Source organism: Schistocerca americana, chromosome 1, assembly GCF_021461395.2.
Source record: "Schistocerca americana isolate TAMUIC-IGC-003095 chromosome 1, iqSchAmer2.1, whole genome shotgun sequence".
Lineage (NCBI taxonomy): Eukaryota > Metazoa > Arthropoda > Insecta > Orthoptera > Acrididae > Schistocerca > Schistocerca americana.
In genome coordinates, this window is record NC_060119.1 from 182,417,020 (window position 1) to 182,696,976 (window position 279,957).

Here is a 279,957-nt window from a genome sequence, read left to right on the forward strand (position 1 = left end):
GCTACGGTCGCAGGTTCGAATCCTGCCTCGGGCATGGATGTGTGTGATGTCCTTAGGTTAGTTAGGTTTAAGTAGTTCTAAGTTCTAGGGGACTGATGACCTCAGATGTTAAGTCCCATAGTGCTTGGAGCCATTGGAACCATTTGAACATCCCACATTGATTTCTGCGGATATTTCACGCCTTGTTCCATCATCTTTCGGGCGTGCACTCGGGACAGCGACAATTCTTCTTGCGATATTTCGGCTAGAAACCTCCCAGCCATCTTCAAGGCGAGTCGGAGACTGAGTTCATAGCGTTTGCGCGTGCCTATTTGTACGGAGAGTCACGTGATACAAAGCTGCTGAGGATTGAAAGCGCATGCGTCAAAGATATCAAAGTCGCCACTACTGCGCTAGTCATAGATACGATGTATATAGCAAAGATAGACATATAAGCGCAGATTGCAATCAAAATAGTGCTGCTGCGAATCCACCGTGCTTGTAAATAAATAATTAATCTTTAAAAGTGGTGGCATCTGCGCTTATATGTTTATCTTTGCTATATACATCTTATCTATGACTAGCGCAGTAGTGGCGACTTTGATATCTTTGACGCATGCGCTTTCAATCCTCAGCAGCTTTGTATCACGTGACTCTCCGTATAAATAGGCACGCGCAAACGCTATGAACTCACTCATCTGTCACCCTCTGACTTCTTTCTCTCCCCCCCCCCCCCCCCAACCACCCACTTCAAGTTTGTTTGCCACCACCATCATGACGCCGCTATGAAGCAGAAAAGGCCAGGATAATGGCCTTTCGCTTTCACTAACTCTTACTATTCCTCCTCCTCTCCTTTACTCTGTAATTTAACCGCAATTCCCGGCTAGTCAATGCCCTCCTACTGTCCTGTCCTCTTTCATTTAAAAAGTACGCTGGCCAGTCAATTGGGCCGTTCGTTTTCCCATTTCTTTCACTATCGCTCTGACTATCCTTTTTAACCTTTAAAAAAAAACAGCACAAAAGTCATGAAACGACCACAACCACCATGTTAACCCACATCTTCAACACACTACATAAGAAGGCGAAGCGCCCTAGTAGCGCTAGAACTTCGTCCCCAGCAGAGGGTACAGCCCTCAGTCACGTGCGTCTGCGTCTGCTATGAACTCAGTCTCCGACTCGCCTTGAAGATGACTGGGAGGTTTCTAGCCGAAATATCGCAAGAAGAATTGTCGCTGTCCCGAGTGCACGCCCGAAAGATGATGGAACATTATGTCTGCCGGGAAAACTTCAAGAATCACATTTCACGCCTTGTTTCTTGTCTCTTGACACTGATAACTCTACGCAAACGCCGCTGCTCTCGGTCGTTAAGTGGAGGCCGTCGACCATTGACTTGTCCGTGGTGAGAGGTAATGCCTATAATTTGGTATTCTAGGCACACTCTCGACGGTGTGGATCTCGGATATGGAATTCCCCAACGATTTCCATGTGGAATGTCCCATGTGTCCACCTTCAATCACTACTCCGATTTAAAGCATGTTCACTCCTGTCGTGCGGCCATAATCACTTCGGAAACCTTTCCACATGAATCACCTGAGTACAAATGACAGCTGCGCCAATGCACTGCCCTTTATATTTTGTGTACGCCATACTATCGCCACCTGTATGTGTACATATCGCTATCCCATTACTTACTTCATGCATCTCATTGTATTGACATCAGAGTTTTCCTGTTTTTTAGATTCTACATCTACATCTATCTACATCTACATCTTCGTGGTCACTCTGTTATTCACAATAAAGTGACTGGCACAGGGTTCAATGAACAACCTTCAAGCCGTCTCTCTACCGTTCCACTCTCGAACGGCACGCGGGAAAAACGAGCACTTAAATTTTTCTGTGCGAGCCCTGGTTTCTCTACCGTGATGATCATTTCTCCCTATGTGGGTGGGTGCCAACAGAATGTTTTTGCAATCGGAGGAGAAAACTGGTGATTGAAATTGCATGAGAAGATACCGTCGCAACGAAAAACGCCTTTGTTTTAATGATTGCCACTCCAATTCACGTATCATGTCTTTGGCACTATCTCCCCTATTTCGCGAGAATAGAAAACGAGCTGCCCTTCTTTGTACATTTTCGTTGTCATCCGTCAGTCCCACCTGATGCGGATCCCACACCGCACAGCAATACTCCAGAATTGGGCGGACAAGGGTTGTGTAAGCAGCCTCTTTAGCAGACCTGTTGCATCTTCTAAGTGTTCTGCCAATGAATCGCTGTCTTTGGCTTGCTGTACCCACAATATTATTATGTGATCGTTCCAATGTAGGTTATTTGTAATTGTAATCCCTAAGTATTTAGCTGAATTTACAACCTTCAGATTTGTGTGACTTATCGCGTAATCGAAATTTAGCTGATTTCTTTTAGTACTCATGTGAATAACTTCACACTTTTCCTTATTCAGTGTCAATTCCCACATTTCGCACCATACAGATATCTTATTTAAATCATTTTGCAAGTCGTTTTGATCATCTGATGACTTTACAAGACGGCAAATGACAGCATCATCTGCAAACAATCTAAGACGGCTATGTAGATTGTCTGTTATGTCGTTAACATAGATCAGGAACATTAGAGGGCCTATAACACTTACTTGTGGAACGCCGGATATTACTTCTGTTTTACTAGATGACTCTCCGTCTATTACTACGAACTGTGACCTTTCCGATAGGAAATCACGAATCCAGTCGCACAACTGAGGCGATACTCCGTAGGCACGCAGTTTGGTTAGTAGACGCTTGTGAGGATTACATAAATCAGTTAAAAATCATCCACAAGGCTACACAGTCCGCCCAAAAAGTTCCTCGTGGTAACCACTGCAGCAATTCGGACTAACAACTGTAAACAACAGATGTGCATTCGACCAGTCAGTTGTGAGCAGGCATTATTAAGAGAAGAACGTACGGCCGTAGTGTGTCAACGTCATTGCGTCACAAATCGCAATTTAACAGAGTCTCCAAATGAAGTGTTCAAAATATTCTTCAAAAAACTGTGTGCAAAGTATGTCCTGCACACCTCGATTCTTGAGCAGAAACGTGAATGGATGCCTGCTGCGAATTGACTGAAATGTAAAACATGGACAATTATTTTCTGGAAAATATCATTACCGGTGACCACAAAACAACAAGTTGGAGAACGTTTTAATGGCATAAACTGGCATTCAATCCAATATGACCAGCGAGTTGGGCAACATCCCAAGGAAGGATTTTTCTGACAGTTTCACATGGTTGTATGTACGTTACGTGCGTTGCACTCTAGTGATGGGTGACCGGTAGCATTAAAGCAATCATTTCAAAGTTTGTCTGTTTTTTATTAATCCAGTCTCGAAACTTTTCAAACTGATAGGACATATTAAAAAAACATTTCATCTGAAGTACAGGCATGTTAAGTCGATGTCTGATTTTTTATATACAATATAAGCTCAAAATTAAAACGTCACGTAAAATAGCTGGAATGTGCGTCATTTGACGATTACCATTGCTATAGTTGATGTGTTTTATGCTGTACTTGGTTAGTGTTTTAGTGGTAAATGAGTTGCCATTGTTGCTACCTTATATTTATTGAGAGTGATCTATGCACGTCTGTAAAATTCCGTTAGTTTCTGTTTTAGAAGACTTTCTGTTATTATATGTAAGAAAAAACTAGTGAAGTTTTACTGTCATCTACAGGCGCGTTCAGTCAACTCATTTTAAACGACCGCACACAGGACCTGCTAATGGCAGTGACTATAAACTTGAAGGCTGGTTGTGAAGATACAGTTTAGAAGACCCCAAGTTATTTATTAGCTGCCAGTATCTCATTTACAAATAGTTAAAATACAAAACACGTGAGTTTGTCAGGATTGCGTTGACATGAACCCAACAGTCAGAATACTACTGAAGACGTGCTATCCACGCCGTATCTCGTTTCATCCTAATTGCGTGACTTTCAGTGAAAACACGTGCGACAAGCAAGTTCACCGTCCTTGAAGCACAGGAAAGCTGTTGTCGGGACATGTGGCATAACAAAATGACTTCACCTTTTAGGAAACCACTATCGTTACATGCTTGACAGTCTTTTAAGAAGTATTTATGTTTTTCAGATTGCTAGTTGCACGTACTCTGTTGATTATTTTGGTCGTTTCTTGGATTTTCCCACAGGTTTAACGTGTGGGAACGCTTAAAGTGTAATGCAATGGGTCAATTGAACAACCGTTTTTTAAATTTTTTTCTATACTCGAGCATAGAACAGTTAAGCCAAATGTAGAAATGAATCGTGACGCAAAAGCGAACGAAATTGTAAATTGCATATTTTTCTTATTATTACTTTTTTACTTAATTTTGTCTCGTTTTATTCTTGTAAGGACTCGGAAATTCGTATTATTTATTCGTCTGTCCCAGTTATTCAAAAAAATGGCTCTGAGCACTATGGGACTTAACTTCTGAGGTCATCAGTCCCCTAGAACTTAGAACTGCTTAAACCTAACTAACCTAAGGACATCACACACATCCATGCCCGAGGCAGGATTCGAACCTGCGACCGTAGCAGTCGCGCGGCTCCGGACTGAGCGCCTAGAACCGCTAGACCACCGCTGCCGGCCAGTTATTCAAAATTTGACATACTCGAGATTATTACTGTACTTGTAAGTTATATTTGCACCGATTTCGCAACTATTCATGAATTAAAAGTTTGGTTATTCTGAAAGGCTGTACTTACGTGTAATGCTGCACTACCAATATAGAATTTCGCGTTTTTCAAAGTTGTTTTTATTATTTTAATCGAGTTCCTCAGCCGATTCAGTCCCATTACATTCTCAGCCCTCCGATTTTTCGAAATGAATTGTCTGAACCCCATCTGATCCACAATTTAATGTTGTAAAATCACAGATGGATAGTTTCCTATTTCTTTTGAGAAGAAAATAACATTATAACGCCATGAGCAGACGCTAAAAACTAAAAAAAGGTCACAGAAATAAGGAGTTCGAGAAGTTGTGTGGAGCAAAGAAACCTAATTATTCGACTCATAAAAACAAAAAATGCCGGTTTCCAGGATGAGTCTACCTATCAGATACATGTTCTTTGATTTACACAGTCAGTGTTTTGTTATTAAACGTACTTACATATGATTCACCAGTGAGTCCCACACCACTAAACGCCGTCTCGGTGGCAGACGGCTTCCAATGGAGGCCTAACCACCAAATGTGATAGCGTTTGCGGTTTCCAAGGGTGTTCCTTCAACAATAAAATTTCTGACTCTTTCGTTAAGAATTCACAGTCCGTCATCTTTTGGTTGGTGTAACTTCATAACTTCAGTGTTTTCTAAGAAAAATTGGACAGAAATTCCGCCTTATGCAAGACACCGTTTGATTAGTTCTCTTTTATCCAAACATACTGAAGCACTTTCCTGGCTATCTGCAATGACTTTTATTTGTGTTCTTCCCGAAAATTCTTGTCCCGTGTTAACATTTTCAGGAGTTATATGACTTCCCACTTAGCGCTGTTTACATGCATAAAGGAGCGAATGTGTTACTTCCAAAGTAGTATTCTAGGAATAATTTTCAGCCTAACATAAACGTACCACATTCGCTCCTTTATGAATGTAAACAGCGCTAAGTGGAAATTCATATAACTCCTGAAAATGTTAACACAGGACAAGAATTTTCAGGAAGAACACAAATAAAAGTCATTGCAGATAGCCAGGAAAGTGCTTCAGTGTGTTTGGATAAAAGAGAACTAATCAAACGGTGTCTTATATATACCTCACACGACGCTATGAGTTTTTTATGTGGTTGTTTTATATCTACCATACATTCTATGGCTTGTCATCCGCAAATAACAGTTTTTATTTTTTATATTTTTTGACCATTCCAGACAAAATCGCTGTGCTATATCGCTTCATTTAGCTGGTATTTACGGTTCCAGATTTTGCGTTACTTGTTTTTTTAAGTGTTAAAACATTTATTTTGCTGTTGTCGTTTTAATCTGTTGCAAAGGAAACTGTGTGTATTTCTTGTATTTTACCAGAAAAACACAATATCCCTGCCTCTGTTTCATGTGTTATTATGATTATATGATGTTCATTTGTATCATTGAGTGTTTTATTTGTGTGTGTCTGTTCTGCTAAGGTGTTGAAGAGCCACACAGCACTAAGTTATCTCAAGAAGTAGTCTGCATCTCTTTTCCTGCACTCTCTGTGCCGTCAAACAAGGGAATTTAAAATCAACTCACTTGTGACTGGGTGACGGAACACAAAACAAGAGAGAGAATCTGCCTCGCCAGATAATGCCACCAAGGGCGAACTGAAGTTGTGTTTCCAGAAGAGAGTTCAACCTGATGCAAGGATACAGAGCCTACGATAATACACGATGGGAGGTTCTGAGGAAAAGTAGATTTACGACTCAACAGGATAGAGCCGTTATAACATCATCAAACTAAGAACTATTTAGCCACGGTTGAAGAGCGAACAGATTTTGGATGGTGTGTTTTTCATTTACAGTAGGGCTATGAGAGTGATATACAACAAATAATTCGATTCTCAGGACAAAGAATCAGTGCTCGCTAGTCAAATTTAAGAAATGCATACGACTAATTTTGCAGAATGATGAGGAATAGAGGTGACAGAGCTATACCTTATGGTGGCACACACTACTACTTGAGCTAATGGAAGTCTGCAGTAGGGCTACTGAATACTTTGTTCTAGGTGTAAGATAAATTTTTGGGCCAGTCTGAACTGCCACTGCACGGCCCACAACAGCCACCACTCCTGTTTCCCTCTGGGATGCAGATTATAAACCATGAATTTGTTAACAGACCAATCATTACATGTTAATGACATCTAAGGGAACAAGGGACAGTACGGTAAAGCTAACATCAAAATGACAAAAGTTCAATTAATATGACAAATAAAAAGATCGTTCAATAAGTAATGCCCCACATTGTTTTGAAAAGCCGTTAATATACACAGACAAACATCCTCGTTGGTGCTTCACATCTGATGTTTGTTCTGCGCGCCGGTGAAGTTTCGAACTGTTCTAGCAGATGGCACAGCCGTAGTACAACGTCAAAATGGCGTCTACGTACGGCTCACGTTACAAGCAGCGCGCTGTTATTGAATTCTTGAGTGCAGAAAAAGAAACCGTGGAGAACATCGATAAACGTTTGTGTGCAGCTTATAATGACTCTGCAGTTGATAGGAGTACAGTTGGGCGATGGGTGAAGAAAGTTACCGCCTCGAAATGCAGAAACAGAGCTCCATGATCAGCCACGCTAGGGATATCCTGTCACAATCTCTGCTCCAGACATGCCGAATCGTGCGGATGCCATTATTCGTGCCTACCGGCGCATAACAACTCGACAATTGGGTCTACAGTTGTCGATCAGCATTGGCATATTCAAAGAGGTGCTCAGATGGGTTCCACGAACGCTCACAGCGGACCACAAGCTTCAAAGAAAGGCCATTTCATCTGAATTGTTGGAGCGTTTTGACTGACGGAGAGGCCTTTCTGTCACGGATCGTTACAGGGGACGAAAGCTAGGTGCACCACTTTGCGCCGTAAACAAGAAGTCAGTCCATGGAGTGACATCAACCTCATTTACAAAAAAGAAGAAATCCAAGACAACTCCCTCTGCCGGAAAAGTCACGGTGACAGTCTTCTGGGGTTGTGATGGCGTCATTTCGTGGATGTGATGCCAAGCGGGTCAACCATCAATTCAGAGGCATACGTGAAGACTCTGAATAAACTCAAGAACCGTTTCCGACGTGTTCAAGCGGACAAGATTCCAGCAGAATCTTGCTGCAACACGATATTGCACGCGCACGCACAAGTGTGAGGGCCCGGGAACACATCGCCAAATTGGGTTGGTCATCATTGCCTCATCCACATTACAGACCTGGCAGCCTCGGACTTCCACCTCTTTGGGCCGCTTAATGATTCTCTGCGGGAAACGCGCTTTGAAGATGGCGAGAGTGTCAATCGTGCAGTGATAACGTGACTACGCCTACAGGACAACAGCTTTTACCAGCAGGGAATACATGCTCTTCCACAATCTTAGCGTTGGCCATGGAACGTCATGGAGACTACGTAGAAAAATAGGACATGGACAAGACATGTTGATGTATATTGTCACCAAATTCTGACTCTTAACAATAAATATATTCTGAAAAAAAATGCGTGGCATTACTTAGTTAACGACCTTATATATTTTAAACAGTGAAAGAAAGAAATCAAACGTAAAGGCATACAGGCAAACACGATAAACAAAATTCAAAACGTCTGACAGCTGGCCAACTGCGCCCCAGAGCTGGGGCAGAATGGATCAGATCATAGATCTAATGAAGTGTAAGGGCTATATTACTAATTTATGTTTAGACGCGCGGGGTAACCGTGCGGTCAAAGGCGTCTTGCCACGGTTCCACGGTTCGCGCGGCTCCCCCCCCCCCCCCCCGCGTTAGAGGCTCGAGTTCTCCCTCGGGAATGGGTGTGTGTGTTAGCGTAAGTTAGTTTAAGATAGATTAAGTAGTGTGTAAGCCTAGGAACCACTGACCTCAGTAGTTTGGTTCCATAGGAACTTAACACATTTCCAAATATATATATATATATATATATATATGTAATTTATCTTTCCTTACAAGTTTACCTTTAAAATTTAATCATACTTCCTAAATTCTACAAAAACACAATAACACAATAAGCGTATCAGTTTATTAGTGGCAAAATGTTAGATGCCTCGAAAGACACTAAGTCACCCGCCAATTTCAGCTCTTTGTTAAATGGGTGCTTCAATTTATTTCTCTCTACCAACTGAAAAGCTAACGCTCTGAACCCATCCCCTGTCAATCCAAACAATGTGTCATCCACGTCTTTTAAATATCCGACAATCTCTACCTCTTGCTCGCTACAGTCTGGAACCGCGTGACCTCTACGTTCGCAAAATCAAATGGTTCAAATGGCTCTTAACACTATGGGACTCAACTGCTGAGGTCATTAGTCCCCTAGAACTGAGAACTAGTTAAACCTAACTAACCTAAGGACATCACAAACAACCATGCCCGAGGCAGGATTCGAACCTGCGGTCGTAGCGGTCTTGCGGTTCCAGACTGCAGCGCCTTTAACCGCACGGCCACTTCGGCCGGCTCTACGCTCGCAGGTTCGAATCCTGCGTCGGGCATGGATGTTTGTGATGCCCTTAGCTCAGTTAGGTTTAAGTAGTTCTAAGTTCTGGGGGACTGATGACTTCAGAAGTTAAGTCCCATAGTGCCCAGAGCCATTTGCACAATTTTTTTCTACCTCTTGCTTATTCCAGAGAGCAACGAATTGAATGGAGGGGGATATTACAACGGTACAAGTTCATCAAAGCAGCCTTCGAATTGAAGACCGCAACGACGACAACAGACGACAAAGAATTTACGAGAAAATGTGAGGACTGCGCTACATTTGTCATTGTCTGATGAGAGGTTGTATCTGTATCGCTGGAATGTGCAGTGCTCAGTCCTCGTGTGGCGCGTGTCGGTGAGAAGACGGCAAGAAGCTGCTGGACTGCTTGTCTGCCACGGCGCGTCGCGGCGCCTGTGAGCCGGCCTCATGAATAAGAACGAGCTGGAGGCTGGAGCCCCGAGGCTGGAATGGGCCGCGCGTAGCGTTCCGGCCCAGTTGAGCCGTCCTTGGCTCCCCGCCGTTACTGTACTGCACCGTGCTGACCGCCGGTCACCAGCGCGCACACACTGCGGCCAGGCCGGCCTCGGCCGTGTGCCGCGCGGGGGCGGACACTCGGATGCTGTCGCTGGAAGCTGTGTCCATCTGAAGGCACGCCGTGTGGTCACCACGGTCCGAACACCAGACGATGAACCTGAAGCAGATACAGTGCGGCCGCCTGCCGTCTCATATACACAGTCGTAAAGCCACTTGCTCTGCTCCTGGGTGTATACCATGTACACAGGTGAAGAAAAATTCGTGCCCTCTGACTTCAAAAATGGCTCTGAGCACTATGGGACTTAACATCTGAGGTCATCAGTTCCCTAGAAAAAACTACTAAAATCTAACTAACCCAAGGATATCACACACATACATACCCGAGGCAGGATTCGAACCTGCGACTGTAGCGGTAGAGCGGTTCCAGACTGAAGCGCCTAGAACCGCTCTGCCACTCCGGCCGGCCTTCGGACTTCGCAGCGCAATTCCTTACATTGTGTATGGTGTATTGAACTCGGGACCTAAACGACGGAGAGGCTTCGTCCAGCTGTAGTCCTTAGTGGTACTCAACCCCACAACAGGCCACAGCAGTCCACCCACCTCACTGCCGCCCCACACAGAACCCAGGGTTATTGTGCGGTTCGGCCCCCAGTGGGGGTGACAATGTGGCTTGTCACTGGGCCACAATTGACCACGACTTGTTTGACAAATGGTCAAATGGCTCCGAGCACTATGGGACTTAACCTCTGAGGTCATTAGTCCCCTAGAACTTAGAACTCCTGAAACCTAACTAAGGACATCACACACATCCATACCCGAGAGCCGGCCAGAGTGGCCGTGCGGTTCTAGGCGCTGGAACCGCGAGACCGCTACGGTCGCAGGTTCGAATCCTGCCTCGGGCATGGATGTGTGTGATGTCCTTAGGTTAGTTAGATTTAAGTAGTTCTAAGTTCTAGGCGACTGATGACCTCAGAAGTTAAGTCCCATAGTGCTCAGAGCCATTTGAACCATACCCGAGGCAGGATTCGAACCTGCGACCGTAGCAGTCGAGCGGTTCCAGACTGAAGCGCCTAGAACCGCTTGGCCACACCGGCCTCCGCGGCTGGTTTGTAGAACATTGTGGACAGCTTGAGGGAATGAAGTCATCCAAATCGCCCGACGTGAATTCTGTCGTACATTGGTGGCACATAACGGAGAAGTCAGCTCGTGCACAAAATCCACCACCGGCAACACGTTCACATTTATGGACGGCTCTAATGGCAGCGTAGCTCAGTATTTCTGTGAGGGACTTCCAACGACTTGTGGGTACGTGCACGTCAAGTTGTTGCACTACGCCGGGAGAAAAAGTCCGACACATATACTGGGTCGTGAAATGAACTTATTTAGAGAAAGGCAAGTAGCACACTGTTAGTACAGTGAGGCCTGAGTACACCATCACCATGATCGTTTCTGTGGGTGGAGGCTATTAGCAGAATTTCTTTCGCTATCTTTCGCTGACTGCATACTCCTGCATCGATCGCAGGGTCGGCGCGGTTAGAACGGATTTGGCAAGGAGAATTTTAGGAATGGCCGGGTGCCCTTTCTGCCGCCACCCCGTACACCCAGGGATGGAATCAGTGAACCCCAGCTCTCCGCATCTAGTGTAAATCGTGAGATAGTGCGAACGTGTTTCAAATGTCTGCGACGCGTGTAACTGAGGCGGAACGTGGGGACCAGCCCGGTATTCACCTAGCGGGATGTGGGAAACCGCCTAAAAACCACATCCAGGCTGGCCAGCACACCGGCCCTCGTCGTCAATCCGCCAGGCGGATTCGATCCGGGGCCGGCCCGCCTACCCGAGTCCAGGAAGCAGCGCGTTAGCGCTCTCGGCTACTCTGGCGGGTGGAGGCTATTAGCAGAATGTCAGTTGTCAAATTACATTCATCATTCTTGCATGGGCCTAGCGCCTGGCATGATAGCAGGGAACGAGTTTCGGTACATAACAGAAAATGGGCGATAATTTGGACATCCACCGTTACATTTATGACGTGTCGACGACGCTGGGTGTGCCGTGTATTTGAGATCTTCATGGCGCTATCTTTTAACATGTTTCCTGTGTTGATCTGGCTGACCTCATTGCAGTGGGTGTTCCACTACTACACTAGTCAGAACGCTCCCCAGAGACTGGGATTCGACCAACCGCCGCACCTTTCGAGCAGTGCTTGCACTGACTTACATTTATCTGTCAACCAAGCTCGGCTCGACTTGACGCCATCCCAGGTTTGAGCTACTGTTGTTGCGCGATGTGACAGCTCTGTGCAATAAACTTCGCAAACTTTAAACCTTCCAGTCACCTAAAAATTTAACCATGTACTCTTCACACTATACTGTATACGCCCAATACATAAAATTTCGTCATTTGCTATCCTTGCCGGAGTTTATTGGTCGGCACTGTAGTGTCTCCAGCCCTCGGCGAAGTTTTGTTACAAGTGAGCATCTGCCTGAAAACCTTCAGTCTGCACATTGATAATAAAGAACCAGATTTATTTTCCTACTGTCAGAGTGAGAGCAAGCTCAATCTTTGTGCATAGTCGCTATTGAGACAAATGCACTCCATCTTCAGGAAACAAGTGGCCCATCGGGACCATCCGACCGCCGTGTCATCCTCAGCTGAAAACGCGGGTAGGAGGGGCTTGTGGTCAGCACACCGCTCTCCCGGTTAAGATGGTTTTCTTTGACCGGAGCCGCTACTGTTCGGTCGAGTAGCACCTCAATTGGCATCACGAGGCTGAGTGCACCCGAAAAATGGCAACAGCGCATGGTGGTCCGGATGGTCACCCATCCAAGTGCCGGCCACGTCCGACAGCGCTTAACTTCGGTGATCTGACGGGAACTGGTGTATCCACTGCGGCAACGCCGTTGCCGTTTTTGAGACAAATGAAGCCACACATAAATTATACGACAGGCTGGGAGCTTCGAAAACTCTGGTTAGATGAACGCTAATGAAACAGATGTATCTGTATCTACATTTTGGATATATACACACAAGTCACCATATCGTGATTGGTGGAGAGTGCCAAGTACCACTTCTAATTTCCTTTTCTGTTCAACTCAAAAATAGAGCGGAAGTAGAACGTTTGGTGTTACACGAGTGACGGCATAGTTGATCTCGACCCTGTAGTTGTGCATGTACGCACGAGCGTTAAATTAGAGAAAACGCTCTCGCGACTCATGAGTAACAAAGAGATGCAAATGACGCCGTAGTAGTTGCTCTCCTTATTCTTCTGAGGGTTGCGCACTCAGTCAAAGCTGGTGCCTACACAGTGCCTACGTGTCCAGTCCATGTGGTTGGTATGCATGCTATGCCGACAGGGGAAACCCGTGTTGTCTCCTCACAGATCACCCAAAAAATGAGAGTGGCTGTTCTACGCTGAAAGACATCGGGTGAATGGCGTCACCGTAGAGCAACACCAGTGAGCACAGTAACTCCATACATGCTCGAAATAGAGCAGGATGGGCTTAATTATCGCTTGGATGTTTGTTGTGCATCCGGCAGAGGGCACGTTGAACATTTGTGAAAGGCTATTGAAAAATTCGGTCGTAAACATTATTATGAAAAATACCTCAATTCTGTGTGTGATTACGTGTAATAGATATATCATTGTAAACTCAGATGTTCGCTTTCTCTTCCTGTGAGTAATAATTCACACCATGTTTCTGTCTTCATTCATGAAGACGATATAGTCTTGTAAAACCAGATGAACCGTGTAATAGATATACCCTTGTAAACTCAGATGTTCACTTTTTCTTCCTGTGAGTAATAATTCACACCATGTTTCTGTCTTCATTCGCGAAGACGATATAGTCTTGTGAAACTGGATGAATCTTTTTGAAAACTGTCTACGAGGGACATTCAGTATTTAAAGAGAGAGATTTTAATGTAGAAATAAAACAGCTTGTAAGAGGAACTTTTTTACTTTCATGACTTTAGGTTGGCATCACTGGACTGAGCCGATAACAGCTGACAGGTAAAAATTATTTTGTTTATAAGCTCAATATTGTATTTAACTATGGCGTGTGCGCTTAAAGTTTCCACATCAGCTGTATGACGCTCCGCGTTCCGTTTTTTGCTGTCTGAAGGTGAAAAACCGGCTAAAATGTTTTCTCGAATGCTTTTAAGACATGGTGAAAATTATATGAACTGTGGAAATTTTCATAAATGGGTACAACAGTGTAAAAATTGTCGACTATCAGTGACTGTCATCCTTTGGGACGCCCGGGGTGTCGACTTTTGCGGTTACTTGGAAGATTAGCGTACAATAATGCCTAGTACTCAAACATGCTGATGAACAAGGTAAAGCCAGCAACGAGAGAAAAACGTCGCGGACCTCAATGAAAAGGCGTGGTATTGCCACTCGACACTGCTCGTCCTCACACCGCCCAGCTGACCCAGGAAATCATTGAAAAACTGGACTGGGAGAAACCACCTCACCCTCCCTCGGATTTTCATTTCTTTGGTCCACTCGTGGAGGCATTACTAGGAAAAATGTTCAGCAACTAACTGCAGGTCAATGAAATTTTTCGAATGTGGCCAAAACAAGCCATAGACTTCTCTGCCTCAGGTATAAAAAAAAACTGGTTTTATGGGGGGTAGAACGTCAAACGGGCCGATTTGGAGCAGGAGAGGCACCACAGGAAATTTTAATTTCTACTGTCTATATTTTTACAAATAAATTCATAAAACTTTTCAGTATGCCAGGAAGGATTGAGGACTCACGGTCATTGCAGTGGAAGTCCAAAAACGTGGCAAAACACCTTTTTTTTACATGTGAAATTTCATCATTTTTTCACTTACTACTGGCTGCATTTGTTTCTGAAGGTACACTTTTCTTCCTAAGTAAGAGAGATTCTTCGATGAATTTTGTACAGCATACAAGCAGTGCTTACTGGTGTATGAAACTCTAGAATTTTCCAAATCTATTAAAAACTGTGGTAAAAATTGAGATAATTAACTATAAAATTTGAGTTTTTTCTAAACAAGAAGTTTAAAATGTAACAGTTCATTCATTTTTTCATAAATTAAATAAACTCTAGAGTTTCATACACATGTAACTATAGTTTGTATGCTGTGCAAAATTCATCGAAGAATCTCTCTTACTTAGGAAGAAAAGTGTACCTATAGCAAGAAATGCAGCCAGTAGTATGTGCAAAAATGATGAAATTTCACATGTAAAAAAATGTATTTTGTTATGTTTTTGAGCTTCAACTACTATGAGTATGAATCCTGAATCCTTTCTGATCATGCTTTCAAAGTGTTATGAATTTATTTGTAAAAGTATAGACAGTGAAAATTAAAATGTCCTGTGGTGCCTCTCCTGCTCCAAGTCGCGCCCTTTGACGTCCTACCCCACTTAACTTTTGGTTCAAATGGCTCTGAGCACTATGGGTCTTAACTGCTGATGTCATCAGTCCCCTATAACTTGGAACTACTTTAACCTAACTAACCTAAGGACATCACACACATCCATGCCCGAGGCAGGATTCGAATCTGCGACCGTAGCGGTCGCGCGGCTCCAGACTGTAGCGCTTAGAACCTCTCGTAACTTTGGGATAAGTGTATGAATATTCGTGGATAATATGTTGAGAAGTAGTAAAAGTCTCACTCTGCAAAAATACTTTATTTTCTTTTTCAGTTTGCCTGTTTAAGTATTTAATGTCCCTCTTAGACCGACTGCTAGAAAATCGGCCTTCGATACACAAAAGGGGCGGAGAAATCAATATTATATTACAAGTTGTTGGATAGTGTTCCTAATATTGTGCACGAGGGTGTGTGATCTATACGTGACGATGCACCGTCCCACATTGATTACTTGAACAGTAAATACCATCGTTGTTGGAAGGAAGGGGATGCCCTGTCCTAAGGCCAGTATTAAGAAGCGCTTTCAGTATCGCCGTACGTCTGTAATGGAGCACTGGGATGGCTGTATGCTGCAATTCTTACGAGTCTGGTTTCCCAACACTGCATCCATACGTTTCACGCTACTTGTTCGGCGCTCCGTTTACGCGAGCGAGCGTTACAATTCTCTGAACACAATAGCTCCTGTTCTCTTAAATGATTTGTCTCTGTCCTCCAGCCTCAACTAGTTGCCTTGAGCTATTCAGCTCAAGACTGCGACGTTTTTGCTTATGCGCCCTATAAACATTGGTTGTAACGATCAGCTTCTGTGAGACACAGCAAAAATATAGATATCGATGAAAAATATGCTGCATAAATTACTTGTGTCAGCCTTCCATTTCGCTTTTCACTGTGAAATTACTAAAAATAACGTTTTCTCTACTTTCCGCTTAAATGTAGAGTCTTTTGATATGTATCTAGCTAAATGCTTCAGCTATTATTTTTCAAAATAAAGAAACCGCATTAGTTTCATTTCGACTGGTTGGCGCCACGCTGTATTATGCGTTATCGTTCGATCTCCATTTCGGGGAGTAAAATTTTTCATTGACAGCTGTAGAAGAAATTACGTCTCAGCATTTGAAAAGTAAACAACCTCCTCTTTCTCCATCCCCTAACCATTTCCCTACCGCTTCCCCGTACGCTCCCTTCCCATCACCATTGGTAAAGTTAGTTTTTAAAGACACTTATTGTTGTTGTTATCGTGTGATGCAGCTCTCCATATTCGACTGTCTTATATAAGTTTTTTCATATCAGCATAGCTAATGCACTCTACACCCACCAGAAGCGACCTACTGTAGATTAGACTTGGACTCGCTATACAATTTTTACCCCCTCCACGCTTCTTTCAGTTACCAAATTGAGTATTATTTCATGCCCCAGAATCTTACCAGCTGATACCTCCTTTCGGTCAAGTTAAGCCAAAAAGTTCTTTTCTCTCTTCCTCGATTCAGTAGCTCTTTATGAGATAATCGATCTGCCTTTTTAATCTTCAGCATTCTTCTGCTTCGCCGTTTAAAGTTCTTGTTTTTATTCTCTCATTTAATGAGCGTTTTATTAATGTGACTGCATATTATTATTAACTGATTTTTATTTATGAGGCGGTTTAGCAATTCTTTTTCATAGTTTGCTCCTTTTATTTCAGTTGAATCCTTTTAATTATGTTTGCGGTGGTTATGAAGTCCATATTGCTTACTGTTAAGTTAAAGAATACGGTGATACCACTTGCGTTTCGCAGCTGCACATCTCGTTGAGTCTCCTTGCTGGAACTTCTCCACCTGAAATCGCTAAAGATAATTTATCGTTCTACAGATATCGATCGGTACTGCCAAGTGTTATGCTGTGTCATGTGTAGGGAATGTGGCGTCCAACTTTAGTTCGTGAAATTATTTAGGTTTTCGGAGAAATATTCTCGACGAATCCCAAAACCGTGTAAAACTGCAGGTTCACATTATCAAACCACACAACACTTCCGAACGACTTGTGTCTTTATAATCACTGAATATTTCTTTTCGGTCTAAGGTGCTGCAGTCATGGACTGTGCGGCTGGTCTCGGCGGAGGTTCGAGTCCTCCCTCGGGCATGGGTGTGTGCGTTTGTCAAAAAAATGTTCAAATGTGTGTGAAATCTTATGTCATCAGTCCCTAAGCTTACACACTACTTAACCTAAATTATTCTAAGGACAAAAACACACACCCATGCCCGAGGGAGGACTCGAACCTCCGCCGGGACGAGCCGCACAGTCCATGACTGTAGCTCCTTAGACCGCTCGGTGTGTGTTTGTCCTCAGGATAATTTAGGTTAAGTAGTGTGTAAGCTTAGGGACTGATGACCTTAGCAGTTAAGTCCCATAAGATTTCACACACATTTGAACATTTGAACAATATTTCTTTTGAAATGATTAAGGGTTATGAACTCTTCACACCTGACACTCCTTTTGTGCATTTGTACGTATATATTTTCCTCAATACCATAAATCGTAGATTACTGCCTTAATGGCGGCTTCCAACAATCTCCTCTCAATCCGGCATCACCTCTCTTCCAATGTCCAACATGGAATAATTAACTCTTTGTCATAGCTTAAAACAGTCTGTATGTCTTTGTTATCGAGTTCGCACGGAGATGCTTAAATTCCACAGAGTATTTGTCTCTCGCGCAGGTACTTTACATTTGTCGTCTTATTAATAGTCCGCCGCACTGAAACTACGTGTATGTCACTGCAAAAGTATGCAACCAAAATCTTTAGATTCCTAGTAATTTCTTGTCTGTGCTTTTTATCATTTATGTTTCATTATCTTATTACTTGTGTTGATATCATTTCATCATCCAAATGTGATATTTGTTTGATAATTTTATGTTTCATATGGTGGCATAATAGATCGTGGAGCATAGGAGAATCAACCTATTGGAAATCATTTAAGATACGCAGGCTGTCCCACGCTGACTGCGAAAGGTCATCCAGCATGAGGTCATTGCCGATTTGACGACACTGCACTGTTTCATTACATTGTCAAATTCCATGCTCAATTGTATGTACTAAAAAAGAAATTGCGTTTGACATTTTGTACTGAAATATCACTTAATTTCCTGTTGCTAAAAATTAATCTACATATTGTAGCTGAAACTGTACAATGGAGAAATATTGCGCAGTTACGAAATATTGCACAATTATGAAATATTGTACAGTTAAGAGTAATACAGATGGCAACAGCCTCACTGCAGTAGTTCCCGTCGGATCACACAGAAGTTAAGCGCTGTCGGGCTTGGCTAGCACTTGGATGGATGACCGTCCGGGTCTCCCGAGCGCTGTTGGAAAGCAGAGTGCACTCAGCCGTTGTGTGGCGAATTGAGGAGCTACTTGACTGATGAGTACCGGCTCCGGTCACGAAAGCTGACAACGGCCGGGAGAGCGATGTGCCGACCATACCACTCCATATTCGCATCCAGTGGCGTCTATCAGCTGAGGGTGAAATGGTTGTCGGTTGGTAACGTTGGGCCTTCTGAGGCCAGTTCGGATGGAGAGAGAGAGAGTACACTAATACATTATGATTTAAAATTTTATCCGTACAAGGTGCAGATCGCGCAACAGATGAAGGAGAACAATTTCGAGTTGCGATTAGAATTCTGTTCGAAAATTATGACAAACATAAAGAGGACAACGGATTTCTGGACAAGCTGTGGACGTCAAATTAGACCTATTTTTATCTCACAGGTTGCGTGAATAAGCAGAACTACCGTTACTGGGCAGTCAACAACCCTAGTGATGTACATGAACGCCCTAGCCATGTCAGCAAGATGAGTACTGGGTGCAGTCACCGGATCTTGTTTTTTCGAAAATGAAGAGCGGACCATAGTTACTATCACTTCTGATTGGTAAAGACAACGCCTTCTACACGATGTAATTTTCCGGCATTGATAATTTGGCCGTTTGTATGGTTCAATTGCTGTCAATAAATTTTTTGATGGCTTTTTCTATTGTTTATTGGGTGTTTGAAAAGCTCCAATTTTTCTCTGTCACTCTGTATATTTGACTTCTTTCCCATATTACTTTCGAAATTATTCTGGATGTACACAGTTTTCGTGGTGTGCACTTTATTCCAAGGATGAAACATTTTATACCGCTGAATTTGTGATATGTCTGCAGTTTCACAGCCACGCGTGAGGGAATTCCCATTACAGAAATTGGCAGTGCCTTGTTTTCTCTTCTGAAGGTTCAGGCAGAAGAAATAAGAACGAATATATCGAGAATTCTGTAGAAAACAAAACCACGCAAAACCAACATATTGGCACACGAAAGAAAAGCTCTTAATGATCTCAAGAGAAACAAAAACATCATGGTGACCCAAGCGGGTAAGGGAAACGCTTTAGTTATTATGGACACTAAGGAGGACCACAAGAATGTTCAACAACTGTTAATTGATCTTATGTACCAGAAGCTATAAAACGACCCGACGAACAGAATGATTCGCAAAAGGAAAAATCTGTAATCAGACTCCAGAATGGATGGCTCTATTAACAAGAATCTAGTGGCTGAATAGCTATCTTACCCCGAATGTATATTCCCCAAAGATGTACAAACATGGGCGCCCACTGAGCCCTATAGAGAATAGAATTAACTTTCGAACTTATTTTACAGATAGTCAATTTGTCTGGGAAGCTGAGACATTGGAAAATCAAATACTCTGTGAAAGATACGAAGCATCTTTTTAGAAATTTTATGCCTAATTTAGAACCTTGAAAGCTTCGATGTGAAATCTTTATTTATTAATGTCCTAGTATTAGATACGACAGAGATCATTGGGGAGAAACGTATGTGACTTGCTCGAATTTGGTCTACAACAGAGCTATTTCAAATATAAAGAAGAATTTTATGAACAATCTCTTGTTTTGGGGATCTCCCTAGTTGTCAGTAGTAGCTGACATTTTCATAGAACATTTTCAACAACAGGCACTAATTAATGCGCCACGAAAACCTTCTTGTTGACTCTGCCATGAGGATTAAACGTTCGCCATATGCTCACAATAACAAAGAAGAAATTTACAGACTCTACAAATTCTTAAATGAGCTTCTCCTAGGGTATAGGGTAATGTCGATATCACTTTCCTTGATGTGTTGGTATTCGTATATGGAAGATCTGCCAACATTTAAGGCAGAGAGCGTACAAAAAGCTTACTGACACAAATAGATATGTAGATGCCACTTCCCATCACCATCCAACGAAGAAGCAAGCAGTGCTCAATACTCCGTTTTCACGTGCCTTCCGTACCAATGACAATAAAAGCTTGGAATCAGAATTCGATTTCTTAAAGAAGATTTTGAAGGCCAACGCATACAAAGGTCTATCGAACGCAGTATTAACTATACTAACAGAAAGGACGACGAACCGCCTTCTCACTCTGTTGGGTTACCATTCGTTTCTAGGGTTACTGCACGTATCAGGAGAATTCTACGGAAATATGGTATAAAGACTGTATTTTTCTGTCAGAACAAAATACCAGACTTTTCCGACGCAGAACGAACGAACCTAAATACGCCACAATGAGGGCATCCATCAAATTACCTGTGGCAGTGGTAGAGTGTATATAGGCGAAACGGAGAGGACTGTAGAAGAACATATTAAGGAACACGAATGCCACACGTGGTTAAAACACGGTATAAAATCTGCAGTAGGGAAATATCAGGAGAATTGCGGCCGTGCCATTGCTTTCAACAACGTACGTATGCTGGCCAAGGAAACAAACATTTATAGACGAAAAGACAGAGACGCGATTGAGATTTCCAAGAAGGAATGTAACTTAGAGAAGACTTCTAAAGTCTTCCGGCTTCGTGGCTTCCCTGCCATTAAGGAAGTGAATACACATTCGCGGTGAGCGAGGAATACAAAGTCTAGGAAGAAACCTCTGTGGACAATAGCACTGTATTTTTGAAAAACATTTCATCCTCTCTTTCTCTGGCAGTTTGGCTTCTATCCAATGAACGTGATCCACCAATAGTAGCCGGAAGAATTTTAACCAATATTCTTAAGCATAAGCGCAGAAAATCTTCCTTTATATCAAGTTACGATATTCGACCAATGATAGCCACAGGAATTTTGCCCAGTTACCCTATTTCTTCAGCATTATCACGGGAAACCCCCATTTATAAGATAACTAGACACTGGTCTTCGACAGTTTTCAGATATGAATACAACAAGACCCTGAAGAAGATCCCAACAAAGAGATCGAATCATCGATCGTGTGGAAGAAACATGACGCTGCCTAACATCCTAGAAGGTTTTACCTTCAGATAATTTATATTGATTTATTTAACTGTTCCGAAGTGACTGCAACACTTCATAAAGAATGGTTCAAATGGCTCTGAGCACTATGGGAATATCTGAGGTCATCAGTCCCGTAGAACTTAGAACTACTTAAACCTAACTAACCTAAGGACGTCACACACATCCATGCCCGAGGCAGCACTAGAGCCTGCGACCGTAGCACTCGCGCTGATCCGGACTGAAGCACCTAGAACCGCTCGGTCACAGCGGCCGGCACTTCATAAGGAGAAAAAGTAAATAAACTAAAAAAATACATACATGTGCACTTAATTTCGAAGTAGTGTGTAGAACATGAGTTTAATACCATTGGGCTCATAATCAAAGATTTCTTCGTGTACGAAAACCTCTTTGAAACACAGCTGTCCCAATTACGAGTATAACATAGATCAGATGTGACGAGTCGCCAAAGAAATTTTTTGTGAAATTGGTGTCCTTCTTAAATGAATCAATATCTCGTTTTATCTGCTTTTTGGGTTCACAAACCTGCAAGAAATTATACATTAAATCAGGGAAAGGAGACCTAAGGTTTAAACACAGAGATCACTGGAACATTACTACAGAATATAGGATCCATATTATGGTGTGTTTTGTCACAGTAACAGACTGGAATCTAGAGGACTGCACGATTAAGGTAAGCTATCTTCAAACCAGAGGGGAAGTTGTTGTGTACATACACTCCTGGAAATGGAAAAAAGAACACATTGACACCGGTGTGTCAGACCCACCATACTTGCTCCGGACACTGCGAGAGGGCTGTACAAGCAATGATCACACGCACGGCGTAGCGGACACACCAGGAACCGCGGTGTAGGCCGTCGAATGGCGCTAGCTGCGCAGCATTTGTGCACCGCCGCCGTCAGTGTCAGCCAGTTTGCCGTGGCATACGGAGCTCCATCGCAGTCTTTAACACTGGTAGCATGCCACGACAGCGTGGACGTGAACCGTATGTGCAGTTGACGGACTTTGAGCGAGGGCGTATAGTGGGCATGCGGGAGGCCGGGTGGACGTACCGCCGAATTGCTCAACACGTGGGGCGTGAGGTCTCCACAGTACATCGATGTTGTCGCCAGTGGTCGGCGGAAGGTGCACGTGCCCGTCGACCTGGGACCGGACCGCAGCGACGCACGGATGCACGCCAAGACCGTAGGATCCTACGCAATGCCGTAGGGGACCGCACCGCCACTTCCCAGCAAATTAGGGACACTGTTGCTCCTGGGGTATCGGCGAGGACCATTCGCAACCGTCTCCATGAAGCTGGGCTACGGTCCCGCACACCGTTAGCCCGTCTTCCGCTCACGCCCCAACATCGTGCAGCCCGCCTCCAGTGGTGTCGCGACAGGCGTGAATGGAGGGACGAATGGAGACGTGTCGTCTTCAGCGATGAGAGTCGCTTCTGCCTTGGTGCCAATGATGGTCGTATGCGTGTTTGGCGCCGTGCAGGTGAGTGCCACAATCAGGACTGCATACGACCGAGGCACACAGGGCCAACACCCGGCATCATGGTGTGGGGAGCGATCTCCTACACTGGCCGTACACCACTGGTGATCGTCGAGGGGACACTGAATAGTGCATGGTACATCCAAACCGTCATCGAACCCATCGTTCTACCATTCCTAGACCGGCAAGGGAACTTGCTGTTCCAACAGGACAATGCACGTCCGCATGTATCCCGTGCCACCCAACGTGCTCTAGAAGGTGTAAGTCAACTACCCTGGCCAGCAAGATCTCCGGATCTGTCCCCCATTGAGCATGTTTGGGACTGGATGAAGCGTCGTCTCACGCGGTCTGCACGTTCAGCACGAACGCTGGTCCAACTGAGGCGCCAGGTGGAAATGGCATGGCAAGCCGTTCCACAGGACTACATCCAGCATCTCTACGATCGTCTCCATGGGAGAACAGCAGCCTGCATTGCTGCGAAAGGTGGATATACACTGTACTAGTGCCGACATTGTGCATGCTCTGTTGCCTGTGTCTATGTGCTTGTGGTTCTGTCAGTGTGATCATGTGATGTATCTGATGGGACAATGAATTCACGGTATTCTTATTTCAATTTCCAGGAGTGCAGTTCCGCGTAGTCAGGACTGTAGAAGAACATATTAAGGAACACTAGAGCGCGCCCCGCTAAGCACAGCAGCGCAGGCGCAGCGCTAGTCCGTCTCCGCACTACGAGATGGCGCTGTCTTAGAGACGGTCCAAATTCTGCTTCCGCCGATCTGCGTATTAATATCTAACGCAGCCAATGAGATTGCTGCTAACGTAGAACCTTTCCTCCTCACGGATCACACTCGCGCAGTGATACCTGAACGCGCGAGTTATTATAACGAGTGTACAGTCTCCGATTAGTCAGTCCGCATCCGTCTGCATTAGTCTGTACCAGTCTGCATTAGTCTATAGTCAAGTTTCAGTCTGCGCCTAACAAGATTATCATATTCCTGTACATACCCATGAGGAGAAATGTATAGACACTTCGTCAAGTATTAGAGATACGTGAGAATAAGATTAACGTACCAAGACCAAAGGAACTTCAGATTGTCATATGTAAATAGCATCCAGAATACAATTAAGTAAGATTTATGATTATTATTATTTTAATAAATGTGTGTGCAAATTAATCAAGTTCTGTTTAAAGGTGGTCACCGTCAATCTGCTACTCTAAGCGTGCAAGTGGCATTTCTATCGTCTGACCTAACGGCAGAAGATAAACACGCACCATAAGACCACGAGACATATTGCTGACACTCGCCTACTTCGTTAGAGCGACAAGTCAAATAATCTGATGGTGTGTGTACCAAAGGTCTTACAGTACGCACACCACAGAAGTAAAATGTTTCTGTGGAACGGTGCCAATCGAAATTATAAAGTCATTGGCTCTAAGTCTCCAGCCAACCAAGAGTGTAAGCCAAAACCTCCCGAGTTCGATTCTTTCAACTTCCACAATACTGACATTGAGACTTGGGTGTGAAACTAAACCCCAGACCGACTGGTAGTCGTGTCGTCATACACGGTGTCCTCGGACTGCGACACTTACGGCAGACTGTGGAATTAGAGGCCTTCCGAGAACGGCACCACGCCCAGGCCGGCGCACACACAGCTCATCAGCCGTAGTAGGCAAGCGGGCAAGGTCGCGGTATCGACGCCGGCGGACGGTGAAGAGCTAACATACGATCGCAAATTTCAGCCATCACTGTCATCACGTTTACAATAACGATCTGTACTTTTCGACAATGGCCAAAGTAGGGGAAACAATTCTGTCGAATGATTGCAACATTGCTATAGTAATGTCCATTATGATTATCCGGGCTGTTATGTCGTGGTCGGTTGATGAATTTTGTCTCAGTTCCCAACGTTTCGTCCCTGTCTGCGGGAGACATCTTCAAGGGGGGTCTGTAGTTCGATGGAAGGTCCAACACACCCGCTGGCTCGCTACTGACTGCCACTAAATTCCGTGTCCGCGGGGCGTGACGTCACGTGTTTTGAAAACGTCAGTGCAATTGGCCCCTGTCCGCTGCCGTCGATCGCCATTGCCATCACCCAGTAGTGGACTGTTGGTACACATCTTCTTTAACCGAGCGAGGTGGCGCAGTGGTTAGCACACTGGACTCGCATTCGGGAGGACGACGGTTCAATCCCTTCTCCGGCCATCCTGATTTAGGTTTTCCGTGATTTCCCTAAATCGTTTCAGGCAAATTCCGGGATGGTTCCTTTGAAAGGGCACGGCCGATTTCCTTCCCAATCCTTCCCTAACCCGAGCTTGCGCTCCGTCTCTCATGACCTCGTTGTCGACGGGACGTTAAACACTAACCACCACCACCACATCTTCTTTAACACCGGCATCCATATACCGTTTAATTTCACGCCCTCCTCCTTTCGATTAAAATTATTAGGGCGTTTAGCGCTTTCGATAGCCTCCCTGTAGAGCCTTTCGTAATATCCGCTTGTGGCAGCTAGTACTTGCGTCTCCTCGAAATGAATATGGTGGTTCCCTGGCTGGAAAGCATGCTCCGCAACAGCTGATCGTTCCGTTTCTCCACTTCTACAACTGCCTTTGTGCTCTTCCAAACGTTTTGAAACAGTTCTTTTAGTGCTACCCACGTAACATGCTATAGTAAGTTGTCTGGAATCCATAGATGAAAACGATCTACACCAGCACAGCTTCAGAAAATGTTCTTGTGAAACACAAATAGCTTCTTATTTACACGAAGTAATGAGTACTATCGACAAGCGATCTCAAACTGCTTTCAGAATTCCAGTAGGCTTTTGACGCTGTTCGTCGCAAGCGGCTTCTAATCTGTGTGCCTACGAAGTAGCGTCTCAGTTAAGCGCCTGGATTCGTGATTCTTCTTTTCTTCAGAAAGGTCATTGTTCGTAATAGCCGGCTGGAGTGGCCGAGCAGTTCTAGGCGCTTCAGTCTGGAACCGCGCGACCGCTACGGTCGCAGTTTCGGAGCCTGCCTCGGGCATGGATGTGTGTGATGTCCTTAGGTTAGTTAGGTTTAAATATTTCTAAGTTCTAGGGGACTGATGACCTCAGCAGTTAAGTCCCATAGTGCTCAGAGCCATTTGAACCATTTTTTGTAGGCTTCAAATTGGCCGCGGTCCGTCAGTACACATCGGACCCGCGAGTCGCCACTGTCGACGCTAGCAGACCGAGCGCCGCCACTCGGCTGGTATTAAGGAGACAAGGTAGCGCACTGGCCAGTTCTACAGCCGACTTTAATAGGAGTGGTTCACTTGTTATACCTTCAGAGATCTCATTTGCGGAGACTCTAGTTAGCATAGCCTTCAGTTAAGTCAGTAGCTACGACCTACCCAGGCGCCACACACAGTTTATGCATTGACAATTGATCTATATGTGTGTGAAGCTATCAGAAATGTAAAGAAGTTTTCGCAGTTCAGTCTATAACTGCACTTGTAAATATTGTTGTACAAAGTCAAGATCGACGTTCGCCGCTGATGCTGAATTAAAGCTAAGTATTTAATTGTATTCCTGTCTACCACCTTCCTAGTCACCTAAAATGTTGCAGATACGTCCCGTCAAGTACAGTTCATTGATCCTCACGTCAGCCTACGTGATCAACGCGTGCGATTAATGGCCACCCCTCGTGATCAGACTAAGAGTCAAATTGCCTGACTCAGCCGGGTCACCCTTTTTCCATGAGGCCCATAGTTCCGCCTCATACACAACACCATGTTGAGAAATAAATATGTAGACATGAAGAATAAAGGTGTAGAATATGAATAACGTTTGTTTTATTTAAAAACCTTTAAATGTTTTCACAAAAAAAATCCTGAGGCATTACTTTTCAACACTCTCTCGCCCTTTAAATAACACAAATTAAACAGGTTGTCAACTGAATACGTAGGAATTACCATTATGAATAACTTAAATCGAAACCATCACAAACGCGAACAAGCGACTGGAAGAACACTTTCATGTACAACAACCTATGCATACACTGTGCTTTTCTGTCCTCTTCTGGTGTTTCGCTGCACCAGACATGACTGACGAACATCGTAAAAATTCACTGGAGGGCAGCTCGTCTTGTATTGGCGCAAAATATGGAGAGGGTGTGAGGTATATGATAAGCGAGTTTGGGTAGTAATGATTAAAACAAAGGCGTTTCTCATTGTGGCAGGATCTTTCCACGAAATTTCAATCATCAACTTTCTCCTCCGCATGCGAAAGTATTTTGCTTTTCTCCCCTACACCTAGATAGGGAGTATGACAATCGTATTAGAAATAAGGGAAATCGCGGCTGACAGGAAGATATTTTAGGTGTTCATTTTTCCCACGTACTATTCGAGAGGCCTAAAAACAGTCCGAAATAAGTTGTGTGAACCCTCTGCTAAACACTTAAATGTGACTTGTAGAGTAAATAGGTAGACCTTGCCGTTGGTGGGGAGGCTTGCGTGCCTCAGCGATACGGATAGCCGTACCGTAGGTGCAACCACAACGGAGGGGTATCTGTTAAGAGGCCAGACAAACTTGTGGTTCCTGAGGAGGGGCAGCAGCCTTTTCAGTAGTTGCAGGGGCACCAGTCTGGATGATTGACTGACCTGCCCTTGTAACACTAACCAAAACGGCCTTGCTGTGCTGGTACTGTGAACGGCTGAAAGCAAGGGGAAACTACAGCCGTAATTTTTCCCCGAGGGCATGCAGCTTTACTGTATGGTTAAATGATGTAGGGGTCCTCTTGGGTAAAATATTCCGGAGGTTTATAGTCCCCCATTCGTATCTCCGGGTGGGGAGTACTCAAGAGGATATTATCAGGAGAAAGAAAATTGGCGTTCTACGGATCGGAGCGTGGAATTTCAGATCCCTTAATCGGGCAGGTAGGTTAGAAAATTTAAAAAGGGAAATGGATAGGTTAAAGCTAGATATAGTGGGAATTAGTGAAGTTCGGTGGCAGGAGGAACAAGACTTTTGCTCAGGTGAATACAGGGTTATAAATACAAAATCAAATAGGGGTAATGCAGTAGTAGGTTTAATAATGAATAAAAAAATAGGAGTGCGGGTAAGCTACTACAAACAGCATAGTGAACGCATTATTGTGGCCAAGATAGACACGAAGCCCACACCTACTACAGTAGTACAAGTTTATATGCCAACTAGCTCTGCAGATGATGAAGAAGTTGATGAAATGTATGATGAGATAAAAGAAATTATTCAGGTAGTGAAGGGAGATGATAATTTAATAGTCATGGTTGACTGGAATTCGCCAGTAGGAAAAGGAAGAGAAGGAAGCGTAGTAGGTGAATATGGATTGGGGCTAAGAAATGAAAGAGCAAACCGCCTGGTAGAATTTTGCACAGAGCATAACTTAATCATAGCTAACACTAGGTTCAAAAATCATGAAAGAAGGTTGTATACGTGAAAGAACCCTGGAGATACTAAAGGGTTTCAGATAGATTATATAATGGTAAGACAGAGATTTAGGAACCAGATTTTAAATTGTAAGACATTTCCAGGGGCAGATGTGGACTCTGACCACAATCCATTGGTTATGAACTGTAGATTAAAACTGAAGAAACTGCAAAAAGGTGGGAATTTAAGGAGGGACCTGGATAAACTGACTAAACCTGAGGTTGTACAGAGTTTCACGGAGAGCATAAGGGAACAATTGACAGGACTAGGAGAAAGAAATACAGTAGAAGAAGAATGGGTTGCTTTGAGGAATGAAATAGTGAAGGCAGCAGAGGATCAGGTAGGTAAAAAAACGAGGGCTAGCAGAAATCCTTGGGTAACAGAAGAGATACTGAATTTAATTGATGAAAGAAAATACAAAAATGCAGCAAGTGAAGCAGGCAAAAAGGAATACAAACGTCTCAAAAATGAGATCGACAGGAAGTGCAAAATGGCTAACCAGAGATGGCTATAGGACAAATGTAAGGATGTAGAGGCTTATCTCATGAGGGGTAAGATAGATACTGCCTACAGGAAAATTAAAGAGACCATTGGAGAAAACAGAACCACTTGCATGAATATCAAGAGCTCAGATGGAAACCCAGTTCTAAGCAAAGAAGGGAAAGCAAAAAGGTGGAAGGAGTATATAGAGCGTCTATACAGAGGCGATGTTCTTGAGGACAATATTATGGAAATGGAAGAGGATGTAGCTGAAGATGAAATGGGAGATATGATACTGCGTGAAGAGTTTGACAGAGCACTAAAAGACCTAAGTCGAAACAAGGCCCCCGGAGTAGACAACATTCCATTAGCACTACTGACAGCCTTGTGAGAGCCAGCCCTGACAAGCAAGATGTATGAGACAGGCGAAATTCCCTCAGGCTTCAAGAAGAATATAATAATTCCAATCCCAAAGAAAGCAGTTGTTGACAGATGTGAAAATTACCGAACTATCAGTTTAATAAGTCACAGCTACAAAATACTAACGCGAATTCTTTTCAGAGGACTGGAAAAACTGGTAGAAGCCGACCTCGAGGAAGATCAGTTTGGATTCCGTAGAAATGCTGGAACACGTGAGGCTATACTGACCCTACGACTTATCTTAGAAGATAGATTAAGGAAGGGCAAACCTACCTTTCTAGCATTTGTAGACTTAGAGAAAGCTTTTGACAATGTTGACTGGAATACTCTCTTTCAAATTCTCAAGGTGGCGGGGGTAAAATACAGGGAGCGAAAGGCTATTTACAATTTGTACAGAAACCAAATGGCAGTTATAAGAATCGAGAGGCTTGAAAGGGAAGCAGTGGTTGGGAAGGGAGTGAGACAGGGCTGTAGCTATCCCCGATGTTATTCAATATGTATATTGAGTAAGCAGTGAAGGAAACAAAAGAAAAATTCATAGTAGGTATTAAAATTCAGGTTCGCCGATGACATTGTAATTCTGTCGGAGACGGCAAAGGACTTGGAAGAGCAGTTGAACAGAATGGATAGTGTCTTGAAAGGGGGATATAAGATGAACATCGACAAAAGCAAAACGAGTATAAAGGAATGTAGACGAATTAAGTCGGGTGATTCTCAGGGCATTAGATTAGGAAATGAGACACTTAAAGTAGAAAAGGAGTTTTGCTATTTGGGGAGCAAAATAACTGATGATGGTCGAAGTAGAGAAGATATAAAATGTAGACTGGCAATGGGAAGGAAAGCGTTTCTGAAGAAGAGAAATTTGTTAACATCGAGTATAGATTTAAGTGTCAGGAAGTCATTTCTGAATTATTTGTATGGAGTGTAGCCATGTATGGAAGTGAAACATGGACGATAAATAGTTTGGACAAGAAGAGAATAGAAGCTTTTGATATGTGGTGCTACAGAAGAATGCTGAAGATTAGATGGGTAAATCACATAACTTATGAGGAAGTATTGAATAGAATTTGGGAGAAGAGAAATTTGTGGCACAATTTTACTATAAGAGGGGATCGGTTGGTAGGACATGTTCTGAGGCATCAAGGGATCACCAATTTAGTATTGGAGGGCAGCGTGGAGGGTAAAAATCGTAGAGGGAGACCAAGAGATGAATACACTAAGCAGATTCAGAAGGATGTAGGTTGCAGTAGGTACTGGGAGATGAAGAAGCTTGCACAAGATAGAGTAGCATGGAGAGCTGCATCAAACCAGTCTCAGGACTGAAGACCACAACAACAACAACAGGTAGATCCAGACACACACAGTAGGCAAACCAGGTATTTTGGAAGTAAAAAAACCTTCCGCTCAAGTTCAAATTTAATCCATATATATATATATATATATATATATGGGTGGACCGATTTCAACTGAACTTCGTACACATATCACATACTATCTGAATAGCATCGATATGGGGTAACATCTACCTACCTGTCAAAAGGGGAGAGGGTAGTGATGAAACGGTAGTGCAGGTGACGATCCGTGAAATCGAATATTACTCATACAGCATTTGAGAATGAGAGCACTTTAATAACATTGTCGGACAGATTAATGTTCATATTTCTTTTGTCATAACTGCATCAGCCATATGTAGTTTATGACTTTTTACATGAGGAAATTGTGGGCAGAATATTCATATTACTGCATATGTAACCTGTAGAGAACTTGTTCCCGAGGGGTCATAATGAAGGCGGCGGTGAACAGGAAGCGAGATGAATGGAGAGCCATAAATCCTGAGTGCAGCGACCTGGCTGTGCGACTGACTCTAGGGAGTAGCGCTCTGTGAATTGTACCTGCAGAGGGACTTCTGGCCGATGCCCTCTCATCCTTCCGCTTACGGATAGAGAAAAGGGCGCCAGTTCGCAAAACATTTTACCTGGATCAGGCGGCCAGTTGGGGAAAATGGATTGAGGAAACTATGTAAGAGAGACTCCTGTAAACTGATCTTTAATGCAAACGGTGGGAAGGTCATAGAACTCTGTACATTGTCATCTTAGACGCTGGGACGATACAGAAAGAGCGGCTGGTGCGCGTGTATAGTGGAGGTAAGACTGTAGCCCTCATGACGCCAGAAGGTCAGGCTTTTTTAGCGAGTGGCATGGGCACGACTTTCTGGAAAGCCTAACAGCCTCCTTTCAGAAGCTGGAAATGGTCGGCCTGGAAAGATTATACCTCTCCATAAATGGGGAACTATGGTCACATGTAGGTAGATGTTTTTTGTACAAACATGGCCATGCTTACCGTGGGAACGACTTCTCCGTAGTCTAAAATCTTCTTTTTTCAGACAAGAGAGATTTGGAGTCGCTGATTGGCTCCTCTCAGGATTTTCAAAATCAAAAATATGTATGAAATCTTATGGGACTTAACTGCTAAGGTCATCAGTCCCTAAGCTTACACACTACTTAACCTAAATTATCCTAAGGACAAACACACACACCCCTGCCCGAGGGTGGAACCTCCGCCGGGACCAGCAGGATTTTCAAAGTGGAGGCTTGCTCCCCCATCGTGGGAGCCCCGATGCAGTGTCTGGGTTGGCTATCAGTTCAACATAACAGTCAAGAGTGGAGATGCAATGAGTAGAGGATAGTCCAATTGGTTTGTGCAATGTGGGAGGCAGTGTAGTTTTTGCTAATTTGGCTCCCGTACCGAGGCTTGGTAGAAAGTGGTTGTGATTCTTTGTTTTCTTCTTTTTTCTTCTTGTCCTCTCCTGGTGGAGAACTCAAGGTCTTTCCATAGTGCTCGAGATATGTGGTCTTTATCTTGTGGTGGACTAAGAGCCAGTGGCAGTTTCCAAGTGTACCGACAGGGGAGCTGCATATCATCTTGGACATATCCTGTGTCATAAGGATGAACTTATTCGTCCCCAATTGGCCATCTGACGTTTGACAATTCCAGCATGCACCATTGTGCCTGTGAGTGAAACTTGATTTGGCCAGCCCAGCGAATATGTGCACCTCACACTGAAGTCTTCCAAAATTTGAAGGCTCTGATTGGGACGTTCCCTGTGTTCTGATAATAGGTTCTGATAATAAGAAAGCCAGACCACATAGTTTGCAAATTATCGTGGACATGTCATAACACAGCTCCCTGTTCGCACGTGAACCATAGTCTGTGGTATAGTTGATCCACTTGAATAGAGTTGGGCCTCTCAGTAGATTCATGAAAACAAAGTCAGATTGCATTGTAAAAGGGATTAATTCAGGGGAGAATTTTGCATGGGTTCCACTCCGATGTATCAATAACCATTCCTTTTTCTGATTTGTGTTTATCATTTTTGTGTAAGATTTATCAGCTAGTTATAGTTACAAAAAGATTAATAAAACTTGTAATTATGTTGTAAACGTAAGTACACTATGTTTGTCATTCATACTCCCTCAACTATTCACTGTTTTATTTCATTATGATGGTACATGAGTACACCAGCAATTTAAGGTTCAATCTTTTAAAATTATTTAATTTGATTATTAATTTAAGTTCTGAAAATGACCAAAGGAATAGGCAACAAAAGTGCCATCAGTAAATACACTAACTTATATTCAAAAATTAAGGGTGTAGCTCACCATTTCAAGATTATTGAGATGATAATACTTTTCTTGATGTAAAATTGATAATATTTAGCATCACTCACACACATATTTATGATTAAAGCAAGTGGTAGCTTGCAACTTCCAGCTTATTTTACACATAATTCCAAACCTTTAAGAAACCTTTTCTCGCTAACAAACTCCACAAAATGCTGAAAGGAAAAAAAGTTGGCTACTTTTACACTGTTAATGCAGTAAAATTTCTGCATGAGACATGATGTTTTAATTTATTACTTCTCTACTAATAACTCGATTCGCAACGCATTTCACAGACAGTAAAATATATAACTGAATGTACCTGCACAATTATGTCATTTTATAGAAGATATGACGTCTTAGAGATTTAGCTACGTGAAAACGAAACTGCAGGACGAAATTCGCTAGAGATACGGGAGAAACATGTGTGACGTATGTTAAACATATGTGAAATATATGCGACATGTCTGTACTCCAGCACTGCCCACATAAAAAGCTGCTCCTAAAAACCTGGATCGCTTTTCAACCAAACTTCGTCTATATATGACTATCCATAATGAAATACTGTGAGGGTAAGAGCTAGATGGACAGAAAGAGGGGGTAAGGAGGACATGCATCCAGATATGAGGGAGGTGGAGCTGGACATACTGAGCGGAGGAGGAAATGGGTAAGAAAGGGAAGAGAAAGAGATGGGCAGATAAAAGAGGTGGAGGAGATGGACAGAGGGATGGGAAGGAAGAAGTAAAGGGAGTTGGCAGTTGATGGTTGGAGTGCTGACACATTCTCTGCGTATCCAGCCATGCTGGCAACTGATGTGATATATATAGGGATCACATCAACCCGTACCGCATCAACAACAGCCTGAAGACGGCACATTGAAGCGTTGAAACTGGTTGCAACAAAATAAGACAAAATGATAAGGACGGTTGTAGGTGAGTTATTTTGTCACAATTAAGGGAGTGAGGAAGGGATACATAGGCAGGAGGAAACCGATTCAGAGAAAGGAGGAGGATATGGACAGAGGGGAAAGAAGCAGATGGACAGAGGGGGCAGCAGCAGAGGGACAGAGAGAGTCGGGAGGAACAGGTGCACATGAGAGAGGGGAGAGTAGCAGACGGATAGCGAGAGATACAGGAGGAGATAAAGACTGAGTGTGGAGATGGACAGAAAGAAGAGCGGAAGAGATGGACAAGGAGAGGGAAGGAGGAGATGAGATAATGGAAGGAATACATACCCAGGCAAAGTTGGGTACTCAGTTAGTTATGTATGTAAATATTAATAATTTCGTGTGGCTCAATGCCTTGGTGCAAGTCTTCCTATCGGACGCACCTTGCGTATCCTTATTCCGCCCCAGTTATCCTACTGGGGAAGGAGACCTACAGTTTAACGTGCAGTCCGAATCACGTATTGTTTCTAGTGATTCCTCACGTTGTTGAGAGGAGAAGACTAGGCTAAAATGAAGCGTGCAAAATCTACGGTCCTACCTAAATTTGATACTGTGACCTCCCAATAACCAGGTACGCGCTTTACTGGCTTTTTTTAAAATTGTATTCGTCATTGTTCTCAGCATTTTGTCTGCCGGATATCACGTGAGACGCCTTCAAGTTCATCGTTGAATACTTCACTCGAACACTCTGAACTACCGTTCCAGCATCGCTAAACCACCAGGCCCGACATGTATGCATTTACTTCAGGTTTTGATGAGAGTTTGCGAGTATCAAAATATGTGACATAAATGGCTGTATCTTATGACTGCATTGACTTAGAAGCTTAATTTTTTTAAGCACCAAGGGATGGCAGACCTTGGAATGTGGTGTAAATTTCTTCTTAGCTCTGCCCGTTCCTGAGGGAAAGGTGTCTTAACAGTCGGACTGACAGACAAACAGAAACACAGACGCACAACAAAGTGGTCATATAATGTTTCCATTTTTACAGACTGAGCTGCGGAACCCTACGAACGTGTAATTGGAAAAATTTGGAAATTTGTGGTAAGTTCCTATGGGACCAAACTGCTAAGGTCATGGGTCCCTAGGCTTACGCACTACTTATTCTAACTTAAACTAACTTACGCTAGCGACAACACACACATCCATGCCCGAGGGAGGACTCGGGCCGCAGACGGGGCCAGCCGCGTGAGCCGTGGCAAGGCGCCCTCGACCGCACGGCTATCCCGCGCGGAGAACGTATAATTCATGATATTTCAAATGTGAACATTTTGATTAGATTTTACAGCGAATATTAGGGTATCGAATGAAGCAAGAAGTTTACTGTTACTAGTCACAATATTTATTTATTTCCATGACTCTCTGAGGTTCAAGTCTCCTTCATCAAGTGAATTTACGGAGATTAATACGATTTGCACGTGTTGTGTTACGATTTTTGGGTAACCTGTGGCACTATCTGACAGCAAAAGACAAAAACAAAACACTGTTTCTTTATGTTGCTCATAGCTATCTGGAGGTCTCTGACTGTACGACAAACAAAAACATAAATGTGAAATGAAAAATACCTCCAGTCGCGACAGAATCACTCTTTTCTCCTATTACATCACACACACCATTACGCTTCGTAAACAGTGACAGGAGCAAAGATCGCGTCTGCAATGTAGTCAGTGCAAAAAAATACAACAAAAAACTCTATTTTTCAACACGTTTCAAAGTATTATGAACAGATACACGTGTAAATATATTCAGCGGTCATACGTTCTTTTCCGTCATGTTTACATATCAAATAGAGCATGTTTGACAATGTTCATGAGTGCATTAGGTGCTCCCACTCTCGGCATACGAAGAGACGTCCAGCATTGTGGGGAAACATAATGTTGCATGGGTGTACTGACATCCATTTGGGCCAGCCGTTGTGGCCGAGCGGTTCTAGGCGCTTCAGTCTGGAACTGCGTGACCGCTACGGTCGCAGGTTCGAATCCTGCCTCGGGCATGGATGTGTGTGATGTCCTTAGGTTAGTTAGGTTTAAGTAGTTCTAGGTTCTAGGCGGCTGATGACATCAGATGTTAAGTCCAATAGTGCTCAGCGCCATTTGAACCATTTGAACCTCCATTTGGTCAACAGGACACTCACTTGTCAACGTTACTGTGACACTGTGCTTCTCCATTTACGCCTTTTCAAGGGTGCATTCGGTTCTACTTCACTTTTACGTATGAGAACGAGCGACCACATGGAGCAGCGCAGGTGGAGGGACTATAGGAACAAGAAGGTATTCAGCGAATGGACTGGGCTACCCGTTCCCTCGACTTAAATCCCATCGAGAACGTGTGGAATGCGTTGGGGAGACGCAGTGCAGCTCGTTCACATGCACCGACGACCATCCCCCATTTGTCAGCCATACTGCTGGAGGAATGGAACACCTTACCAAACTCGTGCCCTCCAAGGGAGCACGTTGCAGAGCAATGCAGTGGCGTCCATGTTGTTCACAGACCCTATAAGAACCATGTCCCACCATTTGTAATATCCAGGGGACTATCATGAAACTATCATGAATCACGGTGACTTCACTGTAATAATTACCTTTGAATAAAAATGTCATCTTCGTTCATCTCATTGCGAACTAATTTCAGTTAGCTTCTGCACTATACCGCCTAGGTGTGGTCCAGTTTCCATCGAGCTACGTTACAAGGCAGTGAAGCAACATCCGAAAGTTACTTTCGTCCTTAAGTCTTACACACCAGAGCACTTTGCGCTCATGTAAGTAATCACAGTGGCATATTGTTGTTGTTGTTGTTGTGGTCTTCAGTCCTGAGTCTGGTTAGATGCAGCTCTCCATGCTACTCTATCCTGTGCAAGCTTCTTCATCTCCCAGTACCTACTGCACCCTACATCCTTCTGAATCTGTTTAGTGTACTCATCTTTTGGTCTACCTCTACGATTTTTACATTTTTACATATTAGAAACGTTAAATGTGAAGAACGTGTGATACAATTACACTGCCAACAATAGCACGCACGTAAATAATGAATTGCGAGTGGCAACAGCGAATTTGCTGCTTCATTCGATAGTGCGTGGTACTTACAGTACGATGTTGTCACCTTATGACAAATCTGCTAGATTACAACAGAAACGACATTTAGCAGCTGCTAGTTTTGCGGAGAGTAACGCCATCTACAAGAATTAGTCTTAGGCCGCAGGTGATGACAGAAGTCTTGTTACAAAGCACTTAATTCAGTTTCCAAGGAATCTACTGGTTTGTCTCAAGAATCCGAAGCCATAACTGTAGCTTTACAGCACCTAAGGAATGATATGTCAAAATATATTTATATCACTTCGATTTGCAGAAGTTTGCACCTCAGCCTCCCGCCCTCATCAGGAAAAATAACTCACTTGCGATGTATTAAGAAAGCCACCAAAGAAAACATATCCCCCCCTTCCATCCTGTTTTATCCCCGCCTAACCTCTCTCTGCCTCCCTTCTCCCCTCCCCCCCCCCCCCCGAGTCCATTTGCATTCCCTTCATCTGCCTTTCCCGACTCCCTGTCGCGTCTGCTGCCCTGTTCCCCCCCCCCCCCCCCGCCCCTTATGGGTCCTTGTCCTCCATCGGCTCCTTTCCCCTCTTCCCCCCCCCCTCCGCCCCACTTCGTTTTTCCTCTCCTTCCTCCCTTTTCTTTCCCATCATCTGTCCAGGTTCCCCCCGTCTGCCCTCGGCTGTGGTATGTCATATTTCTGCCAACTTTTTAGTGCAGTGTTAAAGTGAGTGTTCAGTGTTGCGCGTCTTTCCAAAGTGTCGCGAACAGAAATCATGCTGTCACTGGGTGTGAATTTTAGATCTCTTGCGAACAGAAACCAGTCTGTCGCCGTGTTTTTTAATTGTCTATTATTTTACCTGTCTGCTTCCTGTGTATTTTATTTGCATCATCAAACCTTTGTTTTATGTTTTAAGTTCCACAATTTTCCGCCACTTTACCATTTAAGTCACCGATTTTATCGCCAGCTTTTCTTATTTATTACCTTCATCTTTTTAAAACAAATTCTGTATGCTGAAGAGCGGCGTAATAAGCTGCTGCCAGCCCGCCCCCTTCAGGGGGAATCTAAACTCAATAAAGAGAAGAAAAAAAAGTATCAGGAGGATGGTGTTAAGAAACACACTAAAATTAAACACAGTGAAATACTTGAGAAACTTACTGACCGATTATATACTTGAATATTTCTGGTCTCTCAACTGCAGATTTTTCAGCTCTCATTTAACTATAGGACTCTGTATCTCAGAATGAGCAAAAACGGACTTGTACCACTATTGAAATAAGCCCTTCAAATGAACCCATGCATGACTCAAACGATCCGCCTTCCACAACTTCAGTTCTGCAAGTACCTCTCTCTCCTACTTTCTGAACTTAAGTTCTCCTGCATACCTTGATAGATTAGCAGCTTTTAAGGAAAAATGTCACTGAGAAATAGTTTGGGGAAAGACCATGGCTTGTTTCCAGAATGAATATTTCCATATGCAATGGAATGTACGTCGTTGTATAACTTTCAGGCATAATAAATGAATAAAATTAGAGGTCTAGGTTCGATTTTCGGATAGGCTCAAAGAATGAATCTGACAAAACTTTCGCCATAGCGTACGCTCCGCTGCAGAGTGAATCAACGAACCTCCAATTTGTTGTTGTTGTGGTCTTCAGTCCTGAGACTGGTTTGATGCAGCTCTCCATGCTACCCTAACCTGTGCAAGCTTCTTCATCTCCCAGTACTTACTACAACCTACATCCTTCTGAATCTGCTTAGTGTATTCATCTCTTGGTCTCCCTCTACGATTTTTACCCTCCACGCTGCCCTCCAATGATAAATTTGTGATCCCTTGATGCCTCAGAACATGTCCTATTAACCGGTCCCTTCTTTTTGTCAAGTTGTGCCACAAACTTCTCTTTTCCCCAATTCTATTCAATACTTCATCATTAGTTATGTGATCCACCCATCTAATCTTCAGCATTCTTCTGTAGCACCACATTTCGAAAGCTTCTAGTCTCTTCGTGTCCAAACTATTTATCGTCCATGTTTCAGTTCCATTCTAGTAACACTCCATACAAATACTTTCAGAAATGACTTCCTGACACTTAAATCTATACTCGATGTTAACCTATGATTATTCGAAGACCAGCTCTCAACGGAGTATCGTAAAAATAGATACCTATGGCCGTCTGACTACGTGAAAGGCAAGACGAGAACGAAAAGACGAGTATGAGGAGTAAAAGGAAACATTCCGGACGAATACAAAAAAAAACCTCGAATGCAGAATGTTGAAGTGAATAAAAACGGGTGTAAGTCCCAAACACGCATGATGAGCAATCACAGATCATTCCTCGGTGGTTACTACCACGTATGAAATAATCCTTATTACGAATGTGACTGTGTTTCAATAGTGAATGACAAGTCTTCTTTTCTTGGCATGTAGTTTATAGTGGAACGTCAAAAAGGCTTTTTACAGAGGAAAATGTGACATAATCAGTCTGGTAGAACTCATTCATGGTTCAAAAATGGTTCAAATGGCTCTGAGCACTATGGGACTCAACTGCTGAGGTCATTAGTCCCCTAGAACTTAGAACTAGTTAAACCTAACTAACCTAAGGACATCACAAACATCCATGCCCGAGGCAGGATTCGAACCTGCGACCGTAGCGGTCTTGCGGTTCCAGACTGCAGCGCCTTTAACCGCACGGCCACTTCGACCGGCGAACTCATTCATCAAAATGACGAAAATTTGCAGTACGAGTAGAGTTTTTAAATAAATGTAATTCCGAAAATGTTGTTAGATGAACAGTATAGCCAAAGCGACTAATGGCAAAAAAAGCCGGAAATGCACGTGTCTTTGGCTCGGGGTTGTCTGAAGGTCGAAAGGAGACACTTGCGCCGTGCGACATTAATTCAAGAGCTGCACTTGTGTTCCCGAGGAAAACGTGACTCTTCATAGTTAATTACACAGGTAAGCTAACTTCCGTTTTCTTCCTCTCAATGCGGTTTTCCCCACTTGTGCGGAGAATCCACTTGCAAGATGATGCAGTATTTTCTTCATTCCTAATACAGAACATCTTTCTAGGCCAAAGCAGACACCAGTCCTTTTATGCTAATTTCGCAATAATCCATCAGCAATTCGCACAGAATATGAGCATAGCACGAGAACGTGCTGCAATGTAATGCCTCAAACTTTATTCACATTCTACCTATTTATTCGACATGTCTACATATATTGAAGTGAAGTCCTGAAGTTCTTTAAGCTTTGGAAACTGATGAAAATCAGATGGACCAAGTTCAGACTGTATAGAGAATGGTCGATGAGAGTGAACCCAAGGCGTCGGTTTGTTGCGGATATCGCAGCGCTCTTGTGTGGTCTGACACTATGATACCGAAGGTGAGGGTGCTCCGTCTGTGGACGAACTCCTCGAATTCGAAATTCCATAACAGCACTCTGTTTCTCACGCACTGACATGGATATGACACGCGCCTGCTGATTATCTACGAGAAGCGCTGTCTGACAGCGTTTTAAATCGAATGGCCACCGAATACAAATTGATATATTGCTATGTAATCTTGTTCAGCAAAGGTACCAAACCGACATCAACATAATCGTATAAGTTGTTAAAGCTTCATCGTTGGGCTCTCTCTGCAAGTGTGTTTCACTGAGCACGGTGCAAAAATTGAAACATGAATACAATGCTGGTACAGTGTGCGTCATAATAGCAAAAACAGACACGACAGTAGAAACAAAAACGTTCCAGAAAATGCGGGTCTGCAAACGATATCTGCGAATGCATGGCTTCGAGCTGCCTCTGGCTTCAGTGTGAAATGTTGTCTTCCTTCGTCTTTAACCTGGCCTTGTCCCTTATCGTCACGGATTTGGCACCCAAATCTGTATTTAGCAATGTTAGTGCTAAAGGGAGGGCGGACGCCCTTCCTGTTTGCACCTTCTCCAAAAATGTCTGCCATGTGCAAGTATGAGAATTATATTAGAACAAATAAGCCCTTGGCCACAAATATTAAGTCAAAATTGACCAGGTTTCGACGCTACTATGAGCGTCGTCTTCAGAATTAGACTAACTGTTCTAAAACATATTAGGTATATAATACATTAATAAAATTTGTACTGACTGGAAAAAGATGCAGTATTTACAAGTCACATATTAAAAAAGATCTAAGCCGGAATGGCGACGTCATGAATAGTTGTAAGTGAGATGGCGAGCCGCTAAGGGCTGCTCGTACTGTGAACAAGGGTTGCAACAAGGAGTCTTGTGTTCTAATATAATTCTGACACGGTCACTGAACCTTAGCAGCTATGTTCAAAGTTTCAAGTATGAGAATGATTCCGAAAGCTTTGCGAATCATGTAACTGAGACAGACCAGGAGTACCAGTCCTACGTTAAACATATATGTGAAATGTATTTGACATTTGCATATGCGCGCAAAGCCACGGGTAAAAAGTTCGTCCTAAACCTCTGCAGTGATTTCATGCAAAATTGGTCCACATATGAGTTACGGTCTGAAAGAAATACTATAAACGGTGGCAAGACCAATCTCCTCTTAGGCTAAGGTTGATGACGCGGAGAAAGAAGGGGGGAAGAGGAGGTGGACAGAGAGACAGAAGGAGTAGATGGACGTAGATAGGGGGAGGAGAAGATGGACGGGGGAGGGGTAATGAACAGAGAGAGGAGAGCACACGAGATTGACAGACGAAGGAGAGACAAGGAGATGTACAGACAAAAGAGAGAGGAGGTTTGGACAGATAAAGGAAAGGGAAAGAGATGGTCTAATAGAAGAGTGGAATAAATACATTCCCCGGCAATGCCGGGTGCTCAGCTACGAGGTTCGTTCAGTAAGTAATGTCTCACATTTTTTTCCTCAGAACATATTTATTGTTAAGAGTCAGAATTTGGTAACAATATGCATCAACATGTCTTGTCCACGTCCCATTTTTCTACGTAGTCTCCATCAAGTTCTATAGCCGTATTAGCATGTATTCCCTGCTGGTAAAAGCTCTTGTCCTGTAGGCGCAGCCATGTTTTCTCAGCATGACTGACACTCTCGTCATCTTCAAAGCGTGTTCCCCGTAGAGAATCTTTAAGCGGCCCAAAGAGATGGAAGTCCGATGGTGCCAGGTCTGGACTGTAGCGTGGATGGGGCAATGATGTCCAGCCCAGTTTGGCGATGTGTTCCCGGGCCCTCACACTTGCGTGTAGGGATGCATTATCGTGTTGGAGCAAGATTTCTGCTGGATTTGATCGAGCACGTCGGAAACGGTTCAGAGTCTTCACGTATGCCTCTTAATTGATGGTTGAGCCTCTTGGCATCACATCCACGAGAATGACGCCATCACAAACCCAGAATACTGTCACCATGATTTTTCCGACAGAAGGGTTTGTCTTGAATTTCTTCTTTTGTGGTAAATAAGGATAATGCCACTCCACGGACTGCCTTTTTGTTTACGGTGAAAAGTGGTGCACTCAGCTTTGGTCCCCCATAGCGATTCTTAACAGAAAGGCCTCTCCGTCGGTCTCAAAACGCTCCGACAATTCAGACGAAAAGGCCTTTCTTTGAATCTTGTGGTCCGCTGTGAGCATACGTGGAACCCATCGCGAGCACCTCTTTGAATATGCGAGAGTCTCGATCATTGCAGACGCACTTCCTATTCTGACCGACAACTGTAGAGCCAATTGTCGCGTTGTTATACGCCGGTCGGCACGAATAATGGCATCCGCACGATTCAGCATGTCTGAAGTGGAGACTGTGACTGGACGTCCCGAGCGTGGCTGGTCATGGAGCTCTGTTTCTCCATTTCCTGAGGCTGTACTTTCTTTACCCATCACCCAACTGTACTCCTTTCAACATCAGCAGCGTCATACACTGCACACAAACGTTTATGGAAGTTCATCACGATTACTTTTTCTGAACACAAGAATTCAATAACAGCACGCTGCTTTTAACGTGAGTCGTATGTAGCCGCCATTTTGACGTTGTATTAAGGCTCTGCCACCTGCCAGAACGGTTCGAAACTTCACAGGCGCACAGAACAAACATCATATGTGAACCAACAAGGGCGATTGTCTATGTACATTAATGGCTTTTTAAAAAAATATAGGGGAATTCCTTATTGACGACCCTCATAGTTTCATATAAAGGCAGCAGTCAGTGACATAAGTGCCAAATTAGATTAATCCGAGGTTTATATTTAAAATACGATTATACACTACGGACCATTAAAATTGCTACACCAAGAAGGAATGCAGATGATAAACGGGTATTCATTGGACAAATATATTATACTAGAACTGACATGTGATTACATTTTCACGCAATTTGGGTGCATAGATCCTGAGAAATCAGTACCCAGAACGACCACCTGTGGCCGTAATAAAGGCCTTGATACGTCTGCGCATTGAATCAAACTGAGCTTGGATGTCGTGTACAGGTACAGCTGCCCATGCAGCTCCTACACAATACCACAGTTCATCAAGAATAGTGACTGGCGTATTGTGACGAGCCAGTTGCTCGGCCACCATTGACCAGACTTTTTCAGTTGGTGAGAGATCTGGAAAATGTGCTGGGCATGGCAGTAGTCGAACATTTTCTGTATCCAGAAAGGCCCGTACAGAACCTGCAACATGCGGTCGTGCATTATCCTGCAGAAATGTAGGGTTTCGCAGGAATCGAATGAAGGGTAGAGCCACAGGTCGTAACACATCTGAAATGTAACGTCCAGTGTTCAAAGTGCCGTCAGTGTGAACAAGAGGTGACCGAGACGTGTAACCAATGGCACCCCATACCATCACGCCGGGTGATACGCCAGTATGACAATGACGAATACACGCTTCCAATGTACGTTCACCGCGATATCGCCAAACACGGATGCGACCATTATGATGCTGTAAACAGAACCTGTATTCATCTGAAAAAATGACGGTTTGCCATTCGTGCACCCAGGTTCGTCGTTGAGCACACAATCGCAGGCTAACCTGTCTATGATGCAGCGTCAAGGGTAACCGCAGCCATCGTCTCTGAGCTGATAGTCTATGCTGCTGTAAACGTCGTCCAACTGTTCGTGAAGATGGTTGTTGTCTTGCAAACGACCCCATCTGTTGACTCAGGGATCGAGACGTGGCTGCACGATCCGTTACGGCCATGCGGATAAGATGCCTGTCATCTCGACTGCTAGTGATACGAGGCCGTTGGGATCCAGCACGGCGTTCCGTATTACCCTCCTGAACCCATCGATTCCATATTCTGCTATCAGTCATTGGATCTCGACCAATGCGAGCAGCAATGTCGCGATACGATAAACCGCAATCGCGATAGGCTACAATCCGACCTTTATCAAAGTCGGAAACGTGATGGTGCGCATTTCTCCTCCTTACACGAGGCACCACAACGACGTTTCATCTGACAACGCCGGTCAACTGCTGTTTGTGTATGAGAAATCGGTTGGAAACTTTCCTCATGTTAGCACGTTGTAGGTGTCGCCACCGTCGCCAACCTTGCGTGAATGCTCTGAAAAACTACTCATTTGCATTTAACAGCATCTTCTTCCTGTCGATTAAATTACGCGTCTGTAGCACGTCATCTTCGTGGTGCAGCAATTTTAATGGCCAGTAGTGAATATCCTCCAGTGTTAATGCTGCCACGTGCCGTCTGTGAGTGGTTATTGCACGTTGACGTGGAACGTAGGCGGTGTCGCAATAATGTTACTGGACCGTGTACATATACGTCCCCATCCGGAAAGACAAATGGTTCATATGGCTCTAAGAACTATGGGACTTAACATCTGAGGTCATCAGTCCCCTAGACTTAGAACTACTTAAACCTAACTAACCTAAGGACACCACACACATCTATGCCCGAGGCAGGATTAGAACCTGCGACCGTAGCAGCAGCACGGTTCCCGACTGAAGCGCCTAGAACCACTCGGCCACAGCTACGGCCACAGCTACCGGCCCGGAAAGTCAATTTACAACCTGGGGATTCAATCACTATTAACAAATCATACTTTCTATCACCACAGGTTTTGCAGAACTCACGAAGCCGTTGTGACCGAGCGGTTCTAGGCGCTTCAGTGCAGAATCGCGCTGCTGCCACGGTCGCAGGTTCGAATTCTGCCTCGGGGATGGATGTGTGTGATGTCCTTAGGCTAGCTAGGTTTAATTAGTTCTAAGTCTAGGGGCTTAGAGCCATTTGAACCACGAAAATAAACTCTACGAGACGAAATAAATCACAGATTTTCGATGTGAATCTGTAGAAAAAGACAAGCACGATTCGTTACTGTTGATATCGGCGACTCGGTAAGTAAGTTTCAGCGTTAATTATTCTACTTATGTTCCAAGCCGGTCGTTGTGGCCGAGCGGTTCTAGGCGCTTCAGTCCGCAGTGCGGTGCTGCTACGGTCGCAGGTTCGAATCCTGCCTCGGGCATGGATGTGTGTGATGTCCTTCTCAGTTCTAGGGGACTGATGGCCTCAGATGTTAAGTCCCATAGTGCTCAGAGCCTTTCGAAGCCATATGTTCCAAGCACGAAGAGCATTTGAGCGGGTCTGGATTTGATTCTGTGTCTGGTTTTTCACGTTGTACGAGTTTAAGAAGACGGAATAATGTTGTACGAAATGCAGCAGTTTAGTTCGAGCTATAGGTAAGCAATTTCAGGAGCCTTTCCTCCGATTTGGAAATGTGCTTTTCTGTGTCAAATTTCTACCGCACAGAAATGAAAACTGTGGAAAAGAGGCCATGAGTGGGACAGAGCGCTGCAGGAAACTGCGATAGCAAGGATCGTATTTCCTTCAGAAGACAACCCATACAGAGACGAAGCGGGTTTGCGACATTCACTGCGCTTCTGCGCCGTGGTTGGAGGTTGTGACCTCATCGTCGCAGGCGAGCTCTGGAGTTCGCAAACAGAACGGCTGGCGCTAAGCGAAGATCGATCTAAGGCGGGACTAGCTCCGAGCTTCCTGACCTGTTTACGTAGACGACGCGGCGTGGTCGGTGCGCAAGGGATCGATATATTAAAACGGGACAGCACAAGGACATCCCTGCCCGTTTCTGACTACTCATTAAACATATACGGTATTCAAGAGCGTACTGTCCTTGAACTAATGCTGCACGCACAACTGAAATACCTATCAACCAACACACTTTTTAACCAATCTTTCGCAGAGCTTTAAGGTTCTTTCTGAAACTATCTCAGAATTCTAAGCAAATGAAATTAATTAACACAGAAAATAACCAAGTATCTTGTAATATTTCTGGCTTAAGTCAGCCGGCCGGAGTGGCCGTGCGGTTCTAGGCGCCACAGTCTGGAGCCGAGCTACCGCTACGGTCGCAGGTTCGAATCCTGCCTCGGGCATTGATGTGTGTGATGTCCTTAGGTTAGTTAGGTTTAATTAGTTCTAAGTTCTAGGCGACTAATGACCTCAGAAGTTAAGTCGCATAGTGCTCAGAGCCATTTGACCATTTTTTTTTTTTTTTTTTTTTTTTTTTTTGGCTTAGTCAGCCATCATATTAGGCTCGAAGAAGCTGTTCCCAGAGCAGTGGAGATGCGTGAAGTATATGGATGACCAAATGTGGTGTGAGAAAGACAGCCTGCATAATGCTACTGCTCTGTGATTGGCTGCTGTGTTCGGAGCAAGGGCGGCAAACGTTAAAGTATAGTTACTATTATTAGTTAAACCACTCATTGGAATGACTTCACTTTTTAATATAAATATCTCTCAACAGCTCACTATCAATCATCATTTTAGAATTATTAAAAACAATTTAAATAAAAAACAATAGACTGATGAAATTGTAGACGAAGCACTTCGGAAGCGTTCGGGTCACGCCTTTTCTGGTGTGGCGCGCGAAGTGTTTCGGTCTTTTCGTAACTCTGGTTGGTTGGTTTGTGGGATTAAAGGGACCAGACTGCTACTACGGTCATCGGTCCCTTCGTAACTCTGGATTAGGCAATCGAGAAGAATAGATATGTTGCCTGTCGTAGGATGTGTTTCCAATGTTTATTTAAGTTCCTGTTCGTCACTCTGGATTAGGCAATCGAGAAGAACAGACATGTTTTCTGTCGTAGGATGTGTTTGCCAGTATTCAGTATTAAAAGATTCACTCCGGTAGTCATTAGGCACAGACACGTGCCACAAATCGTGTAGAGATACATTTTCGTAAACATTGTGTTTGATCACGTACTTTGCTGTATCAGACGGTGTTGTATTAAGATCATGTAGTCTTCTCGTGTGGCTATTTTAAAATACGCGAGTGGCATCCCAAAGAAGTGATACATTATTTCAGAACAGAACCTCGCTAAAAGTCAGTTTCAGCCTCAAGATACAGAACCTACGATCTGCGTGCTGTTTTCTGCGCTGGGGACATCAACTTGAAGACAGCAGGTTAGTGAACTATAACAGAACCTTCGTATTCCACACAGTGCGGTGGAAACACCGGGCGCCTCACGTGTACTGCATGCACAGAACAAATGTGCTCAGTGACACGTCATCTGCAGTAATGCAGAGGAGGTAAAGGAGGATGATCGTTATTAACACCAACAATCAATTCATTCTTCCTTTCTTGCCGTAATGTACATTACACAAAAGTTAACAAAGTGCTCGAGCGTAATTACAAAACGTTTACAACCATAGTTTCAGTATTTTCCACCATTGTGATGTGTGTTAGATTTACAGACCAACTTTGATCATGGGGACGAGTTTCGCCCAGTGAGTAAGTTATTAATCAACGTCGAACCGTCAAATCTTAATTTATAACTCTACCCTCTTTATTTGTATATATTTCCACCATACAGATACGATCGATGCGTAGCTACAAACGGGAAGGGTATATGTTCTTTCCATTTATATGTTTTGTACGACACAACGACATTGCGTTTCAGAAAGTCAATTTTTTCCTTAATTCTTCTTTGGGGTGTCTACTTTACTGCAGTGTTCATCCTACGTTCACTAGAAATTCCATTATCGAGTTACAAGGCCACCTGTTTATGTTGTATATCTTCGAAAATCATTCACAGCGAGAAAAAATAGCGGACATCTCAGCCCGTGTGGCAGCATGTAATTTCAAATACAGCCTAACAGGCATTTTAGAAATCATGAACGTGCTGGAACTTGAGGTCATGCCATCCTGTAACAACGTCTGCACAAAAGCGCAGCGAGCGAGCAGAGCAGCGGATGACAGAAGCTGCCCAATAGGCCCGCAGGAGCACCATGACCACGAAGAACACGGAAAAGGACCTCTCTCTGGATCTGGAAGAATTAATGTACGTCCACGGATCGCTGACTAAAGGTATGTTTAACATATATTTAAAAAAATATCCAAAACTTTAAACGCGTCTTTTTCGTGTCTTTTTCAAGTTGGCGTGAAACATAACGTAAGAACGGTAAAACGATTTTGATCGGAATTTTATGCCGACATCCTAGTTTGAATTCTCCATCTTTTGCGATGTCTTCAAAAGTCGGTTTTCGGTTCGCGCTTTTGTCTCGATGTTGTGAGGGAAAAACATGACATTTGTTGAACACGTTACCATTCTGTTAAAATTTAATATTTTTCAGTTATCCTATATATATTCATAGAAAAGATATTTAAAATGTCTTCCACAAAATTATTTTCCAGTAGGAGAGCTTCTGGCATTCCCGCCGATGACCAGCGTTCCGGGTGCAATGGATCTTTCCACCTGCTGCAGTGGTTACAGGGGGCGTCCAAATTTAGACAAAAGTGTAAGCTTTAGTTTTTATTCTAGCAGAAAAAAATCACGAAAGACACGCGTTTTTTCATGCATACGAAGAGGGTCACCCTCGCTTCCAGGACACGGGGCCGGCCGTGGATCGGAACCGCCGGGCGGGTTAACGACTAGTGCTAGAGTACGGACTAGCCAGCATGTGGTTTGTAGGAGGTTTCCCACATCCGACTAGATGAATTCCGGGCTGGTACCCACGTCCCGCCTCAGTTACACAATTTGCAAACATTTAAAGAACGTTCTCACATTTATAAATGACGTAACACTAAACGCAGGCAGGTGGAATAGCCAAATTCCGTCCTCTTTTCCCTTTTTTTTTCCTCTCTTTTTTTCTGACGATGGCGCTTAGAGGAGCATTTAACTTGTAGCCTGTTGCCACTACGGCAGTGAATATATGTATATTTGAGAATGCTTGCGTGTTATGAGCGAAGCAAGTCAAATAATTCGTGACCTACAGCAGTACATACACAACTGAGCATTAAAATTGCTGCACCACGAAGATGACGTGCTACAGACGCGAAATTTAACCGACAGGAAGAAGATGCTGTAATATGCAAATGATTAGCTTTTCAGAGCATTCACACAAGGTTGGCGCCGGTAGCGACACCTACAACGTGCTGACATCACGAAAGTTTGCAACCGATTTCTCATACACAAACATCAGTTGACCGGCGTTGCCTGGTGAAACGTTGTTGTGATGCCTCGTGTAAGGAGGCACGTTTCCGACTTTGATAAAGGTCGGATTGTAGCCTATAGCGATTGCGGTTTATCGTATCGCGACATTGCTGCTCGCGTTGGTCGAGATACAATGAAATCGGTGGGTTCAGGAGGGTAATACGGAACGCCGTGCTGGATCCCAACGGCCTCGTATCACTAGCAGTCGAGATGACAAGCATCTTATCCGCATGGCTGTAACGGATCGTGCAGCCACGTCTCGATCCCTGAGTCAACAGATGGGGACGTTTGCAAGACAACAACCATCTGCACGAACAGTTCGACGACGTTCGCAGCAGCATGGACCATCAGCTCGAAGACCCTTGACGCTGCATCACAGACAGGAGCGCCTGCGATTGTGTACTCAACGACGAACCTGTGTGCACGAATGGCAAAACGTCATCTTTTCGGATGAATCCAGGTTCTGTTTACAGCATCATGATGGTGCATCCGTGTTTGGCGATATCGCGGTGAACGCACATTGGAAGCGCGTATTCGTCATCCCCATACTGGCGTATCACCCGGTGTGATGTATGGGGTGCCATTGGTTACACGTCTCGGTCATCTCTTGTTCGCATTCATGGCACTTTGAACAGTGAACGTTACATTTCAGATGAGTTACGACCCGTGGCTCTACCCTTCATTCGATCCCTGCGAAACCCTACATTTCAGCAGGATAATGCACGACCGCATGTTGCGGGTCCTGTACGGGCTTTTCTGGATACAGAAAATGTTCGACTGCTGCCCTGGCCAGCACATTCTCCAAATCTCTCACCAACTGAAAACGTCTAGTCAATGGTTGCCGAGCAACTGGCTCGTTACAATACCCCCGTCACTACTCTTGATGAACTGTGGTATCGTGTTGAAGCTGCATGGGCAGCTGTACCTGTACACGCCATCCAAGCTCTGTTTGACTCAATGCCCAGGCGTATCAAGGCCTTTATTACGATCAGAGGTGGTTGTTCTGGGTACTGATTTATCAGGATCTATGCACTCAAATTGCGTGAAAATGTAATGACATGTCAGTCCTAGTATAATATATTTGTCCAATGAATACCCATTTATCATCTGCATTTCGTCTTGGTGTAGCAATTTTAATGGCCAGTAGTGTATGTTCACTGATTACAATGGTCGCTCTGTATCATACCATCCTTTGCTAACTAATTTTAGTTTTAAGCGCACTGCAAATTGAGAATTGTTTTTAGCAGATGGGTTCCACTTTAATTCGCTCAGCACTGTCAGTGGTTGTAGTGTAAACATTATCAATACATAACGCGTTTAATAACTTTTAATTGCTACAGACGTTTCTAAAGAATAAGACATTTTAGAAAGCTTATTACATTCCTATTCCCTTCATAGCTATGCAAACTATTATTAATAAACACTGTAAACAGCTTATAAATAAATCTCATTCGCAAGGAAAACTTTCTTTAAGTCTATAAGAATAGAAAGAGCAAAATACGTATTTACAAAATGACCAGTGAGGAAGTTCTGGCCATAAACTCGAAATACATGTAGCAGAGAAAACAGAGCCGTGGCTGGCTCATGCTATGTGCCGGATTAAACCTTCGTTGCGATTCTGTGTTTATTTTGCCACGGTTATCGTGATTATGCTGTTATCCACTCCTTCCACGGGTGGCACCAGCGGTGTGTATCGATATTCGCACCTTGGACTATCTTTGACCTGGCGCTTATAGTTTCCGGCTGGGAGGTGTGCGCCGAGTCGGTCGGTTGTCATGGAGCAGCGAGGAATTCTCCGAGGGACGTAGTTTGGCCGGGCCTGCTGGTGGCTTATGCGGTGTCGGAGTGTGTGGCACTGTTCCCACTGCTACGAGGTCCGTGGCTCACCGACCCTGAACACGAAAGTTGAGTTTTGATTGAACCTACCAGCAAATCAGGGCTGCTCACACTGTGTCGTTTGCAGGTCGTTGTCGGCTGTTGGGATACTCCCGCGATAAACAACGTGGTTTTCTAGTTGGAGAATTCTAGCCATCCTCCGGTGGAGTTTCACTGTATTTGTTTATTTGGATTGAAGTGCACCAGCGTAATCTTCTGCCTCGTGGCCGTTAACGTTCCGGTTACCTGCCCTGGCCGTTGGCAGACAGTGTAGTTTCCTCATTGTGTTGTTGCTGTCCAGCATGGCGAGTAGTTTGACAGCTCCATGTATGATTGGTTGTGGGCGCCAATATCCTCTACGTTGTTCCGTTGTGCCCTGGTCAGGTGAAGTGGAAGTTATCTTTTCGGTGGGTCTGTTGACTGTCTGTCGGTTGGGTTGTCGTCAGATCGTGAATGGTTGGCCCAACTGCCTGTCTCACCTAAGCGAGGCTTAGGTGAGAATTCCAGGCCGACCCTCGAACATCTGAGCGCCCTTGGTTGTACTGCCCTTCTAGCCGATTTTTTTAAAAATTAGAGTTGTTTTGCTCTTAAGGCCTTCAGCCTAAATTAAAGAACTGTTTCACGTAAGGCCTTTGGTATTTTAAAAAAAATTAATGTTGTGGAGTTCTAAGTGTTAGGCCTTCAGCCGTTTTGAATTTAACTTGCTTATTTCAGCCTAACTAAAGAACCGTTTTAAGATAAGGCTTGCCTTTTGAATTTCTGATTATGCCTGCATTTTAAGTTATTGGCTTTCAGCCATTTTTAAATTAAAGTGGCTTTCAGCTGGTAATTAAGTCCCAAGGATTAAAGCTGTGTGTTAAAAAAAAAGAATTTATTTTGGACTCTTGTAATGTTTGATCAAATAATAAAGTTGTATGTTCGAGTGTAACTGACAGCCCCTTATTTTGGCCCCTTCTCACAATTTAAGTTATCTGTTGTGTCCTGCGGGATTAGCAGGGCGTTTCAAAAATGTTCTCAGTTTTCACTGTGTTTAAGAAAAAACATATTACTATTATTATTATTATAGGTTGTTGCCCCAGATGACCACCTGCACAAACACGTTATGGATATGTCATGCTTTCGATTTAACGTCTACTTCTGTAATAGCACATATTGCTCAAAATTTCCTCTATATTTGGTAACAGATAATACACTCTAAGACAAAAAAAGGCACCTTCAAGGAATTATCTTAGTGGACGGAAATCGGTAGATGTGCTGTAGATTTACAGACAAACAAATGATTAGAATTTCAGAAAAATTGGATGATTTATTCCAGAGAAAGAGCTTGATAGATTGAGCAAGTCAATAAGGCGCTGGTCCACTTCTTTATGCAAGAACGTATTCGGCTTGGCATTGATTGATAGAGTTGTTGGGTGGTCTGAGGGATATCGTGCACAGTTCTGCCCAAATGGCGCGTTAGATCGCCAAAATACCGAGCTGGTTGGTCGCTGCCCGTAATGCTCCAAACGTTCTCAGTTGAGGAGAGATCGGGTGATCTTGCTACCCAAGGTATGGTTTGGCAAGCTCGAAGACAAGCAGGTGAAACTCTCGCCGTTGTGCATTATCTTGCTGAAATGTTATCCCAGAACGGCTTGCCATGAAGAGCAACAAAACGTGGTGTTGAATATCGCCGACGTATTGTTATGCTGCAAGGGTGCCTTGGTCGACAACCCAGTCCACCGTTCCTAGATATTGATCCGTATGGCGAGCGACAGTCAGGTTGGTGTCCCAACTCCGTCCCTGACGTCTCCAGACACAGTTTTGTTGCTCATCCGGATTCGGTTCGAAGTGGGACTCATCACTGAAGACATTTCTACTCCAATCAATGAGACTTCAGACCGAAGACGTGTGTGGAGACGACTCTTGACGGCCCTCCAACAACTCTATAAATCAATGCCAAGAAGAATAACTGCTTGCATAAGTGCAAGAGGTGGACCAACGTGTTATTGATTTTTTCTCAATTTATGAAGCCCTTTCTCTTGAACAAATCATTCAATTTTTCCAAAATTGTGCACGTTTGTTTGCCTGTACATGTACATCACATATACCGACTTCTGTGCCATACGGATAGTTCCTTCCTGGTGCGTCCATTCTTTTCTTTTTGTGTGTATGTCTTACGATTGCAATACGTTAAAGTTCGCGAATATTACGATATCATTATCGAACCACTAACATTAGTGTAAACTTATTCACATATGCTAGTTAGTTATACATGTAGTCCTAAATCTTCAGAGTGAAAATTGTTCAAGCAGATGACGATCCGATACCGAGTATTTCGAAATATGCAATCGGTAGTCAGAAATGAATACAGTCTGATTTATCCTCATGTAGGGAAAATTAAACATCAGTACCAATCAGGACATACGAAAGTGACCCGTGGAATGTAACAAAAAGAAATGAGAAAAGAAACATTAGAGTAGCAATTCTTAGAAAAGTATCTGCGCACACACTTCCGACAGGACGAACAATGCTGACAACAGAGAAGAACTGGGAGGGATAAGATTAATTGAGGAGATTAGAGTATACGAAATAACTGAAAAGAGAATGGCAGATGAATGGAAGACGACAGATACTGAAATAACTGATGAATTATTGTCCAGTGGGCAAAAGATCGACAGGAATACCGAGAGAAAGGTGGGAAGATCAGCAATCTCAACTAAGAGGACGTAACAGGCAAGTTCCTAATACACTCGGAAAGAAAAAGAAGAAAGGCGACAACAAATAATACTGAAAGGAATCAAAAAATTCTGCATCATTTTTCACGCAAACGAATATTTATGTAGCCTTCGGCGTTCCCAATCCCGGGCGCGGCGTGAGTCGAGGTACTGTTGGCGATGTAAAGCGCGCGAGACAACGTGACTAACGCTGCGTGACGTGGCTGTACGTTCACGCACGGTCGAGCGAATTATGTTCTGTTCTCTCTGGTGCTAGTCGCGCCAGGATGCTATAGAACTGCCTCTTGTCGAGTGTAGCACACCTGCTCCTAACCTTCCTGTTATACGGTGCGTAACACGATCTTATAACAAGCAACAAATATTCATGTGCGATTTACGAATGAGAAACAAGCTGCGTAGTCTTTCGATACATGCAGAATGCCGATGTGTTGCTCCTATCTATTGCGTGCCGTTATGTTGAAATTTGACTATCAGAGCATGTAGTACACTTCCTCGTTTGTTTCATGCTATTTTCTCGGCGTTGTGATTTTAATGACTAGTTATTTTATGTCTTTATAACGGCTTATGGATATATTACTCTGAGTCGTTACTTCCGCACTTCCCGTTTGGGACGACACAAACATATAAATATTCTTTATTATTTTTGAATATGCTGCTCCAGTTGTTGGATACTATAATTCTTGGTCTCCATGAGAAGATGTGGTTTCAAAATGGCGGAGCTCCATCGCACTTCGGTATTGGCGTTCGTCCGTACTTAAACAATAGATATTCTCCTCGTTGGACTGGAAGAAGAACCCCCGTCTCCTGGCCAGAACAATCAGCGGTATTCACTCCTATGCACATTTTTTGGTATTGCGTGAAAAGTTGACATTTCAAAACTGAGTGGAAATAGGAGAGCAGTTGGTTTGCTGAAGGCTGTCTGCTAGTCCCAATGTACAATAAACAACATGGCTATTACACAGAGTGCAACTAAATGTTATTCGGAGTTGATTGTAATATTTATCGTGGACATCCCCACTTTGAACAGATACTTCGAGCGTTAATGTCACTGTGAGGCGTAAATTGCTTTTTTCAACAAAAAATTACATAGTCATTTCATCCCATTGGTTCGTTATCTCAATGTACTCAGTTTCCCACCTACTACCTTCTATGACTTTGACCGTAAAGGTTACTGACACTCTGCGAATTGAAACTCTTAACCGCACTGGACAACAAACGGTGATGCTTGCCCGCAATCAGTATCTGACATACTCGTAATACACTGGCATACTCCACACGTTGTTCTCTCGAAAACTAAGTATTCCCCAGAAATTGCGGCCTAGTTATCACCTTTTGAATTCAGATCATTTTGAAAAAAATCGCACATACAGCCCAGTACAAACTGTTTTTGTCCATTTTCAACTTTTCGCTTCGTAATGAATAGCCCATCAAATTTCGGGCACGCAGGCGCGCAAGTAAAATTTCTTCCACTGATATTCCGGCCGCGTATCGTCCGGCCATCCTCAGAGACGAAATATCAGTGGAAGAAGTTTTATTTGCGCGGTTGCATGCCTGGAATTTAATGGACCAAACTGTTTTGTTTGCCGATACCTAGTGTCCTTGAGAGAAAAGGTTCACACAGTAACAAGTGAACTCGACGTTTAATCCAGCACTGACTTCCCGTTATTTGACGCTCTAAAAAGGTCGTGACATAGATCTTCCACAAAATTTTCATCTCGGCCCCCTCAATGATTTTCCATTCATGCAAAAATTGGTGCATAGAAGTTTCTTATGAACGTCTACATCGATTGTACCTCGTTATTAGGGTATTTGCTGTTGCTTGAGAGTCTGACTAATCCTTGTACGTGCCAAAGTTAAATTCAATATGTGCCGTTATAATTATGCTGAGTTTTTGTGACTGCCTATAACGCACTGATGATAGCTGCGCTGTTAGCTGAAATCTAGATACAAAAAATGCAATAAAATATAGATCATATTTCGACTGATGCTGACCTTCGTTTTGTCTCTTTTTACTTTACATCGCCACAAATAGTTTCCGAGTTTCTTAAAACCGCAAATAATCGCCAGGGTTTCCTTTTCAGATATTCTATAATTTTTCTCACATTTGTCAAGGTCTGAATCACTAATACAGTGGTTTTATGAATTTTTCCTTCTGGGCCATCATTTCTTGGCCTTTTTTACATCTGCTGTCGGCGTTCATATGTAAAGTCTGAGATAAATTTGGGTGATGTAGCACATTATTCCCTATTAACTCCCCTTTTAAATCTTCAAAAGCAGACTGACTTTCTTCAGTCCAGATAAAAGACTATTTTTTTCTTAACTGTATGTTCAGATACTGATTATTGAAATTGTGTCCCGCCAAAAATTTGTGATAGAATCTGCAGAGATTTTTTAAAGTAGTTTCTTGTTTTCAGGGTGTCCATAGTTGTTAATTGTTATTAACTTTTCTGAACCCTTGCCAGTCCCAGACAAGGTAATTATTTGCCCATAACCTTTATTCCTTTCTTAGCACACTTACATTTGCTTAGTTTCAGAGCCATTCCCCCATTTCCTTTCAGCCACATCCCATTCTATCATTTTATCAGTTTCCTGTTGAACTACTTAGTTCTTTGACGTTGGAATTGGTCAAGCATGCACAAGATCCTCAATTTTCTCAGTACTGTTCAGGTTTTTCACTAGGCCACTGTCAAAGCTGCTACATAGATTAGCTTTTCCAGAACTGACTTCCGTTTGCAAGAATTAAACTGTTGTCTCTTTTTACATTCTAATTCTTCGAATTACACATCTAAATCTTTCAATACTTGTCTGTCCTGATAATTTGGCCTTAAGACTCAATAATTACATTTTGTCTCATGCACCAACCAATTCCTAAAATCACTTATTCACTAAGTTCAGGAACCAATAAGAAGTCATGCTCAAATTCACGTCCTTTTATTTTGAAATCAGTAAGAACTTCTGGATACGAAATTTTTCAAGACGGAGTCCTTGTGTAATAAGTTCATGGTTCACTCGCTGTGTCACATTCGGATAAAATTCCAAGCTTTCGATGATAGCCTTCATCATCATTATCATCCCTGATGATGATGGTGGAAGCTATCATGAAAAACTTGTAATTTTATTCGTATTTGACTTTGCAAATGAACTGAGAATTTTTTATGCAGTAAGAACTTCTGATTTTATAGGTTTACTAGCTTTCCCATTTGCACCCACAACTCTGGCAAGAATTACACACATAGTAACTAATCCTGGTTTAGTCTTCATGCATTCATGAAATGACTGACATAATCCATTAATCTATGATTCAGTATATAAGAATGCTTGTAGTTTTTCACTGAAGAGACCAAAAAACTGGTACACCTGCCTAATATCGTACAGGGCCCCCGAAAGCCTATATCAATGATGTTTCGTTGAATGGTTCACACGCTGATGCTTGTTGATGACCCAGCACTCAAGACTGCAGTAACTATCGCAAGGGTTGCGCTTCTGTCACGTTGGACGATTATTTTCAGTCGTCGTTGGTCCCGTTCTTGCAGGATCTTTCTCCGGGCGCAGTGATGTCGTATATCTGATGTTTTACCGGATTCCTAATATTCACTGTACACTCGCGAAATGGTCATATGCGAAATCCCCACTGCATCGCTACCTCGGAGATGCTGTGTCACATTGCTTCTGCGCCGATTACAACACCACGTTCACTCACCCACATCTTGATAACCTGCGACTGTAGCAGCAGTAACAGGCCTAACAACTGCGCCAGATGCTTGTTGTCTTATATAGGCGTTTCCGACCGCAGCGCCGTATTCTGCCAGTTTACAAAAAATGGTTCAAACTGCTTTGAGCACTATGGGAGTTAACTTCTGAGGTCATCAGTCCCCTAAAACGTAGAACTACTTAAACCTAACTAGCCTAAGGACATCACACACATCTATGCTCGAGGCAGGATTCGAACCTGCGACCGCAGTGGTCTCGCGGTTACAGACTGTAGCGCCTAGAACCGCTCGGCCACCCCGTCCGGCGCCCGTCTACATATCACTGTATTTGAATAAGCATGCCTATACCAGTTTCTTTGGCGCTTCAGTGTATATTCCATATTTATATAGGTACAAGAGTCTGTTTTCCTGTATTGTTCTGAGTATTTTACTGATCCTGCTACAACAAATCTTGGTCGACCTTAAACACATTTTAGGATATGTTGTTCGTTGACAGTATGTCTTTACCTGGAGGTCTGATTTGGTTTTCTGATCGCCACACCTTGTGCGATTGTCCAGCCTGTATAGTCATGTATGGGGGTTTCGTTTTTTCTGGTTCGGTTTTAATTTCAGATTTTTTGCATTGACATTAAATCAAGTGTGTTATCTTTATGATGGTCGAAGTAGAGAGGATATAAACTGTAGACTGGCAATGGGAAGGAAAGCGTTTCTGAAGAAGAGAAATTTGTTAACATTGAGTATAGATTTAAGTATCAGGAAGTCATTTCTGAAAGTATTTGTATGGAGTGTAGCCATGTATGGAAGTGAAACATGGACGATAAATAGTTTGGACAAGAAGAGAATAGAAGCTTTCGAAATGTGGTGCTACAGAAGAATGCTGAAGATTAGATGGGTAGGTGACATAATTAATGAGGAAGTATTGAATAGGATTGGGGAGAAGAGAAGTTTGTGGCACAACTTGACCAGAAGAAGGGATCGGTTGGTAGGACATGTTCTGAGGCATCAAGGGATCACCAATTTAGTGTTGGAGGGCAGCGTGGAGGGTAAAAATCGTAGAGGGAGACCAAGAGATGAGTACACTAAGCAGATTCAGAAGGATGTAGGTTGCAGTAGGTACTGGGAGATGAAGAAGCTTGCACAGGATAGAGTAGCATGGAGAGCTGCATCAAACCAGTCTCAGGACTGAAGAGCACAACAACAACAACAACATCTTTATCTTTTTCAACAGTATCAGTCATTACGATAGGGCTTTGATTGGCACTGGTTTTCAAGACAGCAGCTTTAGCTTAATTACCTTCATATATCAAATAATTATCATCATGTATTTCAGAGACACATATACAATCTCCCAGATTTACATAACATATTTCTACAACAGTTTCTTTCAAGCGCACGGTCTAAGACGTCCTGTCAGGGACTCCCCCCGTCGGAGGTTCGAGTCCTCCCTCGGGCATGGGTGTGTGTGTTGTCCTTAGCGTAAGTTAGTTTAAGTTAGATTAAGTAGTGTGTAAGCTTAAGGACAGATGACCTCAGCAGTTTGGTCCCATAAGATCTTACGGCAAATTTCCAAATTTTTCTTTCATGTCTGCTTCATTAGCTAGGAATACTTGGTTTGCGATGCTAATAATGTCATTTGCAACTTTTCTTGCTTCACTGCACTTGTGTTACTGCACACCTTGCCTCTTGCTTCTCGACTGACATGATACTTTGGATGCACTCCTCTGCTTCCCTTTTCATTTCTTACCATTCACATTGCTGCAGACCTTTGTACAGATCATCAGTCTGTTCTAACCATTTAAGTGTTCCTGATGACTTACTTTTGCAAAACTTCTCTGATATGACTTTAGATAAACTGTTGTTATCACGTCTTTCTTTATTCATTAATGTATTTCCATTTCCGACTGATATGTTATCAGTGTTCAGTAGACCAGGTTCCACGCTTGACACAGTGGTGTCAACCCCTGACCTTGCTGCTGTAGTTACGGTGTTCATCTTATCTCTCTGCTACACTCGCAGTCTGCAAGAGTTCAGCATCAGCGCTGTCGCTCTTTTTATTACGTGCCAGCAGCGACTCATCCTGTATATACCGAGCGAGGTGGCGCAGTGGTTAGACACTGGACTCGCATTCGGGAGGACGACGGTTCAATCCCGCGTCCGGCCATCCTGATTTAGGTTTTCCGTGGTTTCCCTAAATCGCTCCAGGCAAATGCCGGGATGGTTCCTTTGAAAGGGCACGGCCGACTTCCTTCCCCGTCCTTCCCTAATCCGATGTGACCGATGACCTTGCTGTCTGGTCTCCTTCCCCAAAACAACCCCCCCCCCCCCCCCTGTATACAAATATTGCAAAGACTGCACGGTCTCACAATGCGTCTCTGTCATTATTTCGGAGCCAGCCGCTGTGGCCGAGCGGTTCTAGGAGCTTCAGTCTGGGAACCGCGCGACCGCTACGGTCACAGGTTCGAATCCTGCCTCGGACATGGATGTGTGTGATGTCGTTAGGTTAGTTAGGTTTAAGTAGTTCTAAGTTCTAGGGGACTGATGACCTCAGATGTTAAGCCCCATAGTGCTCAGAGCCATTTGAACCATTATTTCGAGTGTGGTACTTTCTACTTCTGTTACATGTGTGTCTCTTTCTTTTGGGGCAAAAAATCTTTTCCGCGTGTGTTTGGTCACAACGTATGAAATCGCTAGTTTTCCTCATTCCCTCATTGATACTGCTTGGTTCGAATTCTCTGCTGCAGGGGTGGCCAAGTGGTCGATCGCGATTGACCGGTCGTTCGCGGCTAGTAGCCCAGGCGATCGTGGCAAGGAAAAAAACTTGTAATATACCTAATAATAACAGTTATATGTAAAAAAAAACGTGGAACACACTGAGCAAGAGTAACTACGAACTGCTGTGCGTATAATCTTGAATCATTTTTCAATCGTCGTTCCATCACGTTATTTATTCTGTCTTTCACACAGTACCTCTCTTTTGTTTTCGGCACGCGTTGTATTTAGACGGGAAGCAAGTGGGACGCGGGGATGGGGCTGGTGTCGGTCCGTCAGTTGACAACAGAGACTAGCGGAGATGCGACGCCAACAACTACCGGTGTGAATCAGGATTAGACTCTGCACCGCGCCTCGCACGTTACGGATAAGTGGTTGAAGAGAAACTGAACTAATTTCAAATAATGTAATATAATTTTTTCCAATATTATTTTACTCCGTGACTCAACCAAATTACCGACATACTAAGTCAAACGGCGTGATTTCGGGCGGTTTTGAGATTATTTTCACCATAACTTTCAGAGGTTTTGTTGGATTGCATTGTTGGTCACAGAAGAAGTGGGGTTTATGTATAAGGAAATCTTCCCATACAGTACACAATTTTGTAAAAACCACCGGTATTTTATAACTTTACTCGAAAAACCTGACAAACTTGTGCAGCAATTGTCAAAATTCAGTAGGCTACTGATCTAATTGACAACTGCAGCTACAATACTTTTCCACCCGCGCCAACAGTAGATAGTTTCCGGTTCGTAATACTGCGTGAACTTTCAACAGCCAGACTGTTCGTCAGATAATTACGTAACTAAGCAATCGAGCCAACGTACAAGTCGCGGAACGCGGCAAATATGATCTCGTGCTTAAAATGAGTAGCGCGTGGAGTTGACTTTTAGCGACAATTCGGTGCCGTGCAGCTGGAGAGAGAAGATAAACCGTACTACCCGAAATTCCCCCGGTAAATCATACCGCTTTACCAAATGTGTAAATAAATAAAAACTTAGAAATAATGTTCATTCGCTAACTTTTTGTCATCATTACTAAAATAAATTTAATGCACATTTAGTGGTAGGATCTCCACTTTTGTTATTATACGAACTATGTTACAGAATTTTAATTTTATTTTTTGTAGATCCTTGAAAAATGTGCTCCAAAGAAATCAAAAACATATCACTTTCACTACTTCTTTAGTATGGCGAAAGAAAACTATTGCTGCTTAATATGCAACACATTTGGGGCAAAGGAAATTTAGAGCGACATTTTAACACCAATAATAGTAAATATCAGACAGACTTTCCATCTAACAGCAAAATAAGAAAAAGTAATTTGCAAGCCTTGAAATCGGAATTAACAGTCCCAGAAAACACCTCTTCTAGACCAATTGAGCAAAGTACGGCTGCAACTGAAGCTTCTTTCCAAGTAACTCACAGTGCTGCACTAAAATGCAACCCTTTTCCCGATGGAGAATACACCAAAGAAATTTTCTAAGAAGTATCAGTTTCGCTGTTCGTGAATTTGAGAATTAAAAATGAAATTAAAAAGTTATTCATACTTTACAGCTGTCTAAAAATATTATGACTAGCCGTATCGAAATGATGAGTGAAAACATAGACGAACAACTACAAAGAGACATCGTCCGCTGCGTTGCTTTTACGCTACAATTTTACGAGTCAACGCATATCATTGATAGCACACAATTATTTACTTTTATTAGGATCGTCTTTGAAGATTTGTCGACGAAAGAAGAACTGCTAAGTATGACATCCTCAAAAGGAAAAACGCGCGGCCTTGATATATTCGTGGAATTAAAAGCATATATAAACAAGGTTAAGCTACTTTTGTACAAACTCGTGTCAGTGTCAATTGATGGGGCTTCTGCAATGACAGGTATTCACAGTGGTTTTGTTGCTCTCTTTCACACAGGCAAAGACTTTCGAGACTTCAGCAGCTACCATCGCGTAATTCATCAACAAGTACTGGCTAGTAAAAGACTAGTGACACAAAATGTGATGGATGTTTGTTTCGAGATTTTAAATTCCATAAAAGGAAAAAACTCTCCGAAAGTGGCTCTTTAAACAGCGATTAGATGAGAAGGAGCCAGATTTGGCATTGCATACTGACGCGAGATGGGTGAGTAGAAGCAAGTTTTTGCGAAGATTTGGATATCTATTGGACGAAATAATAAAATTTCTGGAAGACAGACACGATGATTATCAGCAATTGCGTGATTTAGACTAGCAATGTGATTTAGCATTTTTAGCAGATGATCGGAAAACCGAGCACATTAAATCTGGAAGTACCAAGCAAGAATAACACTTTAGCGGAAATGATGAGTTCTACTGCAGCGTTCCAAAGCCTTACAGCGCCTATGACAGTTAACATTGAGACGAAAAACTTTCAACAATTTGTAAACATGAAGCATCATACGGGAAAACATCATATCTACAATTTCATTCCTGACAAGCACACGGCAGAAATTAAAACAGTGGCATCAGACTTCGAAATTCGCTTTAATGATTTGAAAAAAATTGAGAAGTTGGTGGAATTCATCAGTTATCCGTTTAATAATTCCATTGATCATAGTGACATCTATTAAATGACAAAAAATTAGCAGATACATTTCAAGAGGATCACATGATACTGCAAAACGAAATTATTACTTTGCGTTGCGATATATTTCTAAAAGCAAGATCATCCGTTGATCTAGATTTCTGGGCTCTGATTTCCACGAGAAATAACCAGATTTGAAGAAATGTGTTGAACAACTACATTCGTGTTTTGATTCAAAAGATTCATGTGAATCAGCATTTTCATGCCTAAAACAAACAAAAAATAAACAGCGTTCTCGCTTGACAGACGCTAATACATTGGATTCTTTAAGGCTCGCAATTTCCGATTATAAACCTGACTTTGTTAATCTACCGGGAGATACTCAGACGTGCTCATACTAATATTAATAAGTAGTTAGTAATAACAATTTTCAATATTATGTTTTCTCTCTTAATAAAATAAAAAATTGTAACATCAAACAAAGTTTCGTCAGTAAACAGTAGATCTTGGCTATAAGCACGTTGGTCACCACTGCTCCACTGGGTCTTGTTGAGTTAAATCCTCCACGTCCTCTGCATATCATATTGACTCGTTATCCTTCATTATCATTTCTCTCACTTTTACTTTCATCATTACTGTTATTAAACTAGCAAAAATAACAATTTCCTCTCCAGTTGTTCTCGTCATCCACGTGTTCCAGAAATGTAGCAGTATTTTTTGTGATTGTTACCTACATAACGTTTAGAATCTTCTGGGAGTTTCTTTTAAAGTTCCCGGATTCTGAGCGCCTATTTCTAGGCGCGCCGTCCTCCTGAACTACGCATAAGTCTCAAAGAATTTTTTCATAGGGTTTATGTCCCTGTTGTCTTCATTATACGTTTCCGCTATAAACGATTCTGTTTTTGCTCAGACCAATATTCACTAAAAGAATTTGCGTTTTAATCCATTAAAAGTTATTTGGCCTGTATTTACGTTACGTGACCGTTTTTACAGAAACAATCCCATAACATTTGCAAAATCAAAAAGCAAAGGCCCAGTAGATTGGAATGGTTAATCGACAATGAGAAACGTGACACGCGAACAGTACTAGTGATTGACGGTAGACAACTAATGTAACTTACTCTTATTGCATCCTTTTATTCGAATTTCCATACCCTATAGACTGAAGCGCAAAAGAAACTTGTATGGGCATGCGTATTCAAATACAGAGATATGTAAACAGGCAGAATATGGCGCTGCGTTCGGCAGCATCAATATAAGACAACAACTGTCTGGCGCAGTTGTTAGATCACTTACTGCTGCTACAGTGGCTGGTTATCAAGATTTAAGTGAGTTTCAAAGTTGTGTCATAGTCGGCGGACGAGCGATAGGACACAGCATCTCCCAGGTAGCGACGTAGTGGGGATTTTCCCGTACGACCATTTCACGAGTGTACCGTGAGTATCAGGAATCCGGTAAAACATCGAATCTCCGACATCGCTGCGACCGGAAAAAGATCCTGCAAAAATGGGACCAACGACGACTGAAGAGAATCGTTCAACGTGACAGCAGTGCAATCCTTCAGCATATTGCTGCAGATTTCAATGCTGGGCCATCAACAAGCATCAGCGTGTGAACCATTCACCGAACATCATCGATACGGGGTTTCGGAGCCGAAGGCTCACTCCTGTGCCCTTGATGACTCCACGACACAAAGCTTTACGCCTCGCCTGGGCCGACATTGAACTGTTGATGACTGGAAACATGTTGCCTGGTCGGACGATTCTCGTTTCAAATTGTATCGAGAGGATGGGGGACTCCTGATACGTCTAGATACGACTACACAGGTGACAGGTACGAAAGCATCTTGTCTGATCACCTGCGTTCATTCATGTCCTTTGTGCATTCCGACCGGCTTGGGCAGTTCCAGTGGGACAATGCAACACGCCACAGGCCAAGAATTGCTACAGAGTGGCTCCAGGAACACTCTTCCGAGTTTAAGCACCCAACTCCCCACACATCAATATTAACTGAGCGCCTTCAATAAAATTCTTCAGGGTATCAGACCGCATCGTCATAATTTCAAATGCGCCAACGTTTCGGCCAGCGTTGCAGCTAGCCTTCATCACGGCCTTACGTTAACTGCTAAATGAACACACTTGGTTCCTTAAATAACTGCACGAGAAAACCGTGTCGTTACTTGATTGGCTGTAAAAGGAGGAGGAGGAGGGGTGAAAGGTATGCTTTATTGGTGTTTCCTTTGTTATCTGTCATTGGCTGAAATAGCTGTTTTCTATTGGTCTTTATATTAATCCACCCCATTGGAGGAGACGGACGAATAGCGAACAGGTGATGGCTGTGACGTCACACTGTGTGTTCATTTAGCAGTTAACGTAAGGCCCTGATGAAGGCTAGCTGCAACGCTGGCCGAAACGTTGGCGCATTTTAAATTATGACGATGCGGTCTGATACCCTGAAGAATTTTATTGAAGAAGACAACGGCCGCGGAAGCCTACGCTTACATTAACTGAGCGCATCTGGGAAGCCTTGCAATGTGCTGTTCAAAAGAGATCTTCACCACCTCATACTCTTACGGATTTATGGACAGCCCTGCAGGATTCATGGTGTCAGTTCCCCCCAACACTACTTCAGGCATTAGTTGAGTCCATGCCACGCCGTGTTGCGGCACTTCACCATGCACGCAGGGGACCTGCACAACATTAGGCAGGTGTACTTTTCTTTGGCTCCTTAGTGTAGAAGTAAGAGGTCGTTGAAAATAGGCTGGGATGAGGCAATAGAGCTTTGTAGTCACACAGACCGCTACCCTTCGAGTGGTTCTTCCATTCGAGCAGTGGGAGCCAGGCATGTCAGTGCCTCGTTGCCGTTGGGTGCCCAAAGCACGGCATGCAGAGACAGGATCATCTGTCACGACCGCTCTTACGGCCCAGAAGTAGAACAGAAGGAATGCTGTTTTTAGAGAAGTCCAAGGACGCAATATTGTGAGTAAAATATAGACAGCTGTGTTTTTTCCAGAAGTGGTCAGATGTTATAGAAGTTATATCGCCAATGGAATGGGAACCCGCAGTCTTGGGACACTATGATGACGCCAGATGCCACTGGACGTTGATTTCACAAAAAACAAACGTTTCTGCAACATAAGAACTGCTAGCTAATATGAAAAAACTACAAAGAAACCCGATTGTGCTGACGACGACACACCTCAATGACCACGGAGAGGGGCGGAAAGAGAGTGAGGTGCCTATTTTGATAGTAAAGTGTTAGGACGCGCTGTACTGGTAAGCTGTCTAAAGAATATCCCATGGGTGGGAAGCAGTGTTTTCTAAAACAACTTTGCTGATAGGTGCTCAGAAAATCCGTAACCTAAATAGAGCGAAAAGGCGGAAATGTGAGATTTCTTTCTAGCAAATACTCAGTGCAAAGTTACTCATACTTGTTCTTAGAGCCTTCAGGACTACTTCTTCATGGATAGCCATCATCGCTTCACCTCCTAGGGTCTCGACCGCCACAGGCCACCATCAGAGCAAATGTACCGAGAGACTTAGAGAGAGTTCGGTCTGATTCGCAGTTGGCCGTTGTCGAAGGTCATTGGTGTGCCTCCAATGACTGATTCTGCAGCCACTTCAGCCTCCGCCTACAGTTTGCTATGGTGAGGTCGAACTGCAACCGTGAGACGATACATAGGAACATTAAAATCATTTTATAGCATTTCATAACTTCCTGTTTCACTTCGAAGGCTTGTATTCAGATTCAATGACCAGCTTCCTTTTAACCCAACCGCAGGTTCAACACACTCCCTTCTTTGGTGTCATCTCTCTTTTCCACTAACACCACGACAATCATACTACCACTTCGAAACTGCAGTTTTATTATTTACACCAGGGCTTCCCATCCTTTTCAGCTGGCGGACCCCTTCTTCAGTCGAAAATTCATGGCGGACCCCTAGTCAGTCAAGAGCACAGCAACTTCAAATTTCAGAGCGAAACCCATGGGAACTGAAAGCTTCTTAATGCAGGTGCCATGTTCCCAATGACCCCCACCCCCCGAAGTATCAATAGTCTTTGGTTTAGAGATGAATGAAAACAACTTGAAAATAACGATGCAATTTGAATTCCCACTGTATCCAGACACTTACTAGTGGATTTACTCCCTTTGCTCAACACAATATAGCCTGATTAAAATTACTTGGTAATTGAAATTTCTCACGATGGAGCTTTCTTCCTCCAAGAGAAATCAACGTCACGTCCAAACTGTTCGCTGTTGACAAGCTGTCGCTTATGGTCTGTTCACTTCCACTAATTGGCTACTGTTGTGTAAGGAGCATGCATATTTCGTAACAGTCACGCGCGTGTGTGTGTGTGTGTGTGTGTGTGTGTGTGTGGTTTTACGTGAAATCGGAAGAAAAATGTTCAAATGTATGTAAAATCTTCCTTTGGTCGTCCACCCTCCTCATTCATCTCAACTGGAAACTTCCCTTGTTGTGAAGGCGATTGAGAAACTGCAGCCTTCTTCAATGATCCTGACTTCAGCCACCGATCCACGTTAGAAGTAATAAACTGGTCAAAAATCGACTTATGAAACAGGTAGTGCACTGACAAGGCAAGTTTAACATTTAATGATGCCTGGGGCCGCATACGCGCCAGCGAGCGCTGTGATTGGTCGACAATGCTCGCTCCGCGCATGCGTAAAAGGTTTCAGCGCATCTAGCGCCGTGAGCCGGCGCACAAACGACCCTCGTATTGTTGCTAAACAGTCGATCAGAGAAGCCGCATTCTGCGGCACTAAACTGTGTATACGTTCTCACTAAGGAACCGCAAAGGCTGCTTGGAGACACGACCTGAAGTAAGAGTACACATGTTTTTCACACGAAAAAAAAGTGATGAATTTGATTTTCACATTTTTATTCAATAATTTTACTCATTATTTTACACGATTTGGTGAAAGGGGGCCGCGGACCCCTAGAAAGAGCCGGCGGACCCCTAAGGGGTCCGCGGACAACCGGTTGGGAAGCCCTGATTTACACGATTATTAGAATCTTACCCCAGATCCTTTGCTCAGATGTTTTAGTAGAATAGTATTATCATTGCTTGTAAAATGTGTTCGTTAACGGAATAAACCGAACTAGTTATGATTCTTGTTTCATTTAGAAATCATTTAATTCATAATTCATTGTTATGTAGGATAATTAATTAACGTATGTCACATACACAGGCCCAATTTCCACACCTCCAACTTTGAATCACGCTATCGTAACATATCACTTTTGTTACGATTCCCATTGCTTCGATCTCCTGCTATCGTACTTATTACCACATTAATTTTTGCCAGATAACTTCCTGTTTCACTACGAAGGCTTGCATTCAGATTCAATGACCAGCTTGCTTTTAACCCAACCATAGGTTCAACACACTCCCTTCTTGGGTACTATCTCTCTTTTCCACTAACGCCACGACAATTTTAATTCTTCAGAAAATAAGTATTGTGTCATCCACTTTGCTTTTCATATGAATCAAACTTCTCTACACTGTCCAAAATCTTGCTTATGGCAGTTCTGTCAGATATTTGGGTTTATCTTTAATTTCTTTTCAAGATCACAAATTTTACGGTGAATGAAGGAAGTATTTTTGATACACTTCTGTTTGCAGACGCCATCCTGTTTGTTTCATTCTGTCTCAGATCAGAAATGGCTTTTCTCGAAGTTGAGATTTCGATCTATTTCCATTGACAGTATCAGCTTTGAAGAGGGACACTTTATCATTCAATTTTATTTCAGTCACACGTTCAGCAAATTCCTGAATTTTTTCTATTTCCGACGCAAGGCTTTCGTTGGTATTATTTATCTGACCCTTACTCATTTTGCTACTCTGTTCGATTTTACAATCAATTTAGTTCTCAGTGCCTTGATCGGACTCTCAGTCATGCTAATTTGTTCCTTGATTAGACTGTCAATTTTGTTACTCTGTTCCTCCATTTCCCTGTCATTCCTGCTGTTTTGTGCCTTAATTTGACTACTTATCAAGGAATATAAGTAATGGGTATAACTGCAGATATTACTACTGGCGACAGAACGGTGTGTTGAAGAATATTACATCAGTATTTACATCATTTGCAGACTAATAATTATGGCCGTTACAAGTCACACGTTTTTACGTTGGTTAGGATCTGCTAGTGGGTGTGGTAAGAACAAGCTATTAATGCTGATTTTCCCCTGGGCAGCAGGTCAGGTGCTGAGATTTTGATGTGTAGACACAAAATAGGTAGTGTATACTGACATGTGCAGTCCAGTTAGTCGTGCAGTATGAACTTGCAAGAAACAGCTAATAGTAAAGTTTGTGACGTGTCTGTGGGAAGAGAAAAAACAGCCGACACATTGCTGTGAGTAAATATTAAGTTACCACATATAAAAATACCTGCATTAATATCTGTTGCAATCTGCGTTAAACTATCTCTGAACAGACCCTGGAAGTTCCAATGGTACGGATTGGCCGCCATGTCATCCGCACCCGACAGACGTCTCTGGATGCAGATATGGAGAAGCATTTGGTCGGCTCGCTACTCTCCCAGCAGTTGTAAGTTTTCATGGCTATAGCCGCTGCTTCTTAGTCAAGTAACTCCTCAATTGGCCTCACAAGGGCAGAGTGCTCCCAGCTTACCAACGGCACTCGACAGACCACGATGATCACCCATCCAAGTGCTAGCCAAGCCCTACAGTACTTAACTTCAGCCGGCCGGTGTGGCCGAGCGGTTCTAGGAGCTTCAGTCTGGAACCGCGCGACCGCTACGGTCGCAGGTTCGAATCCTGCCTCGGGCATAGATGTGTGTGATGTCCTTAGGTTAGTTAGGTTTAAGTAGTTCTAAGTTCTAGGGGACTGATGACCTCAGATGTTAAGTCCCATTGTGCTCAGAGCCATTTGAACCATTTGAGCTTAACTTCAGTAACCTGACAGGAATCATTGTAACCACTGTGGCAAGACTGTTGGCACATCATATATATATATATATATATATATATATATATATATATATATATATATATATATGTGTGTGTGTGTGTGTGTGTGTGTGTGTGTGTGTGTGTGTGTGATAGAGAGAGAGAGAGAGAGAGACGCCCGCTAAACCCGCTGGTCAGAACAGGTAATTAGGATTGTGGAAAGGGCCAAATAATGTTGGGGTCAGTTTCACCTTCTAATTGTAATTTATTGTTATTGAATAACACATTTACAACGAAAGCGGCACATAGGCTGAAGACCTCCAAACAAGAAATCTTAAAAATGAACAAGATAAAAATGCAGTTAAAATAGCATATAAAATGACTTAAAGAAACATATATCAGAGCTATGTGGAAAGCCTCAAGGCAAAGTAGATAGAAAAAACATACGCAAGGAGCAGTGCGAACGGCCGAAGGCCACAATAGACTTTTCAAGATTTTAAAAATAAATTACCATAACCTTTCAAAGACAGAAGGCTGCAATGTTTAAGCTTGAAAGGTAATTTTAAGAATAAGGTTGCAAGGCTGAAGGCCCACAATTGATTTACATCATAATTAAAATTTATTTTCCTTTAAAGCATTTGCTATAATAGATTACCAACAGACAATTAAACACCGGTGAGAAAGACAGTAAAGACAACGGCACTCAGAAGCTTCCAGGGAGGTCGGTCTGCCCCCTTTCACTTGGGTGACACAAGTGGTGAGCCCAACTACACTCGATCCGTCGGAACCCAACCAGCGGACAGCCACGGACCGACCGACACAACGACTTGCTTGCCATCAATCAGTACATGAGAACTCAAACACAAAAGGTTACGAACGTGATAATCCACAATGATGTATGTATTAGCTGTCAAAGTTACACACCATGTTGGACAGCGACAACAGGTGAGGAAAGGACGCTGCCTGAAATTACGTTAGTGCCCAGGGCAGGTAACCGGAACACTAACGGCCACAAGGCAGAAAATTCCGCTGGTCCGCAGCAACCGACCGACTCCTCCCAGAATGCTGACAACATCTAAAATAGTCGTCAGTGGAAATAACGCCAACAACACACAACCTGACAAGCACTTGCACGAAGACCTGAGCGATACCCAACAGTAACTAAGCACGCGCGAAGACAAATCGGGAGTCGATGCAAGCACACACACCCAGCCGACTCATGAACGATCGGCGAGCCAAAACGCGTCGTCCTATAGGACGACCGACCGACGATCCACCAAGGCCGTGGCCCGGCTCAAGTGATGCGTGGCGGCAATGGTCGAGCGAGCCATGTCGACGCAGACCTCACTGCTGCTCCAACCCAACTGCACTTGCCGCATTGCAACTCCCCGAGTGGCAGGTCCGGACTGCGGTCCAGACGCGTTCCAGCTGACTGGCAGACCAGAACTCGCGACCCGAACTCTCTTACAACAGACAACTACCGGGAAGTAATAGCAATCGAGCAAAGATACTACGAGAGGGGATAATCGATACGCGCTGCTAACGCCGCTCACGGTCAGGCAAAGCAACAACTCAGTGACAGCAGTAATTTAAATTAACGTAGTGAGGTGGAAGTGCGTTAAAAACAGGGTGTAAAATACTTTATGGTGGGAACACGAGCCACGCACACACGCACAGCTCAATGATTAAAACTTTGCTTAAAAGACGCTGGGAAATATTGTACGATTGAAGGTCGAGGCGGACGGAAGAGGCTGCAGACTGTAAACTCGCCTCGCGCGACGCACAGACCGAGTTGCCGTGCTCTATGCAGCATGCACGGCCTACGCTACGTAGGTAAATCCTCATTTCCCAATGTCTTTTAAGCAAAGTTTGAATCACAAAAGCAACATGCGTTACATCACTATACGCGTCTTTTCAAGAGCGTACGAATGATGGTAAAAAAGTATAGCGTACCATTTAAAAAACATGAACTTGCCTCATTATCTCTGTCAACATAAACGCTATGATTATTGTGCATGTACCAAAGTCGGCTTTGATTCACCGAACACCGGTTGTCGATACGTGGAATCGCATCCGGAATAAAGGGGGTTTTACGTCTTACGCGACGTTACAAAATCATTATGAGTACTGAAAAGTCTCCATACAGTATTAATCTATGCCCGTAAACACAATGCCATTTCTTTCTCTTAAGTCCAGGAATGACACGTAGAATTGGTCACCTATCGTTGGATGCTCCGATAGGCAACAGACAATTTCCGAAAGTCAACTACTACTAATGCTTAGCTATATTGTCACCTAATCCCACAAGCCAGATCTCGACTTACATGAATAATTAAGTACAGTTATTTCGAACATGGATCAGCAGTATACTAAGACTGGCTGAAAGGATTGCTATTATATTGATGTACCATCCCTGAATTACTACATAAAGTTCAAAAGCACAACTGTACTATGTTCTTTGTCGAAAGAGCAGTGACGAAATTCCTGTTTGGCCATTCAATCACATGTACCCATCACCACCCAGCAGACATTCGATTAGTACCCGAGAGGACAGACAGAGCATACTAGCGCAGTGGTTAGAACACTGTACTCGCGTTCGGGAGGACGCCAGGCTCAAATCCGCGTGCAGCCATCCAGATTTAGGTTTTCCATAATTTCTCTAAAATCGCTTCGGGCAAATGCTGGGATGCTTCCTTCATTGTCCTTGAAACAGTCCGAGCTTGTGCTCCATCTCTAATGGCCACCATGTCAATGGGACGTCAAACCATAATCTTCCTTCCTCCCGAGAGGACAGACATGTTTACTCAGTCATGCAGGATTGTACATTCATATCAAGTAACTTGATTCAGGAAATGGGTTTGTCTGCACTGACAAAGGACGTATGGAGCACTGTGGACAGTTAGGTTGGCTACCATTATGTAACTTCTCCTGACGTTGCAATGGACAGAGGAGCAAACATGGCGACAGGTCCAACAACAACGCTGGACAGAGGAATGGAACCACATCGTCATCTCACACAAGTCCAAGTCACGATTCTGCGTACAGAATTACAAAGGCAACATACAGGGCGATTCGGCTTGCAGTACCTACAGGTTTTATGCAACATGCAACTCCTTCAAATACCACGTGCAAGATTTTCATATACTTTGGCTTATTAAAAAAACATGAATATGACTTTCCTGTAGAAAATTTAATGTAGTTCAATTTTACATTGGGGTACTATTTTTAAGAGAGGTCATAGTTTTCGAGTTATTCAAGAAAACTTACAAAACTGACCTTGAAAAGCGCTTTGCTCAGGTTGCCTAAAACCCATAGGTAGCGCAGCTTAATTACCCTGTACGTATGTGTAAACTGTTTGGAGAACGAACGTTGCCAGATTGTACTCATCATCATACAGGCTTAGCAACTGGCGTGACAGTCTGTGGCACCAGTAGATACACAGCACGAGCGCCTCTAATTGGCATAGTCGGTAATTTAGGTAGCAGGAGCTATGTTTCTGGCGTCTGAAGGTCAGTCGCTGTGCCCTATCTACGAGGTCTCCCTGACGTTATCTTTCAACAACACACCGGAGTATTGCATGTTGCCCCTGCTCTCCTGACCTAATCTTATACTGAGGGTGGTTGACTATTCTCCTGGTCAATACTTTCTGCAGATCTGTGAGCCAATGAAAACATCGTGGGTCGCCAAGAGGCTGTTATGCCATCACTCAGCAGTCACAGCGATTGATAAAGTCCTGTATCTGTCGTCCAAGCTCAGTTCTACTATGGCAGCCTAGAACCAGAGTTGTTGCCGAAAGTGGCAGTTCCATGTACTACATTTCGCACTCTTTGTACCCCCAAAATACCTAAAAATTTAACTATATGATACTCTGTGGGCAGAATAAGTAATATTTTGTTATTAGCTATCCGTCTTGGCGTTGCAGTTTTAGTAGCTATACTGGTCGGCATGGGAGAATGTCGTCGCCAGCTGATGACTCTGTACCATATTTCCAGAATGAGATTTTCACTCTGCAGCGGAGTGTGCGCTGATATGAAACTTCCTGGCAGATTAAAACTGTGTGCCGCACCGAGACTCGAACTCAGGACCTTTTCCTTTCGCGGGCAAGTCCTCTACCAACTGAGCTACCCAAGTACGACTCACGCCCCGTCCTCACAGCTTTACTCCTGCCAGTACCTAGTCTCCTACCTTCCAAACTTTACAGAAGCTCTCCTGCGGAACTTACAGAACTAGCACTCCTGAAAGAAAGGATATTGCGGAGACATGGCTTAGCCACAGCCTGGGGGATGTTTCCAGAACGAGATTTTCACTCTGCAGCGGAGTGTGCGCTGATATGAAACTTCCTGCAGATTAAAACTGTGTGCCGGACCGAGACTCGAACTCGGGACCTTTGCCTTTCGCGGGCAAGTGCTCCTCCAACTGAGCTACCTAAGTACGACTCACGCCCCTGAAAGAAGGAGTGCTACTTCTGCAAATTTCGCAGGAGAGCTTCTGTAAAGTTTGAAAGTTAGGAGACTAGGTACTGGCAGGAGTACAGCTGTGAGGACGGGGCGTGAGTCGTGCTTGGGTAGCTCAGTTGGAAGAGCACTTGCCCGCTAAAGGCAAAGGTCCCGAGTTCGAGTCTCGGTCCGTCACACAGTTTTAATCTGCCAGGAAGTTTCTGTACCATATGTTAGGGCCTCCAAAGGTTGTCTCTCAAGCAGTTGCTCTTAGCGAGTAAATAACTGCGTATAGACAGGGAACGCAAGCGTCGGCCCAGCCCACTTTCGCTGTCGCGCGACTGCAGCAGGCAGGGCACGGCAGCGCTTTTCGGAGTTGGCCCGGCGCGGCTAGGAGCAGCGCGGCCCGGCCGTAATGATCGCGGCAGCCCCGCAAGCCGCTCTGCCGGGCGCGCGCTCGCGTGGCTCGATACTAGGACGGCGGTTGACCGGCCTGCCGTCGCGGCGCCACCGTCGCGCCGCTAGTTGATAAAAGCGGGCGTCGCGCGCCGCGCCGCTACAGTCGCAGGTCGACCGCCGCCAACGCGTGGAAGCGCTTATCTTCCTTTTTTTATACTTTTCTACTTTTATACTTCACCGTCGTCGTCGGCTTGAGCAGTTCTCGAAGCGCTGCGAGCGGCGAAGAGGAAGGCTGTTCGAGACGAGGTGAGTACTCGAATCAGCTAGTCCAGCGTGCCTCGTGTGTGCCGAAGGAATATTTTTAGTGTGAAACTGATACCGTATTCAAATTACGTTCCGAGCGTACGCGGAGAGCTCTGTGCGTTATAGCAACATTTCTTCGTGAAAAACATGCTGCGTATAGCTTGGCGGAACTACCTAAGATACTTCGCTCTACAAGACTTAGAAATGAAATCTGTACTAGGTTGAGCTACGAGAAAATTGTGTGCTACAGTGTGTGCTGATGATAAGACCTCCGGAACTTTTTTCTGTAGGATTCGTGCACGTCTACACAACCGTACTTCTCTGATGCCCAAAATCTAGGCCTGAACGAATGAGGATTGTTGATTACACATACGAATCACTTGTCTAAGAAAAAGTTTCAGCTGCGTGCCATACAACTTTCGCATTCACGTGATATTTTCATTTGTAGAGACATGCTTAACAAACGGGCACCATCCATATGTGAACAAACAAGTGATGATGTCCATATTTTTAGGTCATTATCCCTGCAATAGTTTCTAATTTTAGCCCGTGCAGTTTCTGCAACAATACGAAACCTATACCCGTCAATCGATACTTCACATATGTCGGTACACACACATGAATGAATAAGTGCTGGTAATCAGACATTTGGGTGACTTCTCCATGAATTAGCGTCAGTTCTATGCCGTAGTGTTGTATACTTCAGTGGAAACAAACTTCACGTATTCGAACCATCAATATGCGCCAAACAGGCGCTGAAGACCATTAGGTCACTTCTTCCTAAATGCGTTTCAGTCCCATCCCGGAGTATTCCTGTAATGATACTATAACTACATGTGTATAGAGATACTTAAGATACAGTCTGTAGCAATAGACATATGGCAACAGTCTACAGTAATCGAATACCTAACCATGTTCCGACCATTCATGTCTCAATTCCATTCTATAGAATTACAGAATATGCATACCTGTTGAGCCGTACTTTAATTATAAAAACTAATAAATGTCAGTAGTTAGATATGTTCATCAGTTTCCTGCAACGACTTAAATAGTATCCTATTGAATAGCTGCAGTCACATATTATGTACATCTGTAGAAACATACTCCACATATGGAAATAATACAAATGTGAACGAAAATTTCCAATACGCTGCAGCCTGAGAAGCATACTTCACGTATGGCAGCAATCTACTGAGAAAACATAACTGCTGATGTTTCGTCCTTCAGATCACTTGTGCTGTAACATGTTTAAGTTCCGTCCCACAGAATTACATGAGATGTATACCTGTCGAGACGTGCTTCATTTATAGCAACTAATAAGTGCCGTTGGTTAGAACGTTTCATCACTTCCGCCGCAGTTGGTTATAACACCATTCGTTAGAGATCCTGCAGTCACATTTTACGAAAAATTTGAAGAAACGTAGTTGACATATGGTAATAGTGCTTACGTAGCAGTGCTTACGATGCAGGTGACAATACTACATCCCTCTAACGACATAGTTGCAGCGCTGTTCGGGAATAAACACCGTCTGCTGCTCTGTAGGTGCAGCTTCGATCAGAAATGTACTCGGAGCTTCCTGGCATTCTCAAGGTCAGCTGGCGGCAGAAGCACCGCAGTGCGACACGGCTGTTAACGAATCAGGAAGGTCACAGTCGAGGCTGGCTGCAAACTCGCTCTCACCTTCGACTTTTAAAACGCCACTGCAGTCCGTGAGCACGGTACAGCACAGCCACCTGGTCGCATTTCCTGCTTAGCAGAAGCAGACTGGGTAGTAGGCGCAACCTCTTTACCTTTGGCGAATGAAGTTACTGACCATTAACTACGGTAACATGTTGTTCTATAGCAACATCACGGTCTCTGTAAGTGCAAAATGCATTTGCGAAGAGATGCAAAGAATTAAAACGAACGGAGAATTGCGAAATAAAACACTTCGGTGTGGTTCATCGACATGCTGCAATGTGGGACAGCATAATTCGAAACAAATCAATACGCACTGCTAGTAAGCAGCAGGTTGGGAATATTTCTTTAATCCGTTCTTCAGCATATCCATTCAGGCTCTTAAGCCACGTCCCACAACGTAGAATTAGGCAAGATTATCACGGACTATAAGACATCATCGACTTGAAAATTATTGATGTAAAAATATCTCGAATCAGTAGACGCGTTACGCCCTTAAGTAAAAGTTGAGAAGCGATACGTCTTGCTGGTTACAATTTCTGAATTTCGGAATCGTATTGATGTATGTATAGCAACAGTTTTGTATTAATTTGGTGAAATGCCAATGTAGCGTCATGTCACAGTAACAATCCAGTTTTACAGTAAGTTGTGAGTAGAAGGAGACACACTTAAATGAATTCTGCTTCAGTGCGAAATAAAATGTAATAACTACGGCGTTTTCTTCCCCATTTTGTGATTCTGCACTAGGGACGTTAACGATAGATGACACGAGTGTATTTAAATTGGAAATTTAGTATTTTCCCCGATAGTTTTAATTTGTACAGCCTGTTGTTCGCATTTCGTGCTAGGACTAGCAGCCTGTATTAGGGACACCACCAATTCACTATTGACAAATTTACCAGTAATCGACCTCAGCAATGTGTTATTTTCGTGAAACCATCGAAGTCGTTATAACAGAAAGCAGTTTTTATGAGGAGACGCAAAACTCTAAAAATAACATTGAATTCCCAATGTGTGTCACAATTATGCGAGACAAAACGGAGAATGCTTTTAAAAAGCAACCGGTAGAAAATATTGCACTGCTGCGCTAAATTTCCTAAGCCACGTCCCTTGACTTCAAAATGACATTACGCATCTGAAAATTTTTTGTTGATCCAGTTAGTTAAAGTGTTTTCACATTTGTTGCTGGCTAGAAGAACAGCTTCATGTTCAGTTTACACATTTACGAAAGTACTACACGTCGATTCCCGTATTTTGTGTGTCAAGAGAGTGCTTTGTGGCTTGCAAATCGATTGCAATGAAGTTGGAATGCAATAAACAGAGCTGTTTGGAGATAGCCATCAATGTGGTATAAATAGTATTTATTTTGTGCCGTGAAAACATTTTTCAAGGATGTCTTGAATCATAAGATTTTTAAATCAACATTAACGAAGAATGTTTCTTACTGACTTCCGTTCCTTTATTTCGAAATCCTGTTAGTATTATTCTAACAAACTTTTAGCGTTATTCTGGAAAAATTTCAATCCAATGTGACGTGAAAGTAACATATGTAAATAAAAATTAGCATGCGAGCATAATGATACCTTTGAATTTAAGCTGGTTCAGTGCCAAATAATACGTGATAAACACGACGTTTCCAACGTTCTCTAATTCCGCGTTAGGTCGTTAATGACTAATGACGTGAGTGTAATTCAAATATTTCGAATTTTTCATGGTACATTTACTATACACTGATTCGTTCAAAGCTGATTTTTTCGCAGAACTGACTTAGATAATTTTATAGCATTTACGCAAGTATATCAAGTACTGTATGCGCACATGTTTACACCCTCGCCACCCAGTTAGTAGGAATAGTGACAGTAGCTCTATTCATCCGTGGATCACATTAACAAGGACGTTACTGGTTAATATCAAGAAGCATGATTTATATATGCGGAAATTTACATACTTATCGCTACACATTTAGTCGCCCGTGGTATTGTGAAAGGAACCATCACCGCATTTGCCTAAACTAATTTAGAGAAAGCACGGAACACCCAATCCCTAATTCATGAAAATCTGTTAACGACAGCGCAACTTCGTTCGATTTATCCCTAATGTGCAACATTGTTTTTTGTATACACTCCTGCAGAGAAATTTTCTCATTTCTTAACACAAATCGCCGCACAAGCTACGTACACACTATCAGCGGACACTTGGGCCGCAACGATTGCGTTTGCTATCCATTTTATGTATTGTAGCTTTCAATTTGCGTGCTTGAAAAACTGAGTCGGCATGCTCCATAATGAGTGAGATGTTGAACTCATAAATAGGGTCTTTGTATCACCCATTGCAGAGCTGTGATGCAAGGTTTGTTTTCGTTTCCGGTGTCAGCTTTTCTGCTCACAAATAAGATGAATGCGATGCAAGTGATGACTCGTCAGATACAAAAGAGGCGGACACGTCGCTCGCGCCAGCCCACTAATCTGTTGGGACGGCCACGTCGGCGCGCGGTGAGACGCGTATGTAAGAAGTGACGCAACCGGCCCCTGTCATCTAGGCTCGCCCGCGTTGCACTGATCCTCAGCAGCAGAGGTCACTCGTCGGATTCCCCCCCACCCCCCGATCACGATCACGATCGGCAAGTTCCTCTCTTTTGCCGCAGAGGCCGTGAGAAAGTGACGGATGCGCTAACCGCTTTCCGAGTTCCGCAATGGTGACCATCCCGAGCGGAACGTACCTCCATTTCCAACTTACGCAATAACAACAGCTGCCGTACAGCTTCGTAGCTGGCTGTATCTACCAACCTACGTGACTAGAATACATTCTTCTTTCAAAATTTCCAATCATATCCACCCAAAATTATTTACAGTGTACGCTTGTTACACATGTCGTGCCATACTCAATATATTGTAAGCATTTTGTCATAATCATAACGACCGGGAGAGCGGTGTGATGACCACACGCCCCTCCTATCCCGATGGGCCACTTGTGGTCTGAAGATGGAGTGCTTTTCTTTTATTTTGACATAAGGAACCCCTGGTCTCCGGTGTCTCATTAGGGAGTAATAATATAATTATAATTTCTAGAGTTTGTTGCCCAATGACCTAAGTTCTCTCACAAATACCTTCACAGTAGTGTAAAAGCCAATTATCAAACGTACAACACAAGAAACAGAGTAATGGAAAAGTACTGTGTGCTGTCGTTGAGGGAATAGTTCAGCAAGGCGACGTCGCACCACTGTTCCACTGCATTTAGTGAACCCGTATACGGAGTGTATATCGGCCACCTATTCATCAGTAAACATGTATACATTGCTGGGTATCACTGTTAACGTACAACTAATTCCGCCAGTAAAAACAAATCCCGTGTGGCATCGAATAGTATTATTCTGTTTGATAAGGCTCCAAGACTGACCAGCCTCTTCTTTCCTGGATGAGTTACATTTCCTCGCGGTTCTTCTATTGATTCTCAGCCTTCTTATAGCTACTTTGGTGTTGTCATTCCACTTTAAATCGTTCCAGGCAGTTATTCCTACGTATATTACGGTCGTTACCGTTTCCAATGATCTATAGGCAAAAGTGTAAACGAATAGTAACGAGTCTTTTCGTCAATTTATCCGCAATGTGTTACGTTTATTTACTGTCTGGACATGCCATCGATCCTCTACTGATCTTCCTATATTTCGTTACAGTCTTCTGTCTTTCAGTAGCTGTTTGACTCATTTTCATAAGATTGCTTTAGTTTCACCACACAATTCCATTAGCATTCACTCCTTCTTGGGTCTAAGCAAGTATAAACGGATTTCCAATTCTGACCTGCACAATATATAGATATCAAGTTGGTGGCAGAAACGGAATAAAGAGCTCCGAAACTATCAGACTGTAAATTGTGTATTTTCTTTTCATTTTTCAATAGTTGCACGGCTCCTAGCTGCATTCCTTCTCCTTTATTATACCAAAAGATTCTCTTTGTACCTTTTTCTTCTTGCTGTCACTAATTACAAGTGTAAACATGCATCACTAGTCTACATGTGCCGTACAGCATAGAAATATGGAGGTGAAAATGCATACCCCAAAAAATTTTGTTACTATATAATTTTCCAGTACTTTTTGCTTCGTTTCCCACATTCAAGGGATCCATTTAAACTTGTGAGTTGCCTGCTTTTACCATGTTTCCCCGTGAAAATATCTTTGTAAATTTATTCCACTTATTATATTTTGGGTTCTTCTGACATTCTCTTATTTTTACTTCTCCTGGAAATATTGCGATGACTCTATTGTTTGGAGAACAGTATTTTCGTTTTGAATTTCGACCAACATGATTACAGTTTCGATCGTATGGCCATTTTACATGGGAGTGAATCAAACTGGACGTACGTTTTAAAACTAGTTATCTAATATTTTTTTTATCAACTTTTCATAACTGGGATTCACAGTCATGTGAAATTTCTTGAAAGACATCATGTTTGAGCCAGTGACTGTTAAACTTTTTATTTCCACTATGCACTTTCGGCCTTAGGCCATTATCAAGTGCAGATGTTTTGGTTGTGAGCCATGTCAACTTCATACACGACATATAAATGTGTCAGCGTGTATAAAGTTGACATGGTTCAAAGCCAAAACATCTGCACTTGATAATGGCCTAAGGCCGAAAGTGCAATAGTGGAAATAAAAAGTTTAACAGTCACTGGCTCAAACATGATGTCTTTAAAAAAAAAAAATTATCAGCTTACGTGATATTTGAACCAAAGATACGTAAGTAACATAAAATTTCATTGTACTTTATTGTGATGTGGTTATAGCTATCCCCAAGGCATCCACTTGAAGCATGAGAAGTCACTTTTTTCCTTTATTTCAAAAACAGCTACATTCACGACGGTTTAGATCGTATGAAAGTTTTATTTCACTTTTGGAAAACATATTATTATTTTTTATATTATAATTTCCTGTCAGTCAGTTGCACACTAGTTATGGGCGCCAGTTCTGTGACTGCGAAAGCGAAGGAATAAACTACATCTACAGTGTGTTAACTGTAAGACGGCAGAGTTGTAAGGGGAGCGCGGGGAGAGGAGGAAGCAAGCATTGGCTGGCGAGGGGAGAGGAACCGCTGGGGGGAGGGGGGGAGACAGGGCACACCTACCAGTTGCAGTGCTGGCACTACGAATTGCGCGTCATGCTTACACGAAAGCAGACGAAAGGCTTGGAAGTAGAACTCGCTTTAAATGTTGTTCGTAAACGAAACTAAAATCGTCATGTACATTAATATATATATATATATATATATATATATATATATATATATATATATATATATATACTCCTGGAAATGGAAAAAAGAACACATTGACACCGGTGTGTCAGACCCACCATACTTGCTCCGGACACTGCGAGAGGGCTGTACAAGCAATGATCACACGCACGGCACAGCGGACACACCAGGAACCGCGGTGTTGGCCGTCGAATGGCGCTAGCTGCGCAGCATTTGTGCACCGCCGCCGTCAGTTTCAGCCAGTTTGCCGTGGCATACGGAGCTCCATCGCAGTCTTTAACACTGGTAGCATGCCGCGACAGCGTGGACGTGAACCGTATGTGCAGTTGACGGACTTTGAGCGAGGGCGTATAGTGGGCATGCGGGAGGCCGGGTGGACGTACCGCCGAATTGCTCAACACGTGGGGCGTGAGGTCTCCACAGTACATCGATGTTGTCGCCAGTGGTCGGCGGAAGGTGCACGTGCCCGTCGACCTGGGACCGGACCGCAGCGACGCACGGATGCACGCCAAGACCGTAGGATCCTACGCAGTGCCGTAGGGGACCGCACCGCCACTTCCCAGCAAATTAGGGACACTGTTGCTCCTGGGGTATCGGCGAGGACCATTCGCAACCGTCTCCATGAAGCTGGGCTACGGTCCCGCACACCGTTAGGCCGTCTTCCGCTCACGCCCCAACATCGTGCAGCCCGCCTCCAGTGGTGTCGCGACAGGCGTGAATGGAGGGACGAATGGAGACGTGTCGTCTTCAGCGATGAGAGTCGCTTCTGCCTTGGTGCCAATGATGGTCGTATGCGTGTTTGGTGCCGTGCAGGTGAGCGCCACAATCGGGACTGCATACGACCGAGGCACACAGGGCCAACACCCGGCATCATGGTGTGGGGAGCGATCTCCTACACTAGCCGTACACCACTGGTGATCGTCGAGGGGACACTGAATAGTGCACGGTACATCCAAACCGTCATCGAACCCATCGTTCTACCATTCCTAGACCGGCAAGGGAACTTGCTGTTCCAACAGGACAATGCACGTCCGCATGTATCCCGTGCCACCCAACGTGCTCTAGAAGGTGTAAGTCAACTACCCTGGCCAGCAAGATCTCCGGATCTGTCCCCCATTGAGCATGTTTGGGACTGGATGAAGCGTCGTCTCACGCGGTCTGCACGTCCAGCACGAACGCTGGTCCAACTGAGGCGCCAGGTGGAAATGGCATGGCAAGCCGTTCCACAGGACTACATCCAGCATCTTTACGATCGTCTCCATGGGAGAATAGCAGCCTGCATTGCTGCGAAAGGTGGATATACACTGTACTAGTGCCGACATTGTGCATGCTCTGTTGCCTGTGTCTATGTGCCTGTGGTTCTGACAGTGTGATCATGTGATGTATCTGACCCCAGGAATGTGTCAATAAAGTTTCCCCTTCCTGGGACAATGAATTCACGGTGTTCTTATTTCAATTTCCAGGAGTGTATATATAAATGAATGTATGTATGTTTGTCTACTATGCGCCCACAAACCATTCATCCGATTGCAATGAAACTTTGGTGGCCGGCCTCTGGTGGCCGAGCGGTTCTAGGCGCTTCAGTCCGGCACCGCGCGACTGCCACGGTCGCAGGTTCGAATCCTGCCTCGGGCATGGATGTGTGTGATGTCCTTAGGTTAGTTAGGTTTAAGCAGTTCTAAGTTCTAGGGGACTGATGACCTCAGATGTTAAGTCCCATAGTGCTCAGAGCCATTTTTGAAACTTTGGTGAGTTGTTCTACGAACGCGCAAAAAGAGTAATACACAATGTTTCAACAGTTAGGTCACTGTAGCATGCGTAGGGCAATTGGTTAGGTAGAAACTTGTAATGCAGCGGACCTGCGTTCGATTCCCACGGCTCGCAATTTTTTTTCATTTTATTTCATTTCCCGCAATGTTAAACTATTAATTATAAAATTTAAATATATTTAAACAGGTCATATAGTATAACGTAACTGTCAATCTCTATGTATAAAAATGAATGTATGTATGTCTGCCCTCTGTGCGTTCCCAAACCATTCATCCGATTGCGATGAAATTTTGGTGATTTGTTCTCCGTACGCCCACGAAGGTTCCTAGCCGAAAAAAAAGAAATAAGACACAGTCTTGGGGAGATATGACGTCATAAACAATGAGATGCCACCGCGGGAAAATACCCAGATTTATGCATCCACTATTTGAGAATGAGAGCACTTGGCGACTAGCAACAAACGTTACATACAATTTCAAATCTTTGCGAAAATTTTTCTCGCTCACACCCCCCACAAAATAATGAAAGGAAAAAGGGTTGTCACTTACTACATTTTCTCAGTACATACCGTAAATCTGCCGCAATAGGCATGACGTTTTAATGTATTATTTCGTTACTATTAACTCTAATCGCAACATATTTCGCATACAGTATCCACATATATCAGCATATATCATAAAAAAAAATGGCTCTGAGCACTATGGGACTCAACTGCTATGGTCATAAGTCCCCTAGAACTTAGAACTACTTAAACCTAACTAACCTAAGGACATCACACACATCCATGCCCGAGGCAGGATTCGAACCTGCGACCGTAGCGGTCGTGCGGTTCCAATGCGCCGGCAAATTTATGTCTCTTTACGACATATAACTCAGGAGATATGACGTGGTAAACAACCAGATGCGTGAAAAAGTGCCGCGTCAGGCATGACGTTTTGTTCTATTATTTCTTCACTACTGACACTATTCGCAACACGTTTCGCAAACAACACAGTCAGCTACGTAATGTTGGCAGCAGTCGAAACTGCGTGCCTACCGAAGCCTCCCGACGTTTACCGACTTCTACCGATTCAGGACTAGGGAGAGGTCTGCCATCTAAAAGTTTACACACTGTACGTACCCCATTCCTTACAGAGCACTTTTAAAACAGGAGTAATGCCATACAGACAGCCGGCAATTACGAGAGCTTCCATATCGACGCAGCTTACATGCCTGCAGTACCTAGCTGTACAATACTTCGAAAAGCAGACAGTGCAAGAAGATGTGATATCTTCTTGTTATTTATGGCTCATGCCCCTAACGTTCACTACCAGAGATGGCCAAGTGTCCGCCTCCATAAAAATGCGATTCAGATCGTTGCCTGTGCCATACTTTTAGAGTCTTCTATTGTTGAAAAACTTCCGATGCAAACACGAGTTTGTTTTATGGCACGCTATTATAGCCACGCTTCTTCCCGCCATAAAATGTGACTCGCTACGTGTGCACGCGGCACAAACATTTTATGTAACTCTGAAGTGAAGACATCTTGTGTAGATCGCTCTGTAAAATTTGGCGTGGATTTGATTTTCTGCTCTTGTAAAGTTCGTCGATCTCATTGCAGTTGTTAAGGCATACGGAAATGAGTGAAAGCAGTAGCCCAGATAGGCTTTTCCTGTGTCAAGAATACAATAGGTGCTCCTGACGCAGTTCCCAATCGGCAAGTTCTGAGATACTGCCGTAGGAAAAATTCTGTGTGTAACCAGACACGCTCTCAATGGACGGTGATCGATTATAGCTCTCAGTTCATGCGGCTGAATTGTGCTTCCCGAGTCGTCGCAGTTTCTGTGTTGCGCGCCTGCGCACTAGTGGGTTATGCATCACTCCTATCGAGGTCGTCGTGCTGGGAGCTCCTGCCATTCGCTGATTAACTAAGAAATTATTGCATTGCACTGAATCACTAACGTCAGAGACAGATACACTGAAGAGATTTTCCTGTTGTTGTGGGTTAGTGGTGCGTATTATCTCCATGCCTGCCTTGACCTCCATACGTGTTTATATATACCTACACGCGTAGCGTAGGACGGGCTAATGCCGTGTAGTCTCTTTGCTACACCAAAGAATTCTAAAAAAAGGATGAATACAGCAAAACATGCCGTTTATTTGCCCTTTCCATCTCACTGTTTGTACGTTAACTTCGGTCATTGAACAACACCTACTCCTTCAAAAAACTATGCTCCTTGACAACATTCGGGGATTACATGTAAAACAGAACAACCGCTGGAAACTTCAAATAAACTTAAATCTAAGGCATCACTTGTTCGTGAAAACTGTGCTCAAAGCGAAGATGTTTAGCTATTCCTGAAACTCAGTAGTGATTATCCTAAGCTTCGTAGAAATTATTACTTCGTTCTCATGTGCTTTCAGCGGATCTACGTTTCCATAGCGCAGCTGTAATAATAAATGTCCTACGGAGGACAATGCTATTGTTGTTGGAAGCTTCTGGGCTATTCTATCATTGTTACTCACTAAAAGATACTAAAAAATCATGCTCAATAATTCTGAAAATACTAGTGAAGTCTCTTACAGACGGTACCTTCTTTTAATTTTCGCTTAAACTTTCTTTTGGAAAAATTGTAGTTCACTAATTCACAAGAGGAAAAACTATTATTATTTCTAGTCTGGAACGAATATTCACAAAAACCTTATAAAATAAAAATGGGTTAACAATTTGTCCCCTCCTTAAACGTCACAAAAATCTTTTAAAACTCATAATAAAACTTGATGAGCTACTACAGACTGGTAGACAGCAACTTCCATATTTAAATATTTTGAATAAACATCAAATCAAAATTTATTTACAGAAATCGCAAACGTGAATGCTATCTGTGTACCCACATTTGGCACTAAACACATTTAACCGCATTTCTACGCGAGTATCTCCAGAGACATTTTCATCACGAAAGATGCAGGTTCTATCACTCAAGTCTGATGTAATCCCATCGTTGATATCCAGGTCATTATCGCTGTTCAGAATGGGAGTTCATAGGAGACAGGTGAGTCTGTTGACAAATCCGATCGTTCCGCGGACTGAATTTTCTTTTCCTGAAGGCCGTTAGTCTGGTCAACTCTGCCCCCTACCACATCTCCCACCCCGAAAAAATCCAGCGACTTCTTCCTGGTAGCACTTTTATCACGTGACTTGAACAGATACTTCTATGGCGTGGCAGTGATTAGGCCGGGAATTGCTCCTTTGCGTCCCTCAGTCGCGGTTCTCTTCTTAAAGTTGGTAACAGGAGGTGTGCCGAACGTAGAAACAGCATTTGAAGTTCAGAAGAAATATTACGGTGTTTAACTGGAGCCCATAGATGCATCGACCCCAGACAGTTTCTCCGTGGCTCCCCCAAGTTTTATTAGGGAAAATGCTCTGTTGATTTCTTTGCATTAACACGGTCGACTTTCTTCTCCATCCTTCTCCAGTCCGAGACTGTACTCCGTCTGTAACGACGCCGTCATTGAAATGACTTTAGACCCTAGTCTTCGTCTCCTCGTTTCATCAATAGTTGTCCTGTCTCCCAGCGCTTCCCATAACGTGTTGACAGACGCACTATCATAATGAAAAGTCGCTGTAGCCTGATGTATGCTTGCTCGCCCGATGCTTCCTCCCATCCGCGAAAGGCATCAGGCAAGCAGAAACTATTTTTGAAGGCTTCAATGAAGAATATCTTTCGAGTGGTCGCACCAAGTCGTCATCTTCTTTGAAACTAAGCTATTTTTGATTAGCCAACAACTTTGGAACGTCCCTGAACGATCTCTTGATTCCACGCCTACTGGTCATCTGATCATACGGAAAGCTTGCTCTGGATTATTCCATACACGGAAAGTATGCTTTCCCGACGTCATGAACGTAACAGGCGTTTTGGTGCACAGATACTGACAGTATTGGTGCAGCGAGCGAGGTGCTCACAGTTCGTACTGACGACGAGCGCAGTTAAAATTTACTTTCAGTCCCAGAGACATCCGTGTTTTATGACTTCCTCAAATCATTTCCGGAAAGTGTCCAGATGACTTATAAAATAGGCCACGTGCGTTCTTCTACAATCGATCTGGTGTTCCTTCTCCAGAGATGTAAGAGTGGCGTTAAATCTTCATCTTTCCTCTTTTTATAGCGCCGGCGACTATTGTCAGCTATCTTGGCAGAACATTTTGCAACGCTGGCAAGCGACGGGCCTAACCAGTACGAGTCAGAACGGCGGTCGATATCTGTGGCCAGGTTGGCGATAACCGATAACACGTCACGGCAATGCTTGCGTTAATCTTCCAAATGTCCATTATCGCACATCATCCAGACTGCGTGAGAAAATCGCACTTGCCTCATTGAAATTCCACGAGCCAGCTCCATAAACGTCTAGAATTCGCAAAGCGTTTGCGCTCTTGTCGAGTTCCATCCTCGTAGTGCAAACAGTTATCTGGCTAATTATACAGTACTACAAACATTATCTCTTCAAGGGCAAAAAAAACTGCGCATTTAAGAGGAAGATATCTCTCGACTACACTTATTCACTTCAAGGTGTACATTGACATTGAAAACAGCGAGATGGCGCCGTGGTTACACAATGGCTTCGCATTTGGGAGAGAGGGTGGAGCGGGTGGCGACACCAGTTCAAATTCCTGTCCCTCTGTCTTGATTTAGATTTTCCGTGGTTTCCTTAAGTTGTTTCGAAGATTCTTTTGAAAAGGACAAGGCAAATTTTATCGCCATACTTCCCCGATACGGGCTTGTGCTCAGTCCCTGATGACCTAAACGTCGACGGCACATTAATCTCCGTTTTCCTCGACTATAGAGACCTTAGAACCTGCCTCTAGTAACTATGTTGTCTGGCTTTTTCCTTCCATTACTTTTGCTGTTGTAGGTCTTTGTCCATTCGTGCTTTGCTCCTGGAGTCTGCGAAACAGATGTTTTTTTTTGTTTTTTTTTTTTTCTCTGGGCACCTCGGCGTCACAAATTTAACTCGTAGGTGCTCTGGCACACTAGACGCATTACAGCCTTTCCTGGAAAATTTTATGTTATTGCATTATTTCCAACAATTCCTGGTTCCTCCTTCTTCTTCATTCATCAGTATCTCACAATGTACCAAAAATATTTCGAAAATTTTTAGTGATATGCTTTTATGGCACTCAAGTAAATGAAAGAAGGTTGATGCCGGATGTACTCTCCGCCACACGCCGTTAAGTAGAACTGTGGACATACAGATGTAGTTGAACCTGGACAGAAGATTTCTCTACTGGGTACACTCCCTGGACTTCGCGCTGGTTGCGATCTACCTGCTTTTTCAGTCGTGTACTGCCCTGGAACTTTACCTCTAGGATTTCCCTGACACTCACGCCTCGCAGAGAGCTGCTTGGAAGCCGTAGTTACTCGTACCAACCCCTGAGCTGACGTCTGTCTGATCCTGGCGTCATACGTGCTATTTTGTTTGCTTCTCCTAGTCCCTTGCAGACGTAATGCTTATCGCTCCAGAACTTTACTTGCATGTCCCGGAAGATAAGTGGGTCATGGTTCAAGAGTCTTAAATAATAAAAGTGATGCAATGAATTGTTATTTAAGTAAGATAGACAAACGTAATGTCAGCTTGAAATGAACTACTCGTGCAAAATTCTCATCCCTCCAGCCACGCATAATGCACAAAAATCACTCATGGTGTGACATGAGTCCACTAGTGCCAGTAGTCTACTTCAGATAGAAATTGACTCAGTGGCGCACATAATCAAGTTTTAATAATTAATTTCGTCATGAGTCGCACATGTCTTCCATACCAATCCCAATCCTTAAAGTACTAAATGTCAGTATCAGAATATCAACAACCTCGTGCCATGGCTTATTATTGGATTCACACCACACTAGGAATTGTTTCATCAAATCTTCTCTTTTCAAATCATTTAAAACGTAATTACAGCAGGAAGTGTGTAAAGCGATTCATCCCGTTCCTTACTTGTCGCCTGTTTTGCTTAACATTAATATTTGTTGTCAAAGTGCTCTCTTCTGGGGAATGGATTCTGCCATTTCGTCAGCAACTGTAACTGATCTTTACACTTGGACCACCGTTCCCCATACCACTTTGCTCCACTTCGTTCTGCCATTTGTTCCAACACACGACGGCTGCACCCCATTGCCTGTGCGGACGACCACTTGCTGTTAGTCAAATACGAGTACAGCCTAGGTCGAAACCTTCACTCCTCAAATTTTATACTGTTTTAAAAACACGAAAAGTTCTAAGACATATCGCACATTATCACGACAACCGTCACACGCTGAGCAGCGAAATTGTAATCACTTATTTCAGGTACAGGGTGTTTCAAAAATGACCGGTATATTTGAAACGGCAATAAAAACTAAACGAGCAGCGATTGAAATACACCGTTTGTTGCAATATTCTTGGGACAACAGTACATTTTCAGGCGGACAAACTTTCGAAATTACAGTAGTTACAATTTTCAACAACAGATGGCGCTGCAAGTGATGTGAAAGATATAGAAGACAACGCAGTCTGTGGGTGCGCCATTCTGTACGTCGTCTTTCTGCTGTAAGCGTGTGCTGTTCACAACGTGCAAGTGTGCTGTGGACAACATGGTTTATTCCTTAGAACAGAGGATTTTTCTGGTGTTGGAATTCCACCGCCTAGAACACAGTGTTGTTGCAACAAGACGAAGTTTTCAACGGAGGTTTAATGTAACCAAAGGACCGAAAAGCGATACAATAAAGGATTTGTTTGAAAAATTTCAACGGACTGGGAACGTGACAGATGAACGTGCTGGAAAGGTAGGGCGACCGCGTACGGCAACCACAGAGGGCAACGTGCAGCTAGTGCAGCAGGTGATCCAACAGCGACCTCGGGTTTCCGTTCGCCGTGTTGCAGCTGCGGTCCAAATGACGCCAACGTCCACGTATCGTCTCATGCGCCAGAGTTTACACCTCTATCCATACAAAATTCAAACGCGGCAACCCCTCAGCGCCGCTACCATTGCTGCACGAGAGACATTCGCTAACGATATAGTGCACTGGATTGATGACGGCGATATGCATGTGGGCAGCATTTGGTTTACTGACGAAGCTTATTTTTACCTGGACGACTTCGTCAATAAACAGAACTGGCGCATATGGGGAACCGAAAAGCCCCATGTTGCAGTCCCATCGTCCCTGCATCCTCAAAAAGTACTGGTCTGGACCGCCATTTGTTCCAAAGGAATCATTGGCCCATTTTTCAGATCCGAAACGATTACTGCATCACGCTATCTGGACATTCTTCGTGAATTTGTGGCGGTACAAACTGCCTTAGACGACACTGCGAACACCTCGTGGTTTATGCAAGATGGTGCCCGGCCACATCACACGGCCGACGTCTTTAATTTCCTGAATGAATATTTCGATGATCGTGTGATTGCTTTGGGCTATACATACAGGAGGCGGCGTGGATTGGCCTCCCTATTCGCCAGACATGAACCCCTGTGACTTCTTTCTGTGGGGACACTTGAAAGACCAGGTGTACCGCCAGAATCCAGAAACAATTGAACAGCTGAAGCAGTACATCTCATCTGCATGTGAAGCCATTCCGCCAGACACGTTGTCAAAGGTTTCGGGCAATTTCATTCAGAGACTACGCCATATTATTGCTACGCATGGTGGATATGTGGAAAATATCGTACTATAGAGTTTCCCAGACCGCAGCGCCATCTGTTGTTGACAATTGTAACTACTGTAATTTCGAAAGTTTGTCTGCCTGAAAATGTACTGTTATCCCAAGCATATTGCAACAAACGGTGTATTTCTATCGCTGTTCGTTTAGTTTTTATTACCGTTTCAAATATACCGGTCATTTTTGAAACACCCTGTACAAGTCGATAAAATTTCTCCTGTATTGGATTCACTGTCATCTGCTTCACTACGTGTCACCAGGGTTCTAAATCCATGCAATATTCGCCTCCCACTCGTAACGGGCGGTGCTTTCCCCCGACGGTAATATAGTGAAAGGAAGTGCTTTTCCGGCAAACAAGCGCTCCACGACAAATGGCAGGTGTTGCGTAACGTGTCGAGGTGATATGCAGTGCCGGGGTGAACTGCAACCTGCTGTCGTTGTTCCAGATATGCCACAGCGGGGAAAAAATACAGCAAGGCGATAGCAAAACGGGGACGACGTCCGGCTGAAACAGCGCATGCGGTGGTCGCCTTGTGTACACGGTGGTATACCAGCCTTCAGTCAAGCGAGTTGAGAAATAAATAACAAATATCGGTACATCGATGAACTCATCCCATCGTCTTCTGCTCTGCTTAATTGGCGAGATACAAATAGAAAATAACATGCTCTAAACAGTATTTTTTTTCTCATTTGTCTTTGCAAAGATACTGAAACCAAACGTCGACAGTTGCCAGTTTACTATGTGAGCTTACTGTGTGAGAATGAACTGGATAAATACCTTACATCTAGATTTACACTATGCAAGCAACTTTACAGTGTGTGACAAAAGGAGCTCCTGGCGTCACTATAATTTCCCCGTTCGCCAATGGTGTGTGAGAGAAAGACTGTCGGTACACCGCCGTATCGCCTCTCATTTTTCGTATCGCCTCTCATTTTTCGTATCGCCTCTCATTTGTCTGACTCCGTCTTGGTCATTCGACTAGGTGTATGTGAGAGAGTAATATGCTGCCCGGTTCTTCTTAGAACGTGCGCTCTCGGAATTTCCATAGCAAACGTCGCCGTGATACACAATGCCTCTCTTGCAGCCTCTGCCGCTGTAGTTCGTAGGGCATCTCCGTAACGCGCTCTCGCCGATTAAACGATCCCGTGACGAAACGTGTCGCTCTTAGTTGAATCTGTTCCGCGAGTCAAGGAACACGTCATCAACCTTGGCATCGTTTTGTACCGAAGTTGGGATCTCATGGACGCTAAGAGCGAGCTAATTAGTGAGCCAGCAAAATATGTCAGGAAATTGAAGAATTCGAGTGCTAGCAACTCGTGAGGCGTAATTTTGAAGCAAACTGTTGAGAACAGAAGGACGACGGAAGGTCAGTGGGGATGTCTGCGTGTTGATTGCGCCAAAGCGTGATGTTAGCTCGTACGCTGAAAGTTGCCCCTGCGTGCGTGGCCACGCTTAATGGCGACATTTGTATCGGTTGTCTGGCGTGTCTTAATTTCATGGCGACTTTTATTGGTCATACGCGGCTTTATGGCAGCCGACGAGCATCGCCTGACGTCGCAGGTATGCAAGTGTATGGAGATGGCGTCTGCCTGCGTGCACTAACGTCTCACTAAGCAACAGCTGCGGCGCCCGACACATCGGCACGATCCTTACATTTACACATGGCGTATAGGCTTTAGTATTGCAGATTGTGGCGTGTATTCAGTGCTTTCGTTAGGCCAAGAACAATATTTGCGACTGTTCTCTATTGGCTGGACGATTCCAGCGAGATGACTCTTTAGTGTTCTGCGTGCAAGAGAGATGGACACAATTCTTTGAAAGCAAAACAAAGATCCAACGTCCAAGCTACTGTCGACAGAGTTCTAATTCATTGCTACAAGGATGAAAGAAGGAACATCTGTGTCCTGTATAAGGAATCTCCCCAGTTCTTCTGTGAAGTGTCCGCATCTCGTGGTCGTGCGGTAGCGTTCTCGCTTCCCACGCCCGGGTTCCCGGGTTCGATTCCCGGCGGGGTCAGGGATTTTCTCTGCCTCGTGATGACTGGGTGTTGTGTGCTGTCCTTAGGTTAGTTAGGTTTAAGTAGTTCTAAGTTCTAGGGGACTGATGACCATAGATGTTAAGTCCCATAGTGCTCAGAGCCATTTGAACCATTTCTTCTGTGAAGTGATCGCCTTAAGGAAGTGTACGCAACTTGTGCAGCAGCAACATTTGTGGGGAGCAATGTTGAGTATTTAGAGTCTTTTAAGTAAGATCGTGGTCGGGTAAATCAGTAGAAAAATGTATTGACAACAAACTAAAACATATACATACATCATATATGAACAAAAGAAAAATGCAGTTACAATTAATTTTACGTCCAGTCACCCGCAGCGTCGACAATTGCTTGGCATCTCCGAGGCATGCTTGAAACCAAGTTTTCCGCGTATTCACCTGGAAGATACCTCCAAATGCGTCGAATCTGCGTTGACAGCTGTTTCAGAGTGAAAATCTTTCTTCCTTGCAACTTCTTTTTGGTATAAGACATACATTTTCAATAGGATTAACGTCACACGACTGTGAGCGCCAATCCAGTACCTGCACACCTTTCTCCTTTTTCCAGTCGCCGCAAAACCCCTGCGGCATCCTGTCTTCATTTTTGTCGTTGAACCAGAATTTGGCAGTCGGTATCAAAATCTTTGATGAAGGCGTCCCCCGTAAGTTGCACTCATGTCTCTTCTTGTGTATCTTAGTCAAGAACTCAAAGTAAACTGATGTTCTATGGACATTCCATCAAGAGTAAAGGTTCACTCTGATGGATTGTGAAAGAACATAGTCAGTATCTTAACCATCTGTGTAATGCCGACCACTCGTTTACTTAACAGACTGTACAATAAATCTTGTGGTACTTGTTACGACTTCATACACTTCTTGTTGTTTTCGTTTGGAGCCGATGTTATTATGACCGTCGCCGGCCGGTGTGGCCGAACGGTTATAGGCGCTACAGTCTGGAACCGCGCTGCCGCTACGGTCGCAGGTTCGAATCCTGCCTCGGGCATGGATGTGTGTGATGTCCTTAAGTTAGTTAGGTTTAAGTAGTTCTAAGTTCTAGGGGACTGATGACCTCAGAAGTTAAGTTCCATAGTGCTCAGAGCCATTTGAACCATTTTTGAATCAATTTGAAACCGATAACCAACACCGACTTCAATACGAGGTATCTTCCCCACGAGGACTAATGCACTCTTGTATTTATTGTACGGTGGATGCTAATGTTTTGTAATGACTGAAACTACGTCAGCTCACGATGACCGACGACTTGAGGCTAGTATGAAAGTTACGTCTTCCATCACACCCCAGACACGCAACGTGAGTGACAAATCAGAGGACAGGCCAGGGCAGTCAATGATCCGTACATTCCTTAAGGCATTTGTAGTGTGAAGTGCAGTGTGCGGTCTTTCATTATCTTGTTGGATTTTGCCATTTGGTACCCCGGTCATGAAGGGTGTGCTAACAAGTTTTGACATTGCCGTTTATACCGACTGGCCCAAAACTCTGTATACGTATGTAACTGCATCCGCGAACACGTATGGCGACGTCGGCGAGCGCCGGCTGGCCCGTAGCGCTTGCCGACTGGTTTCGTGTGGTGTGCGGCGCTATCTCCCTTCCCTGCGCCCAACAGATAAGACCGCCGTTGGTGTAACTCGGCAAACACGACCACTATACGCCAGAGTTTAGCACTAAGCGCGGCGACTGTGGCAGCGCAACCCTATAACGCCAGTCACACGTACACGGCATCTTCGTGACAGACTCATCTTGAACGTGAACGCCGGGAAGATAATATCTGTAACAGCATCCCATTCGCTCATTCTGATCACATTCTGGAAGTTTCACTAAATAGCTTCGGTCAGATTCCAGAAGCGGTGGCTTCCTTCACCTTGGCCAATATTGGCTAGTGCTCCATCTAGAGACCTCATTGACAGTGGCACAATAATTAGTAAAATTCATTACATCGTACATATACGAGGGCTTGCTGAAAAGAAATGCCTCCGATTTTTTGTGTGAAAACTCTTACATTTTTTAAAGTAAAATATTCTACGTCTATAATCTTTACGTCAACATACTGATTTCTCGACGTAGTCACCCTGGCGACGAACACATTCCTCCTAACGAGAGACCAGTTTGTTGATACCGTCACTGTAGAATGTTTGGCTTTGTTGACAGAGCCATAACATCAACTCTGCTTGCACTACTTAATCACTACCAAAGTGAATTTCTCGGACGTGTTCTTTAGGCTTTGGAAACAGACACACTTCTCTGTTCCAGAAACCTTGCATTAATTCAAAGACTTCCATCTACCTTCCATAACATTGATTTTAGGGTTGGTTCCACTTCATACAGCTCCATAATACTATCCCTAAATATTTAAACGATGTGGATTGCTGCAGATGTTTGGCACTAATCACATAACTGGGTACTGTGGGGCTTCCTTATGAACCATTACAGAGAACTGCCATTCAGTCAGTGAAAATTATGTCCATGTCTTTCTGAATTTTCTATCGCCGAAAGACGATAATTTCCTGTAGACGACAGTATCACCAGCGATCAGTGAATAGGCCACCAAAAAGATTTCGTTTGTTTGTGTTATTGCAGCATATATGAAACTTAGTGCAACTCTGGTATATAAGCACCGAGATATACGTAACGGATTAGTGTGGCATTCCTGTCTTTTCATCGTGTGTGCGGCAAATGCGGCAACGTGAACTATGGCGACGTTGTTACCAAATGTGTCAAAACAGGACCAACGTGCTGTTATTCTCTTCTTATGTGTTGAAGCACAAACACAGGAAGACATCCATCGGAGAATAAATAATATGTATGGGACAGTATGTCTGTCGAAAACGACCGTTGTGAAACGATTCACTAAGTTCCGTGCTGGTCTCGATTCGACACGAGACGCCGGTCGACCTGAGAGGCCAGCCAGGCAGATTCCTCAGCACCCGCCAAATAGTTTTGATCTCTCTCCATTAGAATATCGCGCATTCTCTCTCTTTGAAAAGGACTCGCAGGGTTGACGGTTCCCGTTGGACGAGGGCGTGCAGTGCCGTGCGGTATTAGCCGAACGGTCTCGGGCGCTGCAGTCATGGACTGTGCGGCTGATCCCGGCGGAGGTTCGAGTCCTCCCTCGGGCATGGGTGTGTGTGTTTGTCCTTAGGATAATTTAGGTTACGTAATGTGTAAGCTTAGGGACTGATGACCTTTGCATGCTCACGGTGATTTTGCCTGACTGACATGCCGATTATGGACTATACAGCATGGATGATTGGAGTGCTGACACATTATTTGCGAATCCAGGAATGATGGCAACTGATGGGTTATGCGTGGGGATCGTATCATCCTGTACCGCATCAAAACAGCCTGAAGATGACGCAATTAAGCGCCGAAACTAGTAGCGACAAAATAAAATAAAATCATAAGGACGGCTGTAGGCGTTTTTATTTTTTGTCACGATAGTAAACGGCCGTCGTACCAGAGACGTCCTGCTAAAACGATGGACCTACAAAAGTCTTATTAAGATTCTTTCGGCAATGTTTGATGTTACTCTCATTTCTGTTAAATAGTCCCAGTACACCGTAACGGGTTCTAAGAGTCAAAAATACATCGCATGAATCGCATATCTGCGAATATACCCCTTACGGTGGTATCTTGTTTATTAGTTAACGATTTGGTATTTCTTCGAACACTTCCATTAGTTAATCGTCTGTATCTAGAGCAGTTGCAGATGGCAGTATAGAGTGATGACACCACGAGCATTGCGATATGCGGGAAGGCGGCTTTAGCCGGTGCTGCTAGACTGTGCCGCGTTCGGTTTCGCGCGTCCTGCGGGTGCATTATACACGCGTTCTATTTCCACGCGTCCGGTAAACGCAGCGTGCGTGAGGCGCAACCAGTAAACGTCAGACCGTCAGGGTCACCGCCGGACGCTAAAAATTATCCGACCAGCGGTGACTCATCCCCGATCTGCAAGTTTCCCAGAAAGTTCGCCCAAAGGGCCGCGAATATATTTTTGGCCCAAGCGTCGCCGTGCTAGAAGAATTACCTGGAACGCTCCAAATGCGGGAAAGCTGTATTTCGAAGCGCCCTTGAATCGGCGTACGTGTTCCCCCCTCCCTCCCCACATTCCACGCATTCTGCCCCACGCTCTTTATTAAATGCTTACACACAAATACTGACAAATAAAACTAAATTACTAAGAATGTATTTGTCGCTCTGTATTTGTTCGTCTCTGTGTTTGAACACCATGCCATGTCCTTGCGTTGTGACATCTGTCATCCAAATAGAACATTTCAGTTACTGAGGATGAGCGATTTACAGCAGACACGTCCTGGAAATGTCGGAAGTCGAAAACAGCAGGACTCCTGCGAAACGGCAAGCGAAACGACACACAGAAATGTTTTGAGCGGAGAACGGTGCGAACAGAGACTCAAGCTGTTCCTGCTAACAAAGCGATCTCTATTAACTGAAGCCAGCCGCTGTGGCCGAGCAGTTCTAGGCGCTTCATCCGGAACCGCGCTGCTGCTACGGTCGCAGGTTCGAATCCTGCCTCGGGCATGAATGTGTGTGCTGTCCTTAGGTTAGTTAGGTTTAAGTAGTTCTAAGTCTAGGGGACTGATGACCTCAGATGTCAACTCTCATAGTGCTTAGAGCCATTTGAACCATATTAACTGAATATATTTAGCGCATGTAGAGAAATCTGCACTATTAGTTTCAATTCTTTTGCGCCACTCCTCGCATAGGACGTTCCCTTTCGGAGTGCAACAACACCTTTGTGGTTGCATGTAGTACATTCACGGCAATTTGATGAATTTTTATGAAACATGTGTTAATATTCCGACACAGTCCAGTATCTGAAAAGAAGCAGGCGCTAATACGGTCACCAAATAGCCCCGTTGTCTACTAGTCAATTTAACCCTCACTACACTCTGAAGTCTGAATGTTTGCATCGTAAACTAGAAGTGTATGTTGCCCTGTCACATTCAAACGCATCATATCATAATCTTTTCGCGACACTAGGCAAATTCTACGGGTTGTATCAGTTGATGGCGCAGAATGAAACAATTTACAGCGGACAGAAATAAACATAGATTCTCAAATCAGTCGTTTAGGGATTCATTTGTGAAGGTATCATCAATTCACGATTATTATGAAACTGATAATTATTGTCATTTTTTGAGAGAATTAGGCCTAAATGCGCCGTATGTGTATCAGTCTCCACTTGAGCAAAGTTTTCCATGGAGTGTGTGATTAAGACTACTAGGCGATCGTCTTATTTCATTACACATTCTTCCACACAGCCCAAGGAATGCAACTACCCCCGGTTTCACCTTCGTCGTCTTCCATCGAGGATGCTTGATGATGTAGAGCTACGTCGAATTATGTGACGTATGAATGACGGGACACTGACATACTTCACTACGACTACCGAATGTAATGACAAACTGCGAAGATAGTGGATTCGCGTTCGGGAGGTCGACGGTGCGAATTCCCGTTCGGTCAGCTAGATATAGGTTTCCCGTGGGTTCCGTAATTCGCTTAAACGCGGTGATGGTTCACTTGAAAATGACTTGACCAATTGCCTTCTCCATTCTTCCCCAATCCGAGCACCTGCTCCGTCTGTAAGACACTAAATCCTATCTTCCTTTCTTCATTCCTTTTACTGATTCTCTGAAATGACGTCGAAGACAATGATGTGGTCAACAAGGAACCCGTCTAGGTAGATCAGGACGCTGGTTTGGTTCAAATGTCTCTAAGCACTATGGGACCTAACATCTGAGGTCATCAGTCCCCTAGACTTAGAACTAGTTAAACCTACCCAACCTAAGGACATCACACACATCCATGCCCGGGGCAGGATTCGAACCTGTCACCGTAGCAGCAGCGCGGTTCCGGACTGAAGCGCCTGGAACCGCTCGGTCATATCGGCCGGCTCTGGAAGCTGGCCTACATGATAAAGTGACCCGTCTCCAAGTTTATTCCTGCAGTTCAACTTGACTGTTTTATTATAGATGTACTACCAAAAGCGACACACAAAAATTTGTGTCGAACCAGGGACTCGAGCGCAGATTTCCTGCTTATCGCAAGCAGCCGCCTAAGTGACAACGATTGTCTGGGATTTCTCATTGTCTCGGTTCTAAAACGTGCACAGGAATCACGAGATGTGCGAATATGGCTTATAAATTAATAATCTGTCAGAAGAAAGAGATAAGTGCATGACATGAAAGTTTGAATCGGGTCAAGGAACGTGTCCGGATAGTCTGAATGATAAGGGGGGGGGGGGGGGGAGGTTCTATTTCCGGGCCGGCAAAATTTTCACACGTCGCTGTATGTAGTACATCTATCTATCATATAGTTAAGTTGAAATTCATGAACAGATTTCAATATTTTAAACTGTAGTTGGTCATCAAATGTCAGTATCATTTCTATCCTTAAGTGTTTTGTGTCCAGAATCACAATAAAAGCGTCGTGTACAGCACTCCCATTAACACGGTTGATGAACTAGAGTAGAGAATTGTAAATTCCCGTTAAAAATCTGGAAATTACCTGACGTTCGAAACTATTTTAAGTTCAGTGCATTGAACTCTACGGACTATTTGTTGGAATACCTCCTTCTACAGTTACAAGCGTACAGAAACTGTGGCTCTTACACAAAAGGATACGACTGTACTTCTTGTTCACTAAATGCATCTATACGCCTAAAACAGTGCCCAATAACTTTTCTTAATCATTACCATATTCCTTCCTAACTACGAGTAATATGGTGTTTACAAACCAATTCGAAATTATCTCAAGTTTGTGAACTCGTTTACTGAGGCGGTTTTGCTTCTAACGTCGCACACTTTCAATTGTGTCAGTTTGCGCTACTATTTATGATACCTCTGTATATTAACACATCGCAATGAGAATACATGGGCAGTTGCATCAAATCAGTCACTTACTTGGCGGGCAGTAGCGTACTCTCACCCTCGTGAATTTTCCCCTGCGGTGACTACCTCCCCCCTCCCGACCCCCCCACTCGTAATCCACCATCCACCCCCATAGACAATCTTTCCCGCTCGGTGTCAGGAGTTTTGAGGCTGGTAACTTGAGCGTGGCGCTTGCAGAACACAACGGGGTCGCGCGCCTATTTCTGCAGCGTCCGCTTTTAGAGGCGGAGTAATATCTGCCACACGGAGACCAGCTGCCGCAGAGTGCGGGTATTAGCACAGAGCTTAGCCGCCAAGACCGCACGCGTGCATTCTGCCCTGCAGATTATGATAGAACGTCACCCTGCCTTCTTAAGCGCCTCTTTGGTGTGGCTTTGTTCCTGTGGATATCGTCCTTTCTCCGCTGGTCTTTGCCTCGCCTGGTCCGTCGGAATTACAGCTGTAGCGTCACGAAGAGGATGAGGGCACATGGAGTAGATAGTAACCGATTTCGGATATTCCTCGCATTCGAATAAAACGGAAAAAGACATGCGAACCTTCATGAAGAAGAAAAAAAATGTGCACTTCTTCTTCTTCTTCCTGGTCTTTATGCCATATCTTCTGGGTTGGGGGGTTGGGTTGTTTGGGGGAAGAGACCAAACAGCGAGGTCATCCGTCTCATCGGATAAGGGAAGGATGGGGAAGGAAGTCGGCCGTGCCCTTTCAAAGGAACCATCCCAGCATTTGCCTGGACCGATTTAGGGAAATCACGGAAAACCTAAATCAGGATGGCCGGACGCGGGATTGAACCGTCGTCCTCCGGAATGCGAGTCCAGTGTGCTACCACTGCGCCACCTCGCTCGGTATCTTCTGGGGGTCGGCATGTTAATTACTAGATCTGGCAGTGTTAGCGATAGATGGTGGTCGGATGAAAGTTTTTTTCAGTGTTTTCGAATCGTGTAACTGAGAGTGCCAGCCCGCTATTCACCTAATCGGATGTGGAAAACCGCCTAAAAACCACATCCAGACTGGCCCACATACCTGCTCTCGTCGTTAATCTACCTGGCTGATTTGGTCCGGGTCCACCGCCCCTCCCCTACTCCCGGAAGTGGAGTGCTAACGTGTGCAGCTATCTGGGAAAGTTATTCGACCTTCATTTCTTTTCAGCGCTACTGATACTTCCGCTCTGAAGCCGTTTTGAAGTGATGCATTATTGTGGTAATTAGTCACACCTCAAGAACTTTATATTTAACGCTTGACCATCCAGAGATGATCATGTCAACTCTACTTACGTCCTATGTCAAACGCCAAAATCAATTCGACAGCAGCTCATCTTGGGAACGTGGCTCTCGATAATTTTCCTATTCTTGAGAGCCATAGTCACGTAGAAATATCTAAATTATATTCCTTTATCCCTTGACTGCTTCTTCATTTCCTTTAAGACACTACTGCAATTTCATCTGCGAGGCTGATTAGATCAACAAGCTACTGTGTTGGTTTGTAACTGCCAACGAAGTAATCATAACCGCTGCGATGAGAGTCAACAACACATTGAGTAAGAATAGTACTGCAGAGCACATTTTGAAGCAGTGAATTGCTGCTATAAACTATTCTCTAATGCTATGCTGTTTTGTCACGGCGAGTCATCCAGCCAAACCCACCTTATTGCTAATCCAGCATCGCGTCTTATCGCGAATGAGTGAACACAATTTTCCATTTCAAATCCTAGTCTTTCGCTATCTAATATTAGTTAAAGCCCCCCTTGCCATATAATAGCTTTAAATCCATCCCAAAAATCTTCATTCTGGATAGATCCTTGTATTCCACAGATGAATATCCACACGTATTAGAAGCTAATAACAGGTGTAGTAAAACAAAAATTTAAGTGTGTTAAATATAAAGGCTAGTTTATTGATTCTCATTACCCGTCCGAATAGCCCAGAGCTTTGTGGGTAAGAGGAGGCGAGACCGTCCCTCTCAGACTCCGCCTAACGTATTAACGAGTACACCAAGTCCTTTCATCCATACATGCATTTTTTCATCATTACTAAATTTACGACATGAGCGGGTATACAATGTAAAAGGCATATTACTATAAACATAACTAGGTCTAGATTGGGATTTAGCATCTATTCCACAATGCCAGGTCTTGTAGGCGATGACATCTCGGTCGGCGAAGGATTCCAATCCAGGTAGGGAGGCATTCTCACATCGAACAATAGCAAGGGTAAACCATCTACTTCCAGTATTCCCTGTGCCAACATCGAGGCTAAAATTAACTCAGCATCCACGGAAAAATATAGGTCCATTCAATATAACAGATTGGGCTGTTCCATTTGTGCCAAGTTTATTCTCGAGGCTTGCTGCGGCTAGCTGGAAGCGGTTTCTAAGCGGTTTCCCACTCCATCTAGGTGAATACCAGTCTGCTACCCACGGCCCCCGCTTCAGATGGCCGGCCGAAGTGGCCGAGCGGCTCTAGGCGCTACAGTCTGGAACCGCGTGACCGCTACGGTCGCAGGTTCGAATCCTGCCTCGGGCATGGATGTGTGTGATGTCCTTAGGTTAGTTAGGTTTAAGTAGTTCTAAGGTCTAGGGGACTGATGACCTCAGAAATTAAGTCCCATAGTGCTCAGAGCCATCCCCCCTTTCCGCTTCAGATACATGCCACACAAACATTTATCACATGTTCTTACTCGTAAACATACATTTACTCAGGACGCACGGATATTGGTCTCAGGAAGGGTATCAGCCTCCAGCTACCACTAATGTTTCCTTATCCCGTATAACAATGCCGGCCCCGTAGAAGAACAGGGAAGTATAAAAAATAAAGACCAAGTTCATTTTGATTAAATATGTGAGTGTCTCATTTAGTAACCTGAAAATGGCCAGCATGTACCCATACTCGCAGATGTACGGTAGCCGCGTGGTCTAGGGCGTCCTATCACCGATCGCGCGGCTCCCCCCGTCGCAGGTTCGAGTCCTCCCTCGGGCATGAGTGTGTGTGTTGTCCTTACCGTAAGTTAGATTAAGTAGTGTGTAAGCTTAGGGACCGATGACCTTAGCAGTTTGGTTCCATAAGATCTTACCACAAATTTCCAAAATTCGCAGACGAATTATGTATAGCAGACATAATCATATAGTTCGCATTACCACTTCTACAAAATAAAATGACGCAATTAAAATTTTATTTGTTGCCATCTACGTATGTACAGACCTGGTGGACATGAAGCCGCTGCGCCGTAATATCGTAGCACGCAACTTTGGGAGCCAACACAGGAACTCTCATCTCATAGATAAAGTGGAGACAAGTTGCAACTTCTCGTTGTGGCTCCCACAGCGACGTGTTACGACATTATGGTGTGTACGAGGCCTCTACACATGTAGCTGCAAACAAACAAACATTCAGTTATGTAATTTTACTTTTTTTCGAGGTAAAAGTTAAAACTTCATGACTATGCCACATACGTAGGCAGTAACCAAACTCGTCCCACACCTTATCGATAAAAATCGTACAAAGGATCTACGGAACGTGGAAGTAACTCAGAGCTCTTGACGTTTTACACGTGAGTGCTACAAGGACGCCGGCTGTTATGACCGAGCAGTTATAGGCGCTTCAGTCCGGAACCGCGAGACTGCTACGGTCGCAGGTTCGAATCCTGCCTCGGGCATGGATGTGTGTGATGTTCTTATGTTAGTTAGGTTTAAGTAGTTATGAGTTCTAGGGGACTGATGATCTCAGATGTTGAGTTCCGTAGTGCTCAGAGCCATTTGATTTTGCTACAAGAACGAAGCTAAAACAGTCCGGATACACGTAAAGAACAGAACGAGAAAGCCCTCCCGTTATATGAAGCATACCGTCCCTGCCCCTAGTGAAGGGATAAAATATTTTGTAAACACTGCCGTTCTAGGCTTGGCTGGAGCCATACTGTTAATCGAAAATTGGCTTACAGCGCTAAGGAAAAATGTAAAAGCAAAAAAGGTCTGAACAAATTAATGTGAGTAATTTTTCGATTCGTCGCAGGATTTTATCAAGATTTAAAAATCCACTCAGTGTCCTGAGAAAAAACTGCGCCCTAAGACTCCAAACAGCGCACAGAGTCGATTCGAAACGGTTTTCAGCTACAGTAGGTGCAGCCGACGGCTCGCTGGCCACCCTTTGTCCCGGGGCGTGTCGAAGCGCTGATAACTTTAGGAACCGGCGCGCGCTAATTGCTTAATTAGTTCGCTCCGCGCTGCAAGGGCGTGTCGGAAGTGGGTTGCTTTCGCTCGCTCTGGCGCCTGGACTTCCTGATGACGGAGTGCGCGGTCCGCACCAAAACGCCAGCTTCCGATTTCTAGACCGCGGGTTTCCGCGGTTTCACCGCGCCTATTACGCTGTTGATGAGGCGCCACTGAGTCGTAATGCAATTTCTTACGCCGCCGCCACTCCCGTCGGTGAACCCTAGTGCCTGGCTGTCACAGTATAGGTGGGCATCGATGACAACAGGATGTAATGCGGATAAGTGTAGATATTTTTATGTGTAGTACCTTAATATGTAGACACATAAGTGTGTTGGTGGTTTTTTCGCTGCGTCGAACAGTCTTCTCACGTACATATCAAAAACTTTACGACCTGATGTTTTCTGTACGCTCGCACTGCACCACTATTGTAAGTGGACTACGCCTGTCAATATAGACTAACCGTTCGGCATCCATGCGGCCACACTTCGACACATGACCTGCTGCCCAGGAGGAAATAAGCATTTGTGGTTTGCTCTTGCCACATGTACTTGGAAGCGCTAACAAAACCTAAAACCTTACGACTTGTAATTTCTATCATTATTAGTCTGAAAATGACATAAACAGTAACTAACGTTGTTCAGTATAACGTCCTCCCTGCCAAGGAAATATCTGCACTTGTCAGCCTACCTGTTACAACCGCTATAGAACATCTTACATAGCCCTTGTGCTCGTTGGGTACAAGTGTTAGGATGTTCCTTCTCACATACAAGATTATCAAATATACCGCTTCAACACATCGCTTGATTTGCAGCAGTCGTATTTGTGTCCAGCTAACTACAGAGCATGCTAACAGCTTCTCTCACAGTCTGTAATTTTTTGTTCAGCCTCTACCGCGTCTCGTCTTCGTTGACTGGTCTCAATAGATCTATTGACACAGTGCATATCGTAGATTCCAGTACTTTACTGAAACACCCTTTTCGTGGGCCTGTTGTTGCCTCTTGTCACTTTTCGCCCTACACATCGTCAAAAAAAACGCCGTCTTCTATTGACTTCTTGTGATTTACGTATGGCATCACATTGATTTAATCTGTACGGAAATTAAAACATGTCCTACAAAAATTAAAAATTTAGGAATTTAAAATAGCTGGAGTGCACATAACAGTAGACTAGTTACAATCAAAATTAGTGTTTCAGTGCTAAGTACATCACTACCATACAACATGCCATTATAGGAAATATCAACGAGAGGTATATGGCTATCTGATCAGTAGTTCTACTGATCAGTAGTTCTACGGCTATATCAGAGAACCTTATATTTGCTACCTCTGACTTCGTGTTGTCTAAAGTTTATTAGAAGTGTGATGCGGAAAAAAACAACAAACCACAAAAAAAATAGACTTCAAGGACCTACAATATTTTCTAAAGCTCTGCTCGGCTCTATTATTTTTCGCATTACAGTATTCAGATAGCCACGAACGGATACTGACTGGCTTTTTTAATTGACACCAATGGTCAATTGTTTTAAACGTGACTGTTGCACGTAGCTGGCTGTGACTAGTGTCATGTTTGTGTTGTTGTTGTTTGTGGTGGTGGCGGTGGTGATGATGACGACAAGAGAAAAGGAACACAGTGAAACCAAGCACCGGTAACAATGCTACTACTTTTAAATAGCACCCGGGGAAATCCTTTCGAACGATGGATGAACCGCTATGAACAATGACACATACTCTCCCTTCGTGTGACAAGACGAAGAGGTTTGAAATGTAACTGAGGACATGGATGCAGTGTCTGGTGATCAGAATGCCACCACCTCTTCTCCCCTCTCCCGTCAAATATTGGCAGTAATGAATGAATGATCTTATGGCATTGCAGAAGTAGTTTGACTGCCGTATGCAAGTCTTTCTACTTGATGCCTCTTCGGCGAATGGTGCGTCGTTGACAGTGATATAATGACGAGGACAACATGAACGTGCAGTGCCTGAGCGAACAAAACCTCCGACCAGACCGGGAATCGAACGTGGGAGCCCATGATATACAGGCAGAAAGGGCTGCGGACTAAACGCTTCTTATACCATCAGGAATCGAACCAGCTATATCCGAGCTGTGCGTCACAGCATTGGAATGACTTACAGACTGCGGCGGCAACAGGGGCGCGTATAGTGCAAGGTCATAGAAAAGATGTCGTCCTCACTGTCTTTGAAATTTGGTCCTCCTTGCATGAATGTATTGGATTAAACTTGTAAAAAATGGCTCTGAGCACTATGGGACTTAACATCTATGGTCATCAGTCCCATAGAACTTAGAACTACTTAAACCTAACTAACCTAAGGACATCACACACATCCATGCCCGAGGCAGCATTCGAACCTGCGACCGTAGCAGTCGCGCGGCTCCGGACTGAGCGTCTAGAACCGCTAGACCACCGCGGCCGGCGCTTAAACTTGTAACTTTTGCCTTAACCACTCGTAACTACAAGGCGTGGCGTCGAGTGAACAACCCGACAATAATAACTTATCATCAACTTTTACTCAGTGCATCATGATGGAAATATAAAAGGTAAAACAACTGTCTGGAGCACCAAGGTTGGTTTGTACACAGCGGTACTTTACTGGGTATGGCCCCTTTGGAAATGATAGGTCGTTGTCTTTCTCCGACCCTCGCACTGATTTACCAATCCAGCTATAGGCTACCTACATTTTAACGTGCCCTGCAACCTAAGGTGCTAATCAGTTTTTTTCGTTTACAGAAATGACTAAAAAAAGTTGAAAGATGCGATAAATGAGAGGAAAAGTTTTTGAACCGATTGGAGATTGACCTCTGCCTCTTTTGGAATTGTAGTGTGACACCCTCCTCCCGTTGTTTGAACAAAAAAGTCTTTTATTTGCTGAAGTACAATGATCTATATCGGTATACAAAGCTTTTCCTCCATTAACACAAATTCCAACTACGAGTGGGTTAAATAAGTAATGCAACACTTTTTTTTTCCTTGGCCCATTTCGGATGATAAAATGCAGAATTTGTAGAGGAATATCGTGGAATAATCTCGCTTCAGCCGCTATATTTTCACGAAGCTCTGGTAGGTGGCGGTGCTATACCTCGCCTTAAAAATGGAGTCTGTAATGGAGATGGGTTCCAAGCAGAGAGCTGTCTTCCAGCGTCTTTTTCCGGAAAACCAGAGCATCCCAGATGTTCGTAGACCCTTGCAGAATGTCTGCGGAGACCTGGCAGTGAACAAAAGCATGGTGAGTCGTTGGGCTAGGCACGCAATCCTGTCCTATCTCCTGCGTGGCAGCCGGTCACACACAGCTGTGACTCTTGCCAGAAAAATGCAAAGGAACTTCTCTTTTTGCATGACAACGCAAGGCCTCACATAAGACCGCTCACCAGAAATTTGGAAATTTGTGGTAAGTTCCTATGGGACCAAACTGCTGAGGTCATCGGTCCCGAGGGGTACACACTACTTAATCTGACTTACACTAACTTACGCTAAGGACAACACACACACCCATGCCCGAGGGAGGACTCGAACCCCCAACGGTGGCAGCCGTGCGAACAGTGACAAGGCGCCTCGGACCGCGCGGCTGCACACCCGAGAGGAGCTGACAAAACTTCACTACTGTTCTTCCTCATCCACCCTACTGCCCGAATCTCGCACCCTTCGACTTCCATCTGTTTGAGCCAATGGAAGGATGCAGTCTGCGGGAAGCAATACGTGGATGATGGAGAGGTTATTGATGGAGCAAGACTGCGACATCGAACAGTAGACTGGTACAATGGGGGCACCTCCCAGTAAGGTGGCCTAAGGCAATTGTATTGAACGGAGATCTTGGATCATTTTGAAAAATAGGGTTTTGTAGCAAAAAATGTGGAGATTAATGTGTTGTAGTGAAATCCTGTATAAAAAACAACCAACTTTCACAAAAAAAAGTGTTACGTTACTTACTGAATGCCCCTCGTAGTTCCATCAAACATAAGGCCGATATTACACTATCAAATTTCTTTGTCAAAGATTTGATCAAAGATATGATCAAATATTCCGTCAAATATATTTTACAAAGATCTTTGACGTAGCGCTAGAAGGGGTATTACACTGCCATCATATATTTCCGTCAAAGTTCAAGATGGCTGACAACAACAACTTGTTATTCACCGCAGCAGTTGCATGTACCACAATTGCACTGTGCATGCGGAAGAGAAGCGGGGGAAAAAAAAGTAAACATACCTGGGTGAAGCCGTGGGTTTTACGACGACACGATAAAAGCATTCAACAAAACTTGTCACGTGAGCCTATAGTGGAGGACGTCAAGTCGCACATCAATTACTTAAGAATGGATGAGCATAAATTTCTGTATGTGCTCAATGAAGTGTATCCTCATATCACAAAGCACAATATTCACTTAAGAACTGCTACATCTGCGGAAGGCAGGCTCACTGTAACACTCCAATTCCTTGCTACAGGAGAGGGTTAGGTTAGGTTAGGTCAGGTTAGGTTAGGTTAGGTTAGATCAGGTCAGGTCTCCAATCTTAATCTACTTTTGTATTCAGCGTTCCTCACATAGTAAAGCGCTTCATCGGCTTCATAAATCTCTATTAATTTTGTAGTTGTCGGCACACACCAATTGTATTTACCGGCAATGTTTATTAAAACACTACAGACGACAGAATGCTTGAGCGATGCTAGCGCTCCATGTTGAAATGGTACTTGAATTACGCAACCGTTACGGCACCTCACCTGAACCTCTCGATACCAGCTATGTTCTACTGTGTTTCTGCAAAGTAGTTGACATATTTCTGAGACTACATTCAGATTTGATTTCATTTGTGATACATCGATATGTTTATATTGCAATGATATTATTCTTATGTGTATTCTTTCTTTTGTCACTATGATCTTTGACGTACTTGTAACTCTGATTTTTGGGCGCGTAAGCGATAGTTACTTAGTTGTTAGAGAGTCGGACCTTGAGAAAGTCAAGTCGTGGATGTCATGTTGGAAACACGAATATTGTCGTCAGCTTATAAAATGTGAACTTTAACAGTGACTGTGAGGAAGATGTTTTCAAGTATGTTTTGTATCGTGAAGTGATGATTTGTGTTTACGTGATATTGCAATAAAAGCAATTAAAAGGAAGTGTAACTTAAATTCCGAGTGCTGATTATTATTTTATATCACCATTGTGCTAACTTTGAAAGGTTTAATCTCCAAGAATGGTTTGAGAAGCGCATCTACAAAACTTTTGAATATAGCAGAATAAAACCTAGGCCTCTTTGCATCCAAGCTTGGAATCATAATCACCTAGATTTTCAACGATTGAGCCATGATAATACGAGACCAGCGTGGGAAACACAAAAAGATGAGTGGCTAGTTTTTTCATTATTACATGAAATGACTATTAACTGTGCTCTAATGACACCTGCCACATAATATGACTGATGTTGCCCGAAAATGCAGTATTTAGCAGCGTGAGCAACACCACAATCGTTATTAAAATTTTGACCTTTGTTGTGGTAGGGTTGTTAGAATGTGGTAACATGTCACACTGCAGTGAACAGAAGACAAGCGACTTCTTTGATCAAATCTACAGCGAGGCCCTACATTTGATCAAATATTGGACATTTGACAAAGTTCTCTATTACACTATCAAATATCTTTGACAAAGATATTGGACAAACATATTTGACAAAGAAATTTGATAGTGTAATACCGGCCTAAGAAATATTAAGACATAAAAGGTAGGCAACGGTATCAGTATACATTCTTTACGCACAATAATATAACTTACTTAGAAAACTGAATTAATTATGCTACTGTAAAAATCGTGGAAAAGTCTGCCTCTTAAAAAACTACGTAGCAGCGTTCCTTGCGTGAAGCCCACCGCTTGATTGCGCCATTCGAGCTCTACCTGCGCGCAAGTAGCACAATTTGCGGCAGCTATCAGCCCTCCTTCCTGCATACAATATAGGGCGGTGTTGCCACAACGGCGCATTCCCGTCACGGCGAGTTGCTCCGTGCCGGCGTTGCCGCTGCAGTGCCGGCGATCGCGCTTCTATTTCCGGAGGCAGCGACCGCAGCGCGCCACACCTCTCCCCCTCGAGCAATCAATATCTGTGACGACCCGACGGGCGCACGGGCCGGCGTTTGGTGGAGCGCAGAGCGGCAGCCCTAGGCAGTGCAATGGTCACGCCGCCGGCCGTGGCCGCGGCCGCTTGCGCAAGTACTGGACGCGCACTTGCGTCACCGGTCGGCTGGTCACGTGACACTGCCGCCCCTCCAGCTCCGTGACTATCTTTGGTGGCCGCCACGCCGCACCCCAACCTTGCACAAGGCACGTTGGCCACCACGGGCCTTCCTGCGCACTGGCTGTCTGACTCGTGTTCCGGCTCATCTCCCTGTCCTCCCCTTCCCATCCCTTTAGAGCGGGAACCTTACAAGTGCCGCCTACCATTCTGGCAGGAACTGCTACTTGCTGCGGAACTGGTTAGTGGAAACCGAGGACGCCGAAATTCCTACCAGCGGAGCAGTGGAAGGCTAAGAAAAACCCCGAACTATTCAAGTCCGTAATCTACAAAATGCTGAAGTTGACAAAATGCACTACTGGCCGTTAAAATTGCTGCACTAAGAAGAAAAGCAGATGAAAAACGGGTATTCATTGGACAAATATATTATACTAGAACTGACATGTGGTTACATTTTCACGCAATTTGAATGCATAGATCCTGAGAAATCAGTGCCCAGAACAACCACCCCTGGCCGTAATAACGGCCTAGATACGCCTGGGCATTGAGTCAAACAGAGCTTGAATGGCGTGTACATGTACAGCTGCCCATGCAGCTTCAACACGATACCACAGTTCATCAAGAGTAGTGACTGGCGTATTGTGACGAGCCAGTTGCTCGGCCACCATTGACCAGACGTTTTCAGTTGGTGAGAGATCTGGAGAATGTGCTGGCCAGGGCAGCAGTTGAACATTTTCTGTATCAAGAAAGGCCCGTACAGGACCTGCAACATGCGGTCGTGCATTAACTTACTCAAATGTAGGGTTTCGCAGGGATCGAATGAAGGGTACAGCCACAGGTCGTAACACATATGAAGTGTAACGTCCACTGTTCAAAGTGCCGTCAATGCGAACAAGAGGAGACCGAGACGTGTAACCAATGGCACCCCATACCGTCACGCCGGTGATACGCCAGTATGGCGTTGACGAATACAAGCTTCCAACGTGCGTTCACCGCGATGTCGCCAAACACGGATGGGACCATCACGATGCTGTAAACAGAACCTGGATTTATCCGAAAAAATGACGTTTTGCCATTCGTGCACCCAGGTTCGTCGTTGAGTACACCATCGCAGGTGCTCCCTCCGAGCAGTACATGCTGCTACAAACGTCGTCGAACTGTTCGTGCAGATGGTTGTTGTCTTGGAAAAATCCTCATCTGTTGACTCAGGGATCGAGACGTGGCTGCACGATCCGTTACAGCCATGCGGATAAGATACCTGTCATCTGGATTGCTAGTGATACGAGGCCGTTGGGATCCAGCACGACGTTTCGTATTACCCTCCTGAACCCACCGATTCCATATTCTGCTAACAGTCATAGGATCTCGACCAACGCGAGCAGCAATGTCGCGATACGATAAACCGCAATCGCGGTAGGCTACAATCCGACCTTTATCAAAGTCGAAAACGTGATGGTACGCATTTCTCCTCCTTACACGTGGCATCATAACAACGTTTTACCCTGCAACGCCGGTCAACTGCTGTTTGTGTACGAGAAATCGGTTGGAAACTTTCCAAATGTCAGCATCTTGTAGGTGTCGCCACCGGCGCCGACCTTGTGTGAATGCTCCGAAAAGCTAATCATTTGCATATCACAGCATCTTCTTCCTGTCTGTTATATTTCGCGTCTGTAGCACGTCATCTTCGTAGTGTAGCAATTTTAATGGCCAGTAGTGTAGTAATAACAACAGAAATAACGACAATAGTAATGGATGCAGCTTGATAATTAATAATTAGGCAGCCAGTGCCATGTCGCATAATGTGCGAGATGCGAAGGATGTTTGGAAAGTAAGGTCTGATCGCGAAGTGAAAACCACAGTGAAAATCATAAATCTTTTATTCGCAATAGTTAGCCACACCTTCCAGCTACCTCTCTAAATAGTCGCCCGTGCTTTCCACCAATTCTCTACGCTGGTCTGCCTTTCGTTGTTTGTGCCAAAATGTTGTCATCGTAGTCAGTAATTCATGTGAGCAAAGATGAACAGCAGAGGGAGCCAATTAAGGGCTGTGTTGTGGGTGATCAAACACTTCCCATCGAAAACGCTACAGGAGCGTTTTCATTGCTCCTGCAGAATGCGGCTGGAAATTGTCTTGAAGAGATTAATGCATGACATTTATGTTATGTGGGCTGCATACCTTCAGGCGATGTCTCTCACCAGATACACATACTTGGCGGGAGACACTGTTGTTTTAGGCATTTCTATGTGATCACATTGCGCTTTGAACTCAAAATTGCGACGTGAAGCGATCAACAGACACACTAAAGACACTGCCCAACAAATCTGTGGAAAAGTTCCATGAGATTTTCACAGTGGTTTCCATTTTGCGCCTAATCAGACCTTACTTTCCGAATATGCCTCGTACATCTAAAAGTAAAAGCTTTGTTGTGTTCGCCACATTTATTCGGGCAAAATACAAAAAATAAGAAATGCTTTTGCTCGTAATAAAAACTGTCGTTAAAAAGTAGTGTTGAATGTTAGATGGTTCATAAAAACTACATTCGAAATTAATTAAAAACTTCTATTAATTTTCTTTGGTGACGCCGAAACTACAACTCTGTCGCTGTTTGCTGGCGTCCATCCTGTCATACAGGGCTCGCAGTTTTCGTGATTTACAAATTTATTTTATTATGTCTTTATGGCCAGATGCCTTTTCTGTTGCCACAGTCGTCAGGTACCCTACGATAGAGAAGTCGTATATGCCATCTCTATGTGAATTGTGTAACCGTTTTCCATGTTGTTGTATTTTGACTGTTTGTGTACCATATTTTCCGATATTGGGGAACAACCCAATATTTGCCGTAACTAGTGTGGAAAACAGCGTAAAACTGCAGTCGGCTTGACCTGTGTGCCACAGGAAACCTTAATCGTAAAGGTTGAATATGGAATTCAACCATACCCATTCTAAATACAGGTATAGTATTGAATACTAGCCAACGTTCTCTAACACTATCCCATATCGATTCTTACAACTCAAAAAAAAAATTATATGTTTTTTTATGGAATGTACAGAACTGCCAGAACTGCTATTATTCGTATACATTATGCTTTAAATACAGATTAATTCTGAAAACTTTCTGCTGCCTTCTCGTATATTTTGAGTAAAGACCTTACGAGTAAGAGATTGCAGGGTGAGCAGAAGAATATCTAGAGTCATTCTTCTCTCCCTCTGTCTGCAGATGCAATGAAAAACACCCTCCCCCATTAACTGTACAGTGGCTAATAATGTGATAAAAGTAGGCACAGAAATTAACTTAACTCTGTTTAAATCCGTAGGGAATTTCTTAGATTTTCGCGTTACACACACTACATAATTATCAAAACAGTATTCCACTTCCTTACATACTCTTACCAGTCAAATGATTCATCTTACCCCTAATGGGTGCTGCTGGATTCTATTACTTATCCGTTAAAGGATAATGTTCAAGAAAATCCGCTGCAAGGCGGTTTCTTTAAAGCACTACTGGAGGTGCTTATATTCAGTTTCGTTTTTACACATTCAAGATTGTTGTTCGCTGATAAACATGAAGGGCAAATTATCATTATATGAACTGACATTCGTGAGTGAATATACAAACAGGGTTCTTCAAACGAACGCTTTGGGCTGAAATATGCTATACCATTTGGAAATTAGACCTATATGTAAGTACTCGGCCATTTTCAATGGTTTCATTTACATCACATGATTTACCATTTATTTACGAACGGATATGCTATAACTTGCCCCATCCAGGATTTACCTCTCGCTACGTTACATTTCAGTCTGTTCCTTTTTGTCGAACTTGAGTCAGATATTTCTCTGTCATCTGTGGTTAGAGAAGTCGACGATGTCATGAAGCTTGCAAAATTCCAACACATTAGTTAGCGATATCAGCGGTATTACTATGCTCATTACCTGCCCTAGAGGCAATGTTTGTTAATTAGTCGGATTGACCGATACGTTGCGAGCCACGGAAAGGTCGGCATGCATTCGCTCTGGGGCCTGGCTGCCCTTTCCATTATGCGATTACATTTCCGCGAGCGGCTGCCTCGTTACTTCCGCAGCCTGTTTCCAAACCAAACAACGGCCTCCGCATTACGCTAATGCTGCGAGGCTCTGCTAATCGCGATCCTCGTTCCTAATCCTATTACGCGGCTCCAAGTGCCTCGTTGAGAGCACATCTCACACTGTACACAGACGCAGAGTGTCAAATATTTCTGAAAAATTACTTATTTCCATAAGTATTTCTGAAAATCGTACGTTACATTTCATCGAGGCTATTCAAGCGATGGAGGTGAGCAACGTGCTCAAAATTAACGCAAACTTACGAGAAAATAATTGGTGAAAGTTGCCTCTCTCTCGTAATTCACATAATTGAATCCGACGTTGCATGTTCTTAAACACATGTGTGTCAAAAGTTTTCGATCACACATCATAAAAACATTATACTTTATTTCAATGTACAAACACATAGTACAAACTAAATAGACCAACAGAATAAATATTTTCTCTCTCTTTTATTAAGTAAAGGACAATATGGTTTAAATTTTAGTCTATTCAAAGTTTTCACCCTTTGCCTTCGAACAGCTGCACATGCTCTTGGCATTCTGAAGAAAAGATTTTGTAGTGCTTTTGGAGATATAGCAGTCCAGCACCTCTGTAAATTATTCCATAGATCTTCAACATTAGATGAGATTCACCTCCCTGTGAAGTTCATCCTATATGAGTTCAATGGGACTCAAGTCAGGTGACCGACTTGGCCAAGACATATTCTTCAGTTCCCCACGCTTCTCTCTTATATTGATGTACCCTCTGCACAATTTAGAAGCATATTTGGGACCACTGACCTGCTGACCTGCTGCAGAACAAACTCGGGACCAGATGGAACTACACTGTTGATCAGTAACCTGTGATATCCTTCCTTCTTTAATGTTCCATTAGTTCTCACTATATCATCGACTATATCACTCGAAAAACATCCCCACACCATAACCGACCCTCTAGCATACTTCACCATTGGTGTCACATACTGGCCCGTCATACGTTCTCCACGAAGTCGACGAACAAACATTCGACAATGGCTTCCAAATAGTTCAGACTTAGAATACTCCGTAAATAACGCCTTGGGCTATAGCTGCATGCTCCATTTTTTATGCTGCTGTGCCCATTGCAATCTTTTCATCTTATTTCGTCTGGGTAATAAAGGTTTTTTGGCCTCTATGTTCTCCTTTAAACCTTCTTCACGAAGCTGGCGCTGCACTGTAGAGACAAAGTTTGGAGCCGCTCGCATACTGTTTACTTCGTCGTGAATTTCACGCGCAGTACGAGTACTGTGACGTTTCCTCTGTACACATATGAACTGATCTTCCCTGTATGATGTTACTCCAAATCGCGAAACATTTGCATTGGCTCCGGTTTGCTTGCACCGCTGTGTTGTATACACCACTGTAGATCGGCTAGGCCAACTTTTATTGTCCTGTGAGAACAGCCTTGCTGATGCAGAGCTACAATTACAGCACATTTTCCAATTGCAGTCTCCTGTTTATATCCTCTCAGGAAGTAATATGTTATGAACCTCCTCAGGTATACAAACACACTGCTAGAAGCACAGAGTGTGCTGTAAACTAATGCGAAGTGACAGCAACATACACAACTGAAGTAATGAGGGCTGTTCGAATGGAACCGTCTCAGGAAAAGACACGTCAGTGTCGTTGTGGATACTTATCAGCGCCTGTCTTTGTGAATAACCAGTCAAATAAAAAACAGAGACGATTAGTCTTTACGTGTTTGTATTATTGCCTGATCGGCGATATAGTAGAATATTCGAAACGAAATAATTGAATGGATTTGAACCAGTAGCAAAGTCATTTTTTGTTTAGACGGACATTAAATAACACTATATTACGCTGAGATTGTGAATGTTGTATCACGTTCCTCATACAGAACAACAGCACCAGCAAGGAAAGATCTCGTATATGATACCGACTCTCCGTCATTCGACATCTGGCAGCTCTACGCTGAACATATGGCGAGTGTCCTGTAGCTGATGCAATGTACCCTCTATCAGCCACTTGTAACGAATGAGTTTGATTATTAACGGCTTTTATAGCTTTCGCAACGACAATGACAGGCTGCAGGATGGTGCTAGCGATTCAGCACTGGAAAGTGCGAAGGTACTGATTACAGAAGTCCATAGAGTGACAACTTCAGAAAGGGTTTTCTACTTGTAATACTAGGGTGTTCTCCCATTTCTCCACAATCAGTGTCCATTGTGAATATGATAGTATTTATGTGATTCTACCTACTACAAAAGAAATACTTGGACAATCGTTGAAAAGAATTCGTCATGTCAGATCAAGGAAATATGTCATTTAAACGTATGTCTGGAAATTATTTGTTCCAGAGATTATCTGTAAGCTGCAATAAGTAGTTGAACTACAACTGTTCAAAAATGGTTCAAATGGTTCTAAGCACTATGGGACTTAACGTCTGTGGTCATCAGTCCCCTAGAACTTAGAACTACCTAAACCTAACTAACCTAAGGACAACACACACATCCATGGCCGAGGCAGGATTCGAACCTGCGACCGTAGCAGCCGTGTGGTTCCGGGCTGAAACGAACCACAACTTTACGGAGAGTTATACACACCAGTTCTCACCAGCATCTCCTATTGATTTTTTTTAAATTTTATTTTACGCGTCTAGTTCTGTAGGACCAAATCGAGACGCAAATCTTCATGGTCATGGAACGTGTCAGTGTATAAAATTACAACAAAAAAGTAATAATAGATAAAATGCTTACGAATCCTAAAAATTCGACAAGATATATGTTTAAACGCAAATCGCCAGTGTAACACAGGGATTAGCTTAATTTTTGGAGGAACTCCTCAACATGGATTTGTAAGCGCATGGATTACTGCTAAGATTTTTGAATTCTTGTGGTAGCTTACAGGAAATGGATGCAGCAGAATACTGCTTGCCTTTCTGTACAAGAGTCCAGGAGGTGCGGTCCAAAAGCAGATCGAATTTCTGCTTAGTGTCAACTGAGTGAAAGCAGCTAATTCTTGGGAATAAGCTGATACTGTAAACAAGAAACGACGTTAAAGAATATACAGGGTGATCAAAAAGTCAGTATAAATTTGAAAACTTAATAAACCACGGAATAATGTAGTTAGAGAGGTACAAATTGAAACACATGCTCGGAATGACATGGGGTTTTATTAGACCCAAGAAAAAAAAAACAAAGTTCACAAAATGTTCGATAGATGGCGCTGGACAGCAAAACGTCAGTAACTGCTACCGTGACGGGTGAGAGGTAGGCCGATGTGTTACAGAATCGCATCATCCCCAGCCTGACTGATAAACACCTGCTGCAGCGTACGATGTTTATGCAGGATGGCGCTCCACCCTGTATTGTTAGACGCGTGAAAGATCTTTCGCGCGTCGTTTAGTGATGATCGTGTGCTCAGCCACCACTTTCGTCATGCTTGGCCTCCCAGGTCCTCAGATCTCAGTCCGTGCAATTATTGGCTTTGGGGTTACCTGAAGTCGCAAGTGTATCGTGATCGACCAACATCTCTAGGGATGCTGAAAGACAACATCCGACGTCAATGCCTCACCATAACTCCGGACAAGCTGTACAGTGCTGTTCACAACATTATTCCTCGACTACAGCTATTGTTGAGGAATGATGGTGGGTATATTGAGCATTTCCTATAAAGAACATCATCTATGCTTTGTCTTACTTTGTTATGCTAATTATTGCTATTCTGATCAGATGAAGCGCCATCTGTAGGACATTTTTTGAACTTTTGTATTTTTTTCGGTTCTAATAAAACCTCATGTCATTCCAAGCATGTGTGTCAATTTTTACCTCTCTATCTACATTATTCCGTGATTTATTGAGTTTTCAAATTTATACTGACCTTTTGATCACCTGGTATATATACGAGGGTTGGAACTTTAATAGTGGTAACAATAGTGTTCCATAGGTTACCCAGCCTTTTATATATCCTCTCTTGGTTTGTAGGCCGTTCAGTGCTTCCAGTTTTTAGGGGAATCTGTTCGCATAAGTAAAGAAAGCGATCGTTGTGAAGTACGCCCGATAGCTATGCAACACACCCAACGTGCAGGTGACGCGGGTACGATCTTAACTGAGGTTAACTTTTGTAGCCTGCATAGCTCTAGCTAGAACTAAACCAAAACGTTCGTGCGTGGGCGTGAAGCCGGCTGCTCTCCTCTGGAGCAGGACTGCGGTGTCGCAACTGCGGCGCCGCTCTTTACGAGGTGCGGTCTTGCGGAGCCCAGCTAGTGTCTCAGGAGAGAAGCTGCCGCAGCGTGTCTCGCCGGCGTTTCACAGCGGTTGCAGAGGTGGCGAGGCGAGCCGCCTTTGTGGTTTACCGCATCATTGTCTGGCGGGGCATCGGTTTTTAAAGGCGACATTACGCCAGCTGGGGCGACGCCGGCCGCTGGAAGACTCCCGCGCTGCGCGGCTCTGTAGTGGAGACACGTTTCGCAAACAGCCGCCGCTAATTCTGTTGTCAACTGCTTCCGCGACGACACAATTAATTTACCATCCACTTACGCTCCGGCAGGCTCCGTGCCACGTCACATCAGAATTTCGAAACTGGGACGTGACCTAGGGCTTCGGATGCACAACACGATCCAGGAAGGGAGCGAGGAAGATTAGGTAGGGTTTATCATCCCATCGGTGATGAGACCATTAGGGACGGGCTGCAAGCTCGAATTGGCGTTGCGTAAGGGAATCGGATGCATCCTTTTCAAAAGAACCATCCTGGAATTTGTTTTAAGCAATTCAAGGGAACCAGGCAAAATGACCCGCCACGGTAGCCAATGAGCGGCTTCCTGGACGGTAGGCGCGCTGGCCCCGAATCGAATCTTCCAGGCGGATTAACGATGAGAGCAGGAATGCCAGCCAGCCTGGATGTGGTTTTTAGGTGGTTTTCCACATCCTGCTAGGTGAATACTGGGCTGGTCCAAAATTTCCGCCTCAGTTACACGACTCGCAGACATTCGCAACACGTTCGCACTATTTCATGGCTTACACTAGACACAGACAGCTGGGGTACACTAATTCTCATCACAAGGGGTGGCAACGGGAAGGGCATCCAACCACCCTTTGCCACTAACATTGCCGCCAAAACCGTAGTAACAGGGTCGACCCCGCGTTCAAATGGTTCAAATGGCTCTAAGCACTATGGGACTTAACATCTGAGGTCATCAGTCCCCTAGACTTAGAACTACTTAAACCTAACTAACCTAGGGACATCACACACATCCACGCCCGAGGCAGGATTCGAACCTGCGACCGTAGCAGCAGCGCGGTTCCGGACTGCGGCGCCTAGAACCGCGTTGAAGCGGGACAAAGGCCCAAAGAAAATGATGAGGGGAACCATGCAAAACCTAAATCTGGATTGCCAGAGAGGACTGCGAAACTGCGCATGTGTGAGAACGTGAAATATAATTGAATCAAGAAATTAATTAGACCGAAGACAACAAACTGATTAGAATTCCACCGGCTGTCGTTCAAAGTCTGTACGCTAGGTGATGAGATTGTCTGCAGTGTGAGCGTGTACATAGGTCGGCCGTCTTCGATCGATGTCGGCCGTCGACGAAAAACCACCGATGTCGACGCCACTAAGGCCGCAGTCTAACATGTAAACACGACAGCGGAAAACAGTGTCTTAAAAACACTCTTCATCTGCCGGGAGCTATGTAGCACCTACACGTCGAGACAGAGAATTTGGGCCATGCCAGGAGGGACTCGTAGAAGACGAAAGGTAAGGTGACTGCCGGAAAAAAGTAGGAAATCCAGGTTCAATATCTGGTTCTGCCACAACATTTCAACTATCACGTCAGATGCAAATAATAAAATGTTGCTGTTGGCAAGTGCAACACGTTCTTTCGAAAGGTATATAGGTCGGTATTAATGAGGTGTTCCTTATATACAGGGTGTTACAAAAACGTACGGCCAAACTTTCAGGAAACATTCCTCACACACAAATAAAGAAGTGATGTTATGTGGACATGTGTCCGTAAACGCTTAATTTCCATGTTAGAGCTCATTTTAGTTTCGTCAGTATGTACTGTACTTCCTCGATTCACCGCCAGTTGGCCCAATTGAAGTAAGGTAATGTTGACTTCGGTGCTTGTGTTGACATGCGACTCATTGCTCTACAGTACTAGCATCAAGCACATCAGTACGTAGCATCAACAGGTTACTGTTCATCACGAACGTGGTTTTGCAGTCAGTGCAATGTTTACAAATGGGGAGTTGGCAGATGCCCATTTGATGTATGGATTAGCACGGGGCAATAGCCGTGGCGCGGTTCGTTTGTATCGAGACAGATTTCCAGAACGAAGGTGTCCCGACAGGAAGACGTTCGAAGCAATTGATCGGCTTCTTAGGGAGCACAGAACATTCCAGCCTATGACTCGCGACTGGGGAAGACCTAGAACGACGAGGACACCTGCAAAGGACGAGGCAATTCTTCGTGCAGTTGACGATAACCCTAATGTCAGCGTCAGAGAAGTTGCTGCTGTACAAGGTAACGTTGACCACGTCACTGTATGGAGAGTGCTACGGGAGAACCAGTTGTTTCCGTACCACGTACAGCGTGTGCAGGCACTATCGGCAGCTGATTGGCCTCCACGGGTACACTTCCGCGGATGGTTCATCCAACAATGTGTCAATCCTCATTTCAGTGCAAATGTTCTCTCTACGGATGAGGCTTCATTCCAACGTGATCAAATTGTAAATTTTCACAATCAACATGTGTGAGCTGACGAGAATCCGCACGCAATTGTGTAATAACGTCATCAACACAGGTTTTCTGTGAACGTTTGGGCAGGCATTGTTGGTGATGTCTTGATTGGGCCCCACGTTCTTGCACCTACGCTCAATGGAGCACGTTATCATGATTTCATACGGGATACTCTACCTGTGCTGCTAGAACATGTGCCTTTACAAGTACGACACAACATGTGGTTCCTGCACGATGGAGCTCCTGCACATTTCAGTCGAAGTGTTCGTACGCTTCTCAACAACAGATTCGGTGACCGATGGATTGGTAGAGGCGGACCACTTCCATTGTATCCACGCTCTCCCAACCTCAACCCTCTTGACTTTCATTTATGGGGGCATTTGAAAGCTCTTGTCTACGCAACCCCGGTACCAAGTGTAGAGACTCTTTGTGCTCGTATTGTGGACGGCTGTGATACAATACGCCGTTCTCCAGGGCTGCATCAGCGCATCAGGGATTCGATGCGACGGAGGGTGGATGCATGTATCCTCGCCAACGGAGGACATTTTGAACATTTCCTGTAACAAAGTGTTTGAAGTCACGCTGGTACGTTCTGTTGCTGTGTGTTTCCCTTTCATGATTAATGTGATTTGAAGAGAAGTAATAAAATGAGCTCTAACATGGAAAGTAAGCGTTTCCGGACATATGTCCACGCCGGCCGCGGTGGCCGAGCGGTTCTAAGCGCTTCAGTCCGGAACCGCGGGACTGCTACGGTCGCAGGTTCGAATCCTGCCTCGGGCATGGATGTGTGTGATGTCCTTAGGTTAGTTAGGTTTAAGTAGTACTAAGTTCTAGCGGACTGATGACCTCAGATGTTAAGTCCCATAGTGCTCAGAGCCAGCCACACATGTCCACATAACATATTTTCTTTCTTTGTGTGTGAGGAATGTTTCCTGAAAGTTTGGCCGTAACTTTGTGTAACACCCTTTATAATGTAGCAATGGAGCTATGGGCTGTACAGCGCAGAGGGTCGGGAAGCACCGGCAGTGCAGCCGCCCGCTTGCTCGCTGACGAGAGCAGGCTCGAGGCCGGGCCGCATGCCAGCCAGGCCGCGGTCACGTGTCCGCGTCGGGACCGGCAGGTGGGGGTCATGTGGGTGGCGGCGGTGGGGGCAGGGCCGCTGTGGGGATCTTCTTCAGGACGTGACGGCGTGGCGAGGTCCGCCGCGGAATATTCCACCCGGCACGCGCCACGCGCGGCCTGTTAGCGCAGCACGTGACGTCACGGCCTGTTGACGCCTTCCTGCGTACGTAGGCCATTAGCTCGGCAGCGCTTCCTGCGCGCAAACAGCTGCGCGCGGCCTGACCTTGCGGCGACTCCGGGCACAGAGGACAGTGTAAAAGTCTCCGCGTATCTGCCGAGGCGGCCGTCGTCATCACGTCAGGAGCCCGGTCAGCTACGTAAAGCGCCACGAGAGTGCTGCGGGAATGCTTACAGGTTCCTTAGCAGAATGCAGCAGAACGTGTGTGATAGGACTTACGCGAAAAAGGAATGCGGCCTCTTTTGTGACAGTAGGCATGCGTTTGGGTCCCTGTCCATGTTCTACACGCAATTTTCACTTGTCAAAAATTATCACCAATGTATAAACTACGCTAACAGTAAAACATTTCTATCCTATGTATTTTACGCATTCTCCTCCTCCTGCTTCAACTGTACGTGATAGTTTAAGCTTAACAATTTTTTAGCCTTCATAACTGGACTGTCCTTCGCGACTTCTATGATCTACGAATGTTGCCCAGAAAGTAATGCAACGCATTTTTTTTCTTCGGCAATTCTTTATTGAGCGTAATGAGGATTACACATGAATGTCATCTAGACAACCCGCCAGGATAGCCGAGAGCGAGACGGCACGGTAGCTCAGCGTGTTCGGTCAGAGGGCTGCGTGCTCTCTATAATAAAAAAATTGAGTCAGGGAACCAACGATCAATTTGAACAGATGTCTTGTCCGCCCCGACCAAACGCAACGAACTATATCCAACAAAACGAGTAAAAAATAAAAAAAAGAGCGCTAATGCACTGCTTCCTAGACTCGGGCAGGCTCGCCAGACTCGGGTCGAATCCACCCGACGGATTAACGACGACGGTCGGTGTGCCGACCAGGCTGGATGTGGTTTTTTGGCGGTTTTCCACATCCTCCTAGGTGAATACCGGTCTGGTCCCCACGTCCCACCTCAGTTCCACGACTCGCAGACATTCACACTCTTTCACGATTTACACTATACGCAGACAGCTGGCGTACACTAATTCCGTCCCGGCCAGGGGGGGGGGGGGGGTGTATGGGGTGGCAGCAGGAAGGCATCCGGCCACCCCTTAAAAATTAACCATGCCAAATCCGTACTTAGCCCTGCCAACCCTGCGCACCATGCGGGATAAAGACAGTAGCGAAAGAAAGAAAGGTGTTTTATCTACACACCCTATTTTTCCACGAAATCTCCATCCCCTTTCAATGGCCTTCCTCCAGTCCCAAACAAGGGCCTGTATGCCCCATCAGTACCAACCCTTGACTTGTTGGCGGGGCCTGTGCTCCACTGTGTGAATCACCTCCTCATCGTCCTCAAAATGTCTTCCACGAATGGCTTATAACGCTTATAACTCGTATCACCTGCAGAAACCAGAACGGTTTTAGGAAACAACGGTCATGCGAGACACAGCTGGCCCTCTTTGTGCATGCTATACAACAGGCTCTAGATACCGGCTCCCAGGTTGACGCCGTATTTCTCGACTTTCGAAAGGCGTTCGACTCTGTTTCACACTGATGAGCAACTTTAGGTGTGCCTCAGGGCAGCGTAATAGGTCCTCTGCTTTTTACGATTATATAAATGACCTGGTTGATGGTATTGACAGCGGTCTTAGACTGTGTACCGATGGTGCTGTAATCTACAGGAATGTAGTATCACACGAAAGTTGTGAACAAATCAATGAGGATTTGCAGAAAATAAATGCGTGGTGTAATGACTGGCAGTTATCTCTCAATATTAGTAAGTGTAACCTACTGCGTATAACAAGGCGAAAATCCCCATTAATGTATGAGTACAAAATAAATGATTAGCCTTTGGAAGCGGTAACATCAGTCAAGTGTCTGGGTGCGACTATTCGAAATGATCTCAAATGGAATTATCAGATTACACAAGTAACGGGTAAGGCGAACTCTAGATTGCGGTTTATTGGCAGAATCCTGAAGCGATGTAGTCCTTTAACAAAGGAAATAGCTTACAATACGTTAGTTCGTCCAGCCTTATTGTTCGTTTGTATGGGACCCTTACCACTTGGGTCTGATTCGAGAGATTGAGAAGGTCGAAAGAAGAGCGGCAAATTCGTGACTGGTACATTTAGCCGTCGCGAGAGCGTTACAGATCTCATAGAAAGTTTGAAGTGGGCCACACTTGCAGATAGACGACACGCTAAACAGAAGAGGCTGCTCACTAAATTCCGAAATCCAATCTTCTCCGAGGATGTAGAGCATATATTATTACAATCAACTTTCCAATCGCGTAATGATCATCGTTCAAAGATAAGGGAAATAAGACGGGGGGGGGGGGGGGGGGGGGGGGAATATTACTTTGGCGCGAATTGTGCCCTCCGCCACACACCGCTTGGTGGCTAGCGGAGTATATATGCAGATGTAGACGCCAATTTGAAACTGTCCTGCAGCTACGCTACCTGTCGGAAGTGACGGAAACGCAGCGCGCTCACACAGTAGACTTAAAATAATACATTCGAAGTATTGTTTTCGGCTGAGAAAAAGAATTATGTGCATTACTTTCTGGGCAACCGTCGTAGTTTTCCATTCTTTGTATGTCTCCATACCTGGTGCGGCAGCACATAATTTTTCCGTTTTTGGGAATAAAACGGTCTACATTACTAAATTCGTTCATTTGCTTCAGCTGACTCACCGTTTTGGTACAAGTCCTATTGAAACTGAAACTGAACTGTGCTTCAGAAGCTCTATGTTTGGACCTGATGACGGCAGTAGCCGAAATTAATTATTATAATTAAAGTAATAAACAAAATACCATATACTAATAGATCTATTTAACAACGTGAGTATTTCACATGTAGTTCCCTCTATTTTATCTGTTGTCACACTGTCTCGTTCTTTACGTGGTCTGTTGTTGACTAACCTCTCTCTCAAAATTTAACTATCATATTTCGTATCTTGTACCCACGATTCATTGAGACGAAGAAGAGGTGGAAAATACATTGTTTTAGAGAATTTTACTTTAATGTCTTATCTGGTCTTATTTTCTAGGGTGTTGTGGTATTTACAATCTTGACCAGTTTAACACTCACATCTTCATCACTGTTTTGACAGTCCCATACCTCCAACAATGCAATAAATAATACTTATTCAAATATATTGTTGCCAACCGTTTATAATACTTCACTTCATTTGTTCACAATGTGTTCGCGTATTACGTCACTCTTAATGATCTTATGATGTCACACGTCAATGAATGTAATTTTCTTAATTATAGTTATTTTCTTACTAGCGGACCATGAGTGTTAATCTGAGTATTTTGTATCACTAAATTTGATTTTATCGTGCAGCAGTTAGCTCGTTCACGTCTTCGCAGTCAACATTTGGACACAATTTGAAGTACATCACCTTGAATGAATGTATTTACATCTTTATCTTGGAGCTTTTGATGCGAATGAGGTGTCGCAGCGTTAAGAAAATGCACTGACACTCAAGAGGAGTGGGTTTCAAATCCTCGTATGACAATCTAGGCCACAGTTATATGCAGGGGTGGTTCCTTTGAAAAAGTCGCGGACGAATTCCTTCCCTGTCGCTCCAAATGCTAGCGCATGTCTGTAATGAACTAATTGTTGGCATTACGTTAAACACTAATCCTCCATCCATAGTCCCTCTCTTCTGGATGTTTGGTACCTCAGAGGACATCTTGTGGTTCCTGGTGACATATCTTGTGTAAATTAAGAGGTGTTTCGAAGGGAAAGAAAATGCCTGTAGTGGTTTGCCGTCCTTAATAGTATCTGAACTCCATCCAAAAGCGCTGGTGGGTCCATCGGTACCCATCGACCGCCGTGTAATCCTTCGCCAGAGGCGTCATTGGATTCAGTATGGAGGGACATGGCCTCAGCACATTGTTCTCTCGACCGTTTTCGGTTTTCGTGACCTGGAGCAGCCACTACTCGGTCAAGTAGCTCCTCAATTGGCACCACTTTTCTGAGTGTACCCTGTTCCACTTCTCCCACCATAGAAAAATCCCTAGTAGTATCAGGAATAGAACCCGGGCCGATCACTCAGCAACGGAGGCGGCCCTTAATACTAGCCGGCCGCGGTGGCCGAGCGGTTCTAGGCGCTGCAGTCCGGAACCGCAGGACTGCCACGGTCGCAGATTCAAATCCTGCCTCGGGCATGGATGTGTGTGATGTCCTTAGGTTAGTTAGGTTTAAGTAGTTCTAAGTTCTAGGGGACTGATGACCTCAGATGTTAAGTCCCATAGTGCTCAGAGCCATTTGAACCTTAATACTATCAGCCATCGTGAAATTCTATCACGCAACAAGCCTCCTCATTGTTTTCCTTATCTAGAGAATGCGAGAGTGGCTACTATCTCGTCCATATGTCTTCGGAATCCTGCGATTACATTTCCGCTGAAGCATTTTGTTTAGATCTTAGGACAGCTAATATGTGCCTGAACGTCATAAAAAACTACGAAGTTGAGATTCAGTACATACCTACAATATGTTTCGCTCTTAATCTCGCATGATACTGTCCTACGTAATGCATTTGTGTATTCTCTAGTCCCAATACGAACGTTGTAACCCACTTTTATCGCTGTTACCGGATCAAACTAAACTATTGAAAAAGACGCGGACGGCTGTTGCGTAGGCTTGTGAAGCACATTGAAATGATCACCTTGTTTTCGAAATGACGTGTGGGAAGAGCGTAAAGATGATATCAGCAATGTACTGTTTCTTTTATAATTATAACCAGAAGATCTATACTCCGAAACGACATTAAAATTGAGGGTGAAGTATATCCGCTGATGGCAAGTGCTATCCTCCTTGAAAGAGAGACAAACTTACAGGATTTGCTGAACGGAATGAACAGTCTGCTGAGCACAGATTATGAATGGAGAGAAAAAAAAAGCGCGAAAGTTTTAAGGAGCAGGAAAAGTTATTAGATTAATGGGAAACTTAACATCTAAATTGGGGACTACACAGAAGATGAAATATAGGAGTTCTACTAACTTGGAAACAAAATGACACACGACGGACGAACCAGGGGTGGTATAAGCAGCGAACTAGTACAGGCAAAGAGAGAGATTGAGAGAGAGAGAGAGAGAGAGAGAGAGAGAGAGAGAGAGAGAGAGAGAGAGAGAGCACTCCTCGCTAAAAGAAATCTGCTAGTATCCAACAAAGGCCTTAAATTTGAGAAACAGATTCCTGAGAATGGGTTTCTGGAACTGTGTCGTGTCGTGTGGTGTGTGAGCAAACCACGAAAGCAGAAACGATTCATTGAGAAGTGTTGTACAGAAAATATGTTGAAAATGAAGTGGACTGCTAACGTAAGAAATGAGACGGTCGTCAACAGAATTAGCGACGAAAGGAATAGATGAAAATATTAACTGTAAGAGGAGACAGGATGATAGGTATTAAGATAGCAGATAATGACGTCCATAGTACTATATGGAGCCGAAGAGGGCAAAAAACTGTAGGGGAAGACACAGACTGGAATATGTATGACAAATAATTAAGGACGTTGAGTATCTGGGCTGTTCTCGCGTGAAAAGATTGACATAGAAAAGTAAATCAAATCAATTAGTAAACTGACAACAATCCCCCCCACAACACTGCCTGAGATGACGCAGACCTTTGGACACTGGCAGGAAATATGATTATCAGGATCTGTACTCAATCCTTTACCCTGTCCTTACAGACCAAAAAGATAAAAATTTCTTTCGCTACTAGATTTCGGTCCTCCCTCTGGTTGAGTGACTCTGTCAGGCGGCCGGTGTGGCCGAGCGGTTCTAGGCGCTTCAGTCTGGAACCGCGCGACCGCTACGGTCGCAAGTTCGAATCCTGCCTCGCGCATGGATGTGTGTGATGTCCTTAGGTTAGTTAGGTTTAAGTAGTTCTAAGTTCTAGGGGACTGATGACCTCAATGGTAAGTCCCATAGTGCTCAGAGCCATTTGGCGCTGTCAGTTCACGACAGCTACTACCTAAGCAGATACGTGATGACTAAACAGATACACTTCTCCTGATAACAGACAAACCCGCACAGAATCGTGGACGGGTGTGGAACGTTAACACCTGTCGAATGCGGTACCCGCTGTAAGAGAGATAGCATCGGCTGGTTGGTAAACGGCGAGTCATTGCCCTGCGAAGCTGTCAGGCGAACAAGGCGCAACGCAGATCACGACCCCGCATAAGCAGCTGGAACTAAGTGGTAATTCTGCACGTCATACCGCCGTTAGCGCACATCTAGCGGTTGCTACTTTCTCCGTCCATGAGGCAACTCCTTATTATCCGCTGGCTTGACAGCACCACCAGTCACGCCGACCCGGGACAATGGAATGCACCGTAGAAAAAGACGCTTCGTAGAATACTGGCTTCGTCGTACTCCACCGACCGACCTTCTTTGTAATACTGGCACTTGCACTATTCCAAATTTCTCTCGTCATTACTCTGACAGGAAACATCCAAACATTTAAAGGAAAGAAAATGAAAACTGACATAGAATGACGTATTGTGAACTTGGGGAAATATAGTTTGAACCACACAAAAAGAGTTAGTTGATTGCAATTGCAAAGGCATGCTGAAAAGTAATGCATCTGAATCTTTTATGTGAAAACTCTTTAAGATTTTTGAATAAAACAATCTTTATTGACATTCTACATTCTTCTTCTTCATGTCTACATATTTGGGGGCCTCGCGGGGTAGCCGCGTTGTCTGAGGCGTCTTGTCACAGTCCGCGCGGCTCCCCCCCCCCCCCCTCCCCCCCCTCCCGGAGGTTCGAGTCCTCCCTCGCGGGCACTGGTGTGTATGTTGTCTTTCGCGTAAGTTAGGTTAAGTAGTGTGTAAGCTTAGGGGCCGATTATCTCAGCAGTTTGGTCCCATAAGACCTTACCAAAAATTTCCAAAAATTTAGATATATGGCTCCCGACATAGTCACCATGGCGACGAACACACTTCTTCCAACGAGAAACCAGTTTGTTGATACCGCCACAGTAGAACGTTTATCTTTGTTGACGGAGCCGCAACGTCACCTCTTCTCGCACTGCTTCATCACCATCAAAGTGAAATCCTCGAAGGTGTTCTTTTTGGAAACAAATGAAAATTGGGTGGGGCCAAGTCGGAACTGTATGGAGGAACCCAAGGCATCGGATTGTTGCAAATGACGCAGCGCTCGTGTGTAGTCTGGAATTGCCATACTGAAGGAGGGGGTGTTCCAAGTGAGAACGAAATTTTCGGATTCGTGCTTTCAATTTTCTGAGAGACTACAGTACGCTATTTCTCATAAAGATAGTACAAATGGCACTAAGCACTATGGGACTTAACATCTGAGGTCATCAGTCCCCTAGACTTGTAACTACTTAAACCTAACTAACCTAAGGACATCACACACATCCGTGCCCGAGGCAAGATTCGAACCTGCGACCGTAGCAGCAGCGCGGTTCCGGACTAAAGCGCCTAGAACCGCTCGGCCACACCGGCCGACGCTACTTCTCATGCACTGACATAGTTATGTTACACGTCGTCATGTTACAAGCCAAAATTTGGAGCCGTGTGGCAGCAGTGGGTTCCAACTTGAGACGGCAAAGCGAGGAAGTTGACCGAGTAATACGCATGACGTGTAACACAACCAATAATGAGAACATAATAAAAAAATTCGAAGGCATTGTCTGTCAGCACGCCATCGTATACGAGTGACGTTCCGAAAGTAAGTTTCGTCATTGTTTTCGAAAGGGAAGATGGTAGTGCGCCAGGTGAAGTAAAGATACGCCACATGAATTCACACCCACAGCACACCAGCGCGCCCGAGTTTATTGAAGTACACATCACAATGGCAGTCGGACTGTGCCACCAGTGAGGTTATCAATGGAAGTGCATTCTGTTATCCGGTACGAATGGAATCGTGGACGACAACGCAAAATCACACACTGTGAGGATCTCGCAGGATCAGATTCGTCGCTTCGGATGGGAGAGATTGAATCACCCGGCCGACGGATCTGATCTTGTCCCACCGGACTTTCGATTGTTCCCTGCATCGAAAGCTGCACTCTCGGGACCGCGCTTCAAAACCAATGCTGTGGTGGAGCAGGCTGTGCGGCAATTCCTTCCATCGCAGGGCACCAAGTTTTAACAGAGTGGTTTCTTCAAACACATTGCACGCTATGACAAATTTCTTAATGTCGGTGGTGACTATGTCCAAGAATACCGCAAGGTGTATTTGTTTTTGGCTCTGACGTTTTCGTGAGATAACCGATGACATAATATTCTTTCAGAGAATCCCTCGCATTTGATGAAGTAATGATAAATTCCGAAGTTGGTGCCAAGGTGAGACGAGACGACTTAACGGCGAAATATTAGGTCGGCAAATTACCAACATCTGGCAGTCCTCCAGAATAGCTAAGGTAAAGCTTCTTTGCCAAGATCACTAGTAATAACCGGTTTCGGTAATCACCAGTCTTCTAGTCTGCTACGTACCTGCCAAATCATGCGAAAGAGTACTAATACTACTATTGTAAGAAACATGCATTTATCTGCCTGTCAAGATCTGAAGATGTAACATTGATTACCGAAACCGCTTATCAAAAATGGTTCAAATGGCTCTGAGCACTATGGGAGTTAACTTCTAAGGTCATCAGTCCCGTAGACTTAGAACTACTTAAATCTAACTAACCTAAGGACATTACATTCATCCATGCCCGAGGCAGGATTCGAACCTGCGCCGTAGTGGTCGCGCAGTTCCAGACTGTAGCGCCTAGAACCGCTCGGCCACACCGGTCGGCCGAAACCGCTTATCGAGAATAAAGGTTATTATTAGCGATCTTGGCAAAGAAGTTTATCTTCTCTGATCTATTATCACAGATCGCCCCTCGCGGCTCAGAGTGAGAGAACTTAAAAGAAGAAAATTCCAAACACTTCCTGGCAGATTGAAACTGTGTCGGAGCGAGTCTCGAACGTGGAACCTTGTCTTCCATGGATAATGCCCTTACAACGGAGCTATCCGGCCACCATTTGCGCTTCCACCTTACGGCCCTACTTATGTCAGTACCTCTCGCATACTTCCCAAACTTCACAGGAGCTCTCCGGAAGAAAAAGTATACTAGCCCTTATCGCTGCAATGTGTTACCGAAGCAAAGATATCAATAAAACGAAGGTAAAGATGACACGAAAATTATTACTATAACAGGAGTAAGTGCAGCGAGAACTGGCTAAATTTCGGTGTTAGCAATCGACAACAGCGCACCATTCCTTGTGTAATCACAGTGTTCAGCAACTTCAGAACTCTACACTCGGCACGATTCACCATTGACGTTATTGACCCACTCGCGAAGTGGATGGTGCCTGCTAAACACGCAGGCATGTGACGCCCGCACAACACGAATCGTCGATTTTGAACGTCGCTCTTGAAAAACAGGCTTTAATAAACCGTGTGCCCCAACGCTGGACTGCGATAAGCTGGTTTACACGAGTGGATTAGTGCGAAGTAACGAGGTCTCATCGCTTGTCCGGCGGCCCTTTCTTCGGAACGTAACTGCCCATGCTTCCCCTACTGGCGTGCAAGGTAAAATGGGGCACTTTGATAGTCGATGTGAGGGGGGGAGGAGGAGAGGGCTATGTAGGGGAGGAGGAGAGGGCAGGGCCAGAGGACAGCTGAGGACAAGACGCGTGCGCACCGCATGTCGCAGCGTGAGTGTGCCACCGTGTCAAGGGCGGCCGCGCGTGCGGTTGGCCAATGCGCCGCGCGACTTATCTGTCCTCTGCCCGCATGCGCAACTCTTTGCTGACAACTCCGAGTGAGATCGCGCGAGATCGGCTCCATCTCACCTCAGCAAAACGTGGCACACTCGCGCTGCGACATGCGGTGCGCACGCGTCTTGTCCTCAGCTGTCCTCTGGCCCTACCCTCTCCCCCTCCCCTACATAGCCCTGCCCTCCCCCCCTCGCATCGACTATCAAAGTTCCCCATTTTACCTTGCACGCCAGTAGGGGAAGCATAGGCAGTTACGTTCCGAAGAAAGGGCCGCCGGACAAGCGATGAGACCTCGGTACTTCGCACTAATCCACGCGATCTGACAGCCAGGTCCCCATGAATAGCCAACAGAGTTTCGGGGTCTAACTCGTAACCGAGCTGGATGCTGTTTGAAATGTAGCAATGTTAACAGTACTATTTGATCGATGTCAGCGTAGGATGTGAATGACATACTACACAATGTTGGGCTGTATAACAGAAGAAACAGTCATGGCAGTATCCTATAGAAAACCTACATTACGGACTTGCCTGTCGATATGATCTCAGTTCACCTGCTTTCCTGTCACTTTCGCTGCTTACTTTTTCAAGCAGCTCTTCGTTTGGCCTCACGAGGCTGAATGCACCCCGTCCCAGACCTACCACAGCAGAACAATATGAGGCAGTTACTAGTTCAAATGGCTCTGAGCACTATGGGACTTAACATCCGTGGTCATCTGTCCCCTAGAACCTAGAACTACGTAAACCTAACTAACCTGAGGACATCACACACATCCATGCCCGAGGCAGGATTCGAACCTGCGACTGTAGCAGTCACGCGGTTCCAGACTGAAGCGCCTAGAACCGCACGGCCACACCGGCCGGCCCAGTTACTAATAATCGCACCCGGGATCTCAGGGCTACTAGCCAACAAAGCTAACCACCAGATTACTGAAGCAGCCGCACAAAAGTTTAAATATCAAGGTCCAGAGACAATATGGAAAACTCGCATTCATCTTGGTATCATGTTGCTTCCACTGTAGTCTATGACTTGTGCAGTGCAGGAGTACTACACTAATGATAGAATGAGAAAGAAGGTATCTCACGAAAGACTGTTGTGCAAAATTTTTAAAAAAAATCGTAATTTGCTGTAAATGGGGCGTAGCTTCACAGGATTGAGTGGCCGTGTGGTTAAAGGCGCTGCAGTCTGGAACCGCAAGACCGCTACGGTCGCAGGTTCGAATCCTGCCTCGGGCATGGATGTTTGTGATGTCCTTAGGTTAGTTAGGTTTACCTAGTTCTAAGTTCTAGGGGACTAATGACCTCAGCAGTTGAGTCCCATAGTGCTCAGAGCCAACCTTCACAGGATTGAAAGGAGTGTTTTTGGCACGAGCTGCGGTCGGTCCGAGGATTTTTCCTGCAACTCTACGTGATTCACACAACTGTCAGTGCTTTGTGCATGTAAAAAGTCAGAGTTGCAACGTGGTTCACGTTGAACTGTGGGTAATCGCGTAAAGATTTACAGTGTTTCTCATGTAAGTATACATCCCGTTCTGTAGGACCGTACGATTTGTTGCTGAAGTGGAACGAATGCGGACGATCAGTGGAATGAATAAGTGTGCTGTGATTCGTAAATATTGCACTTCTCGCGAGTGCATTAGCACCCGGCATTGTTACCTCATTACTTAGTTCTTGATAAACGTAGTAATTACCAGTCATGGTAGAGTTTTCTCTTTCACCCAGCAACGAAAACACCTTCTAACGTTCCTTTCTGTAGCGGAGATGTTCTGTCTATGGACATGGATTTCTGCTCTGATTTTCATCTATCCAGCGCAGTCTTCAATTCCTAGGAATGTGTAGAATAATTTGGGAGCACATTTTATGTGTTGTTTTTGTACATCCATTGTAGAGATGTGGATGCGGGACTGCATCTGACCAATAACTCGTAGAAAAATGATACCAGGAGCCGTCCTTCATCCTAAAATTTTTGTTATTTCAGCAACCAGTTTCTGCGCATCATTAGCGTCATCTTAAGGCCTCTATGCGAGAAACGAATGGAAACATCAAAATACTGGGGCACATAGAATATGTACCACATACGTATATTGAACTAAATACCGTGGACTTCTATTTATTCTACGTGTACACTCCATACACTCGACACCAACGACAGTTTTTCACTTGTCCGAAATGCTTACAACAAATTTAAGTGAATGGTGTATATATGCGAACTGAAACGGCGAATGAAAAATTTTAGTAAGAGCTAGATTTGAACCCAGGCCTCCTGCTCACTAGGAGATAAACTAACCACTACGCCATCCTCGCACAGTGGCTTTACACATATCGTAGCATGCCTCCCTCCTAAATCCAAATTCCCAGTCACACTTCAGTCCACTTGCTATTCCCCCAAAATTCGAACAGCGTTACAGAGGCTCTCCAACTCATTTGGAATAGCACCTAAGCATCGAACGAAATGAGGCGATCATGGAGGAGGAAAAGATTAGTGTTTAACGTCCCGTCGACAACGAGGTCTTAGAGACGGAGCACAAGCTAGAATTAGAGAATGATAGGGAAGGAAATCGGCCGTGCCCTTTCGAAGGAACCGTCCCGGCATTTGCCTTAAGCGATTTAGGGAAATCACGGAAAAATCAGGATGGCCGGACGCGAGTTTGTACAGTCGTCCCCCCGAATGCGAGAACAGTGTGCTAACCATTGCGCCACCTCGGTCGGTGTGCCAGGGCATAGTGGGGTGGCATAGCGGTTAGAGCATCTGCCTATTTAGCAGGAGACCCGAGTTCAAATCCTAACCTTGGTACAAATTTCGACTCGTCACTTCAGTCTGCATGTACACATCATAAATATCTGAGACCTGAAAAGATCTCTGGAACCATATACATTACTGGCCATTAAAATTGCTACACCACGAAGTTGACTTGCTACAGACGCGAAATTTAACCGACAGGAAGAAGATGCTGTGATATGCAAATGATTAGCTTTTAAGAGCATTCACACAAGGTTGGCACCGGTGGCGACACCTACAACGTGCTGGCATGAGGAAAGTTTCCAACCGATTTCTCATACACAAACAGCAGTTCACCGGCGTTGCTTGGTGAAACGTTGTTGCGATGCATTGTGTAAGGAGGAGGAATGCGTACAATCACGTTTCCGACTTTGATAAATGTCGGATTGTAGCCTATCGCGATTGCGGTTTATCGTATCGCGACATTGCTGCTCGTGTTGGTCGACATCCAATGACTGTTAGCAGAATATGGAATCGGTGGGTTCAGGATGGAAATACGGAATGCCGTGCTGGATCCCAACGGCCTCGTATCACTAGCAGTCGAGATGACAGACATCTTATCCGCATGGCTGTAACGGATCGTGCAGCCACGTCTCGATCCCTGAGTCAACAGATGGGGACGTTTGCAAGGCAAGAACCATCTGCACGAACAGTTCCACGACGTTTGCAGCAGCATGGACCATCAGCTCGGAGACCATGGCTGCAGTTCCCCTTGACGCTGCATCACCGACAGGAGCGCATGCGATGGTGTACTCAACGACGAACCTGGCTGAACGAACGCCAAAACGTCATTTTTTCGGATGAATCCAGGTTCTCTTCACAGCATCACGATGGTCGCATCCGTGTTTGGAGACATCGCGATGAACGCACATTAGAAGCGTGTATTCGTCATCGCCTTACTGGCGTATCACCCAGCGTGATGGTATGGGGTGCCATTGGTTACTCGTCTCGGTCACCTCTTGTTCGCATTGACGGCACTTTGAACAGTGGACGTTACATTTCCGATGTGTTACGACCCGTGGCTCTACCCTTCATTCGATCCCTGAGAAACCCTACATTTCAGCAGGATAATGCACGACCGCATGTTGCAGGTCCTGTTCAGGCCTTTCTGGATACAGGAAATATTCGACTGCTGCCCTGGCCAGCACATTCTCCAGATCTCTCACCAATTGAAAACGTCTGGTCAATGGTGGCCGAGCAACTGGCTCGTCACAATACGCCAGTCACTACTCTTGATGAACTGCGGTTTCGTGTTGAAGCTGAATGGGCAGCTGTACCTGTACATGCCATCCAAGCTCTGTTTGACTCAATGCCCAGGCGTATCAAGGCCGTTATTACGGCCAGAGGTGGTTGTTGTGGGTTCTGATTTCTCAGGATCTATGCACCCAAATTGCGTGAAAATGTAATCACATGTCAGTACTCGTATAACATATTTGTCCAATGAATACCCGTTTGTCATCTTCATTTCTTCTTGGTGTAGCAATTTTAATGGCCAGTAGTGTAATTTCAGTTCAAACTTAAGTCTTCCATTCGCCTTCCCTAATATTGATTGTATGTGGTAGTCCCATTATTGTTCCTACTAAATACTTGTTCGATGTGACATGCTCAAGGTGTTTACCATAAGCCTTGTAACCAGCCACCTGGATTCGAACCAGCTACCTCCAACTGGGGCGTCGCAGTACAGGCGTGGGTCAGAGACCTCGGCTACAGAGGTCGATTGGATGCAAGTAGTCGAGCAGGCGGGTTTAGCTGGGTCGGGTGGCTAGCGACGAGGTGTGAGGCAGGCGCCTGTGACCCAGTTGGCCGCGGGGGTGCTGGACCAGTTGGTAGGCCGCGGGTCGATCGAGCTGCTGCCACCCCCGCCGCCCACGCCGCAGTGGCCACGCCCACGCCTACGCACCCGGCTCCCGCCTCCGGCTGGCGCCAACTCATTTTCGCTGCCGCCGTATGGGCCCAACAGAGGCGGAGATCGGACGCCAGATCTCACTAGGTCCACGTCTGCGTCTACAGCTACACTCTAGAAGCTAGTCTGTAGTATGTGACGCAGAAAACTTCGTGTTCAACTGTCACTTCCCCCTTCCTCGTTCCAGTCGGGAAAGGCACCCGGGAAAAACAGCTCTTGGCAAGCTTCCTCATGAAATCAAAGTCTGATTGTTGTGTTGCCACTTCCCTATAAACTACGCCGCCGACCTCGAACATCTTCATCGAGCTTCTGACGTCATCCGCTTCATGGTCTCTTCGTAGGATATATGTACGAGGAAGTAGTACCTCCATTAACTCTTCTAGGAACATGCCCTCTCGTAATTTTGACACTAAAATTTTCCGTGATGTATAATGCCTCTCTGGCATCCTAACGTTTTCTCGATAACTAAACGAACTAGTGGTACAACGCATAGCTCTTCTTTGAATCTTATTTCCTCTGTAAGTAATGAGTGGTAAATGTGCCGGGCAGAACGAAATACTCGAGTAGAAAAATGTTCAATTGTGTGTGAATTCCTAAGGGACCAAACTGCTGACGTCGAAGGTCCTTAGACTTATACACTACTTAAACTAACTTATGCTAAGAACAACACTCTCACCCATGCCCGAGAGAGGACTCGAACCTCCGGCGGGAGCGGCCGCATAGTCCGTGTCATGGCGCCTCAAACCGCGCGGCTACTCAAGTGCAGATCGGAAGAAGGTTTTTTGTGCTATCATCATCGTGGATGGACTACAGATGGTGAGGGGGTCTGACAGTGAATCGCAGTCTGGCATCTATCTTTTTGACGACTAGTTTGATGTGGTTATTCCCCTTTAACTCGTTCCGTACACATGCTCCCAGATATTTAATGAATATGGTTCCAGGATGTGTTCAGCACCTGCGATATCAACCAATACCACGTCTTTCCGTCTGTTTAAGTGTAGAATAAACTTCATAATCAATGCAAAGGTCATATAGTGAACAGTAATGGTCCTCCATCATTCCATCGGGGTATGCCTGAAACTACTTGTGTGTATGAAAACTTTTCACCGTTATGATGTGTTCTAGTTGCTAGTAAGACATCAGTCCAAACAAAAGAGAATTTTTTTCTTACTGCTGTCTGTAATCGCACTTTTATTTTGTCTAATGGTTCTCGGTTTCCGTAGCATGTACCACCATCAGACCATACCGTGGCGCGAAATCCTCAAACTCGCTTAGCCAAATAGGTGTATCATATGTCATGGGAACACCTTTTAGACAAAATGTTCTCCTACGCTTCCCGGCGGTGTTAGGCGTCTTTTAATAATTGGTTTGCCCTTGAATGGTGACAGGGCATAGGCACTCTGCAATATGTGTTTCCTATAAGCTAGTCATCTGCTCCACGTGAAAGGCGATGGGGGGAGCCTATAAAATACCTTTCTCCGCTTAGAGAGACTCATTCTAAAGGTTTCTTTGCTGAAAACCACTCTATCACTTTACTGGCATAGGTAGCACGCAGCTGAAGCAAGCCTATTTAGTACACCCTGTTAGTTCGGTTAAGTATCGTCGTCGCAGGGCGGGCGAAGTCAATAAAACGACGCGTCGCATCGCCCGGAAGCATCAGCGAACATTTTGTCTAACTATAGTTGTTCCTCATAACTTTGAAATATCCTGTATGTAGTAAAAACAACTTACGCAAGCAGCTTTAACAACAGCACGCAGCGACAGGTGATGGCCTGACGGCGATACTTGGTAGCAAAACCGATAGTCAGCAGACAAAATAGAACAGTGACTATGGACCGAAAAAACTGATATGTTGGTCGCCGTTCCAACGGAAAGTATGTCGGGAACGCTGTAACAGATTTGTATGAAAACCGCGAACCGTGGCAAGACGCCCAAGATCGCGCGGCTACCGTCCCGCGGCAATGTAATACGGTCATATCGTAAGTTAATCTACGTAACACAAACTGTTTACGCAGATTATTATCACAAACGTCGCACAGTTCCTAATATTTCGTTCTGTATCGTATTTATTTTACTTTTTTATTTTGTGCACTATATTAATTATTTGTGTCAATTTTTCATATATTTGCGTGTATGCGTATACAGGGTGTTACAAAAAGTTACGGGCAAACTTTCAGGAAACATTCCTCACACACAAAGAAAGAAAATACACTCCTGGAAATGGAAAAAAGAACACATTGACACCGGTGTGTCAGACCCACCATACTTGCTCCGGACACTGCGAGAGGGCTGTACAAGCAATGATCACACGCACGGCACAGCGGACACACCAGGAACCGCGGTGTTGGCCATCGAATGGCGCTAGCTGCGCAGCATTTGTGCACCGCCGCCGTCAGTGTCAGCCAGTTTGCCGTGGCCTACGGAGCTCCATCGCAGTCTTTAACACTGATAGCATGCCGCGACAGCGTGGACGTGAACCGTATGTGCAGTTGACGGACTTTGAGCGAGGGTGTATAGTGGGCATGCGGGAGGCCGGGTGGACGTACCCCCGAATTGCTCAACACGTGGGGCGTGAGGTCTCCACAGTACAACGATGTTGTCGCCAGTGGTCGGCGGAAGGTGCACGTGCCCGTCGACCTGGGACCGGACCGCAGCGACGCACGGATGCACGCCAAGACCATAGAATCCTACGCAGTGCCGTAGGGGACCGCACCGCCACTTCACAGCAAATTAGGGACACTGTTGCTCCTGGGGTATCGGCGAGGACCATTCGCAACCGTCTCCATGAAGCTGAGCTACGGTCCCGCACACCGTTAGGCCGTCTTCCGCTCACGCCCCAACATCGTGCCGCCCGCCTCCAGTGGTGTCGCGACAGGCGTGAATGGAGGGACGAATTGAGACGTGTCGTCTTCAGCGATGAGAGTCGCATCTGCCTTGGTGCCAATGATGGTCGTATGCGTGTTTGGCGCCGTGCAGGTGAGCGCCACAATCAGGACTGCATACGACCGAGGCACACAGGGCCAACACCCGGCATCATGGTGTGGGGAGCGATCTCCTACACTGGCCGTACACCACTGGTGATCGTCGAGGGAACACTGAATAGTGCACGGTACATCCAAACCGTCATCAAACCCATCGTTCTACCATTCCTAGACCGGCAAGGAAACTTGCTGTTCCAACAGGACAATGCACGTCCGCATGTATCCCGTGCCACCCAACGTGCTCTAGAAGGTGTAAGTCAACTACCTGGGCCAGCAAGATCTCCGGATCTGTCCCCCATTGAGCATGTTTGGGACTGGATGAAGCGTCGTCTCACGCGGTCTGCACGTCCAGCACGAACGCTGGTCCAACTGAGGTGCCAGGTGGAAATGGCATGGCAAACCGTTCCACAGGACTACATCCAGCATCTCTACGATCGTCTCCATGGGAGAATAGCAGCCTGCATTGCTGCGAAAGGTGGATATACACTGTACTAGTGCCGACATTGTGCATGCTCTGTTGCCTGTGGCTATGTGCCTGTGGTTCTGTCAGTGTGATCATGTGATGTATCTGACCCCAGGAATGTGCCAATAAAGTTTCCCCTTCCTGGGACAATTAATTCACGGTGTTCCCATTTCAATTTCCAGGAGTGTATGTTATGTGGACATGTGTCCGGAAATGCTTACTTTCCATGTTAGAGCTCATTTTATTACTTCTCTTCAAATCACATCAATCATGGAATGGAAACACACAGCAACAGAACGTACCAGCGTGACTTCAAACACTTTGTTATAGGAAATGTTCAAAATGTCCTCCGTTAGCGAGGATACATGCATCCACCCTCCGTCGCATCGAATCTCTGATGCGCTGATGCAGCCCTGGAGAATGGCGTATTGTATCACAGCCGTCCACAATACGAGGACGAAGAGTCTCTACATTTGGTACCGGGGTTGCGTAGACAAGAGCTTTCAAATGCCCCCATAAATGAAAGTCAAGGGGGTTGAGGTCAGGAGAGCGTGGAGGCAATGGAATTGGTCCGCCTCTACCAATCCATCGGTCACCGAATCTGTTGTTGAGAAGCGTACGAACACTTCGACTGAAATGTGCAGGAGCTCCATCGTGCATGAACCACATGTTGTGTCGTACTTGTAAAGGCACATGCTCTAGCAGCACAGGTAGAGTATCCCGTATGAAATCATGATAACGTGCTCCATTGAGCGTAGGTGGAAGAACATGGGGCCCCGTCAAGACATCACCAACAATGCCTGCCCAAACATTCACAGAAAATCTGTGTCAATGACGTGATTGCACAATTGCGTGCGGATTCCTGTCAGCCCACACATGTTGATTGTGAAAATTTACAATTTGATCACGTTAGAATGAAGCCTCATGCGTAAAGAGAACATTTGCACTGAAATGAGGATTGACACATTGTTGGATGAACCATTCGCAGAAGTGTACCCGTGGAGGCCAATCAGCTGCCGATAGTGCCTGCGCACGCTGTACGTGGTACAGAAACAACTGGTTCTCCCGTAGCACTCTCCATACAGTGACGTGGTCAACGTTACCTTGTACAGCAGCAACTTCTCTGACGCTGACATTAGGGTTATCGTCAACTGCACGAAGAATTGCCTCGTCCTTTGCAGGTGTCCTCGTCGTTCTAGGTCTTCCCCAGTCGCGAGTCATAGGCTGGAATGTTCCGTGCTCCCTAAGACGCCGATCAATTGCTTCGAACGTCTTCCTGTCGGGACACTTTCGTTCTGGAAATCTCTCTCGATACAAGTGTACCGCGGCACGGCTATTGCCCCGTGCTAATCCATACATCAAATGGGCATCTGCCAACTCCGCATTTGTAAACATTGCACTGATTGCAAAACCACGTTCGTGATGAACATTAACCTGTTGATGCTACGTACTGATGTGCTTGATGCTAGTACTGTACAGCAATGAGTCGCATCTCAACACAAGCACCGAAGTCAACATTACCTTCCTTCAATTGGGCCAACTGGTGGTGGATCGAGGAAGTACAGTACATACTGACGAAACTAAAATGAACTCTAACATGGAAATTAAGCGTTTCCGGTCACATGTCCACATAACATCTTTTCTTTATTTGTGTGTGAGGAATGTTCCTGAAAGTTTGTCCGTACCTTTTTGTAACACCCTGTATGAATAAAATTTGTGGAACAAAAATTTAAAAAAAAACAATAAAAATGAAAAAGAATTTAAAAAATTAAAAATACAAAACAAAATAAGTAAGATGTGTATCAGACCATTAAGCCATATGAGTTATTATCATTATTATTTTTATACAAAATTAAGTTCGAACGGAACCGTCATAGCGTGAGTCGCACTCGCCCATGTCCGTTTTTTTCTCTTTTTTTTCTTTTTATTAAATGAAAGGTGATAATTACAATTTTTTACTAACCCTGGTACTTCTTTCACCGCTGAAAATTGTCCGACGAACGTTTTGGCGTATTGCCGGTGAGAGGATTCAGAAAGCGAGACGGCGAGGGGAGAGGTGAAACCAGTCAGTGCCGAGTCGGCGAACCGGCCGCGCCCCGACGTGCGACAAAGGTCGTCAGCCGAGCCGCGCCTGCTCTCCTCTTCCGCTTTCACTCTCATTCATCGCCGCCTCCACCTGCGAAATTCACTACGACGCACCGCGCCTGTCTACGCCCGGTCCGTTCCGCGAAGCGGTGGAGGGGGGGAAGCGTAGTATCGGTTCAGCGAAAAGTCCTCCCTGGCCGGGCCCGGCGCTGCAGGGCGAAAATATCTGCGTAAACAGCGGGCGGCGGGCAGATTTCGCTGCGCCCGGGGAGCAAGTGCTCTGCGGCGGCTATGACGTCAGAGGCGGCGATCAATACGACTGACCTACGTCACAGTGGCACGCGCAGCGCGGCGCAGGGCCCGCACCCCCGTCGCGGTGGCTATTATCGGAGAGGAACCCACCCTCCAGGCCAGCGACTATAGCGCGTCCGAAATAGCGCTCTAGCAGCGCCGCACACCCCGCGGGCATAGAGCAGTTAGTCGCCCTCATTAACTATACCTCTGTGCGCCCGAAATAAAGCGCGTACGTATAGGTCAACGGACGCTTACACCTCGCTGCCGCGCACAAAGGTAGGAGAATGTTGCTGTAAAGGCAGTGCTTCTACTCTTGTTACCTGCCGAGAGAAAGAGGGATTACTTTTGACGGACGTATCTCTTTCATAATTACAGAGTGTATCCTGACGTACGGGGTCTGGTAATTTCCCGATTTAACAAATTAATTTGTTTTTAAATTTCTTTTCGCTACAGTCGTCACTTACCCCCGGGAGAGAAGCTGCACTAGCCTCGTCTGTAAATCGTGTCAGCTTTTTTTCCTTTTTTAAAAACCACTTTTTAAATCCGCTCAGAATAACCAGTTTCAGTCTTTTACTCCTGTTACTTCTTGTTAAAAAAAAACGTAGAAATCGAACACAGATTGAAAAACAATGACTTTGACAGTTGCAAGATACATACAATCAACGTATTAAATTAAATAGGTAAATAAAAGAAAACTTAGTCCCTCCATCGCGCGCTGCTTTTCTCGAAGAGTTGTAAGTGGTTTAATACTACAGACGATCACCAGTATTGTCCTATTGATTCTAATTTTTTGAAACTCTACTCAGAAATCATGTTGTAATTTGCGGTCGTACCACCATTTCGGCGTTGCGAAAAGTTTGTGCTCACTGGTGATATCTTGAGATTGAAGAACGTGTTCTTCGTGTTAATTTGTCCGTTTTCAGGGATACAAGCACATAAGGCATATTATGTACATACGTGCAGCAGATTAGTTACTTTCTATTTTTATTGCACACTATCGGCGAACTGCTGTTATGTTTTTAGTTTGTTACTGTTCCATAATTTCCTTCCTGTTTCATTACTTCATAAAAATGGTAGACAAATCGCTAATCTTTTGAAGCAAAAGAAGCACTGTACTTCATTGCTATGTCACTTTGTAAAAATATTTCCGAACTAAAGTTGGGGGGCATTCTGCAATACAATAGATGTCAGCGACGACAGCGGGAACGGACCGTAAGACCAGATGGGGACAAGGGTTGCACATTGCATGTACAAACGCACCTTAAGCCGCGACACACGGCAACAGGCCATTATTGTCTAAGCAACGCTGTACCAATTCTTATGCTGTGTGTTTGTTGCTCGTTCCGTTCGGCACTGTTATTACAATAGCGTCGATCGCTTTTTCCACTTTTCCATAATAACGCAGTATTTCAAACCAATGCAAATTTTACGAAAAATTAGTCCTTTTTTAAAAAGGGTTTATTTAGAAACGAAAAATTTTAGCACTGCTGCTATGGGCTACTTGATATTTTGTTTTTTACCTGGTTATTAGTTAAAAACAAGGATCGGTTTTAACTGGTCAGTTTTTTCCCATCTCTGCTGGAGACCAGCGCCGTATTTCCTACATGAGCGTGGGAAACCACCGAAAAACAGCCCAAGACTGGCCGGTATACCACACCAACTGTCGTTTATCTACTACGCGGATTCGACCTGGAGATGATTCATCTCCCTATCTCGCAAGCCAACGCGCAGCGCGTTAAGCTGTACGGTCGCCTGTAACAGAGGTAGACTATCCAGACACGCCTGCGTAATGCAGAATTAACCACTAGATGTCACGAGAGGCGATCGACCAGTGTAAAAGAAGGCGGAGAGTTTTGTCTTGCCAGTAGAGAAACGGTAACAGAAGAATGGGACGGTCAGGGGTGCTCAGCGACTTTGAACATGCACTAGACATCGTATGTCAACTGAGTAACATATCCGTTGCCCGACCGGCTAGCCTCCTGGTCTAACGCCCGTTGCCGGCACGGTAGTTCAGCGTGTTCGGTCGGAGGGTTACTATCCCTCTGCAATTAAAAAAAAAAAAAACCGAGTCAGTGGATGGTCGATGAACTTGAACTGGCGTCATGGGACGTCCGCCCTGAGCAAATCCAACGAACAACATCATACAAAACGAGATTTTAAAATGGCTCAAATGGCTCTGACCACTATGGGACTTAACATCTGTGGTTATCAGTCCCCTAGAACTTTTTAAACCTAACTAACCTAAGGACATCACACACAGCCATGCCCGTGGCAGGATTCGAACCTGCGACCGTAGCAGTCGCGCGGTTCCGGACTGAGCGCCTAGAACCGCGAGACCACCGCGGCCGGCTAGACTTTAAAAAAAGCGCTGCTTCCCGAGCGAGAAAGCGTGCCGGTCCCCGGCACGAATCTGCCCGACAGATTAGTGTCGAGGTCCCGTGTGCCGGCCAGCCAGCGGATTGTTTTGAAGGCAATCTATCTCGGCGATGCGGGCGGGTTCCCCTTATTCCGCCTCAGTTACACTGTGTCGGCGATTGATGCGCAAACACCGTTTCCACGTACGCGTACACTATAATTATTCCACCACGCAAACATCTGGGGTTACACTCGTCTGGTATGAGCGTTCCCGAGGGAGGAGGGGGGGGGGGAAGGGGGGGAGGGGTCCACTGTCCACTGAGGGCCGAACCGGACAATAACCCTGGTTTGGTGTGGGGCGGCGGTGGGGTGGGTGGACTGCTGTGGCCTGTTGTGGGGTTGTGAAACACTCACGGCTACGGCGGGACAAAGCCTCTCCGTCGTTTGTAGGTCCCCGGTTTAATACATACTTACAACATATCCATCAGGGACATTTCAACCGGTCTGCAGCTTCTCGACATTCGGTGATATGTCTGTGAAGTGAAAATCGAAACAACCACAGTTAAACCACGGATGGGGTGCAGTTGTCAAATGGTTCAAATGGCTCTGAGCACTGCGGGACTTAACATCTGAGGTCATCAGTCCCCTAGAACTTAGAACTACTTAAACCTAGCTAACCTAAGGACATCACACACATTCATGCCCGAGGCAGGATTCGAACTTGCGACCGTAGCGGTCGCGCGGCTCCGGACTGTAGCGCCTAGAACCCCTCGGCCACTACGGCCGGCGGTGCAGTTGTCGTGCAGCTCCTCATAAGCCACACATTTCTGTAAGTATTGACAAGCGGCACTTTAGGTAATGTAAAAGAGCGACGCCATCGGACAGTGGATGAGTGAAGTCATGAATCGCAATATAAGATGTGGCAATCCAATGGAAGGGTTTGGGTTCGGTGAACGCCTGGTAGACGTTACCTGCCACCTTGTGTAGCAAAGTACGGGGGAGGTGCTGTTACAATACTGGTGTGTATTCCGTGGTTAGGGTGTGATCCCCTCATTGCGCCCCTGAAAACACTAAATGCGGAAGGATGTGAACACAATTGACAGCACTGTGTGCTGCTTTCAGTGAAGCGACAGTTCGGAGACGGTGATTCTACGATTCAGCACGATAATGTACCTAGCCGTAAAGTAGCATCTATGAGACAGTGGTTTGTGGACAATAACATTCCTGAAATGGACTGCCCTGCCAAGAGTCCCGACTTGAACCCAATGGATAACCTTTGGGATGAGTTGGAAAGCTGACTTCGCTCCACTCTCCGGTGTCTGTTAGCAGTATCTTCTTCGTTTTCGGCTGTTGAGGATCAATGTGCTGCCATCCTGCAACAGACATTCAGACGGCACACTGAAAGATGAAGCCGTCAGAAAGGTGAAGGGCTTGCTAAATTATGACACTGCGAACGCAACAGTTACAATTCATTTTTCGGCACCAAAAGCGCTCCTGAGTGTTTTGGTTTTATTATACTCACGATTAGTTGGAACGTCGTCGTCGCTCTGAAAACAAGACATATTTAACAAAAAACAGTTTCTGTGTTAACTTCTGCAGTTATATTGAGTAACTTATTGAGTTTCCTTAACAGTTTCTCACTTATAATGCCGGAAAAATGGGAGAGTGTTCTTTCTTTCTCGAACATACTACCGTTACTTGCATTCATTAAAAATCTCTGCTTTTTTCAGATGCCCTTGATCGGGGCTTAATTTCGGCCGGAAAGCCCCGGGGCGGCGTTCCGGCGTCTCCCAGGGAATTTTTGAACTCACTAGAACAAGTCGGCATCGGAGATTTGTGTAAAACACTTTGAGCTTTAAATCACAACGTAACTGTAATTTGCCGTTGTGCCGGCAGCAGTAAACGTCACAATGGGAGACATACTATTGATGGACAGGGTCGACACACGTATCGGTAACCTTGATGTCGACAGTCTTGTGTAAAAAATAATTTATCATTGTTAGTTTAATCACAAGTTTTCAAAAATCGAGAACTGATTTTCGTGGTTGAGTGGAGAGGGGGTATTATATGATTGAAAATGTGCGTTCCGGCACTTAAAATTTTAGAAATTAAGCATTGCCCATGATACGTAACATTTTCTCATCTTAATTGTCTGTAATTTGCATTTGCACTCTCGAATGTTGAAAATAAGGTGGCCCGATAAGGTAAGAAATGAGGAGGTTCTGCGCAGAATAGGAAAGGAATATGTGGAAAACACTGATAAGAAGAAGTGGCAGAATGATAGAACATCTGTTCAGGCATGACGGAATAACTTCCATGGTACTAGAGATGGCTGTAGAGGGCAAGAACTGTAGAGGTAGACAGAGATTGGAATACATCCAGTAAACAATTGAGGACGTAGACTGCAAGTGCTACTCTGAGATGAAGAGGAAAGAAATTCGTGGCGGGCCACATCGAACCAGTCGGAAGACTGATGACCCGAAAGAAAAAAGAAACTCTACATCTCGTATGCATTTCAAAAGCCAGACACAGCAACAGTACATTTAATAGCCGTCTGTCGTATTCGAGCCGGGACTGCTTCCTGGGACCGTTGAGGCAAGAGTGTATTTGGTCCCGAACCAGCAATTCTGCAGTCATGAAAAACGTGAAACCTATCGCTATTTCCCCAGTGTTCTGCTGAAGACTCTGATGCCTTACTGATTATCGTTTGTCCCTGGCGACTTTCCGCGTGCAATCGTGGCGGGCACGTGTTTCGCAGCCCGCCCAGAGATAACAGAGCGGTGGCAGACAGAGCCACCTGTTGGCGCGCGAGGTCACCTTGGCCGCCCCCAGTGCTGCCAACATTCCGCGCGTCTGCAGCCGGAGCTGGCGGGGGCGCTGTCTCCCATTGCCAAATGTCGCCGCATCGCTGGTGTGAACACAGCGCCATGGTCGCTCCCGTTGTGCTATTTCTGCCGCCCGTGCCAGCGCGGGAACATTGTGAACGTATGCTGGCACCTGCTGCGCTTCGCAACGACGGAGCATCACGTTATATGAAAACCGCGTTGTTGCTGCTACTGTCCCGTCGTGAACGCCTCTGCGGAACTAGTTCCCGTTTTGTGCCGTCCGGTGCAAGCTTCGCCTTACAACGGCAAATGTGTGGTCCGATTCCAGGGCGACATCCCACGCAGTGTGCGTTCTCCAACCATCGTCCATCTCTTCGTTCCCCAAGTAGTCAACTTGAATTGGTGGTCACATTTCCTTATCAAATATATAGTTTATATACCATTGTTGTCTTCTCCAGTCTTTTCACACGACAGACATGTAGCAAAGTTGACAGATACTGTATACGTTTCACAATTCTTATTAAACTCTTTCAGATGTTGTGGGCAATGTTTCGCGTTTTTGCGTAAAAGGTTAATTTCAGCGTGAGGAATCGATGCTTATATTAACGACAAGTGAAGCGCATAATTGTAAGCGTCCATAGTTGTGCGGCCAGCCTGTTGGATTGCCTTGCGAAGGACCCTGTTCGATACCAATTACTGCATGATTTTTTTTCTCGGTCCAAGTCGCTTTGTAAGATGGCTTGAAGGGCTGCTTAGAAGTTGCTGCTCCAAGATCGTATAGCTGACCTCGACTGGGGAAGCAATGTGATGACCACGTCTTTCCAAACTGCTGTTACCATAGGCTGAGAAGACAGCCAGTTAACATCCAGTGGTCTTCAGGATCTGACCGAGCCCATCGGCACCGACCAACGGCCATGTCATCCTCCGCAATGGCGTCTGGCCAGCACACAACTTAGTTGTCAGTTTTCGTGATGTGTAAAATAATGGTCAAAGTTATTTTACGAAGTTGCAAATCAGAAATTTTGGGATTCTAAAATATGCCACGTGTGAAGGACAGAATAAGTTTAGCTTTGCAAACTACTGAGATATTTACGAAATCATGAGTACGTTTTAAGAACATAATAGTTTCCTGTTTAGTGAACAATAAATTTTCTTGAAATGTTATGTAAATTACATTTGGAAAAATATTGTTGTATAAATGGCAGTCAAATGTAAACGCAACAAATGGAAAGAAAGTGTGTAAACTGTTTATCATTTCAAAAGTAATCGCCATAACTCTTATTACATTTTTTCCACTGTGAGACACGACGATCAATGCCTTCATGGAAAAACGTTTGCTGTTGCGTACAATAACGCAATCAACTTCAAATGCCGGGTCTATAATTTTTCTCAGTAGCGTTTCTCGAAAAGAACCGTCGTCTGCCCTCCAAGAAGGCCCATTTGAGTTCACCAAGTATCTCTGTATTACTGTTGACCAAACCTACCGGAAGGAATCTAGCAACACCCCTCTGAATTGCTTCGATATCTTTCTGTCGTCCAACCTGATTGGTATGCTAAACACTTGAGGAATACTCAAGAATGAGTCACATTAATCTTCTCTATGCACTCCCCTTTACAGACGAGTCACTCCTTTCTAAAATGCACCCAATGAGTAGATGGGCTCTGAGCACTATGGGACTTAACATCTATGGTCATCAGTCCCCTAGAACTTAGAACCACTTAAACCTAACTAACCTAAGGACATCACACAACACCCAGTCATCCCAATGAGTAGAAGTTGGCCATTCGCTTTCCCCGCTACCTTCCTTATGTGCCCCTTCCATTTAACATCGCTTTGAATGTTTCGCCTTTGTATGTAACTGACGTGACTGTGTCAGGTAGCACACTACTAATGCTGTATTCTAACATTAAGGCATTGTATTTCCTGACCATCTGCATTAACTTACGTTTTTCTGCATTTAGCGCTAGCTGCCTTTCCTCATACCAAATAAACATTTTTTCTAACTAATATTGTATCATCCTACGATGACGTATTTACATACAACACAGAGTCATTGGTAAACAGCTGCAGAATGCCGCCCATACTGTTTGTCACATCATTTATATACCAGGTGGTGACAGTTAAACTGTCAGTGTTCCGAGTGTTGCAGTGCGCTGTGTGGACATCGTAAGACGCTGAAACATCGTAGGTATCTCCATAAATCAGTGCTGTTGCGGAGTATGCTGAAAAAATAATCGTTCCACTTTCTGCCACCAGGTGAAAAAATCGCGCTGCAAGCAAACTTCGTGTGGGTGCGAGAACAGCAGAGGGACGATCAAATACATGATAATGGTGGTTCAGGCACTTTTATTAGGATCTGGTCACAAGCTACGACTTGTGTTCGGTATAGTCTCCTGACTCAGCAAACTACTGCATCCGTAACACAGCATAGCCGATAATTGCTCACAGCGTATCCGGTGAAATCAGAGTGATATATCATCGTATACTATCCTTCAGATCGTGAAGAATCTGGATACATCCCTGATAGACACCGCCTTTTAGATATTCCCACAACCGAAGTCACATGGAAGGACACACATCTTGAAATTACCTAGAGATGATGCGTTCGTTACCGAAGGTTTCTCGAAGCATATCTTTCATCTGGCAGGCGACATGTGACGTCGCCCCATCTTACGTGAAAAAAGTGGCGTGGACGCAGTTGCCTTCCTGCAAAGCTGGAATCACGTGTTGCACAAAGCGGTCCTTGTAGCGTACAGACGTCACTGTACACCTAACAGTTTCGCGGGGTGTCATCTCCTCAAAGGAAAACTCACCGAGCATGTAGGAATTTATGAAACCACGCCACACTGTCACATAATCTGAGTACAGTGATCCTCCCTGCACAACACGTTGAAGAGTAGAACCTCATATGCGACACACATGCATTCACAGCACCGTGCAGTGGAAAATGTGTCTCGTATGTCCGAGGAATATTCCCGCGTCATATGTCATCGATTTCCATGTGTGTCAAGAAACGAAGCGTAAAGTCGCGGCGTTGATGGGGCTTCAATTGGAGCTAATTCTGAATCTTTTAGGGATACCAGTGTAAAATGCGACGTAAAATCTTTTAGACTGTTGACCAGGGGAGACCTAATGACACCACACACATCCATGCCCGAGACAGGATTCGAACCTGCGACCGTAGCAGTCGCGCGGTTCCTGACTGTAGCGCCTAGAACCGCTCGGCCACTCCAGCCGGCTATAACTGCTTACAGCGTCATATTTTTACCTGGTGCAGAAAGTTAAACTATTATCTTTTCAGCATACCCCACGAGCACACTGGTTAATGATCATACCTACGATGTTTCAGCATCCCGCCATGTATGCAGCCCGCATTGCAGCACTCGGAACACCGTCAGTTTTATTTTAACCAGCGGTCCTATCACACTTCCCTGGAGCACTACTGGAGATACGCTTGTCCATGGTGAACACTCACCGTGCAGGACAACATACTGGATTCTACTATTTACGAAGTCTTCGAGATGCTCGCGTATTTGGGAACCTAATGTGTGTGCTCGGACCCTCATTGACAGTCTACAATTTGGCACTGTGTCAAACTCTTTCCTGATATAATTGGCTGAATGATCACGTCTTGTTCGCACAGCCGGTAATTTCGATATAAGGTGTTACATTTCTGTGTATTAAAGTCGGAGGCTGTGGTGCTATCTTTCAACAAGATAATGCAAGACTACATGTTGCCCGTGCTGTCCAATTGCAGAGGATGTTCTTCTCTTGTCCTGACCAGCACGTTCCCCGGCGCTCTCTCCCACTGGAAACATCTGGTCATTGGATGCCGAGAGACCAACACGCCAAAACTCACAGCCTGCCGCGGTGGCCGAGCGGTTCTAGGCGCTTCAGTCCGGAACCGCGCGACTGCTACTGTCGCAGGTTCGAATCCTGCCTCGGGCATGGGTGTGTGTGATGTCCTTAAGTTAGTTAAGTTTAAGTAGTTCTAACTTCTAGGGGACTGATGACCTCAGATGTTAAGTCCCATTGTGCTCAGAGCCATTTGAACCATTTTGAGACAAAACTCAGAGGTCACTTCGATCGATGGACTCTGGCATGGAATGAGATACCTGTCTCTGTCATCAAAGCTCTCTTCACCTATATCCCCAGCAAAATTAGAGCAGTTCTTGCTGCCAGAGGTGACTATTGTGAAACCTTCCCGTCTCCTCTATATCTCTGTTTTACGCAACCTTCCCTTCTACAATAACCTATGAAACCTTCCCTTAGGATTTCTGTCCCTTGCTTAATAATAACAAATGAAATCTTCCCTTTGAAATTAACTCTCCTTCTCAATCTTAGCATACAAATTTAAATGCCGCTTATTAAAAGTGATTTTCTGATTATTTCGACGAAACATAGTATGTGTCGTCGTCGTGGCCCTCAGTCGTTACCTGCAATAACCCAAAACTGTTCCTTTCCTTTTTTACTGTTACCGGATCGCCATCTGACTGCTACATCGAACTGCGACATGAATATACTTACTCTGTTTTACTGTACTCTATTAGCTGCTGGTGGGCTGTCATAATACGTGGCTGTATTTATTACCAAAGCTGACGTTATTCTTTAATAGCAAAGCTGACGTTATTCTTTAATCAATTTGACTGAAGTTACGTAATTCATAGTTAATCTCTTTCTTGACAACAATAAAATTTTACAAAGTTTTACGCTGATGGTTTTTGGGATGGATTATAATCAGTAATGCAATATTGCTGGCAAAAATTAATTATATTCTGAATGAAATGATTTTACAAACGTTCAAATGGGACTTACTTTTTACAATAATCTTACAACTAGCATTGCGCAAACATACCTTCAGTAGTCTTGAGTTTCTCAAAAAAATATTCAATAATTTTAGTTTCTCTTATGATAATAGTTACCTGATGTCTCTGTACATCCGTTTATAAACTCTTTTAAATCATAGCTGGTGGCTGGCAGGCACACCGCTCCTCTCAACCTCTCGCTTCAGACCTGCTACCGACTCGCTTCACATCTCGCTTACTACCGACTTCCTAAGAACGCTAAAGTGCGGTCTCTCCCGCCAACAATGCTTTCTGGTGCAGACAATCCCTGCTACCATTACAAAATGTATCAACGCGCTGTCTTTCCCGCTCTTTTCTTAAAATGTATCGATACGCGGTCTCTCCCGCCCTTTTTAAAATTATATCAATATGCGGTCTCTCCTGCCAACAATACTTTGGAGCAGACATTCCCTGCTACCACAATTATTTCCAACATGACAAATATTAATTATTCCTACTTAATCCTATTAATAAAATACAAACATCTTTCATAAATTGTGGTTTGACAATAGACAATAGAAATAAACACGCCTTACATGTGTAGTAAATTTCACAGTCCCTACTACACCTTCCGTCGTCTCCATAGTCCTGTGGTCCGCGTGGGCGACTGCCATACGGATGACCTGGCTTCGATTCCCGGTACTAGCAGAGATTTTTCCGTGGTGGGAGAAGTAGAACGCCAATTGAAGAGCTACTTTGAGTAGTAGCGGCTCCAACTCAGGAAAAATGACAACGGCCGTGGGAGCAGTGTGCCGACTCCTGCTCCTCCACGCTGCATCCACTGATGCCATTGGCATCTACATCTACATCTACATGATTACTCTGGCAGAGGGTTCATCGAACCACAATCATACTATCTCTCTACCATTCCACTCCCGAACAGCGCGCGGGAAAAACGAACACCTAAACCTTTCTGTTCGAGCTCTGATTTCTCTTATTTTATTTCGATGATCGTTCCTACCTATGTAGGTTGGGCTCAGCAAAATATTTTCGCATTCGGAAGAGAAAGTTGGTGACTGAAATTTCGTAAATAGATCTCGCCGCGACGAAAAACGTCTTTGCTTTAATGTCTTCCATCCCAACTCGCGTATCATATCTGCCACACTCTCTCCCCTATTACGTGATAATACAAAACGAGCTGCCCTTTTTTGCTCCCTTTCGATGTGCTTCGCCAATCCCACCTGGTAAGGATCCCACACCGCGCAGCAATATTCTAACAGAGGACGAACGAGTGTAGTGTAAGCTGTCACTTTAGTGGACTTGTTCCATCTTCTAAGTGTCCTGCCAATGAAACGCAACCTTTGACTCGCCTTCAAAAAAATGGTTCAAATGGCTCTGAGCACTATGGGACTCAACTGCTGAGGTCATTAGTCCCCTAGAACTTAGAACTAGTTAAACCCAACTAACCTAAGGACATCACAAACATCCATGCCCGAGGCAGGATTCAAACCTGCGACAGTAGCGGTCTTGCGGTTCCAGACTCCAGCGCCTTTAACCGCACGGCCACTTCGGCCGGCGACTCGCCTTCCCCACTATATTATCTATGTGGTCTTTCCAACTGAAGTTGTTCGTAATTTTAGCACCCAGGTACCCAGGTACTTAGTTGAATTGACAGCCTTGAGAATTGTATTATTTATCGAGTAATCGAATTCTAACGGATTTCTTGTGGAACTCATGTGGATCACTTCACACTTTTCGTTATTTAGCGTCAACTGCCACCTACCACTCCGTACAGCAATCTTTTCTAAATCGCTTTGCAACTGATACTGGTCTTCGGATGAACTTTTTTTTTTTTTTTTTTTTTTCATCTGGTTTTATCTGGTTTGATGCGGCCCGCCACGAATTCCTTTCCTGTGCTAACCTCTTCATCTCAGAGTAGCACTTGCAACCTACGTCCTCAATTATTTGCTTGACGTATTCCAATCTCTGTCTTCCTCTACAGTTTCTGCCCTCTTACTAGACGGTAAATTACAGCATCATCTGCAAACAACCTAAGAGAACTGCTCAAATTGTCACCCATGTCATTTATATAGATCAGGAACAGCAGGGGTCCCACGACGCTTCCCTGGGGAACAGCTGATACCACTTCAGTTTCACTCGATGATTTGCCGTCTATTACTACGAACTGCGACCTTCCTGACAGGAAATCACGAATCCAGTCGCACAACTGAGACGATACCCCGTAGGCCCGCAGCTTGATTAGAAGTCGCTTGTGAGGAACGGTGTCAAAAGCTTTCCGGAAATCTAGAAATACGGAATCAACTTGAGATCCCCTGTCGATACCGGCAGACATTCCCTGGATGGATGACACGGCGGTCGGTCGGTACCGATGAGTCCGCCGGCGCCTGGGGACGGAAGCTACGTTTTTCGTCATACTTTCTGGTTACTAGCCATCGAGTCGCGGCGCTGCCCTCCACAAAGCACGGGGGCAGCGTCGGAGCCCGGTGGCCTCGACCTCAACTTGACCTCGGTGGTGCAGCTGGCCATTGTTGACGGGGGCCGCGAACCTCCTAAAACGGCGACGCCGACGCCGGCCACCCCCGCGCGTCTATTTGCGGGCGCAGCTTTCCCCGCTGCTGCTGCTGCTGCTGCGGCCACAGCTTGCAAAACCCGGGGCGGGCGCTTGGCTCCGGTCCGGCATTCTTGTGACTCACTGGTCAACAACACAGAATTAGCCCGCGGAGGCTCGCCCTCCTGCCGCGTCCTACGCCACAGCCTCGCCTACATCTGTCTCCCCTGTCCGCAACACTCATCCTAGCGGAAAAGACCCAAAATTTCGTTTTTGCAGTGAGCACACCCTCACTTCAACGACAGTTTTCTGACTTTCCTATGTCTCACAGACAATTCTGTGTATCCGGTGGGATTTTCGTTAACCGTATTTTAAGAATTCCATCTGTCCTAATTATGTTCTTCCGCAACTACACACAGGATAGATGGATATGTGTGCTATCTGGATGCCTTCCGTACTACATCAGTCCATAAAATTAAGCGGCTTATAAAAAATGGTCCGATAGGTCACGACATTAAAACCTCAGTACAATCCGATGAAGCTTTCCGCAGGTGTCTCCAGTATGCCCTTCCATGGCGTTACGCCGCATTTTTCGGTTCTGAGCACACAGTGAATACGTAAAGATACCTAGAACAACAGAGTCTTCCGCTAGGTATGAAGTGCCTGCTGTCATTCGACTTATTCATGCTGAGGGGTTCCGCCTGAGTTTCATGCAGCCCATACAGCGTAACTATCATGAGTGACAGCAAAGTGCGGCAATAGTGCAGGAACTTGAAGCACGTACGGTTGTTCATGACGCAGGCGGTCAGGGAAGGAAGCAAGCGTCAACCGATGATCTTGTTCAGCGAGTGGACCCGGCGACTCAACAGAACCTTCTAACGAAGACGCCCCTACAGCGTTTTCGATGCTAAGTGTGAAACGTGCCCTTAGAAAAATTGTAAATGACTGTGCTTAAACTGACACTATTTTTAGCACAACGCAATCTGACTTTTAATAATCCCTACAAAAGAATGGCCCTATTTAACAATAACCTATACCTTTCATGAATCACTTACCTCACAGAAATCTTCATTACTCGAACTACTGCAATACAGAGAGCGCCAATACTGCCAGCTAAATAAAAGATTCTAACTACTGAAGTCACTAACTACTGATAGGCATAGTTAGCAAATGAAAGATTTTGATAAAGAACAAACAATGTATTTACCTTAATAGTGCTCAAAAGTCATAATATATATATATATATATATATATATATATATATATATATATATATATCTCAGTTCATGACATCCAGTCTTACAAATGTACTGTCTCTGATGGACACACGTCTACATCATCCGCTCTCAAAACTCCGCCATCTCTCCCCCCACATCCACTACTGCTGGCGGCTCACCTCCAACTGCGCAACGCTACGCGCCAACTGCCCAACACTACAATAGCGACTATTTCAACAATGCCCACCAGGCACAGACTGCACACAGCACAGCCAGTGATTTTCATACAGAACGCTAGGTGACGTTACCAACATAAAAACCTAAACAGCGTACTTACAAGTGATGATCCACCATACAGCTCTGACTTGACTCCCTCTGATTTTCATCTCTTTGCTCAACTGAAATGCTGGCTATGAGGACAACATTTTGGCACAAACAACGAACTGCAGACCGGCGTAGAGAATTGGCGGTAAACTCAGGTCCTAAGGTCATCAGTCCCTAAGATTACACACTACTTAACCTAAATTATCCTAAGGACAAACACACACACCCATGCCCGAGGGAGGACTCGAACCTCCGCTGGGAGCAGCGTCGCTTCCTTCCGTGACCGCCTGCGTCATGAAGATCTTCTATGATGAGTGTAAGGGAAAGTTGGTACCGTGCTGCGGTAAATGTCTAAGTCCGAGTGACGACGATGTAAAGAGGTAGCTTAGAGCTATAGCTAAATGTTAACATATATATATATATATATATATATATATATATATATATATATATATATATATATATATTCCTACGTCAGCACAGTGCTCAGCAGTCGAAGTCCCTAGCGCAATGCTGTTCGACATGGAGTTCAAATCACAGAGAAAAAAAGATTCCAGTCCCAGCTTTGGGTGGCAAGGGAAGCATGTAAGGAACATTAGCATGTAAGTCCCGTCTGTGGTCAGATTATTAAGGACTGAGGACAAATTCAGATTGGGGAAAGACTGAGAAAGGCATTCGGCTGGATTATTTTCACAGGAAATAGCCTGGAATTTGCCTTGGACGATTAACGGTAAGGGCAGGAAGCATAATTCTGGATGGCTGGTTGAGGATTTAAACCTTTGCGACGTCTCAGTCGGTATGACATGATACGGAAAGATGGTGAGATTCATTTCTTGATCAACATGCCTTCCGCAAATGTCATCCGGACACGCTTCGTGGTGTCTTCAAAAATGGTTCAATTGGCTCTAAGGACTATGGGACTTAACATCTGAGGTCATCAGTCCCCTACACATAGAACTACTTAAACCTAACTAACCTAACGACATCAGACACATTCATGCCCGAGGCAGGATTCTAACCAGCGACTGTAGCAGCAGCGCGGTTCCGGACTGAAGCGCCTAGAATCGCTCGGCCACAGCGGCTGGCTATGGTGACTTATCGAATAATATAGCACGTGGACGCGTTAATCTACAGGGGTTGGGCAGGTATATGGAAAGACCGCCGGAAATGTAGACTTGAAAATAAATTCAGATGCCAGCCAAACCTGCAGATATCGCTGTTGTATTTGAATATGAACGGCACCGGTGCAGTGTCAGTCGTGGTCGGAACACTGTTCCGTGTGGTCGTGAGTGCATTATGTCGGAGCCAATCGAAATCGAAAGTTGGCAAATTTATGGCGCTCGTGTGGTAGGTGCTTTCGGAACCAAGGGATCACGAGGCACCTTATTGAAGATCTGGGAAAATGGGATAGTTGAAGACAAAGATTATACCTGTCTTCAACTATCCCATTTTCCCAGATGTCATTAATATCGTAAGTTGTGTATTCAATTAACATCCGCTGTTTCCTTGTATTCAGAAATTATTTTAAGCTTCCATCCAAGGAGAGTGTCTTCTGAGCGTTTCCATTCAGGGTGCTTCTTGGAATTCAATATGTATGCCTTCGTCATGGAGCTGGACCGCCGTCACGTTTCCAGGAACTCCAGTGGACTTCCCCACCGTCCGGCCCTGACAGCCTGTCTTCCAGCAATCAGCCTGTTTTCCTCGCTGCTGCCACTCGACGCGCAGTTAAACGCCGATTGTCGGCTCCACCACGCACTAACGCGCCGCCTCCTTTTCTGCTGGAATTGCGTAAGGAGCCAGAAGATACAGTTGGCCGTTCATGTGCGCTTCGAAATTTCTGTTGTCATCAGTGAGAACAAATTTTACCAGACAACGATGAACCGGTGGTCAAAAGATTACAGAGTCGAAGTTAGTTTCATATTCGGGTCACGAACGATGAGAGCAATGTAGGAATCTCCTATCGCTATCTTGGACAAGGTACTAGCAGATGTAATTTGAGGTTCATTTCGTCCGAGCTATTACGAAGGGTCCACTGCGTATCTGTTTTGACTGCATCCCTAGCAGAAATCGCTAAAGCGCGCACGTGCGATGGCGCTTGACTTGGAAGTAGCCGCTACGGAATCCACTGGTTGAAGAAATTTTCATCGTTAGTATTTGGGCGGAAAGGGAGAAGAGGTTGTGGCATTCAGTTCCTGATCACCACATTTTGTGCCCATGTTCTGTACGAAACTCGAAACCTCTCCAAGTGCGTACTGAATTGAGAGCATGTGACACTATTGGTGATGATCCGTTTGTCAGACGTGGACGTTAAGCCTCTCTTTCCCCTTCGTGTTATTCTAGAAGAGTAGGCTTTGTGCCACCAACCGGTTTCCTCCTCTCATTGTCACACAACACTAACCCATTACAATCACCTCATTTCTTTCTGTCCAGAGATGCTGCATCTCTCCTATCGCGTTCTCGCCCATTTCACTCTTCTTAGCCTCAGCGCATTTCTCAATTTCTAAATACACACCAGCCTGATTTCTTAAACATACGAAATGAGATGCTCCACCACAGAATCGGCGAAGCAAGGATTATGTGGAAAACGTTAAACAGAAGAAGCGACAGGATGGGGGTTAAGACATCAGAAAGTAATTTCCACGGTACTAGGTGGAGAATTAGAGGCCAAAAATTCTAAAGGGAGACGAGTTTGGAACATACGCAAGACATAATTGGGAACTTTGGGTGTAGGTGATATTCTGATTTGAAAACATTGTAGGAGATGAAAAAGTGGCGATCAGAATGAAACCAGTCACAAGACTGAATACCTGCCCCCACCACTCCCTCGCCGAAAAGAAAACAGAGAGAGAGAGAGAGTAATGATTTATCAGTCTACAAGGTAACCTCATCACGAAAATTACAAGCAACAGTCATTGTTTAAATGTACGTGACATTTTTAATATCTCAGATCGCGAAGATGGAAAGTCAGTGACATTATAATCAATATATGATTATTCTAACGCCACAACCTATGGAAACAGCTTTCAAGAACGATCGGCGGAGCTTCCAGCAACTGCAACAGTTCAATGAATGATCATAGACAAACGTTTGCAACAAAATATTATATCTATTTTTAGTTGTATAGTCACGTAGCACTTGTTGAAGGAAAAGGTATATGTTCGGTACAGTTCGAATGTACTTATATCGTTTACAAATGTATAAATTATAAGAACCTTTCATCAGAGTAAAAACTGACAAAGATGATATAACTGTAGAAGTAATGAAACGGCTATTTTATGTATTAGAAAACCCGTGCTTGTAGACTCCTGATTCGAAGCACTGCGTTAGAATTCAATCTACCACGTTTAAAAAAAATTCAGTGTGTGTGTCTGTGTGTGCACAAGCATATGTGTGTGTGTGTGTGTGTGTGTGTGTGTGTGTGTGTGTGAGAGAGAGAGAGAGAGAGAGAGAGAGAGAGAGAGAGAGAGAGAAAGAGAGACAGACAGACAAAGAGAGAGAGAGAGAGAGAGAGAGGGAGAGAGAGAGAGAGGGAGAGAGAGAATTTGAAACTATAGGTGAGGTGCACACATCCATTTAACGTTATGTTTTTTTAGGGATAAAATACATATAACACAGATACAGTTTCAAACAGCACAAGGATTTAAAAAATAATCGGGGTCTTTGTAGCTGTTCGAATCGTTAAACTTCCAAAGTGTATCATAATATATCATTAGTTGTATCCAAGTCAGTTCTCTCAGGGATCAACAAACAACAGCCAGACACAAGTTGTACTTTCAAGGGAGTAAACGTGCTACGTACCGCTGTGGACAGCAGCCCCTGGCTACTGTCCACAGCCGTAAGCGACATACGTAGCTCTCTTTAGGTTATTATGTCTTTTAACAGGACGCAGAGATTACGCAGCTGCGCACAGTAATGTTATAACGCCTCGGACGCCGAGCGTGTTTAGACCTAGCAAGTGGCTTTATTGTGTTTTGACGATATGTCTTCTGTCTGTGTGTTCGCAGAAAACCGCAGAATTCCATCGAGAAAGGCAACAGCTCGTCATGCTGAGCTAGGGCAACGCACCTCCAAGGTAAGCTGCTTCCCACTCTACCTCGTAGCTAACTTTCAAAGAAAATCGCCTCACTAATGACTAACAACAAATGGTCTAGACGATATCATTTCCTTACGTACAGGGAACTAAAATCTAAGATGTCTTTCAAGTAATAAAGACATTAAATCGTAACTCGGTGTATGAATAAAAACGCCGTCCCTCACAATTTTTTCGTGTTTTATTAACTCACACGATGCATTTCGAATCCTATGGGTCAGTCTTCAGATACAAATCGTTAACACGAAATTTACTTTTACTCTTGAGTAAGCTGAAATGCATGTTTCTGTTTTGAGAAAGTTAAATGATATGTTTTGTACTTCGTGAATCAAATGCGGAAAAAAACCAAGGAGCAGTGGGAAAACAGTGAAAAATTTACCGTACAAACAAGGACTAGCATTTTTAACCTTGTGAGATCCGTAGACGTTGGTTCATTCGTTCTATTGTCGTATATCACGTCATTCAAGGCGCACATTTGTTTACACATTTCAGTTTTCTTTTTTTTTCTTTTTTTTTTTTTTTTAAATAGTTCGCACTTGTACTGTACTTCAACATGTTATGATCGAAGACGAAGTATATCACGTAGTGTCACATACATGGTTAGAGGTCTGAATATTAAGAAGTTGACCTATGGAAGGACTAAATTTAAAATAAGACTTTTAAATTACTAAAATAACTATGGCTAATAAAATATTTCTGTTCATTTGACATAGATTCAAGCTTTTTGATTTTGTGGTGGTATATTTCTAGTTGCTCTAGTAGATTTAGGGCCTTAATATTGGCTTCACTGTGTAGCATCACCAAATTATTTTCTATCCTGTTAATAATATATTTGGTTTTTAGCATATGCTAGGCAATAACTGATTTTTCAAAGTGTTTGAGTCTGAAAAGCATTCACGTGTTCTTGGAAACGGGTTTAGAAATTTCTGCCTGTATACCTACATATTAGTTAGGACATCTGGGGCATGATACTTTAAACACTCCACTGCTGCTGTATTTTGGTTACCTCATTTTATGCTGTGGTCTAATAAGTGTCCTGACTTACGATTAGCGGAGAATACAGTTGTTACATTGTTTTTTGAATAGGTTTGCATTGAATAATCCGATGTATGCTGACCTCAAAAGGTTAAAAATGTTCGTCTTTGTTTGTTCGGTAAATTTTTCACAGTTTTTCCACTGTTTCTCGCTTATCGCACCCATTTGATGCACGAAATACAATACCTAACATCTATCTCTCTCATAACAGGAACACGCATTTCACCTCACTGAAGAGCAAAAGTAATTTACGTATTAGACGCTTTGTACCTGACAATGGACCCGCAGCAGCCCGAAACGCAACCTGTAATAAAAAAAAAAAAAAAAAAAAAAAAAAAAAAAAAAAAAAAAAAAAAAAAAAAAAAACACGAAAAGTTATGAATGAAGGCGTTTTCATTCACACTTCCTGTGTATTGAATACAGTCACATTCACAGCTGGAAAATATGGATAAAACTGAATTAAATCGTAAACTTTGAGACTAAAGCGACTGCTAACACAGTCTCTCTAACTGTTAGTCACCATCTCGTATTTTTTAGAGTTTTTAGATATGTATTCCAGCGCTATAGAACTCGAAAATTGTTTGTAATATTGTTCCATAGGTTTTGATACACTGATTGCTGCGTTTGTCGCTCTGGTGACGCAAATTGAAACTGATCACAAGTGGTATTCAAGTAACATAGGGCGTCACATCGAGCACCCCATACCGTATTAACTTGCATGTAGGTCACCAGACTTGATTTGCTGCCACCCAGAACGTCTTCCTGCCTTGTCCTAATCAAAAAAATGGTTCAAATGGCTCTGAGCACTATGGGACTCAACTGCTGAGGTCATTAGTCCCCTAGAACTTAGAACTAGTTAAACCTAACTAACCTAAGGACATCACAAACATCCATGCCCGAGGCAGGATTCGAACCTGCGACCGTAGCGATCTTGCGGTTCCAGACTGCAGCGCCTTTAACCGCACGGCCACTTCGGCCGGCTGTCCTAATCCTCTCATCTGTAAATGTCTACAACATCTAACTAACACCCTTACCTGTTATCTTTTATTCCAGAGAATTGTTTTTTTTTTCATTCATCTCTTGTCATCGGTTTTTGTGTATTCGATATCGATACCGACGATGTAAAGCTTCATCTTCAAGCACATAATCTCAGCTGGATGAAATTTGCAGTCCTCTAATAACCACCCCACATTATGCTGGATAATAATAACCGAATATACAATCTCGATTACCAAACTCGAGTCCCGTAGATGAAACCTTAGACATTCTTAAGCGATAAAGAGTAGGCAAATGTCAGTAAACGTAGTTGACTGAGGACAGGAACAATTTATTCTCCATACTAAAATATTAAACAATTAACGTACACAGTTTCCAGAAGTCAGGAAACAACCACTGCCACTACAAATTATCCCTGCTATTGCTCCTTGTAGTAACAAGTTAACTACTTCTTGTTGCTATGCCTTCGCAGCAACCTACCATTCGGCAGTTAAAGGTTTCCTATGGATGTCTTTGGCAATCTGTCCTTTCTAATGACTCTTCATTTCGCATTTAACTTGTCCACTTAATTTTTAATATCATTAGAATATAATAATGTTTGGTAATAATATTATTATTTCTGTGGCACGTGTTTTATACCAGTTATGATTTAAATAATTCTGTTGGTATTCCATGTCATATATATTATATTGTAACTTTATTCTCTGTGTTGTCGGATCAGACAAAAAGTCAAACAGAAATGAGTCGAGTGAAAGGGGCAGACAAATGAAAGCCGAGCTCCGGCCACAACAGGACAATGGAATCGTTCCATTTAAAATTAATCACCACACGCGTTAAGACATTCATCCTACAAGGAAACTAGTCTATCAGTTCCTATTTCTAGAGCGTGGTCTGCCGCTGACGGATCCACAACCGCATCCCCTCCGACTGAAACCGACATACACGCATGTCTTTCTTCAGGTGAAAAAAAAAAGTGAAAACCACACGGTAAAGTATTGGGGCTGTATGGAGCATGTTGCAGTGTTTCTCAACACTCGCACGTATCCTTCGTGCGATTGGCAGTGTGTGGGCGGGCGCTATCGTGAAACGGTATGATTCCGTCCAACAGCATTCCTGGGCGTTTTCGCTTTAAGACACGTCGCAGTTCCTGCAAAGTGTCTCCATAGCGCTGCACACCGACTGTTGTTCCACGCTCGAGGAACTCGATGAGGAGAAAGCCCCTGCAGTCGAACGAGAACATGATATGACCTTACCGGAGCTTCTCTGAACAGATGTGGGATTTCTCTGGCGGGGGAGATGTGGAATGTTTCCACTGTTGGCTTAAAAGTTTGTCCCCTGGGTGTTCAAAATGCTGGTGCCGGCCGTTGTGACCGAGCGGTTCTAGGCGCTTCAGTCTGGAACCGCGCGACCGCTACGGCCACAGATTCGAATCCTGCCTCGGGCATGGATGTGTGTGATGTCCTTAGGTTAGCTAGGTTTAAGTAGTTCTAAGTTCTAGGGGACTGATGACCTCAGATGTTAAGTGCCATAGTGCTCAGAGCCATTTTGAAACTTTTTTTTTTTTTTTTTTTTTTTTTTTTTTTGAAAACGTTGTCGGGCGGAATCGTCCTGTTGCGCTATAAACCCCGCCCCCCCACGCAGCCAGTCAGATAGCAACACTTGAGCGATTTGGTTGAGGACTCTGCAACATCCTTCGTACAGCCCGAATCTTTCACCTGTGATTTTCAATTCTTTGGCGACCTGAAGAAAATCACGCGTGGAAGTAGGTTCGAGCCGGACGAAGAAGTGTAAGAATGGCTATGGTTGTGGATTCGCCAGCGACTGAGCGCCTTCTACGAAGCAGGAATTGTTCGTCTCGTTTCCGAATGGGATTATTGTCACAACAAGCTTGGTGATTACTTTTGAATGTAATCATTTCATGGTCCCGTTATGGCACGTGTTGGGTTTTCATTTGACTGCCCTTCATAAATATGGAGCAACATTTGTGGGAAAATACATCCCATTGTTCAGTTTCCCACACCATCCGTACAAACACTTTTCTCTCGACGTCACGCTTTTTGTGAGTTATTGTCACGACCGAACTCGGAGTCGGGAAGTAATTTTGCACGCGGTGAAGTGTTACCACACCATTACAGCCACGAGCTGACGCGGGAGAGGAGCCTAGAAGAATTTCGCAGTACGTTCGGCGACAAGGTGAAGGCAAAGTCGCGGGCAGGCTGCCAGGAAAAGCCGCGGAAAGCGGCGGCCGCGGTGAGAAAACAGGAAAGCTCGACCGGCCGGCAGCGATACCTGATAGCCGCGTCTAGACTGTTCCTCGGCAGATCCGCTGCTGCCCCCCCTGTCTGCCACTTCTGATGGCCGCTCTCCACTGTTTGGCCCTCACGTCCACCAACGTGTGCTGCTTACTCATTGCTCTGTCCCTATTAACCGTGTTCTGCAAAGAGGATATCCGCGGATCGCACCTCAGAAACAATAAAATCCTTAGTAAATCGCGTTTTGTATTTCAGAACAGTTTCAAAATGGCTCTGAGCACTATGGCACTTAACTTCTGAGGTCAACAGTCCCCTAGAACTTAGAACTACTTAAACCTAATTAACCTAAGGACATCACACACACCCATGCCCGAGTCAGGATTCGAACCTGCGACCGTAGCGCCTGTAGCGCCTACAACCGCTCGGCCACCCCGGCCGGCAGAACAGTTTCTCAACTGAAAATATTACTTACACGTACACTCACCACACTTTTAGGAATTAAATAATAAAATAGCACCGGCTGGTATTTTTTGCAGCCTATCTAAGGCATCTGACTGTATCACAATGTTCTAGATAAACCGAGGTTTTATGCAATTGATGGTATAGCCAACCAATGGACAACGTCATATCTAACCAAAAGAATGCAGACAATTGTAATTAGTAATTCAACCATATAGCCCGGGGACGTAATTCCGACTAGGGAGATATCATGTATGGCATTCCTCAAGGGTCAGTGTTAGGTCAGCTACTGTCCCTTATCTATGTAATAGATCTTCCATGTAATATACACTGAAGAGCTAAAGAAATGGTACACCTGCCTAATATCGTATAGGGCCCCCACGAGCGCGCCGAAGTGCCGCAACATGACGTGGTATGGACTCTGAAGTAGTGTTGAAGGGAATTAACATCATGAATCCTGCGGGGCTGTCTATAAATCCATGACAGTAGGAGGGAGTAGGGATCTCTTCTGAACAGCACGATGAAAGGCATTGCAGATATGCTCAATAATGTGTGTGGCCAGCGGAAGTGTTTAAATTCAGAAGAGTTTTCCTGGAGACACTCTGTAACAATTCTGGACGTGGGGGGTGTGTCGCATTGTTCTGCTGGAATGGCCCAAGTCCGTCGGAATGCGCAATGGACATGAATGGATGCAGGTGATCAGACAGCATGCATAGTACGTTACCTGTCAGAGTCGTATCTAGACGTATCAGGGGTCCCATATCACTCCAACTGCACACGCCCCACACCATTACAGAGCCTCCAACAGCTTGAACAGACCCCTGCTGAAATGCAGGGTCCATGGATTCATGAGAACGTCTCCATAACCGTAAACGTCCATCCGTTCGATACAATTTGAAACAAGACGCGTCCGACCGAGCAATATGTTACCAGTCACGAACAGTCCAATGTCGGTGTTGACGGGGCCAAGAGAGTAGTAAAGCTTTGTGTCGTGCAGTCATCACACGAGTGGGCCTTCAGCTCCGAAAGTCCATGTCGATGATATTTCGTTCAATGGTTCGCACGCCGCCACATGTTGATGGTCGAGCATTGAAATCTGCAGCAGTTTACGGAAGGGTTGCACTTCTGTCACTTTGAACGATTTTCTTCAGTCGTCGTTGGTCCCGTTTTTGCAGGATGTTTTTTCCGGCCGCAGCAATGTTGAAGATTTGACGTTTTACCAAATTCCTGATATTCACGGTACAATCGTGAAATGGTTGTACGGGAAAATCCCCGCTTCATCGCTGCCTCGGAGATGCTGTGTCACATCGCTCGCGCTATAACGCCAAGTTTAAACTCACTTAAAGCTTGATAACCTGCCACTGTAGCAGCAGTAACAGATCTAACAACTGCGCCAGACACTTCTTGTCTGATATAGGTGTTGCCGACCGCAGCTCCTTATTCTGTCTGTTTACATATCTCTGTATTTGAATACGCATGCCTATACCAGTTTCTTTGGCGCTTTAGTACCCACCAAGGAGAATGACTTCTTTTTGCGGATGAAGCATACACACAACAACAATAGAAATGGTAAACAATATTCTTAAATGTATCATTGTCTGGTTTTCTACAAATGATCTCTCTCAATTTAAAAAAAAATACAAAATATTCAGTTCTGTATGTCTAGAAGTACTTCACTAGTAATAAGGGTAATACATGATGAGGAAATAATGAATAGGATAGAAACTTCAAGATTCTTAGGTGTCCATATTGATGAGAATTTAAATTGGAAAAAACACTTTTGGAGCTTCAAAATAACTTAGTTTAACCACATTTAGGGGACTGATGACCTCAGCAGTTAAGTCCCATAGTGCTCGTAGCCATTTGAACCAATTTTTAACCACATTTGCACGTAGAATCATTGCAAATCTTGGAGAGAGGAAAATCAGAAAGTTGACATATTTTGGATATTTTCGTTCAACAACATGACATGGATTAATGTTCTGGGGTAACTCATCTTTAAGAAAGACGTTTTCATTGCTCAAAGAAGTGCTGTAAGAATAGTACGTGGTGCTTACCCACGATCATCTTGATCATCTTGTAGATATCTCTTTAAGAAGGTGGGCAATCTGACTACTGCTTTACAGCATATTTATTCCCTCATGAAGTTTGTTGTAAACAATCCATTGCGGTTCAAGAGGATCAGTTATGTAGATAATTTCAATACCAGAAGCAAAAAAGGTCATTCATTGTTCCACCATAAGGGTGTCTTTACCACAAGAATGAGCTGCACGATGCCCGCAACTAAAATTTGGATCACTTAACCAGTGATACAAAATGCCTGACCGACAGTAAAGTAAAACTTGAAAACTAAATGAAAAAGTTCTCCTTGACAATTATTCCTATTCTGTAAAAGAATTTATATTAATCTCGTCCTCCGATGTGGTTCAAATGATTCTGAAACAGAGATTTCGCTGAAGATCCAAGTTTAATCTTTGAACTACAAACTTCAAAAGTCAAAACAGTAAATAGCAGCACCAATATTGCCAACTGTATACCCCTGGTGGTCGGGAGACGTAGCTGTTTCTTCAGCTGCCTCAGTCTACCAGAGGACCGTAACCATTTCACAAAACACGCAATACGCTCATAAACTGCGAAAGCAACAAGTCAGTAAATACAGAGCAGCTATATGGTTTCATCCGTCCAGTGGAAAGAGGGCTTTGGCTTTTCGTGTATATGCATACAAATGTAGCATGAGTAAGCACGGAAGCAAGTTACGTGTTTAGTCAGCGCACAACAGCGCCATAGGGAATCCAGTGTCCTTCTGGCGAGCTGACTACCCGAGGGCACTGAACCCCGACCTTCCTTAGCCCGTGTTTGTTAATTCGTCCGCTTTAACGCCTGCCGCGTTAGGCAACGCTCCGTCTCTGATGACTGCCGTGCGGGCGATGTCGTAAACACTTCAGGTCCCATGGAGTGGACACCGGGAAGTCCGAAAACAAATAACACGTTATCTACGTTGAGCGCGCACAGCAGCACATTTTCCACAAACTGATTCTGAGAGAGAACTTTCCGTCTATGTATGCTATGAATTTCCTTAGAACCATAGAGTTCAAATAAAGGTGTGGTTACTACAAGCGGCAATAAAAAATGTTTAAATGAATATAGCCATAGCTTGGCTATTTCAACGATTAACTGTATTGTAGAGTATAAATGTTTTGAGTATTCTATAGTTATCTTCCGTGAAGCTACATATTTACTGCCATACATTCAAAGACTGCCTCCAGTGACATATATTTCGTTATTTCCTGCAGGGAGGGGGGGTTCAAAATGAACTAGACCGGAAAATATAAAAGGCAATCAAAAAGTTTCCGGTCGAAAACCGTGCAGGCCAGAATCGGTATGCCAATCAGGCAGAAACTAGGTTGAAAATAAAAGTTTGGTGAAGCACCCTGTCCTGCTGCATGAAGAAGTCCGTAAATGCCTGCTGCAAGACCTCGTCAGACAGGAATTGTCGGCCCTACAAGGCGTTTTTTAAGTGACAGAAGGCGTGATAATCGTATGGGAAGGATTAAGTCGAATGCTCGAACGTCTCTCACTTGTGTTGACGTAACATCTGCTTGACGATATTTGAGTTACGGAGACGTGCGTTACCTGAAGTAGCAGCTCGGTAGTTTTCAACGGACGTGCTGCCACATACACATTTTCATCCTCTGATGGACGTGTATCGGTGTCTGTCCTTCGGCAGCCATATTTCGACGCGTCTGGTAATAACGTCGCCATTGTTCACGTTCCCGCAATTATCGCACGAATCTCGTAAAGACACCAAGGCCACACTAAGCCCTTGCTTACATGTCGGTGCCTTATATACCCGCATCGGAGTTGTGCTACGTTGCATATACGTCTGCCATCAAACGAATCGTTTTTGACCGCCCCTTACATTTCATACAGTTCAAGATAGGCAACCCAGCTTACATCATGTACCGCAGATGCAGAAGATTTAAGTTGTGTTGCCTCTCTGTAGGTGCGTGAAATAATGTCTGGGCCAGTTGTACTTTATCCATACAGTGTAAGTTGACATCCATGCTTGGCAAGAAAGTAAGGAAGAACAGGCTTTAACAACTCATTGGCGACAAGATTGCTAGAGATGGAACATGAGCTCGGAATGGGACAACAGAGCGGCCATGCCCGTCACAAATGAAAAATTTCAGAATTTTCCCTAGGCGATTTGGAGAAAGCACAAGAAGTCTAGATGACCAGACAAGGAATCGGCGTAAAATCATTTCTAGAAATTAAAAAAAATGGTTCAAATGGCTCTGAGCACTATGGGACTTAACTCCTGAGGTCAACAGTTCCCTAGAACTTAGAACTACTTAAACCTAACTAACCTAAGGACATCACACACATCCATGCCCGAGGCAGGATTCGAACCTGCGACCGTAACGGTCGAGCGGTTCCAGACTGTAGCGCCTAGAACCGGTCGCCACCCCGGCCGGCTCTAGAAATTACCAAAATTGTTCCTTTTCTAGGGAATAGCCGATTACCTTTTCTCATTCACGACCAATCATAGCTTGTGATCCATCTATAACGACTTAAATAGCAATGGGCGTTAAATTTATCTACAAGCTTTTTACATATTTGGAAAATGCAAATTTTTGGCTTAGAGATAGAGAATTAGTCCAGATTCCGTGAATGCATAATGTGCAGTTTCAAGGTGTATGTAAACACGAATCACAGTCAACAGCGTTACTCGGTCCAATGTGGAGGGATGTGGAATTTAATCCAGGACATTGCAACAAGGCTTGAAGATCAGGAACTTCACGCCACCAGCTCACCTCACCATGCTGGCCAAATGCCGGCAGGTTTATTCCATGATCAGGATTCGAACCGACTACCTCCGAGGCAAGCGCCATCAGAAAGGCGTGCGTTAGTGCTCACGGCTGCAGTGGCGGTTACCGTGAGGAGGAATAGTAGATCGAGCAAGGTAGCTGGATAGGATCTTCATTTTGTTGAGGTCAGTACATGTACAATAGTTAAAATTTTGTAATAGTGAATGTAACACGTCTTGCAACAGCACGCAGGTCCCACCTCCCCCATCTCCTCCCAAGTTCTATTAGTCTATCCTGTCGGTCTTCAGTTGTGGCATGAGCCAATTTCCGCGGGCCACGCGTGAAACTTGCCCGCACGCGTTCAACCGTTTCTTCGCTCACTGCAGGCCGACCCGTTGATTTCCCCTTACAGAGGCATCCAGAAGCTTTAAACTGCGCATACCATCGCCGAATGGAGTTAGCAGTTGGTGGATCTTTGTTGAACTTCGTCCTAAAGTGTCGTTGCACTGTTATGACTGACTGATGTGAGTGCATTCCATGCACGACATACGCTTCCTCGGCTCCTGTCGCCATTTTGTCTCACTGCGCTCTCGAGCGCTCTGGCGGCAGAAACCTGAAGTGCGGCTTCAGCTGAACAAAACTTTATGAGTTTTTCTACGTATCTGTAGTGTGTCGTGACCATATGTCAATGAATGGAGCTACAGTGAATTTATAAAATCGCTTCAATCATTTGTAATAGCCCTGTACTGCTGACAACCCATATGGGGTGAAGGTGGATGAAATACTAATAAAGGAAGAAAACAGTACACGGGCAGCAGGTCAAAATTCAATACCAGCAAATAAATAAAAATAACAATAGATAAGATGGAATAATGTAAACAGAAAGAGCTGTGTTGACGTACAGTCGGGACGTAGCTGCGCTGCAGACTGCGTGTTGCGTGCGGGGCCGTCACGGCAGGTGGCTTGTGTGTCCATCAGTAGGATGCGACCAGGCGGCCAAGGACGTGGAGAAGCGGCCGTGCGAACGGGGGCCCACAGCTCTGGCGCCGCTGCCGCCTTTCGTTTCCCCAGAAAAGGCATGCGGTGCCACCGGAACTGGCAGCTCTTCAGCTAGAGCAACCTGGTACAAGCCACTGGGTAACCGATTGCTGTCGCCTCCTCAATTTAGCGGTTAACACAGTACGAACACTGATCCCCACTGAGCCGTGGCGCTCGTTACTGGCGCGCCAGTCTCTTGGATGTCCATTATCGATCCTTCGATGTTTCTTATCTTTGCTTGCCTTGTTGTTTTCCGCATTCGCGGGGCGAGTTTCAGTTGACGTTTGCTGCTGAGACGCCGCGAGGTACGAGGTGGGAAGCAACCACGTATATGTGGAGTTGGTTGTACGCGGTCTGCCGGTTCAGGATGGAGGATATGTGTTGGCTGCCTGCCTGTCTGCTCTCCTGATTTTGCTCGCCGTGCCTTGCGACCGCCTAGCTTGGGTTGCTGCCTGGTGTATCCTACACGATCCATACCGGACGTCCAGCAGAAGTTAAGCAGCCTTTTAAATAAAAGGAGCAAATGCATAAGACTTTTTGTAACCAATTTTGGTGGCCTCTTAAGTGTGGCCTTAACGTTTACACTGCCTTTGGGGAGAGCTAATTCTTTTAAATTTAAATAGTTGGGGTTCCCTGTCCTTTATAATCTTTTGGGGGTTTTATTTGAATTTTCTCTTTGGGGTTCCTTCCTTGTGCTTGGTTAAATGTTTACTAGTATAGCGGGAAGTGACTCCCGGTTAAAATTCGGAGAAGGTGTTTGATGTTACTGCCGCCTCCGGCATTCGTCTTTTCAATTAAGTGTTGTCATCCCTTCGAGCGACCTGGTGTCACTCCTCGTTGATTAATGTTGGTTTATGTGTACTTAATTTTGAATTGGCCATTTGAATTAATATTTTGGAGCACAATATAGCACTAAGGCAAACTCATTGTATACCACCTTGTGCCCCGGTCTAGTACCTTAATTTTCAGTGGCACGAGTTAGCTCCACTACCGGTTTTACTGATGTGCTCCCTTCAAAATCTTGTTTTGTATAAATTTGCCCCATGTGTGCCTGGGAACACATAGATGAGCTTTGGTGTGACTTCAGTGCTAGTCAGTTAATGGAATCTTCATTTTGGCTTGGCTTCCACTGAAGAGTTTGAGTGGAGCGTAGTGTGTTTGATTTGTTATAAATTTAATTACTGTAAGGTTGTTTATTTAATGGGGAGCAAGACATTTAAAGACTGTTGGTATTAACTCCCCTAGTTGCTGGATGTTGCTAATTCGTTCCAAATGACCTACTACTTATTCAATGGCAAGGCTATTGATTAGTTGGTTACTGTGAGTACAAATTCACGCTATTTATTTCTTGCCGAAATTGTTAAAGTGTCTGTGTCGTGATTCAATCACTAGCTACGCGTTTGAGCTAAATTGATATAAACCGCTACATTGCCTCCTTAAAATTTGTTGCCAGCAGAAACCCTTAAGAGAACTAAGTATTGTCACTGCTTATGTTTACTTTTACTGGGAGCAATATTTCATGTAGTTAAATTTTGTCTTAAAATGTATATTTCTGTGATGTAATAAACGAGTGATAAAAGAAAAAAATCAAAGGGGCCTGGTCCTTCCTATTGTGTCCGGTTTGTAACACGTATCACCAACGAAGCATGGGACTTGGTGTCGCTCGGACATCTCAACGGTACAGACGACCGTACAGTAGCCGCGAACATACTGGAGGAGTTCCTGTGGAGAGGCTACACTAATACAGGGGTCCCAGTCCTTCTTGACTAACAAAAGTAGCTCTTTGTCCAGAAGCAAAATAAAAAGTATCAAGCAAATGTTAGTTACCAGGGGGCCACTAACCAACATCGTTGACTTTCTTGTAACTTCGTTCATTATGAAGATAGATCAGCTAGACGTCTTTTTTCAAAAAAATGTTCAAATATGTGTGAAATCTTACGGGACTTAACTGCTAAGGTCATCAGTCCCTAAGCTTACACACTACTTAACCTAAATTATCCTAAGGACAAACACACACACCCATGCCCGAGGGAGGACTCGAACCTCCGTCAGGACCAGCCGCACAGCCCATGACTGCAGCGCCCTAGACCGCTCGGCTAATCCCGCGCGGCTTCTTTTTTTAAAAAGCACCTTGTATTCAAATTCAAATGGCTCTGACCACTATGGGACTTAGCTGCGGTCATCAGTGCTCTAGACTTAGAACTACTTAAACCTAACTAACCTAAGGACATCACACACATCCATGCACGAGGCAGGATTCGAACCTGCGACCGTAGCAGCAGCGCAGTTCCGGACTGAAGCGCCTAGAACCGCTCGGCCACAGCGACCGGCCCTTGTATTTCTTTTTTTTTATTCGCTAATCCAGTTCCTCTTCTCAAGACCTGTTCAAAAACGTATCACAGTCTACCATTCACATAAATGTGACGTAATTAAAAAGATAATACCAAGTCCGTTTTGACTTTCCTGTACTAGTACACAGTTCAAGTACCCGGGGTAGCGTAATTCGGCCACTTGGCGGAGTTGACGGTAAACAAATGGAAACACAAGGTAAAAAGCGTATGTCATTCAGTCAACCGTCTTCGGTTGAAGGTTTTTGTGAGTACAATATACAGGGTGAACTAGAACTCCACCGACATAATTTCAGAAGTAGTAATATGGAGCAAAACGAGGAAAGAAGTCTTGTAAACATGGCCTCTAAAATGCACACTGTATGACCACTTGTTTAGTAGAAGATATGTATTTCAGAATAGCGAGGATGGACATGGGTGCATAACTCTGAAGGTATGCACTTTAAATCCCATGTTTACTGGACTTTTTTCTTGTTGTCTTTCATACTATCACCTCTCAAAATACGGAAAGCAAGACCATTTCAGTAGAAGAGATGTGTTTCACTCTAGCGAGATGAACAAGCGCTGATACTTGCAGCCCTTAAGGTTTGCTTTTTAGAGACCAAGTTTACTAGGCATTTGTTTCTTGATTTGGTTCATGCTACCAGCTCTGAAACTTTGTCGGTGGAGTTCTGATTCACCCTGTACACCAACAAAGAGAAGATAGAAATTCTGCTCATCTATGAAGAATGTTAGTTAGCATAATATTAATCGCAAGAATATATTTTTAAGTATGGTTAATATCAATTGCAGTAAATGGATATGAGGAAACACAAAGTTTGAAAAGATAAAAAGTAACAAAACATCTAGTGGAAATGCTTGTAACATAAACGCATCTGCAAAGTAAATATTATACTGGGTTTCCCAGGAGGACTGGCCAATATTTAGGGATATATCAGGGTCGATCATTCGAAGCAAAATTCCTATAAATATGGGCTCTAAAATGCATACTTCAAGAGCTTTGAGGCCTATGAGCACTTCTTTAACTGTGAAACAAATCTCTTCTACTGCACCCTCATTGCTTTCCGTACTTAATGAGCTGGTATTGTGGACCAGTATAAGGAAAAAATGTCCAGTAAACATGGCCTCTAAAGTGCATACCTTATGAGTTACTAGAACTTGCTCATCTTCACTGCTGTGAAACTCATCTCTTCTACTGAAAATAGCCTTTAAAATATGCTTTCTAGAACCCATGTTTAGTAGAGTTTTTTTGCTTCGAATGGACGTTCCTGTCATATCCTTGAATATTGACCATTCCTCCTGGAACACCCCGTATTGCAGCAAGGAAAAGAATTTTTAATCTGTTAAAGGAATATTTATGCTTTTGCTACGGAAGATAGCCACACCAATAAACAAATGTTATAATTCTTTGTGTTTAGCGAGATGGCATTGGCGTGAGGATCTCTGTACAGGCATGACCATTAAACACGAGAGAGCCTTCTCCTCCTGTCCTTCTCTACCTTCTCTTTCTCCTTCTCCTGCTTCCCTTCCTATGCTTTAACCCCAAGGATGGTTAGAAAATGTAAAAATTTGTAGTTGCTTTTCTCATGAAGGTTCTAGTGGAGGTTATTTACCATTGCTTTTCCCCAAACTGTAGTGAAGATTATATCTGTCTCCTATAGATAATTCTGATTAATTCCTGTAAAACATACTGTTAAGTTTGTGTACTTTTAAATAGAACGAAGGAAGAGAATTTAGCTGAATGTCGCCCTTGGCCTACTTCTCTCGAATAGCTCCATGGACCTTGAAGGGTTAAACGTCCTCATCAGACGTACAGATCACACTAACTGCTGACTCATGACCTCACTGTTCCAAACAACAACAAGCGATAACAAACTTTCGCCCGTCTACTCTCAGCCCCTTTCATGCAAGATATTGTTGATAAGGTTTTCGCACAACTCTCATATTGAAAGTTGCTACCTGCTATTGTAGCACCAGCAACCAGCTTACATGAAGCACCCGACCACCGAGATCGGACCATATTGCCTTTTGTTTATTACGAAAGCCTTCTACTCGTGACCACAGCCCGTCTTCTGGTGAAAAGCATTTACCGCATAATTCTGCGTACGGGTACGGATCGCTTGCCGTGAGGTCGTGTGACCGCGAACCGTTGCGAAGTAGGTATTCACGCAAAGCTTCCAGCAGCAGCTATTGCGTCGATAGCTTCCTAGAAGCAGGAGCCTTAGCAGGTGCGCACGTGGCGTCCACGTGGCCTCAGTTGCCTCAGTAGGCTTACGCACCACCTTTGGCTGCGTACTTAGTGGCACGGTACGTCCGATCTGCTTCGTCAGTTTTTGGCGGGGTCAAGCAGGCAAGGTTAAGTTAGCTTTAATCTATTCTGTGTATGAAGTATGTTAGATGTTAACCTAGGATGGGATGAATACCACGATGCTTCTGTGCTTGGAGAGGAGAGATGCACTGCGGCTTTTGCTATTAAAAAGACACCGAATGCATGTAAATGAGCTGTATCCGTCTCGCATATAACGTGGAAAGTACTGCACTCTCTTTCCGCAGTTATCAGAATAACGAGACAAGTCCTCAAATGTATGAAACTAAGGAAGAAACGTGTTACACGCTCGAGATGATTCATGATGACCTTGAGAAGCAAGATCACAACACTCTCTTTTGCTTTGTTTATTTGAAGTTGTGCCGGCATACGTCAATTAACATTCAATGACTGCCATTCAGCAAAGTGTGCAAGACAAGCCTAAAGTTTAGAATACGGCACTCTGAATACCTAAAGCAGCTAAAAATTGAAACACAAACACCACACTTACAAACCACTCCATAGACAATCGCCATCCTCTGGCATAAAATTTTAGGAAGCAGTAGCAATAATCTGTAGACAACTATTACTCACCTACCAAAACCCAAGAAGATCCACTACAGTAACTATAAGCTTAAGATACTCCAGGCTTCTTACTTGGAAAAGTAATTTTTTGAGGCTATAAATTATGCCTAAAATTTCCGATAAAGATTTTGCCTACTTGTGGTTTGCAATTAAGCTGTAATTTCAGTCCATATATTCCTAACTATATGCCGATGATGATATTTATCATCCTCAGTGTGCCACAAACTCAATCTTTCTTGGAATAAACTTATCAGCTTCTCATTGTCCATACCTCGAGTGTAAAAACCACGGTCGAATTGACCGAAGGAACCGATTTGAATCTTCACCGATTGTCGTCCGAAGTCTCTACATTCGGACGACGAGATTGTTACGTATTTGCCTAGAGCGAGGAGTAACATCTGCAAAATTCTGTCAAGACACTGTACGACATCACTTCTCTCTCTCCTTTTCCGGTGTCATGCTTTTCTTTGGACTACCGTGCCTCTGTAGGTCAGAGAGTAAGTATCTGACTCTAAATCCAAAAGTTTGGGTTTCAATCCCATGGTGGTACTTCTGTCACTTATAGCTTGTTTTACCTCTAGTACTGATCCGTGAATGTGAAATTTGCTACGTTGCCGCCGGCCGTTGTGACCGAGCGGTTCTAGGCGCTTCAGTCCGGAACTGCGCTGCTGCTAGGGTCGCAGGTTCGTATCCTGCCTCGGGCATGGATGCGTGTGATGTCCTTAGGCTTACGTAGTTCTAAGTCTACGGGACTGATGATCTCCGATGTTAAGTACCATAGTGCCTAGAGCCATATGCTACGTTGCCAAGTACAGTTATGACAAATGAGACCACATTAAACTAGATGTGCCTCGGCTTTGTAAGTTACTCCAGTGGGGCGTATGACTTCAAATAATAGCATGCCTAGAAAAGCACTGCGTTGTTCAAATCGAACTTAAGGTTGAGGAATGCTGTATCTGTACCCTATTTTATTTCTGTGGACGATTGACATGTCTGTCGCCACTCTATCTTTACCTTATTTCATTTCTGTGGGCGAATGGCATTTCCGTCGCCACATAGACATTTTTAACCTGAGATGAGAGATACGACGATAAGGATACCAGAGTTCAGTGCCCCGTCGATGATAAGGTCATTACAGGTACAGCAGAAATTCAGAATGGACAAGCGTGGGGGATGAAAATTGCCACGGTGTTATTCAGAGGAACTAACACGGAATTCGTCTTAACTCATACGGAGAAACGACAGAATACCTATATCTGGACCGTCAGACAGGGGAACCGAACCTCGCTGCTCTTGAATGTACGTCAGTGCCTAACCACCGCTCTGTTTCAATTGTTACGGGCAAAAAAATCGTGTCCGCCATATGTGCGCCAGTCCTGAAAATCTTGTTCTGCTTGTGTATTCTGAGTTTCTCTCGGCCTATACAATGTACGAATAACTTACGGGAATGCTGGGCGAGACCGTCCACAACCGCCGATATTTCGACAGGAGCACATCCCGCCATTTTCAGGGAATAACTGCAGCAAGTAAGCGCTGTGCAAAGGAATTTAAAGCCTCAGCTTGCAGAAAAAGTCCGGAAAGATAACACTGAAACACACTGTAAACAATAGCGCCGTTACAAACTAAAGATAACCGACGTCAGAAGTTGTTGATGGTGAAATTAATAATAAACGTGAGGTAGCATTAACTCAGTCCCTTTCATTTTTGCTAAGGGAGAGAGCAGGATTCTATCCAGAATTTAAACAAAAATTATAATTAGACGTGGGTTGTACTATCGACCAACTGTGCACCGGATGACTAATAATACCGAGGTGGCACCAATGTGTACGGCCTTTTTGCCTTACGCAGGGCCGGCTGCTGTGGCCGAGCGGTTCTAGGCGCTTCAGTCCGGAACCGCGTGACTGCTACGGTCGCAGGTTCGAATCCTGCCTGGGGCATGGATGTGTGTGATGTCCTTAGGTTATGTAGGTTTAAGTAGTTCTAAGTTCTACGGGACTGATGACCTCAGGTGTTAAGTCCCATAGTGCTCAGAGCCATTTGAACCATTTGAGCCTTACTCGGGGAGCATTTCGAACAGGATTGGTCCTATTTTTCGGATATATGATGTGAAGTGTGTTTTTCGACTACCATCTAAGATCAGGATTCTTTTAGGCTCCTTAAAGGATGATCCTGGTTTTCGTAAGTCTGGTGTTTACCGTATTCCTTGTGGTTGTGGCATGTCAGGTATTGGTCAGGCTATCAGGGCTGTGGAGGACCGACGTACGGAGTATAATCGTCATATACGCTTACAACAGCAAAGCAAATCCGCCATTGCAGAACATTGTCTTGGCACAGCTCGTCATATTGAATGTAACAACACGGAGATTCTGGCATGCACTTCCAGCTACTGGGATAATATTATTGTGGAAGCTGTTGAAACTGAATTAGCAAATCACCTTTTAAAAAGAGTGGGTGGTTTTTGTTTGGATTCTGCTCCCTCCCTTGTCAGAAATGCTACCTCACCCACTGGTTACTAATTTCACTGTCAGTAACTTCTGACGTCAGTCATCTTAGGTTTGTGACCGCGTCAGTGTTTGTGTGTGTGTGTGTGTTACCTTTCCGGAGTTTCTCTGAAAACCTAGGTTTTAAATTCCCTTACACAGCGCTTACTTGCTGCAGTTATGCCTTGAAAATTGGGGGGTGTGCTCCTGTCTAAATACCGGTGGTTGTCGACGATGTCACTCGGTTGAATTCCCGTAAGTTATTTGAGTTTTGTGTATTATGTTACTCAGGTGTAACTGGTGAACCAGGCACGTAGTTACATAGACGAATGTGAGAAACTGCTCAGTCAGAGAGCCGCTCACCGATCGCCTCTTGCCATTCCTGAGAACTTAATATTTTGCTGTTTTGTCCAACATGCTCCTCATCTTCAACATAGGGCATCCACAATTATGCATTTTATTTAATTATAGCTTTCTCTTAATATCTGTAATAATTCCTGTATTCCTATTAAAACGCTTTAGTTGAGTATCACCCGAATTTTTTCGTCACTTTTTTACTGTGTAATCATCTTCTGCAGAGTAAAGAGCTTACTATGAATGTTAGATGCTTTTGCAAGCTAATTTCACGTATCATGGTTTTCTCCCATACACTAGGTGAATCAGAATTCCACGGACAAACTTCCAGAGGTGGCAGTACGGCCCCAACTAACAAAAAAGGTCTAATAAACATTGGGTCTAAAATTCTTACCTTGAGATCTATGAGTACTTGCTCATCTTTTCTACTGAGAGCTCTTTACTTTGCACTTTTTTTTAGAGATGGACCAAAACAAAATAAAAGTCTAGTAAATATGAGCTATGAAATGCACAACAGAACTCTGAGCACCTGTCCATTTTCGCTACGGTCATACAGATTTCTTCTACTGTTTTGCTCTCTACTGCCACCCCTGAAAGTTTCTCAGTGGAGTTCTGGTTCATCCTGTATATTGCATACCAAAAACAACCAAATGTTCGTTCCCAGAAGCCCAATCTAGTCTTCAAGTCATTTAGCGATCGTTATTCTAAGGAAGATATTAATTTTTCACCGTCAACAGTTTGTAATAACATCAGTGACAATTAGCTACAAAAAAGAGAAAATGTGACAGACATCATCAAAGATATGTCGACAGGACTGACACGTAATTTTCTCCACGTCGCAATGCAGAACACAAGAGCAGAAGTGATTTCAGCGTATGTGTTATTTTCTTTTTATTAAGTACGTGTACGATAGTGATTCTAAACTGATTTCTCCAGCATAATCTGGCACTGTTGTTGTATTCACCAGTACGAAGAACTGTCTGATGCCGCTCTGCATGCTAATTTACCTTATGCACTCTGAATAACAGCTGCACCCTACATCCATTTCAACCTGCTTATTGTATTTGGTTCCCTCTACACCTTCTTACTCCCCCCCCCCCCTTGCACCCCACACTTTCCTCCAATCTTGTCAGATTAAAACAAATAAACTAGCATATTAACTATTTCTTTATGTGCCAGGATGCGTCCTACCGATCACCTACTTTTTTTAATCAAACTGTCCCGTAAAATTATTGTTATTTACTTCTTCGTTCGTTACTTCACCTACCAATCTAATCTTCAGCACTACATTTCAAAAACTTCTATTCTTTTCTTATCTGTTCTCTGTCGTCCGCGTAGCAGTTCTATGTAAGGCTACTCTCGACTGGTAACGTAAATGTATCTTATATATAATCGCTACGGAGTGTTGTAATTTGCAAGTACCTCAGTAACTCATACAGTGGCCATGGTAAGCTACCTACCATACACGAAATCATCCGGGACGGTTACCATAACTTGTGTCGTTCAGAAAGATGTGATGAAGTTTAACGACGAAGCCGAGACCTGCAATGTAACTTCTTCAGCCTTTAAGTACGTCCTCCCTCATCTTCGTGACACGAGCATTAGGTGCAACTGCAAGTGTCTTACGTAACCGCAGCGTTTGTTCTTGTCGTGATGTAACGACTGCGGTGCTTCTTGGAAATATGGGGTCTAGCGACGGCTGCCCGCGACCAATCAGGAACTGCCAGCAAGTTGATCGGTTTTTGTCGTCCTTCACTTCCCGCAACCGGAAAGCATCTACGCCGCTCTCTTCCTGACACAATTTAGCCGCGACTAATGGATGCTGGTCGCCAAATGCCGCTCAGAACAAATGGGTGTCTTCGTTCGTCTTGTAGCTCAGGCGAGCTCCGAAACTCTTTGCGCCGGTGCTTCCGTGTGTCTCGCGACTTGCGTTGCGTCACTGCGGCGGCGGATAGGGCGGGGGAGGGGCAGGAGGAGGCGGGGGCGGACTTGCATAACAATAGGTTGAGACGAAACTGCAAACCCAGAACTGTACGCCCCAACGTCGCAGGGTCCTGTTTTCGGAGGTTACGTAACTGGTTTCCACGTTCAGGCATAACACTGGCCGGTGCTCGTTGGACTTACAGCCAGAGAGCCCTGCCAGATTAGCCTTGATGTACCAGTTTGATCGCTTTTAGACAAGGGATGCTAATCTACTTCACGCTACACTCATCATAAGCAGAAGCAAACACAAAATATTATCTCACTAAAACTCCCTGATTACGTTTCGAAAAGCACGAGTACATCTTTAATGCCAAAAAACTTTCACCGAGATATTTGCGAGACTAAGCTCGGGTTTTTTCGAAGAAAAATTTCTTGAAAGCCAACCATATGACCCTGAGCCGTAACTGCAAAGCAGCTGCTTTCGTACTACATAATAGTTTAAGTGGTCGAGAAGTCTCTGGAATCAATCGTGTATATTATTCACCGCGGCATAATTAACCAAAAATACGTATAACGTGAAAGGCATACATATTTTACTACAGGCATGACGGAAAGAAGCAAGGTTTAAATTACATTTTGAACAGTAGTTCAGGAGCTATAGCTTTGGTTAAGGATATTTTTACCGTTAATACGTCATCTTGAGTCACAATGTTTTACTATCCAATTTAAGTCGAACGCGTCTTTTAGGCTAAAACGCCACCTCCAAGGAAAACATGTCCCTATTAAATATTATATCCAGCTATTTGTATGAGTTTACATATTCCAACTGTGACTCACTAGTATTATATTCGTGGGGAACTATGCTTCCTTGTTGTGTCAGACGCACAGTTTTATATGTTTGAACATTTAAAGCAAGTTGCCATTCATTTCATCACTTTGAAATCTTATCAAGGTCTGACTGAAAACTTGTATAGCGTCGTTCAAACTGTGTATCATCTGCGAAAAGTCTGAGTTTACTATTAATATTGTCCGCAAGATCGTTAATATACAACATAAATAGCAAGCGACCCAATACACTTCCGTGAGGTACACCCCAAGTTATTTCTACACCTGACAATGACTCTCCATCCAAGATAACATTCTGCGTCCTCCCTACCGAGAAATCCTCAGCCCAGTCATATATTTCATCTGATATAATAATAAGCATAGCCGTGGTACTGAGTCAAATGCTTCTCGGAAATCGAGAAATACAGCATCTACCTGATAGCCTTGATACATGGGTTTCGGATGTCACGCTAGAAAAGTGCGAGTTGGGTATCAAATGTACTATATTTTAGAAACCCATGTTGGTGGCCATGGAGGGTCGTTTTGTTTGAGATACCTCGTTATGATGGAGCTCAGAATATGTTCTAAGATTCTACAACAAATGGAAGTCAAGGATATTGGCTTTAAAAGTTCCCACATAAAAATTTCGGAGACATCACTTTTCAGCACGGCATGTGTTGTGGGTTGGCAGGAGAGCCAACACCGTGTTACTAGAGGAAGCCGAAAGGCACGCGTTTTAGCTCACGCAGGCTGGCGTGAGGTCTGGAACAGGACAAGGAAATTAGAACTTAGAAAAACGGACGTAGATGGTGGAATACTTAACTTTACTCCGTTAATGATGAACGTCGGTCTTGACGGTACATTAATACAGTATCAATAGTAACTGGTACTGGCGCCTTGCTAGGTCGTAGCAAATGACGTAGCTGAAGGCTATGCTAACTATAATCTCGGCAAATGAGAGCGTATTTTGTCAGTGAACCATCGCTAGCAAAGTCGGTTGTACAACTGGGGCGAGTGCTAGGAAGTCTCTCTAGACCTGCCGTGTGGCGACGCTCGGTCTGCAATCACTGATAGTGGCGACACGCGGGTCCGACGTATACTACCGGACAACGGGCGATCTAAAGGCTGCCACCTAGCAAGTGTGGTGTCTGGCGGTGACACCACAGCATGCTATGTGGAAGACTGTATGGAGACAACGAGGCTAGATTTCCTCATCTGGTCAGCCCGCGCATTCTTAGTTGGCGCGACAAAAGAACAAAAATCATAATGAAATAGGTAATACAAGTTGCGTTGCAGCACAAGTAAGCTACGAATTGCCCAAAATATGTATCGCATTATTGCAATTGTGGCACTTACATTTCCCCTTCATCAATTAGGCTGTGCCAATCAGTGCCAGACAGTGGTCGGAAGACAAATAGTCAAGAAACTTCCGTCTCCGCACTCAGCTACCAACATAAAAACTCCACGTGTAGGGGACGACTCAGTGCTGTTCCTAATGTGACGGACAAGACTATCGCTTATTTCAGGAAAAACAAAAAACAAAAAAAACAGGGAAACGCAGCAGGCACTTCATACTCTAGGGATACAAAATGCACATTAGCAAACAAGCGTTTGGTTCCGACTTGCAGTAGTGCCCCACCAATTGGTCAAACTCTTCGCTCCAGGCACAGTGGTGGGAATGATTCATTCGATTGTATCCACGAAAAATTTGGAGGAAAAGCAAAAGACTTTCTCATACTGCTCGGGCGGCGCCACAGAGGCCCAATCATTGATGTCCGCACAGAAAAGGCAAAAATGTCATGCCTAATGATTCCTGGGAAACGACATTGGTGGCACGTTGGTCTCTGCCCTCAGCGAGGACATGCCAACAAAAGCACGGAGATGCCACGGCTCCACTACTGCGAAAAACTGATCAACTCTGCGGGGATGCTCGCCTCCTAATGAGACTCACTGGTCCCTTTCTACTGGCAAGAACTCTCACAGCAGGAGCGCAGTCTCCCAGACAGGAAAACTCTAAGCTTTCCTACAAAACAAACAAGCCCACTACTTTCAATTACTGCGATATAGGGGCAGAAAAATGAAACACTATCGCATAGCGATGAGTGACACTCATGTCACACTAGAAAAAGCCGACAGTCATGGGAACATTACTCGCTCTTCACGCCCAGACGGTTACCCGTTTAGGAGGCTAAAGGGAATCCGACCCATCATCTCCAGGCTGAACAAAAACACTTCCCCAGCCTACTGGAGACTGGCCCTGCCACAGGGCGAGCACACTGGCGCAGCCAGGAAATGGTATGTTATATCACATTGCTAGACTTGTCTTCTATATTCTTAAAATTTCCCTGCTACACTGAAGCGCCAAAAAAACTAGTACAGGCATGCGTATTCAAATACAGAGATATGTAGACAGGCAGGATACGGCACTGAGGTCGGCAACACCTATATAAGACAACAAGTGTCTGACTCCGTTGTTAGATCGGTTACTGCTGCTACTAAGGCAGGTTAGCAAGATCTGAGTGAGTCTGAACGTGAGGTTATAGTCGGCGCAAGAGCGATGGGACACAGCATCTCCGAGGTAGCGACGAAGCGGAGATTTTCCCGTATGACCATTACACGAGTGTGCCGTGAATTCGGTGAAACATCAAATTTCCAACAACGCTGCGGCCGGAAAAAGATCCTGCAAGAACGAGACTAACGACAACTGAAGAGAATTGTTCAAAGTGACAAAAGTGCGACCCTTCCGCAAATTGCTGCCAGATTTCAATGCTGGGCCATAAACAAGTAACAGCGTGCGAACCGTTCAAAGAAACATCATCGATATGAAATGGTAAACAAATTAAGACCCTGCGCTGTCGACAGGCGTTAATATACACTCCTGGAAATTGAAATAAGAACACCGTGAATTCATTGTCCCAGGAAGGGGAAACTTTATTGACACATTCCTGGGATCAGATACATCACATGATCACACTGACAGAACCACAGGCACATAGACACAGGCAACAGAGCATGCACAATGTCGGCACTAGTACAGTGTATATCCACCTTTCGCAGCAATGCAGGCTGCTATTCTCCCATGGAGACGATCGTAGAGATGCTGGATGTAGTCCTGTGGAACGGCTTGCCATGCCATTTCCACCTGGCGCCTCAGTTGGACCAGCGTTCGTGCTGGACGTGCAGACCGCGTGAGACGACGCTTCATCCAGTTCCAAACATGCTCAATGGGGGACAGATCCGGAGATCTTGCTGGCCAGGGTAGTTGACTTACACCTTCTAGAGCACGTTGGGTGGCACGGGATACATGTGGACGTGCATTGTCCTGTTGGAACAGCAAGTTCCCTTGCCGGTCTAGGAATGGTAGAACGATGGGTTCGATGACGGTTTGGATGTACCGTGCACTATTCAGTGTCCCCTCGACGATCACCATTGGTGTACGGCCAGTGTAGGAGATCGCTCCCCACACCATGATGCCGGGTGTTGGCCCTGTGTGCCTCGGTCGTATGCAGTCCTGATTGTGGCGCTCACCTGCACGGCGCCAAACACGCATACGACCATCATTGGCACCAAGGCAGAAGCGACTCTCATCGCTGAAGACGACACGTCTCCATTCGTCCCTCCATTCACGCCTGTCGCGACACCACTGGAGGCGGGCTGCACGATGTTGGGGCGTGAGCGGAAGACGGCCGAACGGTGTGCGGGAACGTAGCCCAGCTTCATGGAGACGGTTGCGAATGGTCCTCGCCGATACGCCAGGAGCAACAGTGTCCCTAATTTGCTGGGAAGTGGCGGTGCGGTCCCCTACGGCACTGCGTAGGATCCTACGGTCTTGGCGTGCATCCGTGCGTCGCTGTGGTCTGGTCCCAGGTCGACGGGCACGTGCACCTTCCGCCGACCACTGGCGACAACATCGATGTACTGTGGAGACCTCACGCCCCACGTGTTGAGCAATTCGGCGGTACGTCCACCCGGCCTCCCGCATGCCCACTATACGCCCTCGCTCAAAGTCCGTCAACTGCACATACGGTTCACGTCCACGCTGTCGCGGCGTGCTACCAGTGTTAAAGACTGCGATGGAGCTCCGTATGCCACGGCAAACTGGCTGACACTGACAGCGGCGGTGCACAAATGCTGCGCAGCTAGCGCCATTCGACGGCCAACACCGCGGTTCCTGGTGTGTCCGCTGTGCCGTGCGTGTGATCATTGCTTGTACAGCCCTCTCGCAGTGTCCGGAGCAAGTATGGTGGGTCTGACACACCGGTGTCAATGTGTTCTTTTTTCCATTTCCAGGAGTGTACATCAACAGGGATAGTTGAAAATGTGTGCCCCGACCGGGACTCGAACCCGGTATTTCCTGCTTACATGGCAGACGCTCTATCCATCTGAGCCACCGAGGGCACGGGGGATAGTGCGACTGCAGGGATTTATCCCTTGCACGCTCCCCGTGAGACCCACATTCCCAACGTAATGTCCACACACTACATTCGTAGTGCCCCTGCCCACTACACTCATCTGACCGAGTCCCGTAAGAGTTCGGGCAATGCGTGTTCATCCGCACAGAAGAAGAAGGTCAATGGCCGGATAGAATTAATTATATATGGAGATGTTATCCTTTCGGACATGTCCGAAAGAACAGATACCATCTCCATGTATCCATATACCATCGATATGGTCTTTCGGAGCCGAAGGCCCGACACAAAACTTTGCGCCTCGCCTGAACCAGTCAACTCCGACATTGGATTGTTGACTAGAAACTTGTTGCTTGGTCGGACGAGTCTCGTTTCAGATTGTATCGAGCGGATGGGGGTACGGGTATAGATACAACCTCATGAATGCATGGACCCTGCATGTCAGCAGGGGACTGTTCAAGCTGGTGGATGCTGTGTAATGGTGTAGGGCGTGTGTCAGTAGGAGTGATACGTCTAGATACGACTCTGACAGATGACACGTACGTAAGCATCCCGTCTGATCACTTGCATACATTCATATCCGTTGTGCATACCGACGAACTTGGGCAGTTCCAGCAGGACAATACGACACCCCGTACGTCCAGAACTGCTACAGTGTGGCTTCAGGAACACTCTCCTGATTTTAAAAACTTCCGCTGGCCTCCAAACTCCACAGACATGAACATTATTGAGCATATGTGGGGTACCTTACAACGTGCTGTTCAGAAGAAAATGGTTCAAATGGCTCTGAGCACTATGGGACTTAACTGCTGAGGTCATCAGTCTCCTAGAACTTAAAACTACTTAAACTTAACTAACTTAAGGATATCACACACATCCATGCCCGAGGCAGGATTCGGCGACCGTAACGGTCGCGCGGTTCCAGACTGTAGCGCCTAGAACCGCTCGGCCAGACCGGCCGGCTGATCAGAAGAAATCTCCACCCCCTCGTACTCTTACGAATTTATGGACAGCCCTGCAGTATTCATGGTGTCAATTCCCTCCAGCACTACTTCAGACATTAGTCGAGTCCACGCCATGTCCTGTTGCGGCACTTCTCCGTGCTCACGGGGACCCTGCACGATATTAGGCAGGTGTACCAGTTTCTCTGGCTCTTCAGTGTATGTTAGAAACACTAAATGTATTAACGACTGGCGACGAGGGCAGTGTTATTAAACGTGAGTTGGTGATGTTTCGTAATGGAGCAAGTCGCACTTATCGGACCCTTTGCAAACGAGTCCCAGTCATTTGGTGTGTAGTGTGGGCGGTGTACCCGCATCGCTTTAAGCTGTCCCGCTAGCCGTGTGTCGCAGCGCCCGCTCCACGGACTGGAAAAAAAGAGAGGGGAAAAAATTAGGTCTCGGCTGGTTGCACAAGGCTGACTGACTGTACCTGTAGCGGCCACGCCCGCCACGCGGCGCTCCACATACTCGCCGTGGGCGTCCCCTGTCTGCAACGCGGCAGCTGTGGGCCTGCAATTAGGACGGATCTCCGGCACGGCGCGACACGCGAACGCCAGCTGGCCCCTCGGCCTAGTCCGAAATCAGCGAACTCGCTGTACGCCAGTGCACCAGCCGGGAGATCGAACTGACTGCAGACATCAAATTTGTCACCCAACGCGTAATGTCAACTCCGGGCAAAGGCACTGGCGGGACCACCAGTACCGACCGTTCGCCATGTCATTCTCCGCCAATAGCTTCATTGGATACGGTGCGGGAGGAGGGGGGGGGGGGGGGCTATAGGGTCAAAATACTGCTGTCCCAGTTGTCGCTAGCTTTGGCGACTCGGAGCCGCTCCTCAACTGGCATCACGCGGTTCAATCCACCTCATAACAGTCCTCCCACCAAGAAAAAACCCCTGGCAGTACCGGCAATCGACCCTGGGTCTTCCGCATAGCAACCAGCCGCTGACCACTCCGCGGCGGAGACGGACCATCACCCCCCCCCCGCCCCCCCTCCCCCCCTTACACACACATACACAAGGAAGAGGAAGTTCAAAAGAAGTTGGACGTATAGCAACGAATAGTGTAACGTCCCCTTAGAAAAATTATAAATGACTGTGCTTAAACTGACACACAATATTTTTAGCGCAACGCAATCCGACTTTCAAAAATCCCTACAAAAGAATGGCCCTGACTAACATTAACCTATACCTTTCGCAAATCACTTCCCTCACAAAAATCTTCGTTACTCGAACTACTGCAATACAGCGAGCGCCACTACTGCCAGCTCAATAAAAGATTCAAACTACTGAAGGCACTGACTACTGATAGGCATAGTTAGCAAATGAAAGATTTTGATAGAGAACAAACACTGTATTTACCTTAATAGTGTTCAAAAGTCATAATATATATATAGCAGTTCATGACATCCTGTCTTATAAATTTACTGTCTCTGATGGACACACGTCCAGATCATCCGCTCTCAAAGCTCCGCCATCTCTCTCCCCACATCCACCACTGCATAAAACGTAGCGTAAGAAAGTGTTGAATGATGGTCGTAACTAGGAATAACAAGTAGTGGGGAACGAGTGATGATGATGGAGAGTTTCAGGTAGCTGGTAAGTGTAATACAGGAGAATGGACGAAACGACAGAAAATAACTGGGCGGGAGAGATAAGCCGAAGCCTTCCGGAAGAGTGTTAAAAGCCTGATACGGAGCAAGGATGTCTCTCAAGACAGCAGAAGGGTTCTGTCCACACTACATTCTGATTCTTGACGTATGCCTTAGAGACCTGGGTAGTAAAAGGAAAATAGGGGAGTAAAATACGAGCTAAAGAGATGAAATTCTTCGGAAATAGTATTGGAGTGGCAAAGATGGACACGTTAAGGAATGAGAGGACAGGGAAGGCGGAACCTTCAAACGACAGCACAGGGGGAAGCAAGGCTTAGATCGTATGAACATATTAAATGACTAGAGGAGAAGTAGGTACTCGGAAAGATACTTGAGATGAAAGGTAAGAGAAAAAGACGAAGAAAAAGACCAAGACACAGGTGGCTGAAAGCAGTGAACGACTGAGTGCAAAAGAAAGGAGAAGATTTGGTCAATGCGGAGACGGAGAGATTATGGAAATACAGAATACGACGGAGATGCTTATGTGTCCAATGTACCAAGCCAGCGGCTGGAAACTGTATAACTATTATAGGCACAAATCAAAGGGGCGAATAGAGAACGATGAAACAAGCAACTAATACTAATATGGAAACTACAGGTGTGCATCTGAGGACAAATACATTTTAAAAGTGGTTCCACACGACTACCGGTGTGTCTCCTCACCAGTGTCTGTGGGCGATCAAAATTCCCAGGCGTTTTCCAAACGCATTGACATACATCGACGATGCGTTACCGGAGTTAATAGACACTACAAACTGAAATGGAATACGCCAAAGGTTTTAAATATACCCTCTTTCATTTCTGTGTTGGTATTACACAATTACGCGTGTTTCCTATAAGACCTGCTGTAACTGCTATACAATGATTGAGAAGCAAGATACGACATCACGCCGCCTAAAATTATAAAATGTAAGAAAAAGATATATCTACACCTGGAATCGAAATCCCGAACTCGGCATTCTAACACAAAATTGGATTTTCTGTAGTAACATTACAGCACACTTACGTGGCATTGAAACAATAATAGTTCATGTGATTACACCGTTAGAAAATTGCTTTCCTTTGACGTCAGTTATCTGGCGAAAATATGTGCAGGCTGTAAAGTTTGCTCCAGACATTCTGAACCATTAGAATGCAAGGAACCACGCTGTGCCAGACGGATGTGCAAATTTTGATTCACTATACATATATACAATATATTTCCAATTTAGGTTTTGCAATGTGTAGCTGACGTCGCCCACGCAAATATTTCTCATCTTCCACGCTACGCAGAGTATCGACGAAAAGTGTCGTTTTGTTTCCTGTTTCAAATAAATTGGTTTTTAAAGTGGAATTACACGTGCTCATTCGATAGAGCGATCCTAAATAGGACTAGAGCGGTATTCGGTTTAGGTATATGTATTCACAGGGACGGTAAACCTTTGTTCGTCACGTCTTCATTACCTGACTTCTCGTCTTGTGCGCCGGCGTGACCCACGCTGTCAGCTAACGCCGTGCGGCAGCGCTAGTCAGTCGATGCTGGAGCACCTGTCATTCTCCCTGTTTTAATGTCCCTGTTAATACATATGGATAGAACAAATATCGCACTAGACTAATTTTGGAACGCTCTATCAAATGGACACGAAAATGCCGCTTTAAAAATGATTAGGTTTTTAATGGGAAACAAAACAATGTGTTTCGTCGACACTGCTTCGCAGGAAAGACGTTATGAAGAGTATTTGTGCGGGCTGATTCCGGGTACATATTACATAAACTAAATAGCGAATATGAGCCGAAACATCAGAGATAAGGATCCTGATGATTCTTAGGAGAGACATCCGGTAAAGCTGCTAACACAGGCCACTCGAAATATATCCGGAGCAAGTAAATATGTGGAGGCTCGAGATTCGCTGCAGTATGTCGGAAAAAATGGCGACTTCTGAAGAATGAAAGTAATTTTTAATGCATTAAATGTATTTTCAGTTGCGAATATGGACAACCATCAGCTGTATGATGGAATGATGACAATGAAAATTTGTGCCGGACCGGGACTAGAACCCTCATTTCCCGCTTATCGCGAGATTTCGCTTTGCCATTTGGCTACCCGGGCACGATTCACCGCCAGACCCAAACTTCCATATGTCGTTAACCAGGTGTTAATTTAATATGTGGTAAGATCTTATGGGACCAAACTGCTGAGGTCATCCGTCCCTAAGCTCACACACTACTTAATCGAACTTAAACTAACTTACGCTACGGACAACACTCACACTCACACATGCCCGAGGGAGAACTCGAACCTCCGACGGGAGGAGCCGCGCGAACCGTGACAGGACGCCCTAGATCGCACGGCTACCCCGCGCGGCCAACCAGGTGTCAACACTCATACATCCACTATGTATGTTCTCGTAAAGGGGAGACATTTTACTTGAAAGTCGCTTGCCCTAAGTCGGCGGATAAACACGAAAAGAAGGCTTTGCATCATATTTCAAAATAACACAGGCACTGTCATATCATACCCAACTTTAAATGGTTACAGCTGCCAAACTATGTATTGTTGCACCGACTTACGCGTCTAGCGCAGCTAGTGAGTACGGAACTTTGATCGTCAGCGCATTCGAAAATGTGTGTATTGGTATGGGTCGAACGTACGTGAGATAGAGCAGCCTGCAATTTGAATAAGACTCTTGTCTTCATAGCCAAACTACTTTTATCGTCGCGCGTGTTTCGGGAGGACCTCATTTTCAAATCTGTGGCATAAAGCATACGATATAAGAGAAGGTATCGAAAGGAATACATTGCAACAACGTGGTGAAACGAAGAACAAAGCTATTAAAATCAATGCAGAGTATCGCCTCACTTCCTACTCCATATCGCCACCAGTGCCAAGTTGCGAGTGTAGAAAGTAAACAGTTTCACAGGTAGGTGGTGTTAGTTACACTGACTCCTGTGGCATCAGGAATAATTGTTATCTGACGAACGAATATTAAAAGGTTCATAATACACACATCAAAAAAAGTTTTGCATCACCTCGGTTCCAGGAGTTCCGGAACCTGTGCAGAAAACTGGGATAGGGATCAACATAAACATCATTTCCACCCTTTTTATTGCTCGTGAAAACCACACATTGCATGTTGTACCACCATGCAGTGAAATATTCAGAGGTGATGGTCCAGATTTCTGTACACACCTGTGTCTCTAATACCCAGTAGCACGTACTCTTCCACTGATGCATGCCTGTACTCGTCGTGGCTTACTATCCACAAGTTCATCAAGCCACAGTTGGTCAAGATTGTCCCACTCGTCAATGGCGATTCGGCGTAGATCCCTCAGAGTCGTTGGTGGGTCACGTTGTCCATAAACAGTCCTTTTCAATCTATCCCAGGCATGTTCGGTAGGGTTCAGGTCTGCAGATCATGCTGGCCACTCTAGTCGAGCGATGTCGTTATCCTGAAGGAAGTCATTGACAAGCAGTGTATGATGGGGGCTTGAATTGTCGTCCATGAAGACGAATGCCTCGCCAATATGCTGCCGATATGGTTACACTATCGGCGGGAGGATGGCAATCACCTGTCTACAGCCGTTACGGTTCCTTCCATGACCACCAGCGGCATACGTGGGCCCCACATAATTCCACCCCAAAATAGCAGGGAACCTCCATCTTGCTACACTCGCCTGTACAGTGTGCCTAAGGCGTTCAGCCTGACCGGGTTGCCTCCAAACACGTCTCCGACGATTGTCTAGTTGAAGGCACATGCTACACTCATCGATGAAGAGAACGTGATGCCGATCCTGAGCGGTCTATTCGGAATGTTGTTGGGCCCATCTGTACCGCGCTGCATGGTGTCGTGGCTGCAAAAGTGTACCGCGCCATGGACGTCGGGAGTGAAGTTGGGCATCATGCAGCCTATTGCGCACAGTTTGACTCGTAACACGACGTCCTGTGGCTGCACGAAAAGCATTATTCAACATGGTGGCGTTGCTGACAGGGTTCCTCCGAGCCATAATCCGTAGGTGGCGGTCATCCACTGCGGTAGTAGCCCTTGAGCGGCGTGAGCCAGGCACGTCATCGACAGTTCCTGTCTCTCTGTATCTCCCCCATGTCCGGGCAACATCGCTTTGGTTGACTCCGAGACGCCCGGACACTTCCCTTGTTGAGAGCCCTTCCCGGCACAAAGTAACAATGCGGGCGCGATCGAACCGCGGTATTGACCGTCTAGGCATGGTTGAACTACAGACAACACGAGCCGTGTACCTCCTTCCTGGTGGAATGACTGGAACTGATCGGCTGTCGGACCCCCTCCATCTAATAGGCGCTGCTAATGCATGGTTGTTTACATCTTTGGGCGGGTTTAGTGACATCTCTGAACAGTCAAAGGAACTGTGTCTGTGATACAATATCCACAGTCAACGTCTATCTTCAGGAGTTCTGGGAACCGGGGTGTGCAAAACTTTTTTTTATGCGTGTGAATTAGATTCTGTACATAGGAAAAATTGTTAGTAAACGGACGACACCTGTATCAGCGAGGTCGTAACTGCAACACTTCAAAGCTACTGGATATTGCCCATGGGAAAGTGGTACAAATAGAAAAAGTTCAGTAAACAAATCAAAATTATCATCGGATCAATAACTCCGGTAACAATGCACTAGAGAGGAAAATCTGTCATTTCTGCCTTGTGTCTCTGTATCTCCTCCATATCCGAACAATAACGCTTTGGTTCACTCCGAGACGCCTGTACATTTCCCTTGTTGAGAACCCTTCCTCGCACAAAGTAACAATGCGGACGCGATCGAACCACGGTATTGACAGTCGAGGCATGGTTGAACTACAAACAACACAAGCCGCGTAACTCCTTGCTGGTGGAATGACTGGAACTGATAGACTGCCGGACCCCCTCCGTCTGATAGGCCCTACTCATTCATGGTTGTTTACATCTTTGGGCGGGTTTAGTGACACGTCTGAACAGTCAAAGGAACTGTCTGTGATACAATATCCACAGTCAGCGGCAATCTTCAGGAGTTCTGGGAGCTGGGGTGATGCAAATTTTTTTCTTGTCTGTAAATTAGATTCAAATGGTTGAAATGGCTCTGAGCACTATGGGACTTAACATCTGAGGTCCCAGGCCGGCCGAAGTGGCCGTGCGGTTCTACGCGCTGCAGTCTGGAACCGCGAGACCGCTACGGTCGCAGGTTCGAATCCTGCCTCGGGAATGGAAGTGTGTGATGTCCATAGGTTAGTTAGGTTTAACTAGTTCTAAGCTCTAGGGGACTAATGACCTCAGAAGTTGAGTCCCAAAGTGCTCAGAGCCATTGGAACCATCTGAGGTCATCAGTTCCCTAGAACTTAGAACTACTTAAACCTAACTGACCTACGGACATCACACACATCCATGCCCGAGGCAGGATTAGAACCTGCGACCGTAGTGGTCGCACGGTTCCAGACTGAAGCGCCTAGAACCGCTCAGCCACTCCGGCCGGCTCGAATTAAATTCTGTACATAAGAAAAATTGCTAGTAAAGGGACGACACGTGTATTAGCGAGGCAGTAACTGCAACACTTGAAAGCTACTGGACATTGCCCAGGGCAAAGTGGTACAAATCGAAAAAGTTCAGTAAACAAATCAAAATTATGATTGGATCAATAACTCCGGTAATAATTCACTAGAGAGAAAAATGTGTCATTTCTGGTTTCCCATCTCCAAACAGCTTCCGAAGCAAATAACGGGTCGGTAACTTTGGCAATTCGAGTAGTGCAAGTGCCATACCGCCGCTGGCGAGAGGGCGTTTCTTCGGCGGTGTGTAGTAAGTCTTACTCCGCGAAGCGCAGAGCTGCAGGCGGCGGCGCGGTTGCCCGCCGAGCGTAACGCGGAGACGGAGCGGCGGCTGTCGGCTGGTCGTGTCCAAACGATCTGTTCCCCCGTTCCCGCGGCCGGAAGACACGCTCCCGTACAACGCCGCGCCGGGCGTTCCGCTTTCGCTGGCCGTTCTGTTCCGCTCTTCCGGTGTGTCTCTGCACGCCTCCACACCAGACACCAGCAGCTGCTTGCCACGTTGGAATTTACCGCTGGCCGGCCCCTCTGATTGCTACGTTCCTTCCCCGTCTTTATAAACCACCTTTCCTTCTGCATATTAACCGAAAATACAGTGCATCTATCAATATATTACCTTTTCCTGCACTGTCTTTGAGAAAAGGTCAGCTGTCAATCACCGAAGTGCCAAAGCGGTATGGGCATGTGCAATCAAATCCAGAGATACGTAAACAGGCAGCATACGGCGCTGCCATCGGCAACACTAATTCAGGTTGGTCCATTCATCGTGACTGAGCCAAATATCTCACGAAATAAGCGTCAAACGAAAAAACTACAAAGAACGAAACTCGTCTAGCTTGAAGGGGGAAACCAGATGGCGCTATGGTTGGCCCGCCAGATGGCGCTGCCATAGGTCAATCAGATATCAACTGCGTTTTTAAAAATAAGAACCCCCATTTTTTATTAGATGTTCGTGTAGTACGTAAAGAAATGTGAATGTTTTAGTTGGACCACTTTTTTCGCTTTGTGACAGATGGCGCTGTAATAGTCACAAACATATGGCTCACAATTTTAGACGAACAGTTGGTAACAGGTAGGTTTTCTAAATTAAAATACAGAACGTAGGTACGTTTGAATATTTTATTTCGGTTGTTCCAATGTCATACATGTACCTTTGTGAACTTATCATTTCTGAGAACGCATGCTGTTACAGCGTGATTACCTGTAAATACCACATTAATGCAATAAATGCTCAAAATGATGTCCGTCAACCTCAATGCATTTGGCAATACGTGTAACGACATTCCTCTCAACATCGAGTAGTTCGCATTCCGTAATGTTCGCACATGCATTGATAATGCGCTGACGCATGTTGTCAGGCGTTGTCGGTGGATCACGATAGCAAATATCCTTCAACTTTCCCCACAGAAAGAAATCCAGGGACGTCAGATTGGGGTGGCGAGGTATGTAGGACACTACGGCGCTGTATCTTGTTATAATATTTAATTTTTCACGCATGTTATGTCATTCAAGTCCTCTTAGAAGGCTCTTTCGAGTGACACGGGAACAGTATACAGCACCATCAAAAAAATTCTTTCGTTAGTTGGGACTACCTGTCTTATTGCTTCACTCTTGCCTTTGCCGACCAGAAGAGACCAGTGGAATGGGCAACAACAAAGAAAAAAAAATACCGATAGTTGCTAGTATAATGTACGTTCTAACCTAAGGTAGTCTAGGCGACACAATACGAAAGAACGGATCTTTCATTCTGTTCTGCTTTGTAGCTTACTGACAGGTCCCTATCCTTTCGTGGGCAATGTCCTCATTGCCTGTCTGCCACGAATGACAGCTCAGCAAAGTATGCAGGACACCATGCGTAAACATCAGGAAATGGGGAAGAGGAAACTCAAACTGTGATTGTAACTCGTAAAATTTTTGTAAATTTGTGGTAAGATCTTATGAGACCAAACTGCTTAGGTTATCGGTCCCTAAGCTTACACACTACTTAAACTAACTTACGCTATAGACAACACACACACTCGTGCCCGAGGTAGGACTCGAACCTTCGACGGTGGAGCTGCGTGAACCGTGACAAGACACCCTAAATCGCGCGGCTACCCCGCACGTCAGCTCGTGAATTACGAGTTCGTCTGGATAGCTAAGCTAGTGTGGACATTGCGTGTGAAACGCAAAGGTCTGGATCGAGTCCTCATCCGTCACACAGTTTTAATCTGTCAGGAAGTTTCAAGAACATCGAAGTTTCATTTTCAGCTTATATTGCCCCTTTTACTTTATGGAGGGCGCCTCCGTGGCCGGCCGCGGTGGTCTCGCGGTTCTAGGCGCTGAGTTCGGAACCGCGCGACTGCTACGGTCGCAGGTTCGAATCCTGCCTCAGGCACGGATGTGTGTGATGTCCTTAGGTTAGTTAGGTTTAAGTAGTTCTAAGTTCTAGGGGACTGATGACCACAGATGTTAAGTCCCATAGTGCTCAGAGCGATTTAAACCATTTTACTGTACGGAGTTATTTACGAATTTAAATCATATTACCTTAAGATGCAAATTTTTGCATCGTATTCGAGTAGATACTAGTACATTATTTAATGGTTATAATGATTTTTTCCTTCTGGTACACTCCTTAATATTCCTGATGATTCGCATTCCGTCAAAAAATTATGACCAAAACTGAAACACATTTACAGTCACGTTCCTAAAGTCATAAATATCAACTACATACGTGAGACAACTCGGGACGAAGACAATGGCAATATTTAAGGTCTCAGATATAAATAAAAATAAAACTACTGTACGACCTCAGTAGCCTCTCGTCATATTTCACAGTACAGACGGTTGAGAATTTTCGCTCCCGGTTTTCTGGGTATTCGTTCTCGACATTGCAGCAAACTGTACTATCAGTAACTCAGACTACAAAATCACAGCTGGCAGTTAACGATATAGTCTGTGATGTTTCTTCGAAGGGTATGGTATCGAAATGTGCTTCAAACCGTAATTCGCTGAACTCTAGAACATTAAAGGGAGGGAAACGTTACATTGCTACTAAACCATCGTCAAGTTTACTACTCGACATTTTATTCGAAGAAAGTCATAATTTATAGATTATGAATCATTTAATTACCATTATTAGATCCTCAATGGTATCATACAAACCAAATTAAGCACAAAATGTTCTGTTTTATATCTTACTGCAGTCGTAAATTTCACGAGGGTTTAGTAATCTATGGTTAGCACCGTCAGTTGTGAGTCGAAAACAGTCCAAACAGACACTGAAGAAATTAAGGGGTCATTGTAACAGATACTCTGTTTGTGAATCAGTAGTTATTGGATCCTTACATTACTGAAGCTTTTTTCATGTGCACTGCAGAAGCAATTGTTGTTGTTCCTATTATTTGATACTGTTAGATGGCAGTGAAAAATATCTTCCAGTGGGAACGACTAAAAATTTTACATTCCGTCCAAATTCAGTTAAGAGTTCCGTTAACGGTCAATCAAGCTGTCGTATAACACATCTTGAGCTCTCTCTCTTTTAATTTGGCTGTAATTAGGGTACTATAGCATTCCAATTAGTAAGTTGATCTAATGGCACATATTCATACTTCACCTGCCTCACTAAAATTATAAAACAACAGAGTTACTGTGATAGTCAGAAGGGTTGACCATGGCACTCCATCTATTAGTGTTTATCCTGAGGAAAATGCCTTAATTATGTCGGAAAATATGCCTACCATAAACAGGACAACAAAAACAAACCGTGTTGAATGCGAACAACAGGGTGAATCTTTTTGATGAAGTGTTTCTATCCCAGCACTTTGAAACTAGTTAAAAAAAACTAAGCTCTTTTATATGTAGAAGCTGCTAGCGAAACTGAGGTTAGCTGTTCCCTGATCGATTGATCTGCCTTCTGCATAGTTGTTTCCGCGAGAAAACTAGGGTTGGATAATTGATTTATAAATCACGTAGGGCGTAAGTTTGTAAATTAAGTAGGTAATTTTAGGGATACTTTCTGCAGCGTTCCTGTGCCTCATGTACAGAACTCATTGAAGGCGCTGTTACATTGTGCGTTATTCTTTGACTTTGTAGAATCTATGTTGATTCTTGCATTATCATTGTTACCGTAGTAAGTTAAAAATAATATACTAGAGATAGCTGTCGAGCATACGTTACGTGAAATGTTTCTTTCTCTCCATTTTTACAACAGATTAATATCTGCATATTTTCTATGCAACATGAAGTGTCGTTCCAGTGAAGTCAATATGAATAGTGAGGTAAGATGCGGTTTAGTTACAGCTTTGAACCTGTGCCATTTGAACGTGTTCTTGCAATGCTAAAACTGTCTATCCTTGTAGCGTTCGCCGAAGCGTTTAAGTCGTCACACCAGGAAAACGTTTCCTCTACCTAAAAAGTGGTCAGTACTTCCTCAATGGCCACTTGCTAGAATATTGCCTGTTGCTCTGTTTTGTTTATTTGACTTTTGTTATTCGAGTTTGATAAAGGTCAGTGTTTCGTGTGACAAGTAAACGACACACAGGCAAACAGGTTTACATAAGCGTGGTAACTCCGCCCTAAAATTAGCTATATCATTTGAAGATCATGAATACACTTATATAGGAACGTGTAGCTAATAATTTAGGATGGTAGCCAAGCAGTAACGAATACTCACACTTTGACACTTTGAATTTTTTACATGAACTGGTCATTAGTAAGTGCATTTTTACCCAATAATATTTGTTACGCCGAAGGAAGAATACTGTTGATATGTGTGTGTGTGTGTGTGTGTGTGTGTGTGTGTGTGTGTGTTTGTTGGATGAGTGAGTAAATTAATGATAGATTTTTTTAGAGATATTTGAGAGAGCAGTACAACAAATCAAGCACAAGATGTAGAACGCCCATGCTCTCGTAAAAACTACGTGCGGAAAGCTCAGTGAACGATCAAATACACTTTGCAGCGATATTTTATACACGCTGCAGAAAAAAGTAAAGATTCGTTCTGTAGCGTACGGTATTTCTTTCCTTAAGTTTTGGAAGTATATCGATGAGTAGGCAGCAGACTAGGTGAAGACTATCTCTGTAATGGAAATGCTCTCCACTCAGTATTTAAGTAGCTTATTATTTGCAGACATACATATATGTTAAAAAAAGCTTGTATTTGCGTGTATGGTATTCGTAGTTCTGCAACGATTTTACCGTTCAGTTTCGTAATACTGGAAATTTCCATACTTGTTTCACCTCAGTGATACATAAGAATTTTGGGACACATTTGAAAAGTTAGATAAGAAGTAGGAAAACTCTCGTAGATAAACACGATGCTCTACTGGAAATTACACATATGCAATGGTTTGCACGTTGAAGTAATATAGAGTGTCTTTTTTTCGTTTTATGAGATGTAATTTCATTTTACTTGTCGCTTACATGATTAGTGATGGTCAGATGTTGTTAAGCAAGAAAGCCTGCCAGTACTCACGTGTGAACAAGCACTCAGAATACCGCGTATCTGAATAATGTCGAAGAAAATTTGTTTCATTCCAGTCAAAAGAACTTTCTCGGAAATTATGTAGGGAGCCAAGCACAATACTATTCTTATGGATCAAAGTAAGCTAACGATACAGTAGCGGCTGTTCTAGTTGGCTTTAATTTCCTGTTTTATTATTTTAAGTGTATCGCTTTGTATACTTAAAAAACGTCACACTATTAAAGCGAGTATGTTTGCGTGTGTGAGCGCGCGCCTGTGTGTGTGTGTGTGTGTGTGTGTGTGTGTGTGTGTGTGTGTGTGTGTGTGTGAGTGAGTGCGCGCGTATTTATGTATTGTTGTTGTTGTTTTTGATACTGCTGTTAGTTTTGAGTAGCATACTCCGCTCGAACCCGCAGTTTCCTGGGCTAGTCCTATTAACAACATGATGTTCAAATGTGAGTGAATTCCTACGGAACCAAACTCTTCAGGTCATCGGTCCCTAGACTTACACAATATTTAGCTAACTTAAACTAACTTATGCTAAGAACAACACACACATCATTGCCCGAGGTAGGACTCGAACCTCCGGTGGAAGTGGCCGCGCAGTCCGTGACATGGCCCCCTAGACCGCGCGGCAACAACATAATAAGAGAAACGAGTGTCTAGATTAGTCGTAGTTCACCTATACCATACCGCCCACTAGTGCGGTAGGCGCCAGGGATTTTAAAAACATTCCATAAAAATTTGGTGTAAAGTATTTGGCAAGTTATGATTATTATATGCTTTGACGTGTTGTAACTCCACTTAATAATTTTTATAAAGTAAAGTTACTTCCTTACTTTATAAATCACCATTATCGTGGAGCCGGTGGCCTACTGGAAAATTTTACTCTTAACAGAAATTCAAAAATGCCCAGTAGGTAGGAAAAGCTGATTACTCCTGGTCTATGCGCCCCGGTGTTCCCATGATCCCTGCGTGAGATATGATATTGCTACAGTAGATCTGTTGCACAGTTTTCGTCGAATGTCTGTTCTTTAAATTTAGAAAACACTGTTTTGCCAAATCGTGTTGCCTTTCCTCCAGAGATCCCTATTTGAGTTCCCTGAGTATCTCTCGACAAGTTTCGATCTCAACAGCGCATCTCTGGATTTATTCAGCATCTGGGGTGTAGCCCTGCCAGTAAGCACTGCAGGTATTCAAGAACTAGCTCCTTTACAGATGCTCCGCACCTTCCTGGAAGGCTTCCAACAAAACTTAAGTCTTCCAATAGCCATTCATAATACTGATTTTTTTTGGTTGGCCCATGTCATAAATTCAAACGATGTGTCGGGCTCCAGGAGTTACCCACTGTTCTTTGATTAGTATCACATAATTTCCCATTGTCACGGGAAACATCTCATCTATATATAGAAAAAAATTATGATATCGAGGGCGCAGATTTCAAGATGTCATGTATTAAGGCTGACACTTCGTCTACTTTAGTTAACTTTAGTTATCAATCAATTTTTATTACGGCCTCAGTGGACCAAAAGAGCCATTGTCAGTAATAGTCAGTCATCTTTTGAATAGTTCTAGCTACTGCGCTATGTATGTTATGGATATTTTGGCTACGGTGCACTACAGTATCGGCGGATTTTCGTTGCGTTCTGCTGTTAAAAATTAGTTACATTTCTTGCAGGTAATTACGTCATAGCATATAGCATATTATCACAAGTAGTAGTCTCTTTTTTCCGAATGTGTCACAATTTCTGAGGTTGTGGATGGCCTGAGTTTTTACAAATATGTGACTTTTTTCCGAATATGTCACAATTTTCAAGGTTTTGGTCCAGCAGGAGCCTAAGAGCACAGTTCAAATTGCTGCGAGTGAAACAAAATACCAGGCGATTAAATTGCTGCAAGCGAAAGTAAATCTCTGCTATTTTCATTTACGAAGCGAAGGATATTACAAACGAGAATCTCTCTGGCTACCTACATGTGACTCATGATCCGTCGTGTTGACTTTCCTTCATTCACCAAGCGAATCGTTTAAAAAAAAAAAAAAGACACAGACAGTACGCCGTTGGAAAACAGTGACGTTTCTAGACGCTATATCTCGTGATTATCGGCACAGTCATTCGTAATAGTTGAAGAGCTTCCTAGATGGAATTTACTAATTAATATTGTCAGTGAGCAATTTGATTTGACCACAAAACTTTCATCTTCCTTATCGGTGAAAACGTTCAAATTTCACCTACCCTTCGAATTATTACATGCCTCATGACACAATTTAATTTGCGGTTCAAGTGTGTATTGAGGTAGAAACTTTTCATATTATTTTAGTTCACATAATTATGCTAAATAAAATCAGTCTGAGGAGCAGCAGCTAATACACTACTGGCCATTAAAATTGCTACACCAAGAAGAGATGCAGATGATAAACGGGTATTCATTGGACGAATATATTATACTAGAACTGACATGTGATTACATTTTCACGCAATTTGGATGCATAGATCCTGAGAAATCAGTACCCAGAACAACCACCTCTGGCCGTAATAACGGCCTTGGTACGCCTGAGCATTGAGTCAAACAGAGCTTCGATGGCGTGTACAGGTACAGCTGCCCATGCAGCTTCAACACGATACCACAGTTCATCAAGAGTAGTGACTGGCGCATTGTGATGAGCCAGTTGCTCGGCCACCATTGACCAGACGTTTTCAATTGGCGAGAGATCAGGAGAATGTGCTGGCCAGGGCAGCAGTCGAACATTTTCTGTATCCAGAAAGGCCCGTTCAGGACTTGCAACATGCGGTGGTGCATTATCCTGCTGAAATGTAGGGTTTCGCAGGGATCGAATGAAGGGTAGAGCCACGGGTCGTAACACATCTGAAATGTAACGTCCACTGTTCAAAGTGGGCGTCAATGCGAACAAAATGTGACCGAGACGTGTAACCAATGGCACCCCATACCATCACGCTGCGTGATCGCCAGTATGGCGATGACGAATACACGCTCCCAGTGTGCGTTCACCGCCATGTCGCCAAACAAGGTTGCGACCATCATGATGCTGTAAACAGAACCTGGATTCATCCAAGGAAATGCCGTTTTGCCATTCGTGCACCCAGGTTCGTCGTTGAGTACACCATCAAATGGTTCAAATGGCTCTGAGGACTATGGGACTTAACTGCTGTGGTCATTAGTCCCCTAGAACCTAACTAACCTAAGGACGCCACATACATCCATGCCCGAGGCAGGATTCGAACCTGCGACCGTAGCGGTCGCGCGGTTCCAGACTGTAGCGCCTAGAACCGCTTGGCCACTCCGGCCGGCTGAGTACACCATCGCAGGCGCTCCTATCTGTGACGCAGCGTCAAGGGTAACCGGATCCATGGCCTCCGACCTGATAGTCCATTCTGCTGAAAACGTCGTCGAACTGTTCGTGCAGATGATTGTTGTCTCGCAAACGTTGACTCTGGGATCGAGACGTGGCTGCACGATCCGTTACAGCCATGCGGATAAGATGCCTGTCATCTCGACTGCTAGTGATACGAGGCCGTTGGGATCCAGCACGGCGTTCCGTATTACCCTCCTGAACCCACAGATTCCATATTGTGCTAATAGTCATTGGATCTCGACCAACGCGAGCAGTAATGTCGAGATACGATAAACCGCAATTGCGATAGGCTACAATCCGACCTTCATCAAAGTCGGAAAAGTGATGGTACCCATTCCTCCTCCTTACACGAGGCATCACAACAACGCTTCAGCAGGCAACGCCGGTCTACTGCTGTTTGTGTATGAGAAATCGATTGGAAACTTTCCTCATGTCAGCACGTTGTAGGTGTCGCCGCCGGCGCCAACTTTGTGTGAATGCTCTGAAAAGCTAGTCATTTGCATATCACAGCATCTTCTTCCTGTCGGTTAAATTTCGCGTCTGTAGCACGTCATCGTCGTGGTGTAGCAATTTTAATGGCCAGTAGTGTATTACATATGATCGTGAGTATACTACCTGTCTCATGACAATTTAATTTACGGTTCAAGTATGTAATGAGGTAGAAAAATTTCATATTATTTTAGTTCAGATAAACGTATTTAACAAAATCTGTCTGAGGAGTAGCAGCTAATATTTTACTTTTTTTTGCATGAGATGTCGCATGTTTGTTGTCATATTGGGTGATTGTTTTATGTTTCACTTGCGTTATGAGGATGCGGTTCTAACTGAGACTTTTCTCTCTTCTGTGTTTCAGAAAGCAACTACGGAACCTTTTTGTAAAAAACCAAAAAAATAGTGATAAACCCCACCAGCAACATGCACATCGAAGTGCAAGTAGCACTCAACTTCGTCATTTCGTACCTGTACAACAAGCTGCCGAGGCGGCGCGTCAACATCTTCGGCGAGGAGCTGGAGAAGGCCCTGAAGGAGAAGTTCGAGGGCCACTGGTACCCGGACAAGCCGTTCAAGGGCTCGGCGTTCCGCTGCCTCAAGACGGGGGACCCCGTGGACCCGGTGCTGCAGCGCGCAGCCAGGGAGGCCGGCGTACCGGTGCACGACGTGCTCGACAACCTGCCCCAGGAGCTCGCCGTCTGGGTCAGTAGCGCGTCTCTGCCAACTAGAACCAGTGTTGGGAATGAAGACGACATTTTCATCCCGAAACAGTTCATTTTTGTTGTATTCTTGTTCTATAACCGAATTCTTTACAGACGAATGGAAAAACTAGTAGAAGCCGACCTCGGGGAAGATCAGTTTGGATTCCGTAGAAATATAGGAACACGCGAGGCAATACTGACCCTACGACTTATCTTAGAAGCTAGAGTAAGGAAAAGCAAACCTACGTTTCTAGCATTTGTAGACTTAGAGAAAGCTTTTGACAATGTTGACTGGAATACCCTCTTTCAAACTCTGAAGGTGGCAAGGGAAAATTACAGGGAGCGAAAGGCTATTTACAATTTGTACAGAAACCAGATGGCAGTTACAAGAGTCGAGGGACATGAAAGGGAAGCAGTGGTTGGGAAGGGAGTGAGACAGGGTTGTAGCCCGATGTTATTCAATCTGTATATTGAGCAAGCAGTAAAGGAAACAAAAGAAAAATTCGCAGTAGGTATTAAAGCCCATGGAGAAGAAATAAAAACGTTGAGGTTCGCCGATGACATTGTAATTCTGTCAGAGACAGCAAAGGACTTAGAAGAGCAGTTGAACGGAATGGACAGTGTCTTGAAAGGAGGATATAAGATGAACATCAACAAAAGCAAAACAAGGATAATGGAATGGAGTCGAATTAAGTCGGGTGATGCTGAGGGAATCAGATTAGGAAATGAGACACTTAAAGTAGTAAAGGAGTTTTGCTATTTGGGGAGCAAAATAACTGATGATGGTCGAAGTATAGAGGGTATAAAATGTAGACTGGCAATGGCAAGGAAAGCGTTTCTGAAGAAGAGAAATTTGTTAACATCGAGTATAGATTTAAGTGTCAGGAAGTCGTTTCTGAAAGTATTTGTATGGAGTGTAGCCATGTATGGAAGTGAAACATGGACGATAACTAGTTTGGACAAGAAGAGAATAGAAGCTTTCGAAATGTTGTGCTACAGAAGAATGCTGAAGATTAGATGGGTAGATCACATAACTAATGAGGAGTATTGAATAGAATTGGGGAGAAGAGGAGTTTGTGGCACAACTTGACAAGAAAAAGGGACCGGTTGGTAGTACATGTTCTGAGGCATCAAGGGATCACCAATTTAGTATTGGAGGGCAGCGTGGAGGGTAAAAATCGTAGAGGGAGACCAAGAGATAAACAGATTCAGAAGGATGTAGGTTGCAGTAGGTACTGGGAGATGAAGAAGCTTGCACAGGATAGAGTAGCATAGAGAACTGCATCAAACCAGTCTCAGGACTGAAGACCACATCAACAACAACAACAACAACCGATCCAACTCTTTTACTGATGATGAGGTCCCATACTCCGAGGAGCGTAGGGGACGATGCGGGAGACCCGCACCGCCGTACTAGGCAAGGTCCTAGCGGAGGTGGGTTGCTATTCCCTTCCTCCGACCGTAATGAGGATGAATCATGATGATGGAGACGACACAACACACAGTCATCTCGAGGCAGGGAAAATCCCTGACCCCGCCAGGAATCGAACCTGGGACCCCATGCGCGGGAAGCGAGAACGCTACCACACGACCACGGGGTGTGGTGTTATGTAATTCTCGTAATCGATTTCGAAATTACACAATTTCATCTTCAGACATGCATCTGACAGCACAATTCAACCGAATGATAGAAGCACATAAAGTGATCCAAAACGTAACCACATCGAAAATTTGTAAAGCTGCCTATAGTGGAGAAGGCAGAAGAAGAACCCTGATATCTCGCAGCTCTGTTGCCAGCTTTCAACTGCGAAACGCTACCGCTGCAGGCGAAACAGTAGCCGTCTACATAGCTGTGGCAACACTGAAGCATTTCCATAGGGACGTTTACAAGATCGCGCTACGTAATTGATTAAGCCTGTGAAGCTGCCACGCCCAGCCCACTGCAACTCTCTGGGTTCAACTTATTCCGACTCAACTGTGGTTTGCATTTTGCATCACGTTACATATTTCTGTGGTTCGGATCAGTTGGAGTGCTACAAGCCCGTCCGACGGTGAAATTGCATACTCTGTAAACCGATTATGTGAATTACAAACATCAAAAACACAGCTAAATGATTTATCCAAGAACAGTACGTTGTACATCTACATTTACACTCCGCAAGCCACCCAACGGTGCGTGGCGGAGGCACTTTACGTGGTACTGTCATTACATCTCTTTCCTGTTCCAGTCGCGTGTGGTTCGCGAGAAGAACGACTGTCGGAAAGCCTTCGTGTGCGCTCGAATCTCTCTAATTTTACATTCGTCATCTCCTCCGGGGGTATAAGTAGGGGGAAGCAATATATTCGATACCTCATCCAGAAACCCACCCTCTTGAAACCTGGACAGCAAGCTACACCGCCATGCAGAGCGCCTCTCTTGCAGAGTCTGCCACTTGAGTTTGCTAAATATCTCCGTAACGCTATCACGCTTACCAAATAACCCGTGACGAAACGCGCCGCTCTTCTTTCGATCTTCTCCATCTCCTCTGACAGCCCGACCTGGTACGGATCCCACACTCATGAGCAATACTCAAGTATAGGTCGAACGAGTGTTTTGTAAGCCACCTCCTTTGTTGATGGACTACATTTTCTCAGGACTCCCCCAATGAATCTCAACCGCCTTACCAACAATTAATTTTATATGGTCATTCCACTTCAAATCGTTCCGCACGCATACTCCCAGATATTTTACAGATGTAACTGCTACCAGTGTTTGTTCCGCTATCATATAATCATACAATAAAGGATCCTTCTTTCTATGTATTTGCAGTACATTACATTTGTCTATGTTAAGGTTCAGTTGCCACTCCCTGCACCAAGTGCCTATCCGCTGCAGATCTTCCTGCAATTTTCTAATGCTGCAACTTCTCGGTATACTACAGCATCATCCGCGAAAAGCCGCATGGAACTTCCGACACTATCTACTAGGTCATTTACATATATTGTGAAAGGCAATGGTCCCATAACACTCCACTGTGGCACGCCAGAGCTTACTTTAACGTCTGTAGACGTCTCTCCATTGAGAACAACATGCTGTGTTCTGTTTGCTAAAAACTCTTCAATCCAGCCACACAGCTGGTTTGATATTCCGTAGGCTCTTGCTTTGTTTATCAGGCGACAGTGCGGAACTGAATCGAACGCTTTCCGGAAGTCAAGGAAAATGGCATCTACCTGGGAGCCTGTATCTAATATTTTCTGGGTCTCATGAACAAATAAAGCGAATTGGGTCTCACACGATCGCTGTTTCCGGAATCCATGTTGATTCCCACAGAGTAGATTCTGGGTTTCAAGAAATGACATGATACGCGAGCAAAAAACGTTAATGAAATACAGCTGAACGTTCCTAGGGCTCCATCCATGAAGATTAATCACAAAAATATTCTTCTTATTTTGTCAGCCCAGTGCGCTTATGAGCGAGTTTTATTGGCAAAAAGTTGAATTTCAGGTTTTTCTTTCGTTTTTGTGTAAAATAAAGGTTACAGTAGCCAGGAAAACTTGTTTCAGGTATGCTGCGAATGTACTAATTGACTGCTGCTATTAATTCAGCCCAAACATCCACGGTAGCAGAAAAGTGTTTCCTTGCTATAGTTTCTTAAAGAGTGCTGTGATTGAACACTTGTTTGACAGGGCGGCACTGTAACAGAAACGTGAAGACACAGCAATAAATGCCGGCCGCGGTGGTCTAGCGGTTCTAGGCGCGCAGTCCGGAAGCGCGCGACTGCTACGGTTGCATGTTCGAATCCTGCCTCGGGCATGGATGTGTGTGATGTCCTTAGGTTAGTTAGGTTTAAGTAGTTCTAAGTTCTAGGGGACTGATGACCACAGTAGTTAAGTCCCATAGTACTCAGAGCTATTTGAGCCATTTGAACCATTTGAACAGCAATAAATAACAAATAACATTTAATACGAGTATGTTACAAAATGATAACTTTAGTCCAGTTTGATATGTGGCTCTACATGTTCTAAACCTAAAATAATGAAATATAAATAATTTTAATTTTAACTTTAATAATCAACAGCCTCAGCTGCACCGTTTACCTAGAATTTACCTAGTTTTCAGACGGGATAACCCAACCTTCTTCAGAATAACCGTAACTACCGTTTGTCCATAGTGGACTAAACTACAAATCCATAAATTATCGTCAGACTGTAAAACTTACCTGGAACTGCCTCGGCTGGTTCCAGTACAGCACTCGTGGCTGCCGCATTGCGGTCGCGAAGTGGGGCCGAGGCAGTTCCAGGTAAGTTTTATAGTCTGACGATAATTTATGGATTTGTAGTTTTAGCTTGACGATGTCCACTATGGACAAACGGTAGATACCGTTATTCTGAAGAAGGTTGGGTTATCCCGACTGAAACCTAGGTCAACTCTAGGTAAACGGTGCAACTGAGGCTGTTGATTATTAAAGTTAAAATTAATATTTATACAGTTACTGACAGGGCCGCGAAATGTTGAAGATACATCATTTTGCTGTCAGTTGGCAGTCTATGATATTGTCACTAACAAACAGAAATCGTACAGACACTCTTGATCGTTCTGTTACTCCATAACTAGCAGCTGCTAAGCCAGAATGTAGTCTTTACAGTAATATACTGAGCTGGCTGCAGGCACTTAACTGAACTGTCTAACTGCTTGATAGTAACTCTCTGAGTGTCTGCGCCGCACCGTGTTTTGGTGCTTGTGGGCAGAAGTACTTCAATGTCCACCAGCACGAGGCGGAAGCAATGTGGTCCGCAATTGTCAGAGCTTCCAAAGGCGGATGTCTACGCTATCGGCGGACGCACATCACACGCTGAAGGAACTGGCACGGAACCAGGAAGAGGTCCACGTTTGTGAGCTCATCTGGAGGCTGCTGCAAGGAACTTACAGGCGCCAGTGGTTGTGACTGCATGATGGCGGCATCTGGTCAGATACACAACATGGCAAACATCTTTTATAGCCATACAATTATGACGTGTTGAATTTTGACTTTCGAGTAGGCGTCTCTCAAAGTGATTATCTACAGACTTCTCTGGATTCACAAAGTAAATAACATTCAGTTTCGAGACTGAATATCATATCTCTGATTCTCCACATATTTATGTGGTTTTACGGTGCGAATCCCGTTCAGTTCAGAACACACACTATCACTCAGGTGCCCTAAAATAACATCCATACCTGAAGGTTGGTTGGAAGCATTTGTAATGGTGGTTATAATCTCGCTTAATCCTGAGTGGAATGGTTGGGAAAGCAGTCATTTTGTGCACTGCAGCTCTGCAGAATCTACAGGTTACGGAAATAACAAACTGTGAATATAAGTGTGGAGGTGCTAACAAGGAAACCTCCCTATCGCACCCCCCTCAGATTTAGTTATAAGTTGGCACAGTGGATAGGTCTTGAAAAACTGAACACAGATCAATCGAGAAAACAGGAAGAAGTTATGTCGAACTATGAAAAAAATTAATAAAATATACTAACTGAATAGTCCATGCGAAGATAGGCAACATCAAGGACAATGGAAGTGAAGGAGCGCCGTGGTCCCGTGGTTGGCGAGAGCAGCTACAGAACGAGAGGTCCTAGGTTCAAGTCTTGCCTCGAGTGAAAAGTTTAATTTTTTATTTTCAGTTTATGTGACAAACTCTTATGTTTTCATCACTTTTTTGGGAGTGATTATCACATCCACAAGAAAACCTAAATCGGGCAAGGTAGAAGAATCTTTTTACCCATTCGCTAAGTGTACAAGTTAGATGGGATATTCCTGTCATGTGACGCACATGCCGTCACCAGTGTCGTATAGAATATATCAGACGTGTTTTCCTGTGGAGGACTCGGTTGACCTATGACTTTGCGATCAAATGTTTTTGGTTCCCACTAGAGAGGCACGTCCTTTCGTCTACTAATCGCACGGTTTTGCGGTGCGGTCGCAAAACACAGACACTAAACTTATTACAGTGAACAGAGACGTCAATGAACGAACGGACAGATCATAACTTTGCGAAAGTAAAAGTAAAATTTTCAGTCGGGGGAAGACTAGAACCAAGGTCCTCTTATTCCTCAGCTACTCACGCTAACCACGGGACCACGGCGCTCCTGATCTCACATTCTCCTTGATGTTGCTTATCTTGCGCATGGACTACTCAATTTGTATATTTTACTTATTTTTTTCATAGTTCCACACAACTTCTTCCTGTTTTCTCGATTGATCTGTGTTCAGTTTTTCAAGGCCTATCCACCATGCCAACTTATAACTAAATCTGAGCGGGGTGCGATGGGGAGGTTCCCTTGTAAGAAAGAAAACAAGAAAGAAGAGAAAGCAGAAACAGAAATAGCAGAGACAAAGACAGTAATATACAGAAAAAGTCTATGCATAGGGCGTGTTATGGAGTGTATGTTTGTATATTATAAGGTGTGCTGATTCGCGATACTGTGGCCGAGCGGTTCTAGGCGGTTCAGTCCGGAATCGCGCAACTGCTACGGTCGGAGGTTCGAATCCTGCCTCGGGCATGGGTGTGTCTGTGATGTCTTTAGGTTACTTAAAAGACATCATAGTCGCTGTTGATTGTATAAAATATTTATTGTTACTATTGCAATTTCGGCCTTATGGCCGTTTTCAAGTAACACTGCAAAGTTACCTAAACACAAAAATACAAAAGTGAAGCACGGGGTGTATATAAATAATTAAGCAAACATTTCATTAATAAAGTAGCTCAATTATAAAAACTGGAGATAAATGTACATTACTTACATTCTGTCAGAAAATAAAACTATCTGACGTGAGTACATGTCGTCGTTCGTTTTTTTTTTTTTTTTTTCTTTATTGTCATTTTGAAACCTGTATACAGGCAGGCCTGCAGCAGCATACTAAGCCGCTCTTTGGCCGCAGAGAAACACAAAGATACAATGAAGACAATTAGAGAAAAAGGATGGTGGACACATAAACGGAGACAAACACGTTTTAAAATACAAGGTGCCGTTGACGGGCGTAGAGTCCAAGATAAAATTGTTCAGACACTTGGACACAGACAGAAACGAAAATTGTCACACGTGAACGTAGGTGCACAAAACGAATAACACTGAACCACTTAAGCACAAAACGACGGCACACACAGAACAAGAGGCGTTGATCTCCAGCGCGCAAATGTTCACTAACCGTGTAGGAGTCCGGGGACCTGCCAAGAGAGGAGGAGGGGGGGGTAGGAGAGGGAGAGGGGAGAGCAGATGCCATTGGCAGGGGAGACGGGGGGAAGGGAGGAAGGGGGAGGGGATGTGCGGGGGAAGAGGGGTGGAGGGAAGGGATGGGGGAAAAGGAAAAGGAAGGGAGGGAGGGTGCCTAAAGGAAAGGACACAGGAAGTGGGGGGAGGATCAAAGTTGATAGGAGGGGTAGATGGAGGGGAGGAGGACATCATCAGGGAGGGGAAGCTGGTGGAGGCCACCTTGGGAGAGGGTAAGGAGGGTGGAGAGATGGAGACCGGGTGGGATGTGGGAATACAGGTGCGCCAGCGGGCGGGGGTGGGAGAGGATGGGTGAGACAAGCGGATGAGGAAGATCGAGTTTGCGGGAGGTGTACAGGATCCGTATCCTTTCAAGGAAGAGGAGGAGGTGGGGGAAGGGGATGAGATCGTACAGGATCCGCGTGGGGGAGGAGAGACGGATGCGATAGGTGAGGCAGAGAGCATGGCGTTCAAGAATGTCGTCGTCAAAATGCAGCCTTTTGACTGTGAGAGTCCCACAAGATCTGATGAGTACGACACTTATTACATCTTAATATGTTGTTAAATATATACTGAACTGTCGATGTTACCATCGTTCTAATAATCTATCACTCATACAAGTTCAGGTGCACTGACAACATGTGGAGCTAAGTCAGTTGGCGTGAAAATACATTTACTAAAGATACTGCCTGTGCAGGTACCAAAGACAGTGCACACCAAGGACACAACTTATATGCTTTATATCGAAAGTCTTTTCATCTGTCGACATCATACAGCTTACTAAATAGTGCTATGATTGTAATGGGCAGTAGGATAGGATGGGAATATTAATTATAGCATAATAGGGGATAATACATGTGTTATCTGTTAATAAGCTCTCACATATATGACTGTGAATCCCAACCATGAGAAGTTAATCTTTAGGTTAGTTAGGTTTAAGTAATTCTAAGTTCTAGGGGACTGATGACCTCAGATGTTAAGTCCCATAATTCTCAGAGCCATTTGACCCCTCCCCCCCCCCCCTTTTTTTCGCGGTACACATCTCGTTTATTAAGCACAAGACACTGGTTACACAAAATACAAACACAATACTCGACTTCAAGTCCCGACATAGTGGACTGTGAGGTGTAGGTTAGTATCCTTCCAGCACAGCAAACCTCACAGAGACAAGATCCGTCGCAGTGGTCGCCGTATAAATACCACAGTGTCTGAGCGCCGATGGTGAACATCGCAGAAGTAGTCCTGCGGTAGGTGTGTTGGGTTCTTTATTCAGAGTCGGAAGAGGCCGATCGGCGTCGCGCGGTCCTACGTGGAGCTGGAAGCCAGGTTCCTAGCTCGTAGCGCCGCTCGCGGTGCAAAAGGCGTGACTTGAGTTCTGCTGCTGGTGGAACGAATCACTGGATACAGCAATGTGAATTTTGCATGCCATTTTTAAAATACTTTTCTCCTTATCTTAAATTTTTTGTAATGTAAAAGCACCTTTTCTCAAAACCTACTTGTTAAAATTCGATGGAATTTTGAGATCAGCTTCTTGTTACTTCCAGGCCCCAAGCATTACACAGCGAACCAGTTTTGCAATTTTTACCACAGCAGAGAGACAAAAAAATTGAAGTTAAAAAATATAATGGCTGCAAACATAAAAATAAATGTACAGCAACAGAAGCAGCACAGCTTTGTTTCATTACATCATTTGTTCGACATTATTATGACTAAATTATAAGGTTCACTCTTCTCCCGTTAATACCTTTTCACAAAAGGTACATCAGTAATTCAACAGTTGGAACGAAGCTCGTCACATTGAGAAGCTGTACGCTGATAACAACGCAACACTGAATTACTGTCGTTAACGAGATTACTATGTGTGTAGTTTTTAAGAAAAATTCTAGAGTAAATGGCAACAAAGGTTACGAGACCGTGAATTTTAAATATTTGGGAACTCTATGGTCAAAGGTATATACACTTTTCCCAGCATCCTGACCACTTTTTAGTAAAATAGAAACTGTAAAGTTTCCTTAAATACGCTCGTATTGCGACAATGAACTCATCTGAGCAATGAAATACGCCAAGCCGCGCCATGTTTCGGTGTCAATAATAAATTATAGGTTTCCCTATCATTGACTGGATAAGTCAAATAAAATGTCGGAAGAAAACAAGTACAGCTCTTGTGTTACGATAATCTTCCAAAAGAAAAAGGGTATAAATACAAGACGACAATGTACCATGAGGGAAGAAAAGAAACAAAACGAAAGCCAAGAAAATGATACCTTGAATGATTTAATGTGTACGATGATTCAGTCAGATTCAATTTAACTCTTCTGTTTTATATTCTCCCTTGGTAAGAAATTGCAAATGCTTGACAAAGAATTCTTTACTATGGCTACTTTTTGTTCAGTGAGATTTTCAATCGTAAAGTTTAAGGTAGAGGGTGAACGAAGCAAGTCAATTTATTGCCGTCTGACTTGTTGAAAGTAACACAGTTACATCAGTTAGCCAAGGCGGAACTAATATTCATATGCGACTAACGTTTCACACTTCACATAATACAGAACACGTGTCGTATTTATTTCTCCGATTGTGCTTAAAATAGTGATTTCGGAGAGTCCACCTTCATTTTTATGCGACTAGTTTAACGACTAGTGGAGGCCTTCGTGATGCAAAATAATTGATTTTACGGCTTTGATTGTCATTGCTACTGTTCACGTTTACAGATACAGAGAGCGTTGCAAGTCGACTTGTTCATTTCTACAGACAGACTGCAATGTATTTATTGCCCAGTCCTGCGCTGTAACTAAAAACAAATGGCAACAAAATATTGAATAACATATTTCAATGCTAAATTCTACCAAGATATTGTCGCTTACAAAAGAAAAGTATACCAGACTTGGGGTATAAATTGTTATGCAATCAGAAAACCAGCACTTGCAACGTGAAATGCCTAAAGTACTGATCCTTTTACTTAGCCCCATTTCACTGGGTCCTCGAAACTTGTAAAAATCTTTTTTCTTAAGTACTCATTTAAATCATTTATTCTCCTATTTATGGGTACCTACACAACATATGCAGCAACAACAATTTCGAAAACTCTTTTAAGTGATTATGACACTTTCAGCAGATAACTGGAATACATTATAATCTTAGAAGTGATATGACTGGTGATGATACAGCTATTAAGTAATAGAGACATATTGACCTTTTTTAATGTTATAAGTTAACTAAGAAGATAAACAATGCTTTAATTACTTGTTTACCTTGCAAAAAATTTCTGCGACTACGAAGGAACTCTAAAACTTTATTAATTAAAACTGTACTAAACTTCCTTCAGTGATAATAGTATTAGGAACGTTTGAGTGCCAGATTCGATATTTGCGTATCAGTACCAATGTTTAAAATTGTATCTATAATTCGGTAACAACGGAACAAAATCATAGATACCGATAGCATCGCAAGGCGTTGATTGTCTTTTTTATTTGAGCCCAAAAGATTTAGAGCACAAGGCCGATTATGGATATTATATTATGTTTTCATGAACTATCTTGACTCTAAAAAATCAAACACAGAACTAAAGAGTAAATCACAAATATTGTAACCGCAAACAAAATATAGGCTTTTACATGACATTTATGCTATCTGTATGTACCACTGTTACCATTCATCATTACAAGATATTCTTTAAGACAAAACCATTCATTTACAATAATCTCCTTTTAAAGAAAAAAAAACCACTCATTGTACGTACTAGAAAAAAAAAGGAATTATGATATGCTCGTTTACAACAACTCAAATATAAAATCAATAGTCGAACCCTTTTTCTAACTTAGTAGGCAAATAATTAATATTTGCTTCTTATGTTGCTGAAATTTGTTTTGTTTGTTTCAAACTGTAGATATATGTAATTTTTACTACTGTATTCGTGTTTCCTGTACACTATATAGATGCTGCATGCACTATAGTCTCATTAATGTAAAAGGTTATTTATTATTTTCCCAAGAACTATTCAAGACTACTGGTAAAGGAACTTTAATGCTTCTTACGATATTATGAAATTATTGAATACTTGGTATCGATATCGATAGCGTTGAAATCATGACAAAAGCGTGGCTAATCACTCATATCGCTAACATCGTAAAGTTAGTAGTATTACAATTTTTAAACGAACTAACAGTCTTATACATGCAAATCTTGTGTGTCCACGCTGTGAAGGTGAACGCCATCTGCTGATTATTAGTTGTTGAGGAAAAGTTCAGAATACTACTGAAACAAAAATTTCTGTAATTCAGTGGTTTATATACGGGGTGTTTCTCCTAATGGTCTTCAGGCGTATTTTCTCCGATGTTTCGCCAGATATTTGCGACTCCGTTTTTGTAATGTACAGCTGGAGTCATCTCAAACAAATGCTGCTCATCACATCTTTCGTGTGTCGTTCAGTGTCGACGGAAAGAGTCACTTTGTTCCCCATTACGAGCAAAATGATTTTTAAAGCGGAATTTTATGTGGTCATTCGATATAATGGTCCCGTATTGGTGTAGTGTGATATTTGTTTTATCAATATATATATTAACAGGGAAAGTGAAAAACGGAGAACAGCCAGAACTCCACCTGTAGCAGCACCACCCTAGTCCGCACTGGTAGCTACCCTCTTGCATTAGCGCTGCTCAGGCGCTGTTGGAGTACTTGTTGTTCCTGGTTTTTTACTCTCCACTTTAATAGGTTTCGATAAAATAAATATCGCACTAGACAAAATTTGAGCCGCTCTATCGCCATGTAAAATTCAGCTCTGAAAACCATTTTGTTTGTAACTGGAAAAACACCGACGCTTTCGATCGATACTGAGCGTCGCATGAAAAACGTGATGAGCAGCGTTTGTTTGGGCTGACTCCGGCTGTGCATTACAAAAGCGAAATTAAAATTATCTGCTGAAACATCGGAGAAAACGCACCTGGCGGTCCTTATGAGGTACACCGTGCACACTCGTAGAACTGAAACCGCACCCAAAGCAGTTCCCTACACACGTAACCCAGAAAGTACCTGGAACTATGGAAGCCAGGTTTACCGGACCTGCTGTCTGAGGCGATGCCAAGGCCAGCCGAGAAGCGAAAGTGGTCCAACGGCTTCAGCGGGAGCTTTGCACTCTGAGCGGGTAAAGGACATGCACTTGTGGGCACTCCCTCGCCTACTGCTGCTTGCTGCTTCGGGTACTTTTGAAAGTCTCTGCTATTCGGAAATGATAGCGTAGTATTCAGGGAGCGTCTTATGTGTCTCTTTAATGGGAGACATCGAAAAGCATTAAGCAAAATATCTATGTTAAGAATCTGAATCGTTTCAATAACAAGGGAAAATTCCCGGGTGTAAATAAACGATTTTGATGAAATTAGGTGCGCTTGTAGAGGGGTCAAAATAATGCAATACCTGTTTTTCGTTTTTGCCTAGTTTCACATTTAAAGAGTAAAACACGCCTCGAAAGGTAATTTCACATGCTGAGTTTAGAGCGAATGTCTCCGAAACCATGTAATATCAAAATGTCTTTCATATAAAAATTGAAATGTAGTTAATGTTCTCAAAAACTTTATAATCAATTTTTGTAATCGTTCGAAATTTGGCAAAATACCCCGCCACCATTAATTAATTAATTTTGAAAAATGAAAACTTTTGTTACAAAATAAATTAAAGGAGTTTGCACGCCACACCCATCCATGTATAATAAAACTACTTTCCGAAACACCATGTTTTGGATTATAAGCTGCACACAATGTGCTGTTGGAGTATTTTCGACATAGTTAATTAAAATATCTAAACTTTCTTTCTTATTCTGATTATTTGTTTTATGTTTTAAACTGTTATTTTAAGTTTTAAATTCGTAGATTTTTTTGTTTGTGTTTTAGTTTACCGTTTCACGTGTGTGTATTTTGTTAACTGAAAATGATAAGTAACTGAGTAGCATTATACGAAATCAGTTCTCTTTGCCGAGGCTTTACACAAATTAGGATATTTAGAGGATCACCAGCCGCAGTATGCGAATCCTGCTACATTTCGTTTTATTTTGTGTTGTCAATCATGGATATTATGTGAAGAAATTTTGTGCATTTTTTGAGCTTGTTGCTATAAAAATGTTATTTTAAGCATTTTTAAACATAATCATTATTGTAATGGTTTTTTAAATACTATACTACATATACTTGATGGCTTTGCCCTTTTATGCGTATGTCACACGTATTGCACGCATCTCCTCCTGCCCGTCTCTCTGTCCATCTCCAGCCGTGCCTGTCCACTGCTCAGCCGTGCCTGCCCGCTTGTATTCTGTCTGGAATGCATTATGATACTATTACCACAACACGCCAGTCCTCCAGGGAAACTGGGACGTCAGCTGTTAGCAACATTTTTCATCCCCACTCACAGCCCTAACGAAGAGACACATATAGTTTTGAGCGATGTTTGAAATTTCAAGGCTCTAGTTCATCTGGATGTTAGTTTCAAATCAACTGCAAAATTTGTAAGGAGGAAACAGACAAGAAAGCGATCTAATAAAAAAGTGTTAAAAATCGCGAGGTCTCAAAATCGGAGAATGTGGTTGGCCATTTGAATAGCGCCAGTCAGTGGCTGCAGCGCAGCCGATCCAGCGACGTGGCAACGTCTCTTTCAGGTAATTTCGTACACAGGTATCTAAATGTGAAGGAAGAAGTCCCTGTTATGCTTCAGGGTGTGGCATGAGCCACAGTTGTGGCAAGTCGAGACTGGTGGTATCATTCACATTTCTCTCAGCGAAGAAGGAGGGTCCGTCAACTATCTTGTTGGATACGGCACAGGTCATGTTAATTTTCTCGGAATTCTGGACATGTTCGACGGTTGTGAATGGATTCTTTGTCCCCTCTCCGCCCCCCCCCCCCCCCCTTACGCACGTGTTGTGTAGGTCGAACCTTTACCGAAAGACGAAAGGCGCCTTTATGACTGACGATTAATTTTCTTGCGAAGACATCATTTTCAAGATGGTTTACATATCAGTGCAGAACCGCAAAAGGTGCAATTTATCATCGTGCCTTATGGCTTGGCAGGACATGAAATTTGTGCGGCTTCATTCTTAATTGCTTACGAAGGATTTCCCACACTGCTGACTGAGGGATGTTCAGTCCTGCACTAACTTGACAGAAAGACTTTGTGGGCCTTCGCAACATCACGTCCCTGACACAGTCCACTGTCTCCTCTTAAATACCGGGTAGACCTGAATGTTTCCATCGCACAAACAACCACTCTCCTTGAATATCTTGTACCATTTATAGGCAATTGTTAACTGTTGGTATCTTGTGAAAATAGCCACGGATGTGCTTGCACACTCACTACCGATTGACAATGCGCAAATTAGGGCACACAAAATGCTTTCTCTACCTGGTTCGCTACCTTTTTTAGCAATTACTGTCGATGCGCCACTGTCAGTAGTTTTCGAAACTAACTTGCCGGTATACCACGTTAGAAATACACTACTGGACATTAAAATTGCTACACCACGAAGATAACGTACTACAGACGCGAAATTTAACCGACAGGAAGAAGATGCTGTGATATGCAAATGATTAGCTGTTCAGAGCATTCACACAAGGCTGGAGGCGGTGGCAACACCTACAACGTGCTGACATGAGGAAACTTTCCAACCGATTTCTCATACACAAAGAACAGTTGACCAGTGTTGCCTGGTGAAACGTTGTTGTGATGCCTCGTTTTAAGGAGGAGAAATGCGTCCCATCACGTTTCCGACTTTGATAAACGTCGGATTGTAACCTATCGCGATTGCGGTTAATCGTATCGCGACATTGCTGCTCGCGTTGTTCGTGATCCAATGACTGTTAGCAGAATATGGAATCGGTGGGTTCAGGAGGGTAATACGGAACGCTGTGCTGGATCACAACGGCCTCGTATCACTAGCAGTCGAGATGACATTCATCTTATCCGCATGGCTGTAACGGATCGTGCAGCCACGTCTCGATCCCTGAGTCAACAGATGGGGACGTTTGCAAGACAACAACCATCTGCACGAACAGTTCGACGAAGTTTGAAGAAGCATGGACTATCAGCTCGGAGACCATGGCTGCGGTTACCCTCGACGCTGCATCACAGACAGGAGCGCCTGCGATGGTGTACTCAACGACCAACCTGGGTGCACGAATGGCAAAACGTCATTTTTTCGGATGAATCGAGGTTCTGTTTACAGCATCACGATGGTCGCATCCGTGTTTGGCGACATCGCGGTGAACGCACATTGGAAGCGTGTATTCGTCATCCCCATACTGGCGTATCACCCGGCGTGATGGTATGGGGTGCCATTGGTTACACGTCTGGGTCACGTCTTGTACGCATTAACAGCACTTTGAACAAAGGACGTTACATTTCAGATGTGTTACGACCCGTGGCTCTACCCTTCATTCGATCCCTGCGAAACCCTACATTTCAGCAGGATAATGCACGACGGCATGTTGCAGGTCCTGTACGGGCCTTTCTGGATACTTAAAATGTTCGACTACTGCCCTGGCCAGTACAGTCTCCAGATCTCTCCCCAACTGAAAACCTCTGGTGAATGGTGGCCCAGCAACTGGCTCGTCACAATACGCCAGTCACTACTGTTGATGAACTGTGGTATCGTGTTGAAGCTGCATGGGCAGCTGTACCTGTACACGCCATCCAAGCTCTGTTTGATTCAATGCCCAGGCGTATCTAGGCCGTTATTACGTCCAGAGGTGGTTGTTCTGGGTACTGATTTCTCAGGATCTATGCACCCAAATTGCGTGAAAATGTAATCGTCAGTTCTAGTACAATATATTTGTCCAATGAATACCCGTTTATCATCTGCATTTCTTCTTGGTGTAGCAATTTTAATGGCCAGTAGTGTAACTTTGAGAGTTACTCTCTGACGTACTGTATAATTTATTATGTTACGTTTAGCCATTTACCTATACCTGTTTGATAAAATTAGTTGTATAACAACGGAGACAACATGCGATGTTTCTGAAATACATTGCAAAACCTACTTGTGATAGTGATATGCCTGCTGACAGAGCACCATTTCCGGCAGGTGGACCCTGGAGAGGTGAGCTACCGGATCGGCGAGAAGGGCGCGGTGAAGCTGCTGCTGAGCGAGTCGGGGGCGGGCGCGGGGGGCGCCGGCGGCGAGGGCTCGCCGGCGGCGGGCGGCAGCGGGGGCGGCAGCGGGGGCGGCCCGGCGGCGGCGTCGGCCGAGGACCGCGAGGTGACGCGCACCTTCAACCCGGAGGCGCAGTGCTTCCGGCCGGTGGAGGCGGAGGCGCACGCCGGCTCGGCGTCGCCGCAGCCCGCGCCCAGCCCGGCCGGGTCGCCGTCGCCCGTCGCCGCCTCCTTCCTCACCAGGCCGCCGCCGCCGCCGCTCACCTTCACCACCGCCACCTTCGCGCAGACCAAGTTCGGCAGCACCAAGCTCAAGACCTCCAGCAAGAGGGCCAACAGGTACCTGCACAATTATTCGAAAGGATCCGCTAAAAATGCTTATTTAGTTTACCACACGTAAACTCAACCATCTGGTGAGCAAGATGTTTGAGACAGGCGAAATACCCTCAGACTTCAAGAAGAATACAATAATTCCAATCCCACAAAAAGCAGGTGTTGACGGGAAAATTACCAAACTATCAGTTTAATAAGTCACAGCTGCAAAATACTAACGCGAATTCTCTACAGACGAATGGAAAAACTGGTAGAAGCCGACCTCGGGGAAGATCAGTATGAGTTCCGTAGAAACTTTGGAACACGTGAAGCAATACTGACCTTACGACTTATCTTAGAAAATAGATTAAGGAAAGGCAAACCCACATTTCTAGCATTTGTAGACTTAGAGAAAGCTTTTGACAATGTTGACTGGAATACTCTCTTTCACGTTATGAAGGTGGCAGGGGTAAAATACAGGGAGCGAAAGGCTATCTACAATTTGTACAGAAACCAGATGGTAGTTATAAGAGTCGAGGGGCATGAAAGGGAAGCAGTGGTTGGGAAGGGAGTGAGACAGGATTGTAGCCTCTCCTCGATGTTATTCAATCTGTATATTGAGCAAGCAGTAAGGGAAGCAAAACAATCATTTAGAGTAGGCATTAAAATCCATGTAGAAGAAATAAAAACTTTGAGGATCGCCGATGACATTGTAATTCTGTCAGAGACGGCAAAAGACCTGGAAGAGCAGCTGAACGGAATGGACAGTATCTTGAAGGGAGGATATAAGATGAACATCAACAAAAACAAAACGAGAATAATGGAATGTAGTCGAATTAAATCGGGTGATTAGGAAATGAGACGCTTTATGTAGTAAATGAGGTTTGCTATTTGGGGTGCAAAATAACTGATGATGGTCGAAGTAGAGAGGATATAAAATATAGACTGGCAATCGCAAGGAAAGCGTTTCCGAAGAAGAAAAATTTGTTAACATTGAGTATTGATTTAAGTGTCAGGAAGTCGTTTCTGAAAGTATTTGTATGGCGTGTAGCCATGTATGGAAGTCAAACATGGACGATAAATAGTTTAGACAAGAAGAGAATAGAAGCTTTCTAAATGTGGTGCTACTGAAGATTAGATGGGTAGATCACATAACTAATGAGGAGGTACTGAATAGAATTGGGGAGAAGAGGAGTTTGTGGCACAACTTGATAAGAAGAAGGGATCGGTTGATACTTCTGAGACATCAAGGGATCATCAATTTAGTACTGGAGGGCAGCGTGGAGGGTAAAAACCGTAGAGGGAGACCAAGAGATGAATACAGTAAGCAGATTCAGAAGGATGTAGGCTGCAGTAGGTACTGGGAGATGAAGAAGCTTACACAGGATAGAGTAGCATGGAGAGCTACATCAAACCAGTCTCAGGACTGAAGACCACAACAACAACAACATCATTGGATTAAAACCGCATCCGTGGTCTGTAAACAACTATGCTCACAATTCTGGTTTCGTTCTTGGTCTACAACCTGAACCGTTAAATTACTACTGGCTCACGAAAGGTTATTAGTCACAATTAATACACAAAATGTAAAGTGGAAGTAGGTACCAAGGGATAACTGGTGAAATTGCACACAATTTTCAGTAACACTCTTTATTCAAATTTGGTGCAAGACTTTACGATATTTTTTAAAAAAACAACAATCATCTATCGAATAAGTCACAATTTACGATAGGAAAGGACTTTTAAATTATTAAATTATTATAAAAAATTTCACGTCAGTAAAAGGCAAGTACAGCCAAGAAATTTAACGTATACAACGCGACGCTGTATAATATTTCAAGCTCAGGTAAATTACAGGTGAATTTCACTCCATTAATAAATGAATACAATTTGAATGTATGGCTTCACTTTTGGGCAGACAAATTTCCCATTTGGTTACAACAGCCGTAACTACGGCCGCCCACAACAGCCTCACTCAGGCTCATTAAAGGGCGCAGAATCTAACTTGTCTGCAATATATAAAGATAATCCTGTTTACAAAAGTTCTCTAAATAGAAAAACCAAAACGCATGAATCATGCACAATGCACACGAGGGGGGAGGGGGGGGGGGGACACTCGCAGTTAATAACATTAACATTTCTGAAATATATAAAAGAATAAATTTTACAAGTTTCGGCCAGTTAACTTACGGCAAACACGCACGCTCGCAAGGTAGGACTTGCGAACTTTTACAACGTTCTCCTTTCAAGGCAACAATTTCTACCCGTAATGAAATGGCAAACTTTTGTATGGCAAGAAAACACACTAATAATCAACTACCTGTATAAAACACATAAGCACGTTGAGTAAAAGCCTTAAAAGATATTGAATTGAAAAAAAAAACACACAACAGTTTTTGCTGTCTAGAAACAATATAAAAAATCCACTACGGCGTACATTAGCAACCTTGCTTGTACAGCTTCCAGATGAGCAGGAATTCGTTATGCAATTGACTAGTTCTTACCACGAGGCAAAAGGAATTTTTCTTCTTTCATGGAGTACCTTTTACACGTGAGTCTAGTAGTACTAGTTGTGACAGGCGAGAGAATGGATCAGGTCTTAGTGCCTTGCATTTTAAACAGCACAGCCACTGGTGCCTTAGACTTTCACAGACATGGCAGAGGCTAACAGTCTAATAACCCGTAGGTAAGCTGGGAGAGGAAAGAAGTAATCCGAACCACAGATTTACTCTGACTCGCCCCCCTTTCGTCCTCAAAAGGGGACAAACGGACCACCCTTTCTAATATTACCACCTTTCCGCGGGTGGGCAGACGAGAATGAATGGCGGAAAACCCCCAAAATATACGGCTGGTATAATTAACAAGAATAAGTAAATTTAATTCAATTAAACTTCATAAAATCTGTTAACAATCAATACTCAACTTCTTCTGGTGCGTTACGACTCCCAGGACTGAACCAACGCAGCACCTCCAAATGCTCTGCCGAGCCGCCCGCTACCAGCCGTTTCGACGGACGCAGGAAGGCGTGCCGATTTTCAGAACCTCCTCGCCGGTCGACAGCATACGGCCGAACTGTAAATTAGGTCCCTCGCGGACCCACGCTCACGAAGATTCCTTTCGCGACGAGCAGTTAACGCCCCATACCACGGAGCCTCTGCTCTCGTCGCTTACGCTGATGCTGCGGTCTGCGTGCTGTCCCTCTAGCACCGGCAGAGAAATCGCTTCTTGATGCCAACTCCTCACGAGCGCCCATACAGCCACTTCTTAAACCCACGCGAACAGCCCACTTTTCTCCTTTCCCGCTAGAGGGAGACACCGAAGCCTTCAATTGCGACAACGGCGCCACCGCCAGAAAACGGAGGGCGACTGCTTCACGCTACGCGCTGCGGCGCGCTTTTCAAAGCCAACTTTACTACGGCCCACAACCCACGAATGTCACTCTTGGAGTAACTGCATTTTCTACTGTTTTCTACTTACGTAGGAAGTGTCATTAGAATGAACGTTTTTCAGACGAAAAATATTAATCTCTCCCACCTCGTAGAATACAGTTTCATCCCGCTCTTGTTAGCCTGTCGATGACGACTATTTAAATGAAGTGTAGCGCTTCAGTAAGGCGCACTGCCTGAGGAGGTGATGTACATAGGGCAAAGAAAGAATTGATTCGTCATCTACTTAGCACCAGACGCACGGGACATATCTTGGTTATCGCAGAGTCCCCACTTTAACATGGCCGTTTTACACTGAAGTAACAAAAGCTATGCGATACCTTCTACGGGATTGCCGAGCGGTTCTAGGCGCTACAGTCTGGAACCGCGCGACCGCTACGGTCGCAGGTTCGAATCCTGCCTCGGGCATGGATGTGTGTGATGTCCTTAGGTTAGTTAGGTTTAAGTAGTTCTAAGTTGTAGGGGACTGATGACCTCAGCTGTTAAGTCCCATAGTGCTCAGAACCATTTCAACCATAATGTTCATGAGTTGACGAGCAAGCAGAAATGTACACACGGCCATCCTCTGGTTTGTGTGATTCTGGCTTAGAGCATGCGATACCCATACACTCAATATTTGAATCTTCCCCTCAATAGTTTGATAAGTTTCCTGCCGTTATGTAGACAGGAGTGACACCACCAGCAGTCGGCCAATGGTGTAAACGCCCAGAAGATGACCCCTACGTCGGGTTGAAACCGGTTGACGATATAATAATAATAAATGCGATTAAGACTGTTTTTGAATAAAGTGTCTCATACTAATCGCTGCTTCATCTCCACAACCATGGTTCGAAGAGCACCAGGATGAGTTTACCGTACTCCCCTGGCCGCCAAATTCCGCGGACTTAAACCCATCGAGAATCTGTGGGACCATGTCGACCGGGCTGTCCGCGACACAGTTCCTCACCTGAGAAATCTAGGGCCGCTGGCTACTGCACTGGAGTCTAATCGCTTCAGATACCTGTCGGTACCCTCCCAGAACTTTACTGACCCTCTCCCTGCACGTCTCGCAGCGGTCCGCGCTGCAAATGGTGGTTACTCAGGCTTTCGACAGTGGTCACGTTAGTGTAACTGGACAGTGTGTATTATTGTATACACCCACAATTCGTAAAATGTACTTGTTCGAAGTAGCGCTGTAGTTTTATTGGCCAGCAGTGTAGTAGGCACACGAAGAAGCATCTTTGGAATTTCCAGAGAGACGATTGCCTACGTGTTTTGGATACGGTTACAGCACCGGATCGTTGTTAGGTTACTGGGCATTTCATCGTGGCCGTGCAAGGGCCGCTGGCGGCAGGGCGCGGCCTCTTCGCCTGTTGCGGCGCGGCGCGGCACGCACGGTTGCGAAAGCAGGGGTCCGCCGACGCGGGCGCAGGGCGTGTTCACGTCGAGATGGAACCCGCGGGCCTCGCCGACGACGCCCAGAACTGCCTCTGGACTTACCGCCGGCCCGCGGGGTAACGAAAATGTTGCGTTACCGTTACCTGTCCCAGCCGGAGAAAGTCGGATCTGGTTCTGGTCGGGCCACTAACACTCGCACTGGCTGTTCACTTTCCCCGCTCGAGTACCGCCGAGCTTTTGCGCAAGAGTGCCTACAGCCGAAAAGCTATCTTCTGGGGCGATCAGCAGGCAGGGGCTGTTTCCTTTATGTATAACCTCCTTCCATTAGTCTTCCTGCCAGAATTTCTGTCGCGTTTGCACGTCCGTATCCCTACTGGCGACGTGCCTCTCCGAGGCGCCACACTTGAAGTGAATCTTGGCACTGAGAAGCAGCTGAAAGGTCTGGATCGAATCCCAATTTGATTTTACAGAGAGAACTATTCGGAAAGGGCCCCTCACGAAGCATGCATTTGTTGCGAATCTCTCGCCCAGTGGAAAGTCACAAATGATTGGGTAAAAGTACAGGTAACTCCCGAATATAACGCGAGTAAGAGAACGGACCCATAAAAATAGAGACCAATATCCTTAACATCAGCTTGCTGCAGATTTCTGAAGCATATTCTAATATCGAATACAGGAAATTTCCTTCAAGCAGGAACTCACACCATGGATTTAGTTGCTCGGCTCGCCCTTTTCACACACGATATCCTGTGAACCGTGGATTAAGACCAACAGGCAGATTCCATACCCCTAGATTTCCGAAGCCGTTTGACACAACGTCCCACTTCAGGCTGTTAACGGAGACTCGAGCGTACAGAGTGGGTTCCGAGATATGTGAGTGGCTCAAAGACTTCTTAAGAAATAGGACACAGTGTGCTGTGGACAGCCAGTGTTCACCAGAAGACAAGTGTGTACTCAGGAGTGCCTCAGGGAAGTGTGATAGGAGACCTGTTATTTTCTGTTTACGTAAGTCTGACGGGTAGGACGAGTAGCAACCTGCGTCTGTTTCGTAATGACGCTGCCGGGTACCGAAAGGTGTCGTCATTGTGTGTCTCTAGGAAGATTCAAGATGACGTACAGCTTCTATTTGCTGTGATAAATGGTGGCTTCCTCCAAAGATAGAAAAATTTGCAGACAAGTAAAAAAAAAAAAAAAACGAAATATAGTACTAGTGGTATGCTGTTTGACACAGTCAGTACGATTACCACGTAGGAATAATGTTGCAAAGCCATACAAAATGGAACGAGCACTTAAGGCCGGTAGCAAGAAAGGCGAATGGACAAATTCGGTGTACTTAGAGAATTCTAGGGAAAGAGCAGCTCATCTATAATCTATAACAAAGACCTCAAACAGAACACCAGCGCGGTCCATTCTTGAGTGCTGCTCTAGTGTTCGTGATCCAGACAAGGTCAAACTGAAGGAAGACAGTGAAGCATTTCAGAGGCAGGCTGCTAGATTTGTAACAGACGTGAGTATTACGGCAATGCTTCGTGAGCTCAAATGAGACTCTCTGGATGTAAAGCGACGTTCCTTTCACGTAACATTACTGAGAAAATTTAGAGAACCGGCATTTGAAGCTGATTGCAGAATGATTCCATTATCGCCAACGAAAATTTCGTTTACGGACCTCGAAAACTAGAAAAGAAAAATTAGGGTTCTTATGGAGGCATAGAAAAGAACATCTTTCCCTCATTCCATTTGCGAATGGAACAGGAAAGGTAATGATTAGTAGAGATACATGGAGAGTATGGTGGCTTGCGGAGTATATATGTAGATACAGATGTAGATATCTGCATCATCAGCCACATTTCCGCTACGCATGCCATTGTACGGTACACAGATAAAAAGAGTGTCTGCGAGGTATGAAGCGGGGCGCGGCTAAATAAATAGTCCTTACTGTCGCTTCCTTCCGCCACACGGCTGTCTATGCTCTGTGTTTGTTGGCCGTCGAAAGAATATTGCCTTACACAGTACTCATCGCAGCCTGTCCGCTGGTCTAAGTTGATTTATGCCATTTTTCTCTTTGTTTAATATACAGCACCAACGTCACAGAGTAAATTTTTATTGGAAATTTCTTGCAGACATCAAATTAACATTGTTAGCAACTAACATACTGGAAAATCCTAGTACTGGTGATGTCTTAAATGCATAAAACGAAATGTGTACCGGGAACAAAATACGCATTTTAGTAGTTTCATGAACGGTACTAGTATTAATAAACCAGTTATACAGCACCTAGTGATACCATGTAGCGGAGAATGTTCTGCCTTGGAATAGATTCCAGACCGTTATCTATAACCAGCCCTTTATTGGCAGTTTAATATATTTTCTTATTACATTGTTAAACGAGGGCATCCACTTTCCGTGTGCCGCAGTTTTTCAGAAATTGCGAAAACACCTGCTGAAAAGTGCGGTTTTTCCAAATGTGAAAGCCGGCTATTGTGGTCGAGCGGTTCTAGACGCTTCAGTCTGCAACCGCGCGACCGCTACGGTCGCAGGTTCGAATCCTGCCTCGGGCATGGATGTGTGTGATGTCCTTAGGTTAGTTAGGTTTAAGTTGTTCTAAGTTCTAGGCGACTGATGACCTCAGATGTGAAGTCCCATAGTGCTCAGAGCCATTTGAACCAAATGTGAAAAAATATTCCAAGGTACACCATGGTCATGTACCAACTAAAATTTAGAAGAATTCCAGTCGATAAAATCTTGTCAATAATGTAATTAATATTTTATCTGTTACTTTATTACTTTACTACAAACCAAAAACCAGTAAATGAAATCAAATTAAATATAAATGTTATCAAAAACCGTTTAAAGTTAATGATAAGGGGCGTTCAAAAAGAAACGAGCCGGAGGCATAATTACAGAAACCAGTACCTGTATGTTACAAGTATTGACCCTGGCTGTTGAGACACTTGGCGCACTGTGACACAAGGCGGTGAATGGCTGTCTCATAAAACTCACGGAGTTGCGATGTTAACCAGTTCCGCACGTACAGCTGGAAGTCGTCTACCGATGTGAATGGCGTAAACCTCCCATTTGAATTCAAATGGGAGGTTTTCGGCCACCCTCCATACAGTCCGGACCTCTCTCCCTGTGAATACGCAATTTTTGGTCCCCTTAAAAAAGGCTCTTAAGGAGCAAACGATTCACCTCACACGACGACGTCCAGCTGTACGTGCGGAACTGGTTAACATCGCAGCCCCAGGAATTTTATGAGACAGCCATTCACCGCTTTGTGTCACAGTGCGCCAAGTGTCTCAACAGCCAGGGTCAATACTTGCAACATACAGGTAGTGGTTTCTGTAATTATACCTCCGGCTCGTTTCTTTTTGAACGCCCCTTATACATTTTGAAATAGAAGACTATGAAAACAAATACAAGTATCCAGTTTCAAGGCAGGTAAATTTGTTAAGACATTAAAGGAACTCAGTTATTTTCCTAATACCACATGCTTCGTTGTAGAAGACGTGCTTCCATGTCAAGGTACGACTGACGAAGTATTGCTTAACAAGCCACTCCTTGTACGGTATAATTAGTTTTAAAAATACGTAGAATTTTGCTCACAATAAAATTCTGTAACTGAAAAATAAATAATATTTCCGAATAGCTTCAATATACAGAATTTAACTATGTAGACCTGAAAATATTTAGAAACGGTGCACAAAACACAACTGATAACTCACAACAACAAAAACCATAGGGCGCATTCCTTCGTGTGATTCTGTAATCAGCCACTAGATTGAAACATCGACCAGGAAACGTCAATTGGTCCTAGTTACACTATCCTCACGGTACAACACTCTCCCCTACTCAGAAGCGAAAAATTTTGACCAACATTATTCCAGAAAGATAAGTGCACTGAACATGTGACACGATTTAATAAATTTATGTCGTTCAGATCTCTTCAAGTGCGTTACAGTTGCGATGTGACATAATTGCACTCATCAAAAATGTTCAGAACGATGGGTCGTGTTCATCTGTGGCACAACGCCCACGCGACTCGCTGTTGTATTCGCACAAGCGCGTGAGTTACTTGTCTTCTTACTGTTTTCAGCCATTATACCAATCTGCGAATAATTTAATGATAAAAGTGCTTCAGATTTGTGTCTACAAATTACTCTGCTCTTGGTCTTTCTTCTTGCATCTTCATTTCTTACCCGAGACTTTGTTTCATTGGCCTGTACACATGTTTCCTCTTACTTTCGTACTGCCCACGAATCTGCCCCACATGTCAAAATAGATGTAGCCAGTACTTTATGAAATTCTGTTATTATTTCCGTATTTTGTCGCCTAGTATTCCCTGTGTTATACCAAACATCATCTGACATTTACTTAATTTACTTTGCAGGTCACTTCCAAACTTTAGGTAACGTCGCAACTTAAGGAGTAAGATGATAAAATGAGAAACTCGTTCTAAAACATGACTGTTCAGTACTATTTTAGAACCTGGAAGTACTTTATCTTCAAAACCTTAATCTTCGGCTTTTTGTGAGAAATATTAAATTTGTAGTCATAGCACATCTGGTCTAGCCAATGTGTTGATTCCCCTTTGCATACCGTCGTCAGTCGCTTGTAAAATTATTTGGTCGTCAGCGAATACCATGATCTTTATGAAAGGGCTTTTCCTATTTTAATGTATCGCTTTAATCTTTGTTTTCCATTGTGCGAAACTGTCGTCTTTATACACTGTGCGAAATAATTAAACACACCATGGTGCTTAGCACTGAAATCGTCAGTTTTCTTATGGGTGGGCGAAGAAAACATTTCAGACATGTCGCCGCCCAGAGTCGTTGCAGAAAGGCCCCAGGAAGTGACAGGAAATGCGCAATGAGGCATCCCTTTCCTTGGGACGTCCATTTGCATACGTTTTACAGTCAAAAATGAAGGTTTTCAATGCAGTATCCAACAGAACGACGTTGTTGTCAATCAATGACAGTGCTGACACCCCCTGGACGAGTCCCTTTCTTTAAGGATAGTGTGGTGTTGCAGCGCAACTGAATGCCATCTGACCCCTTTGGGGTGTAGCGCGATCGCAGTTTTTACTCTAGTATACAGGATGGAACCAGTAGGGATCTTTAAAACCATTGGACAGCATTTGAACATAATCCGAAGCAGTAAAGAGTATTTACAGTTTCTCAGCCGTCCTGCTTTGCGCCTGTCTGAGGCTAATAAAACAGCAAGGGGATCCTCTGACACCCCCCAGACCATCGGTGCCAACTATGCAGCATTGATGAGCACTTTAAAAACGCGGTTGTACAGAGACAACACCTGACCGATTCCTAACGCCTACAGGCAGGCAACTCCTCGACACCATTCAGCTGAGTGGCAGCTGAGTGCTGCTCTATTGCCTGCTTGCGTTTATGCGGAATCTGAGCAGTGTCGAAGGGACTGCCTGCCTGTAGGCGCCTAGAAAATTGTCAAGGGTTGTCTCTGTACAGGTTCATTTTTAAAATGATCACCGAAGGTATGCAGACACTGCATTGCACTGCAGAGGCGTCAAGCGAATGGGTGAGGCGTGGTTTTGGAGTGTGCGGACGACCTTCCCATTGTACGACACTCCACGATGGCGCTGAGCAGAACTATGGTGAAATTTGATGATAATTTGACATCATTAACCCACCTTTCACCTCACATGAACTTCTTAGCCCTAGTCTGTATATCAACACGATTCTGTTTGAAGCGTTGTCGAGCCCGAGGGTGACGTCACAGGGCGCCACACATTTCTGCAATTACAGAAGACTTTAGGCACATTTGAGCCAAATTTCTTAATTCTGCGTTGCAGTGGGGAAAAATGACGGGGTTTCAAAAAAGTGGCCCCTTAATCCTTTTGCACACTGTGTTGTTGTTGTTATGGTCTTCAGTCCTGAGACTGGTTTGATGCAGCTCTCCATGCTACTCTATCCTGTGCAAGCCTCTTCATCTCCCAGTACCTACTACAGCCTACATCCTTCTGAATCTGCTTAGTGTATTCATCTCTTGGTCTCCCTCTACGATTTTTACCCTCCACGCTGCCTTCCAATGCTACATTTGTGATCCCCTGATGCCTCAGAACATGTCCTACCAACCTGCCACTTCTTCTTGTCAAGTTGTGCCACAAACTCCTCTTCTCCCCAATTCTACTCAATACCTCCTCATTAGTTATGTGATCTACCCATCTAATCTTCAGCATCCTTCTGTAGCACCACATTTCGAAAGCTTCTATTCTCTTCTTGTCCAAACTATTTATCGTCCATGTTTCACTTCCATACATGGCTACACTCCATACAAATACTTTCAGAAACGACTTTCTGACACTGAAATCTATTCTTGATGTTAATAATTTTTTCTTCAGAAACGCTTTCCTTGCCATTGCCAGTCTACATTTTATATCCTCTCTACTTCGACCATTATCAGTTATTTTGCTCCCCAAATAGCAAAACTCCTTTACTACTTTAAGTGTGTCATTTCCTAATCTAATTCGCTCAGCATCACCAGACTTTACCTATATTAAAAAGCGTCGGCGATAAGCTACAATCTTGTCTCACAGCTTTATCAACTATTATCGTTCCAGTCTTTTTTACATGGTTTTTTTATATAAGCCCTTACTACCTTATTAAGTACTTGGGATACCCTCGTCTTCCTGAAATACTCCATATGTCCTGCCTTGTTGATGTGTTTGTATGCTACTTCCTGCCTACCGTGGATATCAGTCTGAGCTATTCATTAACTCCTACCGAGGCTGATCATAGGTCGCGGGAAAGCGTGCCGCTTATGAAGCCCTGAGGGGATGATTAAAAACGGTTTCACTGGCAGCGAGATGCGGGCTGAATGGGGATTGCCGTCACAGTGGGATGCGGCGGCTCGGCGCGGGATGTCCGCGGCGGCGACCGGCGAGGCCGCGAGGTATTGTGCCGCCCAGGCACGTCGGCGCCGCGGCCATCCCGGCCAAGGCTGCGGCGCTACACGGAGGCGAGGACAGCACACGGCCTCTCCCACACAACACCGCACCGCCCAGTCACAGCCTCGTGGCGCACGCCTCGCTCTTCCTTTACAAGTCCCTACGCTCGCAGTCGAGTCGTCATTTTATCTCTACACGACATTCCGACATGCATCGGTTTGGAGCCTAAGGTCATAGCGTATTCCTGTAAGTTTGGTAAACACAATTGGTGCACATAACAGAGTGTGCGACAGTAGAAATCACGTGGTTTTAAGACGAAGAAGTCATCGAGCCATTTTCTGAGCCCGTTTCCATAAGAAAACGAAGTACCTTGAAGGTTGTTCGATAGAGAGCGGAGAAGGTGAAAATCTTAGGGCGCAGAATCACATAAATACAAGAGGTGCAGAATGACTTCAGAAATGGCTCCAAGCACTATGAGACTTAACATCTGAGGTCATCAGTCCCCAAGACTTAGAACTACTTAAAACTAACTAACCTAAGGACATCACACACATCCATACCCCAGGCAGGATTCGAACCTGAGAGGCCGGCCGCGGTGGTCTAGCGGTTCTAGGCGCTCAGTCCGGAACCGCGCGACTGCTACGGTCGCAGGTTCGAATCCTGCCTCGGGCATGGATGTGTGTGATGTCCTTAGGTTAGTTAGGTTTAAGTAGTTCTAAGTTCTAGGGGACGGATGACCACAGCAGTTAAGTCCCATAGTGCTCAGAGCCATTTTTTTTCGAACCTGAGACTGTAGCAACCGCGTGGTACCGCAATGAAGCGCACAGAACCGCTCGACCACAGCGGTCGGCTAGAATGACTTCCATACCCAACTCCTGTGTGCGTGGTGTGTCTAAAAAGTTCGGTGAATGCTATCAGACAACAAACAAAACAAAAGATACACACAAATTTTTGTACATGGCTGCACGTTCAGAGATTGTGAATAGTTACAATTGAAAGAAAACAGCCCTCGGTCACTATTTTTAACGAATTAACCGGGTTTCAACACCGCTAGGAGTGTCTTCCTCAGAATTCAAATCAAAGAATCGTCTATAGCATGGTCACAGAATTATGACTAAAACCGTATGATACAGAGTATAAGTACAGAATCATCGTGGAAAGACTCGCACTACTTATATGCCATTTATAAAATAATAAATATGCCAAAAGGGCATTAGTCACAAAGATATTTAAGATAAAAAATTGTGATGGGGGAGCCACTAAGGGCTGCACGTTACTTACGCGGTTATTGGTTGCAAATGTTCGTTATTGCCCTTCAAAATAGTCGACACCCGCTACAACACACTTTTGACAACGTTCTTACAGCTTCTGGAAAGCAAAGGCGTCCTGTGGAATCGATCGCAGAACGGCTACCACGCGATCTTTGATGGCAATCACGTCCGCACAACGTTCACCTTTTATGCGCGCCTTCAAGCGGACAATCGGGAAGAAGTCCGCAGGAGCCAGATCAGGCGAGTACGGAGAGTGTTCAGGAACAGTTACCATCTTCTACGCCAGGAACTGGAGCAAACGGATCCCGCAGTGTGCAGGGGCATTTTCATGAAGCAGGATACATTTTCCAGTCCTGTAAAATTCTGGCCGAACTCGCCGGATACGCTATAGCAATCGTTCAAAACGGACTGTAAAATACAACATTAATGGTTCGAACTGTAAGAACAATTTCTTGGTAGATGATGCTGTTGTTATCGAAGAAACTTGTTATCGAAGAAACCTTGGATTTTTACAGACGACTTTTTTTTGGCCGCTGGGAAGACGGTGAACACCATAACATCGATTGCTGTTTTGATTCCGGATCGAGCTGATAGCACCAGATATCTCCCGTGAAGATGGTGTTCAAATGGCTCTAAGCACTATGGGACTTAACATCTGAGGCCATCAGTCCCCTAGACTTACAAGTACCTAACTGACCTAAGGAAATCACACACAAACCCATACCCGAGGCAGGATTCGAACCTGCGGCCGTAGCAGCAGCGCGGTTCCCGACTGAAGCGCCTAGAACCGCTCGGTCACAACTTCCGGCCACGATGGTGTTCACCAGCAGTTTCCATCCGTTTTTATTTCTGCTCGTCTGTGAGAAATGAAATGGCTCTGAGCACTATGGGACTCAACTGCCGTGGTCATAAGTCCCCTAGAACTTAGAACTACTTAAACCTAACTAACCTAAGGACATCACACACATCCATGCCCGAGGCAGGATTCGAACTTGCGACCGTAGCGGTCGCGCGGTTCCAGACTGTAGCGCCTAGAACCGCTCGGCCACACCGGCCGGCTCGTCTGTGAGCTTGTGTGACACAAATCTGGAGATGATCTTTCGCTTACCCAAATCATAGCGGAACGATGGTGTGCACCATATTCTTGCTAATGCCCGATTCCTCCGCAATCAATCCGAGAGTCCGTCGCCGATCTTGTGCCAGAATTTCTCGCACTTTCTCGATCTTTTCTGGGGTTCTGTTTGTCGATGGCAGACCTGAACGTGGCTCGTCCCCAGTTTTTTCCTTCCCTTCACCGAAGCGTTTAAACCATTCAACACATTTACTGCTCACGGCGTCCCTCCCGTACACCTGTACCAACATTCGATGTGTCTCCGTCGCAGCCTTCCCCAATTTGTAGCAGAGTTTGATGTTTACGCGTTGCTCCATTGCGCTGTGACACTGCCTCTCACAGTGACTACGTTCAACTGGTCGCAGTCTTCTTCATCATTTTGATTCGCAGCTCCTTGTGTTGGCCGTGTTTGCAGATAAAATTGTTGGATGTGAGGTCCGCCAGTTATGCAAAACACCGTTGTTTCTCAGTACCCAAACATGTTTCGCCAACACTGTGCCATCATCAGTGGGTTTTCGTTTTTATTTATTGTGTAATGTGAACATTTTTGTTAAGTGATTATCAAATTATGTGGATGTTTAGTTCAAACAATAGATCGTTTCTTTTTGTAAATACCTTTACATTTTGGGGGCATGAATTTTCTGGTTCACTTATGTGTTAATTACTACATGTAGCTTGTCATCTGCAACCAAACGATGTGGATGAGAAAGTTTTTTCTGGGAATTAACCTATCTTCTAGATTGTAATTAAGTCTGTCGTGATGTCTTCGCACCTATATTCGTTTTTACTTAAGTGCTTGCCACACGAAAGCCGGCCGAAGTGGCCGTGCGGTTAAAGGCGCTGCAGTCTGGAACCGCAAGGCCGCTACGGCCGCAGGTTCGAATCCTGCCTCGGGCATGGATGTTTGTGATGTCCTTAGGTTAGTTAGGTTTAACTAGTTCTAAGTTCTAGGGGACTAATGACCTCAGCAGTTGAATCCCATAGTGCTCAGAGCCATTTGTACCATTTTTGAGCCACACGAAAACATAATGTGTTATTAAAAGTCACATTTAATTTGCTCTTCATAAATTATTAATAGTCCAAAAATCAACTAGAAAAAAGAAGAATGGCTATAATTAAGTGGTGAGAACGCATTTCTTTCCAAGAATTGTAGTTTTATTATAATTATACTTTCCATTTCCTTGCTTTGACCGAAGTAAACTCATTGATTATGTCACTGAAGTCAAAGCGCTTGTTCACTCGCCTGCTGACGTGACCGCTAGCGGCGGTCCAAAGCATACGGCGTAAGCAGACCTATAATATTCAAACTCGACTTTTCTCAAAAATGGTTGAGACTTGCGTCTTCCTGTTCACACTTATTGAAGTCCTGGTTATGCCCCACACAGCGTGTCAATACGAATCAAATCGGTGAGGGGGAGTTCGTATGGTCCGCTTGTGAGAATGGCTCTTCCTCAAAATACAACGTGCCGGCGCTCACATAAAGGGTGACTGGAACTTCGTGGCACACGCAGAGGTCGGTTTTCGGCCTGGTTCAAATGGCTCTGAGCACTATGGCACTTAACTTCTAACGTCATCAGTCCCCTAGAACTTAGAACTACTTAAACCTAACTAACCTAAGGACATCACACACATCCATGCCCGAGGCAGGATTCGAACCTGCGACCGTAGCAGCCGCGCGGCTCCGGACTGAGCGCCTAGAACCGCTAGACCACCGCGGCCGGCAATGGCCCTAAGCACAATGGGGCTTAACATATGTGGTCATCAATCGCCTAGACTTAGAACTACTTAAACCTAACTAAGGACATGACACATATCGATGCCCGAGGCAGGATTCGAAACTGCGACCGTAGCAGCAGCGCGATTCCGGACCAAAGCACCTAGAACCACTCGGCCACGGCGGCCGGCAAACTGTTCCTCCTGAAGTGTGGGAAAAAGTATACGATCGGACGAAAGAAGAAAATAATTAGGTTAATAATGAACTAACAAGAGATAATTTGGGCAGCCAATACTAAGTGAAAAAATGATGAACTTTCACATGTAAAACAAAGTTAATTTTGTTATGTTTTTAACTTCCTCTGCTATGAGTGTGAATCCTGAATCCTTCCTGGTCTTGCTGACAAAGTTTTATGAATTTATTCATAAAAGTATAGACAGTGGGAATTAAAAAGTCCTGTGGTGTCTCTCCTGCTCCAAGACGGCCCGTTTGACGTCCTACCCCCCTTAAGTTAATAACACCGTACCTACCTAGACAGTTCAAGTTTTAAAAAAGTTGCCTTTCAAAAGAAACTGCAGTCATTCTGCTGTTGGCATTTGGCCCGTTGACTAATGACTTTACCAACGACTGGTGTAGACTGTGGAACATCGCAGTAGCTGGGCGATAAGGATTTTGCTCTGTCATTTTTGGCTGAGTTGGAGTCAGATGCTAACGTGGTGTACATTGTTGCAGGATGTCGCCGACGGAGTTCAGCAACTACATCAAGCAGCGGGCGATGCAGCAGCAGCAACAGCAGCAGCTGCAGTCGCCGCGGCCGCTGTCGCCGGCTGACTACTTCCTGCAGGGCTACCAACAGGCGCACGGCTCGCACTTCCCCTACCACGAGCTGTACCACGCGCCCCCGCCGCCACCCCCGCACCACCACCAGCTGTTTGGCGGCGCCGGCGCCGGCGCGGGGGCGGGCGCGGGCGCGGCGGCGGCCTCCTCCCCCGACGGTCCGCCGCCCTCGTCGGCCAAGCAGCTGCTGCCGCCCCCGCCGCCCCCGCACCACTACCAGGCGCACAGCCCGTACCAGCACCTGCTCGTAGCCAACTAGGCCCGCCCTCCAGCAGCAGCCGGCTTGATCATCTTCTAGTCGCAGGGTGGCGAGCACACCCTTTACCTTGGATTACGATTCGGGTCGCTCTAGAACCAACACCGTCTAAAAAGAAAAAAAAAACTGAGACACACACACACACACCATAATATATATACATACATGATGATATATTTTTCCTTCCTTGGTTGGTTTGCCAAGCCACTGTTATGTTGTAAAACTAGAAAGTAATATTTTATAATATATCTATATTTTTTACCCATTTTTCTACATTGTAACGATATGTTGATCTTCACACCAAGGGGCGTGGCGCGTGGAGTGCGTCGCTGAGCGATTGCGTCCCTGCGCTGCACGCCCCCGTGTTTCGATTACGACAGACAGAGCAGCTTCGATGTTGTTTGAAAACGAAAAAAAAAAATGAAAAAAAAGTTCTGGTGGGCGTGTGCGACGAGCTCGCCTTCCACATGTAAATAGAAACTGCGAGAGTGAGAGGAAACAAAAGAAGAAAACCAAGAATGGAGATAGAAAAAGATCACCGGTGATTCAAGCTTTTTATTTTGTTACTACGTTCGGAGGAGCTGAAAGATTCAAATATTTTTCAAGTTTTTTGTACCGTGCCCTCGGATCAGTATTGTAGCCCGCTGCGCTAGCCGCCGCGGGTGCCATTCGACTTTCTACGCTAGATCTTCATGTATAGAGATTAGTCATAGCTACACATATTGTTTTGATTTGTTCCTTTATTTTTTCACTGATTATATATATATATACATAAGAGATATATATATACATAAAATAGATTTGCTATAGCTATTGTTTTTATTTGTTTTTATATTGAAATATATTTTGTTTAATACTGACTATTGTTATGTTTGGTATAATAATATTAATATATTAATAATAATATTAAAATTAATACTTCAAAGTAAGTATAGGGTCTGGTTTCAATACAATGTTGCTGAACGAAACGAAGAAATGGTTAATGGTACCTGAAAAATAAGTCATTTGTCAGGCAATGACGAGTTGGTTGTTTACGGTTGTTGGTGAAGAAATTTGGTGTTAAGGCGGAGGCTGTCTTGCCTGTGCGATGGACGCAAACTGAGATCGGGCCAGAGGGAGATGCGGGTTCGTCGGTTGTGCACAGTTCCTATAAGAACGTCCGAGTACATTTTATACAAACTATCCATTACTAAATTCTATGCACTCTAAGCAAAACGTTTACCTACTGATACTGCAGAATCCATAAAAACAGAGTTACCAAAGTTACGTTTATTTCTTATTTTTAATATAAGACCTGTTTAGAAACAGAAATATATGTGACCAGTGCAGCTTTCGCTTCCGCTTTTCAACATCTAACACATTAACAGACACAAAATTTTGATAATGCTTATTTCTTAGTAAATCATCTCCTAATTCCCTTAACATCAAAGCATAGCACAGAAAACTTGAAAGTGCTGTTCGTGTCAAGCACCTCTTCCTTTTGTAAGCGAACAACTACACTCAAACAAAAAGCATTGTGATTAACTATAGTCCGTATTTTTTTTCTATTTTGTGCTTCTACGAGACGTTTGGGCTATCATCAGTGCAAAGACTGTTTTGATGCAGCTCTCCACACTAGTCCACTTCTTCATCTCAGCATAACTATTTCAACCTATATCCACTTTAACCTATTTACTGTTGTGTAGTCCCGGTCTTCCTCCACAATTTTTATTTTATCCTCCTAGACTTCATTACCAAATTGACTACTCCTCGATGCGTCGGGATGTCTCGTAACCTATCCCTTGTGCCATCATGCTCTTTTCTCTCGTTTTCATTTCAGTATCTCATGATTACTTATTCACTCTACCAAAGTAATCTTCAAAATTATTCTGCAGCAGATTTCAAAATCTTTATTATCTTCTTGTCTGTAGTGTTTGCTTTCCACATTTCACTTCCATGTAAGGCTATACCCAGAACAAATACTTTCAAAAAGGCTTTTAGCTCTTAAATTTACATTTAGCGTCAACATGTCTCTCTGTGTCGCGAAAGCTTTCATTGATATTGCCCAGCATACACTTCATATCCTCCTTCCTTCTCCTGGCGTGTATTGCTTTGCACTTCTCCTGACGTGGATTACATTGCTGTCAAAATAACAAATGCAGCTTCTACTTCAGAGTCTCATTTACTAATTTAGTTCCCTCAGCATCACGTGACTTAATCCAACAGTCCTCAGTTACCCTTTTCTTATCTCTATCTCTTTTCAAGACACTATCAGCATTTTCAACTGATCTATCGTTCTTTGTTGTAAGTGTTATACAATCTGAACAGTTATTTACTTGGGTTTCATTTAATTAGTGGGTGTTGTTGAATGAGAAGGAGTCTGTGTGACAAATAAATCATTGCAACCTAGGTAACTTTTAACAATCAGTGCATAAATAAGTGTAATCCATGCAGTAATGTATTTGGCTTCTATTTAGTCCAGAAACCAATATAAAGAGAATAGTTTTTGACACAACTGTAGTACATGATTTCCTGAAACCACGGAAACTATTTAATGTTAAAATGGTGCCACAGTTGAGCAGATAACTAGCTGGTCGTTCCCACGTCTACAATACAACCGACGAATCACGTCTGCCGTCTGGTTTTGAATAAGCAATAGCAGTTTCCGCCCAGCCGACTGTTTTTGCGGTAGATATGACTAGCAAATAAAGGAAAGTGACAGGGATATCTTCTGTGAGAAGCAACTCAGAAAGTGGCAACATTGACTCTTTTTTATCTACAACGTCCGTGTCAGATTTTTCTTTTTCATCCCGTTTTTTGTGGAGCTACAGAAGTAACGTTAATAAATACACACATATATAAATATAAATATATATATATAGGGCATAGCAAAGTCGGCGACGACGGTCTATCTTTTTTACCTAACGTGATTTCAGTGTCAATATCAATTACAACTATTTATAGTAGCGAGGTAGAATTTAGCTTTAGGAAGGCGGCCTTACAGCGGAGGTGGCGCAGCCAGCGGGCGATTTGCGCACTACCGGACGAGGCAGGGACGACGAGAACGCCGAACTTGGCCGAAGTCGCACAGTGTCTGTGATACAGGGGGGCTACTATGCTCCCGTCGTTTGCGACAAGCGCTTCTTGTGGCGATCGACGCCGTGCACCATTTTCGTGCGAAGTTCGCCAGGAGACTAATGTTCTGCCTGTCGCTTCGCGAACTATGGACCGTCGGTAAACTAACGTGCAGGCGAGGCACATATACAGTATTTCCAGCGCGAAAACTAAATCGCGTATAACGTGTCCGTAGCGGAGCAGTCAGTTCGGCTACATCGAACCCCAGTTCGACCCAAAACATTGTCGCGGATTTTGCCTTAGTGTGAGGACTGGTAAGAATTTATTTGGCGTCGCCGGCACGACAGAGATGTGGTAACCACGTACAGCTACAGTAATACCGTCGGAGACGTCTTAAACCTGTATTACTTGAGGAACTGTCGAGTGATCGGGTGACTGAATGCGGACTCGGAAGCAGACATTGCGTCCCATATGGGCAACAGGTACGCTGATTCTCGAAGCATCCGCGTGACCATTTATGTTACCCAGTTGCAGTCTGTATGAGAATTCAGTCATTCGTGGGTTGCGAGATACGGGTTCGAGACAGAAGATGATACAGCGGTCGGTTTGCTTTTACTGCCCCACTTGCTTCATCGCGATGTCTGCTTCTTTTTTTTAATTGCTACTGAAAAATTTAGCTTACCGCGATAGGATTTAAAATGCTACCTCGAGGCAAGGTTCTAAAATGTAGGCACCAAAACTGACGTCTCGTGTTGCGCGTCCGCGGTAGAGTAAAGTACTCAACCTGGAAATGTCGCCGAACTACATCGTCTAGAGCCCGATGTGTAGCTGGACCGATAGAGCTCTGGGCGAACTAACGTCGCGTCGCAAGAGGCCCGCTCGGCTATTTCGGCTGTCTCGACGTACACAGTGTTTGTGATAAAAGTAGTAATTTGTGATCTCAGACATGTTCGATAATCACGCTCTGTAACAAGTACTGAAACAGAAAAACACGCACCTTGGAGTTTCTTGCGCCGTTGTCGGTGATGAATATTTGCAGATGCCACTCTGGTGTCGTGGAAACGATGTTCGTATCTTCACCCAGCAACCACTACGACACGTCGAGTCTGAAAATATGACTTTCGCGTGCTCTATTGATACGGGTGTTGAGCTCTGGCGAGGTTCAGAGGGAAAAACCTTGTGGTTCCCAAACTACTTCTGCCGTCATTCTTTCGACAACGGCAGAAATTGTTGCCCGCAGAGGGGGAAAGTAGGCTGATTAGGTGAAGCGATGCACGGGCGGAAATGCTAGTGACGCCCGCGGCAGCCCGACGCACCCCTCGCGCTCCGTCGTCGACGTCAGCGCGAGTGGTGGCCGGGCTGAGGTTTGCAGAGGCCAGACTCTTCTAATCTCGCGCGGCTAGCAGTCGCAGGCCCTGCGTCCGTTGCGACCGCTCGCCGGCGCACCCACGTTTTTTGCTCTTGTAGTGGCCGCCGTCATAGTGAGAACGGATTTTTCCATCCCGTTACTATAATATACATGTGTATAATAGTCTATAATTTTTCATATTGTTGTACGAATTTTTAAGTTTATATTAAAATGTTTTGTGCATTCATAAAACTTTTGCCGTATTTTCATCTCGTCTCCCCTGCCCTTCCGACCACTCTCTAGTCTTCCTGCACACGTAGATCAAATGCAGAAACAGGTTTTTATTCACGAGATATTCGCAGAGCCACGGGAAAATACCAAAACGAAGGGAAGTTGGCATCCAATCATTTATTAACAAGGCAGAATAATATGACAATCCATTGACCTAACGAATATGACAGCATTGCTAGAGAACAGCTCCATTTTAAGCATCTAAAGCTCAATCCCACCGTAACTCTAGCCATCAAAACACAAAATATACTTACGAACCGAAATTTTTCAAGGTTTTCATTGAACTTTGGTCCACAGCCGTAGCGAATTTTTCGAATGGTTGATTTCGCTTGCAACTGTCTGTCTTACTTCACTTGTAAAAATTCGGCCTTAGGCCATTTTCAAGTATCTAGGCGTTTGAAGGCAACATACACTACTGGCCATTAAAATTGCTACACCAAGAAGAAATGCAGATGATAAACGGGTATTCATTAGACAAATATACTAGAACTGACATTTGATTACAATTCCACGCAATTTGGGTGCAGAGATCCTGAGAACAACCACCTCTGGCCGTAATAACGGCCTTGATACGCGTGGGCATTGAGTCAAACAGAGTGTACAGGTACAGCTGCCCATGCAGCTTCAACACGATACCACCGCTCATCAAGAGTAGTGACTGGCGTATTTTGACGAGCCAGTTGCTCGGCCACCAGTGACCAGACGTTTTCAATTGGTGAGAGATCTGGAGAATGTGCTGGCCAGGGCAGCAGGCGAACATTTTCTGTATCCAGAAAGGCCGACAGGACCTGCAACATGCGGTCGTGCATTATCCTGCTCAAATGTAGGGTTTCGCAGGGATCGAATGAAGGGTAAAGCCATGGGTCGTAACACATCTGAAATGTAACGTCCACTGTTCAAAGTGCCTCCAATGCGAACAAGAGGTGATCGAGACGTGTAACCAATGGCACCCCATACCATCACGCTGGGTGATACGCCAGTATGGCGATGACGAATACACGCTTCCAATGTGCGTTCACCGCGATGTCGCCAAACACGGATGCCACCATCATGATGCTGTAAACAGAACCTCGATTCATCCGAAAAAATGACGTTTTGCCATCCGTGCATCTAGGTTCGTCGTTGAGTACACCATCGCAGGCACTCCTGTCTGTGATGCAGCGTCAAGGGTAACGGCAGCCATGGTCTCCGAGGTGATAGTCCATGCTTCTGGAAACGTCGTCGAACTGTTCGTGCAGATGGTTGTTGTCTTGCAAACGTCCCCATCTGTTGACTCAGGGATCGAGACGTGGCTGCACGATCCGTTACAGCCATGCGGATAAGATGTCTGTCATCTCGGCTGCTAGTGATACGAGGCCGTTGGGATCCAGCACTGCTTTTCGTATTAACCCTCCTGAACCCACCGATTCCATATTCTGCTACCAGTCATTGGATCTCGACCAACGCGAGCAGCTATGTCGCGATACGATAAACGGCAATCGCAAGAGGCTACAATCCGACCTTTATCAAAGTCGGAAACGTGATGGTACGCATTTCTCCTTCTCACACGAGGCATCGCAACAACGTTTCACCAGGCAACGCCGGCCAACTGCTGTTTGTGTACGAGAAATCGGTTGGAAACTTTCCTCATGTCAGCACGTTGTAGGTGTCGCCACCAGCGCCAACCTTGTGTGATGCTCTGAAAAGCTAATCATTTGCATATCACAGCATCTTCTTCCTGTCGGTTAAATTTCGCGTCTGTAACACGTCATCTTCGTGATGTAGCAATTTTAATGGCCAGTAGTGTATTTGCCGAAGATCAGAGAGAGCACATTATGTCATTCCACTCTCGTGCACAGGTTGCATACGAAGAGTGTCCACAGCCACTATACTTTTGACTGCAAATGTAGTTTTTAATTTAACTGTGTGCCATTAGACTAGTAAGGCACATATTGCTGATTTTTGACAGATGTATTATCTACAAATGCCCAAATACTTGAAAGTGGACTGAGGCAGAAATTGTATGATAGTAAAACAACCAACTCACAGTTGCAGATGAAATGCAACCATCTAAACAATTTTTCAGGTCTCGTTAGAACGTAATCTAATCTAGCCTACTAATTGCCCTCTAATCTACACAACAGTGGGAAGAATGTAAAAAGAGGCTTTCAAGTTTTGTGTGTTACTAAGTAGTATGTTTTGATTTGTGTCCATGGCAGTCCACAGAAACTTATACAAGGGAGTACAAGATTCTAAAATGGCCGTTTCTGGTACCGTATATTCAGTTATATTGACATATATGTATCGGCAACCCAAGAATAAATATGACAGAAAGTACACACAATTTTCACGATTGTTAGGTACAAACAATGTTTTTAGGTAGATTAATTTGATACATAAATGGTAAGTATATTTCATTTATCATCTTTTATATTATTAAAACGAAGATGAATCGTACCTTTCTGAGTCAAGCATCTCTAATTAAAACTAGGATGTTCAACGTCCTATTCACAAAAATCATATCAACGCATTTACTACATTACCTTCCTGCCTTCTGTAATCAAAGGTCTACTGGTACAACAAATCTGAAAATGTGATACAGCAAAGCTATATTGTCTGGTTTGTTTGGACAAGTTGCTAATAAGCATTGTTCGAGACGAGTGAGAGTCGTGTAATGAATAAAAATTCTGCACGCTCAAATTCCAGAGGGCCGCCCCTCCCTGCATCAAGCGCTCATACTCGTCTCAGAACGGGTGGTTCTTAGCTTTTTTATTAGTTATCAAACAGCCATGCATTCTAACTTATTAATTTAGTATAAGTTCTGCAGAGAATTTGAGACGTTTTCAATATGTGTAAATCGAATCAATTATTACTTATTTCCTCCATTTTATTTACTTTTCCTTTTGTCCATATTCGTTTCATAGCAAAAACCAGATGACTGCAAATATCCAAGTTACAGTATACTATATATACCAGACATCACCGTCACACAAAAGTACCCAGCATGGGAACTACATAATCTATATATAGTAAATGCTACAAGGAAACAGGTATTTTATTGGCTCGTAAAATTTCAGTTCCCAGCGTTCTGCCTGCACAAGAAACAATACGGTTGGTCTCCATTTTTCTTCACTTTTTTGGATGTAATAAAACGAGAAACCAGTAACGAGTAGCACGTTTACCTGCAATTCATATACGATTAGGTGAAGGAATGAAAGAATTGCACAGGCGAGAACATAACTGTTTCACATTATAATAATCTGGACGTCATTCGAAAAGAAGCTGAACAAACGGCGAGTATGAAAAAGGAGCTGGGTAACTTGTCAGGTAACTTCACATGGAGTTCTTGGATTTTAAAACAGAGAAAAATATAAAGGTTTGCTATCACACAGAGGATGTATTTTCGCTGAGGTGGACATTAGAGCAATAAGTTACTGTCTCGCACTCAACTATATTCACTACTCAGAAACTGCGCAGGCACGTCGACACAGTTACACATACAAATTATACACACGACTTACGTTCAAATTTAGATCTAACGTTACTATTAGCATTACGGTGGGAGTGAATCTCAACGGCAATAACAATAATGGAAAGAGATGTAGTGCCATAGCAAATGGCCGCAGCTATGGGCTACATAAAATGCGTTTTAGCATCGTTTCAGTGATACAATACTTGGTTTCCACTCTGACGTGTACGTCAAAGAATACAGCAGTACTGAGGAAGAAATGTTTCGAATGAGGAGCCTTCTTTTGTAACGTCGTTCATGCGTAGTAGTAGTAGTAGTAGTAGTAGTAGTAGTAGATCGGTGGGTCACTATTACAACGATATTGGATATACCATCGTAATGGATGTCAGTGAAAAAATGTTATAGTATCAGCAGTAAGCGTTGTAGTGTGTTGGTTCAAGGTTACAGCTAAAGAATAACTCAAACAGATTTAGATAAGCGGAAGCTGGTTCATTGTTTTCCCGCTTGCAGCGCCACACACGCAAAATGGCGTGAGCGCAAAGCGTTTTGTGTTCTCTAGTCTGCTAAAAACGAATCAGTAATAACAATTCAGAGTGCATTTCGTTTAAAGTTTAATTACGGGAATGCGTGGTGCCTGTTCTTTCGGACGTGGAGAATCAGCAGCTGCGAAATATACGTAAATTGAAGGGGATCACTGCTGTCAGCTGCAGCCGGGCATTACGCGGAATCAGCGGCGACGAGCACCTGCATGGTGAGCGAGAGATCCGGGGTTCGGATCCCCGTCCAGTACTCGTTTCCGCTCGTCACCGCTGATTGCGCCTAATGTCCAGCTGACAGAAATGACCGCCTTCAATCTACATATAAAGTTTGATTGTTATCGCCCATGTGGCAAAAACATCTGCCGAAGGTACAGTCGGTTCAAAACGACGAGATGTGTGAGTAACGCCAAAAAAAAAAAAAAAAACATAGAACGACCAAAAGTGTATGAAGAGGACGTTGACCGTGCCAGAGCATTTTACCTTCGTGGTCCAAAAAAGTCTGTTTAGAAAGCAAGTCTTGACCTTCAGTTGCCAAAGACGACAGTTTGGAAAATTTTAACAAAACATTTACTCACGCCTGCATACTGGCTTCAATTTGTACATGCTTCAAAGCCAGATGCCTGCGGTGTATATTGTAACTTCGAAAGTGAAGTGCTGCAGTGGGAGTATGACTCTTGATCATGTGGTGTTCAACGATAAGCCGACTTTTCACCTAACCGGGAAGGTAAATACCCATAATGTTTGTATCTGGGGATCAGAATATCTTCATGATGCTGTACAATATCAAGAAAACTCCCCAAAATTAAACGTTTTCTGAGCTGAGTCCCGACGTCGGGCGTACAGACCATTTTTTTTCCACTGAAGCTACAATAACAGGGGTGGCTTACTTGGATACGTTGCAACAATGGCTCTTTTTCCAATTGGAATGTGAACCTGAAAACTTTATCTGGCAACAAGATGGAGCCCCTCCCCATTGGCATCGCTTTATATGAGGGTGGTTGAACGCTGAAGTCACTAATCGTTAGACTGGTCGTAACGGACAATACGGTAGATCACTTTTCCGCTGGCCTACACGTTCACCTGATCTCCTGTCATGAGATTTTTTCCCCTTTAGGGCTTTATAAAAGAATGTACCCATGTTCCATCATTAACTAATGATTTGCCAGAGTTGAGATACAGAAATGAAGAAGTTATTGCTTCCATTGCTCCGTACTTGTTAACCAAAGTGTGGGAATAATTTAATTTTAGGTTGGACGTGTGCCATTTAGCAAAAGGTGCACATATTGAACATTTGTAAGAAAAACTAGGTTAGTTTACCTTCAACTTGATGTATCGTAGTAAATTGTTAAACGTTATAATGTACAATTGCCACTGCGACATTCATTTTTGGACACCCTGTTAGTTAGTTGGTTACGTGTTCCATTGATCAATCGCACGGTACAGTAGCTGTTATGACGTGGAACGTGTCAAGTGCACAAGAAATGGACATATGAAAAAAGATTTTATATATATATATATAATTACAATACACGGTTAAAGATTAATATTTCTGTACTGCAGAGTACGAAGAAAGAATTGTATATTCAGGAATTTGCACCCTTATGTGCTTAGTTTGGCAAGGGCAGCCTTGTAATTCAAATCATTCCCGCATTTACTGAAGGGGATTTAGGAGAACCACGGAACAACTAAATCAGGATAGCCAGATGGGGAGCAGAGCCTCCTTTCTCACGAATACAAGTCAGTCTGGCAAAACAGAACACTCTCACTCGGTTCAAGCTCTATAGACAAAAACAGGAATTTCACTAGAATAAAATAAAAAATTAAACATGCAGAAGCAACGGTCTCGTATGAATGGAGTTTCATTTTCATATTATACAGGGTGTTAAGCATCAAATGTGCGTCAAACGTGGTAATCGAATGCTTTTCTAGACATCTGATCAGGAGTTGCAGTGGCAGAGCCGTTAAGAGAACTTGCAGAATATCGTACGTTTCCTGATCATGCTATTGTGATAGGAGACCACTTCAGTTTGCCAGCTGTAGAATTGGAGAGTCATGCGATCACAATTGGTGCCACAGACAAGGATTTGTGCAAGATTAATCTGAATGTCGTGTCCGAAAATTACTTTGAATAGGTAGAGAATGTACTTGTGGTGGTAACATCTTAGACCTCCTAGCAACAAAGAGGCATGAATTTTCCTAATCAGTGAACATTTAGTGGAGGTAATCAGTTATCAGAAAGTTGTGACAGCTTCAACGACTATCGGTGTTGCAAGAACTATTGAGTAGGACAATATTTTTGCTTAGCAAGAGTGACAGGGTACGAATTGCAGAGTCTCTTGAGTGGCCAACATCAAATATTCAAATGAAGAGAATTCAAAAGCTTCGTTCAATATACGTTAGACAAGTATCTTACCAGCAAGTTTTTAAGGGATGGGAGACACACACACAGTGGTTTAATAGCCCCTGTTAGAAAGTTTCTAGGAAAGCAAAGAGATACTGGTCACAGATTTAAGCGGAGTCCAAGTTTAACTGACAAACAAATACTGAACGAAGCGAAAGTAAGCGTAAGGAGTGCAATAAGATCAGCGTTCAATGAATTCGAAAGTAAAATTTTGCTGATCAATTCGACTAAAATCACTAAGCAGTTTCTGTCTTACATAAAGTCAGTAAGCGGATCTAAATCACTTATTTAGTCGCTCAGATACCATACTGGCCCGCTGAATCAACGAAGGGTATCAAACGACTGGAGAAGATCGCACATCATTTCGGTTTTCAAGTAGCACTGTAGGTTAGATTCACGTAATTATAGTCCTATGTCACTGACATCAAGGTGTTGTAGAATTATGGATTACGTTTTATGCTCATGCCCGTGTAATACACAACTGGCCATTAAAATTGCTACACCACGAAGATGACGTGCTACAGACGCGAAATTTAACCGACAGGAAGAAGATGCTGTGATATGCAAATGATTAGCTTTTTCAGAGCATTCACACAAGGTTGGCGCCGGTGGCGATACCTGCAACCTGCTGACATGAGGGAAGTTTCCAACCGATTTCTCATACACAAGCAGCAGTTGAACGGCGTCGCCGGGTGAAACATTGTTGTGATGCCCCGTGTAAGGAGGAGAAATGCGTACCATCACGTTTGCGACTTTGATAAAGGTCGGATTATCGTATCGCGACATTGCTGCTCGCGTTGGTCGAGATCCAATGACTGGTAGCAGAATATGGAATCGGTGGGTTCAGGAGGGTAATACGGAACGCCGGGCTGGATCCCAACGGCCTCGTATCACTTGCAGTCGAGATGACAGGCATCTTATCCGCATGACTGTAACGGATCGCGCAGCCACGTCTCGATCCCTGAGACAACAGATGGGGACGTTTGCAAGACAACAACCATCTGCACGAACATTTCGACGACGTTTGCAGCAGCATGGACTATCACCTCGGAGACCATGGCTGCGGTTACCCTTGACGCTGCATCACAGACAGGAGCGCCTGCGATGGTTTACTCAATGACGAACGGTGAACGCACATTGCAGGCGAGTATTCGTCATCGCCATACTGGCAATCACGCAGCGTGATGGTATGGAGTGCCATTGGTTACACGTCTCGGTCACCTCTTGTTCGCAGTGACGGCACTTTGAACAGTGGACGTTACATTTCATATGTGTTTACGACCCGTGGCTCTACCCTTCATTCGATCCCTGCGAAACCCTACATATCAGCAGCATAATGCACGACCGCATGTTGCAGGTCCTGTACGGGCCTTTCTGGATATAGAAAATGTGGGACTGCTGCCCTGGCCAGCTCATTCTCCAGATCTCTCACCAATTGAAAACATCTGGTCAATGGTGGCCGAGCAACTGACTGGTCACAATACGCCAGTCACTACTCTTGATGAACTGTGGTGTCGTGTTGAAGCTGCATGGGCAGCTGTACCTGTACACATCCAAGCTCTGTTTGACTCAATGCCCAGGCGTATCAAGGCCGTTATTACCGCTAGAGGTAGTTGTTCTGGGTACTCATTTCTCAGGATCTATGCACCCAAATTGCGTGAAAATGTTATCACATGTCAGTTCTAGTATAATATGGTTCTCCAATGAATAGCCGTTTATCATCTGCATTTCTTTCGGTGCAGCAATTTTAATGGCCAGTAGTGTAATTTATTTTACGATTCGGAGTCTCCGCTCAAATGACATCCTGATGCCGTGCATTTGCCAGCCGGCCGTCCCATAAAACTGAGGGAAGCAAGGTTGGCCGAAAGATAGCCATCTCGTTGCCTTCACGTGGGAAGCTATTTGGCAGGCATTATTAAGAAATTTTTCTTGTCCTACTTGTGGGGACGTTTGGCGATGTCTGGATGCCATTCCACGTGGACTGCAAATTTCTTTACAGTCTCTGCCGGATGCTAAAATCAACTCTATTCAGTAATATGACGATACAGCTGTTCGCCATCTTCAGGAGAACGCTGCTTCTGCAGACGGGTCCCGCTGAGAACTGATGTCAGGCTCCAGATCGACGTCTTATACTGTATTGGCCTCCGTACTGCACACGGTGGATGCGCCGCCAATCACTGTTGCTGCCCATCACGACTGCGCAGGTGGCGCCGCCATTAATAGAACACTGGCGGTAGCGATATATCGCACTTAGAGACGATTTTCGAACACTCGGACTCGTCACAACGAAGAACGTTCTGTTTTGATGCGGGATAGTACAGGACTCCTGCTAAGGGGAAACCCATTGTCTCTATTAATTAAATTGTCCGCCATCATAATTTCAATTGCCTCTTTACATTGTTCCAAAAAACCGGAAGTATTGGCAACTACCACAGTTTCGTCAACTTTCATACCGTGTCCCTCGTTTAAGCTGTGCTCTGCTACTGCCTATTTTCCGGCCGTTGTAGCCTCGTATGACGGCGATGTTCCGCACACCTGTCATGAACTGTGCGAATCGAGCGGCCAATGTAAGCCTTCCCACACTGACACGGAATTTTGTATGCAGGGTGTAAATTTTAAGTTGACAAATCACAATAACTCGAAAAATAAGCTTCACACGAAAAAATGTGTAGAATCCAAAGTTGATTATTTTCGAGGGGGACATCTGCTAGTGCTAAAATTAGCCCGCCACCCCAGCGCCATGGGGGTGGGGCGGGAGGCAACTTTAAAATTTCGAATGGGAACCCCCATTTTTTATTGCAGAATCAGATTCTACATAAAAAACCACGTACATTTTGTCTTAAACATTTGCTTTAATTCTTGGTAGTTGGCGCTGTAATTCAAGAAAATCCATGTTCTAGAGTTTTACAAATGTTGACCCAAATACTGTATTAATTTTTTCCGTAGATTTTGGTCAACATTTGTAAAACTCTAGAACATGGATTTTCTTGAATTACAGCGCCAACTACCAAGGATCAAAACAAATGTTTAAGACAAAATGTACGTAGTTTTTAATGTAGAATCTGATTTTGCAATAAAAAATGGGGGTTCCCATTCGAAATTTTAAAGTTGCCTCCCGCCCCACCCCCAGAGGGTTGGGGTGGCGGGCTAATTTTAGCACCAGCACATGTCCCCCTCGAAAATAATCAACTTTGGATTCTACACATTTTTTTCATGTGAAGCTTATTTTTCGAGTTATTGTGATTTGTCAACTTAAAATTTGCAGCCTGTATAACAGGCTTCCTAAGCCCCAAATCATCTTTCACAGAGCCGAGTGGTGCCCTAACATTGGAAGGGTGGACGGAACGCACACATTTAATGTTAAAACGCCTTAAAATTTTTCGACTCTTAAACGGTGTGCTCCCAGCATAAGAATAAAGGCCACCGATGTATACTCCTCTTCATGCGCCTCCGGTGATGGTCCAAACTCAATAGCCCGACGAATCTGCTTCTCAGAGTATCCATTTTCCTTAAGAACAGCCATCAAATGCGCAAGTTCTTGGGACAAACTGTCCGCGTCGGAAATGGCATATGCTCTGCGTACCAGAGTCCTAAGGACGCCACTGCGTTGGTATGGTGCCTGACAACTCTTAGAATACAGATACCGATCTCTGTGTGCGTCGGCTTTCGATGAACACTATGTCCCAAAGTATCATCTGGTTTTTTGTAAACCATACGTCCAAGAATGGAAGCATTCCATCATTTTCAGCCTCCATGGTAAATCTATTGCTGGGATGAAGACAGCGGAAGTGGTCCAAAAATCTGTTGAGAGCATCACGTCCAAGTGGCCAGACGAAAAAGGTTTCATCCACATACCTCGAGAAGCATGCACGTTGGTTGCAAAGCCGAAGTCCTCATTGCCATACCCAGGAAGTCCTCCAAAAAAATTGGCGACCCTGGGTGATAAAGGACTCTACATAGCCACTCCGTCATTCTATCCAAAAAAGTTACCGTTAAATAAAAAATACGTGGATGTCAGCACATGACGATAAAGCTTCGCCAACTCTTATCCAGTTTTTCACTAATCAAACTAAGGGACTCTTCCAGAGGGCCTCGAGTAATACTACATGAAAATTCGCTAATAAATCTGAAGGACCCGGCCTCAAATATTTCAATCGTCCGATAAAATCCACCGAATTGGTGATACGGTGTTCACATTTGCCAACGTATGGACTGATAATAGATGCAAATTTCTCTCACACACAATGTGGGGAGACAGTTTGTTGGTTAATATCACCTAGGCGGGCGTTTAGAATTCCGGTTCTCAAAACGTGCATGGGAAGGCAGGTCGGTAGACAACTAAAAGATGTCGCCTAGTGGAGGTGTTGGAGCAGAGTCTCGGAAAAACCTTATTCGTTAATCAGCGAGCCATTACTATTGGTGGAAGCTCATCTGTGCATATTTTGTATACTGCATTAAGGAAATATAAATTTTTGAGGATTCTGGGTAGGGGTGCAGAAGACAGGACTCATCCATGGCATGTGGAATCTTGGAATCTACATCTTCCTATCAAAGCAATCATTACACGTCCAGCCGTGATTATAAATTATAGAGAATACTCTGTTGGCACGATGGTCACTCTCATCCTTCCCACCCCTTTCGGGCCTTGCCAAGCTGATCTAACGTTCAGTTGATTTGTGCTACTGTCAATGATTGCCATTCTTTTTGTTTATTTTGTATCCTTGCTATTCTTATTAACGTGTACTCTTTCCCTTTGCTTTTTATACAATTGGGGTTATTTTGGACCAAGGTCATCAATTCCGTAGATGGTTGACCCCTCCAATTATCCAAAAATCTTTAATTATTTTGTAGGAACCAATACCCATGACTCATTTATGAGCGCCAAATTTTTTTTTCATTGTTCAATCAGTCGTACAACAGATCAGTTTCTATATCTGTGTTCATAGGGATCACATTCTGACAGACCACCTGGGACAGATTATTAAAATGACCGAAGGTTCGAACCACCTTCACAATTATCTATTATTGCAATCTCGTACAGCGCGCGGAAAGAATGAACACCTATATCTTTCAGTACGAGCTCTGATTTCCCTTATTTTATCGTGGTGTTCGTTCCTCCCTATGTAGGTCGGTGTCAACAAAATATTTTCGCATTTGGAGGAGAAAATTGTTGATTGGAATTTCGTGAGAAGATTCCGTCCCAACGAAAAACGCGTTTCTTTTAATGATGTCAAGCCCAAATCCTGTATCATTTCTGTGACACACTCTCCCATATTTCGCGATAATACAAAACGTGCTGCCTTTCTTTGAACTTTTTCAAGTAAATATCCTGCAAGAAATATTGCGAAATTCTTGAAGGCATTTGATACAACTACACAATGTCATTTAATGAATAAAATGCGAGATTAATGAGTAATGAATCAGCTTTGTTACTGGATTCACGACCTCCTTGCAGACAGAACTCAACATATCGATCTTAATGGAACAAAACTGGCAAACCAGAAAGTAATTTCAATAGCGCCCCAAGGAAATGAGATAGAACTGTTACTGTTTATAACAAACGATAATCACTCAGAAAGGAAATAAAGTTTTTTTCGACAAATTTTTGTTTCATATAATTAAACGAAACTGTATTTTACATAGAATTTGGTACCCAAGCTACTTTTCTACGTAGTCAGCGTTCAAATTTAGGCACTTTCTGTACCGTTTTACCAGCTTTCCTATGCCGTCTGCAAACTCAGTTGCCGCCAAGTAGTTAAACCTCTGATTAATGCCTTCTTTAAGTTCATCATGACTTCCATAGGGTTTTTCACTCAAAAATCTTTAACTTTGTACAATAAGTGATAACCACATGGGGCTAAGTCCGGATTGTGTGGCAGATGTTGAAGCACAGCGACTGAGAAAAATCAGTGCAGCTGCCACTCGTTTGGTTGTGTGTTCGTCTGCCGATATTCGAGGAATCCATCTGGCACACACTTTTTTACAGCCCAGATTTGCACCAGAAACCTCGTACAACACAGTTCCAGAAATGTCTGGAAAGAATGAACGCTGTCCACTAATTGTAGAACGCCTGTCGTCTTGGATTTTTGTTTCAAACCTTGCTTTGAGTCCGTCAATCACCACTGAGGGCCAGTCCGAGCGATCTTCGTTGTGAACAGTTATCCATCCGCCATTAAACATGACACACCACTTTCGAACTGACGCTTCGTTCATCGCATTATCGGAAACTTCAGTTACCTGTCTATAAATTTTGGTGGGTCGGACTTCACTCGCATTTAAAAGCGGTTTATACTGCGCACCTCACGCTTGGCGGAATCGTCAATGTTGTCACACATTTGAAGTCGAACAGCTATGCAGTAAGCAACCATATTGGATCGTAGCTTCCGCCAAAATGAAGTGGATGCGTATCGAGGCCAGTGGTTGGTCGACGGTGGTGGTGAGGAGACGCGGTTACGTAACGAAAAAAAACGTTCTCTACTTTCCGAATGGCCCTCGTGGAAACCCTAGTGGAAAACGTCAGAAGCTCCATGAGGCTCTTCATAGAGTTGCGGTTGACTGTAAGACGGTTGCAACGCCAGAAGATCTATGATTGTTGCAGGGACTCGCAGCTGAGTCTGAACATAAATAGACGTATGGTACTGCTCAAAATTTGTCTACAATTACACAATTGGCGATAAATCACCGAAAACAGTAACTAGTGTAAAAAAGGTAATTTTCTGTAGCGACTAAGACAGACTTAACACACAAAACAGACAAGAAAAAGGGATGTCAGGTGAGATCCATTGGAAGAATCTTAAGGAAATGTAATTCATCCACGAAAGAAGTGGCTTGCGAAACATTTGTCTACTGAACGTTGAGTATTGCTCATTAGCGTGGGACCATTACGTGCTCGAATAATAGAAGACAGAGAGACAAGATCTAATAGGAAGCAGGGAGTTTAGTCACTGGGTCGTTTAGTCAGCGCATAAGCATTACGAAGATGCTACACTAATTCCACTTACAGGCGCTGTAAGGGGCATTGTTCATCATGAACAAATTTTCTATTGAAATTCCGAGAGTGTACATTCTGGTTAGAGTCGAGAACCATATTACTTTCTCACATGTATGTCCCATGAAACGACTATAACGAGAAAATCCGAAAATTAGAACTAAAACAGAGGTTTACTGATAATTATTCTTCGCATGAGTCATTCGTGAATTTAACAGGTAAGAGGATAAAGACAACAGTGCCAAAAGTATCCTGCTGCATAAAATATAAGGTAAGGTGACTAGTGAAGTAGATGAGGAACGATCATTATTCCGAGATATGACAGGAACGATCATCTGTGGCAAAAAAACTTTATATGGGCATATGACCTATTCCGAATGGTTTCTGAGGTAGAACACGTTTTTTGTACACACATCAAAAACTTATTGCATCAATCTGGTTCGCAGAACTCCTGAAGACAGACATTGACTGTGTAAGGTGGCAGATTGAATGTATGTCAGTTTCGCACCTTACACGAGAGAATTCATATGTCATAACAAGTAGATGAGTATGTCATGTGACATACTTCAGTGTTAATAAGCAGATTTGCCTATTAAAATGTACAGTATGTAATGCAAAGGGATGACACCCGATTTGATGGTGTTAACACATCGAACCCAATTCCTGCATGTCAATGAACAAAAGGCGAAAAAGCTGCTGGAGGAAACGTTTTAGTTTGGGGACAGACGCGAGTTGCACTGTCACAGCCCGAGTACAATGGAAAGCTTTTATAAGGGGTTGGTGACCGGAGGCGAAAGGGACAACTAACACGCCGGGCGATACATCAAGGAGAGCGACGCAGTTGATCACGTGAAATGCCCGTGGTGGTCTCATGATCCACAGGAGTAACTTTTAGGCGTCAGGAGCGGGCAAAAAATGTCCTATTGGCTGGAATAAACTAGGAAGAAGTAGAAAGGGGTGAAATTTCGACACAGTTTGAAGGCAAGCCCTTTGTGATTGGTATAGGTAGTTCCCACAAGATGAAAGGAATGCTCCCATTGGTCTGAAAAAGGCATGACATGAAACACGAAAGGACACAGATGGGGGACAGTTTGCTACGAAAGACACAAGACCCAAAACTTCGGGGACTCTCCTCTGAACCAGAGTCAAATGTAGAACAGGGTCCCTCATGCTCTGTACGACGCCAAAAGAGGAAATTTGTATGAACACTGCGTTCACTTCGGCTGACATTCAGCTAGAAATTAGCTGAGTCATTGAGCTCCAATAACAGAGAAACGAAACAGCCACGTAGTTAATTGTTCTTGCGAGAACTGAGGGCATTGTAGTATACACGCTGCTCCATCTATGCACACGTATATCGCCATATTTCCAGACTAGGGATGACTGCATGTTTTCTCGCCTAACGAGAAACATAGGAAAGTTTCTGCTGATAAAATCAGTAAAGATTTTGATTAGCTTTTTATAGGATTTTCAGAGGGTGAGAGCAGCACTGCAGTTGACAGTTCATCGCAGCTAAGGTAAATGTCGCTAGCAGAGGTGTAAACTTGTTGTTTCACCAAATTGCGTCCACTGTGAACTCGAACAACCTTGAGTAATCTTTTGCTCATCTTCTCACAAAAACTAACCATCCCCTGCAGACTTGATTGTCATCCTAAGTAGTATCGGGCTTAGAACCAGAATTGGATGATTTGTCGTAATATTGGCCAACTTAAACTTGTAGAGAACCATCTATTTAAATTTGATATTGTTGTGTTCAGTGTAATTTTGGCTAAACAGGACGTGATGCGTTATCTTGACAACTTACATTGTCATGTCACAACCTATGAACTTCTTTGACAATAATTCAGAAAGTAAACAAATTGTGTACAGCTACACAACAATGTGCTCTGTCCTAGAATAAGGGTCCATTCTCAGCCCCAGTCACAGATTCTAGAGTTGCTAATGCACTCACAGGGTGTTTTTGCTGATGTCTGGCAAACGTGTAGAGTGGAATGTCAAAACTGTGGATACTGTATCAAAGACTCAGTCGATTTGACTGTTCACAGATGTCACTAAACGCGCCCAAAGATATAAAAAACCATGCATGAGCAGCGCCTATTGGATGGAGGGGTCCGCCGGCCGAATCAATTCCAGTCATTCCACCAGGAAAGAGGGTGACGGCTCGTGTTGTTTGTAGTTCAACCGTGCCTAGGCGTTTAATAATGCGGTTCGATGGTGTCGGCATTGTTACTTTGTGCCAGGAAGGGCTTCAGCAAGGGAAGTGTGCAGGCGCCTCTGAGTGAACCAAAGCGATGTTGTTCGAACTTGGAGCAGATACAGAGAGACAGGAACTGTCGATGACATGCCTCGCTCAGGCCGCCCAAGGGCTACTACTGCAGTGGATGACCGCTACCTACGGGCTATGGCTCGAAGGAACCCTGACAGCAACGCCACCATGTTTTGAATAACGCTTTTTGTGCAGCTAAAGGACGTCATGTTATGACTCAAACTGTGCACAATAGGCTCCACTCTCGACGTCCATGGCGAGGTCCATCTTTGCAACCACGACACCATGCAGCATGGTTCAGAGGGGCCAACAACATGCCGAATCGACCACTCAGGACTGGCTTCAAGTTCTCTTCACCGACGAGTGTCGCATATGCCTTCAACCAGACAATTGGCGGAGACGTGTTTGGAGGCAACCCAGTCAGGCGAAACACTTTAGACACGCTGCCCAGTGAATGCAGCAAGGTGGAGGTTCCCTGATGTTTTGGGGTGTCATTATGTGGCTCAAACGGCTCTCAGCACTATGGGATTTAACATCTGAGGTCATCAGTCGCCTAGAACTTAGAACTAACCTAACGACATCACACACATCCATGCCCGAGACAGGATTCGACCTGCGACTGAAGCGCCTAGAACCGCTCGGCCACTCTCGCCGGCGGCAATATGTGGGGCCGACATGTGGTGATCATGGAAGGCGCCGTAACAGCTGTACGATACATAAATGCCATGCGCTGACTGATAGTGCAACCATATTGGTAGCATATTGGCGAAGCATTCGTCTTCATGAGCGACAATTCGCGCCACCATCGTGCAAATCTTGTGAATGACTTCCTTCAGGATAATCAAATCGCTCGACTAGAGTGGACAGCATGCTCTCCTGACATGAACCCTATCGAACATGCCTGGGGTAGGTTGAATAAGGGTGTATATGGACGGGATGACCCACTAACCACTCTGAGGGATGTACGTCGAATCGCTGTTGAGGAGTGGGATAATCCGGACCAACAGTGCGTTGATGAACTTCTGGTTAGTATGCCATAATGAATACAGGCATGCATTAGAGCAGGAGGACGTGCTGCTGGGTATTAGAGGTACCGGTGTGTACAGCAATATGGACCACCACCACCTCTGAAGGTCTCGCTGTAAGATGGTACAACATGCAATGTGTAGTTTTCATGAGCAATAAAAAGGGAGGAAATGATGTTAATGTTCATCTCTATTCCAATTTTCTATGCAGGTTCCGGAACTCTCAGAACCGAGGCGATGCAAAGCTTCTTTTGATGTGTGTATATTGTTATTTATTTTATGTATTATTCAGTACATTTTTAGGTTTACACATGTACAGCAGTTAGTAAACATAACAACATGCGTTTTACAAAGTATCAACTGTAAAATAAGCATTTTCAAAACAATTACCTCTAAGCATTATCGCTATGTGATGAAAGTAGGACTATGCTGAACCATTTCAACAATGTGTTGCTGTTCCTCCATGGATTGTTGAACTACATTTCCAGTAAAAAAAAATGGGAACTTGGAAGAATACCTGTTTCATGCAATGTGCTGAAAACTCTGGTACACACTCTATGGTCAGGAATTAGAAGTGCAGGAAAGCGCCGAGAGCATTCTTCGACAGTAGCAGGAGCACTACATTCGTAGAAGTTATAAACAAAAGCCATATCTGCATATTCTTCGTTTGTGAAGACGTGTGGCGTTTTAGCCAGTGCATAGATAAACATAGTTACCCGATGCATCTCTGATACATTCTCAATTCCTCACATTACTTCAGTCACAGCACACTATAGACAACTGCGCACTCAACAGGCCGCATTAATGGCAGAATGATACCTCAATAAAAAGGCTGAAAGCCACGAGGTAGGTTGGACCAGAATAAAACGTCAAAGATGTTAGGTGGTTAAGATATACGAGCGCACCAATAGCCAAAAAAGCAAATGTACATTAAATGAGTTCTATCTCGGAAACCGTTCGAAATAGAGCTTACATCCATATGAAGTTTTGTGCTCCATTGAGCCTTCCTGTCATATCCCGAATATTGACCATACCTCTTGGGACACACTGTAGCTGTAGATGTAAATGTAGATGTAACATATGGGGACCGAAAAGTTAAACACAACTTGTGCAGAAATCAGGCTTCGAGTATAGAGCCAAAAAATATGAAAAAGAGGCAGCAGTTGGGAAAGGAATGGGGCAAAGTTGTAGGCACGTTCCAGCGTTATTCAGTCTGTTTCTTGGGCAATCAGTAAAGGAAGGATAACTTTACAAAGGAAATTAAAGTTCAGGGAGAAACAGTCAATAAAGTTGCTGATGAAACTGTAATTCTGCCAGAGACGGAAAAGAACTGTTGAACAGAGTGACTAGTGTTGCCAAAAGAGAGTGTAATACGAACATAAATAAAAGGCAACAAGGATAATGGACTATAGTCGAATCACGTAACGTGGTGCTGAAAGGATTAGAATAGAAAATGAGGTGCTGAAGTAGTAACCCAATACTACTATTTGGGCAGCTAAGTGAATGGCGAAAGCAGAAACAAGGAGGATGTAGAATCTATATTGCCAATAGCAAGAAAGGTTTTTCTGAAAAACAGAGATATGTTAACATCGAATATAAATTTAAATGTTAGGAAGTCTTATCTGAAAGCACTTGATTGTAGTGTAGCCTTATTTGGAAGTAAAACAAAGGACGATAAATAGTACAGACAGAATTAAACAATAGCTTTTGAAACGTGATGCTAGAGAAGAATGCTGCAAATCATCGAGAGCCCTCATCTTGGAAATAGTGAACAGATTTAAATGCATGTAGTATACGGCAATCACGCTGAAATTAGAAGACTTGTGCGAAGTAGAGTAGTGTGGAGAGCTTGCAAATGGGCTACTTTTTTCTGATGTTACACTACCAATGCAAGTAGTATATCTAAACTGTGATTTAGTGAAACTATGAGTAGCTAAAAACAAATTCATGACCCTATAAACAATTCCTTAACGCAATCTAACTTTGAAAAAAAATAAGAAATTCACTCAGAAGCTCACACTTACAAACAAAATGCGCAGATAATAAAATGCAGACGCAGCTTCTTCAATTGAATCTCACCACTGTGAAAAATTATTCCTAAGATCGTATAAAATTAGGTGTGTAATAGTGACCAACTTATAGCTGAACAAGGTGCAGTGGGGATCTTGGCTCCTACTTGTTATTACTGTTATATTAAGGAAAGAGAGGCAAGATCAGCGTCTAACATCCCGTTTTCATCAAGGTCATTAGAAATGGAGCATACACTCTGAATGTTTCAAGAATGGAAAAATAAATTGGCTATGCCTTTTCATAGGAGGCATCCTAGAACCATTATATCTCAAATCATACAGGTCAAGAGTGAATGTGTCACATTATTAATATTTCAAAGTTTTCTGAAAAAGTATATGCCGAAGTTTCACAAAAATACCTCCCAAAAGCAAAATATTTTGATTTTCTGATAATTTGTTAAAATGCTGTAGAACTCTCTAAATGAGAAAATTTGTAAAAATATCATAACGAAATGGAAAATAAAAAAATGTAATAAAAAACTGTAAGCCACACAGCTCTCGTATTAATACAAACCTTATTCACAATATTATCAGACATTATTTACATTGACACACTTTTGAACTCATTTTTGATAAAAAGGTGAAGTGGCTGTCCCATATTCGCGACCTGAAGGCTACCTGCATGAGGAAGTTTAATTCTCTCCTCCTCCTAGCCCACGTGCCTTTGGGTGTAGACCATACTACTCTTCTCCATCTTGATTGCACTCTGGTTTTGTCCAGACTAGATTATGGCTGTCAGTTTTATGGCTCAGCAGCTCCTTCTACTCTGAAACTGCTTGACCATGCTCATCATCTGGCTATCGGTGCCTTTTGCACTAGTCCCATCGACAGTCTCCTCGCGGAAGCGGGGATTCACCCCCCCCCCCCTCCCTTGGAGGGTACCTAGACCACGAATTAGGACCGACCTATTCCAGGGTCCTAAGGTCTCTGTCGCCCCTATAATTTTCCGGTATCTTGTATCTCCCATACTTAAGAGTTTCAGGGTGCTACCATCTTCTACAGTTATGATTCCAAACGATAGATATGGTTTTATGTCTCCTACTAGCATGGAACACCATTTACTGCTGGAATCATGTAGTATATTCAAAGCAGAGCTGCCAGCCATTAACAGGGTCCTCCGTTTTGTTACTCAGGCCTCCCCCCATAGTGTTTTAATATGTACTCATTCAATGAGCGACCTGCAGGCTACAGGTCGATGCAACTCTCGTCACCCTTTGGTGTCTGCTGCCCATGACCTCCTCTCTGCCCTCGCCTGTACTGCTTGTTCATTCGTCTTTCTTTGGGTCCCAAGTCATGTGGGCAACCTAGGAAATGAACTGGCTGACCATTTGGCTAGAGCCAGATACTTGCCCCCTATTCCCTTTCATTATACTAGGTGCAAATATCGGGTGATCAAAAAATCAGTATAAATTTGAAAACTTAATAAACCACGGAATAATGTAGATAGAGGGGTAAAAATTGACGCACATGCTTGGAACGACATGGGGTTTTATTAGAACAAAAAAACACGAAGTTCACAAGATGTCAGACAGATGCCGCTGGATAGCAAAACGTCAGTAACTGCTACCGTGACGGGTGAGACGTACGCCGATATGTTACAGAATCGCATCATCCCCAGCCTGGCTGATAAACACCTGCTGGAACGTACGATGTTTATGCAGGATGACGCTCCATCCCATATTGCTAGACGCGTGAAAGATCGTGTGCTCAGCGGCCACTTTCGTCATGCTTGGCCTCCCAGGTCCCCAGACCTCAGTCCGTGCGATTATTGGCTTTTGGGGTTACCTGAAGTCGCAAGTGTATCGTGATCGACCAACATCTCTAGGGATGCTGAAAGACAACATCCGACGACAATGCCTCACCATAACTCGGGGCATGCTTTACAGTGCTGGTCACAACATTATTCCTCGACTGCAGCTATTGTTGAGGAATTATGGTGGACATATTGAGCATTTCCTGTAAAGAACATCATCCTTGCTTTGTTTTACTTTGTTATGCTAATTATTGCTATTCTGATCAGATGAAGTGCCATCTGTCGGACATTTTTTAACTTTTGTATTTTTTTGGTTCTAATAAAACCGTATGTCATTCCAAGCAGTTACCGTTCCCTGGCCTATTGATAACACATTTAAAACTAAATCTGAATTCACTGAGCACAGAAATAGGTCATTTTCGCTAGTCACGACACATTTTGTGCAAAAATTTTGCACTAGAGTGGCCTCTTGGGCCTTAAACAGTTACTGGCTATCTTTCTCAGCTGTTTCACGACATTGTCATGAATAAAACAGTGACCCGTATATAGAATAAATTTCCTTTAATTTTCGTCTATGGTCACAAACTTTTTGATCACAGATTGCCGGTTTCGGCCTATAATGACCAACTTCAGATCTGCAGCACAAAATATGGGGAAAACATAAATACACTCGCAGATTGTATACAGCGTAAAAACAATAAATACACCATAACGAAAAGTACTGCTGACACATATATGCATTTGTGCGCTTTAAGTATGAAGAGACATACCTCTGTTTTATAAAAACAGTGTCCTAATGTACTGCAAAATAGGTCGCTCTTTTAACTTAAACCTTAAAGAACACACAGCCACAGAACAAAACTGCTTTAGGACAGCATTTATCTGGAACTAATCATTCCATAGGCAGCATTGAGAATTGTATGCGTATTCTCCACAGCGAGGGAGCGAGCGAGCGAGCGAGCTCCCTCGAGGGAGCTATGGGCGAGGGAGGGAGCTATGGGCGAGGGACGGAGGTAGGTATGGGCGAGGGAGGGAGGTAGATATGGGCGAGGGAGGGAGGGAGGAGAGAGGGCGGGAGGGAGGAGAGAGGGCGGGAGGGAGGAGAGAGGGCGGGAGGGAGGAGAGAGGGCAGGAGGGAGGAGAGAGGGCAGGAGGGAGGAGAGAGGGCAGGAGGGAGGAGAGAGGGCAGGAGGGAGGGGGATGGGGAGGAGGAAAGGGCGAGAGAAGAGGATAGAGGTTGGGGAGAGGGTGAGAGGAGGATAGAGGTTGGGGAGAGGGTGAGAGGAGGGGAGGAGGATAGAGGTTGGGGAGAGGGTGAGAGGAGGATAGAGGTTGGGGAGAGGGTGAGAGGAGGGGAGGAGGATAGAGGTTGGGGAGAGGGTGAGAGGAGGGGAGGAGGACAGAGGTTGGGGAGAGGGTGAGAGGAGGGGAGGGGAGGAGGACAGAGGTTGGGGAGAGGGTGAGAGGAGGATAGTGGTTAATGAGAGGAGGGGAGGAGGATAGTGGTTGGGGAGAGGATGAGAGGAGGGGAGGAGGATAGTGGTTGGGGAGGGGATGAGAGGAGGGGAGCAGGATAGTGGTTGGGAGAGGATGAGAGGAGGGGAGGAGGATAGAGGTTTTGGGAGAGGGTGAGAGGAGGGCAGGAGGATAGAGGGAGGGGCGAGGGTGAGCAGAGGGGAGGAAGATAGAGAGGGGGGAGGAGAGGGAGAGAGAGAGAATGGGGAGGGAGGGAGAGAGAATGGAGAGGGAGGGAGAGAGCAAGCGAGAGCGAGGGAGGGAGGGAGAGACTGGAGCTGGAGGAGGAGTAGGAGGAGGAGGAGGGAGAGACTGGTGGAGGAGGAGGAGGAGGAGGAGGAGGGAGAGACTGGTGGAGGAGGAGGAGGAGGAGGAGGGAGAGACTGGTGGAGGAGGAGGAGGAGGAGGAGGAGGGAGAGACTGGTGGAGGAGGAGGAGGAGGAGGAGGAGGAGGAGGAGAGACTGGTGGAGGAGGAGAGACTGGTGGAGGAGGAGGAGGAGGAGGAGGAGGAGGAGGAGGGAGAGACTGGTGGAGGAGGAGGAGGTGGGGGGGAGGGAGGGAGAGGGGGGGAGGGAGAGGGGGAGAGGGAGAGAGAGAGAGAGAGAGAGAGAGAGAGAGAGAGAGAGAGAGAGAGAGAGAGAGAGAGAGAGAGAGAGAGAGAGAGAGAGGAGGGAGAGGGGAGGAGGGAGGGAGTGAGGGGAGAGGGAGGGGAGTGAGGGGAGAGGGAGGGAGTGAGGGGAGAGGGAGGGGAGTGAGGGGGGGAGAGGGAGGGAGTGAGGGGAGAGGGAGGGGAGTGAGGGGAGAGGGAGGGAGTGAGGGGAGAGGGAGGGAGTGAGGGGAGAGGGAGGGAGTGAGGGGAGAGGGAGGGAGTGAGGAGAGAGGGAGGGAGTGAGGAGAGAGGGAGGGAGTGAGGAGAGAGGGAGGGAGTGAGGGGAGAGGAGGGAGTGAGGAGAGAGGGAGGGAGTGAGGAGAGAGGGAGGAGGGAGAGAGGAGGAGTGAGGAGAGAGGGAGGGAGTGAGGAGAGAGGGAGGGAGTGAGGAGAGAGGGAGGGAGTGAGGAGAGAGGGAGGGAGTGAGGAGAGAGGGAGGGAGTGAGGGAGAGAGGGAGGGAGTGAGGAGAGAGGGAGGGAGTGAGGAGAGAGGGAGGGAGTGAGGAGAGAGGGAGGGAGTGAGTGAGGAGAGAGGGCGGTGATGGGTGTAGGAGGTGGTGTGTTTGGGAGCAAGTCAAAGACGCCGAGGGGGTGAGGGAGAGGGAGTGGTAAGGAGAGTTGGGATGGAGTAGTGGCGCCAGGACTGCGACACGAGGCTTCTTGTACCAGAAACATACATGTAGACTGCAGCAATAAAAAGAAATATGTACAAAGGCTGGTATTCGAACTCGGGTCTACTGATCATTAGGCACATTCCGCCAGTCACAATGCCATCCTCGTACAGTGGCTTCACACAACTGCACTAACTACCCTAGCATGTCTCCCTCCTCAATCCCAACTCCTATTCACATTCAGTCTCTTCATATTCCCCCCTAAACTCTAACAGGCATCACAGAATCATATTGTTTCATTTGATTTTGTTCTATATTTATATCGTCCTCCTATTGAATAGTTATGTTTCATGAAATCTCTGTTACATGTTTCTTTAGTGTGACAACCGTTGATTCTTCCTATGTTATTTTTTCTGCTCTCATAAATCATCACTTTTTTACTAAATTTTATCTCAATTTTAATACATTTACTTAGGAACATGTAGCAGTTACCTACAAGCCCCAAGTTCTTATTTAGGTTGTATTTCTTTGGGATTTATTATTCAGATTATTGCTTCATTACAGCACAGTTAATTAAAATTTACAGTTAAATGAAATTAGAGTAACAGTTTGTTATCTGCAAAAACTGAGAGCTAATCAGCATAATTTTGCGAAGTGACCCTACACCGTTTCACAGTTTAAGCATTTTAAATTGCCCAAAGCTAATTCTCTTCTGCAATAATTAAACTTTAAATTTTGGTTCAGTACCTGTGGTGTAGACGTAGCGTCTTTGATTCACAATCAAAACGTCTTCGGTCCCGGGTTCAATCCCCGCCACTGCCTAAATTTTGATAAATAATCAGCATTGGCGGCCGAAGACTTCCGGCATAAGAAGTCAGCCTCATTCTGCCAACGGTATTGTCAAAGAGGGCGGAGGAGCAGATAGAGGTTCAGGGCACTCTCTTGTCCTAGGGGTGGGAAATTGCCCCTAAAGGCGGAAGAATCAGCAATGATCAACGACATGAGGATGCAGAAGGCAATGGAAACCACTGCATTAAAGACACGTAATGTGTATCCACAGGACATGTGGCCTGTAATTGAAGAAGTGTCATGATGATCTCTCCATTGGCAAAAGATTCCGGAATAGCCCCCATTCGGATCTCTGGGAGAGGACTGCCAAGGGGGGAGGTTACTATGAGAAAAAGATTGAATAATCAACGAAAGGATAACAATCTACGAGTCGGGGCGTGGAATGTCAGAAGCTTGAACGTGGTAGGGAAACTAGAAAATATGAAAAGGGAAATGCAAAGGCTCAATGTACAGGGTGTTTCAAAAATGACCGGTATATTTGAAACGGCAAAAAAAACTAAACGAGCAGCGATAGAAATACACCGTTTGTTGCAATATGCTTGGGACAACAGTACATTTTCAGGCAGACAAACTTTCGAAATTACAGTAGTTACAATTTTCAACAACAGATGGCGCTGCAGTCTGGGGAACTCTATAGTACGATATTTTTCACATATCCACCATGCGTAGCAATAATATGGCGTAGTCTCTGAATGAAATTACCCGAAACCATTGACAACGTGTCTGGCGGAATGGCTTCACATGCAGATGAGATGTACTGCTTTAGCTGTTCAATTGTTTCTGGATTCTGGCGGTACACCTGGTCTTTCAAGTGTCCCCACAGAAAGAAGTCACAGGGGTTCACACCTGGCGAATAGGGAGTCCAATCCACGCCGCCTCCTGTATGTTTTGGATAGCCCAAAGCAATCACACGATCATCGAAATATTCATTCAGGAAATAAAAGGTGTCGGCCGTGCGATGTGGCCGGGCACCATCTTGCATAAACCACGAGGTGTTCGCAGTGTCGTCTAAGGCAGTTTGTACCGCCACAAATTCACGAAGAATGTCCAGATAGCGTGATGCAGTAATCGTTTCGGATCTGAAAAATGGGCCAATGATTCCTTTGGAAGAAATGGCGGCCCAGACCAGTACTTTTTGAGGATGCAGGGACGATGGGACTGCAACATGGGGCTTTTCGGTTCCCCATATGCGCCAGTTCTGTTTATTGACGAAGCCGTCCAGGTAAAAATAAGCTTCGTCAGTAAACCAAATGCTGCCCACATGCGTATCGCTGTCATCAATCCTGTGCACTATATCGTTAGCGAATGTCTCTCGCGCAGCAATGGTAGCAGCGCTGAGGGGTTGCCGCGTTTGAATTTTGTATGGATAGAGGTGTAAACTCTGGCGCATGAGACGATACGTGGACGTTGGCGTCATTTGGACCGCAGCTGCAACACGGCGAACGGAAACCCGAGGCCGCTGTTGGATCACCTGCTGCACTAGCTGCGCGTTGCCCTCTGTGGTTGCCGTATACGGTCGCCCTACCTTTCCAGCACGTTCATCCGTCACGTTCCCAGTCCGTTGAAATTTTTCAAACAGATCCTTTATTATATCGCTTTTCGGCCCTTTGGTTACATTAAACCGCCGTTGAAAACTTCGTCTTGTTGCAACAACACTGTGTTCTAGGCGGTGGAATTCCAACACCAGAAAAATCCTCTGTTCTAAGGAATAAACCATATTGTCTACAGCACACTTGCACGTTGTGAACAGCACACGCTTACAGCAGAAAGACGATGAACAGAATGGCGCACCCACAGACTGCGTTGTCTTCTGTATCTTTCACATCACTTGCAGCGCCATCTGTTGTTGAAAATTGTAACTACTGTAATTTCGAAAGTTTGTCCGCCTGAAAATGTACTGTTGTCCCAAGCATATTGCAACAAACGGTGTATTTCTATCGCTGCTCGTTTAGTTTTTATTGCCGTTTCAAATATACCGGTCATTTTTGAAACACCCTGTCAGGGGTCAGTGAAGTGAAGTGGAACGAGGACAAGGATTTCTGGTCAGATGAGTATCGGGTAATATCAACAGCAGCAGAAAATGGTATAACAGATGTAGGATTCGTTATGAATAGGAAGGTAGGGCAGAGGGTGTGTTACTGTGAACTGTTCAGTGACCAGGTTGTTCTAATCAGAATCGACACCAGACCAACACCGACAACGATAGTTCAGGTATACATGCCGACGTCGCAAGCTGAAGATGAACAGATAGAGAAAGTTTATGAGGATATTCTAAGGGTAATGCAGTATGTAAAGGGGGACGAAAATCTAATAGTCATGGGCGACTGGAATGCAGTTTTAGGGGAAGGAGTAGAAGAAAAGGTTACAGGAGAATATGGGCTTGGGACAAGGAATGAAAGAGGAGAAAGACTAATTGAGTTCTGTAACAAGTTTCAGCTAGTAATAGCGAATACACTGTTCAAGAATCACAAGAGGAGGAGGTATACCTGGAAAAGGCCGGGAGATACGGGAAGATTTCAATTAGATTACATCACGGTCCGACAGAGATTCCGAAATCAGATACTGGATTGTACGGTGTACCCAGGAGCAGATATAGACTCAGATCACAATATAGTAGTGATGAAGAGTAGGCTGAAGTTCAAGACATTAGTCAGGAAGAATTAATACGCAAGGGAGTGGGATACGGAAGTACTAAGGAATGACGAGTACGTTTGAAGTTCTCTAACGCTATAGATACAGCAATAAGGTATAGCGCAGTAGGCAGTACAGTTGAAGAGGAATGGACATCTCTAAAAAGGGCCATCACAGAAGTTGGGAAGGAAAACATAGGTACAAAGAACGTAGCTGCGAAGAAACCATGGGTAACAGAAGAAATACTTCAGTTGATTGATGAAAGGAGGAAGTACAAACATGTTCCGGGAAAATCAGGAATACAGAAATACAAGTCACTGAGGAATGAAATGAATAGGAAGTACAGGGAAGCTAAGACGAAATGGCTGCAGGAAAAATGTGAAGACATCGAAAACGATATGATTGTCGGAATGACAGACTCAGCATACAAGGAAGTCAAAACAACCATTGGTGACATTAAAAGCAACGGTGGTAACATTAAGAGTGCAACGGGTATTCCACCGTTAATTGCAGAGGACAGAGCAGATATGTGGAAGCAATACATTGAAAGCCTCTATGAGGGGGAAGATTTGTCTGATGTGATAGAAGAAGAAACAGGAGTCGATTTAGAAGAGATAGGGGATCCAGTATTAGAATCGGAATTTAAAAAGAGCTTTGGACAACTTACGGTCATATAAGGTAGAAGGGATAGATAACATTCCATCAGAATTTCTAAAATCATTGGGGGAAGTGGCAACAAAACGACTATTCACGTTGGTGTGTAGAATATATGAGTCTGGCGACATACCATCTGACTTTCGGAAAAGCATCATCCACACAATTCCGAAGACGGCAAGAGCTGACAAGTGCGAGAATTATCGCACAATCAGCTTAACAGCTCATGCATTGAAGCTGCTTACAAGAATAATATACAGAAGAATGGAAAAGAAAATTGAGAATGAACTAGGTGACGATCAGTTTGGCTTTAGGAAAAGTAAAGGGATGAGAGAGGCAATTCTGACGCTACGGCTAATAATGGAAGCAAGGCTAAAGAAAAATCAAGACACTTTCATAGGATTTGTCGACCTGGAAAAAGCGTTCGACAATATAAAATGGTGCAAGCTGTTCGAGATTCTCAAAAAAGTAGGGGTAAGCTATAGGGAGAGACGGGTCGTATACAATAAGTACAACAACCAAGAGGGAATAATAAGAGTGGACGATCAAGAACGAAGTGCTAGTATTAAGAAGGGTGTAAGAGAAGGCTGTAGCCTTTCGCCCCTACTCTTCAATCTGTACATCGAGGAAGCAATGATGGAAATAAAAGAAAGGTTCCGGAGTGGAATTAAAATACAAGGTGAAAGGATATCAATGATACGATTCGCTGATGACATTGCTATCCTGAGTGAAAGTGAAGAAGAATTAAATGATCTGCCGAACTTAATGAACAGTCTAATGAGTACACAGTATGGTTTGAGAGTACATCGGAGAAAGACGAAGGTAATGAGAAGTAGTAGAAATGAGAACAGCGAGAAACTTAACATCAGGATTGATGGTCACGAAGTCAATGAAGTTAAGGAATTCTGTTACATAGGCAGTAAAATAACCAATGACGGACGGAGCAAGGAGGACATCAAAAGCAGACTCGCTATGGCAAAAAAGGCATTTCTGGCCAAGAGAAGTCTACTAATATCAAATACCGGCCTTAATTTGAGGAAGAAATTTTTGAGGATGTACGTCTGGAGTACAGCATTGTATGGTAGTGAAACATGGACTGTGGGAAAACCGGAACAGAAGAGAATCGAAGCATTTGAGATGTGGTGCTATAGACGAATGTTGAAAATTAGGTGGACTGATAAGGTAAGGAATGAGGAGGTTCTACGCAGAATCGGAGAGGAAAGGAATATGTGGAAAACACTGATAAGGAGAAGGCACAGGATGATAGGACATCTGCTAAGACATGAGGGAATGACTTCCATGGTACTAGAGGGAGCTGTAGAGGGCAAAAACTGTAGAGGAAGACAGAGATTGGAATACGTCAAGCAAATAATTGAGGACGTAGCTTGCAAGTGCTACTCTGAGATGAAGAGGTTAGCACAGGAAAGGAATTCGTGGCGGGCCGCATCAAACCAGTCAGTAGACTGATGACCAAAAAAAAACCACTTTCCATAGCAGATATTTTCAAAACTGCTGTTAGATTTCGGACTTCAGCTATTTACTTTTGGTACCTTAACTTTTTCATACAGTATTGATTAACTTACTAATTAATAATATCATATATTTTAGATTTTTTCAGTATGGTGTCTACTCATGTAAACAAGGTGAAACACGTTGCAGAAGAAAACAGTGTCCATGCATTTTTTTCTACATTTGTAACTAGTAACGTTTTCTGCAATCCAAAGTTCCATTGATTCTCATAGTTCCTGTCTAGCCAGATTTCTAAATATGTATGTACTTTTCAAATATCAGTTTGTTCTTACACCCATCTATAAGTAGTCAGATGTCACTCAAAATAGGCGGTCTATGGTTCAGATCTGATGTGTAACATCTGTGTCTACTGCACTCTGATCGTTTAACTCAAGTTGTCGTTACGTTTATTCTGTACACGAGAATACATGCACCTGAAGCTCATGAATTTTAATATTCAATTAGTTTTGAGTGAATTGAGGATGTAAAATTAATTAACATTCTGACTGAACTGCGTCCTGATTATCAAAAGTGTATAAGGTTACTGTCAGTGAAGCGGGTGACTGGTGGATTTGGTGATGTTAGTTATGGACCGACTTAAATGATGTGATCAATTACTAAAGGCCTTTGCTAAATGTGAATTGTGTCTTTGTAGATAAATGTGAACTTTTTAGTTTGTGCCAAAGTTGAAATCTTTGCCACTGTGACTGTGTGCTGGCCTGCATAATCGAGTTACAATTGTCTGTAGTGTAAAAATGGTATCCATTCTTAGAATTCAGATTTTGAAAGAGAAAAAATTGCATGTTAATGTCAACTAAAATATGGTGGTGCATACACCAATGAACAAACACCATCCAACGTACAATTAATTTCCAGCCTGGCGGTGATTGAGAATGGTGCTACCGAGGGGGCAAGACTATCAAATCCATGTAAGTTCCGCCACACAGACATAATTTTCCAAATGTGACCAGCGTTTGAAATTGCTGCTGACAGTGTATGAAGTGAAGAGTGTGCCTGCTTACTCGTGGATGACCAACATTTCTGTTATTCTTATGGTCTTCCAGTAATTAAAGCAAGCTGATGACAAAAAAGTGTGCAGAACATACTAGTTTTATATTTCCAACTGATATATCTGCCTGCACTCTGTTTAAACAATCACAGAGCACTTTTAACTGTGTGAATGAAAAACAATATTCTAGCAATGGAAAATCCAGGATGGAATTATGACAATATTATGAAAAGGATAGAGTTCTACTTATCATGTAGATAATGTGTCACAGACAGCCACTTGTTTAACACTTTCTTTTTTGGGTTCTCTTTTCTCCAAAGGCCTCATTAATTTTCCTGTAGGCAGTGTGTATCTTACCCCTAGTGATACATGCCTCTACATCCTTACATTTGTCCTCTAGCCATACCTGCTTAGTCATTTTACACTTCCTGTAGATTTCATTTTTGAGATGTCTGTATTCCTTTTTGCCTGCTTCATTTACTGCATTTTTATATTTTCTCCTTTCATCAGTTCAGTTCACTATCTCTTCTGTTACCGAAGGATTTCTACTAGTCTTTCCCTTTTTACCTATTTGATCCTCTACTGCCTTCACTAATTCATCTCCCAAAGCTATCCATTCTTCTCTTTCTGTACTCCTTTCCCCATTCTTGTCAATAGTTCACTAATGCTCTCTCTGAAACTCTCTACAATCTTTGGTTCTTTCAGTTTAAGGAGATGGGACCTGGATAAATTACCATCTTTTTGCTGTTTCTTCAGTTTTAATGTACAGTTCATAACCAATAGATTGCAGTCAGCATTCACATCCACCCCTGGAAATGCCTTACAGTTTAAAACCTGGTTCCCAAATCTCTCTCTTGCCATTATATAATCTATCTGAAACCTTCCAGTGTCTCCAGGCCTCTTCCACGTATACAACCTCCTATCATGATTCTTAAACCAAGTAATTAAGTTATGCTCTGTGCAAAATTCTACCAGATGGATTCCTCTTTCATTCTTTACCCCCATTCCATATTCACCTACTACTTTTCCTACTATCAAAGTCCTGTCCCCCATGAGAGTCAGATAAGTCTTTAGTGCCTGGAAATACTGCAAGCAGGACAACTGCTTTACATTAGCTAGCAAATAGCATAGTGCAGTCCCTACAAAAAACATACTATGTAGCCCCTACACCTCACTACAGCACCCCCATTTGCCTATAAAGATGTCACACTTTACAGTATTTCTAAAGCAATGTACTACAAATTTGATATAACAGTTCATGGGTGAATGGCCAGATGTTGTGTCCAACTGAGCACAATATTTTGGCAAGCAACCATGTACCCATCACCAGCGTACCTGATGATGATAGCAACGTGGTCAGTTGCCAAAACATTTTGCCCATTGGACACCTGGCCATTGACCTGTGAACTATTTTTTCAGGAATTAAACCAGAATAAGTTGAAAAGTTAGCTACTCCAAATTTATATTTCAATCTCCATTTTACATTATGATAAATAAGCTCCATAATTTTAATACTGCATGTAGTGATAAATGTAAACATAATGATTTCTTGGCACTTCTGATTGTATCTTTAATTTTTGCCTTCCATATCTTGATACACTCACAACAAAGCTGTATATAACTCTGAATGGACTGGGATATACAATGCACGGTAGGGAGAATAACTTTTTGTCACTTCAGAATTCTTCAGTGCTCTCTAAAGTGATTCACCAGTTGCACATAGAAGAGAAAATTATCCAGAACAGTACTACCCTCTATAGCTACAAAACACAATGGAAGGTGTCTTGTTTTGTACGAAGACCCACAGGAATGTTGCAGAGATATTGTATTAAACAGTATGGAAGAAAAACAAAAATTGGGAGTTTAACATCCTGTCAGTAAAAGAGGCTATTACAGACAGAGCATATGATCAGATTGGGGAAGGTATTCAGTTGTGTCATTTTCAATGAAACCATCCTAGCATTTACCTTAAGCAATTTAGGGAAACTATGAAAAACCTTGACCTGTATGGCTGGAATGAAAGCACGCCCAGTGTCTTAACCAATCTGTCAGCTTACTCACTTGAGTGCTACGTAATTTCACTGTCATGTTCCTTTTTGTCACGACAGAAGGTTCTGCATGGGTGGGAGGCTGGAAGAGAGAATGAACAGCTGCTGATAAAATTAACGACAGCCATACTGTACCTCCCCTTCCTCTATCACAAAAAAGTTATCTTCATCCATAGAAACTACAGCCATATTGTACCTCCCCTTCCTCTATCACAAAAAAGTTATCTTCATCCATAGAAGCATAGAGAATAGTCCTCCCACTCAGCTTTTTACTCCAGCAAAAGGACTCTAGTTTATGGAGGTTACAGAACACACAGTTCATAATGCCACTTCCAGATGTGGTATGTTATTTTTCAGACAAGTGGGTAGTTATGAGTTTAAGTTAGCTATTTTTATAGATTGTGAAAAGTCATATATTATCAAATTTTTCCCTTAAACTTTTATGGTGTAACTCATATTTGCAGAGTATTTGGCTCATTTTACATACCTACCTACACCTAACTATCTTTGAACTTCCATTCATGAACTGCACACAAGAAAATGGCTGGTGAAAATTTTTATTTGGCTGCATATAAAGATATAACAGTGATGTTCACATTGTACAGCACTTCACGTGTGTGTGTGTGTGTGTGTGTGTGTGTGTGTGTGTGTGTGTGTGTGGGGCGGGGGGGTTTCTTTTTGAAGAAGTCCTACCTCATTTTACTTCCTGTTTCACATAATTTGGACTCATTAATTTCAGTGTAGATGCATAACTGTTAGGCTGCAGTTTTATGCTACATATTGGCTTTGTAAATCTGAGACTGAAATCTAATTGTGGTGCTACTCTGATATGATAACTTTCACTTCTTACCTCCCAGAATCAATTTTCATTCAGCAGTGAAGTGTGCACCAACCTGAAAATTCCAGATTAAAACAGTATGATGAATTGGGACCTTTGCCTTTTGTGAGCAAGTGCTTTACAGATTGAGCTATCCAAGCACAGCTCATGACCTGTCCCACAGATTTACTTCTGCCAGTTCGTCAACTCCTACCTTTCCAAACTTCACGAAAGTTCTCCTCCATAACTTGCAGCATTAGCACTCCTGGAAGAAAGGAGATTGCAGACACCTTTCCTGTTAAGATCACTGTCACCATGAACTAACTGGTTCACAAACTTCAAATGAAGCTGTTGCCGAATCATGAATAACCCACTCAACAAACTCTGGAAGAAATATAATAATCATCTAGAAATGATTGTGACAGAGATATGGCTTTAATTTTACAGAATATTAAAAATTAGTGTTCAATGACCTAGTTATTCTGCAGCCATCGATGCAATGTTCACACCACAGGACACAAAATCCCTTTACCTTTCTCGCAAACAGGTTTCTGAATTTTATATTTTAAGCAAGCAACTGACAAGTCAGTACTGAAACAAAATAAGAAGCGATGCCACATAATGTTGTCATGTCCCGTGTCAGTACTCTATTATCTCAGTATTATTAAGTGTCTACTACATATGAATACAGCTTCTTTATTCCAAATATAACTGCAGTCTTAAGTATTGGTGACGGAATGTAAAATGTTGGTGACATGGCATCATTCAACAACAGTTTTCCAGTTGGTATCTTATGTAAAAGGTACATCACTCAACCTTCCCAAACTAGTACACTGACACAATATTGCAATTAAATTAAATGAATTCACTCCATGCACAAATCTAAACTGTAGTATGGCAAACTGAATGGTATAAATTCAACGGAACAGGATGTTAAAAATCTTGCAAGCTAAACCGAACAAAGGAAAAAGAGAGTAAATCATGTAACCAGTCATAATCACTTGCCACAAAAGAAAATATATCTGATTAATACACAGAGACAGACACATTCAGAACTAATACGGCTGTCAGAAATAGTTAAAAATATATTTCACATGCAGGAAACATGTCTTAACACCACCATATTACATTCTTGTAGGCCATTTCAAAGATAATGACTGTCACCAGTTACATTGTTAGTGACAGGAATATGAACATAATTATACAAGGGACGATTAGACTGAAAAGTCAGAAATTGTCAGGTAAGACAGATCAGTGACAAACAGAGAGAACCACGAGATGAAAAGGGAGGGAAAGAAGAAATACAAAAAGATAGATAGGAAACAAAAATAAAAGAATATATTTGCAGAATAAGGAGCCATAAAGAATGTTCTTCATTCTACAGGCAAGGGACAACAGCAACCCAATACACTGTCAAGTGATTTCTTACAATGTAGGAATACAAGTAAACTTTTTCTCTGGTGCAGAACATTCTTTCCATGAAGGAACAGAAATATAGCCATCTGTTTACCGTAAAAGCCATATTTATGGTCATTCCCAGCAATGGCATCCCAGTTTTACAATTTTGAACATGCTGAGCAGCATGCCCTTGGTACCCATGACATCCCTTGTGTAGATTTCAACAAACCCCTTTTATGCTAGGCTCTTCTCTTCTTCAATCCTTTATTTATTCCCCCCCCCCCCACCTCATCCCTCTTTTCCAGTGCTGTGCAGCCTCACCAGCACTTCTAACTGCTTTCTCCTTGGCAGTGTTCCATTAACTCCAGAATTTCAATTTTCTTACATTGTTTTGCTGTTTCAAACCCAACATACTAATCCCACATTCTGAATTTGTATGGAAATGTTACTTATCATCCAAATAAGAAAAATAAACTTAACAAATGTGACAAGTCAAATCATTGATGAATGAAATTTTCACTCTGCAGTGGAGTGTGAGCTGATATGAAACTTCCTGGCAGATTAAAACTGTACGCCAGAGCGAGACTCTAGCTTGGGACCTTCGCCTTTCGCAGGTATTACTAACTGAGCTACCCAAGCATGACACATGACTAGTTCACACAGCTTCAATTCTGCCAGTACCTCATCTCCTACCTTCCAAACTTCACAGTACACAGTAGCTCTTCTGTGTACCTTGCCGAACTAACACTCCTGGAAAAAAGGATATGCCACGAAGTTTCATACCAGCACACATTCCACTGCAGTGTGAAAATGTCATTCTGGAAACATCCCCCAGGCTGTAGCTAGGCCATGTCTCCGCATATCCTTTCTTCCAGGAGTGCTAGTTCTGCAAGGTTCACAGAAGAGCTTCTGTGAAGTTTGGAAGGTAGGAGATGAGCAACTGCCGGATTGAAGCTCTGAGGATGAGTCGTGAGTCGTGCTTGGGTAGTACAGATGGTAGAGCACCGGCCCGCGAAAGGCAAAGGTCCCAAGTTCAAGTCTCAGTCTGGCAAACAGTTGTAATCTGCCAGGAAGTTTCAAATCAGTGATGCTTATCACCAGAAAATTGCTTCCTCATATTCCTGGAATCCAATAGCATCCACAATGAACATAAATACGTATGCATGAAAGTTCTATCATAAGCTGGAGACATTGACCACATTTATTAATCATCTATGAAGAATAGTTTGTCAGCAGTATTGACAAAAAACTGGAAATATATCTGAACAGCGGAATTTTAATGAGATAAATAACAGTGTTCCATAAATATATTTTTACCTGGCTGCTAACAAATGTCAGGGCACAATCTTACGAAAACACAACCCCTCTCCAGCCATTAAAAAACCAAGATGCTGTGACTTATCAAACGAGAAAGTGCTGGTAGAGAGACACAATAAAAAACACACAAACACACATGCACAGATTTTGAGCTTTCGCAACCCACAGTTGCTACATCAGGAAAGAGGGAAGGAGAGGGAAAGACTAAAGGATGTGGGTTTTAAGGGAGAGGGTAAGGAGTCATTCCAATCCCGGGAGCGGAAAGACTCACCTTAGGGGGAAAAAGGGACAGGTATACACTCGCGCACGCGCACACACACACACACACACACACACACACACACACACACACACACACACACACATCCATCCGCACATATACACACACAGGCAGACATATGTAAAGGCAAAGAGTTTGGGCAGAGATGTGATGATGATGATGATGATGATGATGATGATTAGTGTTTTAGGGCAGAGATGTCAGTCTAGAGGTGGAAGTACAGAGGCAAAGATGACGTTGAGTGACAAGTTATGTACAAGGGGCGGCAACTTGAAATTAGCGGAGGTTGAGGCCTGGTGGGTGACGGGAAGAGAGGATATATTGAAGGGCAAGTTCCCAGATAACCCGGACGGTGTAACACTGTGCCAAGATGTGGTGGCCATGCACCAAGAAATGTTTAGCCACAGGGTGATCCTCATTACCAACGAACACTGTCTGCCTGTGTCCGTTCATGCGAATGGACAGTTTGTTGCTGGTCATTCCCACATAGAAGGCTTCACAGTGTAGGCAGGTCAGTTGGTAAATCACGTGGGTGCTTTCACACGTGGCTCTGCCTTTGATCGTGTACACGTTCCGGGTTACAGGACTGGAGTAGGTGGTGGTGGGAGGGTGCATGGGACAGGTTTTACACCAGGGACGGTTACAAGGGTAGGAACCAGAGAGTAGGGAAGGTGGACTGGGAATTTCATAGGGATGAACCAAGAGGTTACCAAGGTTAGGTGGACAGCAGAAAGAC

The 279,957-nt window shown here is 44.2% G+C and overlaps 1 protein-coding gene and 1 pseudogene across 1 annotated transcript; one reads left to right on the top strand and one right to left on the bottom strand.

Annotated features, from left to right (window-relative positions):
* Positions 1-12,485: 12,485 nt before the first annotated feature.
* LOC124558906 lies at positions 12,486-12,603 on the bottom strand (annotated as a pseudogene).
* A 62,196-nt stretch (positions 12,604-74,799) lies between these two features.
* Positions 74,800-243,405, top strand: LOC124616998 (protein Tob1-like). The gene is made up of 5 exons (XM_047145270.1): positions 74,800-74,938; positions 161,067-161,134; positions 204,818-205,158; positions 221,444-221,850; positions 238,391-243,405. The coding sequence occupies exons 3-5, from the start codon at positions 204,880-204,882 to the stop codon at positions 238,752-238,754; spliced, it is 1,050 nt and encodes a 349-aa protein (XP_047001226.1). The 5' UTR covers positions 74,800-74,938; positions 161,067-161,134; positions 204,818-204,879; the 3' UTR covers positions 238,755-243,405.
* Positions 243,406-279,957: the final 36,552 nt, after the last annotated feature.

Excerpts from the sequence above, each read along its gene's own strand:
- LOC124616998 (XM_047145270.1), top strand. The coding sequence starts at position 204,880 with ATGCACATCGAAGTGCAAGTAGCACTCAACTTCGTCATTTCGTACCTG. Across the intron at positions 205,159-221,443 it reads CCCAGGAGCTCGCCGTCTGG|GTGGACCCTGGAGAGGTGAG; the intron begins GTCAGTAGCGCG and ends CATTTCCGGCAG. Across the intron at positions 221,851-238,390 it reads TCCAGCAAGAGGGCCAACAG|GATGTCGCCGACGGAGTTCA; the intron begins GTACCTGCACAA and ends ACATTGTTGCAG.